Source organism: Patiria miniata, unplaced genomic scaffold, assembly GCF_015706575.1.
Source record: "Patiria miniata isolate m_02_andy unplaced genomic scaffold, ASM1570657v1 HiC_scaffold_14, whole genome shotgun sequence".
Taxonomy (NCBI): Eukaryota; Metazoa; Echinodermata; class Asteroidea; order Valvatida; family Asterinidae; genus Patiria; species Patiria miniata.
The window spans coordinates 11,776,659-12,046,365 of NW_024037052.1; the positions used below are offsets into that span (position 1 = coordinate 11,776,659).

The following is a 269,707-nucleotide window of genomic DNA, read 5'->3' on the forward strand; positions in this document are numbered from 1 at the left end:
ATCCGCTGCTACTTCTGGGATTTTCTCCAAAAGTTTCGGGTCTATCGACCTGCCGATTTGCATGCGGGTTGGCCCATTCATCCGCTTCAAAATGGTACCGAGTTTGTCCAGATCCATCCAGGTTAAGGTACCTTCAGGCTGCGATACATGGGAGCCAGGCGGGTTGGCGCTGACAGGCCTCCCTATGGGACTTACTGCACAAAAGCGAAAGAAGGGGCATCCGCTGCTACTTCTGGTTTTCTCCAAAAGTTTCGGGTCTATCGACCTGCCGATTTGCATGCGGGTTGGCCCATTCATCCGCTTCAAAATGGTACCGAGTTTGTCCAGATCCATCCAGGTTAAGGTACCTTCAGGCTGCGATACATGGGAGCCAGGCGGGTTGGCGCTGACAGGCCTCCCTATGGGACTTACTGCACAAAAGCGAAAGAAGGGGCATCCGCTGCTACTTCTGGGATTTTCTCCAAAAGTTTCGGGTCTATCGACCTGCCGATTTGCATGCGGGTTGGCCCATTCATCCGCTTCAAAATGGTACCGAGTTTGTCCAGATCCATCCAGGTTAAGGTACCTTCAGGCTGCGATACATGGGAGCCAGGCGGGTTGGCGCTGACAGGCCTCCCTATGGGACTTACTGCACAAAAGCGAAAGAAGGGGCATCCGCTGCTACTTCTGGAATTTCTCCAAAAGTTTCGGGTCTATCGACCTGCCGATTTGCATGCGGGTTGGCCCATTCATCCGCTTCAAAATGGTACCGAGTTTGTCCAGATCCATCCAGGTTAAGGTACCTTCAGGCTGCGATACATGGGAGCCAGGCGGGTTGGCGCTGACAGGCCTCCCTATGGGACTTACTGCACAAAAGCGAAAGAAGGGGCATCCGCTGCTACTTCTGGGATTTTCTCCAAAAGTTTCGGTCTATCGACCTGCCGATTTGCATGCGGGTTGGCCCATTCATCCGCTTCAAAATGGTACCGAGTTTGTCCAGATCCATCCAGGTTAAGGTACCTTCAGGCTGCGATACATGGGAGCCAGGCGGGTTGGCGCTGACAGGCCTCCCTATGGGACTTACTGCACAAAAGCGAAAGAAGGGGCATCCGCTGCTACTTCTGGGATTTCTCCAAAAGTTTCGGGTCTATCGACCTGCCGATTTGCATGCGGGTTGGCCCATTCATCCGCTTCAAAATGGTACCGAGTTTGTCCAGATCCATCCAGGTTAAGGTACCTTCAGGCTGCGATACATGGGAGCCAGGCGGGTTGGCGCTGACAGGCCTCCCTATGGGACTTACTGCACAAAAGCGAAAGAAGGGGCATCCGCTGCTACTTCTGGGATTTTCTCCAAAAGTTTCGGGTCTATCGACCTGCCGATTTGCATGCGGGTTGGCCCATTCATCCGCTTCAAAATGGTACCGAGTTTGTCCAGATCCATCCAGGTTAAGGTACCTTCAGGCTGCGATACATGGGAGCCAGGCGGGTTGGCGCTGACAGGCCTCCCTATGGGACTTACTGCACAAAAGCGAAAGAAGGGGCATCCGCTGCTACTTCTGGTTTTCTCCAAAAGTTTCGGGTCTATCGACCTGCCGATTTGCATGCGGGTTGGCCCATTCATCCGCTTCAAAATGGTACCGAGTTTGTCCAGATCCATCCAGGTTAAGGTACCTTCAGGCTGCGATACATGGGAGCCAGGCGGGTTGGCGCTGACAGGCCTCCCTATGGGACTTACTGCACAAAAGCGAAAGAAGGGGCATCCGCTGCTACTTCTGGAATTTTCTCCAAAAGTTTCGGGTCTATCGACCTGCCGATTTGCATGCGGGTTGGCCCATTCATCCGCTTCAAAATGGTACCGAGTTTGTCCAGATCCATCCAGGTTAAGGTACCTTCAGGCTGCGATACATGGGAGCCAGGCGGGTTGGCGCTGACAGGCCTCCCTATGGGACTTACTGCACAAAAGCGAAAGAAGGGGCATCCGCTGCTACTTCTGGAATTTTCTCCAAAAGTTTCGGGTCTATCGACCTGCCGATTTGCATGCGGGTTGGCCCATTCATCCGCTTCAAAATGGTACCGAGTTTGTCCAGATCCATCCAGGTTAAGGTACCTTCAGGCTGCGATACATGGGAGCCAGGCGGGTTGGCGCTGACAGGCCTCCCTATGGGACTTACTGCACAAAAGCGAAAGAAGGGGCATCCGCTGCTACTTCTGGGATTTTCTCCAAAAGTTTCGGGTCTATCGACCTGCCGATTTGCATGCGGGTTGGCCCATTCATCCGCTTCAAAATGGTACCGAGTTTGTCCAGATCCATCCAGGTTAAGGTACCTTCAGGCTGCGATACATGGGAGCCAGGCGGGTTGGCGCTGACAGGCCTCCCTATGGGACTTACTGCACAAAAGCGAAAGAAGGGGCATCCGCTGCTACTTCTGGGATTTTCTCCAAAAGTTTCGGGTCTATCGACCTGCCGATTTGCATGCGGGTTGGCCCATTCATCCGCTTCAAAATGGTACCGAGTTTGTCCAGATCCATCCAGGTTAAGGTACCTTCAGGCTGCGATACATGGGAGCCAGGCGGGGTGGCGCTGACAGGCCTCCCTATGGGACTTACTGCACAAAAGCGAAAGAAGGGGCATCCGCTGCTACTTCTGGGATTTTCTCCAAAAGTTTCGGGTCTATCGACCTGCCGATTTGCATGCGGGTTGGCCCATTCATCCGCTTCAAAATGGTACCGAGTTTGTCCAGATCCATCCAGGTTAAGGTACCTTCAGGCTGCGATACATGGGAGCCAGGCGGGTTGGCGCTGACAGGCCTCCCTATGGGACTTACTGCACAAAAGCGAAAGAAGGGCATCCGCTGCTACTTCTGGATTTTCTCCAAAAGTTTCGGGTCTATCGACCTGCCGATTTGCATGCGGGTTGGCCCATTCATCCGCTTCAAAATGGTACCGAGTTTGTCCAGATCCATCCAGGTTAAGGTACCTTCAGGCTGCGATACATGGGAGCCAGGCGGGTTGGCGCTGACAGGCCTCCCTATGGGACTTACTGCACAAAAGCGAAAGAAGGGGCATCCGCTGCTACTTCTGGGATTTTCTCCAAAAGTTTCGGGTCTATCGACCTGCCGATTTGCATGCGGGTTGGCCCATTCATCCGCTTCAAAATGGTACCGAGTTTGTCCAGATCCATCCAGGTTAAGGTACCTTCAGGCTGCGATACATGGGAGCCAGGCGGGTTGGCGCTGACAGGCCTTCCTATGGGACTTACTGCACAAAAGCGAAAGAAGGGGCATCCGCTGCTACTTCTGGGATTTTCTCCAAAAGTTTCGGGTCTATCGACCTGCCGATTTGCATGCGGGTTGGCCCATTCATCCGCTTCAAAATGGTACCGAGTTTGTCCAGATCCATCCAGGTTAAGGTACCTTCAGGCTGCGATACATGGGAGCCAGGCGGGTTGGCGCTGACAGGCCTCCCTATGGGACTTACTGCACAAAAGCGAAAGAAGGGGCATCCGCTGCTACTTCTGGGATTTTCTCCAAAAGTTTCGGGTCTATCGACCTGCCGATTTGCATGCGGGTTGGCCCATTCATCCGCTTCAAAATGGTACCGAGTTTGTCCAGATCCATCCAGGTTAAGGTACCTTCAGGCTGCGATACATGGGAGCCAGGCGGGTTGGCGCTGACAGGCCTCCCTATGGGACTTACTGCACAAAAGCGAAAGAAGGGGCATCCGCTGCTACTTCTGGGATTTTCTCCAAAAGTTTCGGGTCTATCGACCTGCCGATTTGCATGCGGGTTGGCCCATTCATCCGCTTCAAAATGGTACCGAGTTTGTCCAGATCCATCCAGGTTAAGGTACCTTCAGGCTGCGATACATGGGAGCCAGGCGGGTTGGCGCTGACAGGCCTCCCTATGGGACTTACTGCACAAAAGCGAAAGAAGGGGCATCCGCTGCTACTTCTGGATTTTCTCCAAAAGTTTCGGGTCTATCGACCTGCCGATTTGTATGCGGGTTGGCCCATTCATCCGCTTCAAAATGGTACCGAGTTTGTCCAGATCCATCCAGGTTAAGGTACCTTCAGGCTGCGATACATGGGAGCCAGGCGGGTTGGCGCTGACAGGCCTCCCTATGGGACTTACTGCACAAAAGCGAAAGAAGGGGCATCCGCTGCTACTTCTGGGATTTTCTCCAAAAGTTTCGGGTCTATCGACCTGCCGATTTGCATGCGGGTTGGCCCATTCATCCGCTTCAAAATGGTACCGAGTTTGTCCAGATCCATCCAGGTTAAGGTACCTTCAGGCTGCGATACATGGGAGCCAGGCGGGTTGGCGCTGACAGGCCTCCCTATGGGACTTACTGCACAAAAGCGAAAGAAGGGGCATCCGCTGCTACTTCTGGATTTTCTCCAAAAGTTTCGGGTCTATCGACCTGCCGATTTGCATGCCGGTTGGCCATTCATCCGCTTCAAAATGGTACCGAGTTTGTCGAGATCCATCCAGGTTAAGGTACCTTCAGGCTGCGATACATGGGAGCCAGGCGGGGTGGCGCTGACAGGCCTCCCTATGGGACTTACTGCACAAAAGCGAAAGAAGGGGCATCCGCTGCTACTTCTGGGATTTTCTCCAAAAGTTTCGGGTCTATCGACCTGCCGATTTGCATGCGGGTTGGCCCATTCATCCGCTTCAAAATGGTACCGAGTTTGTCCAGATCCATCCAGGTTAAGGTACCTTCAGGCTGCGATACATGGGAGCCAGGCGGGTTGGCGCTGACAGGCCTCCCTATGGGACTTACTGCACAAAAGCGAAAGAAGGGGCATCCGCTGCTACTTCTGGGATTTCTCCAAAAGTTTCGGGTCTATCGACCTGCCGATTTGCATGCGGGTTGGCCCATTCATCCGCTTCAAAATGGTACCGAGTTTGTCCAGATCCATTCAGGTTAAGGTACCTTCAGGCTGCGATACATGGGAGCCAGGCGGGTTGGCGCTGACAGGCCTCCCTATGGGACTTACTGCACAAAAGCGAAAGAAGGGGCATCCGCTGCTACTTCTGGGATTTTCTCCAAAAGTTTCGGGTCTATCGACCTGCCGATTTGCATGCGGGTTGGCCCATTCATCCGCTTCAAAATGGTACCGAGTTTGTCCAGATCCATCCAGGTTAAGGTACCTTCAGGCTGCGATACATGGGAGCCAGGCGGGTTGGCGCTGACAGGCCTCCCTATGGGACTTACTGCACAAAAGCGAAAGAAGGGGCATCCGCTGCTACTTCTGGAATTTTCTCCAAAAGTTTCGGGTCTATCGACCTGCCGATTTGCATGCGGGTTGGCCATTCATCCGCTTCAAAATGGTACCGAGTTTGTCCAGATCCATCCAGGTTAAGGTACCTTCAGGCTGCGATACATGGGAGCCAGGCGGGTTGGCGCTGACAGGCCTCCCTATGGGACTTACTGCACAAAAGCGAAAGAAGGGGCATCCGCTGCTACTTCTGGGATTTTCTCCAAAAGTTTCGGGTCTATCGACCTGCCGATTTGCATGCGGGTTGGCCCATTCATCCGCTTCAAAATGGTACACAGTTTGTCCAAATCCATCCAGGTTAAGGTACCTTCAGGCTGCGATACATGGGAGCCAGGCGGGTTGGCGCTGACAGGCCTTCCTATGGGACTTACTGCACAAAAGCGAAAGAAGGGGCATCCGCTGCTACTTCTGGGATTTTCTCCAAAAGTTTCGGGTCTATCGACCTGCCGATTTGCATGCGGGTTGGCCCATTCATCCGCTTCAAAATGGTACCGAGTTTGTCCAAATCCATCCAGGTTAAGGTACCTTCAGGCTGCGATACATGGGAGCCAGGCGGGTTGGCGCTGACAGGCCTTCGTATGGGACTTACTGCACAAAAGCGAAAGAAGGGGCATCCGCTGCTACTTCTGGGATTTTCTCCAAAAGTTTCGGGTCTATCGACCTGCCGATTTGCATGCGGGTTGGCCCATTCATCCGCTTTAAAATGGTACCGAGTTTGTCCAGATCCATCCAGGTTAAGGTACCTTCAGGCTGCGATACATGGGAGCCAGGCGGGTTGGCGATGACAGGCCTTCCTATGGGACTTACTGCACAAAAGCGAAAGAAGGGGCATCCGCTGCTACTTCTGGGATTTTCTCCAAAAGTTTCGGGTCTATCGACCTGCCGATTTGTATGCGGGTTGGCCCATTCATCCGCTTCAAAATGGTACCGAGTTTGTCCAGATCCATCCAGGTTAAGGTACCTTCAGGCTGCGATACATGGGAGCCAGGCGGGTTGGCGCTGACAGGCCTCCCTATGGGACTTACTGCACAAAAGCGAAAGAAGGGGCATCCGCTGCTACTTCTGGGATTTTCTCCAAAAGTTTCGGGTCTATCAACCTGCCGATTTGCATGCGGGTTGGCCCATTCATCCGCTTCAAAATGGTACCGAGTTTGTCCAGATCCATACAGGTTAAGGTACCTTCAGGCTGCGATACATGGGAGCCAGGCGAGTTGGCGCTGAAGGCCTCCCTATGGGACTTACTGCACAAAAGCGAAGGAAGGGGCATCCGCTGCTACTTCTGGAATTTTCTCCAAAAGTTTCTGATCTATCGACCTGCCGATTTGCATGCGGGTTGGCCCATTCAACCGCTTCAAAATGGTGCCGAGTTTGTCCAGATCCATCCAGGTTAAGGTACCTTCAGGCTGCGATACATGGGAGCCAGGAGGGTTGGCGCTGACAGGCCTCCCTATGGGACTTGCTGCACAAAAGCGAAGGAAGGGGCATCCGCTGCTACTTCTGGGATTTTCTCCAAAAGTTTCGGGTCTATCGACCTGCCGATTTGCATGCGGGTTGGCCCATTCATCCGCTTCAAAATGGTACCGAGTTTGTCCAAATCCATCCAGGTTAAGGTACCTTCAGGCTGCGATACATGGGAGCCAGGCGGGTTGGCGCTGACAGGCCTTCCTATGGGACTTACTGCACAAAAGCGAAAGAAGGGGCATCCGCTGCTACTTCTGGTATTTTCTCCAAAAGTTTCGGGTCTATCGACCTGCCGATTTGCATGCGGGTTGGCCCATTCATCCGCTTCAAAATGGTACCGAGTTTGTCCAAATCCATCCAGGTTAAGGTACCTTCAGGCTGCGATACATGGGAGCCAGGCGGGTTGGCGCTGACAGGCCTTCCTATGGGACTTACTGCACAAAAGCGAAAGAAGGGGCATCCGCTGCTACTTCTGGGATTTTCTCCAAAAGTTTCGGGTCTATCGACCTGCCGATTTGCATGCGGGTTGGCCCATTCATCCGCTTCAAAATGGTACCAAGTTAGTCCAGATCCATCCAGGTTAAGGTACCTTCAGGCTGCGATACATGGGAGCCAGGCGGGTTGGCGCTGAAGGGCCTCCCTATGGGACTTACTGCACAAAAGCGAAAGAAGGGGCATCCGCTGCTACTTCTGGAATTTTCTCCAAAAGTTTCTGGTCTATCGACCTGCCGATTTGCATGCCGGTTAAACCATTCATCCGCTTCAAAATGGTGCCGAGTTTGTCCAGATCCATCCAGGTTAAGGTACCTTCAGGCTGCGATACATGGGAGCCAGGCGGGTTGGCGCTGACAGGCCTCCCTATGGGACTTACTGCACAAAAGCGAAAGAAGGGGCATCCGCTGCTACTTCTGGGATTTTCTCCAAAAGTTTCGGGTCTATCGACCTGCCGATTTGCATGCGGGTTGGCCCATTCATCCGCTTCAAAATTGTACCGAGTTTGTCCAAATCCATCCAGGTTAAGGTACCTTCAGGCTGCGATACATGGGAGCCAGGCGGGTTGGCGCTGACAGGCCTTCCTATGGGACTTACTGCACAAAAGCGAAAGAAGGGGCATCCGCTGCTACTTCTGGGATTTTCTCCAAAAGTTTCGGGTCTATCGACCTGCCGATTTGCATGCGGGTTGGCCCATTCATCCGCTTCAAAATGGTACCGAGTTTGTCCAAATCCATCCAGGTTAAGGTACCTTCAGGCTGCGATACATGGGAGCCAGGCGGGTTGGCGCTGACAGGCCTTCGTATGGGACTTACTGCACAAAAGCGAAAGAAGGGGCATCCGCTGCTACTTCTGGGATTTTCTCCAAAAGTTTCGGGTCTATCGACCTGCCGATTGGCATGCGGGTTGGCCCATTCATCCGCTTCAAAATGGTACCAAGTTAGTCCAGATCCATCCAGGTTAAGGTACCTTCAGGCTGCGATACATGGGAGCCAGGCGGGTTGGCGCTGACAGGCCTTCGTATGGGACTTACTGCACAAAAGCGAAAGAAGGGGCATCCGCTGCTACTTCTGGGATTTTCTCCAAAGTTTCGGGTCTATCGACCTGCCGATTTGCATGCGGGTTGGCCCATTCATCCGCTTCAAAATGGTACCAAGTTAGTCCAGATCCATCCAGGTTAAGGTACCTTCAGGCTGCGATACATGGGAGCCAGGCGGGTTGGCGCTGAAGGGCCTCCCTATGGGACTTACTGCACAAAAGCGAAAGAAGGGGCATCCGCTGCTACTTCTGGAATTTTCTCCAAAAGTTTCTGGTCTATCGACCTGCCGATTTGCATGCCGGTTAAACCATTCATCCGCTTCAAAATGGTGCCGAGTTTGTCCAGATCCATCCAGGTTAAGGTACCTTCAGGCTGCGATACATGGGAGCCAGGCGGGTTGGCGCTGACAGGCCTCCCTATGGGACTTACTGCACAAAAGCGAAGGAAGGGGCATCCGCTGCTACTTCTGGGATTTTCTCCAAAAGTTTCGGGTCTATCGACCTGCCGATTTGCATGCGGGTTGGCCCATTCATCCGCTTCAAAATTGTACCGAGTTTGTCCAAATCCATCCAGGTTAAGGTACCTTCAGGCTGCGATACATGGGAGCCAGGCGGGTTGGCGCTGACAGGCCTTCCTATGGGACTTACTGCACAAAAGCGAAAGAAGGGGCATCCGCTGCTACTTCTGGACTTTTCTCCAAAAGTTTCAGGTCTATCGACCTGCCGATTTGCATGCGGGTTGGCCCATTCATCCGCTTCAAAATGGTACCGAGTTTGTCCAAATCCATCCAGGTTAAGGTACCTTCAGGCTGCGATACATGGGAGCCAGGCGGGTTGGCGCTGACAGGCCTTCGTATGGGACTTACTGCACAAAAGCGAAAGAAGGGGCATCCGCTGCTACTTCTGGGATTTTCTCCAAAAGTTTCGGGTCTATCGACCTGCCGATTGGCATGCGGGTTGGCCCATTCATCCGCTTCAAAATGGTACCAAGTTAGTCCAGATCCATCCAGGTTAAGGTACCTTCAGGCTGCGATACATGGGAGCAAGGCGGGTTGGCGCTGACAGGCCTCCCTACGGGACTTACTGCACAAAAGCGAAAGAAGGGGCATCCGCTGCTACTTCTGGACTTTTCTCCAAAAGTTTCGGGTCTATCGACCTGCCGATTTCCATGCGGGTTGGCTTATTCATCCGCTTCAAAATGGTACCGAGTTTGTCCAGATCCATCCAGGTTAAGGTACCTTCAGGCTGCGATACATGGGAGCCAGGCGGGGTGGCGCTGACAGGCCTCCCTACGGGACTTACTGCACAAAAGAGAAAGAAGAGGCATCGGATACTACGTCTGAACTTTTCTCCAAAAGTTTCGTGTCTATCGACCTGCCGATTTGCATGCGGGTTGGCCCATTCATCCGCTTCAAAATGGTACCGAGTTTGTCCCGATCCATCCAGGTTAATGTACCTTCAGGCTGCAAGACATGGGAGCCAGGCGGGTTCGCGCTGACAGGCCTCCCTAGGGGACTTACTGCACAAAAGCGAAAGAAGAGGCATCGGATACTACGTCTGGGCTTTTCTCCAAAAATTAAGGGTCTAACAACCTGCCGATTTGCATGCGTATTGGCCCATTCATCTGCTTCAAAATGGTACCAAGTTTGTCCAGATCCATCCAGGTTAAGGTACCTTCAGGCTGCGAGACATGGGAGCCAGGCGGGTTCGCGCTGAGAGGCCTCCCTAGTGGACTTACTGCACAAAAGCGAAAGAAGAGGCATCGGATACTACGTCTGAGATTTTCTCCAAAAGTTTCGTGTCTATCGACCTGCCGATTTGCATGCGGGTTGGCCCATTCATCCGCTTCAAAATGGTACCGAGTTTGTCCAGATCCATCCAGGTTAATGTACCTTCAGGCTGCGAGACATGAAAGCCAGGCGGGTTGCCGCTGACAGGCCTCAAAATGGTACCCAGTTTGTCCAGATCCATCCTGGTTAAGGTACCTTCAGGCTGCGAGACATGGGAGCCAGGCGGGTTGGCGCTGACAGGCCTCCCTATGGGACTTACTGCACAAAAGCGAAAGAAGGAGCATCCGCTACTACGTCTGGGCTTTTCTCCAAAAGTTTTGGGTCTATCGACCTGCCGATTTGCATGCGGAAAGTCTGAAGCCTTGCCGATTTGTCAGCTTGTTGGCTTATTCATCCGCTACATAACAAGCTATAGTTTGTCGAAATCCATCCATGCTAAGGTACCTTTAGACCGCGAGACATTAGAGCCATATCGGCTGGCGCTGACAGCCCTTGCTATGGGACTTACTGCACAAAAACGAAACTGGGGGCATCATGTACCTACGTCTGGGGCTCACTCCAAAAGTTTCAAGTCTGAAGCTTTGCCGATTTGTCAGCTTGTTGGCCTATTCCTCCGCTACATAACAAGATATAGTTTGTCGAAATCCATCCATGTAAAGGTACCTTTAGACCGCGAGACATGAGATGAGAGCCATGTCGGCTGGCGCTGACAGCCCTTGCTATGGGACTTACTGCACAAAAACGAAACTGGGGGCATCATGTACCTACGTCGGGGACTCACTCAAAAGTTTCAAGTCTGAAGCCTTGCCGATTTTGAAGCTTGTTGGCCTATTCATCCGCTACCCAACAAGCTATAGTTTGTCAAAATCCATCCATGTTAAGGTACCTTTAGACCGCGAGACATGAGAGCCATGTCGGCTGGCGCTGACAGCCCTGGCTATGGGACTTACTGCACAAAAACGAAACTGGGGGCATCATGTACCTACGTCTGGGGCTCAGTCCAAAAGTTTCAAGTCTCAAGCCTTGCCGATTTGTCAGCTTGTTGGCCTATTCATCCGCTACATAACAAGCTATAGTTTGTCGAAATCCATCTATGTTAAGGTACCTTTAGACCGCGAGACATGAGAGCCATGTCGGCTGGCGCTGACAGCCCTTGCTATGGGACTTACTGCACAAAAACGAAACTGGGGGCATCATGTACCTACGTCTGGAGCTCACTCCAAAATTTTCAAGTCTGAAGCCTTGCTGATTTGTCAGCTTGTTGGCCTATTCATCCGCTATCCAACAAGCTATAGTTTGTCGAAATCCATCCATATTAAGGTACCTTTAGCTCGCGACACATGAGAGCCATGTCGGCTGGCGCTGACAGCCCTTGCTATGGGACTTACTGCACAAAAACGACACTGGGGGCATCATGTACCTACGTCTGGGGCTCACTCCAAAAATTTCAAGTCTGAAGCCTTGCCGATTTGTCAGCTTGGTGGCCCATTCATCTGCTATCCAACAAGCTATAGTTTGTCAAAATCCATCCATGTTAAGGTACCTTTAGACCGCGAGACATGAGAGCCATGTCGGCCGGCGCTGACAGCCCTTGCTATGGGACTTACAGCACAAAAACGAAACTGGGGGCATTTTGTACCTACGTCTTAAACTCACTCCAAAAGTTTCAGATCTGAAGCCTTGCCGATTTGTCAGCTTGTTGGCCTATTCATCCGCTACATAACAAGCTATAGTTTGTCCAAAATCCATCCATGTTAAGGTACCTTTAGACCGCGAGACATGAGAGCCATGTCGGCTGGCGCTGACAGCCCTTGCTATGGGACTTACTGCACAAAAACAAAACTGGGGGCATCATGTACCTACGTCTGGGACTCACTCCAAAAGTTTTCAGTCTGAAGCCTTGCCGATTTGTAAGCTTGTTGGCCTACTCATCCGCTGCCCAACAAGCTATAGTTTGTCAAAATCCATCCATGTTAAGGTACCTTTAGACCGCGAGACATGAGAGTCATGTCGGCTGGCGCTGACAGCCCTTGCTATGGGACTTACTGCACAAAAACGAAACTGGGGGCATCATGTACATACGTCTGAGGCTCACTCCAAATGTTTCAAGTCTGAAGCTTTGCCGATTTGTCAGCTTGTTGGCCTATTCATCCGCTACATAACAAGCTATAGTTTGTCGAAATCCATCCATGCTAAGGTACCTTTAGACCGCGAGACATGAGAGCCATGTCGGCTGGCGCTGACAGCCCTTGCTATGGGACTTACTGCACAAAAACGAAACTGGGGGCATCATGTACCTACGTCTTAAACTCACTCCAAAAGTTTCAGGTTTGAAGCCTTGCCGATTTGTCAGCTTGTTGGCCTATTCATCCGCTACATAACAAGCTATAGTTTGTCAAAATCCATCAATGTTAAGGTACCTTTAGACCGCGAGACATGAGAGCCATGTCGGCTGGCGCTGACAGCCCTTGCTTGGGACTTACTGCACGAAAACGAAACTGGGGGCATCATGTATCTACGTCTGGGGCTCACTCCAAAAGTTTCAAGTCTGAAGCCTTGCCGATTTGTCAGCTTGTTGGCCTATTCATCCGCTACCCAACAAGCTATAGTTTGTCAAAATCCATCCATGTTAAGGTACCTTTAGACCGCGAGACATGAGAGCCATATCGGCTGCCCCTGACAGCCCTTGCTATGGGACTTACTGCACAAAAACGAAACTGGGGGCATCATGTACCTACGTCTGGAGCTCACTCCAAAATTTTCAAGTCTGAAGCCTTGCCGATTTTGAAGCTTGTTGGCCTATTCATCCGCTACCCACCAAGCTATAGTTTGTCAAAATCCATCCATGTTAAGGTACCTTTAGACCGCGAGACATGAGAGCCATATCGGCTGCCCCTGACAGCCCTTGCTATGGGACTTACTGCACAAAAACGAAACTGGGGGCATCATGTACCTACGTCTGGAGCTCACTCCAAAATTTTCAAGTCTGAAGCCTTGCTGATTTGTCAGCTTGTTGGCCTATTCATCCGCTACATAACAAGCTATAGTTTGTCGAAATCCATCCATGTTAAGGTACCTTTAGACCGCGAGACATGAGAGCCATGTCGGCTGGCGCTGACAGCCCTTGCTATGGGACTTACTGCACAAAAACGAAACTGGGGGCATCATGTACCTACGTCTGGAGCTCACTCCAAAAGTTTCAAGTCTGAAGCCTTGCTGATTTGTCAGCTTGTTGGCCTATTCATCCGCTATCCAACAAGCTATAGTTTGTCGAAATCCATCCACATTAAGGTACCTTTAGCTCGCGACACATGAGAGCCATGTCGGCTGGCGCTGACAGCCCTTGCTATGGGACTTACAGCACAAAAACGAAACTGGGGGCATCATGTACCTACATCTGGAGCTCACTCCAACAGTTTAAAAATCTGAAGCTTTGCCGATTTGTCAGCTTGTTGGCCTATTCATCCGCTATCCAACAAGCTATAGTTTGTCAAAATCCATCCATGTTAAGGTACCTTTAGACCGCGACACATGAGAGCCATGTTGGCTGGCGCTGACAGCCCTTGCTATGGGACTTACTACACAAAAACGATACTGGGGGCATCATGTACCTACGTCTGGGACTCACTCCAACAGTTTAAAGTCTGAAGCCTTGCCGAGTTGTCAGTTTATTGGCCTATCCATCTGCTATTCAACAAGCTATAGTTTGTCAAAATCCATCCATGTTAAGGTACCTTTAGACCGCGACACATGAGAGCCATGTCGGCTGGCGCTGACAGCCCTTGCAATTGGACTTACTGCACAAAAACGAAACTGGGGGCATCATGTACCTACGTATGGGGCTCACTCCAAAAGTTTCAGGTCTGAAGCCTTGCCGATTTGTCAAAATCCATCCATGATAAGGTACCTTTAGACCGCGACACATGAGAGCCATGTCGGCTGGCGCTGCAATTGGACTTACTGCACAAAAACGAAACTGGGGGAATCATGTACCTACTTCTGGGGTTCACTCCAAAAGTTTCAGGTCTGAAGCCTTGCCGATTTGTCAGCTTGTTGGCCTATTCATCCGCTATCCAATAAGCTATAGTTTGTTCAAATCCATCCATGTCAAGGTATCTTAGACCGCGATACATGAGAGCCATGTCGGCTGGCGCTGACAGGCCTCGCTACGGGACTTACTGCACAAAAACGAAACTGACCACTGCTGACTCCAAACTTATAAGAGAATGTAGCCACGCTAACTAGCTCCACATCCGTGTCAAAATAGTTGGATGATGGAGTTTTGAGGAAGAGGGCACTTAAAGTCGAGATATAGTAAGTCACGTCATAGCTGATTGAGCGCCAAAGATAGGCAGTCAAATGGAAAACTGCAAAGAAATAAACTTGGCCAAAACATAGTTGCGTCAACTCCAAACTTGTGGGAGAATGTAGCCACTCTTACTAGCTCCATATTCAAATTTCAAAATATTCTGAGATTTCTGAAGAAGGCACTAAATGTCGAGATATAGCAAGTCATGTCATAGCTGATGGAGCGCCAACTAATAGGCAGTCAAAATGCAAACCGCACAGAAATAACCTCAGCCAAAACATAGTTGCATTTCCCTAATTTTCTCCAGTTATATTTGGTCAGCCAACTCCATACTTGTGGGAGAATGTAGCCACATTACCTAGCTCCACATCTATGTCAAAATATTTCGATATTTCTGATGACAACGCCACTGCCATATTCATGTCATAGCTGGCAGAGGGCCAACAGACTGATCGGCAGGCAAATGGAGAATACTGCACAGAAATATAGTCGGCCGAAACATCCATACGTATCTCTAATTGTCTACAGGTATCTGCTGAATTCAAACGTGTTGTATAATGTAGTCACACTAGCAAGATCCCTATCCATGTCAAAATATTCCAGAATTACTGATGGCAAGGGCACTAAAAATGAGATATTGCTAGTCACATCTTAGCTGGCAGAGCACCAACTGATAGGCAGTCTAATGGAATAAATTGTACATATATAACCTTGGGCAAAACATGGTGCGCATGTCAAATTATCTTCAACTTTGTATTTGATCTGCGGACATTAAATTTGATGGGAACTGTAGCCACAATATCCAGCTCCCTATCCATGTCAAAAATCCGAGAATTTCTTTCTAAAAAGGGACTCATACTCGAGATTTAGCATAAGTCATATCATAGCTGGCCCAGGGTTCGCTGACAGGCAGTCAAATAGTGCACAGAATGTCTCAAACTAAACGCATATGGATATGTCAAATTATCTCAACAAAAGCAAATCATCCTATTGCCTTTATTGTCGTATGGCTTGGAATATACATTGAGGTAAGAGCCGTTATACAGGGCGAGTCAGAAGAAGCGGGACCCAAATCCCATAAAATATATTTCATATTTAAAAGAACATTTAGCACCGACAACAATAATGACTGAAAAGCCAATTTCATAAGCTACTTTTTTATTTTAATAAAATATACAAATTGCTCAATCCGTTCAAAGAACATCACCATTTAAACACAATGACCCTAAAACACGTCTCGTCCAACAAAGCCATTCATTGTGTGTTTTGACTGTTTGGAACAACAAAGAAAATGACACAGAATACATATATCAACAACTACTACCAACTGTAGCATATCTTTATTAACAAACCTGGCAAACAATTTAATTAATGAAATATACTTTTTTAAAGGACGGGCCTTCGAAGGGATTCTGTTGAATATGTTTTATCGTTTATACTGAGATTTAATCGCTGGTGATGTTTGAAGAAAGATGCGACGACGATTCTTGAAATCGCATTGGGGGGGGCGAGACAGGTTTTAGGGTTATTGTGTGTAAATGATGATATTTTCTAAACGGATTGACTAATTTCAGTAATTTTTATTCATCAAACAGTACCTTGTGAAATTGGCTTTCCAGTCATTATTTTTTTGGGTGCTGCATATTTGTTTAAATATGAAATATAATGTTTTGGGGTTTGGTTCCGCATTTCTTTTACTCACCCTTTATCATTATTAAAAACAATAATTCAGTAACATAAGAAGTGCAAACACTTACCAGACTCAGCAGTGTTGAAGAATTCCTTGAGTAGATGCGACGTTGAACCACATCAGCTTTATCAGCCTGCCATGCATGATAGCGTCCGAGGGTTACAGGAAAGTTGATGAACGGATGCCCGTGAAAACCCTATAGCTAGCAAAGGCAAAACGATCAAACGTTCTTTTTAAAAGGTGTTGTTTAAACATTTTTTAACAATGTTCTTTGCTTCCTTATTCAAGGCCACTATCCTATATCACTTCTCCAATAAAGGGCCATACAGAAGGTTAACACCTTGAGGCCATTTCTTTTTACAATTAGCATGTTGTTTACAAGGAAGAAAGTGAGCATTATCATGTCTAAAAAAACATTGGAAAGTCGGAAGACGCCAGTATACAAATACAACAATTAACATGTTTAATTTGAGGATGGACAGTCGATATTAGCTCCAACAAGTTTTGGAAGTTGATAAAATAGTTCCTAAGGCGAAATTAAAGGGGCACTGCGTCCTGAAAACCACGAAATGTGCATGTTTCTGGTTCTGGTTGAGTCAGTAAAATTCACTCATGAATATCACACTAACTTCTGACCTTATGTGTAGATGACCTTAGTAAATAGCCTTACATGTAATTGTCCATGTAGTGCTTATTGGATGCCCTATCCTTGAATGCAAGTAGTGTCCTAGAGTTGACGACGTTTGCTGGCAACTTCTTCCATCCTGTAATTGTTCTCGGGAAGAAAGAGTTCCAGTAGGCTTCCTTGGTTGCATGTCGTTTGTAGGATTTTTGTTGGTGCCCCCTGGTATTTCTTGTGTTTCAGTTGAGGTGATCTGCTCGTGAGATGTAAACCAGCTCATTATTGATTTTGTAGAGCACTGATGGCCTTTGTATCTTCCTTTGCTCTTCCATGTCTCCCCACTTCATGTGCTCCAGGATTCCAGTGACTGTTCCCTCTTCCTATACTTTAATTTTTTTGTGCAGAATCTTGTTGCATATTTTTGGACTCTTTCTAGTGTTACGGTATATTACACTCAGTGTGTGTCCCACACAGCACTGCATACTCCAAAGATAGGGTATGCCATGGATTTCACTTCTTCTGGGCAGCTCCACATATTCCGCCTGATGACTCCGAGAAATTTCTGGGTTTTGGCTGCAGCAAGCTGTGTTCGATGTGAGTTGCTCCCCACAAAAGGTGTAGGATCTCTTTGGAGGATTCCGGTAAGCAAATGTGATAGTACAGCACTTCGATGGATTAAAGTTCATGAGCCATTCATTCGGCCATGATTCGAGCAACTTGAAATTGTTTTGTAGAGTTGAGGTGTCCTTTTCAGGTGATATTTGTTGGTATACTAGGCAACCGTCAGCGAATAGTCTCACTTTTGAAGTCAACTTGCTCGGCAGGTAAAGTCAGCAGTATAGTGGTCCGAGCACTGCTCCTTGCGGAACTCTTGATATGGCAGAAATCCGAGAGCCCGGCCATTGAGGTATAATTAGAATATCGCGCACAAAAGGTTTGATGGTGACAGCGAGTAGGTGGGGGTGTCCAACCGTCAAAACCGTCACTCTTAAGTGACACACCCCGTGCGTTTCGGAGGGGGCACCACCTAAAGACCTCCCCCCCCAAAAAAAATTGACTTTTAATTAGAATATCGCGCACAAGCACGATTCCAAAGCGAAAAGATAGTTTTCGAATAATTTATCAATAACCAATAACTTAAGGATGAGAAATCCCGTGTGCATCCATGTTTAAGAATGGCCTAATTAGCACTAATTATTTACTGTTAATTAAACTTTTGAGCACAAGAGCGAAACCTTCACTATAAGCTGCTTGTGACTATAATGCAAGATCCACAACTTAAGAATAGCTTTTCCCGTGCATTTTGTGCTTAAGAACGAGTTAAAGTTCAATAATTAGCCGCCTTCTAAGATGCTTTTTGTTTTATGTGTTTAAACATTGAGCACAACGATCATTCCAACACCAAACGGTAGTGTACGAGTCAGCGTTTGCAGAATGTCAAGTTAAGAATAAAAAAATTCGTGCAAAATCTGCGAACGGCTTTATTTACCGCGAAATAACGCAAAAACGTAGCCCGGTTCATACATCATGCGAAAGCGAATGCGAAGCGAATGCGAAGCGAATTCGACGTCATAAAAACATTCGCTGCGAAATTCGCCCGAGTTGAAATATGTTCAACTTTTACAAATTCGCAGCGCGAATACTTGCCACGACGTCACAAGTCGCGTTCGCTTTAGCTTTCGCGCAGAGTATGAACCGGGCTTAACTATGGTGGCCCTGAAGGGACATCGCATATCGCAAACGTGTGCGCATACGTATGCGATGTCGCGAAATTTATCGCGAATGTGTGCGCACACGTATGCGATGTCGCGAAATTTATCGCGAATATGTGCGCACACGTATGCGATGTCGCGAAATTTATCGCGAATATATGCGCACACGTATGCGATGTCGCGAAATTTATCGCGAATATGTGCGCACACGTATGCGATGTCGCGAAATTTATCGCGAATATATGCGCACACGTATGCGATGTCGTGAAACAATTCGCGAATATGTGCGCACACGTATGCGAATTTGTTTGCAATGTCGTGAATTTTATTGCATACCTTGTCGCATACCTTTCAGTAAAATTCCTAATGAACTGGGGAGTTGTAGCAACTAGTCTGGAATCTAGACGTACTGTTAGATATAAATAGGGTCTGACTAATAAACCTTCCGGCGCGCGCACGCTGTTCCTCGTGCAATCGTTACTACTAGTACTGTCGAGCGCAAACTTGCTACATGCGCAACTTTGAAATTTGCGCGCGCAAGTTTGAAACCTGCGCGCGCAAATTTCAAAGTTGCACGCGGAACATTTTTTATTTTTTATTCGTAAGTTGAAATTCTGCAAAAGCAGACTCATTCGTGACTGTTTGGTGTTGGAATGATCATTCTAATGAACTTAGACATAAAAAAAAAATTAGGCGGTGTCCCCTCCCAGACGCACGGGTATGACACTTAAGAATTGCGGTTTTGAAGGTTGGACACCCCACCTACTCGCTGCCGCCATTAAACCTTTTATGAGAGACCTCAATGGGCTCTCGGATTATATGGGTAAAATACAAACAAGGAAATATTTGAGAGGATTTCCGACCAAGAGGATATAACACAGAAACGGCCTCTATTAAGAGCAGGAATTTGAAATCCCCTAACAGACGCAAAATGCTTTGAATGTTGTAATTCCAGGCCATTATAGCAAAAGGGATTTGATTTCGCATCAACGCTGTTTCTTTCAACGGCCTCATAATGTACAATCTCCGTAAAAGTGGGATGCAGAACAATGACTGAAGTGTATAATGCCAACCTTTGGAAATTGCCCAACTATAGGCCTATTGGATTGGAAAAAAAACTATTGCCTGTTGCAGCCGATTCTTTGTTTGTTAACGCCATTTGCCCCTTACTGTTTAAAAATATGGCCAACTCCCAGCAATGGCGAAATTCTTGAATTATTTTATTTTCACTTGGGTGAGCAGCTCTATGGGTGAGCTGGCCAAATGCAGAAAAGAAAAGAAAAGGTGAAATTATCGGAATCGTTCTTTTGCCGGCGCAGCCCCCCACTTTTTAGCGTCATGACCTGCCCCTGAAAGGGTCAGACAAAATGGCATTAAATGGTTTTGAACTTGTTGAAGTACCGCCTAGGCTATATGTGTTGGGAGAGAGTGTACCCAAAAATGCATATAGAGTCCGCCCCACTAGAGCACATAGGAAAGGGCGCGCAGTGACGGTTGTTGCAACTATAGGCTTTACTAGTTAGTACTTTTTTTCCCGGTCGTCCGAGAGCATTGCCATAAAAAAAATGTTGATATTTACCCAACTGCATGAAGACCATGATATTGGAAATGTCGGAGTTGTGAAGTGAAGCTTGAGGAAACTGAAGATCGGAAGCCTGCGTCTCCATCTTGTCTCTCAACATTTCTGACATCTTCATGATTTCCTTCCGACGCGGATACAGCCAAAGGTGTTGTATTAACACCGAAGCGGCGGGTAAGAAATTTGAGAGCGCCTGCCGCGTGCTTCTGGAAAAGATGTAAACGAGCCGACCGTCGCATCAGCAGGGCTGCACCACCATTCCTTGCAATTGGCATAAAATAATCATATGGCCATTGCAAATTGACATGAATTGGATATTTGTACATTCCACACGCACAAAGATGGAAATGTGGTCCACATTGTAATGTTTTGTAAAAGTGGATACACACAACAAAACGTATGAACCGCGGCCCGCTGGTCCTGTCAAAAGCGCCTTTGAAAACTAAAACTTGGGGCGCTTCACGCGGATAGAGCGCCCCCAAGAGTCTACCGGCATTCAAGAGTTTTTTGTAAAGACCGTACCGGTCGATGTTATAACATCGACCAAACATAAAGTTGTCTTCCAACCAAAAAGCTAGAAAATCCAGTTCAATAAAAACTGCAGTTTTAGTCGTTCGGATATATATATATCCGAATATCGGATATATATATATTTTGCGGTGTTTTTTTTAAACATCTCACAAGATTTCTTATTTTTTTTGGGGGGGGAAGGCTATTTTGATTCCTTCTTGCTTACATTCGTTAATATCATTGAAGTGATTTTTCAAATCTAGTCACAAATAAAATACTTTTTCGACAATTCTGCAATGACAACACATTCCAGTTTGACGCATATAATCATTTTTATTTATTCAAAAAGATCCATCCCTTTTCAACAACACTTGCTATTTTGCACAAAATAGTCAACTCTACCACAATACAATCATCAGATCTCTCCCAGTTATTTCATAATTTGCAAAATGTACTGAATCAGTTATGTTATTTCAAATTAAGAGAAATTTGGCATTTAAAAAAAGAAACAAAAGATAAATACATTAAAGTACCTATAAAAATTGAAATAAAAACAGAAGAAAAGGGGTGGAGATTTGTACAACTTAAGCCAACAGTCACCCCCCCCCCCCAAAAAAAATGGATTGGATGGAATTTGTTTAAAATGATATTAGCTACATCATGACACACATAAATGCTCTCCCAAGTTTAAATTGACCTTTCTCCAAAAAAAATAAAAATACTTCCCAAACTTAATCATCTTTGTAATTATATGAACCCAGAAGGAATTTCACGAAACCTATTATCTGCTACAACTTGTAATTCATTTTTTAAAACTCTGTATGCATTTGACATGTGTTATTTGGTTGTGAGATACTGTGAAACTCCTCCAATTGACTTAAAGCTATAGTCCATCATTTGCATCCATCTGAAAAAGTAACTGGCGTATTATTGTTGAAAAACATACTTGGTTGAAAGATAGCAGGTGGACTAAACTCCCTGTGAAATTAATCTTTCTGGAAAGCTATCATTTTGAAGTAATCAACGATAGAAGGCCTTTCCAACGGTGCGTCTTAAGACGCACCGTGGGAAAATTTAAATTAGTAGTTCGTTTTGTTATTCGGCGCAGCGCGCACAAGCATTTGCACGAAGCACAGGCGCGCGCGGTTGCTATAATTTGTCGGATCAGTGCGCAACATCGCGTATAGCTGCAATTCAAAACAATTCAAAACATGATTCAGCAACTTTTGATTTGAAATTGACTCCTAGAATGCTGTTTTTCTCGGAATATACAGCTGAAGCTGAGCTGAAACTTCATCAGGTTAGTTGTTCAGTATCCTTCATTAGATTTTGAACACTTTTGTTGCTTCAAACGAACAAAATGCACAAATTACAAATGATGGACTATATCTGTAACCGAATTCCCACGTATGGGACACAGCGGCAAAACAAAAGACAGTTGTAGAATATGCAAAGCATTTAAAAAGCAAATAATACAGTGCATAGTAAACCCCTGCAGGCTAGAACCAAATTTTAAGTTAAGGATACAATTGAAAAGCAGATGAAAACTGATTTTCACTTCATTAGCAGATTTTTACTATTATCATAAAACCATTTTTCAAAGAGAAAAGGGGCAATTTATGAAATCCAGGATTCGTCTCCAGCTTCAGAGTCATTTTGATATTCATTCCTAAAGCAGAGAATGGAATAGTTAATATCGAGCTGGAGTCCCCCACGCTAGGGGCCTAAGATCTTCTGAAGTTGAAGCTGGGGACAAAGCTGGGGCAAAACCGGGGTTTCAAAAACCCAGTTGTTTCAAAACTTGCCATGCATTGTGGGACATTTTGGGACACGAAATTCTCCACGAAACCCACACACTGTGGATCTGCAAAAAAATGTTAAGTCTAAAATACGCTCGTGGAAATTGCAGCATTAAATGTACTTTATATAATATAACTTTTTAAATAAAGCACTTTTTCAAAAGATTACTACATTCCTTGGAACTATTCAAATTTCCAAATTTAAAAACTTTGGGATGGCTCAATGGAAAAACTGTCGGGGGGGGGGGGGGTACCAACCAGCATTCCAAGCTGTAAAAAAAACACCTTTTTTCCTCAAACAATTTTCACCAACTACTGAAATCTGTTAACAATGTAAGTTCTGAAGTTATTTTCCTTAAATTCTGTCCCAAAAAAGATAACCTCAGTCAACCAGAAAGAAAATCTCGTTCTAGAACCATGCATGGTTTGCTCATTTGAGGGTTTCATTTGTCATTAGGAATTGTCACTTTTTGCTTGTAAAAGTGGCAATTCTGTTTATGTTTTCTTACAAACTTGTGATCAATCAATTCATTGACTTCAAACACAGACCCTTTCAACAAGAAGGAACGCAAGACATTTGATATATATTTCATAGATAAACTGGCAACTGTTTTTAACACAAAATCCTTATTTTGAAAAAGTCAAATTGTGATAGCAAGTTTATAAATGTGATTTTTAATCTGTACAACTATTTAGAAAACCATGGTGATTCTGGTTGTTGTTGTTTTATGGAATTGGAAAATGACGGTTCCTTTCGGAAATGATTTAGCTCAACTTCAAATACCTCAACTTTTGTCTTGCTTAGGCCAGACTTGTAGGGAAAAGTATTCCCAAGCAATGCCCCAAAACACCACACGCATTAATTACAGTGGGGCAGCTGTGTTTGTTTTTTTCTGAATCAAACCACCAGCAAGGCATTCAGCAAAATAATAGTCTGGTAACAAAAAAGTTGTACATTGCAGGGACTTGATAATGCCTTGTATCCTTGGATCCAGACCAATATGGCAACGATCTAACTACACTAGCGCACGGAGTCCATCCTTTTTACGCAGCTGTTTTAGCACACACTCTTGCTTTCAATAGAAAAAAATGGATTACTTGATTAGAAAAATCAAGCTGTTCTCAGCTTTTTGCATTTTAGCTAAGGAGATTAATCGCTAAGCATGTTTTCCTCCGCTTAACAACTCAGTGATGTTGGTCCCGCGCCACCGAGTTCAGTTAGGCTGGTACCCATTATTGTTAAGAAAACAATGTTTCTGAGCAATATGGGCTTCAGGGTACCAGACCAAGATGGCTGCCACGAACAGCAGGCGGGGTCCAAACGTCACCGTGCCTCTAAGGAATGTGTTGACCCTTCCGGCACCAGTCTCTTTGTTTTTTTACTATCATACAAGAGTTTCTGAGATAAAAAAACAAACCAAAAAAATCTCTAGTTTCCAGGAAGTTTCCTCTCATTTTTTTTCTATCTCAGCTGGTGTTGCACTGGACTGGTCCACCTTCGTTCTCGTCGTCGGAGCCGTCTGACATCCCGGTGATGCGGTAGCCCATGTTCATGAGCATGACCTCTAACGGATCGGCGTTCATGCGACGCTGGTTGGCCGTGGCTGCCGTGTCTGGCTCACGGATACATCGCTCTTCAGCTTTCCCATCCTACAGGAGGAGGAAAACGATACAACACACAAAACAAAATGGTTATGGATCATGCTGTTTTATCGGTCGACAGTGGAACGCCGCTATAGGGAACATCGCAGGATCCACAGAAATTGTTCGAAATAGCGATCGTTCGGTATAGCGATTTTTAGCTGCCGGTGCTCCAGTTATCATTTTTCAATAAATAGCGCCCTTCAGAACTTCACCCTGCATGCCCTGGTAGTTACTGAAAGACGACATTGAACATGTGCCGACTACTGAATTTTGCCACTGCACAGTTTTTGAGCTTATTACCTGCAGCAATGGGTGGCTTTTCCCTTTTGTTCCTTGGGGAAATAATATCCACTTGTTGCTATTTTGCTGGCATTATTCAACAACAATGTTCAGTACGTTTTGTACACAAAAATTGGGAGCCAGGCACGATGTTCGGTATAGCCAAATGTTCGGTATAGTGGTGTTCGGTATAGCAACGTTCCACTGTACTTCAAGAAAATGGAGGGGGGACACTATCATTAATCACTGTTGATAGAATTCCGCGTCGGGGAGGTGTTAATTTTTTATAATATTGACATTATTTCTTTTACCCACCTAATGCCCCAAAAAACCACTAACTTTTCCTTAGCACATAAATTCGCTGGGCAACATTCAGTGCTCAGCTACACTTTGAAATTGGGAAATGGATATACAGTGTGCAATTACAGACTAGTTTAGGCAAAGTTTTGCTCTGAGAAGCACAGAAGCAACAAAATTCCATTTGTTTGTCGTTGGCAAATAGGAGAAAATTAATCAAACTAACATCAAGCAGGTTGGGGAGTGGGGACAGGTTGGGGAGGGGCTTAGTCACAACTGATGTTTTTAACAATCACAGGCGCGCATGTGCAATCAAATTTTCGACAAAAATCTGACACGTACGAGCACTTAACGAATGCATGCACGGCCGAAACACGCGGTGTGGGATTGGGAAAACTCATGTGTCATAGCCCCTGGTGCTAGGTGGGCAGGAAGGATAGCCACTCTTGGAGCGATCTCCATTTTAAGTACCTCCGTACCTGTGCTTTAGGTCCCCATAACCTAACGACTTGGTCGATGCCGCTGGTAGCTAGCAGACAGAAGCTAGGGTGAGGCTGTAAGCAGTTGACGATGGAGTCATCGCCGCGTAGCACCCGGACGATGTTGGTGGTCTTGCGATCCCAGACAAAGAACGAGCCGTCGTCTGACCCCGCGATGATAAACTGACCATTGCTGTGTTGAATGGTAACAAAAGTGCATTGTAAGAACTGAAAGAAACATTGGAATGGCAAAATGTAGTCAAGTCCTCCCAAGTCCTTTCAAATCCTCGCAAGTCCTTGCAAGTCCTCGCAAGTCTTTGCAAGTCCTCCCAAGTCCTTTCAAATCCTCGCAAGTCCTTGCAAGTCCTCGCAAGTCTTTGCAAGTCCTCGCAAGTCCTTTCAAATCCTCGCAAGTCCTTGCAAGTCCTCGCAAGTCCTCACAAGTCCTTTCAAATCCTCGCAAGTCTTCGCAAGTCCTCGCAAGTCCTCGCAAGTCCTTTCAAATCCTCGCAAGTCTTTGCAAGTCCTCCCAAGTCCTCACAAGTCCTCGCAAGTCCTTACAAGTCATCACTAAGTCAGTCTTGTCAAGTAAAATGTTTCATATGAGCTGTTACAAAGGCATTTATTTGTCATTCATAAAATACCTAAGACAGTTTACGCATTCCTATTGGTCGAGAGCCCGTAACGTGGCCGGTCTTAAACGGATGATAAAGACCGGCTGGCTGGTCTTAAACACTTTTCCAGTGTCACATGAAATGTGGACTCCTCTAAAATCCAGTGCCATTTACCGTTTCATTGGTTGAACGTTCACAATCCTCACGTAGGCATGCGCAATACTACCAGTGAGTCAGTATTTCATAGTCCTAAATTCACAACACACCGCCTCAGCTGCATTCGGCGCGACATCGCGCAGTACGTGCGACGTGCACACCATCTCCATAAAAGTAGTTGTTTACGACTTACTCGCGAGCTGGACGCTCCATTATATAGCTAGAAGGGTGTTTCAAAAAACATGAAGTGAAATTGTTTAACAAAATCATTGGAATTTTTTTATTTTTGACTTGTTTTGACTTTTGGACTGAAAAGTGTTGAAACTTGCTGATAATTACCCTCGCCTTCGGCTCAGGTCATAATCAGCATCCAAACTCCAACCAGTCTTAAACAGAGTGTTTAAAACCTCCCAAGCACACATTTATTCCCTTATTTTTATATCGCCTTGTGATGAACTTATGATGTGACATATGATGGACTTCCCTTCAACTGTGCTTGTTCATACTTCAGAATCGTATCTGACAATTACCCAATTAAGAAAAGAAAAACAGAAGAACTTTGATCTCAAACTTCAAGGCAGGAAAATAATTTAAACTGAAAATAATTTAAACAGAAGCTCAAAATGAGGACAAGTAACGGACGGAACAATTGAGGGGAAGATAATAAAGGGTTAATGGTACACATACCTTCCAAAGAAGTTAGCTTCTTTGATATCCGTGGTGGTGTTGCAGTGGCCGCAGAACCGCTCCGCGTAGTCGTAAGCCTCGCTTCTCAGTATTCTCTCCTCGTCTGAGATGCGGTCTGGATGGTTCCATCGTCGTCTTGGGGAGGTGTCTACTTTCTCCTTGTCACTGGTACTGCTGTCTGTTGGTAGTGGAATAAGGAAAAAAATATTGCAATTCTCTCAAACCAACAGCAAAATGGGTACCTACAAGTTATTGTACCGAGTACCGACCAACACAGTTGCCTACAACAATAAATATCATCGAGCTGCAAAATTGCTGATAAAAAACCTCAATTTTCCAAGAATCGGTTATCAACTAAAACTTGTCACGTGAAATGTATTATCAAAGGCTGCATCCGAATCAGCTGTCTAGAGCTAGGTCTAGGTCTACGCCCATTGAAAATACGCGGGGACGCGCTGACAATAGACGTAGCCGTAGCTCTGGAAGCCCGTTTCGGACACGGCCTTAGACTGGTTCAAAGTGGAGGCCCCATTTTGTGGCGCTGCTCATCTTTCTGTGCGAACAGCGCTTGCAGAAAAAATTCTGCGCTAACCTTGTAAGCACAGCTTCCTTAATTACGGGAAGCACTCAGTTTCATGTGCATAAGCCAAAACTCCTGGCTAACTCATAAAATGTGCTTACCCTACTTGTTTTCTGGAAGAGGATTTAGGCCCTGTTGTTTACTTGACAATATTCCCTGCTTAGCAGCAAATTTGGGCAAATGAATATCCTCCACCCTATTCCCAAGGTGTTATTGCTAGGGCCCTTCCGGAATCCTCCAAAATCTTCCAAGTGCATTTGTATTACATTTTTTTATGAATCCGCAGAACCATAGCATGCTGGGGCTGTTTGGGGCAGTGTAAGGAGCAACAGGCAGGGCGCTTTGGGGCAGTACAGGGCCTAATGGGTGAAACCCTTACCACTGTCACACAATGAGAAGACTGCCGTCGTGATGTCCCTATCCAAGGCCTCAAATTCCCGCTGCTTGCTGTACTCCGGGTAGTTGTGCTTGTACTGTTTGAGGCAGTCTTGGGCCTCCCGCGCCCAGGTCAGCTCCAGCAGGCACCGGGCTAACCGGAAGTGGGCCTTGCGGTGGGAGGGGTCCAGGGCCAAGGCACGGTGGCAGTCTCGGAGGGCTGCGTACAGGTCGCCATCCCTGGTGAGAGAACGGCAGGCAAAATTATCAATTTTGTGCAAGGACCCTACAGGCCGGTTCATACTTCATGCAAATGCAAAGCAAACTTGATGTCATAAAACGTCCCTTGCAAAACTTGCCGGAGTTGAAAAATGTAGAACTTCTGCAACTTGGCAGCGCAAAAACTTGACTCACAAGTTTGCCATCGCATTTATTTCCTTTTGAGTATGAACCGGCCTAAACCCTGCTGAATCAAACAATGTCATTGAGACCAGGCAATTTCTGCTGTATATTGTCAGTTTGAGCAATGAACAAAATACACTTCTGTAGCTTTTGATTTTGTTATACGGTATTCACTCTTTCAAATTGGGTTTGCCCTTCACCGACGTATAAACACTGTATACTCAGTGTGTTACATCCGGAGTGAAAGTTGGAAAAAATCACTCAGGTGGGACTCGAACCCACGACCTCCTGCTTTCTAGTGCAGATGTCTTACCACTCGACCACCGAGCTAACGGGATTGGTTGGCTGGTTCGAATCTTCACTCTTTGCTGTTGTGCAATTTTACTGTGCTTTTTAAAGTTTTTACTCTCTCAGCACTGTATATTTTACACTGAGTTTGAACTAAGTGCCATTTGAAGGCTTGATTTGTGCTCTTGTTTGTGCCAGGGAACCAGGTAGGGACTCAACACTAACTATACGTTAGGCCAAAACCTAATTTTTTTCACGGCTGAATTTTTAAAATTTTATTTTAATTCTTTCAGGCTTATGTCACAGAGGGGTCCTTGAGAGTACACAAGCACGTTAGAATAATGGTAAGAAGAATTTAAGAGATACAAGGGAAACCCATAGAATGAACGTGGGGACTGAAGGCCCAATCCATACATTGAACTTTGTATTGGAATTTATAACTCTGCCAACTTTACCCTCCAAATACATATGCGTGCTACTCCACCCAGAGACTCCTTGCTAACCTCCTTACCATTTCCTCCTCATAAATGCCGCAGCCCTGTTCGCAAAGAGTATGGCACTGTTTGGTGCAATGCTGAGCGCCTGGTTGAACAGTCTTATTGCTGACGTGTAGTCCTTCAAGTCGCAGTAGAAACGGTTGCCCTCCTGCTTCAGGGCTTCGGCTCTGGGCGGGAGCTCCTTACTGTCAAGAGAGAAAGAAAAGCCCACTTTGGACAAAGGAAGACAATCTGACTGGAATTAAAAACAAAGCTGGGCCCTTCCCTGACTGCCAAGCTAGTGAAATAATAGAGCTCTTCAATTCTTTTAAAAGTTCTCCTCCATAAATAATGAAAGCTTAACAGTTGCAAGTAAAGTTCTGCTAACTATTGCCAGATGTGTATTTAAAGACCCAGATAAGCTAACATTTGTGTATCTACTTGGAGATTTCCATTATTAAATGACTATTCTAACAAATTCTGCCTCTGAAGTTACTTTCTGTATTCAGTTTTGTTGAGATGAAAACACGTTTTGTATTCGGATGATTTAATACTTAAAGGAAATATACCACATTTGTAAACATCAACATACAAAACTACCAAATTATTATGAAATACCTTACTGGATTGTTGGTGAATGACAGTCTAAAGTATCCTGTAAAATCATGGCACCTGGTGTGCTGTCATTTTCAAGAAAAGTGGTAATTAGTTTTTCCAACACTGGTCAGCCAACCAGCATTGGAAATAAAACTGGCTTTTTTCAAATACTGCCCCCATTTTACCATATTAGTTAGTCCGCATTCTGTTTACCATCGAGTACACACCTATGAACAGGTTCGAGCCAGCTAGACTGGTTCCCCCACTTTACAATTCCCCCACGTCTATAAATTGCTCCGTTTCATCTTAAGTGGGGTCAGGGAACCAGACAACAAGACGTTTTTCTTTTTTGTTTTCAGAATCTACGAACACAAAATTTCAAACAAGTCAATGTAACAATATTTGCTATAAAATACTAACCCCCCCCCCCCCAAGTCCATCCACTTCTGAAAATTACAGCAAAAGCAAATGTTGTACAAAATATTCCCTTTGATTAATAGCAATACCATAAAATAAGGCCTAGATATACCTGGGTACATGCGGCAGTGTTGTAGGTGGTTGATAACTAGCTTTGGAGACATTTATGCTCCTGCAACGGTTACAGAGGTTTAAGGGTAACATAAGTTTTCGACACTACGATCCACTGGTCTTTGTTACCTCGTGGATGGGGTAGAGCCAGGAGAACCTTCCTGTAGCCTGTAGCTGCTTGCATGGGATAAGTGTTTGGTCACTCCGTTGGTTGAACCGATGGATGTGCCATTGGCTGATAGCGCCTCAGCGACTTGACTTGAGACTTCTGCCAAAAAAACACGAACAGAGACAATTTCAGGATCTTTTACCATTATTAATCCTAACTTTGACAATTGCAACACAGGTGTAAAAGTAGCTCAAACTGTAAAATACTGTTTTTAATGGAGCACTAGTATTCCACAAAAACATTTTCTGACGAGAAATGGCCATCCCTTTCAAGGGCCATGCAATGTAATTTATTTAATGCAATCCTTGAAAATGCACGTCTGTAGGACACAAAGGTGTATTTAACCTTATTTTCAATTTGCCATTTTCAAAGGAATTTGGGTGCCTTTTTTGTTTTTATGCTAATGCCAATTTCCATATTCATGAGCAAAACTGTGATGTCATTCTGGGCAGAAACCTCGATTTTACAGCTATTTCAGCACACACACAAATTCTTAGAAACTGGGCAGAAACCTCCATGTTACAGCTATTTCAGCACACACACAAATTGCTAGAATTTTTGATAATTTGCTGTCGTAAATGTTCTTTTCTTTGGTGATTTGTCGTAGAGTCAGTACATAGCAGTAAGCCAATGAGCAAACCTTTCTCAAAAATGTTTTCAATGAGCAAATTTTTGGTTCACAAGTTGAACAGAAAACCCCTAAACTGAACAGTGTCTTCCTGAAAAGACATCACAGCAACAGCGCCCTCAGTTGTTGGGAAAAGCATGGACAATTTTAAATGCTTGAAGAAGTGTTTTTTTCAATAAGATTAAAGCAAAAAGGGGAAGTCAAATGGTTTTCATACACTTAAAGAGTAGAAAGCTGCTTAACCTGTGTTCCTAGGAAAAACTCATTGCATGGACCCTTTAAAATCATGACAAAAACATTAAAGGGAACTGTCATCCCTGCTTGCATTCCAAACACCATTACTACATCCAAGATGTCAGCAACCCCATCTCAAAAATCATGCCCCTTTAAGATTAAAGCTCCAATCATTAAAGGCAACCGTCATTCCTACCTTTGCAGACACCATTGCTGTGTTCTGGTAGTACGTAATCGCCGACGTTGAACGCCTTGGGATGCTGCAGGTTGTAGAGGTCAAATAAATAGACCTGCTCACCGCCCAGGTTGACTAGGAGCTCGCGCCCGCTGGGACTAAAGGTGACGTAGGTGGAGACTAACGATCGGTATTTTCTTTTCCGGTCGTTTTCCTTGAGTGGCAGGTGTCCTGAACGTGGATAAAAACATAACAAGATACTCAACAATATATAAGGACCGTAGGTGTTGTCTGTTGGCATGACAGAGCTCTGCTCAAACATCCGTGCGGTCTAGCGGCAGGGCACAGGATTCATGATCGTAAGATTGTGGGTTCGAGCCCCGCCACAGCCATGCGTGTTGTGCCCTTGAGTAAGGCACTTTACCTTTTCTATTGGTTGTTTTACTTTACTAGCACAAAAACCTTCAATAACTGTTGATCCATAAAAGAGTGGAAGTTCCCAATTTTGTTCTCCAGAATTGAGCCCAGTTAGACTCTCTTGCCTTTCAACTGGGTACCCAGATACCCATCCATCATGATGTTCGGTTAACCGGTTTCAAAATTATCCATAAGCGCACAGCCCTAAGTAAGAGGGTTTATGGACCAACCTGCCACAAAATATTGCACACATCCCCTGGGTAGGAGACCGCATTCGTCTGGGTCTGCGGCCATGGGTCTCATCCAGGCCGATCCCATCCTCTCATCTCGGGAGAAATGCACAGCGTGGGGCGTCAACATCCGAGCATCGTACAGCCGCACGTAGGGATCACTAGCACCAACTGAGGAGAGAGAGGTGAATAGCAGACATGAAATAGCAGCAGGGATCACTGGTACCAAGGAGAGATATATGGTGGCATGAAACAGTTGAAGGGATCAATAGTGCTAACAAGGAAGAGAGGTAAATTGTGGACACGAAATAGCAGCAGGGGTCACAAACACCAACTGAGGAGAAAAGGGTGAACAGCAGACATGAAATAGCAGCAGGGATCGCTGGTATCAGGGGTGAAGTAAATGGTGATATGAAACAGTTTAAGGGTCACTAGTAGCACCAAGGGGAGAAGTAAAATGGTGGCATGAAACAGTTGAAGGGTCACAAGTTCTGACAAGGGACCGGAGAGGGAGGTAAATAGTGGACATGAAATAGCAGCAGGATCACTAGCACTACGGAGAGAGGTAAATTGTTGACATGAAATCTCCTACATCACAAGTACAGATTGAGAGGGGGTAGTTAAAAGCCAACATGAAACAGCAGCAGGGATCACTTTTCACAACTAGCTGAGGAGAGAAGTAAATGGTTGACATAAAACGGTAGTGGGATCACCACTCGGACCAGATATGTCAGTTTTCAGGGTTGGAAGGGAAAGTTTGCAGGAATGTTAGTTCGTAAGTAATATAAAAATTATGCAAAGAGAGCAACATTACCGGCCATGAGTTCTGGTCTGTGTGGGTTAATGGCAAGGCACTTGCATTCAGCCTGTTTGCCGATGTAACAGTTCAGGTTGATCAGGACGTTGCTGCAACTGTCCATGCATGTGTGCGGCGCTCGCAGGTCAAATTGTCTGCAAGTGGGAAAAAAGGCATTGAAACATCAATCAACTTTACTCTTAATTTGAGGTCCAATCCAAGCAAGTTAGTAAATTTATTTTCTCTGACAGTACTGAGTATATACAGTGGTCATAAATCCACATCGCTGAAGGGCAAAAACCAAATATTTTAATCACATCTCCCCGACACGAGAAACTTCCATCATATAGACATCACATCATCTAAATTTCATAATTAAACAGGGCAGATTTCCAAAAGCTGTTTTATTGATGCGAAGAATGTACGATTACTTTTCATCAGAAAAGCACAAAAAACGTAGCGTCTTCCCATGAACACCAGGCGTGCGGCAGAAATGTGTTCAAGGGTGCAGCCAATCTCTCTTTATATACCTGTTGAGGGGTAATTGTGTTCTGGGTCCATATCATGTCTTGGGTTCTAAAATTCATTGGTCCAGAACTAACTGAAGGTTGAACAAAGAAATTGACTTGAGCAGGATTTGAATCAGCGACCTCTGGAACACCGTATTGGTGCTCTCACAACTGAGCTATCCAGCCCAATATTGGCGGTTCCCCATCTAATCAATGTCTTTGTTCAAGGGGCGCTAGTCAGAAGCCATAAACCCATATATGCCATGTAGCCAGGGATCACGCCCAAAGTAGCAATGCTGATCAAGAACAATTGAGTTTTGAGACATTTTGTTACCTGACCGTTCCGTCCTCGCCAGAGCTCCAGAACATGTAGGGCACATTTTGGGCCACGGCTAGCCGCTTGACCCGGCCGGCGTGGCAGCTGAAGGCATGCGTGGTCTCCTGATTGGGTAGGTTGTGGATGCGGACTTTGTGGTCGGCCGCGCCGGTCACCAATGTCTCGTCATTTGCATTAGGAAGGAACTAAGATTTAGTGATAGGGAAGGGGGGAAAAATGACGACACTTTCTCAGTTGATATGATTAGCTTTAAAGATAGAGACATTACTTTTTGCAGGTTCCAGAGGGCCTGCCTTATGTCAAATACACCAAACATCTGTGCTTTGATTTCAGAAGGCATAAAGTAAATACAGGGGGAGTAAAAAACCAAAAACCAAATGGCAGGACCAATTTTTGAATGAAGTTTGGACTCTAGCACTTTCAAAATCTAGGATATGAAAGCCCAGTCATTACGCTGTCTTTTAGTACAAGAATCATTCATATCACTCATGTACTTTTCAAGTTACGGAATTTTAAACACAACCACCATTTTAAAGTTCTGTCAACAGATCACAACAAAAGTAAGTGTTCTTTCAGCAAAACGAAAACAATTCTCGTTTGATGAAGGTAAATTGTCTTCGTTTTGCTGAAAGAACACTTACCTTTTTTGTGATCCATAGACAGAACCCATGGACAGAACTTTAAAACGGTGTTTGTGTTTAAAATTCCGTAACTTGAAAAGTACATGAGTGATGTGAATGATTCTTGTACTAATAGAAAGCTCATTGATTGGGCTTTCATATCCTAGATTTTTAAAGTGCTGAAGGCAAAACTGCATTTAAAAATTGGTCCTGCCATTTGGGTTTCGTTTATTTTTACTTACCCTGTATATTTGCCCAAGATTTTATTTACCTTAACTGAGAATATATTCCCATGATGACCGGTTCTTAGTGTACAGAGTTTCCGTCTCCGGTGAGGGTCCCAAACGATTGCATTGAAGTCGTCGGAACCACTGCCTAACAATCTGCGAAAATAACCACAATTCAAACTCCTGGTTAGACGAGAGATCAATTCTGAAGATCAGCCAACTTCTCAGGTAAAAAACAAAAGACTCATTTTCAAATCCTCACAAGTTAATCACAAGTCCAGTAACAAGCAAGTTTGTTGGCATGCCCATTTTTGTGTCAATGGTAAACCATTTCAATACACTTATTCGATAGGTTTGTTTTCTGTGAACGATGACTCACCGACCAGAATGGTTCCATTCCAGGCAGTTGACACAGCCATTGTGACCCTGAAAAAAACCAATTCAATTGAGAAATTGTTGAAGAATTTCAGGTGATCACTTTAAAGGTTTGAAAATGTAAAGTATCGATGCTAGTTTCTTATTGAGCAATAACAAGGATTCTCTGCTCAAAAACAGTGTCTTGAGCATGCTCATTTTTCATTCGCTGACAACTGTTTTAAGTGTGTTTACTTTCGGTGAACTTCGTTATTGAGTACCACATGTAAAAAAAAATTCACCCTTATCATTCAAGTTCTTTCAAAATCTACCAGGAGCTGTATACCCCAGGTACTACTACTTTATATGGGGCTTGATGCCCTTCGACACTTCAGTAGGAGTGCTGTGGCCTAGTGGTTAAGGGCACTGGATTCGTGGTCTGTGGGTAAAGCTGCGGGTTGTGGGTTCAAGTCCAGCCGGGGTCATGGTGTGTGTACCCTTGAGCAAGGCACTTTGTCACTCATTGCTTCTCTCCACCCAGGAGTAAATGGGTACCTGTGAGGGCAGAGATGGTTATTGTGATTGAATAAGCTTGCTTGCGCCTAACAGGCAGCATCGAGCTGTATACTCCCCAGAGAGCTGAGATGGTATTTGGAATGTTTCATTGGCCCAATGATCAGGGGTAACAATAATACTGTAAGCGCTGTGATTTAGTTTACTAATAAGGGCGTTCTTAAATGCCGATTATTATTATTATTACAACAAATTTGCCATTTGGTTCCTGCACAGTGAAAAATGTCGAGATTCAAAATATTTTTTAGCGCAACATCATGCTGACGAAGTTTTAAAGTAAAAGGAGTTGACCGTCACATTATCTTACCTCCAATTCATGCAGCAGGCCTAGCCTGTTGATCAAGGCTTCATCCACATGGTGCGAACGCTGGAAACTAATGCGAAATGTGTCCTGGAAAAGGATGGAAATGAACACACATACAGTCAAAGAAATTGATCATTTGCATTACAGCCAGGTATGAAGTGCATGCCATTGTTCCATAGGTGGGCGCGGACACCCATGATTTTTCTTTATATTGGTATATCTAGCTCCCAGACCTATGTTCTTGAAACTCAATGGTTCTTGAGTCTGGAGTGCTGAATGGTAACACATAGCAACCGATGAAAACTGGTGTGCAAATGAATAGATGTTTTCATCCGAATTCATCGGATGACTTAATTTATAGAGAAATATGCGATCAAGCTAAGTGAGTCGTTTGTCGACCCTGGTCAACTTTTTTTTTACAGATTTTAAAAGAGCACAATCTCAGCATAACTGCTGTGAAAATCGCATGTTAGTCCCATCTTTAGTTAAAAAATTATGGAAGTCGGAACACCAAGAAATGTGATGAAGTGAAGTCATGAAGTGCCCCTATTTTGGCCTAAATCTCCAAATGATAACTCCCGACAAACGACTCATTTAGCCTGATCGCATCACATAGAGATAGCCATATAGAGATAGCCTTTAGTAAACCTCTTGTTCCTTTGTGTGACTGAATTAAAATAACAAAATATGCCTCCAAGATTGCTGCTGTTATGCAAAGTGTCTATTGTTATTGCTTGTATAATGAGACAAAAAGTAACAAGACAGAATGATGGGCTAAGTGGTGAGATGAAATTAATTTTAGTTTAACCCTAATGTCCCTGAATCCATCAAAATCTACCCCCCTGTTTTCCGGGGATTTCGGCGGATTCAGGATACCTCCATATTGAACAAACTGGGGGGGATTTTGATTGATTCAGGATACCTCTATTTTCAGCTGTTGGGGGACTTTGATGGATTCAAGATCTCAACAGTTGAACTCTTTTGCAATGTTTGTGGTCAAGTAAATTCTGCTGGCACTAGCCCTGCCAAGTCTGTCACATACTGTACAAACATGTACACACATGTACTAGGTGGATGGGAGCTACATGTACATGTGACTGGGGCTATATATAGGCATCAGCATATAAACAATGGATTATGTAAATAACCCATCCAGGCAATGCAATGCTGGGATCGCCATGCATTGGTGTATTTTGATGGATCCTATGCAACAACACACATCACAATTTTCATGCAAGCAAGGTATCCTGAATCTGTCAAAATCCACCAGAAAGTTAGGCGATGGATTTTGAAGACTCTATGGAAAAACATGCTGTATTTTTTTTTTTATGCCACCATGGTATCCTGAATCTGCCAGAATCCATCGAGACTTTTGCTGGTGGACTTTGGCGGATTCAGGATACCTCCAGTATCTACACTGGGGGATTCTGATGGACTCAGGATACCAGCATTTTTTGCATGACAAAAGTGGTGGATTTTGGCGGATTCAGGATACTTTCTAGTAAAAGAGCCCCAGGAGTATGGAAATTTAGGTAGGTTTTATTTATTTTATTTAGGCAAAGTAAAAATATAAACCAGTTTTGCGTTCCCAACTGCTTCCTTTTTCCAGCAAAAAGAGTTGAGAAAATGGAGGAATCGATCGCATTGGAGATTGTGGACAACAGATAGGCCTCCGTCCCAACTTACTTGAATCTGGCGATGAAAAATATGCTTGACAGTGTTGGTGCCCTCCCTTGGTTCCATAGTTCATTCAGTCATATCATCAAGTAACTAACCAACAGAAAAACACCAGAAAAATGTCAAGACACACAGTAGTATTGAGAGTCCCATATTGTTTGGACTAGATACAGGCGTACTTTGACATGAATTACGACTGGATTGTTAAAGTATGCAAAGAGGGTATATGCTGCACTGCATCCTTGGACAGATTGCGCTACAAACAGCGCATAACTGTTACAGAATGTAATGCAACCTTTAATGCGCATACTAACGGTGTGACTGCTGTCAGTAACATGTCTCCGTACTTTGTCGATCTTTGGAAAATTGACGTTTCGAGATTTGAGCTGAAATATTAGCAGAATTTATTTGTATGAACATCCTTTTAAATACCACAGATTTCTGTTCTAATTTTCAACTAAAAATCCCTGCTATGCTCTGATTAAATAATACCTGGATTACATTCCCAGAGACAAAAAATATGTAAAACAAGTAAAGTAGTGGGCATACCAGCAGAAAGATCTAGTAAAGCAACAGAAACATTTTCATTATTCCAAAATGCGCAAAATATAGTTCATGTTTTTGTCTAAGTATAGGCCTATCAATGCAAAATAATGAGGAAATCGGAAAGATTTCCATAAACGAAGTTCACTCAACACCCCGTGTACAAACCCTATGAGATTGTAGCTGGAGTTACCCAGCCCTGAGTTTTATCATTGGGTTGTCATCTAGATGACAACCCAATGATAAAACTCAGGGCTGGGTAACTCCAGCTAATGAGATTGGACTGAAAAATTCTAAGTGTTTTCTAAGAAAATGCTTGTATTTTCTCACTGCTCAAGTTGACTTTGATGACATGAAATTGCTATCTGGGGGCTTGTTAGTTAATACAGAGGAAAATTAGTGAACTTCATATATGGAAATCTTTCCCTAAACGGTGTAGTCCAGTGGCTGGACGGGGCAAAAACAAGGACTGCGATGTGACAAAGTTGATTGATGCCTACTCATTTCGAACATTTCTACTGCACTAACCTATAAAATTACAAGTTTCTCGGTGTAGTTGTATTTCATTTTCAGGATATTCTACGGCGCATAGGATGAACAAGAAATTATACGGAGAATTCAGGTCAAACCATGTTGACAATTTGTGCAACAACTTATCCAACTGCATTTAACCAGCACCGACAGGCGACACTGTCATGACTGTTCTGGCCGAATGAAAACCATGAAATTGATGTTTTATAACGACAGGACACATCCAAACCAGGCCACAAAATCTGCTGCAAAACCTCAACACGTCCTATAGCTCCTACTAAACGTACTTACCCATAGGCCGAAGAGGTCTTGGAAAAATGTCAAAATTAAATGCCACTTCGATGATGCGGTACACGCAATACGTTGTTGGCATATCACATCACACAAGTAAACCATACGGACTTTGGTAACATTGTTCCCAGGACGTCTGTGCACAAACAATGGTGGTTCGACCTCACGTCGGGAACGAAGTTGACATGATGACGAGCATGCGTAGTGTTTGGCCTTGAAGTAACCTGCTGCCCTACGACTGTTTTATGTACACACGTTTCTCTAGTTGGAAAAGGCAGCTATCAATCTTTACATACATTTTATTAAAACATTAATGGTGGTAGTACTCTCCATTTTCAAAGGAACTTTCTCGTCTAAATTAATTTTTTTCGCTCATATTTTTAATGTTATGTAAATATTAAAGCAAACAATGGCAATGCGTTTAGCACCCCCCCCCCCTACCGCCCACTCCTTGCTATTGGGACAGACTTGTAAAATATACTTTGTGATTTCTGTTCAACAAACCATTTCTGGGCAAACATTTCAGGGTATATCCTATATTAAAAGATGATGACGCTGTCTGTCTGTTGTCTGTCTGTCTGTCTGTCTGACGTCTGTCCATGTTTTTGTAAAAGGTTTTCAAAAATGTTTTATTCTTTAAAATGCAGTCAACAAAAGACACACAGACAAATCGCTTACAACATTTCATGAATATTTAATTAAGTAAAATCACAAAGTGAAATCTTTTTTTTTTTTGGACAATATTTCAATAAATAATTTTGAAACCACACCTAGGGTTGAATACAAATTATACGATTAAATAAGTGAAATTTCATGATTAATTTCACTACATTATATTCTCCATTATTACTTTTTAAATTGCACACCGATGTACATATTCTATGCACATGTCGTTAGGAATATACATAGATAGGTAAAACATTTATCTAAATTTCTTAAATAAACTCAATCCATTATTTCAATGATCAAAAAACGTTTGTGCAGAAAATTTCAGTGTGTACTATTTTACAATTGAGGGTGGCAAGTCAGCCCCCCAAAACTGGGTGATCCAATGGACCTTTATCATGCTGCCACCATTTCAGTCATGTTCCCTGTATCCAACAACAGTACTGAATGGTAATGTTTTTTGTGCAAAAGGGAACCAGACTATTTTTTTTCTTCCAGCCTCGCTTTGGTTACGCTGATTTGAATGGGGAAAAAATCAAGATGGCCGCAACATGATAATGGTCTATGGCTTAGGTGGAAGGCCATGTTCGAATCACTTGACCACGCCCGGAATAACACGCTCAAATATTGAAGCCACCGGCTAGCGGCTGCAGACACCTCCCATAGATTCGTGTGTTATTTCCAGTTGTAGCCATGTGATTAAGGTATGGCTAGGTAACTACAATGGCTAGGTAGCCACAGTGGCTAGGTAGTTATACAGGCTAGGTAATCCACTGGCTTACGAATTCAGTTGCTCAAGAATAATGATTAACAAGAACCCAAGGTGAAAAAGTTGGCATAGTGGTTAGTAGATTTCAGTCACGGATACCTCTGGGTGAATTAAATGGAAGCACCGCTTAACTTTAGTCCGAGTATCATCCGCTAGCCAATCAGAGTTGTCGTTAGAAACTGTGACGTCTTTTTGGCTGACCTGTTTTTGTATTAAACACAGCAACGGGTTACTGAAGACCCGATAGAATGCATGCGACCCGTGCGCTGGCCAATCGGAGCCGTCTTTAGAGACTGTGACGTCATTTCGATCAGAAATGTGGACTAAGCTGATTGGTCAATGGACCTGTTGCCGTTTGCGAGTTAGCCACGCCCCTTAGACAACCCTGTAGAATTTGTGTACGCCAAGTTTTGTTTGTCTCCGATGTTGCGCGTTCTGCGTCCGTTTGTTTATCGTGTATTTGGACAATATTACACAAACTGTGTTGACGGGATTCTAACGTGATTCTACCGAGATATGTCAATTTGGCTGACCTGTTTTTGTATTAAACACAACAGCGGGTTACCGAAGACCCGATAGAAGGCGCCTGCTGAAAGATCAGAATCTTGAGACCAAGACGCAGTCTTGTTTTGCATAATTAATCGCCAAATCTGCTCGCATGTCATAGACCCTTGATGTGCAAGGGGCTATTCCATAGACTACTCTTACCCTCCATGTAAACAGTAATTTCCATTGACAAGGTGAAACTACATACAAAACATCTTCATTCAAGGAATCCTAATAAGATCCTAATAACAAAATAAATCTAAAAACATAAATATTCTATGAAACTAAATAATACAAGATAATGTGTGCTTTCTAAATAAATAACTAATTTAAAGTGGAGTGAGAAATATGAACAATATGCTATCTATTGTTAGGAAAATAAAAGATTTAAAAAGAACCCTGAAAATAGCAAAAGCAGTGAGCTAACCACGCAAAATGAATACACAAGAGCATGCAAATAAATTCTCATATTTTAAATCTATGATTTAGGGTACATAAATAGACGTCAACCTAAAATACAAGACATGTGACTGGTAACTACAAGCTGTTAAATAAATTACAAATAAATACTTTTCTAGACATATGATTGGTTGCTTTTCTAACAGGTGACCGATTCAGGTGCATTCTGATTGGCTACTTATAATACACTTTCACAGTTCTGTATTGTAGAAAATGAAGGCATGTGTTCACGCAATGAAAAATACAGATTTTGAGCTGAAGTAACTAAATAAAGACTTCATAAAAATTATGTAAAGTGCTTCTGCTTACAACTAAACTATTACAGAGAACTTGGCAAAACTAGAAATCCAACCAAATAAAATCAAGTATTCTTAATTAAGGTGCTGGCCCTTTAAAAACTTTGATATGATTTCATGATTAGCTGATAGTGATGTTAAGGGAGAAAGTTAAAGGGGCAGTGTCAATTTCAGATAATTTGGTAGAGGTGTGCCACCCTGTCCATGAATTCCGTGACGGCTTGCCTGACCCTGTCGTCCGTGACGTGCCTGATCAGTTGATTGACTCCAGGGAAGACAGCAGGCAGCAGCGCCTGGAAGTGGGAGTCTGGCAGGAGCTGCAGGAGCTGCAGCATGGTGTGCACCATGTCGCTCCAGGTGTTGATCTCGGCCTCGTTGTCCCGCGTGATGGACGTCTTCTGCTCGTCCTTGATCTGCTGGTGTCGCGCTCGCACCTCGGCCGTGGCGTGGGGCGCTAACCCGGCGTCCCGCCGCTCCAACATGCGGGTGTACTTCAGCTCCTTGTAGGTGGGCTTCTTGACGAAGACCGAGCGGGAGTGCTGCGTCTTCCGCTTCTTGTACTCCTGCATCAGGCTCTTGATGGTCTTGCGGGACGCCACAGTGTAGACGCTCTCCGTCTTCTTCTTGGAAGCTGGTTTCTTGTGTTGCTCCTCCATAACATCAACGACGCTCTCTTCCTGAGAATCCAGACCCTTGATCTTTGGAGTCCAGTGAGAAGCAAACTTGGGGCTCTTCTCCTTTGGACTTGGTGTCTTCCCTGCCTCCCCTTCCTCACTTTCACCTTCTTCCTCATTGTCATCTTCCCCCTCGTCAAAGCCGAAGAACTCACTAGGCTTCGATGGCACCTCAGGAGATTTGGGAGCCACAAGGAAGAACAGCGGCTGGTCGTTGACGCGGCTGACGTCCGTCTGGCCGCCGTTGAGATCCAAGTACATCTGGATGTAGGATGCGCAGATGTCGTTGCAGATGCCGTGGAGGCGACGGACGATCCAATCAGGGCTCGAGGAATTGCCGGTAGGGTAGAAGGTCAGATCGCACTGCAGCTGAACGTTGCTGTCCCTGCTGGCGGTGCTGGAGTGGCTGTTTTCAGTATCGGATCTCTCTCTTTTCAGGCCGTCGTGGACTTGACCATTCTCAGTAACTGGGCACTCGAAGCTGACCCTCTTCACAATCGGCTTCGGTGAGCTGACTTTGGGAGAGAGTGGCCGGCCATCTGCCGTAACGTGCTGCTTCACGAGCTCCTTGACGCGATCCAGAGTCAGCCTTTCCCCGTTAGCATGGTTGCAGAGCTCCAACAGCGTGTGGAGGTAGAAGGTGAAGCTGACCCCTGCCTGCCAGTACAGATTAACCGCCACCTCGAACTTGGCAACCTTCTGAAGGAGAAACTTCAGCCCCGGCCGGGTGTTGAAGTCGCAGGCCGTCTGATAAGACTGGACGAAGCACTCCAGCAGGAGACCCAGATTCTTCGGGGAGAGGTAGGCCAGTAGTCCAGGCAGGGAGGTGTCACTGAGGTCTGGGTCAAGGTCATGCCCTCCTTGGCTTGTCCGTTGATTGGGGACGCCGCTGGGCATGGCAATCATGTTCTGCTCTCTCGTGGTTTGGTTCTCGGCTCCGTAGAGGAAGATCGTCCCCAGGGTCTGGATGAGAAGCTGATGGGCAAGGAGACCCAGGACAACACCCCTGAATGATACCCTGTGAAAAAGGAGTAAGAAATATAACATATTACATCATATTCTGTCTCATCCAAACAACCCAAATTACGATGATCTCAGATTTTCACCCAAAAAATAAACAAGTTTAGAAACTCTTGCACTTTATTCAAATATATATCACTGTTCACAATACAAAATAGAAGTGATCCTCAAGAACAGTGGGATTCCAATTTGATTCACCAGTGTACATGAATGACTGACCTGCTCTTGATTTGATCTATGCTTGTGTTCAGGTCCATCTCAGGCGGATAGATGATAAAAATGAAGGACCGATTGGAGTCGCTGTCCACATCAACCATTCCAGTTCGCTGCGACTCCAGAAGAAATACCTACAAACAGTACAAATAACAACAAAATCTTCAAATTTCAACTAAGAAATAATCAGAATTGTCAAAATTCGGAAGAAAAAGAGCGTCCAATTAAAATACACTCAAAGAGCCGGGATAATGACAGAAAGATTAACCCTTCTAGTGTTCTGCACTTTACACTTAACAACCCCACAAATTTTGCAAAAGTACTTTTGCCCATAGAGTTAGCACCTTTACTCCAAACTCCTTTTGAGGTAATCTTCTGTGGAGTATGGATAGCACTTCAGATCCCTAAACAATTCTTTTATGTGGTTAAGCTCAGGGCAAGCAGGCAGATTTAGTCACCTTTCCCCGTTTTCCACAGCGCTGTTTTCTGTTTCTGCACAACACAGTTATCATTAAACTTCATATCTCTTCACCTGAAACTGGCCTACAGGGTTTTAAAGGGTTTTACATATTGCTCTGAATATTGCCTTCCTTTTTTATAAAAACTTGATTTGAAAAATATCAGATCCAAACTAAGTGGGGCGCTGTGGTCCAATGGTTAGTTACAGCATTCGACTCATGTGCCGTGGAACATGGGTTCGAATCCTGACCCTGGGAACATGGTGCTTGTGCTCTTGAGCAAGGTACTTTACCATTATTGCTTCGTGCTTCGGATGGGACGTAAAGCCGTAGGTCCCTTGTGTTGTGTAATGCACGTTAAAGAACCCAGTAACACTTGTCGCTAAGACTTTGCCCCGGTGTTTCTGGCAGTGGCTGCAATATGCACCACAGCACCTAGCAAAAAGGTGCTAAATAATGGGTCTCGTATGTTCATATACTTCATTTACCGGTCTTTCGTTGCATTCACCCCCAGCTCTTTGTATCCTAGGCACTATATAAATACGATTATTATTATCATTTTTATTATTAACAAACCTGCTGTGCCAGCTGCTGCAGTCGGAGGTACTCCAGTTCGCTGACGTCCTTCCGAGCGGCTACCTTGACCTGACAGACGTCCCCCATGAAGTCATCGGAGCCCGGATGGAAGCACGACATCAGGAGCTTCAGGTTGCGCAGGCTCATGGCTATGGCTCGCTGCATGGCTAGGCAGGCTACGGTCCACATGTCGTGGGTGAAGGACGGGCCAGCGCTGAGCAAGAGATGCCTGGTGGAAGAGAGGAACAAGCAGAAATATGTTTGGCTTTTTGGTCCATTTTTCTTCAAATTTACCTCGGTTTATGAAACCAAGGGGAAAGGTGGCTGAGTGATTAGGGTGAGCGACTCATGGACAGAAGGGCACCTTCACTTGCCTCTCTCCACCCAGGAGTATAAACAGGTACCGACATTAGCCGGGGAGTAACCTGTGATGGACTGGCATCCCATCCAGGGGGAATAGAAATACTTTCATTTCATGCCAAGGAAACCGGAGATAAATGCTGGTCTGATGAGCCACTTTGGCTTCGCACCAACTTGACGTGATCCAAACGAAACCAAGGAGTCTTCAAAATGCCTATGGCACTGTTTCTCGTAAGCCTAAAGGAATGTGACGAGAGAAGAAGGCCATGACATTTAAAGGTGGGGAAAAAACTTGCAGAGGAGACCCACAAAATCAGGTACAAACTGCAAAACTTTATCTGGGCGGGATTTGAACCCGGGTCACAGATTTATAAAAAAAAAAGTTTCACTTTTCCATCTATGTCAACTCACCTGATGCATGAGCAGCCTAGTCTGGAGACGGACTCGTTGGGCTGCCCTATGCACTCAATCAGCACGTCTAGCATCTGCCGCACCATGAGGTACAGCCCCGTCATGGGCATGTCCATCCTGACAAAGTGCACCACGTACTCCACCACGAGGTCCGTGGAGAGTCCGCAGGCGTGCTTGAAGTTGGCCACCGTGGCTTCCCAGAGGGAGGCGAACTGGCGGCTGCGCTGGACCCAGGAATGCAGCATGGGAAGGAGGAGCTCAGAGACGGCAAACACGGCAAACTGGGGACCTGGAATATCAAGGAAAGACAGGGAATTATGATGCTTAGCAAAGCTATTAGCTTACAAGCTCCATATGAATACCTTCAGCTGCACCGTTGTTAACTACAGACGTTTCTGAACGACTAACCGATTCTGATGGGAATGTAGAAAGTAGATTTAAAAAAATGTGAGCCCTACCTGGGACCGAAAGAACAGACCGTAGTAGTTCAAACAGCAGCTCCAGGGTTTGAGGCTGGTACCCCCGAGGGCAGGTGGACACTGCACCGGTCAGCCCTTCAAGCAGCAGGAACCAGACCCGACTGAGACCTGTCACGTCATCAACCTGCTCCGCAGTGACCGGCTCAAACAGGTACTCCTCCTCTTTGCTGCTGGCTCTACGGAAACGCTGCTGGCTGGCTCCGCCCCCGACTCCTCCCCCAACTCCTCCCCCAACTCCTCCCCCAACTCTAGCCCCACCCACGACTCCAAGCCCAGTTCCACCCATGACTCCACTCCCAGGTCTGCTCCCAACTCCGCTCCCAACTCCACCCCCAACTCTAGCCCCACCCATGACTCCGCCTCCAGCTCCGCCCATTCCGGGGAAGGTCGGTGTCGCGGGGTCATTGGGAGCACCCTCCGGCGACCCGAGCTTGATGGACTGGGCCCCGCGGAAGATCGGGCAGGCCGGCATGGTGTAGATGGAGGCCAGGATCTTGTGGCAGCGGTGGAGATAGTTGAGAGCCGGGAAGCACAGGTCCAGGGTCTTGGGTTGTCGCTCCGGGGAGGGGGGCAGGGAGGAGTTTGGGGTCGAGGTCTGTGAAGTGCTGGAATATCCTGCAACCAAAGAAGTTTATTATTAATTACAAACATTTACAGTTTGGTGCCGGCACTCCACTAACTGACCTATCCTTCTGTATGTTGGTAATCTCCCAATTTGTCCATTTCTTTGTTTCGTGAGTGTCAGTAAAGAAGCCATGAATCAACAAAAAGCTTTGCCTTTAATTTGAAAAGGTGACTCAATGAAGTAACTATACAGAACCTTTATAGTCACGAAGGAATGTACAAACAGCAAGGGTTCCAATACATGGAATGGGTTGACGACAATTGTATGGAAAGAAGCAGCAAACATATCCTGTCCACAAATGCAACTGGGAAGGCCCCAAAACAGGGTGATCCAACCATGCAGGCTTTCTACAGTGCTTAATGTCTATTAATGGCATTCCAGTAAAACCAAAATCAGGTGAAAAAAGAAACTTGCATCCCTGGCTGTCCCTTGTGCTTTTGATCATCAAAATACATCAATCCAACAGGTTAACTTACCAGAACCCCTGAGAAATTTGAGCAGGCACAGTATGCAGTCCACCGCAGCGTTGGCAAACACGGTCACGTTGTCGGTATTCAAGAAGGCTTCAAAGACGTTGAAGAGGGGCGCGAGGGGATGCTCCGTCCTGTCAGTCGTCTCCTGCTCCGGGTTCGTCAACTGCTGCTTGTAAGTGACGCGGACGGCGCGCAGGGCGCCGAATAGAGGGCGCCAGCCAGACTTGATGTTGGCGAAGGAGGCCTCGACGACCTCGCAAATGGAAGACACGACCTGCAAAGATGCAATGGTTATCAATAACATATCTCTCTTATGAGCCGTCTGACTAACTGCCTGACTGGCTGTCAAGTGTGACTTAGATTGGATGCCGGCTGGTGAACAGAGCCGAGCAGTGCTATTGTATATGATCACCCCATAAGACCAATGAATAGGCTAAGTCTGGTCGATTGTGTTGTAGATCAGCACCCCATTTCATGAAACTCATGGTAATTTATGATGCATTGCAGCGTTGCGACGCGTTGTATCCCTATGATGCGTCGCAGCTGCGACACGTCCTGCGATCCATTTCAAAAAAAGCGTCGTACGTGCGACGCGTCGCAGGTGTATTTATAGCACAACTCGGTGGCTGTTTTATGTATTTAGTCAGTGTACAGTAAATAGTAGTCTGATATTCAACAAAGAGTCGTCCGATTCTCTCGAATTTTTTTAAAACGTAAAACATAATGGCAGACGTTTGATGCAATTTTAAAGGAAAACAAGCTCTCAGCTACTTTAAAAATTTCAACTGCAATATTCCACGCTGATTCATAATTATTCAATGCATTTTCAATTTACAACTGTACACACATTGTCTCGGTATTGAAGGCTCGTTTATGTTTTTTATGACATAAAACTGGCTAAGAAAAGGACGCTTCTTATTTTGCGATGACCACTAGACATGTTGTAACTTGCGATGTGTTTAAAGCCATTGTCAAGGAACTTACGACACGTTCAAAACATTGCAAGTTTCGTGAAATAGATCATACGACGCGTTGCAAGTTGGGACGTGTTACACATCCTAACTCGGATTGCGACGCGTCGCAGCGCTTCTTGGAATCGGGTGCTGATGCACGAAACGACAGCCTGTGAATAGCCATTCTGAGTCAAATGAAAATAATTTTGTAAGATCTGCCTTATACTGGTCAGGGACAAGCTCTACCTGATCCTGAACATCTTCGTCACACAGCTCCAGGCACAGTAAGCTCTCGAAGGGCTTGAGGAGGGCCTCGTGGAAGTTGAAGTGCGGATGCTCAGTCTTGGCATAGAGGAGCTCCGTCAGGACATCATGGATGGCTGTGATGGCTTGCTTGGAGACGTGACGGTCCCTGTGGCAGGCCGCCTGGGGTGAAACGTGGGAAAGTGAAAATAAACAACACAGAGTGAGATACTTGGGAACATGTTGGCTGTTAATTAAGCCATTGGTGTTGGAGGACTAAAGCTTCTTTTATCTGCAGTACATCATTGATGAAACGTTGGCATCTGTTTGAGAACATTGCAGCGTGGTGATTCGCCATTTTGCCCACTCATCAATGTTTGCAAGTCATGTTAGAAATGTTTTCAAAGGAGATTCATGCTAGGGAGTTTGTTCTTTGTGGTGTGGGTTTGTGACTCATTATAAGAAGGGTGGGGGTTCGAATCCAGCTTCTCGCCATGTGCTGTGTCCTTGGGCAAGCCACTTCACCATACTTACCTCTCTCCATGAAGTAGTATACAAATGGGTTTGAGCCTGAACTAGTGAGTAACCTATGATGGACTGGCATCCCGTACTAGGGGAATGGAAAAAAATCTCAGCTGTTTCATGCTATGTAAAAAAGCTTTAAAAATATTGCAAGAATAGTGTTATTATGCTAATCTCAATACAAGTTACCAAAATCACTGTTGTCCACGTGTAAGTCTAGTGTAGTGTTTTTTGTCTTCAAATCAAGCTCCAGAGCTCAGTCAAGCAGATGGAATAAAGCCGTCCATGGACAAACAGGTTTGGCACACAAATTTTTAAACTACCATTTCTCAGCGACAAAATATGCCTTTGCAATAATTTTTTCGTCACTTATGTTTAAAGATAAGTATTTTAATAGCATTAAATGGAATTTTTGAAATATGACAACAAGTGGGTGGAAATTGCTGTCAAAAGTGGGTTTCCTTCTTATTGCTCCACCCTGTAAACCTGCCCGATGAGCCATATTGACCAGAGAAAAACTTAACTAAGATCATTGTTAACCTAACCTGTTGATCCATGTACCACCCCCAATTGTCCTGCTTGTTACTCTTTGTATTGTCCCAAACCACCCAGCACTGTAGGGTTTTATGGTTTTATCAGGGAATAAATACAATGTAATACTATGTAATACAATGTAATACAATGTAATACAATGCAGCACAGGTGGTAATAGGCTCAACAACACAGATACCTACCTCCACTAGGTGTGGTGCCACCACACTCCAAGCCTGCATGAGGTGCAGCAGGGGTCTGCTGCGATGACGGGCGCATTTCAAGATGACGTCACCCATGCGGAAGAGCAGGAGTGAGGTGCTAGCCTGCCCAGCGATATTCAGGGATTTACTGGGGGACGTCGGGGCTATGACACTCTGAGAAATGAAGAGAGAAAGCACTATGAACAATTGTTTGAAGTTTTGGATACCCGATGACTGATCAAAAAATGACAGGTACCTAATTCCATTTTTGTTTTACCTGAAACCCTCTATTCTGATTCCAACACGACATTTCTCAAAGGGAAACACAACTCTTTATTAATCAGTAACAGCGCTTGGGAGTATTTCTCTGGATTGCTTACCTTTTCTGTTTGATGGGGAGTGCTCTGGTACAGCTGGTGTCTTGACGCAGTTCGTAGTTCCCGTAGGAAGGCCAGCAAGGCACCCAGGTTTAAGTTGTTGGCCGCCTCATCAAAAAACCTGTAAAAAAGGAAACAGTTGACTGCAAATGAGTCTTTCATCAAATGAACCAGTCTGAAGATAATCTGTAAGGAAAACCTGTATCCTCTTCTAGTGATTTCTGTTTGCCATTTCCCAGGTTTGCAGCATTTCTACTTTTGCTAGCACCATGACTTTGAGCATGATCTCCAGCCACTAGCATGAACAGGTTTAGTGCCCCTTGAGCAACGACATTGAAAAATTGAGAGACTGCAATACAGAGCTTGATAACTCAGATGGTAGAGCGCCAGCACATTTTTCTGGAGCTCACAGAGTGATATCCTTTGATCAATCGCTTATTTAAAACCTGAAATCTATCTGGCTATGATATCAACATAAGTCCTCATAATTTTTGGATCTTCAAGTTTCAGGAAGATGACTTAAAGAGAAGGGTGCTTATTCCATATTTTGTTGGAGGGGCAACTAAACACTGTTAAGGCTGACAATGAAGAGTACCACTGGGCGAGTAACTCCCTTACTCGAGTACTCGCAAGTAGTTTATGCTACTCATCCTACTCATGGTTTTCCATCTACTCGAGTACTCATCCTGGCGCAAGCAGAAGCAGGTACTCATGAGTAGCAATGTAGGGTTTAGCGTTCACTGTTTACTAAGTCCCCTGAAAACAGGGAATCACTCCCTCCTGCTCTCTCTCCCTAGGATTCCATTCGTCAACATAACATTTCAAGCAAATGACCCCAAACGTCGCACAGAAAGGATGTCTCAGTGCTGAAGAATGTGGCGTGACTTGCACGCTATTTGCTTGTAAGTCACTTCACGTCATACTAGCGTATATATGGCATTTTTCTGCTTTTATGAGAATTTGGTTAACTACTCGCGAGTACTCGACTACTCACGAGTACTTAGTTTGCGAGTACTCGAGTAGAAAAATCCACTACTCGCACAGGCATAATGAGGAAGCTTGGTCTTCAATACTGTACACTATATGTGCAGCAGCTTACCTATCCACCTCTGACGACAGCCCGCACACCACCTTGGCCGCTGTTGTCGCGTTCAGCAACCCGCCCCGCGCCGACCCGACCTCGAACCCGATATCCTTCGCCATCTCCTTGTTGATGACCTCTGAGACGTCAAAGGTCGGTGCCACGGGGGTCGTGGGCTGGACCGGCACGTAGGAAGGCATGGACAGGTCCAGCTCATCGGGGGAGGCCGTGGGGAGGTTCTGGGGCGCGTCGGTGACCTTGGGCAGGGCGATGGAGGGTTGGTTGCTGCTGCTGAAGTGGCAGTGCTCCAGTTGGGACACGTAGGCACAACACCTGCAGTCATGGAGTAGAAACAAATCGTCAACTGAGCGAACTGAGCTATATAGCCCAATGTTGATGCTTGCTCGATATGTCTTTATTTTCCTTTTATGCAATGCGGCTAATACTTGCCTGAACATTATTCCACAGCAGCAAGTAAAGTTTGTCATGAGCCAATGTGGCCCATCAGGCCGGCGTTTATCTCCGGTTTCAGTAGCATAAAATGACTGTGAATATTTCTATTTCCCCTGGATTTGATGCCAGTCCATCGCAGGTTACTCCCCAGCTAATGCCGGTACCCATTCATACTCCTGGGTGGAGAGAGGCAAGTGGAGGCAAAGTGACTTGCCCAAGGACACAACATATGGCCAGCAGCTGGAATCAAACCCCTGACTCTCTGATCATGAGTCACGAACCCTAACCACTAGGCCACACTCCACAGCAGTGTTGTAGTCAAATTCAACAGAATTCCATCACCAATCCAGTCACAAATAAATTACAAGTCAATCCGCAAGACCAGTCATAATCAACAGGGGATGAACACAGAAATGCCTTTGTCAATATTCTTTGAATAGCTTGTGACTTGACTTAGGACTGAATGACTTTTGACTTACTTTACCTACAACAGTCCCGGATGTGGCCGTTTATGTGAATGTAGGCGTTTTAGTTGACCTTGTATCAGAGGTCATAAGGACAATGAAATGTATGCTGTTTTCTGACTCTATATTGGAGTGATAGTGTTTGGTAGGTATATTTTGGCCATTGTTCTTTTGCCACTGGCTCACTACAGGAAACAGCCACAGCTATAGACAACAATGGCTGTTACAGGTACAGACTACGGCTGTGTCCAAATTACTCGGCTACGGCTTAAAATTGCGCACAAGTGTTTTGGAAGTAGTCGCAGCCGCTAACATAGCCACATGTGTAATTGAAAGCCGTAGCTTTAATTCTGACACAGCCTTATTCTACACTCACCTGAAGATATGCTGCCAGCACTCGCCAGCGTGGCTGCCCATCTCTAGCCCCATGGACAGTATGGCGTCCAGACTCAACACGTGGGCCGCGTGCAGCCGTATCCCCTGCCCCTTCGAAGAGCGCCCTCTGAGGGACATCTTCCCGCCCACGGATGAGGCGTCGCCGGCCCCGCCTCCCCCGGAAGCTTGCTGGGCACGGAGGGAGGGGTCGTCGCTCATGCAAGAAGTGTTGGCGATCTGGGAGAAGAGGTCTGCGCAGCGCGCCTGCAAGCCTGTAAAAGAAGAAAATTATTTTTATAACATCGGTTTTGGAGACATTGGTGGATTATTTTTTGCGAGTGCACAACCAGTTAAAAAATGGTTTCTTAAACCTTGTAAGCACAGGAAGCCTAGCTTGTAAATTACATGTACATTACACTGGCGTGTATTCTCAGAGCTTCCTTAGAGCTTGTAAGGAAACCTTCACAAGCTGTTATACTCAGGGTCAACTAAAAAACACAGCCTCTTGCATACTAGAACAGATGTCTCAAACTATATATAATAAACGTCTGTCTTTAACAGTTACAATTTGCATGCACCATTTGAAATGCTTGAATGATCTGAAAAGTATCTGCTTAAAAACTGATTTTAAAAGATCTTTATGGCATGCACAATCATTGATAGCAATGATAAAATTGTGACCCAATAGAAAAGCTGTAAATAAGAATTACAAAAAAATATTTAACGCAAATCAGGGTCTTTTTCCTATACCTACATAATTTAAACAACGTAAAACACTCGCCAAACACAAACAGTTAATGCATACAATGATGACGAGCAGAGCATAATGTTCGAAACGTCGAGTTAAACCGACTGGTTCTTTCCAGAACCACACAACTCACTCACTAAGAGATATCTTTCATTCACATGGTGTTACCACAAACCTCCCACTTATTGATACAAATAAATTTATAGACATGAGTTAAAGACTTCTTCTGAAGACAGTTTGAGTATGATGGTCAAAACATTGGGTGGTTTACCCAGATTCTATTCAAAACACTTTCTTTACTTTCCATGGTGCTACTACAAACCTTCCTCAGTCCAACGTTCCTATCACATCAAATGAAAAACAAATTGCCAGGAAACATGTGGTGTAATACCCAGAATGGGTGGCTACTCAACATTCTGTGTGACCATCAGTAAAAACCTACCCAGGGTGCAACTGAGTGCGGCCGCCTTACGCAATGCCTCCAGGCTCAGGCAGATGGCGTCGCGGTCTCGGATGTTCTGTTCCTTGGCGCCATCCGTGCCCAGCATGAGCGCGATGCTGCCGATGCCCGACAGGCTACGCATGGATAAGGGTACGGCTAGGACCGAGAGAAGCTGCTTCCAGAGAGTCAGGAGGATGTCCTGGGTGAAGGCCATACCTGAGGGCGAAAGACAGAAACGGACTTCTACAGGGTTTCCAGCACTTTATGAAAAACAAAATTCCCTGATATTTCCATGAAAAATTTCCAAAATTCCACAAAAAATCTTTTCACTTTAACAAGGTAGTCATAAGGTGGTTGCAGCAAAGCAACTAAGATACTAATAATACACAGGCAAAATGTTCACTTCAATGGCCTCCCTTCTCCCCATATAGCCATCCTTTCCTCACCCTATGCACCAGAGACGCACATACGCCGAACTGTCAAAAACCTTTCCCTTCTGGGTCACTGTCAAATTCCCTGAGCTCTCCCTAATTTTGGGTGTGTTCCCAAATTCCCAGAGTTTTTCCCGACTGGAAAAACGGAAACTTATTTTTAAGGTTTTCCCTGATATCCCGAGTGGCCGGAAAGCCTGTTATAATGAGTCTACGGCCAGGGTTGATCTGTCTGCATTCTGGGGAGTGATGGTTTGATGATTTGACTTGTCTGGTCTTCTTTTTATTGTTCAATTATGTATATGGTGTTTTAGCCATTGGAATTTACCCTTTTCCTGTTTTTGGAGGGCAGGGGTTCCACTGTCATATTTCATTCTAAGCTCCTTCATTGAATTTTTTTAAGTGAACGAGCATGAGTCAGACTTATCTTTTTTGGACTTCAAAAAAAAACAATTAACGTTAAAGTTCCTTTTATTTTTTACTCTCTGTTTTATGTATCTTTACTTTTAATTTGTATTAACTCTTTCAGTGCCAAACTCGTACATGTACGAGGTATATTTGTTAGTACAAAAGCGCCAACCTCATACATGTACGAGGTAATGTTCGAACTTAAAATTGCCAAACCTCGTACATGTACGAGGTAGAGTAAATATGTTATCAAAAGGGGGCACTCTCGCTCTTTCTAATGGTACCATTTTCATGAATGTACGACCTGTATTTATTTTTTCATTCGAGTTCTTGCGAGAGGGCGCAGCACTAAATCTTGTATTTTCTGCAAAAAGTGCGGAATTCCCCTGTGTTCAGGCCAGTGTTTCAGGGTGTATCACTATGTTTGTGACTACTTTTGACTTTCCAATATATCAAGAATATACCAGAGAGCAACAACAACAAATTTAGTGAGTAAAACTTTTTTTACAGAATTTCTAACAATTAACAAAAACGCTCGAAGTTGGGCACTTTAGGGTTAAACTTTTCAAATTTCGCGGGCACTGAAAGAGTTAAGGTTGTATACATTTCTTTCATTTTAGCCCATTGATAAAATGCGTACCTGCTTCGCTGGCTTGTGTTGTGCTCTTGGTGATAATGGACAGCAGTTTCTGATTATGGGATGGCGCATCGTGTAGCATGTGACCTCCTAGCTCCTGACTGCCTAGCCCATCAATATCTGCAACCAAGAAAATATGATCTCAAATGAAGACCTCAGTGAGTTACTTTGCAAAAGTTTATTCTCCCCTTTTGTGTATTAAGTTTTCCATTTTCTGGTATTTATTTGAGGTTTTAATGCTTGTATTTGTAAGAATTTGTAAGGGTGCTGTGGTCCAGTGGTTACGGTGTTCAACTCGTGTGCCGTGGTACATGGGTTCGAATCCTGACGGGGAGCATGGTGCTTGTGCGCTTAGGCAAGGCACTTTACTACGATTGCCTCTCTCCACCCAGGTGTAGTAAATGGGTACCTGGTAGAAGAAATTCCTTCAATGCTTGAGCGCCGTAGTGGCAACTGTGCTAAAGCCAGGGTAATAATAGAGCGCCAGGAGCGTCACTTTGTGACAGACATGAGCGCTATACAAGACACCATTATTGAGTGGTCGGGCACAACCCGACCACTGATTGGAGTTGTTACGATTAATCTTCTTTCTTTCTTTCTTTTTTTGCGGACAATAAGTTTCCGCGGCTTTTCTCCTAAACGGTATACGGTATGAACTTGTAACTTTCAACATATATCGACCCTCGTCCCAAGTGGTGCATATTACTCTGACGTCATGATGACGTCATTGGGTGTCAAATTACAAGCGATTTGAGAGGAAAAAGTGGCCAAATACTTTCACCTATAACTCTTAAACAAAGTGATCAATTACGTTTCAACTTTGCAATCAGATAGACTATTAGTTGATAAACTTTTTTTGTCGTGTACGTGAACGCGCTTGACCTTTACTTCCGGGTCTGCCGGAAGGTCGAAGTTACGTGAATTCAAAATTAAGACTTAAGCCTGAAATTAAAACAAAGCAAAATTTCTTCCGAACGGTTTACGGGATGATCATAAAACCTAGTGTGAATTTGTACCATGTTGCGAAGATGTTATAAATTTGGTTACGTCATCATGACGTAATGTAAGGGCAAAGTGATGGAAGGGCAAATATTGACAAAATAGTTTGAGCTATATCTTTTGAACTCAATAGAGTATCGTGTTCGTTTTCTTCTTGAGGTTGTAGACTATGCCTTGAGTAACATTTCTTGTTCCCGGACACGAAACCGCTTGACCTTTACTTCCGGTGTTACCGGAAGTGCAATAAAAACTGAAGATAACCAGGAAACGGAAGCACTTTACTACATTTTACTAGTTTTACTATATTTGTTGGAACAAATAAAAAAGCGACTGCTTACAATAATAGTACTGCTACCACATAATATCATCATATTTGTTCACCAGGGACTGCAAAATCACAGCTCTTATAAGAATACACCCAGGGGAGAATCCAGGAATTTGTACAAAATCACACAAAGCATTCAATACTAATATTCTAGTCTTTTTTCTGATTTCTTTCGGCGTAACTCGCATATCAACAATGATTCTTTAATTCGTACCTTTATGCAGAATTTAATATTTCGACAGTGTAGCCACAAACTTTTTTTTTTTCGTTATCTCAGTGCAGAATTTTAGGAAGCCCATGCATGCAAAAGACATAAGCCCTTTTATTTTTGATATTGAGATAATCAAATGTTGCATATATTAAGCTCCAAACACATCATAGAGGCTCCCTCAAGTCCGTACCGATTCCGATTCTGACAATGAATTCAATTCAAATATTCTCGTCCATTTTCTGATATTTTTCGCCATAACCGATTGAAATCGCGCCTCGCCAGTTTTCCTCTCATATCTGAATGCTGAAAATTAACATTTCTACAGCGTGTAGCCACAAACTTTTCTGTCGTTAACTCAGTGCAGAATTTTATTATGCCCATGCAAAAGAAAAAATAACATAAAAGCCATTTTATGATAAAATCAGCATATGTTGCATAAACTCCAACGACGTTAGAGGCTCCTTTAAGTCTACCGTTGTCATAAATTCAATGCAGAATTTTATTATACCCATGCAAAAGACCAACAACAACAAAAACAATATAAAAGCCATTTTATCTTAAAATTAGCATAATTATGTTTCATAAACTTTAACGACGTGAGACGCTCTGTCAATTCTACCAATGTCGTAACCTTAGTGCAGAATTTTATTATGCCCATGCAAAAGACAAAAACAAAACAAACAAAAAAAGCCATTTTATTTTAAGATTAGCATAATTCTGTTGCATAAACTCCAACGACGTTAGAGGCTTCATTAACTCTACCAATAGTCCCAACTGGTTGTATGCTTGAGTAGCCATCCATGCAGCACCAGATGTGCGCTTCCTGATAGGCCTACAAGGCTTGTCGAGGTAGCAACAAGTTCAACTGCAGGTTGTGTGATTTTCTTTGTGAAAAACACAGGGTAATGGATGCAGGGTAATGGGAGGGGTAGTGTGCAGTTCAATTATGATTAAGTCACTGTAAACACAAGAAAATATGCCAGCCCGACCACTCTGCGTTTGTAACTCAACAAACGCGAACCTCTAGTTATTATTGTTATTATTATTATGATTATCCAAAAGGCATTGTGCGGTACCAACCACGTTGGTCACTTTTGTTCCTTTTACATGGCTTGAATTTTCCTTCATTTTCAGTTAATGAAACTGAACGAAAGCCCATTTTGATTAGAGACATGTTTGCACAATTTTCCATTAAATGCAAGGGAAAGTTCATGCATACCGATGCAAAATGTACAACTTTGAGTGTCACGCTGGTGGCAGAAATTTGCTGTAGGCGTTGGCAGGATTACGTCAATCGGTGAAAACATCTATTCACTTGCACACCAGTTTTCATCGGTTGCTATATGTTACCATTCAGCACTCCAAGAACCATTGAGTTTCAAGAAAATGGGTCTGAGAGCTACATAAGCCAATGTAAAAACATCCCCGGATGTTCGTGCCGTTCTATAACCAAAGACGATTACAATGAACAACCTGTTGTGGACCCAATCATGTTTGTTATAGCGACATTCTACTGCGCCAACACAACAACCATCGAGGAGATTGGAAGGGGGAGTGGTAGGGACAGTCGGGGGAGGGGGAGTTGGGGGGGGGGCAGGGGGAGAGGGATTTCTACTGACCAGTAAGGAGTGAGATGAGTGCCTTATTGCAGTGGAAGGACTGGGCTTTATAGCCTGCTTCTCCTAGTAGATCCCTGGCAATCAGTGAAGGGGAGTGGGGGGAGGGGGAGTGGGGGGAGGGGGAGTGAGGAGGGAGCAGGGGGGAGGGACTTCTACTGACCAGTTAGGAGTGAGATGAGAGCCTTATTGCAGTGGAAGGACTGGGCTTTGTAGCCTGCTTCTCCTAGTAGATCCCTGGCTATCAGTGGAGGGGAGTGGGGGAGGGGAGAGTGGGGGCAGAGGGGGGAGGGGGGAGGGCGACTTCTACTGACCAGTAAGGAGTGAGATGAGAGCTTTATTGCAGTGGAAGGACTGGGCTTTGTAGCCTGCTTCTTCTAGTAGATCCCTGGCTATCAGTGGAAGGGAGTGGGGGAGGAAAGAGTGGGGGCAGAGGGGGGAGGGGGGGGTTATACTGACCAGTAAGGAGTGAGATGAGAGCTTTATTGCAGTGGAAGGACTGTGCTTTGTAGCCTGCTTCTCCTAGTAGATCCCTGGCAATCAGTGTCTGGTACAGCTCCCCTAGCCAGGTGGATGAGAGGTAGACCAATATACCGCAGTCATGGACACTCTCTATGAACTGATTCTAAACAGGAAAATCAAATATCAAAAGTTTCTTTCGTGAGGTGCTTATTTAGTTTTCTAGTTTTCAAAATGTACTTCGCGTCTATACTTGTACCGCAAGTCAATCACACATAAAGTCGCAAGCCAAGCCAAAAGTCAATTACAAGTCAAGCCAAAAGTGACAAGTCAATCACAAACAGTGATGTAGTTGAGTCCATCACAAGTCCATCACAAGTCCAGTCATAAGTAAATCGCAAGTCCATCACAAGTCCAGTCACAAGTCCAGTCATAAATAAACCACAAGTCCAGTCACAAGAAACAGTGGATGAACAATAACAAAGGAATGCCTTTGTCAAAGCTCATTTGACTAGCTTGTGAGTTGAATTGGGACTGGAGGACTTGTGATGGACTTGCAGGGACTTGAGATGGAATCGACTACATCCCTGATCGCAAGTCAATCACAATCGAATCAAATGTCAATCACAATCCAAACACAAGCCAAGTGACCAGTCAATCACAAGCCAAGTGAAAAGTCAATCACAAGTCAATTAAAAGTCAAATCATAAGTCATTAACAAGCTCATCACAAGCCAATCTCATGTCAAATCACAAGTCAAATCACAAGTCAATCACAAGTCACAAGTCAAGTCACTGTCACAAGTTGATCACAAATCAATCACCAGTCAAACACGAGTCAGGTCACAAGTATTAACAGCGAATAAACAAAGGAATCCCTTGGTCCAACTCCATATGAATAGCTTTTGACTTGACTTGAGACTGAATGACGTTATCCAACCCTTAAGACATATTATACAAGAAGCTCAAAGTGACAATTATTATACTGAATTGTGGAATTATCTTGATTCCGAAGTATTCCAGAACCCAAAAATGTTCTGGTAGCAGATATGTTTGTTTTTTTAATTTTAAACAGCAAGTACACAAGTTAAGGTGATCCTAAATGTTCTCAGAAAACTGCTGTTAAATAATTGACAAATGTGTTTTGTCCACGCTTACTTTGGTCTGAGGCAGCTGGCCAGGATCCTGATAATGCCCGCTGCGGATCAGTTTCAGATTAAGCAGCAGGCCTAAGTACGTGGCCACGTAGATGCCATCTGCGTTGATAACTGGGGCCAGGTCTAACGTCACTGCGTCATCAGAACTCTTGTCCGTGTTGTGTTTGCGGAAAGAATGCCCTGGAAAATGACATATAAAATGAAATAAAACTTGTGGCATATCTTAACCCTAACTCCCTAGTGTCTGTTACTAAGTACTGGCCCAAGTCTGCCAAAATCCATCACTGACCCTGCTTCACATCATGCTTTAAGACCCAATCTGCTGAAATCCAACAACAGACCACCACTACTATAGGTGGATTTTGATGGACTTGGTATTCATGGTTTGCCTACCAAACTCCCCAAAATGGGGAATGGATTTCGATGGATAATCCGTTTACCTGTGCAGTACTCATTCCAACAGATTCCAACAAACCCTAGTGTTTGAGTTTGCCTGGGTGGGGATTGCTAGGGATAAAGTAGGGACCTCAATTAGGGTCAAATCTCATTGAATTTTTTTTTCTCCAATGCAATATTTGTACCACAATGCTTCATACCTGCAACAAATGTTGATGCAAATTTCTGTAGAACTTCATCCACTTCTACTTCATCCATCATCGGTATGATGGTAGGCAAGAGCGCCACCAACGCCTCGGCAAAATCTCTCGCCCCTTGCTTCTCCCTCTCCAGATTCTGCTGGGCAAGACGCTCCAGCTCCGCTCTCTTTTGCTCTTGCTGCTCCGTCAGAAGCCGATCCGAAAGGATCTTCTCCGGGGAAAGAAGCGGGGATGAGGAAGAAGTCGATGATGGAGGGGAGGCCGAGGATTGGTCCTCTGCGTCGCTGGCCTCCTGGTCTTGGTTGTAGGTGAGGACGTGGATGGCATCCGTTGCTAAGGCGGCCATCTTGGATTCGATATCCTCCTCTGCACCCATCTTGTGTTCAGGCTCCTGGTTGGTTTCATCAACGCACTCCTCCGCTGCCACTCCTTCCTTAGTGTCTTCTCTTCCAGGGATGTCCTCATCATCACCTTCACCCTCAACTTCCTTCAATCCTCTATCCTTAACCTCCTGTGGATCTTGCACTGTATCAATCCGGTCCGAGTTGCCTGGGCGACCCAAGTCGGCGATATGCACCTCCTCCTCTATCGGTTCTTCGGAGGCGGTAATCCCAACCTCCTGATCTGGCCCAATTGCACCCTCGCCCTCTTCAAGACCCTTGTGATCTCCCGCATCATGGTCATCTTCCCCAGCAACAGCCTCATCTTCCCCAGCAACAGCCTCATCTTCCCTAACAACAGCCTCTTCATCCCTAGCAGCAGCTTCATCCTCCCTAGCAACAGCTCCATCCTCCATCTTCTCATCACCACTTGCTTCTCTTTCAACTTCTCTTTCTTCTTCGTCCTCTGTTCTTCCAACTTCTCCATTCTCTGTCTTCCTTGGTTCGTGGCTGCCTAGAATGACTAGCTCAGGTTTGGGTAAATCTTCCAGTTTCTCTGCCTGTAGCAAGAGGGGGTCTTTTGTGTCCACATTGCCTGGAGGTGAAACAATAAACAAAAACAGCTCAAGTTCAAACAACCACGACAGCTGTTGCAATTTTTTTAGGAATTTCGTACTTCGAGTACATGAAATTATCTTTTCAGACAGTTGATAAATATTTCAGTTGTTATTTTTTCTATTTAAAAGTCAGGCCAACAGGCAATCAATAACATCATAATAGCATTTTTGTTTCGTTTGAAGCAACAAAAGTGCTCAAAATCTAAAGACGGGTGCTCAGCAACTAAACTGATTAAGTTTTAGCTCGGTGAATGCTTTATATTCTGAGAAAACAATATTCTAGGCTCAGTTTCAATTCAAATGTTGCCAAGTCATGTTTTGAATTGCGCCCAAAATCAGCGTCCGGGACACGTTCTCATTCAGCTGATTGCAGCTACGCAATGTCACGCACTGAACTGACGAATAACAGCAAACCGTGCGTGCGTGTGCGTCGTGTCAACACTTGCGCGCACCCATTCACGGATTCACCGAATTACAAACCAACAACTAAAGGAAATCTCCAAAAATGCGTCACTTGACGCAACTTTGGAAATGGCCTTCTTTTATTGTTTTCTTCAAAATGACAGCATGCCAGAAAGAATAATTTCACAGCGCGAGTTTAGTTCCATTACTATCTTTAAACCAAGTAAGATTTTCAACAATAATTTCGTCAATTACTTCTTGGATAGCTGCAAATGATCTACTCTACCTTTAAAAAAATCAGAAATATCACTGATTGCACAAATGGTCACTTCTGGCTGTGGCTCTGACTTCTGACTGCACTGCACCAATGCCAAACAGCCACAGCCAATACTCAAAAAGGCTAAGTCGGCCATCTTGATTTACTCACCGTTCTGTCTCTGTTCTTCCTTGGCCCGGCTCAGAATCAGCTGAACCTGTTTCTCGTTCAGCCCTTTGCCCTGGCTGATCTCATCCAGCGAGGACAAGAGCGCCCCCACGCAGGCCACGCTGGACAGGCAGACCGCACTGTCGCGGGACTGGGTGGCGCCCGAAATGCCGTCCATTAACCTTTGTGTACAAAAACATCATTCTCGACTTTACATTTCACAGAATTCTATTTTTCAAGGTCTTTTTTCTGATATTTATATCCAATATCAAAATTAAAACAAAAACAGGCAAGACCTCTTTAAAATAAATTCCGAAACTTTTTTTCAGCATTCACGATTAACACAAATCCCATACTCAAAACCTGGGCCCAATTGCATGGCGCTGCTAAGCACAAAACTTTGCTTAGCACAGAAAAAGTCTGGCTTATACAAGCAGGTTACGAGCCAAAATTCCATGTGATTTTCATGCTAAGCAAACAACAGCTGAATACTAATCTCGAGCAATATACATCACGTGGAGTTTTTGGCTGGTAACCTGCTTTTATATGCCAGACTATTTTTGTGCTAAGCAAATGTTTGTGCTTAGCAGCGCTGTTAAATTGGGCCCTGCACTCATGCGTACCCATTTGCAATTGGGTGGACATAAGCGATTGCAGTAAACTGTCTTGCTTATGAACACAACCACAGACAGAATAGAGACTGAAATCCTAACCTTAATAAATAATGTAACCCGTTAATTCCCGACACAATATTTTCCAAAACCAATAAAAAGCATTCTTACAATTTCAGCAGGTCCATGTCGGTGCTCCTGGTCTTGTTCCCCATCTTCCCACTGGTGCTTTTCTCAGATTCTTGATCTATGATTGCAGGGCCAGCCAAATCCAATACGCGCTCAGGTGTCCCTAACATCTGAAGAAGAAAAAAGTTGTTTTTAAAAATTGTGTTCACTACTGCCAAATTTCACAAACCCCATATCATAAAAACAGTTACTGACCAATTTTCACAAACTGTTGAAATGTTGTTCTCTATTTTGTGAAATTTGTGACTAACCATGGCGTCATTCATTTTCTCCCAGTAAATCAACACAATTTCATGTGCTTTTCATATAAATAATAATAAGGTTGATAAAGGCCCAATTTTATGGGACTGCTTAACAGACAATATTATCAAACAAAGTTGGTTACCACAAAGCTCAAGTCGAATGGGAACCAATCACGACCTATACATTTTGCATGACAGTTTGGCTGGTAAACCGTTTTTGATGATCAAAATTCTTTTGTGCTAAGGAAGTTTGTATGCTGAGAAGCTGTTTACCTCCTTCAAGACTTTCAAGGCTTCATTGCGGTGAACCGGGGGAGGGTACAGCAGCATTCTATGAAACAGCGAGCCCAGAACCGGCCGCATGGACTCCAGACTCCCGACGAGTCGCACCAGCTCCGTTGCGATGCTGTAGACGATCCTTGCAGATGAGTTACCCGTCGCTGGTGCAGTGGCTGAACCGCCCGAGCCACGCCCTTGATCTTGGAGACCCGCGTGAGGGGCGTGGCTTAGCTCAGGGGAGGAGGAGGTTGTGGGAGGGACGGGGTGATGGGAGGAGACGATGGACTTTTCGTCTCGGGGGATGCCAAGGATGGCGATGAGGCAAGGGCACAGCTGCTGCCTGGAAAATCAAAACCAGGTTTATAAAGTTACATTATGTTCAGACAAAACTTTCGAGCAGAGTTGTAAGTAAATTGTCTCAACTCAACCATCACCAGTCAAACACAAGTCAATCACAAGTCGATCACAAGTCGATCACAAATCAATCACAAATCAATCACAAGTCGATCACAAGTCGATCACAAGTCAATCACAAGTCGATCACAAGTCAATCACAAGTCAATCACAAATCAATCACAAGTCGATCACAGGTCTATCACAGGTCTATCACAAGTCAATCACAAGTCAATCACAAGTCAATCACAAGTCAATCACAAGTCAATCACAAATCGATCACAAGTCTATCACAAGTCATGTGGCTAGCAGTTTCATATGAACTGTGACACCGGCATTCCTTAGTCATTGCATCCCGTGGACTTGTTACCCGAATACTGATTTGACTCCTGAATTGACTTGTGACTGACATGTCACTGTTTCCTCTGGTGCTAAGTACACAGCATTTTTTAGGGAATAAAATTATTCAAAGGGTCCATGCAATAAATTATTCTTAGGAACACATTTTGTGCAACTTTCTACTCATATTAATTAATTAACCCTCCTATACTTATAACTATCACAAACTATTAAAAAACCTAACCACTACCTCTCTCGGTAGCTTTTGTACAGACTGGTCATCAACTACCAGAAATCCCTATGGATTACACCATATAACTGCCAAAGCCTGATTCAGTGGTTTTAAATTAAAATTAAAAGAAAAGCACACAGTATTCAGTGTTTGTGAAATCAAGTCTGTAAAGAGTAAAAAAAAAAAAAATAGAATTTACATTCATTTTAGTCCCAATTATAAACCAAACAAGGTCCTGCATCCTGAATCTCTTACCAGACGGCTTTGACAAGTATAGGGCTTTGGCTAAGCTCAGGGCCGGCGTTACTCAGCATGGCTAGGACTGCTTCTAACTGCAGCGTCAGGAGTGGCTGATTCTGGTTGCTATGGTGACCTTGTGAGAGTCTGTGGGATAAGGTACACAAAAAATTAAACTCCTTATATTGAATGTCTTTTTGTACATATAGAAATGCAAAGATACAACTTGCATAAAACATGCCCGCTTTTTATTTAAAAACATAAAAGTGAGGACCAACATCTCATTTCAAGTAGAAACTTCCTGCACGGCCCTGAACCATGTTGTAGCCCATAGCATTTGTATACTGCCTAGAAAGTTACGGTTATATAGAAATTAGTTGAATACAATATGCAATGCTGTAATGGTCAAGTTTATTGCTGAACCTAATACGTTTTTGAAAAGTTTGAAAAACGCTTTTGGCTTACCTTTGTGACTCGTTCAGCTTGGAGCAGAAATACTGGAGGACTTGAACAAAGGCTTCGTGGGGGTCTAGCGTCGAACCGGGAATGTTGTTGTTTTCTATTTGCAAAAACAAAACAAACATTTGACTGCAAGAACGGCAAGCAATTTTTATCCAGGCACAAGATCAATGTACGCTCGTGGAGACTCCAGAAATGGATGAAGCATTTTGCGGGCTTTACTTTTTAAAATAGCCAGCTGTAGTTCCACGTTTAAGGCAAAGGAGGGACAAGAAAAGGGCTTGTTCGATGACGGGCATTTCTGTAGGAGAAGTGCAACTGCGTATTTTACGCAATCAAGCATGCATTGCGCAAGTGTTGAAAATGTTTCAAACACGCGCGCTTGTTGCTCGAAATATGTTTGAAATACAACGCAGCTGGTGCGCGTTATGCAAGTTGATGCTCAAAATGCTGATGCACGTGGAAGGTCTGTAGGAAATGACGTCATTTGAACGAGACCTATAAGAACCTGGGTCCAATTTCATAGCGCTGCTTGTCAGCCGATTTTGTGCTTACCGAGCCTCCATCTATTTCATAGAGACTGTAAGCGGTAAGCACAGCAAAACATGCTTAACTCAGAGCAAAAAGTTTCTTAAATCTGAAATGTAACGATAGAAATCTTAATGTGCGCGCAACCATTATTTTCTGCTACGGTAAGCACAACTTTTCTGCTGTTGAGCAATACTATGAATTTCGGCCCTGGTTTTGAGACAAATTTGAATACGAACATTTTGAATTTGAAAACCTCCACCATAGAAATAAAACAATATATAAAGTGAAAGTATTTTTTTGTTAAATGTACACATTTACATGAAGTGATGATCAAATCAAAAACATAACTTACTGACATTAATTCCAGTTATTGATCCATGCAGAGAGAGAATGAAAAATGCAAAAGAATCAAAGTGTAAGCACAAATTATACACTTAAAAATTCTCAGAACAAAATGTTCTTTACGAAAAAAAAATCAAAATTGTAATTTTTAAACCGTAACTTAGTGAAAAGTGTAAAATCAACTTTAACAAATTAAATACAAACAGATGTGACTGAAATTAAAAGTTAATATTTTTGCAGTTAGTTGCAATAATAAAACTACATTTACAAAGACAGAATAAAAAAAAATGTGAAAGTAAAATGTTGCCGTAATAAAGGATGCAAAGCAGAAACGTGTACACAGTATGTTTAAGTTTTTAACCTAAAATTGTGCAAAAAAGCTATCGTCAAATTTGCAAGACAGTTTTTTCTATAAATGCCTTTAAAACGGAATTTTCCTACCCGATTTAGGTATCTGGGTAGGTTTACACAAATTATGATCAAACCACTGGTGTCCACAATACCAACTGATCTAATTTATTCACAATCAATGACTCTCACGACATGCTGTCTCAAAAAACACCACCAAAAACCTGAACTTCTGTTTGCATTTTATTTTTCCAGACCTCGTGTTCACAAAATGCTAGTACAGTATACGACATGTGTGAGATGATTTTGTGAGCCACATTTAGTAAATGGCGATTTTAAGGCATAACACAGATTGCAATATTGATTTATTGATTAATTTTTGGTCGGGTGATCGTTTGACATTTTACAAAACAATGGGACAATGCTGTATGAAGCCTCTACAGAGAGAGAGACACATGGGCTCAAATAACAGAGTTATGGCTGTGCACTTTTGAACAATTTAGTATTTGATTATTCCAACTTGGACTTTGATTGAATATTTGAATATCAAATTTTGTAATGCACTGATTTAAGGGAATGCATATCATTGGCTTTTGCTGTAATTTGCTGTACAAAAAAAAAGAAGAGAATTGGGCCAATTTCCTCTATAAGCAAAACAGCAACAACAAAAAACAGAGCAAGCATCATTAAAATGAATTCTACACAAAAAAGTGAGCACACACATGGAACAGACACAGAACAGACTACAGTACAAACCTGCACTTTCTGTCCCTGTATCCTGCTGCTGTTTCATGAAGCATTGGCACAAACAAAAATCAAACACAAAAGAGTGGACAGTGAGTTAATCAGCAGTTAGGTCTATAATGTTGCGTGAATGTTAGGAAAACATGCAGTATACTACATCTCATGGAAATATTGAATATTCCTGTATGTTTCTGATGTTCTTGTTATTTTTTACCCAAACAATAACCTTTTGAAGCCTTTTGTTTAACTGAAGTTGAACTTACTGAACAGAACTGAACTTTCAATTTTGACATCATAACTCATTTGGTTAATTTCAGAATGTGCCAATGAAAGAGGACAAATTTCCATCCCACAGTTGGCAAGTCACTAATGCTTGAGGCTATGTAATTCGGACACAATGTTAACTTTAGCAGTCAAAAAATATGAATGAGAAATTCTTTTTTATGCAAAAAAAAGAACATGCTTAACAACAAAATTGAACAAAATACATGTATATATACACAAAAATAGACAACCACAAAAATTGCAAAACTGTACAAAAACTTTCCGACTGAAAAAAAAAAGGAAATTGCAAAAATGTTCCCACACAGTTAACAATTGTTGACTGCTGTGATGTTGGATATGACGTTTATTAATCGGGGCGCATAGCACCTTCGGCTTTGCCTCATGCGCTATGTGCGCCTCGGGTGTTCAAAACGTCATATCCCACATCATATCGGTCAACAATTGTTTTGTTATATCGTGCCAATAGCTCAAAAAGATAAATGGTTGTTACTTACAGTGTGAGAAATAAATTAAATCACCGCGATGCAACCTTTGATAACTGAAGGTTTTGATGTCCTGCCGGACATGAGACTGAGCTTTTGACGCTGTAGTTCTCATTGCGCAAAGCTAGCGCGCCGGCAGGTTTCACACGCGCGCGCAGCACGCGCAATGAAAGCAGTGTGATATCAACCTCGGTGTGTGACATGCAATTTTTATTGTCCAGACACGTGGCCATCCTAGACCAATGAACTTTCAGTATCCAAGCACACGATATAACAATTGTTAGTGTCACTAACTTACAAAGAACAAAAAAACAACAACAAAACAACATATATTTGCAAAATTGCAATACAGCATTACACTCAGGGTTCGACTTTAGCGGTGGCCCGCTAGCCAAATGCTAGTAAAAACAGCAGCGGGCTAGTCAAACTTTTCCTTAAGTTACGTAGCCGGCTGGCGAGTCAAAAATTATTGGGCTACAGCAAATTTGAGATGAAAGGGCAGGAAGAAATAATCATTAAATATCAGAAAGCAAACCTGTATCAATTTGTGGCTAATTTTATTAAATGTTTAGGGTTAAATTATTAGATGTGTTTATTAAAAACACTGACAAGTTTGCCTCGGGATACACGTTTTACATGTGTGCACATTGTTGATCATGAGACACTCAATAAAGTATCAAAGAAAAACATGCAGGCCCGTGAAAATGCCCGCGGGCTAGTTAAGAGTCTGTTTCAGTAGCCCGGCTGGATAGTGAAAAAAATAGTTAAGGTCGAACCCTGATTACACTGCAAGTGATATAATTGTTACCGTTGATTCTTGGTCATTTTGTGACTCTTCCTCCCAGTGCAAGCGGCTGAACGACCCAACCGTCTGTTTCATAGCGAGGGTGGATATTGCACGGACCCCGGCATGCGGTCCTTGCTGAAAACACTCCATGCACAGCTACAAACATGTGACATGCCAACATAAAAACACAACAGACAAAAAAATAATAACAATCAAAGGACAAACACATGAAACCGAGTTTTGAAAGACGGATTCTACAGGGCGAGTAAAAAAAAATGAAACCCAAATGTCGGGACCCATTGTTTTTTAAGTTCTGCTTGAAGCATTTTCAAAATTTAGTATATGAAAGCCCAATTCATAAGCTTTCTTTTAGTACAAGAATCATTCAAATCACTCATGTACTTTTCAAGTTACGGATTTTTAAACACAACCACCGTTTTAAGGTTCTGTCCACGGATCACCAAAAAGGTGTGCGTTCTTTCAGCAAAACGAAAACAATTCACACACATCCCTATGTGATTTGTTTTCGTTTTGCTGAAAGAACACTGAATTGCGATCCGTGGACAGAACCTTAAAAAGGTGGTTGTGTTTAAAATTCTGTAACTTGAAAAGTACATGAGTGATTTGAATGATTCTTGTACTCAAAGAAAGCTTATGAATTGGGCTTTCATATCCTAGATTTTGGAAATGCTACATGCAGAACTTCCCTAAAACAATGGTCCCAACATTTGGGTTTCGTTTCTTTTTTTACTCACCCTGTTTAGTAAAGGTTTTGTTGTTTTTTCCCCCCAGTCCAAGAAATCTACTTGTGCTTCTAAAAATCTGCAGGTTTAGTTTGTAAATTTGTTTTGGTAACCAATATGAATAATGATAAAAACACAAACTGGCTCATGTGCATTAAGAAATATCCCAATTGCAATGCAAGACCTTAAAAGGTAATATACAACATTTGCTTTTGCTGTAATTGTCAGAAATGGATGGATTTGGGGGTAAGTATCTCAAGCAAATATTGTTACACTGACCTGTTTAAAGTTTCGTGTTCATAGATGCAGGATAAACCAAGAACAAATGTTGTTCTTGTAGTAACGATGGCCGACCATCGTTGGAAATTTACACAAACTTCCACTTTTCTTGAAAATGATAGCACACCAGGTGCCATGATTTCACAGGATGCTGGAAACTATTATTCACTTGCAGTCAAGTAAGGTATTTCATAATAATTTGGTAGTTTTGCTTTTAGATGTTTGCAAATCTTGTACAGGGTGGATCAAAAAACCGAAACATATTATTGCTAATTGGAACAGAAGTAGGGCACATGTGAATCAAAGGGAGATATCCTCTGTTAGGGTTGAATCTCCTCTTTAAAATGACACCCTGATCATGTCATTACATTCACGGTTGACTGAGCAGTGACCAATTTTATGAAAGGGTCTATTTAGAGAATTGCGCCACCTTTCAGTTGTGGTTTTTGTGGTGTCATTTGTCACAGAGTGAAAGGCTATGGTTGCCAATCAAGGCAGGTGGGGGGAAAAGAGATTTCACCATGAAAAGTGGCTTATAGATGTAAAACACACACACACACACACACACTTTTTTTAGTTGTTCAGTGATTTGATTAAATGTATTTTTTGTTTCTGGCCCAATGCTACCAGATCAAACCAAAAACAATGACTTTGTTTATTGGCACCAAATTGGTAATTTAAGGTCCACTCTATATGTGACACATTATGCACATGCATGGCTGAGAACATGGCGGAACTGAAAATTGGTCGGCAAGCTTGCGTGCTCATAAATTTCACACAAGGCTGATCTTTAATACACGGCATCTCCACACTGGATTGAACATGATAGACCATCTGACACTGTGACTCATTTCAAATTCTTTTTTGTCACTTCAAATAATTGCCTTATGCTCTATCCAAAACCCAGAAATCTGACATTTTGATTATGAGTGTATTAAAATAAAATTGCACAACTATTATCTTGTAGTACCCTAAATAGTTTTTTTCAATTTCTAGTAAGGTATTAGTATAATGAATCATCATTCACATGCACCACAAAAGCCAACGTGGGTTAATGAGCAAAGAGACATACCGGTATTGAGATATTCGAGACTAAAGGCATACAGTGGAACGCCGCTATAACGAACATCGTTGGATCCACAGAAAGTGTTCATAATAACGATCGCTCGGTATAGCGATTTTGACCCGCCGGTACCCTCTTTTGACCAATAGTGAACTGGCATTTCTCACATCCCGCGGCCGCAAGAGGAGTCGTCATGAAATTTTAGCAATGGGTGATTTTCCCTTTTATTCCTTGGGGAAGTTATAGTCATCTATCGCTTTTCAACATTCAAACATGATGTAACTATGGGTCATTTGACGTTCGAGAAATAAAGTGGCCCAAATAGTGTTTAATACATGTACAACTGGTTCATTTTTTTGGTTAATCTGTTGACTTTTTTCAACAACAACGTTCGGCACATTTTGTACATTAAAACCGGGAGCCAAGGATGATGTTCGGTATAGCCAAATGTTCGGTAGAGCAGTGTTCGTTATGGCGGCGTTCCACTGTACTGTCTTGTTCATTCTTGAAGCAAACCAAGATTTAAAGCAAATTGTGTCAAAATTGACGGTTTGCTTGTGAAACTCGATTTCACTCTACTTCAAGTCCTGAGTGTCCCAGTCTTGGGGAGGTTCTAGACATCACTTGTTTTTTAGAAGTGGGATGGTTGTGGGTTAATACATCCAATCTTAGAGTCAACGTGGACCATTCTTTACAACAATATTTCAACAATATTTCATCAAAACTTAGCGAGCTCAATGAGTAAATGGGTACTGTGAGGGCAGCGATGGTTGTTGTGTTTGATTTTAGCTGCTTTGTGCCGAAATGGCAGCATCGAGCTGTATACTCCACAGGGAGCTGAGATTGTCTTTGGAAGGTTTCATTGGCCCATTGAGCAGGGTAATAATAATCTAATATGTTTTGATCTTAGTTAAAAGTGCTAAAGTATAAGTTATTATCAATAACACGGAGCTGCCAAAAAAAAAATATTAGTAATTTTGGAAAATGAAATTGGCCATACCCAGTGCCCAAGTATAAGCACCAAGTTAGGAGCTGAAAAATTACGATTTTCCAACATAAACAAAAAAAACATTATGTTATGCCCTGAAAATGGGCACCAAATTAAGCCACAGAATAAACATATCAAATCAGTTTTAGTGCACAGTCAACAAAAATGTTTAAAACCAAGAAATTAGGAATGGTTAACTCCTGTCAAACAAAATTGTTTCTGAGAGTGCGCTTTTTCTGCGTGCAAGAGTGCGCCTTTCTTGGTGCAAATGTTTGTTAATATGTGTGTTACCTGTCGCAAAGACTTGGGGCCATTCTGTGTAGACATGCAGTATGGTGAAATAAGCGACAAATAAAAGTTACAATATCGAAGCAAAAATATAAAAAAAATCTACACAAGTGCATCATGACCAAAACAAAAATTACACATCTACACATTCCAAGATCTACATGTACATGTAAAATGATATGGTGTTATGTACATGTACATGGACCAACGAGCTATGAAGTGTTAATGCAGTACCAATGCACCATGCGTGACATGACCTCCGGGTTACCAGCTATCAGTGAACCAGTGAACCGACCAGCGACCGTTTACCTGTTTCAACTGTAGCGTTGCGTTCTGGGCCAGGATACTGACTATCTGGAGGAGCGTGATTTGGCAGGCCCTGTGTATATCCTGCTTGCCCAGGTTATGCGACGTTAGGCAAAACTGTTGGGGGAATTCACCATGGTTTTTTTTTTCTTCAGGTTACTAAATCATAACACTATAGACTCCATGCACAATTACCCCCTCAACGGTAAGAAAGGGAGAGTCCGGGGGACCACTGGGAGGGACATTCCAACCTCGTTTCCATGGGTACCGTCTTGCTGCGCCATGTTGTTTCCCATCATGCCCTGCGCGATCTTAACCCCTGGAATTGTCTCATTTAAATGTGTCAAATAGTGGCACATTTAAATTAGGACTGCAGTTGATGTACATAACGAGGTTTCTTTCGTCCCTTTACAACCAAAGATACAGGGTTTTTTTTAAGCAAAAAAAACGAGGCTGCCATAATCCATATCGTACAGGCATCGCGCAGTTTTGAAAAACAAAATGTTCATACGTGACGTGACAAGCACGCGAGCGCAGTATGCTCTGAATAACCAGTCAGCATCGTTTACGTGTACATCACAGCCAGGGGTTAGTGCAAGGAACACGCACACGCCCATGGCGGAGTCGAGGCTGGGGACATTGGAACGCATTGGCAACGACGCCGGACGCTTACGCAAAGATGCTATCGGCTTGCACACATTCAGAATAACAAATAGTTGTGCATACAAGTACTTCACGCAGTACGCGCACGAACCAATACGCGCACATGGAGTGTCCCTCCCATTGGGATTTCAATAGTGGTCGAAGAGCGCCACCTACTGTGCACGCACGAAGTCCATTATACTAAAAAATGCATTCAATAAAAATTGTGTGTGAAATACATCCCTTTTACCCTCCTGTTATTTAAGCAGTCACTGACAGTCAGAATTCACTTCCACTTCCCCTGTTATACTTGTAACAATAGGCTAGTCAACAGCAGTCAGATAATATGTAAAGCAAGCACTGTGACTAGTCAAACTGGGTCAACAGACAAAGCAGGCAAGTTGTGGCCACAGCTGTTTTATCACTCAACCGGAGTCAAAGCATAGCTGTATCAAGTTACTTAAAGTAGTCCCAGCCAGTCAGAAAATAGTCACTTGTTTGATTTTGACAGAAAGGACTACTTGGCACAGAATGTATGTTTACATAGGAGGGTTTATAGGACATATTTGAAAAAAATCGTTTTCTACTTTTTAAAATCAGGATGATAATTAAATGAAAGTTTCAAATTGCGAAGTTAACGGTGAGGTGACATGGAAATGTAATTTTTATCGCAACATAAGGTGAAATAGAGCACTGCCATACAGGTTGAAACATCGTTACTTGTTATAAATCGGTTCCATCTGTATTGTTTCAAATTCTGTTGCCAGTTTTAAAGTTGGTATTGTTTTTATAATAGAACTTCATTGCATGAAATGGTATGACTGAAGAAGATGATTTTTGAAAACTATGCACTTGGAAGCCAATGAATTGAAGACGAATGTTTTGGGTTGTTTTTTTTTTAAATAAAAACAATAAGAAAAGGTTTTTTTTATAAAACAGTTTTCAGGAAAAGGATTCACATTTTGCCATGAAGCAATATAAAATAAAGGAGACAATTTACAAAGTAGAAAAATGACCAGAAAATGCTCACTAAAGTTTCAAAAACAAAATGGGAATTCTGAATGATATTTTGAGACAGTGAACATGACAAGAGATAGGGTTATTAGGGTGGGGCTTTGTATGCAAAACAAATCAAAATTTATGCGAATACATTTTTAAGTAATTGAATGATCCTGACCTCTGACACCTTGATGATTGACAGGGAACTGACTGAGCAGGAGGCGGAGCATGTCACTGTCAGAAGAACCTATTCGATACAAGACAGAACATGAATATTCATTGATTAATTATTCATGTTTGATCAGCGACAGCTGGATGAATAACAAGGATCTGACTTAGCAGGAGGCAGAGCATGTCACTGTCAGAAGAATCTAAATATTCAAGACACAACATGAATATTCATTAATCTAATTTTCATGCTTAACCTGAAACACCTTGTAAAATTTTGGACCCTTTTTTCAAAGAATTATGCTCTTGAGAAGACGAACATACCTTCATGACTTCAACTTGTATTTCTTCATTGAGCTGGGGAGATGACGCAACCGTCTGTAGGACTTGTAAGGGAAGCCTATGCTCCTCATCATCCTTGGAAGGGTCTGACTGGAAGCGGGCGTCTGCGATCAGCTTCTGTGACATCATCAATCAATCAATCAATAATCAATTCATCAATTGCATCATCAATGAACTGACAACCAATCGGCAAATTCGAGTGTACTGCTTTCAGAACATTGGTCTTGAATCTAGGTTTACCAAATACACCCATCTTTGTGTTCATGCTTTTCCCTTCCGAGATATTTTCAGGAATGGAATTTTTTTGATTTTGGCTGAATTTTTTGCTGTTCCCAGAGCGCCAGCCTCTTTGTTCCTATCTCCCAGACTGACTGACTTACTGGCCCACTGTCACTTGTGAGCCGGGCAGTGCTATTGTATAGGATTACTCTGTACAGCCAATAACTTCTGGCCCGTTGTGCAGACCAGATGCATAAAAAGATTTCCAGTGATCAGCTATTCTGAATAAATTGACAAGAAGTTTGTGCGATCTGGGAACGGATTTACTAGGCGTGCCTTGTCTTTAATTTTTTTTGGGAGGGGGGTGCTCAGGGAACTTTTGAAAGGAACCTTCATGCCAACGAAGTGGTTTTGATAATCGCAACCAAAACATGTAACAGTATTGACAATTTTATCGATTCATCTAATGAATGAATAATGATTGAATACCGAGTTGGTGTTTGGGCACAGATTCCATTCAAATGTAATGATAGGGGAATGACTTTTACCCTAACCTCCCCCAACCCATCAAACCCCAACGGCATGTTTTGTTGGAATCTGTCAGGATGGGTACAGTACCCCTAAACTGACAGTCCTTACACTGGTTGGCAAACCTCCAGAATCAAAGTCTAAAATATGTGTGTTCAGTTTCCCATATGTGATGCGATCAAGCTAAATGAGTCGTTTGTCGACCCTGGTAATTTTTTTTTCACAGATTTGAAAAGAGCACAATCTCAGCATTACTGCTGTGAAAACCGCATGCTGGTACCATCTTTAGTTCAACAATTATGGAAGTCAGAACACCCAGAGATGTGATGAAGTGATGTGATGAACGGTGGCCCTACTTTGGCCTGTATCTCCAAATGAAAATTCCTGACAAACGACTCATGTAGCTTGATCGCATCACATACAGTGTTTGAATTTGCCAGGATGGTTATGGTAATGGTTCCTAGTAAATTATGCTAGGGAGTTAGGGTTGATATGAATATTCATCAATGCATGTGTTTGGATGTACCTGTAATCCAGCCACTGCATGTGCAGCTAGCTTGTTGCTCTTGGCTTCCAGGGCTAGCCTGAGAGGCAGCAGGCAAGTCTCCCGTAACTCACAGGGGGCCAGAGAAGGTGTGGCGCCTTCAGACTCCAAGGCATCTGGGCAAAATGAAAAGACAACAGGACTGAACTCTTCAAATCATACAGGGGTACGATCAGGTTCCAATGTCAAGGAAATGCTTAGCAGGTGTTATATTTGCTTACCAAACACCTGAATTCTTCAAATATACAGGGGTATGATCAGGGCCCAATGTCAAGTAAATGCTAAGCAGGTGTTATATTTGCTTAGCATACACCAGCTGGAAACCAGTTACAAAGCAACACAAATCAATGACATTTTGGCTGGTAAACCTGTTTTGCTTATTAAGCAAGTATATTTTGTGCTTAACACATTTCAGTGCTTGACAGCTTCAAGAAATTGGCCCAAGAACTGGAAATCTGACACTAAATTAAGCGTTAATTACTTCTGTTTGCAGTTTTTTATTGAATCTCACCAAGCTTAATTTGCTAAAATGCAAAACATCGGCCTATGTTTTTAAATATTTTGATTCATAACTATACAGTGTGTATCAAAAAAATTCAAACAAAATATGATGGAATGCCAGACATAGAATGTTTAACCAACATAGATAATATAGGTATGGTTTAAAAGATACTTTTAAATGAGACATCCAATGTCTAAATCTGATTTTTTTGTTGACAGAGTTATGAGTACTTTTTCAAGAGATGTCAAATTGACCATGGGCCCAAGTTTTCAATTTTGGGGATTGGGACAAAGCCACAAAGGTAGCCTAATTGCCTCTGTGTGGATGTTTACCTTGCCTACAAAAAAAATGTTCTTAGCGATTAAACACAATTATTCCAGCACTTTCTTGCAGTCACCTCATGCTAAAAATGGATGTACAAACGGATAAATAAAATCAACAGCTATTATGGGAGCTTTGGGTTTTCCATATATATGTGTTCTATGCATGACAAAAATGCTCTTAAGTATGTCTACGTGCAAACAACAATATGCTATATATTCAGAACATAGGCCTATATTGCTAAATGCAAACAACAATATATATTCAGCATATATTGCTAAATACAAACTTATGTCATTCAATGAAAATGAACAATATGGCCTGTCCCTTATCTCCCATATGTTCATCTGCTTTTGTCATTTGCCCAGCTACAAGAATTTCTCAAGTGTGACTACAGTTCGGATTTTATGGCCACAGTACGTGGCTTTTTTTCACGTATGTTAAATATTGACCAAACACTGTTAATTATAAATGCTTTTCGAAGGTCTGCATGTAAATTATACATACATGTACATTGAATGAAGCAAAAAATGCTACCTGTCCAATGCGTGGATTTCAGACTAGCGATGTTTGTGAGATATTTCACTTCAAATTCTTACTCTCAATTTAAAGAAAACATGTAATTAGATTACTTCTTTTTGTTATATTTTTTTCATGTAGATCATACTGCTTAAACAATAGAGTATAATCATGACAATATTTGTGTGGCACTGTTGTAAATTCCAGGATAAATGGGGAAAATTTGGGAACAAATTCGGCAAGCTACTCCGCCCCATGAATGGAACCTTCATTAACATAAATCTTTGTGGAAGGCACATGTACATGTATAGCCTTATCCCATTCGTAACAAATATTTTTTAATTATGTATGTAAAACTGTGTAAAATTTACATTTTCCATTATTTTGACCTTGCAAAAGTGTTTTTAAATCCTCCCTTGACAGATTCTGCATAAATTACAACTATTAAACTGGCCTACAGAGAGTGCAATTAACAGATATTCACATAGCAGTCACCACAACAACAAAAACAACTTGCCACTTAAAGTAATGTCCTTGCTCCAACTGAACAGTGAAACGATATAAAACGATTGCTCTTTCATTTATAGGCCTATACATGTAGGCCTACATGTATCTTTCCTAAAGCACATGTGGTATATTGTTGATTTTTAATTATCCTGCAAAAGACAATTTCGTTGTTGCTGGTACATGAAACACGTGCAAAAAGGGGATTTTTTTAAAGGCTTTTTGATCTGCTCTGAATACTCCATGCCCAATCCAAAGGTTAGCCATGACGAAACCATATATTTTTTTTTCAGGGGGGGGGAGGAGCCAGGGAAATGCCAAGGTTAATTTAACAGCTGGTGTGCTTGGATTTGGTTCCATAAATGGATTTCCGCTTCTAATATCAAATTTGTAAAGAATTTTTAATGGGAAAATGCAAAAGCTTCATGTGCAAAGTCAAGTCTATTTTTTTTTAATGTTTATGCCGATGGTGCAAAGTCAAGTCTAATTTTAAAGCTGTGAGTTTTAGGATCCGATCGACTGGCAAACTGTGACATTGAATGGGGAATAAGAATTCTTCTACCCGCTCATATTACGGAATTTATCGGAGTATTTATTTGAAAACTGTGTTTTAAAAATAAATTTATATTACATTCAATTTTTATCCAAAAATGTGTGGGACTTAAAACCAATTTATCTTGAGTTGAAAACACATTTTTTTTTCAATGTGTGAATTTTCAAATTTTTTTAAGGTGGAAAAAAGGGACAATAAAGGTATTTATGGATATTCACATGTCGTAAAATGTCAGAAAAGATCAAAATAAACTTTATGGTCAAATTCTTACATCTGCCCCAAATACGTAGGATGAACTTGAAAGGAAAAAAAAATTACACTGCCCTCCCCTCCCCCATTCAAATAAATTTACAAAATAATAATAAAGGTTTCACATACATAGATTCTCCAGAAAAGCTGTCTATGTTATTATTATTCGTTCCCCGAATGGGCAAAACATGCATGATTGAAAGTAGTACAAATAGGCCTAAGTCACAACTCATATTAATTTATTTATATTAACTCAAAGTTTCTATGAAAAATTCTGTGTTTCACAATTAACATGGAAATCCTTCAAGGGGGACGATGGGAGAGAACAACAAAAAAATGTTACTCTTATCCTCAATTTCTTCAAGAACTCTCCTGATTCTATTAAAATCCAACACTATCCAATAATTAGATGGCACTCAACAAATTGGGACATCAAGCCCCCCAGTTTCATACTCTTCAGGCCAAGTGGCTTAGCCAGGGGCGGGGGAAGGGGGAAACGGGACGGGATGTCCCCACAAATTCCCAGCGCCCTCCCCCCAGGTATCTCTCCCCCCCCCCCCCCAATAAAAGTGGAAATTTGCTGCTTGCTAAGGAAGTGTCTTTTTGTTCATCTTAGTTATTAACAAAGAGCATTCTAGATGACTATTTATGACTTCCCTTAACAGCTTAATGAAATGTGAATAAATTGATAAGAAAGAAGAGCGCCCTCTAGCATCAAAAGAGGTTCAGCCACCCCCTTCCCCCCCCCCCCCCCCTCCTGAAAATAGGAGTTTTTTGCTCTTACAGTACGATGCTGTACCACGGCAAGTTGACGGTTATTGTGGCAGTTGACGGTAGTTGACGGTAATTAGCATGACCAAGGGTAGCTCAGTGGGGGAGGGGCAGGGGGACATCTTACCTTTAGCCTGGGTGCAAGCCTCACGTATGGCCTTATGCTTGCCAGCACTTGCCTCTTTGATGAGGGTGTTTAAGACGTCTTCCATTTCTGCAGATTGGTCTTGTTCAAAGTCTAGAAAGTCAAGGACATCTTCTTAACACGACGATGGCTGGATTGTTGAGCGTAATGCCATGGCGGATGTATGGTTTCTTCCTGTTAAAAAGAAGGGGAAAAATTATCGATAATCTTTAACAATAGCATATCGTACAAAATGAGTTAAAATATGTCAGGTCTTCGTAGACACTTTGTACAGCGATTGTGTAGTTACAGGCCCTGTTCCTATCAGTATATGAGAACAATAGTACGTTTTAGGTTATTGGACTCACCAAAGTGATGAGCGATGTTTAAACCAATTCAGGAATGTTGTTGATAGAAACATTAAAAAGCGGGGTTTTTATTTCTTTAACCCTTACTCTCTGAGGGTAGTTTACTGCATGTCAGTTGGTTATGCCAATGCCCTCCAGCTGCAGTTTATTGGAGGATACTTTGATGTAGCAGTGAAGGCTCCAATTGGCAGGAGTTGGAGGCCCTGGAGGGTGCCTGATACTGACCAGCTGGGGGCACTCACTTTGTTATCAGAGGACTCTCATTGTTCTCTGTGGCATGTATTGGAGTGCCTGTCCAGTTACCCTTGAAATGACATGGCAGATATTGGAGGGCCATGCAAAAAACATAGATTTTCTTGAGGCACAATTGGCATGCGTTGGAGGGTCAAGTAGGGTAAGGGTTAAACCCTAACCCTGCCAGATGCAACACAGTGCATCAGGTGTCTGGTGCAGTTTGATGCATTCAGCTACCAACACCAGTGCATAGACACGGCCACTTCTGAGACAATGAGAGCTAGCCCCATAGAACAATGCCACAGTTGTATCCTGCTGCATTCGGTGACCACAGACTCTGAGGCAGTTTGGCCTTGAGACTTTTGACCTGATGGATCTTGCTACACTGGGCAGGCTTGTCATTTAGACAAGTGTTGCATGTTGCTGCGTTTGGCAGGGTTTCTAGCCAAAATACCCTGGAGGGTTAGGGTTAAGGACATTTTGGGGAAAACCACAATGCAGACAACAAAACCCAACACCAAAATTTAAAAAAATGACCATCACTGTAACACACCATGAATGCATAAAACCGTGTTGATTCGCATGGTTTCAAATGGTAAACATTTTCAAAAATTGCATTTTAAACCACTAGACACTGTTCAAAATTGCAAAAACAATAGGGTCAACAGAATTACAAGAAGACAGCTTCAGGTCACAGAAGTCATTTTGAAATGATAAAAACACTTTAAGAGCCAAAAGAAAGATGGGCCCGTAACAACATTGTATGTACACAATCACCTTTTGTAATATTTTTCTTAAAAAATCTTTCTTAAGGAATGACAAGAGTCATACATGTCATAATATGAAAAGTTTTCATCCGACAAAAAACATTTAACAAGGTAAAACTAATAAAAGTAAAAGGACAATGTAGAAGTTAATGAATTTTAAAGTGGCGTTAGCAAATGGTAAGGATATTACACTCTTTCTAAATAACAATCCGAAAAAATGTTGCAAACCTGACGCCACTTCAGCGGTTGTGTACAAAGTCTATGGAGAGTCAAGAAAATTTTCTAAGTAAGTAGGCCCTAAGGGCAAGGCCAAGCTATATTTCCTAACAAAATTGGAAATGTTTCTCAGTCCCAGATTCATGTCTTATCATCATTTTTGCAATGCCTGACCTTCATTGAGATGATATATGAAGAAAAAAGGGGCGTCAGGTTGCAACATTTTTTCCTAACAATCTACCAATTGTCAAATGCACTAGACGTAATACAAAAGTCTATAGGCATGATAGGGGGCCTACAGTGTCACTGTATCATTCATACAGTGTATGTAGGGCTAGCCCGACTGCGTCTGGCCGTACAGTACTATCGCAAGCTCTGTAGTACGGCCAGACGCCCGATGCTTCCAAAAAGACTGAATTTTTTTGGCCGCCGATGTAGCGATTTTGCTACATCTTTCGATCGCGATTATCTTTTCATCCAGGACACAAATTTCCAAAGTTAAGGTTCGTAGTCGTAGAGCAACTCATACCTTTTCGAAAAAAACGTTCTTTGGTCTCAATATTTTCATCCATCTGGCCACAAGACGAATTTCAGTCATCAGATTCCACAAATATCGTCCCCCATGCGGTCCCCCATGCGATTTCAAAATGGCGGCCGCGCTGTAATGTATGCATTATGCGAGCGCGCTTGGGCAAGATAATGAATATGCATTATTTAGTTCATGACCTCGTGTTTGTATGGCCAGCCGCGCTGAGTGTCCGACAAACGTCATAAACTATGATGCATATTCATTACTTGCCCAAGCGCGCTCGCATAATGCATACATTACAGCGCGGCCGCCATTTTGAAATCGCATGGGGGATCGCATGGGGGACGATATTTGTGGAATCTGATGACTGAAATTCGTCTTGTGGCCAGATAAATGAAAATATTGAGACCAAAGAACGTTTTTTTCGAAAAGGTATGAGTTGTTTTACGACTACGAACCTTAACTTTGGAAATTTGTGTCCTGGATGAAAAGATAATCGCGATCGAAAGATGTAGCAAAATCGCTACATCGGCGGCCAAAAAAATTCAGTCTTTTTGGAAGCATCGGGCGTCTGGCCGTACTACAGAGCTTGCGATAGTACTGTACGGCCAGACGCAGTCGGGCTAATGTAGGGCCTACACTTTTTTGTAGGCTGCATGGAGTTGTACACACACACAAACATTCAAAGAAAATGCGCAATCCAGATAATTTTTCAAACAAAACAGACAATAAATGAAATGTTCGTGCATATTAGTTTCGAAACCAACTTACCTGGAGTAGAATTGAACGACGAAATGCGAATGTGTATCGCTCCAAATCGTGGCACTTTTTGGAAACAGATGGTGCATTACAAACAGCAGACGCTTGAGGGCGCTCGCTCGGAATTCATTGAAAAGAGGGGGCGGAGCCCATAGCTAGACGAACCCCCCTCACCCCCCCCCCCCCCCCCCCCCCCTTCCCCCATTTTGTTCTTTGATGTTACATCTATTCCTTCATCCCATGTATTCTTCTTTCAAATAATTGCATTTTTTTTTTCGATTTCGGTGGGAAAAAGCATATGTTCTTATTTGACGGCAACCAAACTGTGAGGGTTGTATAAATAATTTAATGAAGTCTGGGGAAATAGTAATGCGGTGCATGTCCTGGTGTACATTTTAATAGTCGGTTGTTGTTTTTTGGAAATTAAGGATGAGAACTTCTAGTTCATATTATTTTTTACGAAAATAATGTTTGATAACAGGCTGACGAAGGATTGTTGGGAACAGCGAACGGAATATGCATATAGGCCTGATAAACAGTGTTAACAAACAAATCCGTAAAAAAAATCCTTTTCTTTTTAAAGACGTCCGTACGATTTTAAAATAGTAGTAGGGGAGTTGAGAATCTGTGTCTGTCCAAATACAAAGAGTAGAAGTCAGGCGCGGAACCCCTGAGAGAGGTTTGCACATAACTTTTTGATTTTATCCTCTATCTTTTATACTTTGGTTTAGTTTGATATTTGCATCTGCTCGGCAGATGTACGGTAGTTTTGAAAACGAAGCAGAGGTCTATGTCATGAATCAATGAATCATAATTGACTATAATTAAAACGGAGTTTCGTTCGATCAATATGACTACCATTATTAATGGCGCAATTATTTACATCTTTCAAATAACGTTTCTTTAATTGTGAACATTCCCAACAAATATAGTAATTCGCAAAATAGGGGGGAAAAAGCAAGATAACAAAGTCCATCACCCTTAAAACTGGAAATTCAAAATTAAAAACACATTCAAGTGGAATACAAGAATGTTCATTAAGGGTTGAATTGGGAAAAAAAAATCCATTGCATGGGGCTTTACTGACTTGCTTTTTTACAGTCAGTAACATGCAGGAGCGGATCCTGAGCAAGATTTTCTTTGGGGGGGGTGGGGTTTGAACCCCTCCCCTGCTCTGACACAAAAAGTAAACCTATTCTACAGCGTTTATTAACACTAGGCCTATATCACAGAATATGCATTTGCCCCCTAACAAAGCTGCCGATGTCCGTATTTTTGTGCAAAGTGGACATTATTACCAGTAAACAGTTTAAGCGTGTCAGAAAGGGGGGGGGGGTTCGCATTTTTTCACGGAATTCTATGATTTTTTGGGGGGACAGAACTGGGCATGGGCATCGCGAGGGGTGCAAGGAGGGGGGCGCTTGCCCCCCCCCCCCCCCCCAAGAAAAGCACCAACAAAAATGTCCCTGCCACCTTCTTTAACTGATAAATCGAGAATTTGTTGAGAAATACAAGAATTTTGGGGGAAATTTTTTTTTGGCCCCCTCTTTAGAAAAAGTCCTGGCGACGCCCATGGAGGTGGGGGGACCCCCTCCCCTAGATCCGCGCCTGCACCTCTTCGATCGTTTTGCGCAACACATGATCGAGTAGTGTGCAATGACATCGGGGATGACCCTGCATTTTTTCAGAAGCTTTCGGCAGCACCACGTGCCTTCCGCTGCCGTCTCCTGCAAGGCTAACCCCTTGCAATTTTTGTCAATTTTGGTCAAAAAATGAAATTGCTCCAAACTTCCTGGAAAGACTCCTAAGGGACCCTCGAACAAATTCCAACTCGATTCAGGGACAGATATATCATTAAAAAGAAATTCATATTTTAGCCTAATTTTATGAAAAATGTAAGGCTAACCCCTTGCAATTTTAGTCTATTTTGGCCCAAAAATGAAAATGCTCCAAACTTCCTGGAATGACTGTTAAGGAACCCTCGAACACATTCCAACTCGATTTAGGGAAAGATATATCATTAAAAAGAAATTTATATTTTAGTCAATTTTTATAAAGACTGTAAGGCTAACCTTTTCAATTTTTTGTCAATTTTTGTCAAAAAATGAAATTGTTCCAAACTTCCTGGAAAGACTCCTAAGGTCCCTTGGAATACATTCCAACTCGTTTTAGGGAAAGATACATCATTAAAAAGAAATTCAAATTTTAGCCAATTTTTATTTTAAAAAAATGGAAGGCTAACCCCTTGCAACGTTTGTCAATTTTGGACAAATGAAAACGCTCCAAACTTCCTGGAAAGACTCCTAAGGTCCCCTGGAACACATTCCCACTCGATTTAGGGACAGATATATCATTAAAAAGAAATTCATATTTTAGCCAAATTTTATGAAAAATGTAAGGCTAACCCCTTGCAATTTATGTCAATTTTGGTCAAAAATTGAAATTGCTCCAAACTTCCTGGAAGGACTCCTAAGGGACCCTGGAACGCATTCCGACTCGATTTAGGTACATATATATATTATTAAAAAGAAATTCATATTTTAGCCAATTTTTATGAAAAATGTAAGGCTAACCCTGTGGAATTTTTGTCAATTTTCTTCCAAAAATGAAAATGCTCCAAACTTCCTGGAAAGACTCGTAAAAGACCCTGGAACACATTCCAACTCGATTTAGGGACAGATATATCATTAAAAAGAAATTCATATTTTGGCCAATTTTAATTTAAAAAAACCCTGCTCCCCCCCCCCCCCCCTCTTAAACTGATAAGTCGAGAATTTGTTGAGAAAGACAAGAATTTTTTGGGAAACATTTTTCTCCCCCGTTAGAAAAAGTCCTGGCGACGCCCATGGAGGTGGGGACCCCCCCCCCCCCCCCCCTCCCCCAGATCAGGGGGATCTTGAGAGATAGATTTTCAAATTGAGTTGATAATTTTCTAGCATTACATTACTTTAATGCAATTTCCTCCCCCCGCCAAAATTCCTGGATCCGCCCCTGCACGCCTGATGTTGCATCTGTTGCAGGGTGGCAAATTGCAACGGGCTAAAGATTTTAAGAGCAAGCCATGCGCGGAGGCTGAATGATAGCAGCAAAATCAGGGCGGCCATATCGGCCTGTCGGAAAAAAAAGCGTGCACGTCAGACCGCAGGGATGAAGAGCGCCGCCTACTGTCCGAGAGTGTCCATGAGTGTCCGCTTTTGAGGGTCCTACTAAAGCGCGTCAACAAGCGTCAACAAGCGTCAACAAGCGTCAACAAGTTTTAGTAGTCTTTAAGTGCGCGTCAACAAATTTTTTATAGGCTTTTGAACAATAAAAACAGCTTTATATGGTAGAAAAAGCAATAATGAACATCTTCTGCATATCAATTAAAGTTAAAATTATTTTAAAACTTGGTTTTTTGAACGCAAAATGTATGACGAATTTGTCGATAAAAGTAGGCCGCCATCTTGTTTGGATGGCGCTGTAGACTTCGCGCATGCGTAGTATGGCTCTTTACACTTCACGCATGCGTAGTACGGCTAGCTACACATAAACAAGATGGCGGCCTACTTTATCGACAAATTCGTCGTACATTTCGCGTTCAAAAAACCAAGTTTTAAAATAATTTTAACTTTAATTGATATGCAGAAGATGTTCATTATTGCTTTTTCTACCATATAAAGCTGTTTTTATTGTTCAAAAGCCTATAAAAAATTTGTTGACGCGCACTTAACGACTACTAAAACTTGTTGACGCTTGTTGACGCTTGTTGACGCGCTTTAGTAGGACCGGCTTTTGACAGTGCCCCTATAGGGCCTGCAATAAGCTGCCATAGACCCCAATGATAAATGCCCCCACTTCAGAAAGTTAGGGAAAATACTCACAATTTACTTTCCAAGGTGCTCGAGACACACATCAAAACTAAAGCTTATTTTATCACCTTCCTTTTTCTTTTCATTTTTTTGGGGTATTCTGATGACTTTTGGGAGAAACTTTCATCCGAATACTGATCACCCCTTGAACTGAGAATAATCACACGAATAATAATTTTTGCTATGGTTTCATTGAGACCATTTTCACCGAGGAGGAAACTTCGAGGGGAAATACAGATCTATGTCTGTTGTTGAAAAGAACAATAGTTCTATGTGAAGTCGTTTTCACGTGACTCAGTTTTCAATCATCACGCTTCGTCACATGACTTAATCGATCAGTCGACTCTTTACTATTTCATGTCGGCATCGTTATATTTACAAAACAGCCGTCGGGAAACCCAACGAAAATGAAACATTTTAAAGGGCTCAGCCATGCGTGGTAACCTTTGACCCGGTAATTTTTAACAACATGGAGATTTTTGGGCGAAAAGGTCGGAACAGATATTCTCACCCTGATTTCAAGTCGGCTTCTGCCATGAATCTACTGGTGATTTTCATTCTTTTCGTTGGAAAAGCTGTTGCGGATACGTGCGTGGCTGGAGACTTTGATTTAACTCCCATACAGAACTGGTAAGGGTGGATTTATATGTGAAAGAAAAACTAGCAATTGCGTAAAATTTAGGTGTTGATGAATGAGCATGATGACATGGCACAGACAATGGCTGATCGTGTTGAAATGGGTATCAGGTCAACTCGGACCCAAACCAAGTCGGACCCATGCCAAGTCGGACCCATGCCAACTCGGACCCACGCCAACTCGGACCCACTACCAACTCGGACCCACTACCAACTCGGACCCACGACCAACTCGGACCCACTACTAACTCGGACCCACGACCAACTCGGACCCACTACCAACTCGGACCCAAGCACGACCAACTCGGACCCAACAATGACTCAATCACTATAGTTTCAGAGATTATATTTATAGGTGATCTTAATGTTAGTGCTTTTATAGTGAAGATATTCTGTAATTACATTGGGCAGAATGGGGCTTTTAGTTTTGTTGTTTTCTTGTATTGCTGCAGTGTGGAGCGCTATTTTATAATGCGTACAGTAAATACTGTTGCTAAACGCTTATCGTTTTGAACGTCATGAAACTAAACGTGCTTAGCTTTTTGAAACCGTGACCTGTGAAGCTAAACCAAGAGGTATTAATAGCGTATAGTACGGTAAGGCATATCGTATGTCATTTGTACAACTTGATATATACGTGCTTTTTCAAAATCTCAATTATAATTTTCAGTAAAAATTAAATTACTTAATTGTTTGATTTTGCAGGCCTTTGTGTCGTGTAACAAGTGGTTTTAAGTGGCACATTTTGTTTCAGTGAGGAAGTTATTAATTTGAAATAACTATTTAGGCCTTTCATTTCATGTAATTGTTTGATTTTTCTTAATTCACATCTGGCTTTGAATTTTGTGGGATTTTTTTATGAATCTGTTTAACTTTTAATAACTTTTTTGATTTAACTTTTTTCCCCTGTGGAACATCATGGTGGAACATACAGGCAGCCACCTGTAAGGCCTTGAAGGATAATCTTCCCAGAGCTCCAATACTCTTTTTTGATGATTGACATTGCATCTATTTGTAGGGGATTAAACTTGATCATTTTTTAATTCACATGCTGGCTTTGAATTTTGTGGGTTTTTTTTACGAATCCGATTAACTTTTTATACTTTTTTGATTTAACTTTTTCCCCCCGTTGAAGTTTGGATTAAAAACGAAATAAATGCTGTTAAATTTAGCAAGATGGTGTGAACAATGGTAATTAATATGTTTTAATGTAAGTAAATAATTGGTTAAACTTTTACAGCGTAATATGTTTTAATGGAAACAATTAAAAATGCGCTTTACAACGACAAAAATGTTATACTGCTGCAATACAGATATGAGATAATTTACCTTACAATTACAATGAACATTTATACTAAACAGCATCACTGTAATAACAGATGAGAAGTGGACAAACCTTATGAAATGAATGATTGAAAACGATGTCGAATGATTGAAAACGATGGGTCCGAGTTGGTCATGCATGGGTCCGAGTTGGTAGTGGGTCCGAGTTGGTTGTGGGTCCGAGTTGGTAGTGGGTCCGAGTTGGTTGTGGGTCCGAGTTGGTAGTGGGTCCGAGTTGGCATGGGTCCGAGTTGGTAGTGGGTCCGAGTTGGCATGGGTCCGAGTTGGCTTGGGTCCGAGTTGGTTTGGGTCCGAGTTGGATCGAAACCTTGAAATGGCCACATTATCACATGAAGTATTTGATGTGCCCAAATAGGCCTTAGAAAATTAATGTTATATTTCTAATGACACCGAGGAATCTTGATTGTGTTTGGAATATGTGTAATGTTTGATTATTGGATTTAATTTGTCACTAGTCATGCTAGTTACACAATTAATGTTTCTGTATGTAGGGGCCGGAAAGATTTCCATATACGAAGTTCACTAATTTTCCTCTGTATTGACTAACAAGCCCCCAGATAGCAATTTCATGTCATCTAAGTCAACTTGAGCAGTGAGAAAATACAAGCATTTTCTTAGAAAACACTTAAAATTTTTCAGTCCAATCTCATAGGGTTTGTACACAGGGTGTTGAGTGAACTTCGTATATGGAAATCTTTCCGTAGGGGCCTACTTCATTTTTATTTTCTTCAGATTATGGTTCATGTTACTTCTTTAGTTGTTTGCCAGTTTTGTTTGTTTATTGTCTTTGTTTCATATTTGTGAATAACAAGAGTTTATAATTATCGTTCATGCCGTACATGTTTATAATCATTGCTTTAAGTACATCATTAACATTAAAGGAAGTTATTGATTTTTTAGGAGAATTATCAGGATTGAAATTTAATAAAAATTAAATTGCTTTTATATCTTTGATTCTGTTACCCGAACCATTTCTAATTCTGTACTTCTTTCTTCGGTTTGCAAATGGTAATTGGAAATTGTGTTCATCTATTGAAATACTTTTCAGGAAAACATGGACGCTCAGAACGGAAAAGCTAGCCACCACATCGTCAATGTTTTACATGAACTTGTGCGACACCATCCAGGCGACGGGGAGCGGGAACGCTTGCTCTAGCGACAGCTCCATGTGCCTCAAGATGGACCAGACTTACACCAAAATTGGGAACCACAACCAAACGCTTCTCCCCACGGCGAATGCCGAGGGCGGAGGTTTCCGTCTGGATTATCGGGGGGACGAATGCGCCAACAGCACGCAAACGCCAAAGGAGAAGTGGCAGACGACAATTGACTTCAAGTGCGACAAAACCTTGGTATGGGCTCCGTGCGGGAATAAGATAGCTTTTTTACCTCTTTTTGAGAGACCAGTGGACAAGGCACACTGTGTGAACATATACACTCTTGTTTTACTATACTCTCGAGGACAATGGTTTGTGTTTCCCTTTGTCCCTGTAATATAACACTCTCCCATAGACTAAGCACACAAACTTACTACAGAGGACCGTTTCCAACAAAAGACCCAAGTCCCCAGGACAGTGAAAGGATCTGTTGTTCTCCTTTTGTATGTCGGTCCTCGGGGGTTATGTAGAACACGTACATTCTGGTTCGCGCGCTTATATAGTGTGTAGCACGCATGACTAATTTTACTCTGAATGTGCACAAAGCCATAGCGTCTTCGCATGAGCATCAGGTGTCATTGGCAGTGTGTTCCAATGTCTCTCCCAGTGCATGGTCTCCCCCAACTCTCCCTTTCTTACCGTTGAGGGGGTAGTTGTGCACGAACCTATGGGTTTGAGTTTTTAATTTCATTGAAATGTTTGTTATATATTTGGACGTCTCCAGACTGAAAAACGTGCAAAATGAAATCGGGCCAACGTTATTCATTCCTAAGCCCACAAAATTCTGATTTTTTTTTCTCTCCAAAATGCAACGTTTGACTGTCTCAGTTTGAATTTTAATGGAAATATTTCATCAGTATTTTGCACTGGAGAGTAGGGGAGGTGTTTTTGCGGGAAGGGTGGGGAAGGGGAGGTGAGAACCATTTTACACCTTAATTAAATAACTAGTTTTAAGTGAATTCCATTGGCTTAGTTAACATTAACCTTCCCAAATCCTGTTTGCAAAATGCAGGATTTTGCAGGATTGAGGCATATGGCAAAAATGTGTGGCTGATTTTGGAGGATGCATTGTGTCAAGGTCTTTGGCCGGATCTTATGTTTTTTATGCTCAGCTGTGCATAAATTTAGGCCTAGATTATACTTGAAATCCTCCGCACTGCTCCAGGATGTCACTGGCTGTGCCTCAACATATGACAATGATTGCTGGAGGGTTTGCAGGATGAGGCAGTGGTCACCCCTCCAAGGACCACATTCAAGGAAAAACACATGATTTTGGAGGATTTAGGCTGTATTCAATTTTTACATGGAGGCAGTTGGAGGATTTTGCAGGATTGAGATTGCATCCTAGCAAAAATGCCCGGGGAGTAAGGGCAGTCTTGTAGTTCTTTCAGCCATTTATTAGTGTAAAAACATGATGGTCACTTTTTATTATTAGGCATTGATAGTTCCATTGTTTTACGTACTTTCAGGGTTCGCCAATCTTCATTGAGCGTTCCGGCTGCACCTACTTCTTCGAGTGGCACAGCACGGTGGCCTGCAAGAACCTGGCCACAGCGGCCGTCCATGAAGTGCCCTGCTCCGTCTACGACAACAACAACAAGAAACGAGACTTGACGCCGCTCATCAAGCAACAAGGGGGTTACAAAGTAGACTCGGACGCAACCGACCAAGACCTGTATATCAATGTATGCAGGGATATCACACCAGGTATGCGTGGTGTCTTGTACCCATGGGGCTGGGGAGGGGTGCACATTGACCCTCCCCCTTCCTTGGCCCCTCCCCTTTTTTTACCCATCTTGAGCCATTTTATTTTTCATTTCCTGTATGGTTCATAAGAAGAACTTGGGTAGTCCTTTAAAATTGGCTTTTGATTCGAAACTTTATATTTTGGGATTGCACTCCCAAAGAACACCAGCTTTACAGGTATATAGGATTACTGCTGGGCAAGTAATTCGATTACTCAAGTATTTGCAAGTCGTTTATGGTACTCGCTTTACTCATGGTTTTTCATCTACTGGAGTACTCGTCCTGGCATGAGTTGAAGCAGGTACTCGCGAGTAGCAATTTAGGGTTAAGGGTTCCTGGTTTATTACGTCCCCTGCAAACGGGGAATTACTCCCTCCACCTCTCTCTCCCTAGGATTCCATTTGTCCAAAAAAAAATTCAAGTAAGGCCAAAAAAAAAATACTTCTGCTTCCGGTTTCCCTACCTACCCTATTCTGACAGCCCCTACTCTAATTTTTTTTATGGGAAAAATGAGAAAAAACACCCAAAACCATCAATTTCTACCCTTTACCCTTGACTACACGCAGATGCCTCCATATGATCAGAAACAGAACTTTTTTTTTTTTTTTTGCCTAAATGACTCAAAATGTCTCACAGAAGGGATATCTCACCACAAATATTGATTCACAAGAGTCCTTTCAACAGTATTTGTACCATATTTCTTACCCAAACCCCATACATGTATGTTTCAATACTCCAGTGTGTACACTGGAGCGTAAATTGTACAATGGCCCGTGCGCAACCGCCAATTCAAGATCAACATACGGTCCACCTCCACAGACCTCACAGACTTTGTGTGTGTGTACAAAAGGCATGAGGGATTAGCGTGTTTAGACGTCACCCAGAGGCGAGTCAAGGCAATCTTGACGTCTTAACCCATCAGCCGTGCCTGTGGATAAAAAAACAGCCAGTGCGTGTTATCACATCCTTCGACACGAACTGGAAAGATAATTAACACTTGTTATTGATACACAGATGAGCCAACTGCCGATTGCCCCTCCGGCAGCGCGGCATGTAGGATCACGCATTCCACTGGTGCTGACGGCGCCGTTACCCACAGCGTCGCTAGCGTGGGCGAGGCCTTCCATCGCTTGCAGACTATTAGCCATGAGCAGTTGGAGCTACGTTACAACGTCAGCACTACCCCAGCGGATTGCCTCAGCTCTCCACAGGTCACCATCGAGTTTGTGTGTCCTCGGGAAGATGGCAGAAATGAAGGGGTAATTAAAGAAACATAACCGAATTCCCAATTCCAGTAAACCCCTTTTCCAGTTTACCCTCAAATTTAGTGACAGTGAAAGAAATTTGCGCCTACTCATGCAGTGGTGGATCTAGGGGCGGGTGAAGGGGGGGGGGAAGGGTTGCAACCTTCTTTTTTTGTATTCTACAGTTGTATTGACTCGTGCATCAAATTTTTGTTGAATTATAATATAAATTGAAGAGTCTCCAATATTTGAAATTTGCCAGCACCCGAACGCACATTTTTGCCCAGTTGTGGATTGCGCTTGTGAGTCGGACCATAGTCAGACCCAACTATGTATCAGTGTTGTAGTATTCGTACTCGACATGTCAAAATTCTACTCGATCTTTAAAGTACTCGTACTTGAAGAGCAGTACTCGGAGGGGGGAAATGTTATAGCTTCACTTACCATGGCCTTATTTTATAGAAACTTTCAGTTTGAAATTGATTGGCTTGTGGAGAAATCGAGATTTCCTGATTTTCCTCTGTGCAAGTCCGGGCAAACACATTTACAAGCTAACCGTGAGTGGGTCTGTATATCGGTCTGACTGGGCCTGGGCCAATTACGCACAATAAACCATTTGCCGTATGGCTGTATTCGGAAATGCAAGTACTCGTACTCGTACTTGTACTCGGAAGTACAAGTACTTGTACTCGTACTCGGAAGTACTCGTACTCGTACTCGGAGACCCGTTCTTATACTCGGAGGTACAAGTACTGGTACTCGTACTCGGCAACCTAAGTACTCGGCAGTACTAGGTATTCGGAAAGTACTCGACTACAACACTGCTATGTATGCACTTAATCGTCAGCTGGTTTACAGGTGTTTGTGCCCTCACGCTGCAGACAAAAGTTTCAAAACCATTTCCCACATTCTCGTTTAAAAAATAATTCACTAGAATTCTCTTACATAAATTGTAATTCTAAAAACTGAACAATATAGTATCAGAAAATCTGCTTGATTCGGGATGGTTCTGGCTGAAAATTTATTTTCTCGCGTGATTATTTTTTATGCACGAAGCCTGTAATCACTCCTATTAAAGCTACGCAGTCTATATAGCTAAGCTACATGCCTCTCAGGACCACCGCAAAATCGACCCACTTGAATGATTACACAAAAACTCTTGAAACATTTCTTAAACCCTTATTCATAAATACCTCAGACAGTTTAGCAATTCCTATTGGTCGAGAGCCCGTCACGTGGCCGGTATTAAACGGATGATAAAGACATGGCTAGCTGGTCTTAAACACTTTTCAAGTGTCACAATAAAATGTGGACTCCTAAAAATCCAGTGCCTCTTATCGTTTCATTGGTTGAACGTTCACAATCCTCACGTAGGCATGCGCAACACTACCAGGGAGTTAGAATTTTATAGTTCTAAATTCAAAACGCAACGCGCCAGGTGCGTTCTGCGCGACATCGCGTAGAACATGATACGCGCGCGTCAATCTCCATAAAAGGGTTGTTTTCATCTTACTCGCCAGCTGAACACTCCATTATTTTGCAGGAGGGATGATTCAAAAAGCATAAAGTGAATTTGTTGAACAAAATCGGGATGTTTTGAACGAATTATATGATTTTTTTTTACGGAAAAGGTATTTATGAATGGGAATAAATATGTACTCCGTCGGTATTTATCACTCTGTTTAATACCACTTAGAGTCTGGGTGCTGATAATTACCCTCGCCTCCGGCTCGGGTAATTATCAGCACCCAGACTCTAAGTGGTATTAAACAGAGTGATAAAAACCTCCGGAGCACACATTTATTCCCTTAGTATTAACTGTGCCCAAATATAGCAATTTTTTAAGACTTTATTGGATGAGTTGGCAAACATTTGAGTTGATTTTATCAATGCATGTGAAGTTGAGTTGGTCAACAGATGAGCTAGTACAAAGGTCAAGTTGGTACAACAGCAGGAATGGCAAATGGTCCAGTTGGTTCGAGTCCAGTTGGCAAACGGTCAAGATAATTGCAAACCGTAAAGAGTACATATATAGAAAGGGTTTGAATTTAAGGACTGATATTGAAATCAACACAGTAAACATGCAGCAGTTTGTCGTCAACGTATATGTGGAATCAATTTTTTCTTGTTGTACTTAATTTTTGTGTGGCCTTTTATTTTCAGAGTCAAAATCCCAAGCTCCTGTCCAGCACCAACTGCCACTATGAGGTGCAGTGGGTGACTGAGTTTGCTTGCGAGGCAGAGATGCTGACCACAGACACCTGTGCCTTCACTAATGACAAGCACGGCATCGATCTGGACCTCAGCCCGCTAACCGACAAACAAAGTCAGTGGCATTCTGAATTTTGTTTTAATGATACCACCGTTTCTTATGGTGATTGAATGAATGCCATAGACCATTATCATGTTGCGGCCATTTGGATTTTTCCCATTCAAAACGTAATCAAAGCGAGGCTGGAAGAAAAAAAGTCTGGTTCCTTTTTGCACAAAAATATCATCATTCAGTTCTGTTATTGGATACAGGGAACATGACTGAAATGATAAAGGTCTATATTGAGCCAATAAAGTTGCTATAAGATACCTATGGGGGTATAACATACTTGAATTTAAGGTTATTGGCAAAATTGACAGCTTAAAAATTACATTTTAATTTATGTCTTTTGTATATTGAAGTGAAGTTACTGTGAACATCAGTGAACAGAATTTGTCTAGTATTTGTACCCAGAAAATCATATCATTACAGCATCATTGTTTGCTCAAGTGGCTCAAATGGCCTTTTATTACAACTGTTCAAATATTAAAATCGCAAAAACTGACTAGGTGAATTGTAATAATTTGAAAGTTGGTCAAAGAAAACCTTGTTTTTGCATCTTATTAAATCAATTTTAGTCATGATTATGTTTTGAAATATAACAAAAAAATGACAATATTTGCAAACTTGTGCTTTAAATCACAGCCCGGTGAACAGTTCGTAAAGGGGATCTGTTAGATGCATTTTACTTTTATTCTTAAACTTTTCATCGCAGAGCAACACCCTAAAGTTGCCGAGGCTTCAGGCTACAAATATTGGATGGATGTTTGTCAGGACATGGCCATCGGTTGCCTGGATGAGGACCATAACGGAGCCGTGTGTCAAGAATCGGTGCCCGGAGGAAACCGTCTCGTTGCTGGCGTCAGTAAAAACCACGTGCTTAGGTAAGAGACGTCCACTCTACATTACAGCTAAGCGGAAAAATATTACTTATCAGATTTAAAAGCTGAGTACCAGTAACAAGCAGAGTACATGGTATGACATTTTGGCTGGTCAGCTGTTCATGCCAAGCAGATAACTTCTGTGCTTAAATAATTCGGGCGATTCACAATGCAGTGCGCCACCAAGAGTTTGCCATGGAGAGTCCATTTTTCAAGTTTACGGTCGACAAAACATGACCCATTTGAATGAGTGTCAGTAGACAATTTGAGCTAATATGTTATAGATTGGGGCATAGCATTCTGCCGCCTTACAAAAAACACCATAGTGATAAGAAGAAAAGAAAAGGGCAAACAGATCCTCGAATCATACGCTTACGAAACTACTGACAGGAAAAACTAACGATTTCACATGTCCCGCGCTGCGAATTTGTCGACCATTTCCCACAATGCACTGGGAAAAATGAACTTTCCGTGGCAAACTCTTGGCGGCGCACTGCATCGTGAATCGCCCGAATTGTGATGCGATCAAGCTAAAATGAGTCGTTTGTCAGCAATGATTTGAAGATACTGCCTAAAGTAGGTCAGCATGGGGTCTATTGCTCTATTGTGTTTTCTACCCCATAAGAAACCATGTACATGTACACAAGTGTTTGTATGTCGTAGCTGTGAAATACACTAATAAGGTTAGCACAGCTGTTTGCTACAATTATCACAACTGTTTTACACACTGTAAGTACAGTAAACTGCGGCTAAACCGACATTGTACAACTCGTCAAATCGCTCAAGTTGGCCGTCTGACTGAAGTCCCGATTGTCCGTAATGCATTTCCATTGAATTTTTTATTTCTAAGTCGGCTTTTATAAGTCGCCATTTCGCTCAAGTCGTCGTGTTACTCTCGGTACCCTTTCCACAAAAAGCATTACAAAATCCTTTGTGTAAGTCGGCATTCAACAAATCACGCATTGGCATCGACTTCCTGTACTGCGGTTGGCAAAGTGTCGAGTGAAAAGTGGTTTCGCACGGCCCGTAATCGCTGCATGCATCGTTGTCAAAAAAGGGTTTCTTACTGCATACATCGCATGTGCATCGTGAGCATATCAATACCAGTACCCCCTCTAGGCTGTACGCATGCGCTTTGTCCATTTTGGGGGTCATCTTATTGAATGACTACTGCATGCTGCAGTCAATGCGTGCGTGGTATATACCGGACCACGCACGCATTTAATTCATTACTGTGCACGTACATATGTATCGTGGTCTCCACTATCAATACCCCAAACGTGATGATGCAATTCTAGGATTGATGTGCTGGATTCAACTCGAGCATTAAGGAGATAATCCAGGGTAAATCGAAGCCATTTAGTGCAATGAATCATGTGTGCAAAAGACCATTCAATGTAAGTAGGCAAAATGACGACTTACAGCAGATATCGGCATTCGCGTAAGTCGTCACAAATTCTCGGGTCCCGAGAGTGCCGGTTTAGCCAGAGTTTACTGTATTACTATGAAATTTGCCCCTGTGTAATTGAGAATTTGCTGAGCTTGATAGGCAATCTTTTCTGATTTTTTGTTTTTGTTTTTCATCCAGTTACGCTGATGGAGAACTGACGCTGACCTACAAGGGCGGAGATGTATGCAATCATAATCAGTTCCCCCGGACATCTGTCATCTCATTTGAATGCAACAAGACTGCGGGTAAAATGAGAACCACTAAAACTTTACATCGAAAGAACAAATGTCTACTTAAATACTGTTTTGTGTAGATAGAGAATAGACTGCTAAGGTGAATTACACTCGTGTTTTTGGTACACTGGGCAGTCTTCTCACTTATACAAATGTTGTTGTGTTGGGGAAGAGTGTTTAGACAAAATGTGGGTGATTTAAAGGCATGAACAATCATTTTCCTTTTCCATAATTCATAAATAACTGAGACAGCTTACCCATTCCTGTTGGTCGAGAGCCCGTTTTTAACGGTCGATAAAGACCAGCTGGCTGGTCTTAAACACTTTTCCAACGTCACATAGAATTTGGACTCTTATGAAATCCAGTGCCTTTTAGTTTCCATTTTATTGGTTGAACGTTCACAATGCTCACTTAGGCATGCACAGTGCTACCAGTGAGTCAGTGTTTCAGAGTCCTAAATAAATACTACACTGGCACAGCTGCGTTCTGCGCCACATTGTGCAGTATGCACGATGCGTGCGCAAATTTCCATATAAGGAGTTGTTTTCGACATGGACATACCATAAAAAAGCTAGAGGGGTGTTTCGAAAAAGAAAAAAAAAGTAAAATTGTTGAGCAAAATAGTTGCAAATATATAATTTGTTACTTGTTTTGACTTTTGGACCGAACATTTTTGATATTTTGACTGAAAAGGTATTTATGAATGGGAATAAATAAGTGCTTGGCCGGTATTACACACTGTGTTTAAGACTGATTGGAGTCTTGATAATGGATATTGATAATAGAGCTTGCTATTGATAATAGAGCTTGCTATAGACCAAATCGTGTTTCGTGATCAAAAGGTTGTGCATGGTTTTTTCCATGTTTTCTCATAAAGTGTAATATCCACTGAGCTGAAACTTCAACAGGTTAGGTTTTGAAAATACTTCTTTGGATTTTGAGTGGTGTTTTTATTGGAATCGAACAAAATGCCTGAAAAGCAAATGATCATATGGGCTCCATGCGCCAACAAAAGAGGGCGCCGTTTTACCTAGCAACGACGTCCCATGGGCGGGACACATACATTTCGCTGGTTGACGTGCGCACAGTTTCTTGTGTGTGACCCACGTACACCAGGAGAATGTACACGGCAATGTGTGCGGCAAAAATAATATTGCAGTCAGGCAAGATGGCATCGTTCGGTCACCCCCAAGTGTACATTCTTTGCCGGTGAGGGGGTACTTGTGAACGGAGCGGATATGCCTTTAAATTACTATTAATTTGGCGTTTCTTTTTCAGGTGTAGGCAACCCTACTTTTGTGACGGAGACCGAGTGCACGTATTTATTTGAGTGGCAGACAGAGTACGCCTGCCTGGACCACCCGCTGGGCAAGACCTGCCGCGTGGACGTCGGCAACCAGCACTACGACCTCTCACCCCTGGTCCGAGAGTTCGGGTCCAACTGGCAGGCCCTGGACGGCCAGCACGACCACTCAGCAACGACGGAAGGCGAGTACTTCATCAACGTCTGTGCTGAGATCCTGCCGGAGGGGCTGCACGACCATCCGCCGTGTCCTGAGAAATCGGCAGCGTGTTTAATTGGTAAACATTCTTTTATCTACTCTTAGATGGCAATCTCTAAGTGAAAGTCGAGATTTTCACTTAACTATTTTAGTATATATAAGAGTTTAACATCAAAATTGCCTTCTCAACTTTGTAACTGTTTTCATTTTGTTTCTGGTACCCACTCATACAATACCAGGTCTGTTTCTTAAGGTAATCTAGTTCCTTCGTTATCCAAATCTAACTCAATAAAACATAAATGTGCGTCTCGTGGAGTTAATTCTTTCAATAACCTCCTTGTGACACTTAAACATCTGTTGCCTCCCACTTTTGCCAGTTTTAAGCGCCTCTACACGAACCTGACAGATTAATATTATATGGTACATGTATGTCTTGTTTTTGTCTTTTTACTGCCAATGTAACAACCCTGATTAACCTTGTCTCATTTTACTGTTTATTAATCTTTTTAATCATATCTTTGTAATGATTTTATTGCTTGTTCTATTTCTATGCCTGTTGTAACTGCTGGACACCTTTAAAAAACAGTGTTCCACTGAAAGGTCTCCCCAGGATAAACAAGAAAAAAAAAAAAAAAAAAAAATAAATAAATAAATAAAAGATCTTATTACAGCTCATTCCATTACTGGACTGAGCCCAGTCTAATGTGGCTTTTGCGAACACCCAGATTCCCGGGTTTGCATTCACCCTACTGAGATAATGGTTCCTCAATCAGTAAACGACCATAAATATGTTCGCACATTTTGTAACTAATACAGCGGGAGTGCAGTGGTTTGTCCTTGCTAAACAGTAAGGCCATCCCCAATGTATGTGCGTCGTTGTCCAGAGCCACCTGCCTCCCATCAGAATTTGAGTGACGAGTGACGAACCAGTTAAGTGCTGGAGAGCTTCTGGCATCTAAGGAAGCCACATTAGACTGGGCTCGGTCCAGTAATGCATATTTATGAACCACGTGTGCTTCTTTCAGTGGTCGATGTTCCAACGCGTCGGGGAAGTAAAAATGCTGCCTCCACACACATCACACATACTTTCGCCTACTTTATGACTACCTGCGAATGCTTTAAGGTAGTCCATTGTAGGACCTTGTTGGGTTTATAACACACTTACAGTGAACTATTCCTTGCTCTTGACAAAAAAATGTGATGATTTAATTGTTTTATTTGTGTGCAGCCCATGGAGATAATGCCATTAGTCTTGGCCAATACAAGGAGTCACCGGTTTTCCGTAATGGCCACATTACACTGACGTACTACAACGGAACTGACTGCAATGGCAAAGCAATGACTGTCATTACATTCATATGTGCTTACGGTAAGTGTGGCTTGTTGCAGACAATATTTGCTGTTCCGAGATAGCAAAACAGGGATAATGTGTGCAAAATTATGCAATTTATGACAAATGGTACTGGAAAAAAAAAGTTGCACTTTTGTATACGTGCAAGGTGAGTGTGAACCACAACTTGCACGTATACAAAAGTGCAACTGTTGTCGGTGTCATTTGTCACAAATTGCATAAATTCTCACACATTATCACTGTTTTGGGCCAATTAAAGAGTATGGCTGGATTGCTAAGGAATTTCTGTACTGATCAGTCGTAATTTGAGCAAGATGTGCCCAGTAATTTTTAAGTTAAACAAAGAAGTATTAAGGGGGACTTTCTTTTTTGGTCGAGTGTACATATGCCAAGTTACATTTTTGCCAATTGGGTTCAATATTCTGTCTTAAATTGTAAAAAATTTGGAGCATTGCCAATATGTGTAAGAAATCAGAATGGGTTAACATCAGTAATTCAACTTAGACAAATCTTAACCCATGAGTCCACCTTTGATTCTAAAGTAATAAAAAATACCAAAACTTGTTCTTTCTGGCACCAGGTGATTTGGAGAGTGCGCCCTCGTTCGTCCGTAAATCGTTAGACGGCTGTATGTACGAGTTTGAGTGGAGGACCGCAGCTGCCTGCCCCCTGGGCCACAAATGGGGGACAGACTGCCGGGTGTTTGATGACGATGCTGGTAAGTTTTTAGCTCTTCGCAGAAAAACTTATATCGTTAGAAATGAACAGAAATGGTGAAAAAGAAAACAACGAAACAGTTCTTCTCTGGACCTAAAAAGTGGAACTATCCATAATAATCACTTGTAACCATAGAGCTATATTAAATTACTCGAGCGCTAACTCCTCATTCTTGCACGCGGAGACGCTTTGAAGCTGCTCTGGGCGCAGACATTTTGAATTTATGTGCGTGTTTGTAGAACACAATCAACATAGATGGATTGAATTTTAAAAGTGTACTCTAAATGCAACACGCAAGTAGAAGATACGCAAACAACTTAAGCGCGTCATGACGGTTCAAAAAATGTTACGGTGAAAAGCATCTGCAGCGGAGGGATGCGCACACGTTGCGCTGTTTGCGTAGAGCAAAATGCAACGCTCGTTTGCTGATCGTGTGTTTAGGTTTTGGTCGTATTGGCTTCGATGACGCACCGGTATACGCAGAAATGCAAATAGCCGTACAAAAGCCGTACAAAATTTCCAGTTTTCCATAGGTTTGTGCACAAACATGGATGCGTCCATCAGGCATTACTTTGTACATCGAGTTAGCGCTCTAATATAGCTCTATGCTTGTAACTAATTTGCCCCTAATTTGTTTTCTTTTGTTTTGTCTTGTTGGGCACAAGGGCGGATCCAGGGGGGGGCCAAAGGGGGCCATGGCCCCCCCCCCAAAACGAAACCAATTTTTTTTTTTTTTAATGTGACATCGCAATAAAGGCAGGCAATGAGTACACCACCATCTTTTCCTCAAAAAAAATTGGTTAAAGTGGTCAGAAATTGCCTCAGATCGCACCACAGAGCATCTAGAATCCAAAAATTTTTCGGGGCCCTCACGGGCCCCGAACCCCACGCCGTAATTTTTTAGACCCACTTTTTTGGGGGGGGACCAAATTTTTTTTTGGCCCCCCCCCAAAAAAAAATTGTGTTCTGGATCCGCCCTTGGTTGGGCACATCCACCACAAGCTTGGTTTTTAGGATGATACACCCAAACCTGTTAAAAAAGTCTGACTAGCTGTCCCTTAAATTGTGCTTAAATAAGTTGTGGGATTCGAACTGTTAACCTAAAAGTTGAAAATCCAGCTCCACTACCACAACCAAAGTTTTGTTCTGGTAAAAGTGGAGCAATGTCTTTCAGGTTTTTCAAAATCTGTCATTCCTCTCTGTTTTCCTACGTAGGTTTCTCCTTTGATCTGAGCCGCCTCACGTCGGCCACCAAGTACTACAACATGACAGGCGGCGATTACGATTACTACATCAACGTCTGCGCGCCAATAGTCAACACCCCTTGCAATGAGGAAGGAATCGCGGACGCTGCCGCTTGCCAGGTCAAAAAAGATTCTACTGCTGGGTGAGTCTTGTTTGTGTCTGTAGATACAGGGTGAGTAAAAAAAATGGAGCCCAAATGTCAGGACCATTGTTTTAGTGAAGTTCTGCATGTAGCACTTTCAAAATCTATGATAAGAAAGCCCAATTCATAAGCTTTCCTTTAGTTCAAGAATCATTCAAAATGCTCATGTAATTTTCAAGTTACAGAATTTTAAACATAGCCACCATTTTAAAGTTCTGTCCATGGATCACAGACAGGTAAGTGTTCTTTCAGCAAAAGGAAAACAAATCACATAGGGATATGTGTGATTGTTTTTGTTAGGCTGAAAGAACGCACACCTTTTTTGTGATCTGTGGACAAGTTTAAAATGGTGGTTGTGTTTAAAATTCCGTAACTGGAATAGTACATGAGTGATTTAAAAGATTCCTGTACTTAAAGAAAGCTTATGAATTGGGCTTTCATATCCTAGATTTTGAAAGTGATACATGCAGCACTTCACAAAAACAATAGTCCTGACATTTGGTTTCAGTTTTTTTTACTCACCGTGTAAAATTTTTCCACAACTGTTTTTATAAATTCAAAATCCAATCTAATCACAAGTCATCACAAGTCTGTCCAAGTCATCCACTTGTAGGGGAACGCACCACTTCCTACAAAATCTTTTCTCGTTTGTTTTGTTTCAGTGATAAGTGGGTCCTGGGACGTGTCAACAAAACTTTGGAGTACTTTGACGGAGTTGTCAAGCTGACGTATCTGAACGGAGATCCTTACCATGTCCAGGATGGTTTGGAGCCACCCAAACGAAGGGTAAGAGCGAAGAATAGATGACAGCACACTTTGGTGTGTTCTTTTGTTCTCCCATAAGCATCTATGGGTCTGGATCGGTGTAATAGTTTTAGGTTATTTGGCTGCCCCCCCCCCCCTTCTATGTAAGCTTCCATGAGACTTAAAGATGATTTTTGGGAGACTTGCTGTGTGGAATTTGGTAGAAAGTATTTTAAAATTGATTTTGAAACTCTCTTCTCAAGCTCTGTATAAATGCTTGCAAAATGAGACGGAACTGGGCACAAACAATGCAGTCACATCAGTACGTGATTTCAATAAATTTGTTGAACCATGGAACTGTGGTCAGAGTGTTTTTTTAGTGTGTGTTCTTTGCTAGCGCTTTTCTTTAAAATGGTACATTGGATATTACATGAAATTTTCACCGCATGTATGTCCAAAATACCAGCCTATATTACATATCTCATTTGCACTTGTTTTGATAATTGCTACAGTTTTTAATATTTTCTTTAAAGCTATAGTCCATCATTTGCAGCCATCCGAAAAGTAACTGGCGTAATTATTGTTGAAAAACAAACTTGGTTGAAAGATAGTGAGGGAACTAAACTCCCTGTGAAATTATTCTTTCTGGGAAGCTGTCATTTTGAAGTAATCAACGAAAAAGGGCATTTCCAACGGTGATTCTTAAGAAGCACCGTAGGAAAATTTAAATTAGTAGTTTGTTTGTTATTCAGCGCAGTGCGCACAAGTATTGGAACGACGCACACGCGCGCGCGGTTGTTATAATTCGTCGGATCAGTGCGCTACGTCGCTTATAGCTGCAATTCAAAACAATTCAAAACATGATTCAGTAACTTTTGATTTGAAATTGAGATCTTAGAATGCTGTTTTTCTCGGAATGTACAGCTGAAACTTAGCTGAAACTTCATCAGGTTAGTTGTTCAGTATCTTTCATTAGATTTTGAACTCTTTTGTTGCTTCAAACGAACAAAATGCACAAATTACAAATGATGGACTATAGCTTTAATTTGAGTCCAGATCATTCTGACCCGCCCTATATTGTAAGGAGAATTTTATTCCCTTTCTTAGTACCCGCAAACCCTCATTTCGACCAATGCCCAAGTCTGTCTCATTTTGCCAGACCGCCTCACGTTTATTCTGCCCTTGGGCAATCAGGCTGAATAGGCCAGTGTTTATCTCCAGTTTCTTTGGCATGAAGTAACTCAGAATATTTCTGTTCCCCCTGGATGGGATGCCAGTCCATAGCAGGTTACTGCCCAGCTACTGTCAATACCCACTTGTACACCTGGGTGGTGAGAAGCAAGTAGTTGTGAAATGGCTTGCCCAGGGACACAACATATGGTCAGCAGCTGGATTCGAACCCCTGATCCTCTGAAATATGCGGACAAGTTTACAGACCTTTAAATTGAAGATCGTACAAATCTCTTCATTTTCACGTTAGTAACCAAGCTTCTAATAAATAAACCTATTTTATCTCCTCTCTCACTCCCCAGACCGAGATAGCCTTCCTCTGCGCACCAGACCAGGACCCAGGCTACCCGACCTTCAAGTACGAGGCAGACAATGCGTACGTCTTCAACTGGTACACCAAGTACGCCTGCCCAGAAGATCCCATCGAGTGTGTGGTTACCGATGAAGAAACTCATACTCAATATGACTTATCAAGGTATTGAATTTTGAATTGTTTTTTTTATTTTTGAATAATTTCAATTTCTTCACTCACTTACGAGATTTCTAAGAATCTGAAACCTGAACTTTTATTCATAAGATGGAATTTTTTGCGTTGGGGTGATGTAAATCAAATTAGGTTTTGCCCTTCACCGGCGTATAAACACTGTATACTCAGTGTGTCACCTCCCAAGTAAAAGTTGGAAAAAAAATCACTCGGGTTGGACTCGAACCCACGACCTCCTGCTTTCTAGTGCAGATGTCTTACCACTCGACCACCGAGCTAACGGGATCGGTTGGCTGGTTCGAATCTGATGTACATAGCAGTGGGTACTGCATTAACTATTCATAAGATGGAATTTTCGCGTCGGGATGATGTAAATCAAATTAGGTTTTGCCCTTCACCAGAACTTTTATCTTTTACTTCTCAGCTTGTCCAAATCTCTGGAGGAGGACAATTGGTCGTTTGTGGACGATTCCGATCCCCAAGGCAACCGCAAGAAGTATTACATCAACGTGTGTCGGCCTGTCAACCCGGTCAAGGGCTGCGGTGCTTTTGCCGGCGCCTGCCAGACCGAATTTAACAACAATCAGGTCTGCGCAAGAATTTTGCCTTTTATAAGATTGGAAAGTTTTCGAATGTACGACCGCTGATGTCAGGAACCGGTTCCAGATTATGGAATCGGATGCTCGTCACCAACTTTACAAATTACTTAGTAACTTCTCATCAGACAATGAAAAAGAAAGGTTTTGAATGTCATCTGTGGGAAATTTTCAAAATGAAAACTTGGATACATGGAAAACTTAAACAGATTGCACATTTATGTGCATTTTACGACTGATGATGCTCGCGAAATTTGCAGTTTACATTGTAAAGCTATAAAGCTCTTCAGACAACTTCCGGTATTTGAATTGTGGGGTTGGCTTTCTTTTACGGGTTCCCAGGTACCCGTGTTTTAATTCAATAGGTTATCCGGTACCCGTATTACACCACTATTAATCAGTTCACGTCGGATGACGTGTATACACGCAAATAGTATACACGCAAATATTTAGCGGTATTCGGAACGGATGATGGATAAACACGCAACAAGCGAGGCCAGAAATATCTGTCAGCGGCCCGCTCCCAACGAGCGAGGCCAGAAATATCAGGGTGTGCTACCCACAGATGACTGCCTGTACCAGTCTCACATTGAGGTTCGTGAAAAACAATCCCGCGCCTGGGTCCGGTCAATGTAAGAATAATCCCGGCGTGAAGTGGTTAAAGTGTGACGCCTTATGATTCAGGTCGATTGACTTTGTGACGTGATCTTTCCCCGTCTTTTCAACCCAGGAGGTTCTTAGCATCAGCTCCCTGGGCGTTCCCAAGTCCAAGCCGGTCATCGAGAGCCAGGGTCACCTACTGCTGACCTACGTCAACGGCAGCGCGTGCAACGGAGGACAGGGACAGGTGGAAAGCAGGATCCACTTCAGCTGCAGAAAAGGCGTGCTGGTGAGGAAAAAGAAAGGTTTAATGGCTTTGCGCACAGACTGTAGAGGGCACTATTCAGTTTAGCGCTTGGGGGGAAATGGAGGACGCATACGTATTGCTGGTTGCTGTGTGCAGTTTATCAGTGCATGTGCATGAGCAAAGTGAAAAATGGCTTTTTACCAAGTCAAAAAAGGATTCTTGAAATCTGTTTCAGTACACCTGCCCGTTTCTTTGTCAGCAAATGCACCTCTTTGTTCTTTTTTCTCAAATGCAAAACAAACATTCGCTACAAGAGAATTGACGACAGTATCCAAATAAGAAGTTTCATCTGTTTTACCTTCTGATATGATAACATTTGGCCAATGTGACTGAGGGCAACATACACACACACAAAAATCCACTTCTCGGTTAGCCCAGTTAAAAGCCCTGTAATCTTTCAAAGGCCCAATTAAGAACTGTTGCCCATGTGCATATCACCGCCAACCATATTGTGAGGGGTTTTTCAAACTTCGGCCTCATCTAGAGCTTTGTCTCCAGGCTCCAGATTCATGATATTTGACCTCGGAATTAAGGAACTCTGACTCAATATAGGTCCATGTTTCAGAAACATCAAATCTTTAAATATGTTGCAAAATTACAGGGTCAATTTCCATGTGCACGTAAAAGTCTTCTGAACAATTTTAGATGAATCCAAAGCCTCAAATTGGTGGTCCAAATTTACGGTGTCCAACTCGTGTGATGAAACATGGGTTTGACCCCTGACTTGTGTCCTTTTGCAAGACACTTTACTACAATGGCCTAGCTACACCCTGGGGTAAAGTATAACTGGGTACCTGTGAGGATAGAGGCCAGAATGCGCTGATCTGGATCTGCTGCAGAAAGCAGGTCTCATGGCCAGACAAACAGGGATAATAATTGTGAAACACGCTATATCAGCGCATCATTATATGAAATCGTACTTTGTCATACAATTAATTTGCCTTGTTTGCTGTCTGGAATTCGACTCACACCAATAATCACTCTGTTCTTTGTGCATCAGGGGAGCAGCCCGCGTCTCCTCGAGAAAGTCAACGATTGTCTCTACTCGTTCATCTGGGAGACGGAGGCGGCCTGCACCATCGACGCGACGAGCGGGGAAGACTGTACCGTCAAGGATCCCAACTCGGAATACGTCTTCAACATGCAGACGCTCGTCAAACCAGACGGCTTTTACGAGGTCCCGGGCCCGTCCGGAACTCTTTTCCAGGTACGAATCAAAACTATGAAACACCAATATTTTTTTGGAAATATTTAATGTTATCTTTTTCAGAGTAAGAGAATGTGTCTTTCTGAACTTTGAACCGCAAGTAAAATAGATCACATCTTGGTCAAGGATTCCACACTTTGTAGCAGTGAAGGATTTATTGTACAAGGATTCAGGTTTGCACGTACATATAAAGAGTAGGTTAAGAATTGCTAAAATCTTTACAGGTGTAGAAATAGGCAAATAAATGGAAACATAACATCTAAACGTAATATACAACATTCGCTTTCGCTGTTATTTTCAGAAAAAAAGGATGGATTTGGCGGTTGATATTTTTAAAGCAAATATTTTTTACACTGACCTGTTTTAAGTTTTGTGTTCATAGATGTTGGAAAAACCAAAGGGACAACATTTTCTTGTAGTCTGGTTCCCTGACCCAGACCCAAATAAAAACCTAGTCATGGTGACTGACTCACTTAAAGTTATTGACACATTTACAAAAGGCAAAACCAATTCCGTCTGCAGACTGGAAAATGAGCCACTTCATTGAAAATGGCAAAACTCCTCACCACAGCCACTAATTTGAAAAATTCTAAATTCCTGTAGAAGACAAGGTAAATAACCATTCATATGAAAAAATTCGTTTTTTTCTCAATATACTCTATTTGCTACCAAAAAAAAAGATGATCTTGGGTCCAGATCATTTTGACTTGCCCTGTATTATCTTTTGAAACTCTATTATCGTTTTCTTTGTGCTGAATCAGCTGAACATCTGTGACAACGTTACTGGCGGCGACAGCCACTGTGTCTCGGCCGATGGCACGGCCCTCAGCTCCTGCAAGATTGCCGCCGACGGCAGCACGGCGGAGAACATCGGCAAGGTCTCAAAGACACTGAAATTCTCAGACGACGGTCTTCTGACGCTATCGTACCAGGGCAAAGAATTGGACACAGGTAAAATTGCTAAACAGACTATAAGCTGTCAGCGACTGTGGGTGTAAAAAATGAACATATATGACCCGCTCCACCCAAAAAAAAGAAGAGTATTTTGTCACAAAAAGATGAAATTGAGTTATATACATGGTTGGAAAGCCCACAACGTAAAGCTTTCTTTGGTATATAATAGAGCTCCATAGCCCCTCCCGTTCTGGAGATATGACATATTTGCATATTAATTTTTTGACGAAATGTTCACCCTCGGAACGTTGAGCGGGCCATTACACGATAATGCACAGCGCAACTTAACTCTTTCGGTGCCCGCGAAATTTAAAAAGTTTAACCCTAAAGTGCCCAACTTCGAGCGTTTTTTTTAATTGTTCAAAATTCTGTCAAAAAAAAAGGAAATAACTTTTACTCACTAAATTTGTTGTTGTTGTTGCTCTCTGGTATATCCTTGGTACATTGGAAAGTAGTCATGAACATAGTGATACACCCTGAAACACTGTCCTGCACATGGGAATTCTGCACTCTTTTGCAGAAAATACGAGTGTCAGTGTTGCGCCCTCTCACAAGAACTCGAATGAAACAAACAAATACAGGTCGTACCTGAATGAAAATGATATTATTAGAAGGAGCGAGAGTGCCCCCTTGTGATAACACGCTTATTCTACCTCGTACATGTACGAGGTTTGGCGATTTCTAACTAACAAATATACCTCGTACATGTACGACTTTGGCACTGAAAGACTTAATTACATTTTTTTGTGGAGAAGGACACATATATGTTCATCAATGAAAACTAAGACAAAAATTCTTGGTTTTTCCCATCACCCAGGTTTCCACTTGAAGACAGAGATCACATTCCTGTGTCGTCACAATGTCTCCCTGTCTGCCCAGAAACCAACCTTCCATCGTCAGGAAGGCAACACCTACATCTTCAACTTCGAGACGCCCCTCGCGTGCCTGCCGGAGTCCGTGGATTGCCTGGTATCCGACGACAAGGGTAACCAGTACGACCTGTCATCCCTGGCAAAGGATGACGGGAACTGGGAGGCCGTGGACACGCGGCCGAAGATGACAATGAGTTATTACATCAACGTGTGTCGGCCGGTCAACTCGCTTGGCACCGACACGCAGTTTTGCCCAGGTGGGAACAACTTAGAGTTGGGTCATAAAGTTGCTTTTATAATCGTTAGCATTTGAAACATCAAACATCCAACTTATGCTTGCATGGAAAATTCAGGATAATTGAAGATGTTGTTTATCCCCTTCCCCCCCCCCCCCCCAAAAAAAAAGTTACATTTTTTTATTAACTATAGGGCATTTGGGCAATTCAGTCGTTATGGAAGTTACATTCAGAGCCAAAAACTAATTTGAAACAACAAAGTGAAAGATTTGCATTGAAAGAAAATTGTATATATTTGGTACAACTACAACTCTAGCTAATGCCATAATTTATAACATGACATGATTAATTTAATTTTAGCAGAATTAATTAATGAGATATAAGTGCTGTGAATGATAGTTACGGATGTTATGCTTTAAGACACAGATTTTCAATTTTCCGTATGCATTGATAAAAATTGGTGAAGTTTCTTGCAAAGTTTAATAAGATAACTATGTTGTGGTAGGTATAGGTTTACTCTCAAGAAACACCTATGATATTTTTACAGAAAGGAATTTTGATGGTATGGAAACATCATGCTTTTGTTACGGGTGTTACATGTCTGAAATCAACTTTTTCAAACACGTGATAAAAAACATACTGAATCATGGTATTCTAAGTTCTTTGTGATATTTTCATAATAACAGCTGCATTTTGCATTTGAAAACAAGATGCCAAAATGACCACCTAAAACCAATAATTTTAGCCCCAAAAATTATTTTTTTCACACCAGTCAAATAAAAGGTCTTGTTGTCCCCTTTCATTTGACACCACATTTGAGATTGTAATGCACGTAGTTCTGAAGAGTTCATAATTTTTCCATTTTTCAGCCATGTCCACTTTGCGTGGAAACGCCCATTTAACTTTGGTTACGTGCAAGCTATGCCCAAGACACAGTCTCAAATTGTTTGCCATTCTCCTTCCAGGGGGACCAATCGGGGCCTGTCAGACAACCGCAGACAGTAAGGCGTTCAACATGGATTACGTGCAAGCTATGTCGAAGTTAGTCTCTAAATTTTTACCATTCTCCTTCCAGGGGGGCCGATCGGAGCCTGTCAGACAACGGCAGACAGTAAGGCGTTCAACATGGGCTACGTGCAAGCTATGCCCGAGGCCGCGGTAGACGGTTCCCTCAGCATACGCTACGTCAACGGCGATCTGTGCCACGGAAAGTACCACCGCAGCACGCGCATCAACTTCGAGTGCTCCACCACACCGGTAAGACGATGTAGTCCGTGCTTTGGAACTGGGTACCCAACTACCCGACCGTTAATTTCAGGAACCGGTTGCAAATTATGAAACAGACTTTACAAATATACTTAGTAACTTCTCGGACAGTGATAAAGAAATGTTTTGAATATCATTTGTGGAGGATTTTGAAAATGAAAACCAGGCTACATGGGAATACAAAACATGTTTCATGTTTATGACGCTCGCGAAAGTTGCAGTTTACACCGTAAAGCTAGAAGCTCACTGTACACGCTTGTATCTTGCTGTATGGATGCAGAGATGAGGTAGTATGTATCGTGTTGACCATTATGAACAATATGAACGGCAACTTCCAAGATTTTAATATTGGGTACCCGTAGACCATTTTAAGCCATCCCAACTTATGCTAACTATTTTAAGACTGTCTTAACATTTAGACCGTGTCGTTGCAATGGTCTAACTTGTAGACAGACTGACAAACCAGAGGTTTAAGACCGTCTAACGCGCATGGACAGCTTTAAGACCAGTTATTGCAATCTGCCCAGGTCAATTCCCTATCCTCATGTACTTTCTCAGATCTGGTATGAAGAGAGTGAAATGACAAGAATCAGCTTGTCTTACTGTTGCTTGTTCTGTTCATTTCAGGGGTCGCCAGTGTTTGAACTGGAAACAGATAGCTGTGAGTACATATTCACATGGGAGACACCGGCAGCCTGCCCACTACAGGTAAAAGATACAGTCTACATTAAGGAGAATACACAAGAAAGTGTGGATCCGTAATTTAAGAATTCACGAGGCGTGGAGCACCGAGTGAATTCATAAATTAAGAATCCACACTTGCGAGTGTATTCTTCAACTTTGCGTCAAAAGAAGTATTGTTATAAACAGTCCAGTGAGTGGAGATGAAAAGACTTGCATATCTCGTGTCGAGTCGTGGCCATCAGGGTAATTTACAAGGGAGTTTTTCAAGGCTCTTATACGTAATCAAGCATTGTGATGTGTTTAGCACAAGGGCGGATCCAGGAGGGGCCAAAGGGGGCCATGGCCCCCCCCCCCCCCCCCCAAAACGAAACCATTTTTTTTTTTTTTTTATGTGACATCGCAATGAGTACACCACCATCTTTTCCTCAAAAAACATTGGTTAAAGTGGTCAGAAATTGCCTCAGATCGCACCACAGAGCATCTAGAATCCAAAAATTTGGGGGGGGACCAAAATTTTTAAAAATTGTGTTCTGGAGCCGCCCTTGGTTTAGCATGTGTATCGCCACACCCGTACAACCAAGTCATGTTGTGTGTGGGCTCCTTGCGTCAACATGGAAAGTTCAGACGACGATTTCTTTCTGACTCAAAGTAAGTTTTGCAGTGACGGCGGAGAATCTGACAGTGAAGATGCATTGGTAATTTTCTGAAGGCATGTTTTCGTGCAGACGGTCCAATTAATGCTCATTATGAAGAACAATTGTCAGACATGTTAAAAGTGTGGATTCATAATTCTGAATTCACACTTTTAACAATAGTGTGACGTCATAGCAATGATTTAAAGGGTGTAAAGCAGGCGAGATGGCAGTGCCAAATCAATATTTTGACTGTTTCCGTTTTACAGAGAGTTACCGGCTCAGAATGTAAGGTCCAAGTCCCAAACTACGAATTCCAATACGACTTGACACTCCTCCACAACACAGAGACAGACTATGTAGTCAGCGTGCCGCCTTATGAGTATCGTATCAATGTTTGTGGTCCGTTGGTCGCCGGTGAGGAGGAGTGTAATGTCAACAACGTTGGAGCATGCCAGAAAAAGACGGGGGACCAGGGATTCATCAAAAATGCAGGTATGATTACACCACTGTTAATGCTATTAGAGCAGCTTCTATGTAGGGTTGTAAAAAAAGAGGTGTGAAATCATATTTGCTATTTATTTAATACACATTTAACGAAATTGGCATCTGCAGGGGTGTCAATGGGGTGGGGTGGGCAAATGTTCCCTGTCCACCCTCGTAAAAATGTTAAATTGAGAATATGCTAGAGAAAGTACAAGGATTTTTTGGGGGAAAAAATGTGCTTTGCCCCCCCGCCCCCCTTAGAAATAATCCTGGTGAGGCCTGTGAATTTGAATTGTGCCCAAAATCAGCAGCCGGATCACATTCTCATTCAGCCAATTGCAGCTATGCAATGTTACGTACTGAATCAAGGAAATAATAGCAACCACCCGCTTTTGTGCATCATGTCAGTGCTTGCTCGCGCGCACCCATTCATGGATTTTCTCAATTACAAACCAACTACTGACGGAAATTTCCGAAAATGCATCACTAGACACATCTTTGGAAATGGCCTTCTTTTATTGTTTTCGTCAAAATGACAGCATGCCAGAAGGAATAATTTCACAGGGAGTTTAGTGCCATTTCTATCTTTAAACCAAGTAAGGTTTTATACAATAATTTGGTCAGTTACTTTTTAGATAGCTGCAAATGATCTGCTGTACCTTTAATAAGATTGTATTTAATATATTAGATAAAACATAAAACATTTGGAGTATCAATTTTTGAGTAACATGTCATATGTCAACTTGTCAGGCCATGTGTCAACTTATTCCTTATTTTGATGGAGCACCATGTTTATTTTGAGTCATGATCAGACATGCCTGTCTTAAAAAAATTGCTATCGGACTTAATTTTTTAATTTTAATGGAATTTGTTGCAACACAGGCATGTTTAACCAGAAACTGCAATACAACGACGGCTCACTGAAGCTAAACTACACCACGGGGGTCAAGAACTGCCATTCAAATACCTACGAGCGATCCACCGCCATCAACTTCTTCTGCGATGAAGGAATACAGGGTAAGTTTCCTTGGCATGAAACAACCTTGGCATGATGACACAACTGTATATATTTCTATTCGGCCTGGATGGGATTCCAATCCATCACAGGTTACTCCCCAGTTAATGCCAGTACAATTGATATTCCTGGGTGGAGAGGTGCAATTCGTCACCGACACCACGAAGTAACACTCTACCGTGTTAAACCATATTTTTTTCGATTTTCAAGTTTTTTTTATTTTTAAACATTATTCATCAAGGCCTACCATTGCACGAAGTTTCAGGGCTTCAATAGCTTTGCTTTAATAATTACGCTAAGTATCCATGGCAACTTTTGCGCAAAAGTGACAATTTTCGTTTTCACGAAGTAACACCCAAGTTCCATTTACCATTGCAATGCATGGCGCGCACTCTGCTCATAAGTGAGCAAAAACGTTTTCACGAAGTAACACTCTTCTTGTAATAAGTTGTGTGAGCGCGCGCGCGCTGACCTGAAGTTGCACTTTCCTCGTGTTGAATACATTGAAGAGTGTTACTTCGTGAAAAAGAAAATTTACAGTTTCGCAGCCTTTTCGGTTTCACGAACTAACACTCATCTTTTTTCTCTTATTTCTTGTTTATTTAATACACAAACGGGTGAAAAACAGCAGATTTAATAAATTCAATTCATCAAGTGTCCACAATGAAAAACCCAACTGAAAATACTCTGTCGTTTTGACGCAAAGTGTTGTTTTAGAAGGCGTTCAACTTTAATAGCCGTTTTCTCCGATTGCTAGTTTTTACTGGTATGTAGATGGGTGTTACTTCGTGGTGTCGGTGACGAATTTGGGTAAAATAGCTTGCTTGAGGACACAACATATGACCAGAAGATGTTATTCTATTCGCCCTGGATGAGATTCCAGTCCATCGCAGGTTACTCCCCAATTAGTGCCAGTACAATGTATATTCAGTGGTGGAAAGTTGCAGTTTGGGTAAAACGGCTTGCTCAAGGACACAACATATGACCAGAAGATGGATTCGAACCCCTTCCCTCTAATTACAAGACACATATCCTTTTAAATAAATAAATTGTAATGCTTATATATCCATCCTAACCACAATCTCAAAGCAGTTTAAAAATATTGCCCCATTCATCAGGCCACGATACCACGCGGCAGCCGATATCAGCACACATTCGGTCCTCTACCCTCACAGGTACCCATTCATTCTCCTGGGTGGAGAGAGGCAATTGTAGATAAGTGTCTTGCCCAAGGGTACAAACACCATGTTCCTGGCAGGGTTCGAACCCACGCACCTTCTTACATGGTCAAACACTGTAACCACTGAACCATGGCATTCTACGAAGCCACACCCATGTTTGATGTACTCATATAAAGGTTTTTTTTACACTTCTGTGACCTTCCATTCAAGGAAATGGCGAGCCTACGTTTATTCAGGAGGACTCAGATTGCACATACATCTTTGAGTGGGCAACCCCGCAAGCCTGCCCTCCATTTAAGGTACGTAACAAAATGATATTTTCTGTGCTAAGTAAAGTTTATATGCTAAGCTAAAAAAAAAAAAGCAGCCAAGAACAACTCAGTATACATTGCATCGTAGTTTTTTCAAAGCAGATATGTATTGTGTGCTTAAGCAAATTAATGGGTCAAGCTAATATCACCTGCCGAGAACCAGTTACAAACAACACAATTGACATGACAGTTTGGCTGGTAACCCGCAGGTTGTGGAGTGCAGCTACAGCGACAGGAATCAACAGTTTGACCTTGCGTCGCTGGCTCGGGTCGATGACAACTACCGCATTGACCCTATGGCGACAGTCGGGACCGATGTTTATTACATCAATGTGTGTCGCTCACTACTGCACAAGACGCAAGCACAAGGTAGATGTCTGAATAGACTAATCCTTTCAGCCCCCCCCCCCCTAATGTCTTGACCAATCCCACCCATGATTGCGCAATTAAATGTCTGGTGAAAGTCTAACAAGTGTATGAACTTGCTTATAAGTTGTGTAGTTAAGGTGTACCTAAAGGGCCATGTAATGTAAAAAAAAATTTAATGCGGTCCTTGCGAATACACCTTTGTGTCCCATTGAACCTTATTTTCAATTTTCATTTTACCAATTTGAAGGTTATTTTGGTGCCTTTTTGGCTTTTATGCCGATGCAAATTCGCATATTTATGAGCAAAAGTGTGATGTCATTTTGGGCAGAAACCTCAATGTTACAGCTATTTCAACACCAAAGTTTGCCAGAATTTTGGATTTATACCGGTCATTATTTTGGTCATAAACTTTCTTTTCTTTGGTGATTCGTTGTGGTGTCAGTGCATGGCGGTAAGCCAATGAGCAAACTGTTCTCACAAATCTTTTCAATAAGCAAAGTCATTAGTTCACAATTTGAACTGAAAACCCCTCAACTGAACAGTGTCTTCCTGAAATGACATCACAGCAACAGCGCCCTCATCTGTCAGGAAAAGCATGAACAATTTTAAATGTTTTTGAAAAAGTGCACTTTTCAATAAGATTAACCAAAAAGGGTTATCAAGTAGTTTTGCATACATTTAAGAGGAGTAGAAAGTTGCAAAAAAATATGTTCCCAAGTAAATTTCAATTCATGGCCCTTAATTTTTTTTTTTTTCCCCCTAGGTTCCAGCTGTCCTCACAATGCAGCTGCCTGCCTGAAGCAAGGTGACAAGTAAGTTTCAGACGGGCCGGTATTTGACATAGTGAAAATTCTGCCAAATTCCCTTCAAATTCCACCCGTTGGTAAATTCTCATAAATCCCAGAACTACCAAGAGAATGACAATTCACTTTGGCTGTTGCAGCTAATGTGGACCAGCAAAACATTTTACCAGCCCCCCTCCACCCCCCCCCCCCCCCAACAAAATGAAAAAACTTTCTAGCTTGTCTGAACTATTACAAAGAGATTAACTGACTCATATTATACAAATATTGACTGCTTCAAGTGGTGAAGTAAAACTTAGCTGGTTGGCCAACCATCGTTTAGTCCACACATTGTCAGGTTACACATCCATGAACAGGAGCAAGCCAGCTAGTCTGGTTCCCTGACTTGACAACTCCACGACATCTATAAATTGCTCAATTTCGTCTGACACAGGGTCAGGGAACCGGACTACAAGAACAGCATTTTTTCTTGGTTTGTCCAGCATATATGAACACAAAACTGTAAATAAATCAGTGTAACAACATTTGCTGTGAAATACTAACCCCCAAATCCATCCCTTTCTGAAACTTATAGCTATAGTTAATGTTGTATTTTACATGTAATTCTTCGTTGGAACTCCAGGTACTTTAACTTGGGCGAGGTCATCCAAGGCCCCACCATGGAGAGCGGTCACCTGGTCCTGAGGTACGAGTCAGGTGACCCGTGCCCCTCAGGGGGCGGGGCCAAACGCAGCTCCATCGTCAGCCTCGAGTGCGACAAGGAGGGAGTGGTAAGACACAAACATGCACTGCATTGTGGTCCGGCTAGCGATGACCGGCTCAATTCTGATACGCAATTGTCTGTTTTCTTTTACAAAAGTTGAACAGCTAAATAAAAAAAAATCCTCTTATTTTCCATTTTATAATAACATGTTACTCCCTGCAAAGATCACAAAAAGTTAAGCAGTGGTTCATGCTTCTTAAAAAACAAATTGTTCTCTGTCTTATTTGAAATTCAGTGTTGTAGTATATGTACACTGTACTCATACTCGAGTACTACTCAAGTCCTTTTTTTTTGGTCTTGTACTCTGAGACCTGTACTTGTACTCGGAAGTCCTCGTACTCTGTAACTTAAGTACTCGGCAGTACTCGGTACTCGGAAAAAAAGTACTCGACTACAGCACTGATTAAATTATGGACAAAATATGCAATGCTATTTTTGCAGGTTCACAATTCAGCGTCATTATTGCACGTTTTTTGCTTTCCAAAGTTGTCACAAGCAATGATTTAATCGTTTTTTTATTATTTTTTAATTATCATTTTTTGGTAATGAAACCAAGGATTCCTCAAAAGCGCCCTCGGCACTGTAGCTCGCAAGCCTGAAGAAACCTGTAGAGAGAAGACAATGAAGAAGAAATTAAAGTTTTAGAGGTGGGAGGAAAACCCCAGAAGAAAATATTCTGAGGGTAAACCCACTGAATCAGGTAGGGACTGAAAACCCGATCCACGTGAGGACCAGGGCAGGAATCGAACCCAGGCCATAGAGGTGGAAGGCAAGGAAAGAAACCACTGCGCCAACCTGACTACCCAATAATTCAACATAGCGTGACGTTTTGCCTGGGGCCAATTTCATGAATTAATGCTTACGCTCTGAAACTTGCTAAGCACAACAACTACTTGCTTACCAAAACTTGGTTACTGGCCAGAATGCCATGCTATGTTTATGGCTTGTGACTGGTTCCCAATGATTTTTGCTTAGAACACAAGTTTGCCAAGCTATATGGTTATTCTCATTCCAGGGAAGCACTCCCCAGTATAGCTACACCAGCGACAATTGCGAGTACCACTTCATCTGGCTGACCAACTTGGCTTGCACCATCAATAACGAGACAGAGGTATTAACGGATGATTGCACCGCCGTCAATCCTGCAACTGGTAAGGAAGTATCATTGTAGTATCACTGGTAATATCATGGAATATCACACACAGTACTGTGGAAATATCACAGACAATACCCATAGAAATATCTCGGACAATACCGCAGAAATATTGCAGACAGTACCATAGGAATATCACAGACAATACCATAAAAATTTCACAGACACTATCAGGGAATTATCAACGACAATACCATAAAAATATCACAGACAATACTATAGAAATATCACAGACAATACTACAGAAATATCACAAACAAAACCATAGAAAATCACCGGCAATTCTATACAAAAGTCATAGAAAAATAACATTACTTTACCATGGAAATGTCAAAGAAATGTTACTGACATACCCTTGGAAAATAGGGAAAATGTTATAGACATTTCAATGCAAGAAGTATAGATATATCACTGAAAAAATCAAGAAAATACTGTACACATCATCATGGATGTATTGTATAAATATTGTATAAATACCATAGAAATACCTTAGAAATATTAATCAAAATGATTAAGTGTCATAGACAACATGGAAGTAAAGAAGTACAGTGAAATCTCAATAAGTCAAACCTCAAGAGAACAGGTTCAAAATTTGACTTACGCAGAGTTTTGAGTTAAGCAGGGTTGTATATCATTGTTATACTACTGAAGGGAATGGAGTCTTTGTTTGACTTAACAGTTGTTTTGAGTTATCAGAGTTTGACTTATCGAGATTTCACTGTATCATTGACATTACCATGGAAACACCTTAGATGTTACATTGACATGGAGGCTCACAAAAGACTTAGGCTGATCATGTTATTGGCGTATGGGAATCTGCATTGTGCGATTAGGGAGCTATGGTTGCAGAAGTGGGATCAACGTCCAAGTGTTTCATTGCTTTGCAAACAGGTTTCAAGTTCGACTTGAACATCTTGAAGAGTGCCGAGGGTTACACAGTCAACAGTGACAAGGGGCATCAGTATCTTTTTTCGCTGTGTGCACCGCTGCAGGGCTCACCGTGTGAGGGGGACAACATTGGTAAGAATTTTGAGAGTGAAAGCTCTTCCTCTTTGTAGCAAGTTCCTGCCCCTGTTGCAACAAGCTGCTGTACCCGTTTTGCAACAATCTCCTGCCCCTGTCTACCAAGCCTCTCCCCTTGTCTACCAAGCCTCTCCTGCTGGCTACCAAGGTCATTTATACAATGCTTCTCTGTATGAATACCAAAACCCTCTCAGTCTACCAAGCCCCTCCCCCGTGTGTACCAAGCCCCTCCCCCATGTGTACCAAGCCCCCTCCCCTGTCTATCAAGCCCCTCCCCTGTCTACCAACCTCCTTCCCCTGTCTACCAAGCCCCTCCCCCTGGCTGTCTACCAAGCCCTTCCCCTTGTCTACCAAGCCCCTTCGTTTTGTCTACCAAGCCCCTTCCCCTTGTCTACCAAGACCCTCCCCTTGTCTTCCAAGCCCCTTCCCCGTGTGTACCAAACTTCTCGTATTCTACCCAGTCCCTCCCCCTGTCTACCAAGCCTCTCCCCTTGTCCACCAAGGCCCTCCCATTGTCTACCAAGCACCTCCCCCATGTGTACCAAGCCCATCCGGCATGTGTACCAAGCCCCTCCCCCTTGTGATTTGCTGTAATTCACTTCTGTTTGAAAAACATGCTTTTTCTAGGGTCTTGTCAGACGGAAAAGACCGCCACAAATCCCCGTAGTTTCAGCAGCGGTAGTTTCAATCGCAAGCTTCACTACCACGATGGCACCCTCTTCCTAAACTACGAGGACGGTGCGCCGTGCCACAACAATGCATTCACCCGTAGTACCATCATCAACTTTGTGTGCTCGCTGAACAAGGGCGCCATCGGGGAACCGGTGTTTGTGGATGAATCGGAAGACTGCACCTACTACATCTCGTGGCACACGACCGTTGTTTGCGAGGAATTTGTAAGTTTCATCAAAGTGTTTAAACAGCAGATAAGAGCAACAAACAAGATTTGACATATGTGTCATGGGTTTGAAAAAGACGTCACATGTTGTAAGTTGTTATTTTCACAAAATAGACAATGGAAGGCAAACAGATTTTTTGGGGGGTAAAATTGAGAAAACTTTGTAAATTTGGATGCTATTTCTCTTGAGTAAATTTTAATTTCTGTTGTTACTGGACTTACTTGAAATAGTTAGATCTTGTGAAAGTCAGAAGGCGAGACGTTTCAATTCAGCAGAATATTCTTAAGATGCTTTTACCTTTTTTAGGATTTTAACATGAAAGAGACATAAAGAAAAACAATTTCAGGATTTTGTTTTATCTATATGTCTTTTTAAGTGAAAATATAATAATTTTAGAAAGTTAATAAAAATCCAAGTTTGGAGGCAAGAAAATGTGGATTGTTGACCGGCTTCACTGACAAGAAGTTTAAACATAATAATATAAAAGATTATAATATAAAAAATTTCTACCGCGCATTTTCCAAATAAAATTGATCAAATGCGCCTCACAATAAGAACAATAAGACTTTCAGTTATTTAAAAATTCAATAAAAATACACAAAAACCTACAACAATTAAGTCAAATCATTAAGTTAAACCGGTACGTGAATACTACAGATAAAATACAAGTAACTCATTTAAAACCCCATAAACCAATCAAAATCGTTCCGTACTTCGACAGATTCAGTGCAACGTGATCAACGGGTCACGGGTCATCGACCTTTCACCCCTGGTCAGCGACCGTGGCTACTACCTGGCCAACTCCCTCACCGACGACGACGATGAGAAGCAGTACTACATCAACCTCTGCCGACCTTTGAACCCTATCCCGGGGGTCAGGTGCCCGCCGGGGTCGGCCGCGTGCTTGGACAAGGGCAACGGCCAAGTTGTACGTATATAGAACAACTTTGGGGTTTTAAAAATCTCACTGCTCAGGGATTTGGAATTGAGGTGTCTATTTTGCCAATGTTACATATTCCTAAAATTACCTATCATGGAAAGGTTGGCTATGGAGTTTTATGCACATTTTCATTGCTGTCTATCTTTTGTATTTTAAGTCAGGATGACCAGTAAGTTCAACTTTTGTATTTTCTTTTCCTTGATATTATATTATTTTACTCTTTGCTTACCACATTTTTTCCTCAGTTTGTTAAAAGATATTAAATCACATTAAAGATAAAGTCCATCATTTGTAATTTGTGCATTTTGTTCGTTTGAAGCAACAAAAGTGCTCAAAATCTAATGAAGGATACTGAAAAACTAACCCGATGAAGTTTCAGCTCAGCTTCAGCTGTATATTTCGAGAAAAACAGCATTCTAGGATCTCAATTTCAAATCAAAAGTTGCTGAATCATGTTTTGAATTGTTTTGAATTGCAGCTATACGCGATGTCGCGCACTGATCCAACGAATTATAGCAACCGCGCGCGCCTGTGCGTCGTGCCAATGCTTGCGCGTGCTGCGCCAAATAACAAAACGAACTACTAATTTAAATTTTCCTACGGTGCGTCTTAAGACGCACCGTTGGAAAGGCCTTCTTTCGTTGATTACTTCAACATGATAGCTTGCCAGAAAGATTAATTTTACAGGGAGTTTAGTCCACTTACTATCTTTCAACCAAGTATGTTTTTCAACAATAATACGCCAGTTACTTTTTCGGATGGCTGCAAGTGATGGACTATAGCTTTAAACAGCAAATGCACAGCTATTAAAAAATGAGTGAAAGCCAAAATCGGTGAAAGCCAAAATTATTTAATATTTTTGGTGGGAAACAGTACAACTGCTTGTTCAAATAAACTTGACCATTTTCATAAAAACATTTTTCATGTCATTGTTGGTCGGCAAATTTGTTTGTAGTGTTTTTCAGACAATGAAATCTTTGAGGGCATTTTAAGAACAGGAGAAGGTTCCTAAAATTATGGCATGGATAGCTTACAACATATTCTCAGTTGATTTGTGCACTCAAAAAATCTCACTGATCTTCCGATGTTTTCCTGTGTTTTCCAACTTCCTTTCTTGTTTGTCTCTTTCAATTTCGTAGAATCTAGGGAGAGTCAGCGAAGGACCAAAGATCGTTGAGGGACGCGTCGTCATGAGCTACGCCAAGGGTGATGTCTGCCCCGAAGACAATTCAAAGAACATCTCCACTGTCATTACGCTGCTCTGTGAGCGGGGAACGTCACAGGTAAGTCTCTGAAAGTTTCCTAACGAGATAGAAGTTGAAAATTCTGGCGACCGGCAAAGACAGAAAAGCTGCCATTGGTCCAGTGGTTACGGTGTTCGACTCATGTGCCGTGGTACATGGGTTCGAATCCTGACAGGGAACATGGTGCTTGTGCGCTTGGGCAAGGCACTTTACTACGATTGCCTCTCTCCATCCAGGTGTAGTAAATGGGTACCTGGTAGGAAGAAATTCCTTCAATGCTTGAGCGCCGTAATGGCAGCCGTGCTAAAGCCAGAGTAATAATAAGAGTGCCAGGAGCGTCACTTCGTGGCGGACGTGAGCGCTATACAAGAAGCCAGACACACAAGAAATGCTTGGACAAACATCAGACACACAAGAAATGCTTGGACATAAAGGAAAAAAAAGAAGTCAATTTCGAGCAGTCCCGTGCAGAGTTTGACGGTACAAAATTGGTAAAACTTTCAATGTTCAACTTTAATGTCCCCATCTATGTTACTGCACAAATCCTGTTTTAACTTTATTGATAGCAAAATATGTTAGACGTTGCCAAATGCATTCATCTTCACAAGCTTGAAAGTGAACTAAGCTGTGATTAATGATCACTTTTTACTTGCAAGATTGCAAGATTCAACATGTATTCAACATTCACATAGGGATGGTCAATAAAAACAAAATACATGAGTAAATTAAAGAACAATTGATTACTTTCAGGACAATGCGTCCAGCAAGTTGATTACTATATCTAAAAGATATCCTTCTTCTAGGAAAACACTAGGTGATGCAATGTTTGAATTCCCCAAATTGAGTCCAGCAAGGGACTCTGGCAGGAATCGAACCAGGGTCACTCAGAGTAAAAGAGGAAGAAACAAACCTATGCGCAGGCCTAACCACCCAACAACCTATGTGCTCCTTGCGCCAACAAAAGAGGGCGCCCTTTTACCTAGCAATGACGTCCCATGGGCGGGACACATACATTTCGCTGGTTGACGCGCGCGTATCGTTCCTTGTGTGATGACACAAGTACACACAGGGATTTGTACTATGTACACGCAGTGGCTGTGCTTTGCGGCAAAATATTGCAGTTAGGCAAGATGGCGTCGTCCGGTCACCCGCAACTGTACTTTCTTTGCCGGTGAGGGGGTAATTGTGAACGGAGCGGATATTCAAATCCACGAATTGCTCAATCCTAAGTTAAAGCATTTTAAGTCTTGTAAGTTTGACTGATGCACCTACAATCCCGGCCAAAATGGTTGGGACACTTGGAAATAACCTTCGCCTCCAACGGTCACCAACTCCCCTGCTCCCCCGGTCAATGTTGTTCTCTTCAGGGGATGGAGCCCACACCGCGCAATGAGAGACAACATTGAGCGGGGGCTGGGGGGTTGGGGGCCCAGCAAGATTTGGCCAGGATTGTAGCTACTCTAAAATGCCATTCCAATGTCTCTTCTGTTCTCATTCTTCAGGGCACACCCACCATGGACAGCTACAGCGAATGCACCTACCACTTCTCCTGGCTGACCAATGCCGTCTGTCCCCCCGCCAAGTCCTCCCCAGGCAAGGACTGTAAATACTACGACGACAGGCTGCAGTATGAGTACGACCTCAGCTCACTGGCTGAAACTGAAAAACAGGTATTAAAGTTGACTTGCAGATTTTGCCTGTCATTACTTTTTTTATTGAAATCTGGCTAAGAATGAAAGAATTTATACAGGCATTATGATTTTTCCTGCTATAATTTGTTTGGGGGGTTAAATTTGGTTGAGAAGGAAAGACAGGCCCGTCGCCAAGGGAGGGGAGGGGGGCTGGTGGGGCCAAGCCCCCCTTGGCGAGCAATTCCCCCCCCCCCACCCCCCAACAGCAAAAGCAATACATATGTATTTTTGTAATTTTTATAGTAGTGGGCCCCCTAGTTGGCACTATGCCCCCCTCCCATGCTCAGGGCTGGCCACAGTCCTAAGGGAAGACAGATATCAAGACATTCAGATTTTGCCTGCCAAAACATTTCTTGGATAAGAACTGGCTCAAAATGAAGACAGGCATTTATGCATTTTGATTTTGCCCGCCATAAAAGGTGCACGATAAAAATAAAACAGGAAGAATACAGAAAAATACAAATATTGTAAACTTCACGCCATCACAGTGCAGGATAAAACATTCAGATTTTGCCTGCCGTAAAATTTCTTGGATAAGAACTGGCTTAAGAGTGAAAGACAGGCATTTAGGCATTCAGATTTTGCCTGCCAGAAAAGGTGCATGATAATAAATAAAACGGGAAGAATAAAGAAAATTTAAGAAATGTTGTAAACTTCACGCCATTACAGTGCAGGACAAAAAGTGGATTTTGACGACATTGATCAAATCTGCCTCTTCAAAGTAATATCCAGCTTGTCTTCCATTAGTCTAAAAATGTAGAAGTGGAGAAAGAATTATTTTGTTGTTTATTTAGTAATAGATTTTGATTCCTAGGAATTAGTACTTCTTGACTTTTCAATGACGAGCACATTGCTACCCATGTAAGAAAGATTCTGACAAATTCAGCCTCCGGGGTTTTCCTCCCACCTCCAAAACTGTAATTTTCTTGCCTCATCGTCTACCAGGCGAAACACCACCGGAAATAAGTTGCAAGACTTTCATGGCTATCCCCGCCGAATGCAAAATAAAAATAATATATTATATGAAGTGGTCTAGTGGTGGAACACAGGATTCGTGATCAAGAGGTTGTGGGTTCGAGCCCCACCGTGGCCATGCGTGTTGTGCCCTTGAGTAAGGCTCTTTACCTCAATTACTCCTCTCAACCCAGGTGTTAAATGGGTACCGGCATTATTCAATGCTGGGAAGGTAACAGACTCGCTGTGGAGGAGGTGTGGCGATCCCCCCACAGCAGCACACGAGTCTGGCCCAATCGCTAACGAAAGAGAGATGGGCACTCCGTTCCTGTGAATACAGGTTCGTCCCCCTTTACCTTTTTTTAATCATATTACTTTTTCAGGTAACTGGGCCAGATAATTCCATATACAACGTCCGCCTGTGCAACGCCGTGTCGGACAGTTCCTGCCAGGATTCGTCAGTCTGTCTCCATGACGGCGACAGCTCCTTCTCCCTGGGAACCGTGGAGTCTCAGATGTTCCTGATCGAGGGCCACATCCTGAAACTGCAGTATAGCAGCGGCTCACTTTGCGAACAAAGTAAACAATTATTTAGAATTCATTATAACACCTCATACATATTTATGAGCCAAACGCGCTTCTTTCATTGGTCAATTTTCCAACGTTGTCAGGGAGGCACAGGTAGCTATTAAATGCACGTACTACTCAGGCCTGGATTATCCAATAGGCACACTCGGCACTGTGCCTCGGGCCTAAGAAAAATTGTTTCAGTGAAGTTCAGCATGTAGCACTTTCAAAATCTAGGATATGAAAGCCCAATTCATAAGCTATCTTTTAGTACAAGAATCATTCAAATCACTCATGTACTTTTCAAGTTACGAAATTTTAAACACAATAGTCCGACATTTGTTTGTTTTTGTTTTTTTTACTCACCCTGTATAGTAACTAGATCTGTACAACAAAAGATTTGGACACGTGACAAATATGGAACTATGCACACTATAGCCTCACCTAAGGCTGCAGCATTTTGAAAAAGGAATTGATCACCCTTTCTGATATTCACAGATGAGCAACAAATAATTTTAATTTCTCCTTTTGCTTTAGGTGCTTCCAAGAAAAGAAAGACAACGATTATCTTCAAGTGTTCGGAAACTGTCAAGCCAAACCAGCCGACCTTCTTTTCTGTGAGTCACATAAATGTTCAAATATTCGCATTACTGGACCAAGCACAGTCTAATGTGGCTTTCTTAGCTGAAGGTAGCTTTCCAGCACTTAACTGGCTGGTCACTCGTCACTCAAATTCTGATGGGAGGCAGGCTGGCTCTAGACAACAGACGCACATACATTGGGGATAGCCTGACTGCTTATCAAGGACAAACCACTGCACTCCCACCTGTTTTATTAGTATGTGCGAACATATTTATGGTCGTCAACTGATTAAATAGCCATTATCTTAGTAGGGGGCTCATGAATACGAACCCGGGAATCCCGGGTTCGCGAAAGCCACATTAGACTTGGCTTGGTCCAGTAATGGACACTTCTCTTCTGAAATGAAAAAAAAAAGTATTCAATTTGAACAGTATCTTTCACTGATTAAAACATTTGTTTCACCCGTGCATGGCTACTCAGCGAGGAGAGTAAACCATCCTGCTCACAAGAACATCCGCTCCGTTCACAAGTACCCCCTCACCGGCAAAGAAAGTACAGTTGGGGGTGACCGAACAACGCCATCTTGCCTGGCTACAATATTTTCCGCGAAGCGTGGCCACTGCGTTCACATAGTACAAGTTCATCTGGTGTACGTGCGTCACACAGAAGGAACGATGCGCGTGCATCAACCGGCGAAACGTATGTCCGCCCATGGGGACGTCGTTACTATGTAAAAGGGCGCCCTCTTTTGTTTGCGCACGGAGCCCATAGGCTGATTAAAACCCACAATTAGAAAATTGTGTCTCTGCTCAGTACTATGTCATTATAATCACTGAAATGCAAAGCTCCCCAATACAATGTTTATAATGCACAGTTTACACCAAGTAGAATGAGTTTTCAACCAAATTTTACTCTTTTTCCCCCCCTTCTACAGTCGGACAATGCTTGCAACTACATGTTCCAGTGGGAGACCCCCCTGGCCTGCCCACCACTGAGCATGCCCTGTGACCTCGCCTACATGGAGAAGATCTTTGACCTCCAGCCTCTGTCACTAATTACCGGCAGTTGGCAATTTCAAGATGATGGTGGCAACAAGTAAGTATTTCTCAAACAGACGTCTTCCCAAATTGTCCCTTGGATTGAAAACCATTCACCAGTTTGTATTTTTACCAGTCTTTTACCAGACTGCGTACATTTGTAATATTCGATGGCTCTGAGGGGTATACTAGAATATATTGCACGAGCTATAACAATATTGCACAAGTTGAAGATGAGTGCAATATTGTTATGGCGAGTGCAATATATTCTTATATCCCCCAAATATTACATTTGTAATATTCGATGGCTTTGAGGGGAATACTAGAATATATTGCACGAGCTATAACACTATCGCACAAGTTGAAGATGAGTGCAATATTGTTATGGCGAGTGCAATATATTCTTATATCCCCCGAATAAAAGCCATCCGATATTATTATTATTATTTATATTAGGCTGACTTGAAAGAAATCAATTTCAGGACACTATCTTTATTTCTCAAATATCGTTGAACATTTTTCGCTTATACCGAAGCAAAGTTCACGCTGCTTGAAGTATACCATTGTGGACGTTCCACAGTGCGCAAATACCCTGCATGCTGCGCGCTGTGTGCGCGTGCGACAGGGGCTCTGTTGGCTGGTTGACAATTGTGAGTTTGTACAGTGGCGCACCCAGGATTTGGTTTTGGCGGGGCTGACATTTTTTTTTAAAGTTGTTTTTTTCCCAAAAGTTTTGCCCAAAATTTTGGGCCGCAGAAAAAAAAATTGTTTTTTTTTTTTGGGGTGGCCTATTTTGACGTTGGTGGCGCCACTTACACCCCTATTATACTACTCGAAAACAGGCCACATTCATATCACCAAGGCCAAAGCGTGGGACTAAAAAAAGAAAAGAATGGGTGCGCCATTGAGTTTGTGCCCTCTTGATTGCGCGGGATCCAGCAAATTTGGAACATGGAGAAGAGCATCTCTATTCACAGTTTTGTCTGGTGCTTTGCATTGTCTGTCCCAGATACTACATGAACCTGTGCCAGCCGGCCTTCAACACACCAGACGGTTGCCCTAAAGAGGCTTCTATATGCAGACAGAGGCCCAATGGCAAGATTGACATACTAGGCATGATCTACACACAGCTGCTGAACGCCGAAGGTACGTGTTTGAATTGCATGATATACACTCTTTCTTTTCACTCGCAGTGTTAGAGTATACAAATATTGAGTGGCTCAGCGTGGAATGGGAGGAATATTATCGCTCGGTAAAATCTGGACGTTTCCATTTCACGAGGCAAAGCCGAGTGAACTGGAAAAGTCCAGATTTTACCGAGCGATAATATTCCTCCCATTTCACAATTTAAAGCCACTCATTATTTGTTTTATATAACTGACGTATAGATCCTTGTCATTTGATATATTTGAACTTTTATTTCAATAAAAACAGGAGGAAAATGTATTTCTCTCTTCCAAACCACCCCGTCACGAAATTGTTACAAGCTACAGCGTTGGCTCTATGGAACAATACGCGCTACACGCAACGCTGAACGCACACACCAGCATGCATTTGCACACCATTACCGCGTCATGGAACAAGAATGATCCCAACTGTTCAGTAGTATTTCCGATAGTACCTTTTGAGCCGCGGCGTGAATGGGAGCAATAACGAATGTCACGTGATGTGAGTTCCACCAATCAAATGACAAGGATCTGTATGTCGGTTATATAATATACAAATATTGAGTGGCTCAGAGTGGAATGGGAGGAATATTATCGCTCGGTAAAATCTGGACTTTTCTATTTCACGAGGTGATATACCATACTATCTTTTTCCTTTTCAGGAAAAGCCAGTGATCCCAGTATCCAAATCAGCTTCAGAGGCGGGTCGCCAGGCGTCTGTGGGAATGCGGCCGTTGCAGGGAGTGACATCATCCTCACATGCGCCAACGTTGTCGGACGTCCCAAATTGAAAAGGTCTGCATGACTGATTGGGACAATTGGATATTTGTATTGAATTTCAAGGATGGCGTGTTTTGATTTTGACTGACTCACTGACCAACTTTATTACTAACTGAATGACTGTCACTTGTGAGCTGGGCAGTGCTATTGTATAGGATTACCGCGTAATGCCCAGAGCCGATATTTTTTTTGGGGGGGGGGTTAGTAGGGTGGATCCATACATTTTTTCAGGGAGGCGTGCTGAAATGTAGATCGGTTATTTTCTCCTGGCTCTTACCATATTTTCAATGGGGAGCGCTGATAAAATCCTACAATCAGGCACACTATATTAACTAAAAGTGTACAAATGCACCCTTCTCACGACTTTATTTAGGGGGAGACCGTTCGCGTGTACATCGCATTCTTACATTTTGCTAGTGCAAATTTTTTTTTTTTTAATGGAATTTTTTTGGGCGGGGGGGGGGGGGGGGGGGGGGGGGCTTGACAATGAATGGGCTAAATCTGGTGCATTGCATAGGCTGATGCATGAAAAGACTTCCCATGAATTGATAGAATAGAATTTTGTTCACTGCGCAATCCGCTTTACTAGACTTGCCGTGTCTTGTTTTTCGTTTTGCAGTGTGTCCACGGCCAACGATGCGGATTGTACTTTCACGTTCGTCTGGGAATCCAAGGTTGCCTGTAGCGAAGAGAGGTAAGCATTTGATCTAAGGTCTAAAACATGTCATTTGTAATGCTGATTACATCAAGATTTCCTTTTCTGCAGGATGTAATTCCTCCTGCAATTGCCTGATTTCAGGCTTTATTCAAATTGTAAATAGCATATTGGCACCATACATACATGCTTGTATACTCTCCCTTTTATACCTCAAATTTCAGCCCAAAATGCTAAAGTCTACCAAGATTTTCTGATTTTCTTTTGATTGTGTGTTTTGCAGGGTGGCTGTTGTGCTGAAAGATGGAAAGGTGACTGATCCGGAGACTATGTCGACCTTTGACCTGTCACCCCTCATCAAACACAGGTAAGGTCGTGTCTTTGAACAATAAGGTTGTGTCTGAATCGTCTGGCTGTGACTGGGAGTAAAACACATGTCTATGGGAAGTGGCTGTAGCCACAAGCCAGTGGCTGTAGCCACAAGCCAGTGGCTGTAGCCACAAGCCAGTGGCTGCTTTGTAGCCACAAGCCAGTGGCTGTGGCCACAAGCCAGTGGCTGTGGCCACAAGCCAGTGGCTGTGGCCACAAGCCAGTGGCTGTGGCCGCAAGCCAGTGGCTGTAGCCGCAAGCCAGTGGCTGAAGCCGCAAGCCAGTGGCTGAAGCCGTAAGCCAGTGGCTGTAGCCACAAGCCTGTGGCTGCTGTAGCCACAAGCCAGTGGCTGTAGCCACAAGCCAGTGGCTTCCATAGACACACGTGTTATTTCCTGCCCCAGCCACAACTTTCGGACACGGCGTAACTTTGTCTCCAAACAGCAAAAGGAGATCAGGTCTAGCTTGATTCCTCAATAGTGCAAGGTTTACTGTAAATTGAAAGCTTTAGGAAAAGACAGAAACAAAATCCCACTTTTTTTATTCAAGTCCATCACAAGTTCACCATAAGTCCCTTCAAAAATAAATCAAAATTCCAAACACAAGTCCAGTCAAAAGTGACAAGGGAGAAGCAATAACAATGGAATGCCTTTTGTCACGTTAATCTGATTAGCTTGTAACTTGACTTAAGACTATAGGATTTGTGATGGAATTGTAAAGACTTGTGAGAACGTGTGATTAAACGTTACAGTCAAGTGGTGGAAGAAAACTGCAGAAAATCATTCATGGAAACCTCAGATCTTGAAAAGCCATATAAGCAGAGCGGGAAAATGAGGAATGTACCAACTGAATGAACCCAGCTGCCACGGTATTATTCAGCATGCAAGTCATAAATAATTTACATATGTTTTTGTTTCGCAGCACGTGGCAAGCAGAAGGTGATGAAAGAGACGAGAAGAGTGGCCAGCAGTCTGTCTACATGTACTACATCAGTCTGGGCTCGGCTGGCTCCCAGGTGGACGGGGATACCAACGGAGAGTGCAGCACGGCCGCCGTCTGCCAGAGCAAGAAAGACGACCCCTTCTTCAGGAACATCGGGGACGTGACGAAGGAGAAATTCTTCATGAAAGGTGATTTAGGTTGGCTTTGAAATCGGGGATTTATGCTTATGGCTATGGATACTCTCAGCAGTATGCGAATGTGACAAAGCCACAGCAATAGCCAAGCAGTAGACCTTTATCATGCTGCAGCCATTTCAGTCATGTTCCCTGTATCCAATAAAAGTACTGAATGATAATGTTTTTTGTGCCAAAAGGAACCAGACTATTTTTCCTTCCAGCCTCGCTTTGGTTACGTTGGTTTGAATGGGAAAAATCAAGATGGCGGTAACATGATAATGGTCTATTAAGACCTGTTTCTGATATATATAATGATTAAGATGACTGTACTCGCACTCGGGAAGCAATGTACTCGTACTCGACATGTCCAAATTGTACTTGATAATCAAAGTACTCGTACTCAAATAGCAGGACTCGAAAAAAAATGGTATAGCTTGACTTACCCCGGCCTTATTTTATCATCGATACTTTCAGTTGGAAATGGTGGATTGGCTTGCAGCAAAATCAAAGTTTCCTGATTTTTTTCTGTGCACATCCGGGCAAACACATTTAACAGCTAGCCGTGAGTGGGTCTGTATATGGGTTTGGCTGGGCCTGGGCCGATTACGCACAATGAACAATTTTCAGTGTGGCCGTATTCGGAAATAGAAATACTCGTACTCGTACTCGGAAGTATAAGTACTCGTACTCGGAGACCTGAACTTGTACTTGGGAGTACAAGTACTCGTACTCATACTCATACCGGGTAATCTAAGTACTCGGCAGTACTCGGTACTCGGCAGTACTCGGTACTAGGAAAAAAGTACCCAACTACAACACTGCAGGACAGATGCTGATGGGTAAACCGCTACCAAGCTTGACAAGATTTTTGCCAATCTCTCGGGATATTTATTTCAACGTTGACGTTTGACTTTCCCAGATGAAATCTTAGAGATGGTGATCACCAACCCCAACTCCTGCGGAAAGGAGGACACAGAGGACGTTGAGACGACAATCGTTTTCAGATGCGACCCCTCGGTAGCACTGGTGAGTTCCCTTAAAAGTTCAACAACATTGAAATAATCGCATAAATGACAATTGAAAACTTAATCAAGTAAACTTAGTGGGGTGCTGTGGTACATGGGTTCGAATCCTGACCGAGAGAACATGGTGCTTGTGCTCTTGAGCAAGGCACTTTACCATTATTGCTTTGTCCTTCGGATGGAACGTAAAGCCGGAGGTCCCATGTGTTGTGTAATGCACGTTAAAGAACCCAGTAACACTTGTCGCTAGAAGAGAAGGGGTTTGCCCCGGTGTTTCTGGCAGTGGCTGCTTAATGCGCCGCAGCACCTTGTAAACCCTTAAAGGTGCTACATAATGGGTCTTATATTTCTCATAAACTTCATTTACCTTTCTTGAATAACATAATTTCCAGCGCATTGAGTACCTAATTGTTAGTAGATACATGTGCTATATAAGACTCCGGTATTATTATTATTTATTATTAAACCACAAAGGGAGACATACAAGATGCATGCATAATAATTATAAAGTTGAACAAAGAAATTGACTGGAGCAGGGTTTGAACCTGCGACCTCCGGATTACCGTTCCGGTGCTTTACCAAGTGAGCTATCCAGCCCTATGTTGGCGGTTCCCCATTTTGTCAGTGTCTTTGTCCAAGGGCTGTAAACCCCTATATGTCATGTAGCCAGGGATCACGCCCAAAGTCACGATGCTAGCAAACATCTGCAATGCTGCAAACCTGGGAAATAGCAAATGGGGACCACTCAGAGAGGATACAGCTTTTATAGAAAGAGAAATAAGAAATAGAATTAGAAAAAAAATACCACAAATGGTTTGGAAACAATGATGGAAATAGCTGTGATTTGAAAAATTATTTTGTTGTGGCCTTGCCCTCAAAAATCCCCCTGCTGTCTGTGACATCATAAAATAACTGATGTCTTGCCTACCCTGTTGTCCAGAGCTGTATACAAAGTGCTGTTTGTGTCTGCACATACACTCTGGTTTTACTATACTCTGGAGGACAATGCTTTGTGTTTCCCTTTGTCCGTGTATTATAACACTCTCTCATAGACTAAGCACATAACCATAGGATAGAGGACTGTTTTCAACAAAAGACCCAGGACTGAAAGGATCTGTTGTTCTCCCTTTGTGTGTCGGTCCTCAGGGGTTAGGTAGAACACGTTCATGTCTGCACGTGCATGTTTATGGTGTAAATTGAGAACACACACGTGCAACATCATCGATGAATTGAGGACAGGAACCAAATTGAGGAAGACCTCAATTAGAAAACGTGTGCAAAACCAATTAGAGCTGTTACAAAAAAGTTAGAGTATAAACAAAGGAAAAGGGAAAAGGAACAATAGAAAATCCTTGATTTACACCATTAACAAATGTACCTGTTCGTGTGTGTTATTTCTGTAAACATTTTAACACCATACCCGACATCAAACAGACTTGCTCTGCGGGCGGGTGGGCGTGCGCTAGGAAGGAGCATATAACCCTCTACAGTTTCTCCATTTAAAGAATTTAGAAATATTTCTGTGATTTTTTTCTGTTTCAGGGTCAACCCAGATTCGACTTTGAATCGGTCAGTTGCCAGTACTACTTCATCTGGACTACGTCTGCAATGTGCAGCACACTGTAAGCAAGAAACAATATTCTCTTCTTTCACAATGATGTGATGAAAAGTAAAACAAAAGGGTCTTCCAAATGAAGTCTAAGAAAATAACACTGTTGGTTCCATTTGTCATTTTTTCCCATGGCGGTTTGAAACATGCCATGGGCTTGAGCTGCTTATGTTGGTTGGTTGGTTGGTGGGTTGGTTGGTTGGTTGGTCGGTGGACACTTAACTCGGCCATATATTGTATTCATGCAACTCAAGTATTACAGCTTTGCAAGTATTACAGCTTTGCATTCGAAGACCGGTTTTGCAAACATTGTTGCGCATACGTCTAATATGCATATTTTTTGCATATTAGATCACGCCCCATTTCTTTTCATTTTCTATACTCTCGAGGTACCAGTACAGCACAGGTTCACGGACGGTACTGTATAGCCATCTTCACACGTTACCCGGCCGCCGTGGGTTGTACCACTTGGTACTTGTTAATTTACTATTGTAGCAGATTTTAGGATGCTCACTAAACTGCAGCATATGCAAAGTGGAGTTTGATGTTGATCAACTACAACATCCACAGAAACGAAGCTGATCAACTACTTGGGTGGCATGGGTGGCACAGTGCGTTAAGCGCTCGCCTCTCACCTCTGTGGCCCAGGTTTGATTCCCAGCTTGGGTCAAATATGAGTCGAGTTGTTCACTGATTTGCTCCTGTACGTGCTACAAGAGTTTTTTTCAGCATTCACAGATATGTTTCCTTTTGCGCTGGCAGGACTCCAACAGAAGCCCCAAATCACAACGGTGGCAGCGGTGGCAAAGGAGACAAAGGGGGAACTGATGGCCCTGCTAGTGGTTCTGGCTCCAAGATCCCTGCGGTCATAGGCATACTGGCAGGAGTTGTGGTGCTCTGTCTGCTCATTATTGTATTCCACAAGTCGGAAAGAAGGTACGTGATAACAACCAACTCATTATTTCACCTAAAACTGCAATCACTGTTTTTCTGTAGAATGGAATGGGATCTTGGTGACCCACATTGCTGAAATACTGCAGACTTATAGTTGTCTATGATTCCAGGGTATAGCACCTATGGTGCTGGAAACTGGTACCTATGGTGCTATAGACTAGCACATATTGCTATAGCCTTGCACCTATAAAGCAGGGGTCTATTTACTATAGCAGACCTGCCAACTTGTACGATTCTGCCGTATTTCGTACGGGAATTTGTTGAAAATACGAATGTACGTTTTTCCCCCATAAAATACGGGTTTTGACCAATTTGACACGCCTGGACAAATCCTAGTTCAAAGCGGCTGTGAGTGTAGATTTCTGCCGGGTAAAATTGGCTGAAACAACGTAAATTGCAAGCAGCCAAGCAAACGATGTACTGCATGCATGAACTGAATCTGGTTTCGCGATTCCCACTGTGCGATGTACATTATGTACACAGTATCACAAACTAGAACCAGTCCATTCCCGGAGTGCCGATACTTCAAGCAGCAGCACCCCGCCGCAGAAATAAATGTCTGTATTCGTACACACACATACCAGTAGGAGTACGTACGGTAGATCTTACATGCAGTCAACAGACTTTCTTTTTCTCAGTGCACGCACGATACACAGAATACATTTTGATGTTCGTGTACGATAGTCACAACGTGCGTGCACGTGGTGTTCCGTTTATGTCAAACATTTTTGAATAGAAGTAAAGTTTGATACTACGTTCTGAAATCAGACAAATCAACAATTAAAGTGGGTGGCCCAAACCGAACCAGGTAAATCAGCCAGCAAATGCAAGAAATTGATTTCTTTTTCGGGCAAGCCAAGTTTAAAATAAAACTCTGTTCGATCGCTGTGTATTTTTTAAAACATTTAGTGTGTGCACGTGAATTATGATTCAAGAATCAAACTGGCACTTGGCGGCGACGTGATAAAACATGAATAAGTTTAGATTATACTTGGAAGTCATATGAATGTTTCACCTGCGTTATAGGTTTATTTATTGCAAACATGAGGAAGTCTAGTCTTTAGTTTATGTTTAGGTAGACTTGCTTTGAATAGTTTTTAAAGCAGTTTGTTTATGAATAAGGTATATGATCAATATCCTTATTCATGCAAGTTGTTTGATTATGATTGGGTTTACCACCCGCAGGGAGACCTCTGGTCATTGTTTTTATAACTTTAATTAAGATGTATTAAAAATGGAGCATTGCAGCCACATTTATTTGTTCGTATAGCCCGTCTATGCACGTTTTTGAAAAATACAGTTTTTTTATGAAAAATACAACTTTTGGAGATTCTGAATACAGTTTTTCGATCCCAAAGGTTGGCAGGTCTGCTATAGTGCTACAGACTAGCCCTTTAATATAATGCCAATGATTGACACCTATAGTGCCCTTAATTAGCACCTATGGTGTTTGTGATTAACACATACCTAAAGTAGTGCTGGTGCCTAGCGTGTGTTGGTCTTTGAAGCTAGCATTTATGGCACTTTAGGTGCCCATATTGCCTATAGTGCTGGAGACCTAGCACCTAGTGTTGGAGACTAGCTAGTACCTATAGTGTTGGAGACTTGTGTTGATAGTGTTGGATATATGGTGTTGGAGACTAGCACCTATGTCACAGGACACTAGCACCTGTGGTGCCAGAGACAAGTTACAATATCTCTGACCACACTATATCTTATCAAGCAGAAAACCTGATCGTTTGTTTTCCTTTTTCTGTGGTTTCTGCTTTTACCAGGTCAGCAGTCTACTATAAACTGAGAGGCTTCTTCCCTGGTGCATACAGTAAGGTCCCCACTTACTCATATTCACAGGTGAGTGTCGTGAATTCCAAAGTTGCAAACATCTTGCCTGACTGCAATTTTGCCACGACGCGCGGCCATACCACTGCATGTACATAGTACAAATCCCCTGGTGTACGTGCGTCACACACAAGGAACGGTGCGCGTCATCCAGCTAAATGTCCCACCCATGGGACATCGTTGATAGGTAAAAGGGCGCCCTCTTTCGTTGGTGCACGAAGCCCATAAACTGAAATATTGTGCCAATATTGAAAAACAATTGAATGCCATTGCTGTGGGCTCATGCGCTTTCATGCATATGTTCTGATGCTTTGGGCTTGTGCAAATCAAAGTTGAAAAGCCGGAGACGAAATCAGGGGGATTTTGCAAAGCATGCTTCCATGGTTTGCAAAATCCCCCCAGATTTCGTCATTACCAACTCTCACGTGCATATTCTCATGTGTATATTCCACACACTGCCACTTACACTTCCAACGAGGTTGTGGATGTGCTGGAACTATGTTTATGAAAAGTTGAGTGTCCAACCTTTTTTTTTTCAAGATCGTGCAAACTCAACAAAACATAGGCATATATGTTGTAACTGCAGACTTACTCATGTTGCTGACTTATCTGGAAAGTTATTAATTTTTTATGAATAATTATCGACAGCTTTCCAACGGGGACGTTGAGGAGTCCTTACTGGGCCAGAGCAACGCCCGAGGCATCTACAGCGATGACGAGGACGAGGACTTGCTCAAAGACAACAGCAGGGGCAACCCCATTGAGTACAGAGACGACAGCGATGAGGAAATCTTGCCCAGTGTATAATGCGCACTCAGTGTGTGGAGTTATAAAGGTGGGTGTTATTGGAATACAGTGGCATACTTGATACTTGGTTGGTTCTTCTCCTAAGGACTTCCACAAAGAAGCATAACTAGGAGGCCAGAAACACCGGGGCAAACCCCCTTCTCTTAGCGATAAGTGTTACTGGGTTCTTTTACGTGCGTTAGGCCTTATACAACACACGGGACCTCCGGCTTAACGTCCCATTCGAAGGACGAAGCAATAATGGTTAAGTGCCTTGCTTAAGGGCACAAGTGTCCGGGCCCGGGCTCGAACCCACGTCACTGTTGCCTCTGAAACACCAGAACATGAGTCCGGTGCTCTTAACCGCTAGGCCATGACACTCCACACCTGTGTGGAGTGTCATCTTTGCCAGCAACGGGGGATGCTGACAAAATCATGATAGTTTCCTGGGCATAATCCCCAAAAATGGGGGATGATTTATTAATAATAGAATCTTGTTTGCGAACGTATGTTCATAATGTGGATGTACCTGCTAAATGTCCATTAATGGCAGTTTTCAGTATTAACATTTATTCATAAATACCTAAGACGGTTTACCCATTCCTATTGGTCGAGAGCCTGTCACGTTGCCAGTTTTAAATGTTATGTAAGAGACGCTCAGCATCAATACATTGCTCACAATGGGTGAGAACGGCACAAAGACACCAGACCATGCCGGAGCTGGGGGTTGCTTGCATAAGGCTTGCCCTGAATCACGTGATGTAGTAACAGTCTCTTTGGTCGGGAGAATGCAAAGTTAAAATGTGCCAAGCATTCGAGCAAGTCATGGTACCAGATGCAACTCGTATTTAATTCGCAAATGGCTTATTGAGTGCATGTCATTGAAAAAGTTTCTCTTCTTTTTCAAAGACTTACACCTTTAATATAGGTTTTCTCGGTCAATTTCGGCAAATGAGCAGCCAATTTAACCACTACGTTATTCTATTTCGCGCGAAATCAAATGCTACTGAAAAGGGTCATTCGATTTCGTTTTATGACCAGTCAAATGTACTGTTGCGTCATTCGATTTAACAAAATAATCATGCAATTTAACAATTCAACAAAGCAGCATTCAAATTCGCAGGAGCTTTTTGAGGTGTGTGTTTAGTCATTCAAATTCATTTTTGGGCAGTCATTTCTGGAATTTGTGCAATCTAAAAAATGCTTTGTTAAATTTGTGTTTCCTTAAGAATGTTGAAGGCATAAATACGGTTCACTTTTTGGCACTTGAGTCACTTTGCCGATGTACTTCGAAGACGAGCTTTCGCTACAGTTTTACACGCATATTTCTAGAAATGGCAGCTCGTGGTCGCTACGCTAGATCGGCCCAGGTAGATCGAGAAAGGTTGATTGAGGCCTTCGAGGGAAACGAGCAAGACAACCTTGAGCTTGCGGTCAATTTGAACATCAACAAGTCCACAGCCAGATCAATTGTTGCAACATATTTGAGGACTGGAAGGCGAGAGACGCTGGCAAGAGGAGGAGCAACCCACAGCAAGATGGATGATGACATGCGAAACCATCTGCAAGGCATCCTTGACGCTAATCCTGTCTTGACACTTCAACAAATGAAGGCTAGTTTGAGTGAGCATCTGCCAGAGAAGCCCCAGGTTTCTACTGCCACCATAGCCAGGGCCTTGGATGGGATGATGATTACACTGAAACTAGTGGAGGACGTCCCTGATGCAAGAAATTCCCCTGAAGTTCTTGATCAACGCGTCCAGTATGGTGAGTGGTTCCTGCAGCATGGTGTTCTGGCGCATCTAGTCTTCATTGACGAGACAGGTTATAACGTCTGGACTCGACGCTCCCAGGGTAGAGCTCCACGAGGGATCGCTGCAAGACGAGTCGTCGACAGACAACGAGGGAGAAATTGCAATGTCACCTTCGCTGTTTCTAGTGAAGTAGGCTTGGTGCACCACCGAATCGCATTCGAAACTGTGACGCATGAGAGATTCGAGGAGTTTCTTGCGGACACAATTCAAGAGTGTGATGCAGTTTTCCCAGACGACGAACCCATTTACCTCATATACGACAATGCGAGGCCTCACGTGCGCGCCCAACTCCCTGAAGGTGCCAACCCAATGATCCAGCTGAAGCGCCTCCCTCCCTACTCCCCATTCCTGAACAGCACGGAGATGGCACACTCTGCATTCAAGGCTGCAGTTAAACGCATCCTTGGGTTACCTGAGTGGCAACAACGTGTCGGAGACAGACAGGCTGCCCAGCAAGCAGGAATGAACATGCAGCAGTGAAGGTGCGAACTCCTTCAACAAGCAGCCATCCAGAGCGTTGATGTCATCACCCAAGTGAAGTGCATGCAGTGGTACAACCATACCCAAACATATATGCCAAGATGTCTGGCACGCCAACAGATTGATGGTTGAGGAAGAAACAACATTAACAATAAATAACCAGGAAAAACATAAAGAAACACCCCATTCAAACACAATACAAAATTTGGTCTTGGTCAGTTAACCAATAAAGACCCCCCCCCCCCAAAAAAAGAATGAAGAAGAAACCAAAGAAGAAGAAAAAACCTCATTGGCCCAATGTAAAGTCTACTGGAAGCATAAATAAAGAAAACAAGGTTTGCCTGAATTAAAGTGAAGATACGAAACAGTTGCCTAGTACAGTTTATCTGTTTATTCGTATTTCTTTAGTCGTACTTATTTGAATTCTCTTTAAGCGAAATTGATTGCCTCTTTACGGAATTGAAAAAAATTAAATCAGTAAAATCTCCAGTCGAACAGGCTTTGCTAAATTGAATGATGATTGTGTGTCACGAAAAAGAATGACGATATGCTAAATTGAACACAGTGCTAAAGGAATTTGAATGCCTCAAAACGAAATTGAATGGCCGAATTCTGAATTTGAAACGCAGTAACAACTGGAGAGGCAAAATAGCTTCAATTCGAACGCACGAAAATTAAATTGGCTGCTCATTTGCCGAAATTGACCGAGAAAACCTATATATCATGGTACATTGTTGGACTGATTTTAACTATTAGGTTTTTTTTTCAGGTCTGTTTTCAATTTCAGTGTTCAAGACTAGAATCCATGGTGCAGAAATGATCGAGTACTTAGTAACATGTAGGCATTCTGAGTATAAGTGCCTGTCATTGTGGGAGAGCGCCCTCTACTGCTGGAGGCTTTCACTTCGCTGGATTCAGTCGTTCACTCGCGATGTAAGACCCTCTGCCTAATCGGCAGGAACAGCTTCTATGATACTCAGAAATGCACTGTAATGTGCTGGAACTTTAAAGCCTTTGGAATTTTTCTATTAGAACTGATAAATGTTCCAACAAGTTGATGTGAATTACGTGGTTCTGTGATTAAATGTTTCCCCACCTCTGAAGAATAAAGCTGGATAAATTTTGTATATTTCGCAATGATATACCAGATAGAACGTTTGATTTGCTGTTATGGTGTTGAGTATCGTTAAGTTCCACTGGGAACAAGTTTGGTTCCTGTCTTGTCCCAGTCTTCTCACAGTGATTCCGTTTGGTTCCAGGTGGTACGATCCGGTTCCAGGTGGAACAATCCAGTTCCAGTTTTGTGTGTTTGGTTCCAGTGGGTATTAAACCACTTAATTTTTTACTGATTCATTGGGGTTCTATGTGGTACCTTCTGGTTCCAATTCAATCCAGTTGGTTAAGTCATGGTTACGTTTGGTTCCAGTGTGTACTAAACCAGTTAGACTCCATTTTGACTAGTTCATCAAGGTTCTATGTGGTACCTTCTAGTTCCAATTCAATCCAGTTGGTTAAGTCATGGTTAAGTTCGGTTCCAGTGTGTACTAAACCAGTTAGACTCAAGTATGACTAGTTCATCAAGGTTCTATGAGGTACCTTCTGTTCCAATTTGTTACAGTTTGTTCCAGTTGGAACTAACCATTCCTAGTTGGTTCTAAGCGGTTCATTTTTGTTCCAGGTTGTCCAGTATCGATTCTTTTCTAATTGTTATTATTGAGTTCTAATATGTAAATACTTGCTATTGTTGGTCATTTATTAATATTATATTAGTGGGCGACGATTCCTATGTTTTGTACTTTGCTTACTGTAGTCTTTCCATGTATTAACCCAGACCCTACAGAATCCACCAAAATCTAAAGCCTTTTTTGATGGATTTTGATGGATTCAGGACTTTGCAGCCCAGCCACTGTTATTTCACAAAGGCATCTATGTTGTTTTATACAACGTGCCATAGGATTACTCCAGTGTTGGTTTTTGTGCGATCCAAGGCGGCTTCTTACAAAAATTACAAGTAATTTCTATGGGCATGTAAGCTTTAAAAGATGTTATATTTTCTGCTATTTGTTTCGTGTGATGAGTAAAACTCTGTACAACTCTACGAATCTATTGCTATGTTATTACCATTGAGGTATAAAGTGCGGTTAAATCGTATTAAAAAAAAATAATGTGTTTTAATTAGGAAGGAGCAAACAAACTTTTGTATCGGTTTAAAAAACATGTGCAAATTTAATGTGATTTTTGCTTAATCCGTAAGTGTGCGTTCCAAGAATTATTATGCGGTTACGACCTTTGTGTTTGTTACTGAAATTGCTTGGCAAAATGTTGACTTTCGTTTAAAGGTAGAGTATGTCGTTTGTCATTTGTGCACGTGTGTGCATTGTTGTGTAAACGCTTGATCTGATACACCGTGCCCTCTGGAGACATGCGCACAATAGGGAACAAAAGATTGTACACGTCTCCACAGGGCAATTTCTATAGATGAATACGTCTCCACAAGGTTTTCACGAAACAGATATATGGATTTTACTCAAAAACTAGGAATTTCCAAGGTATGATGATCTGTCGCAAATGATAGAGTTTAGAAAAGGGATATTAATTCCGAATTTCAGCCAAGGAAATTAATTCTGGTAAAAATAAGAGCATTTTGAAACTGTACTTTCAAACTCGAAAACAAGAAATTTCTCCACAAGGATACAAATTTCAGTATGTGATGCGCGCCCCCATTCACGGCTTCACCGAATTAAAGACGAACCACTTACGAAAAGTTCCACGTGACTTTGGAAATGATCTTCCCCTTTTTTTTTGTTTCTTAGCTGCAAATTACATTCTCTACCTTTAATAATTGTGACAAATAGAATCATGGGAAACTTTTCTGTAGTTTATAGCAAGTTTATTACAATCTTGGTTAGAACCATGGCATCTGCAAACCAAACAATAACAATCAGTATTAAGAACACAGAGAACAGTGGTACGGGATTTCGTAGGCTGTTAAAGTACACAAATCTATTTACAATGGGTGTATATTTTTGCTAACTGGGTTGAAAGTATTCAAACTGTTTAACCGAGGTTAGGTTATGAGGGATTAAGGTTAACCAGAAGTAAGTTATGTTTTAAAGTTTACAAGTATTAATGGAGTTAATACAAGAGAATATCTCAACTTTACTGAGAATATACCGGGCTGAGGTACCACAACTCTTTCAAGGCATTGATTTGGTTTTGTATCGGTCGCTAGAGGGCGCTCTAACATTTTATGACGTCACCGGTTATTTTTTGTGAACTACAACCTAGCTAGAGACTTACATCGTTGAAAGCAAGTTCACATGCTAAGAAAGCCACAAAAAAAAAAAAGATTTGAGGAAATGTTGGTGATCGTAGCCAAGAAAGGTCCCTGACCTATGAAAATTATGATTTGATTTCATTTTCAAAGAATTGATTTGAAATCCTAATATAATTTTTGCCGAGATGGTTTCAATAAATTCTTAAACATTTTCATTTAAAGAAGATTTGTTTGTTTTCTAAAAGGTGCTTAGAGGTTGACTGTCAAGTTTTTTTTAATTTTACGTTCAAGATTATTTTGAAATTTAAGTCTGATTTATTTTAGTTGATGATATGTACTGTAATATTCCTTATTAAGAGGTTTCTGAAATTAAAAGTATATGGAATCTTGCTTGTAAAAATGAAAAGGAAGAAAAATAAATGCTTTAACAAATCTGCTAAAATGTAAAATCTTTCACTATAAGTTTTTGTGTCTCCTTAAAATAACAAAAACAAGAATAACCTTAACCCTAAAAGGGCCGGGCGGAATCCGACCCCCCCCCCCCCCACCCCCACCCTTGCAAAATAATTGTTCGCGACCCGAGTCCTGACATTTTTAGCCTCGAGTCTTGCGCATCTGTTGATACCAAAAACATACAATTCGGACAATGGGTTTGTCGCGCAGCGCTAGCGAAACATTTTCCGGTGAAAGGCTGTATTTCCCCATATACGAAGTGTACACAAAGCAGAATTACCGTTTGTGCATATGAATAGTTAATTAGCAGTAATTAAAAACCCTTTAACCTATTGTCATGGAATCTCCTGGGTATGTTGATATTAAGTTGTTCTATACATGTACCGAGTTTTATATTTTTTCGTCACTCGATGATCGAGATCTGAGGGGGGGGGGGGTGGAATCCGAAAGAAGAAAGAAGAACGACTTTTTCTTGACCATTTTTCAATTCCGCTACTCGTTTGCTTGATACCGCGTTCCACCACTTGATTCGTTTACTTCTACGTGTGCCATAATGGGCTGCCATATTGTTTGGTTGAAAGTTTTCTTTATAGCAACTTATGCAAATTAATGATATAGTGAAATCTCGATAAGTCAAACTCTACTTAACTTAAAGCAACTGTTAAATAAAAAACAGAATCCTTTGCCTTCAGAAGTATAACAGAGTCAAAATTTGAACCTGTTCCGATGAGGTTTGACTTATCCAGATTTACTGTATTTCTGATTCTGAGCTTTTGTTTCGACATAGACGAAACCACATCGCTGCGTCACGAGGGAAGGAACGCACGTGTGTCAACTTAGCAACTTAAATATTAATGTTTGGTCCGCCGAGCAAAACGCACGCGCTAAAACCCTGCGCCATTGGTCCGTATAATGTACTAAGTGCCGGTATACATATTCATGCGATACAACTGACCAATGAAAGCCTTCCAAACGCGCGCGTTCCTGATTGTGACGCAGTTTGATACCGGTATCCCCTGCGTCACGAATTTCCATAAGTAAACATTACGTTGTCATTCGCGCATGCTGTATACGTAACAGAGAAGTTGGTGTTTCCTTTATGTCGAAACAATAGATTTTACTCAAGTCTTCAGTATTTGCATAAGTTTCTATGGAGAAAACGTTCCACCAAACACCAAGCGGCCCTTAAAGGCGCATGTTTACGTAAACAAATCAGGCAGTGGAACGATATCAAGCAAACGAGTAGCATCGCTATTATTTTCGAGAATTTTTGAGCTACTTTTTGAGTGAATATAAGTCGATAATCATCAGCCATGGGTGGTAGCAATGAGTCCAAAGTTGTTTCGGCTCCGTCTTCAGCCGATGAGATTTCCTCAGGAATGATCAAAAACAAGTCTTTCTCCTTCTGGAAATTCTTCAAGAACCGTCGCAACAAGAATCGGGTAAGTTATGCTGAAAATCACATTGATGTTGCTATAGAAAACCTTCAATACGTCCCCATGCGCAAAGTTGAGGCTTTGAATATTCAAATTTAGTCGGGTTGTAGCTTTACGAACGATCACTTCAAGATTTAAAACGAAATAAATGTAAGAAACATCGGCAAACCATAAAGAAAAAGGAATGTTGTGTAGGCCTATATAATTATATATTGCGTATCGAATGCCATTGACGAATTTACTGAATCACTCTGGGTACATTCAAACATGCCTATACAAGATATCTCCCAATATCTGACGTAGCTTGCTGCTCATTTGGCTTTTCAGCAAATGTTTGATTTTCTTTCTCTCAGTAAGTGCTTTTCTAATTTTTGTGCTTAGGTGCAGTCTTAGTCCAACAGTGTGCATGTACTTGTTCTTGTTTCTGTTTTGCGTTAGTCCATCCGCGAGGCATCTCGCATAGGCGTCTAGATGATGCTTCCATATCTATATCTAAATATTTACCTCTTATACATTTTAGACAATTCCATTTGTGAGTTTGAATTGAATTGAATTGAATCGATACAGGGTAGATGTTTTTTTATGGTACCATGTTGACCAGTATAATTTACTCTCCAGGAGCAAGTTAGGAGCACCACTGTAATTCTAATTTCTTGATCAGTAAATTTAGTTAATATAATTATGTACATTGACTTAAAACTAGCAATTATGATGTCCGTATTGATGACAGTCAAGATCGTAGATTTAAGTTAGGCTCAATTGTTGAATGATGACAGGCGGCCCCTGCCCTGCCCGAGGACCAGCCTATCATCGTGGCTCGCCCCAAGACCCGTTCCGGCGGCATCGCCTACGAGTACTTCGTCCACGAGAAGTTCGGGTTCCTGAAGAAGCCACCAGCCCGCCTGCAGAAGCTGATGGAGGCTAAGAAACTGAGAGAGGCCCGAGGTGATGCCAAGCTAAGAGAGGAGATAGAGAACCGCATGAACTTGGCCGAAGAACGCCGCAGGGTAAGTTGAGCTGAGAAGTGGTAAAGAGACAGTGTAACTACAAAACTTGACCAACGAATAGAGCAGAAAGCTTGAGGCACAACAATTCATCGGTGCTGAATACGTATTTCTTTCTTTTTTTCTCGACGAAACAGAATGTGATTGACAAGGTCCGCAGGCAGCAGACCCGGCACTTGGTGGTGGACATTGGGAGAGCCCGTTACAACTTGGCCGCTCTGAAGGAGGAAAAGATCCAAATGACAGCAGAGCGCCTCCACCAAAAAGAGATGATGTCCCAGGTAGGTAGAGATACCTCACAGATGCCTCATGTACCTCATTCAATCACCTCACATGCATGTATCTGGTGCACCGTACCTCACCTTATCTACTATGACTCCAACAGTTTGGTACTGAAGGCAAACTTGTTAAAATTTCAGCTGACGTGAAGATTTCATTTTGCTTATTCACAGATTGTTCAAGATCGGGCGATCATCCACCGAGGCTTTCGCAAAATGCAGCGGAAACAGCGCCGCGCCGACGTGCGCCTGTGCGCTGCCCTGAAGAACCTGGCCCTGAGAGAAGAGGAGGTGGACCAGGCACGGAAAGTCATTGTGGCATCACCGATGAGAGGCGTGGAACCAGACCAGATCGAGGAGGAGGAATTGGGGGAAGAGTGCATAGAGCTGTGACTGAACAAACAACAAAAAGAGAAAAAAATGGGGGGATGCCAATTTTAATAGGATTCACAATTATGTAAATAACATCAAAATGGGGATAACAATTTTAATAGAATTCACAATATTGTAAACAGCAACAAAAAGTGGGGGATTGCAATTGCAGGATTTTTAATTATGAAAACAACGACAAATTGGGGTTATACTATTTGACGTCACAGCTTACAGTATCGAGGGTTGATTCAAAGATTGAAAGCAAGTTTAATAAATCAGGGGTTGATTTATATTCAAATTCAATATGACAAGATGGGAAGGGTTAATCAATTACATTGGAAATCTGGAAAACATAATTTTAGGGCCATGACATTGAGGAGGGCTGAATAATATTTTTGCAATATTGAAGAAAATTTAGCCATTCAATTGGTCATTTAGTTAGTAAATGAAGAAGTCAGTCGGTAGCTCCGCCTTTCTAACTTACTTTTCTAACTTATCTTTTCTTTTTATTTTCTCTTCTTTTTGGTATTTCCAACCTGAAGCTTCCTTCCATTTTCAATGCTTCTTCCCAACTCACCAGCAACTGATCACATTACAATTTACAATTGCTGGTGACAAATTGAAGAAGTATTTGCTGTCTTTCTCTACCTCAAACTTTCTCTGTGTTCTTTTCTGTACTTCTTCCCAACCAGCGGTAAGTATTGCTGCTGGTATTTCGAAGAAGTACTTCCTCTTTCATTTCAACTTCTTCTGATTTTCTTTCTTCGATTACAGCTTGATATTAAATGTCAATCAATCAAAAAAAAAACTTCCGAATGTGAACAATGAGGTCTCGGTACATTTGGCATCTTATTTTCATGGGGCACAAAAGTATTGAATCAAATTTTAGTTGAATAATGTAGGATGCTACTTTTTAAAAATGTAAATTCAAATGATCGATTCTTTGTTAGAAAGTTTCAGCCCTCCTCAAATATGCAAAATCATTGCACTTATTCACATAATTTCGTAATTCAGCTACATTTTAACCGGTAACCAATCATCATTGACTCCTTAATTATCATCATTATGTATACTGGTAACCAAAATCACTTGACTAATTATCAGCTGTTGGGGAGAAATTTGCCAAACAACTTTTTTATAAAAAAAAAAAAAATACCAAAAAAAAAATATATAGCAACAAAATGTAAAAAAAAGTTTTAAAATTAATAAAATGTAAAAAAAAATATAATATTAAAAATACAAAAAAAATATTTCAAAAATTTGTAATCGGTGGGAGCTTCTTGAAAAATTTAATCTGGTTCCAACTTTATTTCGAATTTTTTTTCTGAGCTATGTTTCAAAGCACACAATCCAACTTCAAATTTCCTCTTAATTTGTTTTCAAAAAATTAACCGGTTTCAGAAAACATGAACTCACAACTTTTTTTTTATTTGTTTGTTTGTTTCCGTTTTTTCTGATTTAGGTTTCTACTTTTTATATCTATCAATTATTTGTTTTGTTTAATTTGTTTTGGTTTTGTTACTTTGGGATTTTTGCTACATCGGAACCAGTACCGGTAGACCCAACTTTTAGGCCTCGCAGTGGTTAATAGCAATTTTATTTTTGTAACATGAAATTCCAACAATTGCTTTCTTCAGACTCGTATATACTGAGGTATAAATGTCATTTATACTTGTCAACTTGTTTGTATTGTTTCTGGTTTTCAAAAGTAATATGAAAGTAATTGTTTGTGGTTTTAATTCCTGGATGTCGTCTTGGAATGTAATAAACTTGCTATGAACCACGAAGATGTTTTGTAATTGTGTCTTTTATTTTTTGAACATTCAGTTGTAATACCTTTAGGAGTTTGCGGGATTTCTACCCAGTACTATTAATTAGCCTACAATACTGACTTCAAGAAATCTTCGATAATTTCTTTCTATAGTGACGATTAGTTTGTACAAAACGATGCGCGGAGTTTGAGTTAAAAAACATTAACTTTTAATTGGCACACCGTATACTTACCAAACGTTGATCTTGAACAACGGAGCAATAAAACACATGCGTTAACAAACTGGGAAGGCAAACGTGAATATAACAAATTAGAAAATCACAAAGGCTCTGCATCAAAAATTGAGGTGATTATACACCATTTTGCAAAATTTGGTTGGAATTAATGTTAGTTCAGGGCCACACGATGAACGTCTGATATGTCCTAGCATTCAAATTTTATGCGACCCCGTGCGCCAGCCATTTGGAGACAACTTTAGAAATTGTGACGTCATTTCGATCAGAAATGTGGACTAGGCTGTTGATTGGCAAATTTGGCTACCACGCTTTTGTAATCATGACAACATCGGGTTACGGATGACCCTATAGAGGGCGCCCGCTGAATGGTCAGAATCTGGAGATCAAGACGCATGTTTTGCATAATTTATCGCCTTATTTATTTTTTATTTAAAGGGAATATACATCATTTGCTTTTGCTGTAATTTTCAGAAATGGATGGAATTGGGGGGTTGGAAATATAAAGCAAATATAGTTACACTGACTTTTTGGAGGTTTTGGGTTCGAAAATGCTATAAAAACCAAGAAAAACGATCATTTTCCTGTAGTCTGGTTCCCTGACTCCATATAAGAAGAAACAGAGCAGTTTACATACATTGGGGAATTGTAAGGTCAGGGAACCAGTCTAGCTGGCTCGTACCCGTTCATAGGTTTGTAATCGATTGCAAACAAGTGCAATGGTCAATTGGGGCCAGTATTTGAAAAAAAGCCAGTTGTTTCCAACGCTGATCGGCCGATCAGCGTTGGAAATTGATACAAAAATACCACTTTTCTTGAAAATGACAGTATACCAGGCGCTATAATTTTACAGGATGCTTTAGACTGTCATTTACCAACATCCTATTAAGGTATTTCGCAAAAACTTGGTAGTTTTATTTTTCGATGTTTGCAAATGTTGTATATTCCCTTTAAAACAAATGAAGGTTTGGCATAATTATTCGCCGGATCTGGTCGCATATCATAGACCCTTGAATAGTTATGATTTTGCGCAGCACAAAAAGTATGAACTTCGGTTGTCCACCCACAATTACGGTTAGGTCCTGGTCTGCTGCCCTCAAGCGTCTCAAGTCTTTCAATTCTAAGCTGCTGTAGCTGTTGTCGGGTCACTAAGACAAGCTGTACAGGGTGAGTCAAAAAAGCGAAACCCAAATGTCGGGACTATTGTCTCAGTAACGTTCTGCATGTAGCACTTTCAAAATCTAGGATGTGAAAGCCCAATTCATAAGCTTTCTTTTAGTACAAGAATCATTCAAATCATTCATGTAGGCCTACTTCTCAAATTTTTAAACAGAATTTGAAACATCACTTGTGTACTTTTAAACACAACCACCGTTTTGAGTTCTGTCCACGGATCACAAGAAGGTAAGTGTTTTTTCAGCAAAACGAGAATAAATCACATAGGGGTGTATGCGAATTGTTTCCGTTTTTGCTGAAAGAACTGACACACTTGATTTGTGATCCGTGGACAGAACTTTAAAACGGTCGTTGTGTTTAAAATTCCATAACTTTAAAAGTGCACAATGGATTTGAGTGATTCTTGTACTAAAAGAAAGCTCATAAATTTGGCTTTCATGTCCTAGATTTTGAAAGTGCTACATATAGAACTTCACTAAAACAATAGTCCTGACATTTGGATTTCGCTTTTTTGACTCGCTCTGTAATCAAATGAAAAATATGTGATCAATGCTTTCCTGAGTCTTTGTTCATGTCCTGTAACTTGTGACTGGACGTGTGGAAGGACATATGCCAGTTGCGGTTGACTTGACCACATCACCGATAACAAGGCGCGCGCACCTTTAAAGAGAACTTGACATTGTCATGGGTCAAAGGTCACGATCGAACGTGCGCCATGTACGTGTATGAATGGTCCCCGTTCCATATAACCCCTAAAGCAAACGGGGCGCCACCAGTGAAGAGCTTTCACGCAGTGTCAATCCCCGTGAGTTTTGTGACCCCTGCGCATGACCTACTTCTGTCGTTTCCGCATTTTGTGAGAACCGTGTGTGTGCAGCGCTGTCGGGTACCAAAAATGACCACGCTCAGACTCAACTAGTGACCGAAGTACCTTCTTCTGTATAACTATAATAAGGCGTCACTGTTTTTATTTTAGCAGGTAGCCTGACTACCATGTGACGCCTTGTGTATTGAATCCTTATTGTGTGGTGTCATTTCGCATGAACCATTTTTGTGTGCCCGTGTTAGGCGAAGTAAAAAAAAAACAACATGTTTAGCGTCCCCGCCCGCTTCCTTTTTAGAGGCCGCCTCCTTTTTTTTTTTTTTTTTTTTTTTTTTTAAGACAAAAATTGATAAATTTTAACGATCTCTGACGAAAGAAATCGTATTTTTAGACTTTTATACCGTGTATAAAGCTGTGGAAATAGTCAATGAGTCCAAGTGGCGGCCATTTTGAAAAAAGCTGGTAACCATCTTGAAAAATAGACCGGCCGCGTTGTCTTGAAAAATGTGTCGGGCGGCCATTTTGAAAAGAAAAAAAAAAAAAAAGGGCCTCCTCCTTCCTTTTTGTCAAAGAGGCAGGACGCTAAACATGTTTTTTTTTTATTTTGCCTTAAAGCCTTTAGCAATAGGGAATTGAATCAATGCATTCAGACCTTGACCGATTGCCAAATGGCATGCAGTGTGAATGGGCTTGATGAAGATGAAGGCAAACCGGCAACCTTTTGTTCGTATTTTCACTCAAGCTGCTCAGACGGACTTGAGAAGTGAATTCAGTTGGTTGACTGAGTGAAAATGGTATCACTTCCGATTTTGGTCAAACTGTGCGTCGCGTTTTATTGGCTAATAGCCTGCTGGAATTTCCATTATAATCTCTGTAAATGCATAATAGCCCAAGGTGAATATAATGCACGTTTTTCTTTAACGGCTGTGCATTGATTTTGATCCATATGATTTGTACAGAAACAAAATATTCATGGCGGGCCGCCATTTTGTTTTCATTCTCGTTCCCACGAGTTGGTTGACCACATATTGAAGGTGTGCCGAAACAATAAGTATAAACTGTGCAGTAAATGGGAGTGTCAGTTCCTATATTTTCCCTTCATATGTCTAATGGCGATTTTTTTTTTTTATGTAGGCCTATATGTATTTTTGGCAGGAGTTTGTTTATTCAAAATGTCGTCAATGATAGGTTTATGCGCACAGAGTTCATGTCACGATGATCGAAAAAGATGTAGTTTGGTATAAGCACAGTGCACGTTATCGTGTTCCCATACCCCTTGGTGTGTGAATAAACTTTACACGTTACAAAATCAGCCGACAGATAGTATATGGCTGGAAAAAAAGAAGAATGGAAACGAAATGTGTCTCGGATATACATGTACATTGTAGTGTGGCAAAATGGCGGCACGAAATGTTTATGATGACCTCGAACGCATGGATTGTAAAGTTCATTGTATTGTCGCAAGGTTGGGAAGCTTTTGTCATAGACTGACCAACAAGTGACCAGTTTGGCCCATTATCAGAGTTCGGCAGCTGCAATGGTGTATTATACTGTCCATTTTTTTGTCACGGTGTGCGTGTAAAAGCAATCATAGTCAGCAGCCAAGGATACATAGACTATAGTTATGAAAGAAAGATCATAAATATAAAGTAGGATTTGTGTACATTAGTTTAGCAGGTGATGTTTCAACAGATGGTTAGGGTGATATGGTGATTATATCGGTCACGCGCACGGCTGAAGATTGGCTCAGTGATTATTATGGGCGACAGTTTCACTGGTACAGCTCAGTCAAGGGCGGATCCAGAACACAATTTTTGGGGGGGCCAAAAAAAAAATTGGTCCCCCCCAAAAAAGTGGGTCTAAAAAATTACGGCGTGGGGTTCGGGGCCCGTGAGGGCCCCGAAAAATTTTTGGATTCTAGATGCTCTGTGGTGCGATCTGAGGCAATTTCTGACCACTTTAACCAATTTTTTTTGAGGAAAAGATGGTGGTGTACTCATTGCCTGCCTTTATTGCGATGTCACATTAAAAAAAAAAAAATTTGTTTCGTTTTGGGGGGGCCATGGCCCCCTTTGGCCCCCCCCTGGATCCGCCCTTGAGCTCAGTATAGGCTAAGATATGTATTCAACAGCGAAGGCTATTTATAATTAAGCTCTCTCCTACTGTCTAATTCAGTAAAAAAGTTTTATCCAACGATGGCCTAAAAGTTGCATAAAAGCAGGCTAGGGAGGGACTGTAAAAAATATCCATCGAACATTTTATGCAAGTTTTTGTTTAATTATTTTATTTCCACAAAAAAATTCCGAGGTGCGACCACACGACTACCGCACCATTAGAGATTATGCACGATAGTTTGCATTCCTTCGTTAGATTACTTCATTTTTCCTCATGGCTATTAGTTGCCTGAAATTGCTCATTATAACTTAGATAATGTTTTTTTTAAATCGTGATGTAAATCTGTGTGTGTGACCCCTCGTACATGTAAGTTCCAACCCTTTCCCTGTTCCCTTCCCCGCTTATATATCACCCAGCTTGCCATTGCTCCCTACCCATTTATGTGCCACAGGCTTTATGTCAGAATACATTATAGTTCCATCAATCCAGATATTTTATTTATTTATGTATTTAACTAGGCTAAATCTGTTTGTTTCATTTGTGGTTACGTGTACTCTTGTCAGTTTTTTCTTCATATTGTTATGTCTATTTGTACAATATACAGTGTATGTATATGTTTTTATGGTTTCAATGTAAGGTTTTTTTTAATGTGAATGAACGAATGTTTTACATTATGAGAATACAATTGAATTGAGTTGATTATTCAAAATTCAAATCCCGAAGAAAAAAACGTATTGTGTTCATTTGCTGTCAATTGTAGCTTCTATACCGAACCTGAAACTAGTGGGATTGTGAATGACGATAGTTTGTTCACCTATGAATAAAATTCCTCCCGGCCTTCGGAATACGGTTTCGCTTTTGAGGAAACTTCAGCTTGTATTTATTATTTCTCGTATAGTTGGAGAGTTTTGGTTTTATGTCGGGTTTTATGATGCGTACAGTTTGTTGAAATCCACGCGGTAATGTATAGAGAGAAAACAGAATAAAGTTACTGCAGGCGCCCTGATCAGGTACAAGAGATAAACGGAATCAAATGTTGCCAAATTAATGTGATCGAATATGGCGTGTGAAAAAGTTCGTGTTCTTTTACAGCTGAACTGACGCATGGCCGAACAATTTTTGAGACCGAAAGGAATTAAATCCACACCGCGTTTACAATGGGACAAAAAGAAATCAGAATCCACCACAGGGCAACACAACAGTCCGTTGGCCGGAGGGCCAAATACTTGCACACAAAGACATATTTCTCTTCCGAATAACTTTCGATTCCGAGCGGCCATTACGCAACAAAATGTTCAAGGTGCAGGGGACGTGCACTTGTTTCGAAGTTTGCCGCCCACGTCCCATTGTGCGCGCGCATTCTCAACACCATAACTGCCAACGACTCTTGCGTGAATGCAAATTTGCAATCGGTGTTACGTGCAGTGCGGGAGGCTCGCCTCACTGCACAATATTTGAGTGTACACGATGCAACGAAACGAACATTTATGTTGGCTAGATATTTATGGGCGTTGCGAGGGTGGGGGGGGGGGGCATAGTGTCCCTGCCCCCCTCTAAAACTGATCAATCGAGAATATGTTGAGAAATACAGGCATTTTTGGGAACAATATATTTTGCCCCCCTCTAGAAAAAAATCCAAGCGACGCCCAAGTAAATATTGGCTGCACTTCTTACCAAAATAGACTTTTAAAAAGTAGGCCTACATGTTAGCACTTGGACTAGAAAACATTGTTGTTTTCATATTTCGAAACAAAGACCAACGATTTGAGTAATAGTTTCATAAGCTGATCCATGGATGGACATAGTATCTCGACATATAACGGTCGTCGTTGACTTTTATTGATATTGCGCGCGCAAAGTAAAAGTGAAAGCAAACTTTTTCAGGTCTTGTTTTGAGCCTTGCATTTTGTAAACACATAAACAAATCTCTAATCCGTCTTACGACCAAGAAATTGTGAAGAAGGTTCTAACACGAGAGGGAAATAAATAAATAAATAAATGGACGAAATTTGCAAGTTTTTACGATTGCCTGCTGCCGATTGTATTCTAATTTTCCTTTCACGAAATTTATCACACAATGGTTTACCAAATGACTCTGCAATCTTGCGGACGTTAACAAAAACCACATCCTCATCAGAATGCATGAATTCACATACACGTGTGTGTATTTCAATGAATATGTTAATTTTCGTGCATTCTGATCAGATTCACAAGAATTTAAATGTAATTTAGATTTGTATGTACATGTATACATGCATGTAATGGCTATATTGAAAAAGTTGCAAACTAAAATCCCGCCTTCGCCGCAAGCAGCTGCAGAATCCAAGCGCTTGTGTACTGAGGCCAGAGGTCAGGAGAAGGTTCAAAGGTCAACTCATGGTCTACATCGCTGGGTAAACAGCCGGAGTTCAGGTTAGCCGACCTCGGGGTAAATAGCCTTAATCGGGGTTAATGGTCCTCGGAAGTTGGAATGCCATGGTTTCCCATATAATGCCTGCTCTCGAGTCCCAGGGTAGGGGAATTTTTTTGGCCGTTTTCCCAGACCCAATCCCGTGCTCTCCTAAAACCCGTTGGCGGTGAACATTATTCGGTGGGAGTTTATTCCCGGGGGAGACATTGAAATTTCTGGTTGTTGCCGCGTGTCTTGCGTGTTCAATGGCTGTGGAATGTGCGGCCAGGTACTTGCTGGAGATTTTGACCGGAGCACGGGTCAAGTTGCAAGCTGGCTTAGTCTGGTTCCGTGACCTGACTATCACCCTGACGTCTCCAAACAGATCATCAGTCAAGTAGTCGTAACATTCAGAAATAGAACATGACGCAGCAAAGCCCTCTTAAGCAATACACCAAAATAATAGTTGTCAAAACAGACACAGAGCATTATTTCTAGTGGCATCGAATTTCGTACATGCAAGCCTTTATTTTAATAAACTTAAAATTTTCATTTGACCACGAAGCTATCATTTTTATAGCTCCATGATTTGACATATTGTACAGTGTACTAGGACAATAACAAACATGACCGGTATTTTGCTGGTAAATAGAAACTCTTTTTACACACGTACCCGAGATGTCGCGAACACAGACCGAGTGTCAACGAAAGCGTATATTCGGAAAACTGTGGACATGCTCGGGAAACAGGCGGGATATATATCTTTTTGTCACGTGACAGTGGCACCTACCTGACCAAAGACTTTTCCAAAAAGTCATAATCTTTTGGTCTTGGAACCAAACGAAGGCTTCCCAACTTGGAGGTGGGCTAAGAAGGCCTCGCTAGACAAGTTAATTAATACTTTCCCGCCCAATGCCCTTGCTCATGGTGCATTCATCATGGCGACTTCAGTCTTGCATGAACACACGCGCAGTGCCCTCGATAATAAAATCTCTTTGCTATGACCTATTAACCCATAAAATTTGAACATGATGGTGATATATGACAGAGATAAGAATAGGATTGTTCTGATGATTAGATTTTTTTGATGACAAAAAATGGGCGAAAATTTTGACAATAAAGATGACGAAGCCAGTGACGCACGAGAACGATCGATCAAAATACTTTGCCTGATATCGACAATTATAACAATACCCATGTCGACGATACAAATCAGAACAATCGTAATGTCCATTGTTCTGACAGTCGTTATCCTGAATATGATCAACCAACTACGATAATAACAACCAACTACGATATAAAAAATCTTAAAAAGCATTTTATAAATACCGACCTCATTCCAACAGTGTTCAAACAAACTGCTCCAGTTTGACTCTTCAATTTAGCACATTAAGGTACGTGCAAAACTTTTTTTGGATTTATGGAAATTTTATTAAAATTATAACGTAGGTCGGAGTACGGGGGAAAACATACGGGTAAAATAAGATGGGGACACATAACCAAGATCCTTTTTTCTTTCTCGCTTGGCACAGTTTGTAAAATTTTCTTCCAAAAGCTTCGAGCGGAAGGTCAACCTTCCGCGCAAGTTCACGTGCGAATTATTCATGAGCTTTCCACGAAGAGATTAACAGCTCCCTTTGTATTGTCGCTTTTTTGTTGCTGTCCTTTCTTTTCGGCCAACTGGACAACTAATTTGACCACTAGCTTGACCGGAACTGAGGCTCTTTTTTTTTTACAAAGGAAGGACCCAATTGGACAACGGCGGTGTGTGGCACAATAACAAAGTGGGGGTGGAATGTATACATAGTGGGCTAGAGCAGCGCGTCACGTGTGGCCAGCTGAAAAGAATGCTCGGCAAATTTGCGTATGAACTTTTATTATGGTACACTGTGCTACTATCGCGTACCCGTAAGGTTTTTGTCAGCTGTTCCAGTGCATGTACGCAAGGAGCGACTTCCATAGTCCGCGGTCACGTAGTAATATAGGAAGTACAGTTTGTGATAATACTGGGAATTTGGACGATCCAAGCCTTCGTGCTCCGAGCGAGGGACCTCCGAGTCGGTGAAATCCCGTGGATGCAGCTGGGGGGTGGGGAAGATTTGGGGAGGTGATCCAGTACCCCCAGCCCGCTCTAGGAGAGTTCTTGAGGGACCGGCCGGTCGTGGACTTGAGGCGTGGGGATCAGAAAAAAAGCAGCGTGAGCCAGCGTGATCAGCGTGGGATAAGTGGCGACATCCAAACGGCATGGCTTCAAGTGCAGGTACGGTGAACAAAAAAATGTTTCCCCTTGCTTTCTTCCACTCGTCAAGAAGTGTGGACAGTTTCCACTGACTTTTAGTAACTTGGGCATAAAATGTGCCTCTTTTGTGGTTGATTCGTCATGATCGTAGAATTAACGGTGATCCTGCATGCAATGTAGGACTTGGGAGGGCCCAAATGGTAACCCTTAAGCCAAGGGTACGAGCCTGGTTTGGCACTTCACCAAAAAAATGGTCACGGCAAAAGGCGAAACCACAACCGCTTCATCGCCGTGCACACCATGCACACTAAAGATCAGAGGATTACGGAAGCTTACGCTGTTGCGGTAACATTTGTGACTAAAAATAGTTGTTTGGTTGTTATGTGGTCAAGCAAAGGAGCTCGAAAACAACCAGAGTCTCATTTGTGTGTGTGTTATTTTAACAAGGTTGTGACGAGTTCAACCATGGACTTGATGGAGGTAGCATCCTTGGTTCAACAATGTTTTCTTTCTGCCTTCCGGTGATACATCTTAACAAACCAAAGCATAAATGTATAGCCTTGGGTGTAGCTCCATGGTTTGGCCATTTTCAAATTTTCTGCCATCGTTTGAAAAACCTTACTTGCAGGAATTTAAACATGTTTAGTATGTTTGGTGTATCATGACATGTTCATAATGTTAAGGCTGTCATGGTGGAGGTTCACATCTTGTCGGTGAAAGTTCATAAAAAAATGGGGCAAACTGGCGATTTGCGTTCAGTTCGTGACCAACCTATTTCAAGAATTTACAAACACTTAGAAAGATAAGGGCCCTTCCCTGCACTCCCTGCAGCATGATACAGGCGTGAAAAGTAGACATCAACAAACTCTGGTTTCTGCAAGAACGATCGAAGTTGAACTTTCTTGGAAAGGATGGGATGAGGGAGTTTTTGAACTGACGTTTGTCACGAGAGGTTTACGAATGTGCCCGTGATAAATAGACTGAGTAATTGTGTGGTTTTGCTGCGCTGCTTTGACCCACGAATGTTACCGAGTGATGAAACACAAGCCCCGGGTTTGAGTAAGCAACAAGTGTATCAATCAAGGGACGCCATGCTGGAATTCTACGCAGCTGCCTCTACCACGAGCGGGTCTGTTCCGGTACCATCATGGGTGCGCACACGGCATGCCACCACGGGTATGCACGCTCGTCCCATCGCACCTTGGAGTACCACAAAACCCTTGCCTTATCACGATGAAAGCATGAGGGTCAACTTTTTCTTTTGCTACTAAACTGCCCGGGTTTCCTTGTTGGAAACTATCACACAAAAGGATCAACAATACACTGCGGGAGTGCACCGTGCATGTTATGGATTCAAATACCTATGGACGATTTCGCACAAAAGTGACCACCAACGCCGTTTAAGAGGGATTTCCGAAGCGTGTCCGGCCAGGATCATAATCAAAAACAAGCCAAAAGGACTCCTTTTTTATCTTGGCCCATTTTGGATTGATTTCCGTTCAGTTGCTTATCTGGCCCGAGGAGATTTCTTCGGTTGGAACTTCTAGCCGCGCTTTTTGGGGTGTAATTTGGGCCCCCGCTGGCGAAACCTTGACCCTTTCTTGACCGTATATATCAAGTGGCCAAAGCGCGGGTAAACGCTTTGCCATGACATGGAGGTGGTGGGCCACCATTGTATCGTTCGGAGTCGGACATCGACCGTTCACAAAACCCATGCCTTGTGTGGTACAGTTTGGCCCAAGGGGCCTAAACAGAGGAGCCATTTTTGTATCCTGGCTCAAAAATAGACGATGGTGGCTATTTATACAGCAGAATCATTGACCATTTGCCGCTGTTGCACTCGTAATGTTATTTCAGCTTTTTCAACATGATGAGAAATTCGGCTCAATTTTTGGCAAGTTGCATAATTTGTCTCCCATTAAGAGGGCGGTTTTTCTCTTTTGTAAACTGTATCCACAGCAGTGAGAAAACCACAATATTTTACTTCACTGATTGTTGTTTTTTAATGAACTGTTTCCAACCTCTGATTGGTATCTAACAGTTACTACTTCTGGTTCGATTTACAATTTGGACCAGTATCCGGACAAAGAATACAGTGCAGCTTCTGTGTCAGTTTATTCAGTTTCAAATTTCGTATAGGAGAAATGGGACTTAAATTTGAACATCTGGTTTTAGTGCTCCATGGTTCTGCATATTCCCACATTTTGAGACCAGTATCCGGACACAGAATACTGGTATTTCTGGGTCCGTTCTGGAAGGTTCGCCATCGACATCGCGCATGGTAAATGAAAGTTGAATACATGTGATCTTTCAATCTTTCCTCTGTCTGTTGGGGGCAAAACTAGGGCAGGGATTTGTATTGCAACTTTTCCGTTTCACTGATGCTACCTGAATGAGATTCTGTTCATTGGAATCCCCGTACTAACAGCGTGAATCGCCCACGGGAAGACAAAAATGAAGCGGGAAAAGGACGCACAATGCACGATCACCCTTCGTGGCATCCATTTTTTTTTGCAACATCGTTCCATCGGGTCAAGGCTGAATGCCTGGCAAACGATTGTGAAACCAGCAGTTAGCAGAATGGACACCAGAGGTAAATTTCAGTTGACCGTACAATTACCGTCCACCATGGCGAGAGTAACTTTGGATATCTTCGAAACTGTACAGCGATGGATGTTGAGTTAAGAATTGAGGGTCATTCCACAGAGCATGGTCATTCCATGGTCATTCACACGAAGTGAAGTGCGGTTTTACACTAAGTTTAGACATAGAGCAAGGAACAGTAGTGTGTTAATTGCAGTGGTTTTAGGAAATTGGCCACTTGTTGTAAAAGCTGGTCATTACATCTTTAAAAATGAAAGGAAATAGGCCATACAATTGTTAGGTCCTTTGCCCTTTCCAACTTTTAGGCGAAGAGTTTGTACCCATGCTATCGTGCCCACGAATCTCAAGCGCACCACACAGAGCGAGGGTTGCACCGTGCGTAGCCGCTCATGCACGGGGGACTCGGGCGATTTCTGCCGGTCGAATTCCCGCGCTGGTCCCTCGAAAGAAAACCCCTTAAATTGGTTAAAACCGCCACGCACGCAAATGGTCTTTTATTTGTGTGTAATTGATATCATCATGCGGTAGTTATACATTAGTTCAATATGTTTATTTGGATCTTATTAACTTAAATTTGTGTAAGGATTGTGGGGTTTTGTGGAATGTTTATCTCGGTGACTTGTCTTCACGAAAGTAAGGGAAAGGCTTGTACAAATGTTCTTAGATTAAGAAGAAGAATCGTCGGAATGCAGAGAATTATAAGGTAATTTTCTTTTTTATAGCCCCATGTTCTAACCATTTACCTTTATGTCTGGGCCTATGCATGAAGGTTTGGATTTCGTTGAGGTTTCTGCCGCCTAACAGCTGCTACGTTCCCCTTTCCAAATATACAATTGGGGGGGGGGAAATACCACAATTTATCATAATATGATAATATCCCTGTAAATGATTCTTAAAATATCTGTGAAATGTCGAACAGGTTTATTGTGAACATGTGGTATTAAATCTTGAAAGAAAACCACGTGCTCTTGCCTGATATTTCATTAGGTTTAATGTCTTTTCTTCCTGAAAGTCAACAAGATGACATGCTGCCCTGGAAGATTTTTGAAGTGTTGGGCCAGTTTTGAAATTTGCATGAAATTGTTTTGGGTCAACGACTTGCATAAGTCCAAGGCATACAGCCTTACAGGTCATATCGACATTGTGGAGTCGCGCCAACATTCAACATGTATTCGTATAAAGGTACACTGAAAAACTGCCTGGGTTCATTTTACCCAAGCAAGGGTGAAAACTGCAACTACCCAAAATTGGGTTGTGCTTTACCCAATTGTTTGGGTTAGAATTTCTGTTAATTTCAACCACGGGTCTTGTATGACCTGGGCCCAATTTCATAGCACTGCTTGACAGTAAGCAGAAAAGTTGTGCTTACTATAGCAGAAAATCATGCTGCTGCTTAAGCACTATTTCATGCCGTGATTGTGCTTACAGTTGCGCGCGCATGGAGATTTCTATTGTTACGTCACTGATTTAAGCAAAGTTTTCTTTTGAGGTTAAGCCTGCTTTTGCTGTGCTTACTGATTAACGGTCCCTATGAAATAGATGGAGGCTCAGTAAGCACAAAGTCGGCTGTTAAGCAGCGCTATGAAATTGGGCCCTGCAGAAGTTTTGGTTGAATCTAACAGAAATGATAACCCAAACAATTGGGAAAGCATAACCCAATTTTGGGTAGTTGCAGTTTTTCACCCTTGCATGGGTAAAATCATTGCAGTGTAGGCTGGTAGTGGTACTTTTGCATTAATTTGTTTTCCTTCTTAGTAAAAAGTAGAGCATTTTTGTAAAAACTATTCCTGTGAGAACAATATTCGATTCTTCAAAATGAAAAAGTTGAATCGGTGAGTTGTTGGTCCTTAATAATGATTGATCAAACTGCAATGATGATCGATAGGACAACAAAAGATACCTGTAAGTTTCTGTTCAATTTCATGTGCACATGTTCGTTTAATGTTATACGTCAGTTTGAAGATGTTGGAGCATTTTGATTGATTTTACGGTGAGGACATCTTTGATTATGTAGAAGAAATGGGGAGTTTTTGGTCTGACGATGTTGCAATCGCTTGAAATTGAAAACAGAAAGTATCGGAAGTGCTTGCCAAAATAGGGTTGGCAAAAGGGCGGAACGGGGTGATATAAACTTGGCACTGGCCCCATACTTTGTCCAACATCTCGCCGTGATCATGACCGTGTTCCCGGGTGAGCTTTGTCACTTCTGTTGCACGAAATATCTGGAGTGTATCAGTGAGTTTTCCTATCCCCAAAACAAGTTAACTGTTGTATTTCGAATAAAGATGTCCCAACACGTGCATGTTCAAATCCTATTAAGCACTGAGCACAATGAACTGTCTGCAATATGTGCATCGGCGTAAATAGAAACCAGAAGTTGAAAGCAGCAACTTTTCGTCGGACTACCTGATGTCCACAGCTTTACTTCTCTGGTATACCATAAAAAATTGAAATACACTTGCAGAAAGTCTTTAAAAATTTGGAATTTCCTCTTGTTGTGAATATCCAGATGCGTGCATGAAGTTGGAGAATTTCGATTGTATAATTGGCACACATTTCAAGATTTTCTCTCCCTGGTGACCTCGTGGGAGTATTTGAAAGTGCATTAAAACTTTCATTTCAATTGATGAAACAAAATGGATATCGAACATGAATAACCAAGTCAGAATTCTTTATATTTGCGAGCCACTTCTTTACAATGAATCTACACCTTTTGTACTTCTCTAGTTCAAGCGATATGTTTCTTCGTTTGCAGTAGTTCTTGAGAAGTTATCTCTTCCGAAGTGATGAAGAAAAATTGGACTCGGGATTGGTTTTTGAAACAACAGTGTTAAGTTGTGTCAAGGTCGATACGTTTGCTGTTTCTAGTTCTACCCACCACCGCGATTATTCAGCCAAGTATTAGAGCACTAAGCAGCACGAAGCGTGGAATATACCCCGCGATGTTGCTCAGAACATCGGTATCGAATGTAGCTCCAGTTGCCGTCTTGGTTACACAGTCTTGCATCATTCTTGAATCCTTCTCAGCAACCGATCTGCCGAGGGCATTTTGAGAGAAAAAAAGTCTTCAACAAATGTCCCTTTCCGAGTTTTCACTTGGTCAAACGCGCAACAAATTGTACCCATCTACATGTATACAATTCGCGAGCGGAGTTGTCGTTGTTCACAATAATCACAACAATTTCCCGCCTTTATTTCGGCCTATAAATAGCACATTCGGATATTTTAAGCCCAACGATTTTTTCCTGGCTATTCTTTCCTGGACAGCTTTTCACCTTTTTTTAATCAGCCGGAAATGGTCACTAAACCATGACAATTGCAGAAATGCTTCTGTATAATTTAGTGAACTTTTTACAACCGCGTTCCTTTTCCACCTCCACATACCCTGCAGTCAACGATCGTTTTTTTTGTGACTGCACAAAGATGGTCACAGTGGTGGCTACATGTATTTTTCTTTTGCCCATGTAGAGGTCGTGACCCTGTGGTCAAACTTGACCTCATTATGCATGGAAAAATACCAGGGGCCGTCGGAAAAGTTCAAGCTTTACTCATTTGGGTTTCTCTCAAGGGTCACTTCGTGTCAGCTTATAATACTCATATCCAACATGTTTCTTCAAAATGGTATAGCGTTGATATAGTTTGCCCTCAAATTTGTCAACGAAGTTTGGAAGCTCAAAAAAGTTAAACTAGTGGTAAGTTCGATAGTTAGATAAAACAAACGCTACACATTCAAGAAAAGTTGTTTTTACATTTAGTTCAGATGGGTCAATACAAGATTTGTTCTAAGTGAAGACAAAGAAAACGATTTGTGTTTTTCCCGGGGTCACTACAGTCTACACTGTATAACAACTGACTCAAAATATTGACTGGTTTTCCTTTATTTATTGAAAATTGACTAGGAATTTAGGTAAACATGCAAAGTTTCATACTATGACTAGAAAAAGGTTGTTGGATTCGACTCCAATTTTAGTTGTTTGCATAATAGTCAATAATACTGACTGCACAAATCTAGTCAGGTTGACTGATTTTCAGTTGCACCCAGCTGAGCCTGAAAATTTAACTGGTTTCTAGTCATATCTGACCAATTTTTTTTTTAGAGTGAACGTGTCAACTTATTATAATATCCATATCCAACAAGTTTCCTCAAAATGGTAGCTTGTAGTTTCCCTTCAAATTTGTCGACGAAGTTGGGAAGCTCGAATAAAGTTAAACTAGTGGATGGTAACCCCATTAGTTAGATAAAACAAACACTCCATATTCAAGAAAAGCTGTGTTTACGCTTAGTTCAGTTGCGTCAATACAAAATTTGTTCTATTAGTGAAGACAACGAGAACGAAAGACCAACAGGTTGTGTTCTGTTCATCTGCAGATCCCCATCATTCGTAACAACAAAGTAAATCTTAACGGTTCACGTACAAAGCGCTGTTTTCTCTTATCCGAAATCGATATAAGATCTGTTTTGATAGGTGCTTATAATATGGATTGCTAACTATGACAACTGTACTACGTTATAGCAACAAAGCACGCAATTATTTTACCATAATCAGCCTATAATGCGTTTGCCGTATACCAATCGATTGTCTTTTTTTGTTGGAAGTTTGCCAGTTACGTACTCAAACGTTAACTAGTATTTCAGTTGCAAAAGACCAGTAATTCTGTTGCAAAAGACCATGGTTTTTCGATCATGGTTTTCAACACTCCTCTTGCAGTTGCAATGCGAATTGTTATTTCTGACCTGACGAAAATGTAATTATAAAGTTTCAGATCCAGGTTTTCGTATCAAAAGGATACATGTTTATTATTGGATGAATTATATGAGTTGATAACTTGGAGTAATAGCTTTCAAGGTTGTTACATTGGTTTTTTTCTCGTTGCATTAAACCTTACATCAAAGGTAGAAAGGTTTGTGGAAAAAAAATGTCTCTCTTTTTCCAACTTCTTTTGACGTTGAAGTAAATTTTATGACTAATTATAATCCGGGATTGTTAAAAGTTTCAATAAATAGGAAACTCATGATCTGTCCCTTTCTCATAATTTGTTAATGGTTCACCACCACAACTGATTTATTTTTAGTTTTTCAATAAGCTTGATCAAATAGTTTATAATTTGTGCCAGAAATGTTGTTTAATGAAAATGGTTTTGGATAAAGGCCTAAAAAGTAAGAATAGAATAAAAGATAGTAAAGAAAACATAGTTGCCGCTGTATAAGTGTATTCTTTTATTCATTTTTTTTTATATTTCACATGATTATATTTAACATGAAAGGAATTTTTTAAAGGAATTTGAAAGAAATTATAACGGTTACCCAACATTTTCAAAACAGTTTGTTTTGGTAAATGTAGCCGAAGAAAACAGTTATACAATTTTGCCATTTTTAGGTCATAAGTTTCCTTTGCACTTTGGCTTTTTGACTCAGATTTAAGCCTATACAGTATACTTTGTCATAATAAACACGCTTCGGAGTGATTTAAAGTTGATTTGTATCTATACTGACGTAAGTAAATATAATCACTTCATAAATCAAACAGGACAAACATGTTGGATCTTATTATTGTTAAATTCATAAACAGGTATTTGAATTGACGTGATGGGGCCAATGCGACAAGGCCACTGTAAATAAAACATTAACAATGTGTTACGGAAGTTCTGGATCAGATATTCGGGTTTTTTTCCCAGAAGTATTTGGAGAAAATATCTTTTTCATGTATGGGAAATTTATGAAATTGAAAGCGAGGTAAAGTGTTCATTTTTGGAACTTGCGAAGAGAAATGAAAGCAGTGGCATAAAGTTCACAAGGAATCATTGAAACTTCAGATAAATGTGTTTGCAACATGATGCTAAAACAATACATTATGTTCCTTTTCAAAGTAATGATTTCGTCATTTAGATTTGTTACATTGCGTGTAACGAATCTTCCGTTGATAATAGTTATCGGTTTTAATGTTGGCCACATCAAGGTGAAACGCTTACAGATTTTGTCATTTCTGTGCTTTACATCGTGTAAATTGTGTTGAATTTTTGTTCCCTAATAATGATCAGTTTAATAATATCGGCCGGCTGCCGCATGAAGTAGTGCAATGTTTTTCAAAGGTTTCGTTGTTTTAAGTTCATGGAATAAAGGATTACCCGAAATTCCCCATTTCGAAGACATTCTTTAATGAAGAACATCTGTGTTCCTCTGAAAGTGAAATGTGCAGTCTTCAAACAAATTTTACATTTTGTTGACTGATAATGATATGAAATGGAGGGAAGTGAGCTTGAATCTTATAGTACTGCATGGAACAATCGGCGATTCACTATTTATTTTGGAGATTACTAACAGATTCCCTAGTTGGTGTAGCCTTGAATTTTCGGCCATAATCTGTCGTTTCCGGATCATGGTCAGTTCCCACGGAGCGGCCGTAGAGAACTACGCGCCCCAGCTGGCAACTGATTGGTCCAGTTAGCGCGTCGTGCGTGGACTTTGGTCAAACCACGCCCCTCGACCCAGTGGGTTAATCCATGGACTCCTTACACCCCGAGTTCTTGATTCTTGGCTTCGGAAATGGTTACGTAACAACCTAAACACACGAATGAATCCCCGGGTATGCGAAGGTAAACACCCACGGCCATGCCAGGTCAAACATTTTCCCGTTCTGTTTGTTATGATTCGTTTCCCGTACTTTTTTCTTTCCGCTCTGGTTTTACACTTTTGTTGCGGTCTTCCCTATTCCCTTATCGGTTTCGATCAACATTTGCTTCATTTTCTTTCAGATAACCAACTTTCGTAATTCTGTTCTTCGTGCCTTCTGTATGCCTTAGCTTTTGCATGGCCCACATTTGAGTTGACTTATTTTTGATGTTTTAACCACAGAAATGTTTTTTGTGTGGAAAAAACATTGGCGTGACCAAGTGATGTGGTTATTTAAAAACGGTGTGCACAAAAGCAGTTGTTTCTGAATTGCTGCATGTGAGTATGCAACACTAGTAGAAGATTTTTCAACACAAAAGTAACACCAGCAAAAATTAAACATCAACAACATCAGACCACGCACGGATAATGGTCCGTGATCAGACCAGCAAGATCTTGCATATCTATAAAAGAAAACAGCGCACTACTCACATGGGCACGCCTAGACCAGGTTTGGAGATTTTCCAATTTTGGAAGCATGTCAAGGCATTATGGCTGAAGTCCAGCAAAACAACAACAATACAAGAGTCGTGCCAAAAAGGTTCGTACCAAAGTTGAACCTGGACGCCGAAAATAACCCACCGTGTCGCTGAATGAGTCCAAGTTGCATTTTGAGACGAGAGGTAACTGTTGCACGACAGCAAGCTTTGCTTACTTCAAATTGAAATTAAAAACTCAGCAATGTACACAGTAACAAGGTAGAAGTGTCTTTTGTTTGGCAAGTTTGGATCCAATATGGCGGTATGTGCAAAGAGCTTGCTTGCAAGTTGCATTAAGAACCTAGAGACGCAAATAGATATCTTGTCGGCTTCACTCCAAATCACCAGGTTCACCACATTGTATGGACATCTTGCCAAGAAATAAAACCGTGATAAATCGACTTTTTTCTGGCAACATTTGGTAAAACTGTCATCCAGCCTCACCATATACCTAATGTAACAATGCATACATCTGTATTTATGGCAACGTAAAATTCGTGCCAGTTGAAAAGCAGAACGCAGGTGATAAAACCTCGATACATCTGCGAAGTGCGAATAACTTTGTGCTCTACCTAATGTGTCCAGTTGATTCTCAGAAGCACTTGTCACAATGACTTATTTTGTTCCACGTCATTAGCTATCCCACCAATATTTGGCATAGTGCCTTGCCGGCCCAGTAGAATGAGCTATTCTCAAACTTAGGATTTGAAGGTTTGTACGATAGAATGAATACTTGCGTGAGGTTTGTGGATTGTATCATCAATTAAAAGCAACAATCCTCTGCGAAGAAGGCTGCTTCTGGAAGAACCAGTTTCGAGATTGTTTTCTCGACTTTTCAAACGGGATACATTGTATTCTTTCCGTCCACAGGAGAATGGCACTGTCTTTCACATTCAAACCATACTCAATTTGGGGACGAGGTTGTACAGGATAATTACGTATGCTGTGAGTCCACCGCCAATGCTATAGCAATAGGCAATCGTCACCTCTGCGTCAACCATGGCCACCATCATCGTCACGAAAGTCAGGATTGTAGATATCGATAAACCTGAACTTCATATATTTCCGGTTTACCAACTACTTCGTACTACATGTATAACGGATGTGACGATACTCTCCGAAAGGGTGGTTGCACCACATTTTTAGAGTGGGCGATTTCAAGCATTTTTAGAGTGGGCGATTTTGTCGACTGGTTCCTGATAAGGAAGTAGCCTTTCCATTGGTATGTTTAAACGGACCAAGCTAAGGATGTCCTCTACAGAATTTCCACTTTTTTCCAGTATCTCAGAGCAAGTTGGGATGCAGGAAATGCTCCGTCCCAACGGTGAGTGTTTTAGAACGATCTGAGTCTTGGATACCCCAGTCATTGTACTTCAGATTTTCTATTTTATTGCTTGGATTAATCACTGTGGTAGATTTTTAAGAGGGAAAGTGAAGTTTCAAAGCCAAGGAAAGTTTGTACTTTGTGGAGCAATATTAGGAAGAACATCAACATGGTATATCTCCGGATATAGTTTACCTTTAGCATTCGATAGAATCAGGGAAGGTATGGCATCTGAAAGATAAAGAATTCGGAGTCAACGTGGCATCGCGTTTTTCCTTTATGATACTTTGGTTCATACTACTTCTTTTTTGGGGGGTCGTCGTAACTCAATAGACCGCTTGCAGACGCGATCGATAATTGACGCGCGAAGGTGCAAACGCCATGTTGTGGGACAAAATGTGCATGGATAGATATACGCTTGTCCCAAAACATGGCGTCGCGCGACTTCGCGCGTCGATTATCGAACGCGTCTGCAAGCGGTCTATGGGAAGGGTTCAGCACATTTGATAGACGTTTTACTTGCATCCATAGAATTCCACTTTTTCAAACAAAACTTTCCCGTAAAAACTTCCCTAGTTGATCCATAACTCTTAAGCACTTGGTAACAATGATTTTAGGACCGACATTTTGTTTTTTGGTGAAATCAGAATTTGTACTGACCACCGTCTGTGTTTCGACATCGCGAATGCGGTGATTGGCGCTTTTGCTACAAAACTGGTAAACCGCCATTGAGCATGGAAACAAAGCTGTATTACGTTTACCAATACCAGTCATGCCAGTGGATAGTCTGGTGCCTATCTAACAGCTCCCCATAAGTGTATTGAAAGTTACCGTACGACGGTTCGTATCAAGTGTGTGTGTGCAACGTTCGCGATGTCGAAAAACAGTAAACACTCTGATTTTATACCAAAAAATAAAGTCGGTCTGAGGTCCTTAAAACCATTGTTACCAAATTTAGATTACCATGTTAGATAGGGAGAATTTAGCACAAGCTGCACAAACGCCGACTTGCTATGGTAAGTATTGGGATATATCACAGTTTATGCAGTTTTTATATCAGCCGTGCGCAGCACGCTGATATACTGTGATCGTCCAGTTTCTTTCTTTCTTTCTTTCTTTCTTTCTTTCTTTCTTTCTTTCTTTCTTTCTTTCTTTCTTTCTTCGGGCAAACGGTCACGTGACCAATATAAAAATGGCCATAACTCCTAAACTATTCAGCCGATTTCAAACAAACTTGGCCAAATTAAACCTTGTCACATGCCCTACCTAGCCATGTTCGTAAAATCCGGCCACTGGTCATTAAAGGGGCACTAGAGGTCATTTAATGAATATTTACAAAATGCTTCTTCTCCCCCAGTCTTGACCCAATTGATGTCAAACTTGGTCAGTTGTATCTTTAGACCAAGCCTCACAAAAGTTGTTCACAGAATTTGGCCAGTGGTCACCTATTGGTCAGTAGGGGTCATTTTATGAAACAAAATTCAAAAACTGTGTTACATTTTAAATCTTTGCAGCCCTGTTCAGTGTATTTTTTTATCTCTAAATCTCAAATTTCATATTCCTGACTTATTTGGTTGTCGAGTTATTTCAAGTTTTTCATTTTTCAAACACATGTAAAAAGCAATATAAAAACATAGGAATTCTGGGAAGGTTTCAAACCACCACGATACTGTGGATGTTGTGTGACATACAGTGCCACGCTCTCCACAGACTTTGCCCATAACCACAGAAGTGGTGTCTCGATACTGCATTCCTTCGGTCTGTCATAGCATACAGCTGTGCCACCTGTGTAAAGACATGTGTTCAGCCAGATACTCATGCCGTGGATTAAAAAGTACGGAGGCCAATAAGTAACACTACTGCTGTGATGCATTTTTGAATGTTTTTAAGGATTAATATACTGGCATTAACTACTGTTTCATGTATTGTCTTGACGGCTATTTTATGTAATGTTTCGGCAGTCTTAATGTCAAATGTTCGTAGTTGTTCCTCTTACATTCTTTTGCCGATCTCGGCCACATTTAGCAATGATCACCTTATGTTCAGTGCGAGTTAGTATTCAGACAAACCGATAAAACGGTAATTTAGGCTGATATCCGTGCTTCGGGAAGCACATTAGCTCTAGTAACTGTTGTATTTGTAATTTGAAGTCTCGTTTGGAATGTATTAGTAATGCTGGGATACCTCAGCCAGACGCCTATTCGTGCATGTACACGAGAAACCAGGAGCGATTTTCAACGAAGTTGGCTGCTGCTGAGCAAAAAAAATGTACTCACTTATCAAAGAGCTTACATATACAAGCCAAAATGGCATGCGATATAGAGTGTTTTGGATATGCTCTCAGGTGATGCTTGGCTAGGCACGATAATTTGTAAAGCATTTTTGTCCGCATAGAAAATCAATGTAAAATGGGCCCAGGCCATAACTAGACTCAACAAGCGGCTAGAAATAGACCAGTTGTATACTCGCATAAACGGTTATCAAAGGCAAGAAGTACAAGCAGTGCTTAGTGATGTTTGGGAGCATGAACATTTTCAGGCAGAAACTCCGGCATCAATAGGAAACAGTGCAGCCTCGACTCTATGGGCGCGTGCGCGTTCCTTCACTAACTGAGATCGCGCAAGGCATGATGGGAAACAAAATGGCGCAGCAAGATCGCGTACCCATGGGAACGAGGTTGGAAATAGTGGTATTACTTAGGAAACTGCTATAGTCTGGCATCGGTCATCTTTCGTTAGAAATACATGATGTGTCATTGCCGTGCATTGTGGGAACTAGACACAGTTTGACCTCGTGGAATTTAGAAGCATCCACCTTTTGGGAACTGCGACCTCAGAAAAAAATGACCCAAACCCAAGGATGCCTATGGATTTTGATGGTCCAAGGCCGAAACTAAGCCCTAAAGGTCAAGAGAATGACACGTCAAAGTTCAAATGTCATAGCTGCATGTCAACAACTTTTAGCGCGGGGATGTTTCCTGTCGTCAAAAAGGATAGCCGGTTCGTTGTGGTTTTGCCATGTTGGGCAGTGGTTCCCACAGTTTTTGGTAGTTTTGTTCAACCATTGATTTATGATTGGGCCAAAAAAATAGTTCAGCTTCCGATTACGTGGCATTTGAAAAGTAGGGTAGATAGGTTGGGATTTTTTTTTTGGGGGGGGGGGTTGTATACGATCATATTGAGGTGTCTGCGTGTGGTAAAGGGTAAAAGGTGGTAAATGATGGTTTTGGGGTTATTTTTCATTGTTCCACAAAAAAGTAGGGTAGGGGCTGTCAAAATAGGTTAGGTAGGGTAACCGGAAGCAGAACTATTTTTTTGGCCTTAACTGTGGTGCTGGCAAAACCCCAAAAGTTTGAACACTTGGCACTATGTGTTTTTGGCCGTGATTTTGTGTTCAGGGGCCGGGCCAGTTTTGACTGAATTGCCTGAGGCAGTACATGTGCTCGTTGTTCCATGGTCGAACTGCAGAGCATTATTTCCTTCAGGATGTTGTGCTTCACTCGTGATGTTTCTACTGTTTCGCGTGATTTTAGTTGCCATCCGCAATTTGTAGGCCTCTGTAATACACATTTTGCGGTTGGGTTCACTGACATCGTAATTTGCAATAATCCACAATTTCACTCTAACTGGTGATAACAACCAGTGACTCATTAACACTACATAACATGAATGTATTCTGTGGTTTTTAGACTGTATACCGCAAAAGATTTCGTTAGCCATGATTTATGGAAGAGAAAACAGAAATGTGACGCGGACGCCAAACAGGCCTATGAGTATGATTTTAACCAGGAATGAATATCCTGTCCGCACAAGTTCACCGTTTCATGTCGCGTTCCCTAAAACCTGTATTTAAACACTAATTGTGGCTTCAATTCAAAATGGGGGGCTAAGTAACCAGACTATTTTTGAATGATTGCAGTACTTGCCTTGTAATGTTTCCACGTGTTTTTTTCCCTTCGGTTTTGACGAAAACATGGAACAATGATTCATCCGCAGTTTAAAATTGATCAAGATACTTGTTTTTGAAATCTATCTCTATTTCATCGACTATTCTTCCACTTTGTAATTAAAAAAATACCTGCAGTACTTTTATATTTTTCGTGAGCCAATTCTTTTCGCTTAATTCTAGTCTTAATTAGCAAATTTCAGAGCTATGATTGTATGAAGATGGACATTCTAATTATACAACCATACATTGACCACGGTGTTCTTGTACAACGGACCCTGGCCATTCCGTTGTCATATGAAAATCGGATGTGGAAATCGGACTCCGTTACCCTATTACATGTATTGGTTAAACCCCCTCACGTGACCGGTCACTCTCCTAATTATCATACTTACGCATGCGCAATACTACCAAATGAATACGTATTTTCATAGAGTCCTAAATAAATTCAAGCTGCAAAGCTACCGCACTCGCATTGCACCGTACCCTAAACGAAAATCCATGTGTTCAAGTTCTGCTACACTGAACGTGTGCATGTACATGTACATGTACATGTACATGTTCAGGTACAGAGCATCGCGCACAATCTAAATCCTGCACGTACGCACCCTGTACATCCCAAACACAGGCCGGAAATATTTAATACTTCATTTAACCACGGTGGTTGAACGCCTTGCAATAGGCGCAAGGTCAGCTACAATGTGTGTGTTATCTGAAACCTTTTGGCCCAATAAGGTGGCCCTGGACCCTGGATTATTTACAACGCAAAACTAGCACATGTTCGTTAGTTATCGCATCGGCACCACTCAGAAATAATGAAAACATTGATGTATGGAAGTCCTTGGTTGCACGCCCCTTTGGTTTGTTCGTGCGCTGCACCTATGGAGCTTTGTGAATTGAATAAAGCTACATGGTTGTAACCCGTTGGCCCTGAACATAAAAGAAATGACCAAATGGCCATTTACGCGCCCTTTTTGTGCGACCCACTGGACACCTGCTGACCTGAGCCGAACCAATGGATTGCCCATCACCTGCCGAGGTCGGGGGTCGTTTTTAGTGGCTGGATTCGCCACTTCGCGAATGGTCCACGAGTAAAGGGTTGCAGACCACTAGACTGCATGCCAGACCTCAGAGATAATAACGCGCACTTCCCAAAATTATTAAAAATACTCGCAACTCTCACAGGTGTTCGAGACACACATCAAATTAAAGCTTATTTCATCATCGTCAACTTCTATTCAATTGTTTTGGGGTTAACGAATGACTTTTGGGAGAACATTCCATTCAAAGACGATCACCCCTAAAAGTATTCCTGAAGCCCATCGCCATTTTGAAAAAGGACGCCTACACTCCATTGCAAAATATAGCCATATTAGGGCCGAATTTCACAGAAATACGAGCTGGCAGTACTCTTCACGACTTCCAACTTTTTTTTTTATTTTTACAAACCCTCAAGTTCATGGCCCGCAAAATGCTGTAAAGTGTAAGTGTAATACCGGAGAGTTTGAGGGCATGCAAATCGTGATTTGGCCAGCGTAGGCAATTTCGGGCCTATTTACTGGCCTGCATCCTTAAGGGTACCCCCCAGTATAAATATTCCCAAAGACACTGGTGTTAAATCCCCATGCTTCAAAATTCTTTTAAAAACACTCAGAACTCTCACATGACTGCACAGAAAAATGATGATCAACATGTCATCTTTCATTTTCTTTTCAATTTGTGGTGGGTTGACCATTGACTTTCTGGAGAAATTCTCAATCCAAAAAGAAGACCGCCCCTGAAACCAATGATGCTTCCAAAACTGGAAACGTTGCCATTTTGAAAAAAAAAGATCCCTCCACAACATGGCTAAATAGCCGCCACTTTCGGACCCAATTGTTTCCAAAATGCTCAGAATTGGAAGCCCCAAGTCCAGGCCAGAGGTGCAGTGCCATAATGTCTTTAATTCCATGGCTCTCAGAACTCTGTAATATAGAATAATTTGAGTGTATAACTTTTATTTATGAGCTCGGCGGACGGATTTTTGGCCTATTTACTGGCCTATACCCTTAGTGGAGTAATTATCGTCGCCAAGGAGGTTATTCTTAATTGGTTCATTGGTCCGCATTTGGACCACAGGAATTCGTCTTGGAAGTTTGCATTACCACGACACATTATTTTGATTTGTAAGATGATAGTTTTGAGATTGATTGGCTAAATATCCGGCGGTATCACCACATTACATCGGTATGCTGTAATCGTCTTCTGTAGTGTTGGAACACCTTTGTTCTTATTCGGTTGCTAATTGACACTTTGTTCAGCTGGCATTTAATTTAAAATTTATCGAAAGGCTATAACTTCGAATATTAAACACAGCGAAACACTAATCTTAATTAGCTCATGCAACTGCAGGAGATTTTACCGACTTTGAAGTTTCCTTGAGTTATTGCTTGACAATACATTTAAATGCCGACCACTCGTCCTTTACCCTGACTTAAACCTTCCACAATATCTTAGATTCAACCCTTTCCCTCTATGATCACTGATACGTTTACTGCGTCAATTTGGTCAAAGCTATCAAACCCAACCTTTTTGTAATAAATTTACTCCAAAAATGGACCGCTTGCCGATAAACGCCGATAAAACCTGAACTTTGTCATGGTCATTTTATGAACTTGCATGGGCCAACAGCCGACGATACAGTTGTGGTTCGTTACGTGACATAAAGGAGAATCAGGTGACCTTTCACAGTATATTGTTTTTATAATAACGAAAGAGATACCGTGACCGGAAAACGAAAATGCGATAACTGGAACTATAAATACACATTATTATGATAATTAATGATAAATGCATACATTGTTAGGAATGTCCGCTTGCATTTGGTTTAAGAATACTCAATAGGCGTACCTAGTTGACCTAAATTGAGGGTCTTTAATGTTCATACATGCAAAAAGAAGCATTGACGCTCAGTTTTGAGTAGAATCGTGGGGAAAACATGATAAAATGGTGTTTTGGTGCTAGGCCGGGATGCCCAAGTGATCTTTGATCTAGGGTTTAGGTATAAGAAATAATATCGTCCGAGTACGAATTTTGCTTGCATTTCATTATTGTGTACAATACATTTCTCTTTGATTATTACTCCACATAGCTGTTTCGCGATTTTTTTGGGTGTTATTTAGCAGTTGCTATGTCTCAGTTTATACACGAATATGACAAAATGTCTAACCATAACTCTACTCTATAGAGGGCATGCACAACCATTTTCCCACAGTAAACTTATGAGTGATTTGACCTCAGTGAGGTCACGTTGTGCATCTCTCTATAGGACTGGGGACATCATACGCACGAAGTCTATTGATGGACACATAAGTTATTGGAGAAAAGATGAAAATATTTGTTTTTCTGGTCGTAAGATTTGCGTAGAAGCTATTTTTCTGCGAAGAATTGCCCAGTTTTCTTACTGTCTGAACCGCCTACGGACCAGATTTATTCGGTATTATCCGGTATTATTAAACCACGCAATGTCCCCATGCGATTATTCCGTTGTCGAATAGTCGTCCGGAGTTTGACATTTACATATTGTTCTAGACCGGCTGTGAGAACAAAACAAATCTGAAGAGGTTTTTTTAGGGGGCCCATGGGCTCATATCCTCAGTATTTGCTTCTCGTCAACATAAAGAGAACTCGAAAAATAAAAAAAATCACTTCTAATCAAATAATTTTATCAGGATGTTGATCTGATTTCCTGATTGGAAAGATATTTCACATTTGATTCGTTTAAGGAGAGGAAGTGTTACATTAAGACATTTTTAAATATCATTTTTACGACGTTGTTTCGTAAACAGATGGACTTTGCCTAGTCTCCTGTCCCGGTCGTTAAAAGCCACGATTCGTTGGAGGCACAGGGAACATTTTGCAATCTGAGTTGTTTTCTGTTTGGATTCTTGAATTGAGTCTAATATTATTCTGTGTGAGTGTGTGTTCAACGCTGTATGGGTTTTACCTAAATGTACGTGTATTTAGGTTTTGTGATGTTCTTTTACAAAAATGTACATGGGATGTTTTTAACCTTCTTTTGTTTTTCAGCCTGCCTGTGCATAAAAACATTGGTAACTCTATGAAAATTTCCCCAGATCATTTTTTTTTTATGCCCGAATTAACTTGATCTTTTTTTATGTCCGAATTAACTTGCCATATTCACAAGCACTATCAATATACTCATTTTAGATCACCCGCTCTAATTAGCACGATATTCTTCAACTTTTCTGCAGATGGAACGGAGGGCGATTCGCCAGCGGGCGCAGCGGCAAGGGCCCCGGGCGCCAGGGCGTCGCCGACGGCCGATGAGGGCAAGCTGTGCTGCGGTCGGTGCAAGTGGTTCGATGTCTCCAAGGGCTATGGCTTCATCACGCCCGACGACAAGAGCGGAGATGTGTTCGTGTACCAGGTGAGGCTACAATCCCGCCCAAAATGGTTGGGACACTTCCCTAGCCTGCCACGGTCACCCACTCCCCCGCTCCCCCGGTCAATGTTGTTCTCTCCAGCTTTTGGAGCACACACCGCGCAATGCATAATGAGAGACAACATTGAGCGGGGGCCAGGGGGTTGGGTGCCCAGCGAGATTTGGCAAGGATTGTAGACACAAGCCTTGGAGTTTTTGAAACAATCTTCCTATTCAGAAACTCACAGTTCTCGAAGCTCGGGAAACGGGAAATGCTAGCTTTGGATTACATAAACTCGACATTATTCAAGACTGATAAAATTGATCATGGCAAGGATATTAATATAAATCCAACCACTCTGTACAGGGTGAGTCAAAAAGAAAGTGACCCGAATTAATGACTTTTTTTCTTAAAAAGTAATCAAATTTGAAACACCAATATAGTATATCTTATAAGAGCAAGTTCTTCCAATTATCTCAAAAAACTGAAATTGATCCATGCTATCAGAGATTATGCACGCTTTACTGAAAGAACCCATAAATATAGCTGTCCATGGAATGCCATTGATGCCACAGATTACACACAAGCATTCATATATAATGATAGTTGAATCATTTAAATCAAGACTGCAATGGTATTTTTACCGTCAGATGTTGTGTTTTGAATATAAGGAACAAGTCAACATTTTTTTCTGAAATATTGATGGCGATTTTTGTATGTTTTCCTTTGCAAGTTCTTGTTCATTCATCGAGGTGGGAAAACGTCAAAGTTTCAAACACTCAACCAAAAAAGAAAGTCCCCCCCCCTCCAATACTTTTTTTGTCTAACTCAAAAACTCAAAAACTGCTGAGCACCTCTCCCTCAAATAACGACTAATCAGTACAGAAATTCCTTAGCAATACAGCCATACTCTTTATTTGGCCCCAAACAGTGATAATATGTACGAAATTATGCAATTTATGACAAACGATACCGAAAAACAGTTGCACTTTACGTGCAAGTTGTGATTCACACTCACTTTGCACGTATACAAAAGTGCAACTGTTTTTCAGTAGCATGTGTCATAAATTGCATAATTTCGTACACATTATCACTGTTTTGGGCCAAACGAAGAGTACGGCTGGATTGTTAAGGAATTTCTGTACTGATCAGTCGCAATTTGAGCAAGATGTGCCCAGTAGTTTTTGAGTTAGACAAAAAAGTATTAAGGGGGAACTTTCTTTTTTGGTTGAGTGTAGTACTCAATGGGAATTCATCAGTTCGTAGAACGGTAAATGGTCAGTGGTGGACAGCGGAGTTATGCGATCTTTTTATTGAAGTAGGCATAAGTAACGTGGGAAAAGAGTATGCAAATTACGTGACATTTTCACAGTTACAAGACAATAAAGAGGTATCCATATGTTCTTTTGATGAAATGGAACAAGCTAAATATTTTACAAATATTTTTTTCAAATTAGGTCACTTTCTTTTTGACCCACCCCGTGCAGCCAGAGACATCCGAGCTATCGCGAACAAATCCGAGTGTTAACGAAAACGTGTTCGGAAAACTTCGGACGTTTTCGGAAACGGTCAGAATCCTTCCCGTTTTGGTATTGTATTGGCAGCCTACCTTGCCTTCAGAGTAGTCAGAACCGTTAGGTCTGGGAACCTGAGTATCGTCCAAGAGTAACCGCAAAAGAGTGCAAGAGACCTTTTTCTATTTTTCCATGCAAATACCGAATAATCATGAGTGTGGTTGCCTTGCTTTTGCATGTAAATTACCAGAGAAGCGGATGAATTCGCCTACGTGAAGAATAAAAACAAATATTGGGATATTGGAAAACAGATTTTGCGATGATAAAATTGCTTCCATAACTTAGGCACAGTGTGTCACTGTCACAACATTACTGGTTGTTAACCTCTACTCGTGTTTTTGAAAACCGTGAGCTGCATATGTTGTATGCAACCTGATATTCAAGATGAACTGAGACTGATTACCTATGCTAGTTTGAGCTCTCAATAGGGACTTACTATATCTAGAAACAGCATATCGAGGACTCCGTCGTGTTTGTTCGATTTTCGACACCTCTAGAAAATGCTACCTCGTCGATTCAGAAATGTCACGAGTCCGCGTTTAATGCATGTTTTATGGCTCACATTTCGATGGAGCTGGCAGTTGTATGTCTAGTGCTATAGTTCATGTTTTCAGAGTTATAATGTTGACACAAAATTCACCCTAAAATAAACAAGTTTTTGTGTGTATGCTATCACCTTGTTGGAAAACTCCTCCGCCATATCTGCTGCCCTCCGCCATATCTGCTGCCATAATTATCTTCACAATGGATCTGCCGTATCTCATGTAAAAGACTCAGAAACGAGAGTGCACCTTTAAGGCTCACATCACTTAAGGTTGCCCCTTTAAGCCACCCTAATCAGAGAATCGATAGTATATGCCCACCTCCTACGATAACATGCCAAATTCTAATCAAGTTCCGCCCCCACTTTTTTCCAAGTCATGACAAAGTGGATGTAGTCATCCGCCTTCACAACATACTACGAACATTCTCGCATTATAGTCGTGTTTCCTTTGTACTTTCTCTTGGATGTTCCCCCGTGGGTGGTCGGGGTAAGTAGGGGGATTTCGCGGTCCTTGACTGTCCCCTTTTCTTTCCCCCGAATTCCAAACATTCCACTGGACAACGCCTTGGGCCGTATGTGCTCGCTTTTTTTTTCTCCCAGGGTGTCATGACCCGCAAGTTTGACCATGGTTTGACCCTATTGTTTGACCCGAGGAGTCACTATACAGTACGGGGTGCAGACCAGTAAATTTCCATAGACTCTAAAGATATACATACCGTACCACTACCAGGACACCTACTTCAAATCAAAAAGTCGGGACAAATACTCTCAACTCTCACAGGTGATCAAGATATGCATCAAATTAAAGCTTGATTTGTCCTCTTTTAGAATCTGTTTCCTGGGTGATATTTCCTTCCAAAGTTGATCGCCCCTAAAACCAGTCCTGAAGCCCATCGCCATTTTCAAAAATGATCCCTCCACTCCGTTGCAAAATAGAACGACTTTCGGTGCAATTTCATCCCAAATTTCTCAGAAATACACGTTCAAATGCCAATTTAGAGCTTGGACCCCCTCATTTCTACAAACCCTCCAGAGTATGAGCCACAAAAATCTCTACTTTAAGAGAAAAGATATACAGTGTACAAATCGTGATTTGGCCGGCGTAGGCAATTATATGAGCCAATTTTATACTGGTCTGCATCCACTGGTGAAAAAAACTGCAATGTGCTACGAATGACTTTTGCTGGGTGGCCAGTTCAGCCAGTGCAACTAGGGAACACATTTTAATTGAGATTTGCGTCCACGTGACCTTATCACGTGAACGGCGCAAGATCCGCCATTTTGAAATAAGCTTTAATTTGCTGTGTAAGTGGCAACACCTTGCAGTGTTGGAGTATTTTCTCCTGAATTTCGAAAGCGCGCGTATTCATCACTGGGGTGATCTGTGGCAGTTTATTATACTAGTCCGCAACCGTAGACGTCCAATATGGCCGGCGTGCGGGTGACCACTGACCTGTGACGTCACGTGAATTCCTCATTTGCTAATAGCAAAAAGCGGTTACCAGTCAAAATGCATGCATTGTACATTGCACGCAACTGGTTCTCAACGGAGTTAGGCGTCAACATCATGTACAGTGGATGAACAATAGTTTCTACTGCATGGCAACTCCTTGTTATCTGGCCCAGATATGCCCGTTATGTTGAGGAATACCAATCTAATCGGTGCAAAATGCAGTGCTGTAAGAAATGGGGGGGGGGAATAGATGCATGAGATCGTTTCTCACATTGGTCAATAGAGGGCGTGTACCTCAAAATTACCGTAGTTTTGTTTCCAATGGCATTGCTAACAAATATCATGTTCATTTTGCAACGTCCCATAGGCAACACGGAGAATGCTTGGGACATTAAAAACTACTTTTTGGTATTTGTAACCTCTGCAGATGAAGTGCTTGAAAATTGCCTTTGTTGAGACACTGGCGATTTTGCCTACTGGTTGTGGTATTAAAGAGTAAAGAGTGATTTGTTTTTTGATAACCATGACAACTTGCGTTCAGATATCATCCATTCAAAAAGCTGTGAATATCGTTTGAAAAAAATGCTGCACACGCGCAGAGGTGATCCAATCAATGGCTTTGAATGCTAAGCTAACTCCCGGTCCCCATTTGGGGGGGGGGGGGGGACCGGTCTAAGTTGAGAGCTCCTACCTCACTAGTTCGCGTGCGCTACGTGACAAACCACCAGCCTAGGTGTAATGGCAGCTAGCTTTCGCACTTTCATCGGCGAGTCCATCACAGAAATAGTGTAGAAGCCGACAGCTTTGTGACTTGCAGAACCGAGCCAACATCTATCAAGCGCTCTAGATCTTCGTGACCAGCTTTCCTCGGGGATCTACCCCGAAGCCTACCAAGGGGACGTAACCCATGATCCGCCCTTGGCTTCCCCGAGACGCCACCCCTCATTCCTGGAACCATTCTCGGTCTTTCATTCGCAATTTTGACAGGTTCAACTTCAAAAGTTGGATCTTATGCCTTAGTTTTGTCTCCGGAGGTGGGTGACATATTTCACGCGACATGTCCCGCTGGGCCATCCGATGTCATTTTGGCCACAGAAGTGGAACAATTAGTGTAAGATCGGTTGAGTTCAAGCTTAGCGATTGAGAAGTTTAGAAAAGAAACACCCCGACACGAAGGTTACCAAAACTAGGGTAATTGTCTCATTACACAGACGGCTCTTTCATGGGGCTACGCGTCAACTGTTTTCCCCAGAGGAAACTCAGTTTCTAAATTCCTCGTGGATCGACGGGGAGGTGCAGCGACTCGAGACAGACTAGCTGGTCGAAGGGATGAACTTTGACCCCAAGCACTGACAGCAGGTCAAGGGTGTCATTAATTTGTGGTACAAATTGTACAAAGTGTAACACAAAATGCAGATATATGCTGCAAATGATCTCCCTTCTCCAAAGAAATCAACTGTCATGTTTACGTCACAAATCGATTTCGAATGTCCGAGTGATGAAAGTGGAAGCATAACACAGGGAACAAGTCCAAACAGTAAGCGCTATAGTAACGTTAACCCTGGATTGTGTTATATTGTGTTACAGGATTTTTATCACCTCAAATAAACTGCCTCTTTTCTTATCTGAATAGACTAAAACAAAGTCTTGAAAACGAATATCCAAATCACTTCAATTACAATGCAAAAAAAAATTGTCTAATATTTCAATATCTGTCACCATTTAACATTAAAATTGTTTAGGGCCTTTTAAATAACTGTTTTCTGTAGGATCTTTATAGTGCCCCTATCTTTATTGAAAGTTGCCAGGGACACTTTGGAATTCAGTGAAAATCGATGCTCATCACCACAGAAATCGCCTGTTGCAATTTTGCAATAGGCTGGTTCTGCGCAAAACAGTATCGTTGTGATTTTGAATTACAGGGGGCGGGAATTAGACCTACGCAAGTCCTGCATATAATGTGCATACCTCTTGATGCATTCGGGATTCAATGCTGTCCCTACGATTTGAAATCCGAAGGACGGGGAACCAGTCTATCGACTAACTTCACTCGCTCGGAGGATGGTTGGACTATCTAGTTGACTAATCATTAACCGGAGCATGGGGCACGGTTGCATCGCTGGTTACCAATAACTGCGTGCATCATAAAGCACAAACGGGGAGCCAGGACTTTTGACCATCGTTTGACTAGAGGCGTTCACGCGTTGCTATTACTAGTGCGCAGGCGTAGGTTACGTCACAAATCAACCACTATTGGACTATAATATTCAACTTCGTTCCCCATGGGTATGATCTAGGCCAAGTTCGCGCAAGGACTATAGTTGACCAATGGTTAACTAACGTTTGCCCGAACTCTGTCTAGTCGACGGTGGTTGACTACGCTAGTGGACTATTTGGAACCAGCCTATGGGGGTTGGTTGCTTCGCTGGTAACCAATAGCTGCGCGCATTCATAACGCCAGCAGAGAGCCAGGATCCAGAAGTTTTGCGATGACATTTTGACCAGCGTTTGACTAGAGACGTTCGCACGTTGCTATTAGTGCGCAGGCGTAAGGTACGTCACAAATCAACCACTAGTCGACTAATGGTCCTTGCCCGAACTTGGCCCTTGCTGCGCCATGTTGGTTCCCATAATGCCTTGCGCGATCTTAGTGAAGGAATGCGCACGCAGCTCATGGAGCACACCGCCCTCTTTTGCCCATGTACTAAGTCCATTATTCGTAATAATGTGCACACTCGACATACCGGTGTGGAAGGTAATTCTGTCCCCCGGTAAAAATGTCTGGGGGGGGGGGACAGAATTACCTAGGTAAAGGTGTCCTCCCTGGCCCGTTAATTCTGTCCCCCTCCAGGTAATTCTGTCCCCTCCAGGTAATTCTGTCCCCCAGGTTTTTTAATCCCCCTCTTTTGAAACCCGGAAGGTTATTGTTTTGATGAATTCACTCTACAAGGTATACATTTGGGACTTTTAGTCTGCCCTTCATGAATATAAAAATATTTAATTTAGTCTCTTAGGTGATACGTCCCGTGAACACAATGTTTCGATTCGGAGTACGGTGAAGTCTATCGCGATTCTACCGCGATAGGTCAACACAGCGGCGATGCATGGCGATGGCCCTTGTCTCATTGATAGTATGATACAACGTCTCCTTGGATTGGTCTGTGTTCCCATCATAGCGCGTAACGAAATTTCCTATTGGACGAATTTCCATTGTAGAGGGAGACGCATAATGTACACATGTTATAATCACTGCCTCAAATCTTGCAGCATGTACTGGCGCGTGCGACACGCTGCTGCTGGGGACACATTTACCAGGGGGACACTTTCACCGTTGGGCAGGGGGACATTTTTACCTGGAGGGGGACAAATTTACCTAGGTAAAAGTGTCCCCCCGGACACATTTACCGGGTCACGAGCCGGTAAATGTGTCCGGGGGACACATTTACCAGGGGGGGACAGAATTACCTGTCACACCGGCAAATATATAATTATTCATGGCCTTGCTGGATATAGGCCTATTTTCTTCAGCCACTAAGTCTTTAACTAACCTTTTAAAATCGTTGTTGGGGTCTGGGCTTGCACATCTTTTTGATGATACATGTAGTTCAATCTCATTGACAACCTATGTACAACTTTCTTCACTTATAGCTGTGGGATAGCAGCTCGACAAATCATCATACTTGACCTTGTCTATTGCTACTGCATATTTTGACCGATTTCAACCAAACTTTTTTTGAAAAGTATCAGTAGCCCAGCCCCAACATGTCATATGACCAAATCGGGGTCAAAGGTCATCATGGGGTCACTGGGGTCACACACCTAATTTGTTTCACTCAAAACACCACTCCTTCCAGAAATTACCTGGCACATTCACGTGATATATCCGATCGCGCTTGTGCCTAATCATTTCACCTATAATAAGTTAATTTAACTAAAATGAATAACTTAAGTTGCAGTTATGCAAATCCGTCCGTTCACGATCCAGTCAAGATACATGAATATCTTTTCTACACTCGGTGGCCCTCGAATTGGTTCTGGGCCAAAAATTCCAGGATTTCCAGATAACCTCTTCCTCACCAACAATTATTTACCACCAAACTCCCCCAGGGAATTCGTGTTATTTCGTCCTGATGCTTTCATTCACGTTAGATTTGCCAGCCTATAAATATTCGTATTTGACATTTTGGGCGCCATAAACTCACGTATACATCATGACTCTCCCCGATAACAATGTCCTGTTAAAAAAATAAGAGGGGCATTTCCTGAGACGGTTTGTGTATCGAAAAGTGATTGAAAAATACCTTTCAAGTTATAGGGCCTAAACTCTTTTTAAGAAGAAACACTTTTTTAAGTTACTGCTCAAAAAATAAAGAATGCAATTCTCATTGCTTGTACATGTAATATGAATTCAACATAACAACCATGTTAAATATTGTTGCAAAAATGGTGTCAACAGTACCTTTTTACAGAATGTTCCCCTCAATGTTACCAATCCCCCAATTTGAAATCAAGTCTCCTGAATCCCCGCTTGAGCACAATAGGAGACCTATTTGGGCCGTTTCAACTGCGTGTTTTAGGGGGTTTTCGCTGGACATAGCATTGGAGGTGAAGGACGGCCAGGGACTGAGTTCATGTAGAGTTCGCGCCTTTTTTTTAACACGTTGGTGAAGACATTGAACTTTAAAATGGGGTGTGCTGTATGTCTTCAGCGGTTCATGACACAGCCACAACCTCTACTCCAGCCGCGGGCACTGCCAAGACCTTTATCGAAAAGGAAATTCGGGGTTGAACGGAATAATAAAGAGGTTATTTGCCGCTGAGTTTTGAACTTATATGGGTCTGTGTTGTCGAATTGCCTCACTTCTCTTTTTAAAAGTGAGAAACGGTTCTGCAAAGCGATACTGATGGCGCCTTTCAACATCCGATGAATAAAGCTTTTCCCACTTGATCCCTGTACTGAACCAAATTCATTGGCTTTTGAGAAGACAAAAACTGAAAAAATGTTGTTGTTTTTTTAATCCGAAATAAATCACGTAGGCTATCAAAATATAAATTTCACCTCACGGAGTTCATATTTCGGTGGGATAGGTACCCTATAAACTCCCTAGGCATTTTTGCTTGGATGTAACCTCAATCCTGCAAAATCCTCCAACTGTCTCCATGTGGAAATAGCATATAGCCTCAATCCTGCAAAATCCCACGTTATTTCTTTGAGTGTGGTACATGGAGGGGTGACCACTGCCTCAATCCTGCAAACTCTTTCGGCAGTCACTGTCAATATGTTGAGGCAGAGCCAGTGACATCCTGGAGCAGTACGGAGGATTTCGAGTATTACCCGGCCCAAGACCTTGACACAGTGCGTCCTCCGAAATGAGCAACACACTTTTGCCATAAAGCCTCAGTCCTGAAAAGTCCTCCAATTTGCAAAGAGCATTTTGGAGGATTTGGGATGGTTAGTAAGCAAAGTGTTTTTTTAAAGTGACTCTGGTATTTAAATATTCTGGGTGCATCATGGCACGGGAAGGGGATATTAAAGAAATAAAAAAAATTGTGAATAGGACTTTGGTTTTGATGGCTTGCTTCATTTCATTACACGTCTCAATTCCAAGATTATACAATTATGTGATTATAGTTCCGATGCGTCGTTATGATCCCTACAATATCATCCATACCAAAATGTAGGTCTACCATACACCACAGCCACGATATACCACAAATATGCTCACAATAACAATTGTTTGCTTTCGAATAAAAAAAAGGTTCCCGGGTTGAAGGTTGAACTTTCTAGAATATTTATTTCCAGCGAGGTACAAGTTGACACGTACCTACTCGCGCACGCGGAAGTTTTTATAGTGACCTGGAACACCAACTAAACAACAAAGGCAGACCGAAGTTCGTTCCGGTACGAAAGTCGAGTACCCTCATTCACAAAATGGCGTTATCTGGGGATTTTTTTTTTTATTTATCGCGTGGGGGATTGTTTGCTGTTGAAAACAAAGTCCTCATGGGTACTCAATGCCCATGAGTATACGAATGCTATGACATTAAAATGCATGGCGTATATAGGCCAACTTGAAATGTCATTGAACTTGAGCAATGGAGCAACCCGTTGCGAAGGGCAGCGCCCTCTACGGCACGGTGCACGTGTGAGCAGTTTAAAAGGTCAATGCGATAGGAAGTGATAATCGCGGCCGGGCAGTGTTTATCAAAAGTGACCATTGGTCTCTGAGATAAAGGTTTGGGAAGATGACAACCAATCAACTCAAAACTGCACTCGCAGTTGATTTGTCTCTTCTGCTTGGTGTTTTTTTGGACCAGAGCCAACTTCTGTGATGCTGCACTCAAAACTAAACAATGCCTGTCAATAAAACGATGTTATCACCTGCGAAAAAAACACGCGCATACATAAATGTTGTTGACAGATATGATTCATTTAATACAAAGAGAATTATTTTGGTCAGTTTGGGACTTCATACGCCTATTTTGTCCCTCTGGTATAAATATCATTCCATGATTTTTTTCTTCTTCAAATTTTAAAAGCAAATGGCGGTCGTAGATTGGACCATTAGAACGCATTCAATTTGGGTTGCAATATCGGTGACACATGAATCTGACAAAAAAAAGACATGAAAGTTAATATAATAACATGAGCTGGGAAAAAAACAAAGTCAACCGCCCTATACCGTTCGCCTTATGTCCAATGCACTCTATGTTGCTATTTTTTCTATAGTATAGGAGCGTATACATGTCAAAATTGACCAACAGTATGGTGTTCCATATGTGCCATCGGCGTCGTATTTTTCGGCGTCGCATTTTTTAGCCCTGGCAGGGATCATTTTGATCGATTTCATGCAAGACTTCTTGCAACACGGCCAGAGCTGATTATGTACTCGCAATTATGTATTTTCGTTGTACACAAATTTTAATGGCTGAATAACCTTTGGTCTTTTTGATTGGTAGTTTGGGATTTGGAGTGGAGCCAAAAAAAAATGACAGCTAAGCCTACAAATAAACACGCCGACAACACCCTAATGCAGTCCCTAAATTTGATAATTTAGGCACGTTTTTTATGTTGCCAAAAGAAAAAGGTTGCTGATCAAAAAAGTCTTCGGAGCGACGCTCTTTTGAATCATAAAAAATTACCCATGAGAATAAAGTCCAATTTACAAGTCCGTATAATGTTTTTTTTTCTCTTTCTTTTTCAGTCGAGTATAGACATGGCCGGTTTCCGGAGCCTGGATGTCAACGAAGAGGTGGAATTTGTCTTTAAGATCTCAGACAAAGGCAGAGAGGCGGAGTCGGTGACTGGCCCCGGGGGCGTGTGTTGTAAAGGAAGCAAGCGGAAAGGCAGAGGCAATCGCAGAAAAGACGACAGGTATTAACTTTTTTGGGTACACTATTTTTTTTTTAGGTGTGAAATGGTAAAGCTTGTTCTTTGAGATTAGATCCTTCCCAATGTTTGTGTCATCAATGCCTGTATCATCAAAGCTTATGGCAGCTGTGCTTGTAGTTGTGCTTTCCTAAATCCTTGGCAATATTTCAAAATGTTTCCAATAGCGAAAGCATTGTACAAGTTATAATTGTACAAAGCAACCGCCTATGAAGGATGATCTAAACAATTATGGCACAATATTTTCGCCATTGAGGGCCTCTGTGGCTGAGTGAACAGTGATAGCCAACCTCGTCTTCAGGGTTACCTTATTTTCAACTGTGTTTCCTGGGAGCAGGCATTGAAAACGTATATACTTCTCGTGGAGTGTGGCCTAGTGGTTTGTGACTCATGATCAGAGAGTCAGGGGTTCGAATTCAGCTGCTGGTCATAATGTTGTATCCTTGGGCGAGTCACTTCATCCCCACTTGCCTCTCCCCATGTCATTACAATCACGGTTGACTGAGCAGTGACCAATTTTATGAAAGGGTCTATTTAGAGAATTGCGCCACTTTTCAATTGTGGTTTTTGTTTTGTCATTGTCACAGAGTGAAAAGTTATGGTTGCCAATCAAGGCAGGTGGGGGAAAAACAGATTTCACCATGAAAAGTGGCGCAAGTCTCTTTCCTAAAATTTGTCACTGCCCAGTCAACTGTGAATGTAATGACATGATCAGGGTGTCATTTTACAGAGGAGATTCAACCCTAACAGAGGATATCTCCCTTTGATTCACATGTGCCCTACTTCTGTTCCAATTAGCAATATTATCTTGGTTTCGTTTTTTTTAATCCACCCTGTGGGTTCGACACCATGGGACAGAGGTTGAGCGTGATAGGAAAGATGGCATGTAGGTTTTGCGCATGTGCGAGTGAAAGCTCGATTTGCCAATTCGAATGAATTTTTTTCCCATCCAGATGTTACAATTGTAACGAGCACGGCCACCACGCCAAGAACTGCCCCGAGCCCCCCTTACCCAAACGCTGCCACCACTGTAAGTCCGAGGACCACCTGGTGGCGGACTGCCCCGACAAACCGGCTCAAAGCTCTCAGGGAAATGGTGCCAAATCCACCGATAGCGGCCAGAGCGGCAGCGGCGACGCCGGCGGCGACGACGACGGCGACGCCGGCGGCAACGGCGACAGCACGGGTCAACCACATACCTCAACAACATCAGCGACAGCGACAACCTCAGATAGCGGTGGTGGTGGTGGCGGTACAAGCTAGTAGAACAGCGCCCTCTTTTGGTAGGATTGAGCGATAAGTTTTTTTTATGAAGAAAAAAACAAACAAACTCAGGTTGACTTTCAAAACGGTGCATTTTTTCTTGTTGTGTTTTGTTTTAAAAGCGAACGATTCGGCTTCTTGAATTAGTTTTTGTAGAGGGACAAGCGATGGTTGGGTTGATAATGTAGTGGTGACCTAATTTTGATTGGATTAATTGAGGATTTTTTGGGGTAAGGATGCATCCAAGCGACATGGATGGGCTACATTTTAAAATGATCACTTGAAGCTGCTGAAGTATTGAAGTTTTTTTGTATAAATGTCCATTCTTATTAAATACGGGTGTTTTTATGCACTTTTCGTTTAGATATTTGTAGGATTATTAAAAGCAACTTACTAACCTTTAAGAAAAGTAGGATAGTTTTTCACCCACGTTCGGTCCCTTTTTGCCCAAGTCTCGGTTTCATAAGCACAGCGTATCTTTGGATTCCCAGGTAAAAGATTCGTCGATAAGAATGAGAACAAGAAATTGAGCTGATAAAAATCAAAGTAAAAATAACCATTGCTTATTTGTAAAGTTTTAAGCCAAAATACAGTATTATGTTGAATGTTGACCACGTAAGATTCTGTCCACGTTTTAACCATTTTCTGAATATGCAGAATAGCGCCCTCTATATGTATTAAACATGCGGTAATTTTTTTTTAAGTAGATAGGCCTTTATTCATGAATCGGCCATATTGGATTGAGAGTGAGGTAAAATCTTCATTTTTGGAACTTGTGTAGAGAAATGAAAGCAAGTTAATTACTAATTAATTCCAGTCCGCTTCAATGAATAATTTAAAATTTGTAATTAAACGTTCCCTAATGTTTAAAGCCAGATTTTATAAACAAAATGACATTAAAAAAAAGGCTGCATTATGCCTGCAAAAATAGTCTGGTGCATCCCATTCAACAGTTAAGAATCAATGATATATGTTCAGGGAACTCAACAAAAATGGCCAACTGATGAATAAGGCCCATTGATTTGAATTACCTTCCGCTGTTAGTTTGTTTAAGAGAAAAACTCAAAAAAAAAATTATCAGTAAGAAAAGAGTGTTTAGCAGACAAACAACATATATTTAAGGCGTAATGTCCATTTTTATCCTTCAAATCGTAGCCAATGATACTAGCCGGCTTTCGTGAGTGCTGTTACGTGTTTTTTTCCCTGCTTCTTTTCTTTGAATGTCTTCGGTAAAAATGCGCATGTGTGCGTGCATGCGCAGAAGATGCAGAGAAGTTGCTTCCACACACGCGCATAATAACTTAACCTGAATTGTTTTTGCAGATTTTAAGTTCAAGACAAAAGTGAAACCATGCGTTTCGACAGTTCTATGTTGCCAACACATGTACCAGTTTCTGTCTTACTTCTTTTTTTTATGAAGTGTATAATCGTAAAAAAAACAAAGGAATTCTTTTCCATGTACAAATATTTTCTCGACAAATCTGCACGAATCTGCGGAGCTTTTCGACAAGAAAAGTCTTTACAGTTTAGTTAGAGTTTATGTTTTCAACATTATTTGGCACTTGTAAGTTTTTTTTTCTCCAGATCACTGATCTGTTGTTATTTTGATTTTCTTACTTCGTTGTTTTATGGAAATATTTTAATGTTTTCCCCCTCAAAATACCTCGCCAGTTTAGCTACAGAATGATAGTCTGGAATATATATTCATTACAAAAAGTTGCTGCAAGAAAAAAGAAGAAGTAATATTTACCTCTCAGAAAAGATGTTAATTTCTTTTAACATTAAGCACTAGTTGTATTCCTCATTCCTGCACACGTCGAGAGGTTTAAGAAAGGTTTTTTTTTAATCAATTTTTATCCGAAATTTGTAATGTTTTAGCCAAAAGTTGAAATAATTATGCCATAGCTACTTGTATTCTAATGTTTTGGTCAAATTAACCCTAAACGGTTTTTTTTTTAGGTTTGAAGGTAATATGCACGCTTATGATTACCAAAGTGTCCCAAAATTATACCTGTCACAGAGATTTGTAAGTTTGCATAGTGAATTCTAGTCTATGGGATATCATCCCATTGCAAAGCAAGGGCCGGTGATACGATATGCGAGCAGATTTGGCGATTAATTTTATGCAAAACAAGACTGTGTCTTGACCTCGAGATTCTGACCATTCAGCGGGCGGCTTCCATCGAGTCTTCCGTGACCCGTTGTTGTATTAAAACAAAATTGGCAACCAAATCGACCAGTGAAGAATTTAGTGCACACTTCTGATCGAAATGACGTCACAATTTCTAAAGTCGACTCCGATTGGCTGGCGCCAGATAATATCACACTTTTGTTACGGAGAGGGCTCCGTATTGGACAACAGGTGATACTCAGACTAACTTTATTGTTGACCGATTAGGAAGTCATTCCCATGAAAAGTAATACAATTGGTCTTTCTGTAGAGTAAATGAAATCGGAAAGCCACTCACATCAGTAGAATGACGTTTCAGTTTCATAGCATGTTTTTCCATTGTATTTTTCCTTAATGAAACAGTCGTCTATTTTGGATTGGGACGGAAGGCGAATGCTAGTAAAAAAAATAATGTGTAACAAAAAAAATATACCAGGGAAAAAAATGGAAGAGGAATTTTGTATTTTTGTACTGTAAAACACCAGACGATTTTTGTCTTAAAGAAAAATATGATCTCAGGGTTTTTATATATATTTTAAGAAAAGAGACTAAATTCGAGGGATCGCTCAGGGAACTTGTGCGTCTTTTTCACAATGAGACTAGTTTGTAGTTGTACGGACGGCTGGAATTGCGGTTACGGATTTCAGTTAATACTTCAGTTAAATGTACGTTGAATGATGAGCCATTCAATTATGCTGAGATGGGTAAATGATAAAGCAATGTGCTGACCGTTATTGAGAAAAAAACCTATAATTTCCTTGTTTATTGTTAAAATTACCAACGGTTATCCATCCCCAGGCACAAATTGTTAGTTCGCATTAAGCCTGCTTATGATTCTCGCTATAATCTTCCACGTTGGCATTAATGATTTATCTTCCAACTGATTCTTAATCGCGCAAACATGCGGGGTGATTAGTTGGAAACATTGCATGTAATTGTGCTTTTTTCTGGAATTTATAATCTGTGATAATTCAGAGATCACATGTATTATACAGTGATATGGAAGAAATAGCTACACTCGATCTACACTTATAGTGGTTTTTTTTAGACGAGTATTATGTAAAATCTTTGTAAACATGCATTCAGACCATTCTCATTACCTGTGAGCGAATTCTCGTTATCAGAAAATGAGTGTGCTAAAATAGAGCAATGTGTTCCAAGTATACATAATTTGCCTAACAGCTCGACCACTGTTCCTGATTGGTCGATTCTTTCCTTAGAGTGCGTGTTCTCAAATCTTGGACCAATCAAAGTAGTCTTGTATAAACGGGTCAACTCGTTAAAGTGAAATGTTTATATAAGCTTTGATTTTGTTTGACGACCTAAAAACCAGTCCAACCTCGATTTCAAAATACGTCCTTTTTTTAAAGAAAGATTCTTTCAACCAAACGAACCTCCAACTTTAATATTGTATTTTAAAGAACACTAAATTGTACATTTTAAGTAAATGTTTGAACCAATCACGAAAGTATTTCTTTTCTTAAACGGAAGAATTCCGACGCTTTGGATGAGAATTTATACTGTTTTTGGCAACGCTTCGACAACATGCTAAGTTTCCGTTATACGTCGCCATTACATTTAGTCCATTTCAATTGTAGCATTAGCGTTTGTAGTATTTAGCCAGAAAGAAATATATATTAGCATGTGGGGGAAAGTACAGGTTCAGCCAAACCATGATCACTGTTTGTATAAATCATTGTGCCTCATAATTCTTTTTGTTGTACAACTTTTAACGATTCAGTTATATTAAACCTTTTCATGAAAATCCTAATGAAGAGTCTGTTGTGAGTTTCATTATTAATTAAAAAAAATATTTAGGGTGATGGTAAGGACCGCTCAAAAACTTAGAAATCGTTGCAGGTTACACCCCAATAGTTAGGCCAAAAATCCGTCTGCCGAGCTCATGAATAAAAGTTATACACTCAAATTATTCCATATTAGAGAGTTCTGAGAGCCATGGAATCGGGGAATAAATTAACGACATATGGAACTACACCTCTGGCCTGGGCTTGGGGCTTCCAAATCTGAGCATTTTGGATGCAATGGGTCCGAAAGTGGCGCTATTTAACCATGTTGTGGAGGGATCCTTTTTGAAAATGGCTACTTTTCCAGTTTTGGAAACATCATTCGTTTAGGGGTGGTCTTCTTTGCGTGAGAATTTCTCCAAAAAGTAAATGGTCGATCAACCCACCAAAACTTGAAAAGAAAATGAAAGATGACATGTTGATCATCATGTTTCTGTGCAGCCTGAACACCTGTGAGAGTTCTGAGTATTTTTAAAAGGAATTTTGAAGTACTGTATGGGGATTTTACAGTGGTGTCTATGGGAATCGTTTACACTGGGGTGTACGTGTACCCTTCATCGGTTGCTTGCGAAATAGGTTGCCATGAACAGCGCCATCTAGTGTCTGGTGGTGTTAAAGTTGAACGATATGTTTGCAGACCAGTAAATAAGCCACCGAAGACTCCAGTGGTAAATACCCCACTTCCAATATTCAGGAAAAATACAACTCTCCATTTGAGAAACTAAATTAAAAATTATTTCGTCATCTTTTATTTTCTGTTCTTTTTGGGGGGGGGGGGGGGGTTACCAACGACTTTTGGGGGAAGATTCTATCCAAAGATTGATCACCCCTAAAATAAGTCCTGATGCCCATCGCCATTTTCAAAAATAGAGCAATTATAGGGCTACATCTTTCAATGCCAAGTGTCACGTGACCAGCCAACATATGTGTTTGCCTCACACCACACACCCCAGGTGCAGTGTGGATGGGTTTGGCCAAAGGATAGTTCTGTGAATTTGGGGTCCAATTTTTTTTGGGGTGTCCCTGTCACATCTGAGATAAGATTTTGTAAATTCAGAACACATTCTTTAATGTCTTCTGCCTCCAAGAGTGATTATGTAATGCCAAATGCCTGCTAAACAAATACAAATAGTTTGAAGTCAATTTCAATGATATTTCCATGTCAAATTACACACAGGTCGGGTGAAACAGGGACACCAAAATGCCACACTTTTGGACCTCAAATTTATAGAATGGCCCGGAAGTAGTTTTGGGTTAAAAACCATGTGTGGGAAGAATGCCAGATATACTTGAAATAAAGGACGCTTTTAATTCGGTGCTCTCGTCAAGTTTGCGATGCAAAGTGTGATGTTTGTTGTCCAACAGAGGGAGCTATATTTTGTTCCACAAAAAAATAATGTTGGCTCCAAAACTTGCTCGTACAGAGGGCGCTGTTCAGACACAGTGGTTTGCATGTAACCGCTTTTCTTTGGTCTCATTATTTATTTTGTGAAAAAAGAAGTGATGTTTACTATTCGTCTGTCACCTAATATTAACAAAATAAATTTTCTCAGTCTGGGTATCTTGTGCTGAAATGTGGATGCCATTATTCAGATAATGGCATGTATTACTTGAAAACTATAAGAGCACATGGTGGCGCTGTTTACTTGTGGATAATTTTGCAGGTGTATGTAATTTCAGTAGTACAAAGGAATTTAAAATTCACACCTCGTATTGTATTACTCATCCATTACTAACACTTTGAAACAAAGCATATATGAGTCAACACAAACACCATTGTCAACACCTTTGAAATTGTATCGAACAGTGCCAAAGTGCAGTGCGGATCTGTTCACAGTTTTTTTTTGTAGTCGGGCTCACTCGAAAAAAATGCCCAAATACTAGCACTTCACATAACACACAGGAGGGAATCCCAAGCAGTGACGTCATCGCTGGCGGCCGTCCATCAGACGACTATTTTGTCGGTTTGAGAGTTAACATAAGTCACCGGAGTGGGCGGGGCTTGGTCTGAGACGTCGGAAATTGGGGTCTAATTTGATCGCTTCAATCGAATTAAATTATACAATTGCAAATGACGAGACATATGAGAAGAAAAACAACACATTTTTATTAAAGCAAAAGAATTATTAGCTTGAAATATTATAAAACATAGAACAGTCGTAGGGTTGGGGTCTTGATGTTTTGGACAGCCAGCCGTCCATTCATGATCATCATGCTGCTGCTGATATGTATGCTGTCGTTATTCGTACACGGTGCATATCGCGGTACGCAGTGTGCAGTTGTAACGTGCGCATCCGAATCTGTCATGGACGAGAAAATATCACGCAGAAATTCCACCATCAGCCCTTGTCAGGGGAAGTAATCCAGCATCCAACGATTTCCTGCCTAGCTCCCATTCAGGTAAGTCTTCCTGGGTAGCGTGGTCGGTAAGGTTTTGGTGTTTTGGGGGAAGATTTTGTCAATTGTAATTACTGCACTGTTTACCGTTTCGTGTACGGCCGGAGTAGGCCTTAAGTGGAATAGCACAAAATGACATGTGGCCACGATGTGTCATCGGGAGATGTTCTTGACAACGATTGTACACATGTAATACAAGAAGTAATCATTCACTTCTCACACTCCAATGTCTGCCCACAACACATTAGGGACCCCGTGCTTCGTGAAGTGGCCGAATTTTATTGAATTGAAGTTGTAGTTGCCACTGCCAGAACATTGACATTTTCAACACTACACTACAGCGTTTGTTGAAAAACACCCTCAAAAATGTGCGGTTTCCAAATTTTTGAGAACCATAAGTTCAGTCCATATCTGCTGCTTATCAAATTTAGACAGTATATTTACTACCATGTAAAAGTAATTGCTAGTTTATGAGTTAGGTTGGATTGAGTTTTGTTATATTTTTGCTAATTTCATAATTTTTAATTCAATATTTTAATTTCATGAAAATGACACTGACAGATGGCAGAAAAGTTTGCTGTTGCGTCCTGTTTTCGTAATTAATTTACATCATATAGCATCAGGAAATGTACTTAAAAGTGCATGGACCTTCCCTGTGGCATTTTTCGTAAACCAGGAAGAGGATAACATGCCAATTTATTTTATGTTGTGGACACTTTCACAAATTGGCAATCGTATTGAAATTCAGGAAGGAAAATGTGTTGAAGTGCTCTTTATTTTTTATTGTTGAATACTTTAAAGGTTATTTTTTCATTAGGAAACCTTTTGTCATACGACAAATATTTGCTGAAAGTTCACAGCTTTGCTTTCTGAAAAAAATGCCTGAACACCCCCCCCCCTGAAAATGACCTATTTTCTCTCATGATGAAGGATTGTTTTCATTTCAGCATTGCATGCATAGCTCATCAGTCACATATTGAAGACAGATCCAAAAACCAGCATCAAAAAAGAATCAGGCTTAAGATTTCAAGAAGTTGCACCGGCACTGCTGTGATAATACACAGCACAATGGCAGATCCAGAGAACAACATCGTCCGTGAGTGGCTTCGAACCCTAGACCTGTCCCACCACTTGGATGATTTCATTGACAATGGCTATGACGATCTGGAGACCTGCAAGCAGATCGGGGAAGAGGACATGGACGCCATTGGGGTCCAAGACCCGCATCAGCGGGAAGAACTCCGTCAAGCGGTGGCACGCCTTAAACAGGAAGGCGGTACCGCTGTCTACTTCACCCTTATGGGTCCCGAGACTGACTATGTTTACGAAGAAGATGTCTCGATGGACTATGGGTACGCTGAGGACGAAGACGAGAAGGTCCACTCTCTACTAAACGGTGGCAGAAGTGGGATCTGCAACTGCAGGAACTGCGAGTGCCTCCAAGAGAACCACTTTGATGTCCATCCCCAGTGCTACCTGGACCGGCACCAGTGGAAGTGGACAGAGCAGAACTTGAGGCGGGGTTCCTTTGAGAGCGCCGCAGAGTACCGGCGCATGATGTCGGAACACTCCAGCAACGAGGCACTGGTGACCAAGCCCCGATCAGCCAGTGCCGTGGAACGTGGAGGCTTTGTGGAAGCCATCGGGGGTATGAGTCCGCACGAACAGCAACGGAGGATGTTCTGCTCACTCAAGGTAAGTACATGTAGTTTGTAACATTTTTGTAAAGCATAGATAAAACATCCTTGTCAGGATAATTTGAAGTAGGATTTATGTCAAAATACCACAATTTATTTTTGCTTATATTTTTTATTAGATTTTCATCCGTAATCATGAGCACTGTTATCAATTTACAAGTAAACGGTCAAAAATATTGCAAAATTTAAAACTACAGTGAAAGCTTGATAAGTCAAACCTCAAGGGAACAGGGTGCCTTTCACTGTCGTTAGTCATGTTTACAACGTTTTTTTTTATTTGTACAAATATGCATGGAAATTGTTTGCCTAAGAAAATATACTGGAAAGGGATGATTGTGAACGCGATATAATAAATTCTCGACAAAAGCAACAAGAGTGAATCAATGCACACAACCACGCACAAGATGACAGAAACACTACACAGCTAACATTGTGTGTTGCCGATCCATTCCCCAAAAGTCTGCTAATACGCAGACACTTGTTGTATCTGACCAAACACTCAGACAGTACATTTTGTGCATATGTTGTAAGTGACATGCTACTCGCGGTAATGCCCTGCCATCAACATAAATCACTTTCCGAAACAGGATTTTTTTTTTTTTATCCGCATCATGCCCAGGCCATTTTAAATTGCCGCCTGTGTGTTGGTGTCATCGTGTTCCGTGCATCTTTGTCTGTGGCCTTATGCCGGTAATGAATTCCTTAGCCTTGGGGTTTGAACGAAAAAAAAATCAGTGTTTATCGAGTCAACTGGATTAACTCCATTGAAAGGATTTGTGAACTTTATATTTCAAAAATAATATGCTTAAATATTCTGTGCATTGAAGTATAAAAGTGACGACATATTTTGAGATTGATTTTAAAGCTGTCGTGACAAACAAGGATTTTTCGTGTGTGAAGAATTTGCATAAATACTTGTACATTGTCATTTTCTTATCCTTTGAGATTTCTTAGCCCTCTGAGTGCAATGGTGCAAAAACTATTGATGACGTTCCATCTCATTGCTTGCGACAATTCCCGTCCCCAGCCCCCCTTGCCATCGCGATGAGCATCTGATTTCCATATTTTGCTCAGATAAATTTTTTTTCCCTGGTTGTTTTTTTTTCCGCCTGGGCCTTGTTGCTCCGGTCTGATGTCGCCGGGTCATTTCAACGGCTGAGCGTCAGTGCCCCCAAGTCAACGATTTGTATTCTACTTGAATTCTTTTTTCTCTTTCGTTTCTTAAAAACCCCTCACGACAGAAGCTTAACTGGCCAGAACGACCTTAGCTTGAAGCAAGAAGCCACTTGAGCATGTCCACAGATAAAAAAAAAAAAGAAACGACGATAAATAATTTATTAGACTTTAAAATATTCATGTACATAAACTAAGATCTGAGAGACATTGCTGGTCCCCCCCCCCCCAAAAAAAACCCAATTCAACTTGGAATATTTCAAAACTGTACTTAAGGCATAAGAATAATTACATCATCTATGCTAAATCTGAAAATGAATTACTTGTGAACTTTTGACAACTATACCTGTTTTTATGATTACAAGTACTTAAGTTTAATACTTTTCATCCGAGTACAAATGTCTTGACAGAGTTTTAAAAGCCCCCACTTCCACCCTTATAAAATAATTACCATTTTGATTCCCATGGAGTTAGCATTGATAAGCAGCCTTTTGTAAGAAAGCTTCACAGATGATTGAAAACCATGATTTAAAAAAAATTCCAAAATAATACGAAAGTCAGATTTCAATTTTGCCCAAATTGAATTCTAGTCGACATTACTTGCCTGCCCGTTGTTTTTGTACGTGCCAGTGCAAACGGACACATAATCAAGTGTCATGAAAACCCCCCAAAAAGAAAAAAGAATGGACAAAAATTTTCCTCTGAGTAAATATATGAACAAGTTTGTTGCGTCCGTCAACAATTTTGTGCGTGGGTCCACAATGAATTGATTCTAAAACTCCTTCGTGATGTTTGTGATTTGACGGTTAGGGCTTTTTCCCCCTTGTTTGTTTAAGTTTGAGCAATGACATGTAGATGTGCCGACTCAACACCCAGAACAATCAGTTGATTCTGTTGGCCCCCCCTTGGGAAATAGGCAGTCGGTCGTTAAATGTTCCGAATGGTTGCTGAGACACGTTTGAACAAACCCTCGCACGTGTGAACAAAACTCATGATCTTATCAATAAAAAATAGAAAAATACAAATCAAATGTTGGGAACAGTTCATTGGACAAGCTTTTCAAAATTGAAATCCGATGTTTCCAAAACCTTGAGATGTTTGTGTTTGAGGTTTTTGTCCCGACCAGGTCTTGAACAAGTACCAACTGATGTATTCAAATGTTTGTTTTTACTTTGTAAGAAAAACAGATAGCAGCGTGTGAAATTTAGCGTTCCGAGCTTCTGACGGGTCGTGAAAAAGATCTACGTGTCAAAAATGACGGAAAAGGAACGCGTCTCTCACGACAATACCCGGGTCCAGTATTTCAGTTTGCTGTTTGGATAAGTTTACATGTAATGTTGATTTAACAACATTTGACACAATGTGGTTGCACTATCGTTACGTCTGCTAGCTTAGCCCTTTTCTTTTCGCAGTTGGGCGGCAAGGCTGTACCTGTACCACTAGGCTATTGTCGGAAAGCTTAGTGTTGGGGGAAGAGGGAAAAAAAAACCTGAATACAATGGGCTCTAGGCAATCTCTGCTTTTCCTTTTCTTACAATAGGTCTTGCTACTGTATGAGCTGGGATAAGCTTCAGATATGGTTGTCTGTTTGTGGATACGGTGATTTATGGTACACTGCCAACGGTGATTGAATGCAGTAACTTATCTGTTAACTTTTAAAAAAAATTTAAAAATCTGAAATGTGTAAATAGAATTTGCACATAAATTTGTTCACATAAACTTGTGTAGAAAGAGTGTGAGGCAAAGATACCACTGAAAGACAGAATGGAATACAACTGCAAGCCCATTAGAATACATCAATACTGCTGACTTCTAGAATTGACATCTTGGTACAACAAGCCACAACAAGCCACAGTTAAGGTTTACAGTTAACAGAGATCTGATACACCGTGCCCTCTGGAGACATGCACACAATAGGGAACAAAAGATTGTATACGTCTCCACAGGGCAATTTCTACAGATGAATACGTCTCCACAAGGTTTTCACGAAATATACTCAAAAACTAGGAATTTCCAAGGTATCTTGATCTGTCGCAAATGATAGAGTTTTAGAAAAGGGAAGTCCGAATTTCAGCCAAGGAAATTAATTTTGGTTAAAATAAAGAGCATTTTGAAACTGTACTTTCAAGCGCGAAAAGCTTAGTACGCCAGAACGAAGAAATGTCTCCACAAGGATACAAATTTCAGTATGGCAGTACTGAAGTGTGTCGCGTATTCTGGTTCACGCGCCATAAATGTTTGAAGACATCAGCATGCGAACAAGCGCGTGAATCGGAACAAAGACAGCTGACGTCAGACTTTGGTACTCTACACATATTACATTATTGTAAAAAAACAACGTTTCGATTTCTTTGATAGTTTCAGGTGAGCTTTTCCTTTATGCAATGCATTTCAAAAAAGACTTCTCCCAATCTTTCATAGTTTAGTTCTCTTCAAGGATGGATCCAAGGAAGAGGGGAAGGGAAGGACACTAAAAATACATTTTTTGTTTAAATGCCCTGAATAACATAATCACTCAATATTACAAATCTTAAAGTATAGGCCCCTAACTGCTTTAGGGTGGCAGGCCAGTAAAAAGGCCCGAAATTGCCTACGCCGGCCAAATCATGATTAGCATGCCCTCCATTTTTTTGCTGCTAGAGCATTTTGTGGGCCATGAACTTGAGGGTTTGTAAAAATAGAGGGGTAGCAGCCCTGCACAGGACTGCCAGCTCGTATTTCTGTGAAATTCAGATGAAATTGGGCCCTACAATTGCTCTATTTTGAAATGCAGTACAGGAATTTTTTCCCCCAAAATGGCGATGGGCTAACAGGACTACTTTTAGGGGCGATCGTGTTGGTGTGGAATTTTCTCCCAAAAGTCATTGGTGAACCCCTCCCCCCACAAAAAAAACTTAAACAGAAAATGAAAGATGATGAAATAAACTTGCTGGGTGTCTCAACTCTCAATCACCTTGGAGAGTTGTGAGTATTTTTCCTGAATTTTCGGAAGTGAGCGCATATTTGTCAAGTGCTGGAGTCTATGGCAGTTTATTTACTTGTCTGCAACTTAGGCCGGTGGTCTTTTCATGTATTGACTGCAGCTCCCCCTGCCCGAAAAAATCTTGCACTTCAACACTCCAGCAGGGCAGACCCCTTCAGAGAATCCTGGATCTGCTACTACCTGACCACTACTACTTACCACACAAAACATCAAATATGTCACGTAGGCTCACCATTTTTATTTCTCGTAAACCTTTGTGTATGTACCTTGCATGTGTAGACATGTATTTTGGGCATCCTCTTTGGGGGAATTTATGGGGCTCCAGTCATGTGACCTCAGCCGAAGGTCGCAACTTGAGACTTGAGCAACAGGTCAGGTAAACATCCAAAGGAACAGGGTACTGGTAGATTGTGCAATCATAGCCCCATGGCGCGATCAATAGGTGCTTTGTTCACTGAGTGGCTTTATGGGCCTAAGCAGAGAAAGGGGCTTCCCCTAAATGTCCACCAGTGGATGGATTTCTACACTGGTCACGAGGCAGTGAATTCCGGCAAACATTTGCATGACAAGTGGATGACCAAATAATCGGTTGAGAGCCCACACAGAGGTGCAGACTGGAGAGAGTTTCACAAGACGTGGAAGACTAGTGGAAAAACACTCTTAAAATCATCTTAAATTCTTCAATTAAGAACGTAGTTCTGTGCTTGATGCCAAGAAAGTACCTTCTGTAAGTCGGTGAACAGACTTTTGCAGATTGATTTGCTGCGGTTTAGCGAAATGGTGAGTGCAAAAGAAGTCCAATTTATTTGTCTGTTTTTCACAATAATTGAATACAGCTTTTGTGTCACAACTCTTTTGTATTGTTCCGGGAAATTTGTTCTGCGTGCTACTGCTAGCTTCATTGTGAAACCTTTCTTGGTTTTAAAACTTGAAGGTTAATGCTATTCGATTTCATTTTCTGGTGGTGTTATTTTTTAAGAGTTACTGACTCTGCTTAACATACATGCAGGGTTTGTTGTACTTTTTGTGTGTAATTGTTAGGATTCAACTTATGTTGTCAATGATCTGAAATTAGTCTGTTGATTTATTGCCAAGGTGGTCTGTCCAAATATGAAATATTGTGTTGAAACAGGAAGTTGGGTACCAAATGAAGTTTGTTGATTTGTTTGTACCCGTAAGTAGGTTTCATAATTGTTCTATTTTATTTTCAATCAAGCTTGACAAACTTGTAAATACTGCCCTCTGGCTACAAAGTATTGAAACCAGAAACGCTAAGCACGAAAACTAGAAATGTTTGTAAACCAACCACATAGTGACAGTAGTGTCATGTGATACATGTATCGGTGTGCTGAGCAGAAGTTGGTGATTAGTTTCAGGAAGTAATCCATTTTTTATCTGTAAATCAAAAGTATGTTTTTACAATTGTAAAAACAATCAGGAAATTCAGTATTGATATTTATAAAAACATATCTGCTAAGGCCAAATAAAAAAAAAACAAGTTTAGCGTCCCCGCCCCCTTCCTTTTCGGAGGCCCCCTCATTTTTTTTACTTGGTCTAAAGTATTGATCTTTTAAGAACTTTGGTTTATTGTGCTTCTACAATTGTGCACATGTTGGAAAGGAATACATGTACATATTATGTACATATATGCCCCAACCAACAAATAAAGTGAAATCAGTAAAAAAATTCAAGAAAATTATTAACGATGAGATAAAACAAAGAAGAGGTTGAACTTTTTGTTCAATTGTTGTTGGTTATTTTAAAATAGTAACAAAGATCATTCAAAAAGAAATTTTAAACATTTCTATAGTCCAAAGCAATATTTTAGGTATCCCCCTCCCCCCCCCCCAAAAAAAAAACCACCAAGCCTGATGTGCTTTGAAAAACAAAATCTTGTGTTGCACGGTTCTGCGGCAAGTAGTATTGGCAACAACATTGGTTGTTGGGTGACTGTGAGTGTGTAGTCATGATTCATTTCTACAGTTTGCCCAACAGAAATAGGCCTACTGGTGGAAACTCAGGAAATAGTACATTGTAAAGTGTACACTGCATTTTTCTTAACAAGGAAGTTACGCAGCAAGTGGAAAATCATTGCGTGCACTTCTGGTTTTGAAAGTGTTCATGTAGCTTTCTGTTCCGATGCATCTAGATTTGTGTACCAGATGTTTAAATCATGTGTGGGTTAGCTGCATGAAGAATTTGATTAGAAGTTCTGTAGAGGGGGCGGGAAAGACGAGTTGGGAGGGGTGTGACAATTTCTTTTTTTACCTCACACAATAATTTCAATGAGCTTGAAAAAAAGTGGACCCCAATTAATATGGAACGACCCATTTGCACTTGCATGTAGCTGGCGTACATTTGCTAAGTTGATTAAGTCTACAATTCAACGTTATCTTCAATAACTGCTGTACCAGTACTTATGATTCACAGCTTTTGCAATTATTGACACAACAATTTGTTTTTCATCCTTGGGAAAAAAAATTGGTTGGTAGTCTGGAAGCGTTCAAAGAGCTGAATCATAAAAGATCTACTTTGTAGAGATATGTGTATAGTACGTGTACTTTGTGTACCTTAGAAAGGACACATTTTGTTAGCGTAATAATGGGTTCATTTACCCAAGCACGGCAAGTCACTCATATTATCCTGTCCAAATCGGTCCATTTCTTTGTGTCTTTTTTGGGGTTGGCGTTTTGGGTTGTTATGCTTGGCTGTGAGAACTTACTCCCTTCTTTGACGCGGGGGCACGGCCCTTTCCCAATTATCTTCACCCAATTAGGGAAGGGGGGGGGACTTTGGGAACAAGTTCCAGCGATTGTCAGATTGGTCTGGTGGGATGTGAAATTTCACTTGGCAGATGTTTGTGAGATGCAATAGTGAGGAGTTAACCTTCAAGACATTGCTCCTGGCAATAGTGTACATGCCTGTCTAAGCATATTATTATTCACACGTAGGGTAACCTGATAAGTTTAAGCTTTTGTCCTTCGGGTCCCATTTTGTGAGAGAACTGAGGGAAATGAGAGAATATGAGAGAAGTAATTTCACTTTTTACCACTGAAGGATAAAATCAAGTACATGTACAAGGTAAAAGTACAATGACATGTAAAATCAACAATTCCGAAAAACCTAGTTTTAACCCTAAAAGGGCCGGGTTATTTTGACCATCTCTCAGCCGGAGGGGGGGGGGCGGATTCTGCCCCGCCTAAGATCTCGGCCATGGAGTGACGAAAAATTTTGAAACTCGGTACATGAATAGAGCAACTCTTCATGAACATACCCAAGAAATTTCATGACTAAAGGCCAAAGGGTTTTGGAATTATGGCTAATTAATTATTCATGTACGAATGGCAATTCTGCTCTGTGTACACAACAGGAAAATTAAATTTTGGGTAGTGTGGGCTAGTGGTTAGAATTTTTGGACTTGTGATCAGATCGTCAGAAGTTCAAATCCAGCTGCAATCTATGTGTTGTGTCCCTGGGCAAGCCATATTACTACAACTAGCCTCTCTCCACATAGACCTTTATCATGCTGCCACCATTTCAGTCATGTTTCCTGTATCCAATAACAGTACTGAATGACAATTTTTTTTGTCCAAAAAAGAACCAGACTATTTTTCCTTCCAGCCTTGCTTTGGTTACGTTGATTTGAATGGGGAAAAAAAATCAAGATGGCAGCAGCAGGATAATTTTCTATTGGGTGCTGGCATTAAGCCAGGCAGTTAAACCTGCAACAGGCCGGCATCCCATCCAGGGGGAAATAGAAATATATTCTCACTTTATTTTGTGTGAATGAAACCGGAGATGAACACAGCCTTATGAACCATATTTTGGCTGAGACAGACTTTCCTTTATAAATATAAAAAAACCCTTTTGTGAGCAAAAATGACCCCAGGAAAAACAGTGCCAGTGTCCAGGTGTTAGTTAATTCTCCAGTTGTGACTGTAACACTGTATCTTTGTGTACAGTATGCGTGCATGTATACACAGCAAGGCAACTGGGTCATTTCAATAATTTTTCAGTGGGTCAAGTCGGTAGAACTCATCCATCAAAGAGACTTGGCGCTGACAGGCTGATATGTAGGTTTTTGTTGTGCAGGCCGGATCCATTATGAAAACTAATCAAAGGAAAGTTGTTAAGGGCAGCCGGGTCACTGTATTGTAAGTTGACTGCATGCATAAACATTTGAACCTTACTGCCTCATCATCCAATTTTTAAAGTGAGTTTAAGAGAGCCTGGAGAATTTGGAGGGAAAAAGTGAAAATTTTGACGGACACAAACAAGGTTTTTGCAAAACCTCAAGCTGCATGCATATTCCAAAAAATTGACGTATCTTCATTATTTGGAATATTTTATGTGTGTTTCAATCAGCTAGGGACCAGTTTAAAGCAAAAGTCCCCTTATTCGGTATTCAGCATTGTCTGATTAATTACTGAGATATTCCACTGTTTTGCACCCATGAGATACAGTTTACATGTACATGTGTACATTAGAGATTTCTAGGGATACCAAAAATATTTTCACAAACGAGTTGTTCTTTTGTAAGTTTGTTGACGATAAATTGGCAGCAAATATCGCTCAATATTGGAGGCACTACCTTCATGTACATGCACATTTATCTTCAAGTAAACTTGATTCCTTGATCCTGATTGGTCGATCCATGGCAACAAGCCGTAACCATGTACCGGGTAGCACGGCCACGGTCCATACCGCACTCCGCGTATTGCGCTATTCTAAGATAATAATAATAACAATTTGGGAGGCTAATCATCCTTGCTCGCAGCTGAGAAGGTGAATTGCGGAGGACGCGGCTACAACGTGGTCGAGCCGCTGGCATGTAAGATGCGCGCGCCATTCCGTATTATAACACGCACACGTGTGTAATAAGATAACTGCTGAAAAGTTCTTTTGCAGCATGCGTGTTCCATCTTTACTGTGCGTCAGGTTTGCTTCAAGACAAATTCGTTGTCACGCTCGCACTCGTGGAACATGGAAACTGTAGTGCGTCCGTGTCCAAACAGACGCGCTACCGGTATATTATTCCATGTTCCACTCGCGCTTGCGAGATAACTAATAGTATCTCCTTGTTTGAATTCTTTTACTTCACAATTTCTATAATCCCCCCCCCCCGAAAAAAATAATTCCATGTCAAAATACATTTTCATGATCATGTTGTGCTTGTTTATAAATTTAAATCTATTAATAGCATTCGTCTACGAAATAATACTAGAGGGTCTCGGGTGATGGCATGTTTGTTGAATAATTCTTAAAAAAAAACCGACCCTTGCTCAGAAAATCCTATTAGCTGTGCATTATGGTGGCCGATACTGTTTGCTTAATGCCCCGGATAGGATTTGGATGCATTAACGTGGAGATGGAAGAACGGTTTTGTTGCAGGAATCACCGCTAACGTCTGATCCTGTGTGCACAAAGCTGCTTCTCGTCAGGCCGTGGGCCAAAAGAAGAAAAAAAATCTGACGCAAATGTGACATTCTACTAGCTAAGCCAAGTAAATGTGCACAAGAAATATAAAGAGTGGATAAGGCTATGTTGAATATGTACGAGATATTCGAGTATTTGATCATCAGCCGGATATTCGAATATTTTAATTAGATATCGATGAATTGTCAGCACTTTCCTACATGTACCTGTTCTTTGAAGTATTTTAACCCTCCTGCTGTTTAAACAGTCACAAACAGTCAAAATTTCCATCCTCTTTCCCTGCCATACTTTTAACACAGGCTAGTCACCAGCAGTCAGATCATATGTCAAGCAAGCACTGTGACTAGTCAAACTCAGTCAACAGACCATGAACAGACAAAGCAGCCAAGTTGTTGGCACAGCTGGCGTATTAATTACCCACAGTCAAAGCAAAGCTGTATCGAGCTACATACTGACAGTCACGGCCAGTCAATCCTACTTTATGTAGGCTGATACATTTTGTAATTCTTAACTTTTGGAAACAGTCACTTGATTGATTTTGACTGAAAGGACAACTTGGCACAGTGTGTGTTTGCATGGGAGGGTTAATAATCTCTGTCAATTTTCGACAAGTGCAGGTGCATGCAAATATTCCAATCGGTGGACAGCTAAAGTTGGCGCATGTTCAACTTGATCAGTGCATTTTGAAATAAAATATTCGAATATTTAATCAAGCCAAAGTTGAATAATCAAATGAACCAAATCATTCAACAATGCGGAGCCCTACCGGTAGGAGTGAACCTTTGGAGAAAAAGTGGACTGGTGGAATGAGATTCTTGGTCTGACGGCTTACAAGGTACGCGCTTCCAATTCTGCCCAGTTGCGGCAAAGCTGTTGTCGGTTTTGCACTGGTTTTTAAATTCATCTGGTTTTTGTTTAAAGCAGCCGTCCGTTTTAGACATAAACCTAAAAAAAAAAAAAAATTCAAAAACTTTCTTACTTTTAATATGTAAGCGTAATACCGGTAGGAGTCTAAACTGTCTGCATTATATCTTCAGGCATTCCTCATTATAAGTTAATCAGAAACGAGTTATCGTGCAATCTTGAAGTGAACATCTGTATTGCCCTCGGAAACAAGGTGTCCATCACATTTTAAACCTGCCAAAATTAACAATTACTGTACATGTTCATGACACTTGCATTAAGCTTTGAGCAAAGATGTAGTTTACAAAAATACATGTCATTTTTAGAAAACAAATGTCAAGTCAAGTTTTCCTTGCTTTTCTCTAAACAAAATGTGGTGTGCAATTTTTTTTTTTTTTGGCCACGATTTCAGCATTCCAGCATTCCTGCATGGTACGCTTGATGTTTAGACTACACATACATATGCCGATTGTGCTTTGATTTTAAGCACATTCAACAGAAATTCCTCCCTTCTGCCAGTGCCCCGTTGCAAAATAATGACATCTTTCATCCGGTAACCAACAAAGAGTAACGTCGTCTTCGCTGTCCGGCCACAGCGATCCATTACATGATCTATGTGAGCAGGTTCGCGTACAACGTACCCATGTGCAACACAAATAATTTAGTACATGTGCTGTCATGTTCTGAAGTATGTGTCGAGGTCTTTGAACTCTGCCCATCATTTAAAAAACCCTTTAGAACTCCCAGCTGTCTTCTGCTTGCTACACAGAAATTAAAAAAAGCAACTCCGGAGTCCGGAGAATAATTTTTCTTATTTTTAAATCCCCACACGGAAATTAAAAATCGTCAATCACTGTTCTGCTGAACCTAGATTGTTATCAGTGATTGTATTTTGTTATCATTGCGCAGTCGGTCCGGAATGCCGTGACAAGGGAAACAGGAGCTTTAGAACACGATTACAAAGTGGTCGATCAATATTTGGGAGCCAACTGAACAGTATCTCCAGCTGGCGGCACGACTTTGTTGTCGTCCAGGGCTATTTTTGTTTTTTGATTGGGTTTTTGGAGTCCGCGGTATTTTGGATTAGCCAGTTTAACGGTACACATTTTGATAAGTGGGGTGAATGGAATGGTGTCTGTGGTAATGCCCAATTCATGAGGGATTACTGTGATAAATTGTGTGTCAGATGATTTTTGGTGTGTGCATGATAATGATCAATATTCTGTGAGTCATTCTTTGTCTACTTTTCTGTTGTAACAAAAGCAACCAAGAATCTCATGACAGCTTGGCTCGCCTGGAAGCTGCATGAACATGTAATGCATCAAGTTTTTTTACGTGCGATTAATTTAACTTTGGCAATAGTTGTGGTGACCTGTTGTGAAATTTGGTTTTCGTTTTGTTTTGATTCTTAAATTTGGACAGGACTACCATGACCGGGGGGTATTTTTTGTAAAAAAAAATACATCCAGCTTTCATATGTTCGCCAACCACTGCATTGAAAATGTTCTTTTCCAATTTAGAGTCCATTGTATGAAAATTGCAACATATTTATTATTTTTCAGTATAAAAGTGCCATTTGGCTATATTTGTTTTTATGACACATTTTCTTCCTGGAATACTTATTAAAACTCCATACATTTCCATCTGGCCTAAATAGACTATAAAAAGTTATTACCAGACAATGAACAAGCAAATACTGTCTACAATTGAAGTGGTTACCGTGAACGGAATAACAAACAGTTGTCCGTGTGTGTGTGATTAAAAGCGGGCATTTGCCACACAGCTCATCCCGAACAATAGAGCTATCATCGCGTATTGTGTTACTGTCTAGTGGGAGATACGTTTACACAGACTCTAATCCAATTTGATGAATCACCGAATAACCATCAAATTATGATTGACTCCCAATTTGGCTTTGTGTGTCTAGATGCATAGTGTGTGATACCACCAGGACCAAAAACGCCGGGGCCGATGACAGAATACCAGTGATAGATCGACGATAACGTTGCGCGCTAGTATATCCACGCAGACCAGATAGCGTTGCAGCGTCATCTAATAAACGCTTAGATGGTCCGTGTGTGTAACAGTACGCAAGGCAGGGCCTATGGGGTACTGTCACAAGTGTAATGGCTAATTTCCATTGATAACTCGCCCGCTGCCCTAAAACACCAATCAATGGTAAAGTAGTTACACCGATTGGCTCCCGTTATGTTTTCGTTGGGGATCGCGCAAATTGGATGTCATTTTTTATCATAATTTGTCTGCCGGGCTAATACACTACAGCCCGCGTCTTGTCTTCGAGTCATTACACTAATAAGATTACGTGGCTTGGCTGAGCTGATGTGGTTTGGACAAAAAGAAGGGGGAAAAAAATGTAATCGTTTATTTGATTTGGATGCTTCATTTGACAAGAATGCAATGCTTTTACGAATGTACTTTCATGTTTGGAAGCAAGGTTGAGCCAGCTGCAGGCAAAGTTCGGATCAAGAAAATCGTTAGAAATTATTTGTAACTTTATCACAATGGGTTCTTTTTTTCAGAGTGCTAACCTACCGGTATGCAACTTAAATGAAGGGTTTTTAAATGCCAAACTCAAGTTCTTGTTTTATTATTAGCCAAAAAAAAAATGAATAACAAAAAAATCAACTCCAAACTCTATCAAAAGAAATGTCCTGTAATTATTTTAGGGACAATTTTTTTTCTTTAAAATTTATCACCTGCAGTTAGATGTCTAATAAGATGTTGAATGTTATAAAGAATGGTGTACTGTTGATATATGTACATGCCTAGAATCACTGGAAAATTGAGCTTCTTGTTTGAGTTTTTTTTTCCACCAAGTACCAATTCGGGCAATTCACAATGCGCCACCAAGAGTTTGCCACGGAGAGTTAATTTTTCCCAGTGAATGTGGGAGATGGTCAACAAATTCGCAGTGCGGGACATTTGAAATTGTTAGTTTTTACGGTCAGTAGTTTCGTAAGCGTATGATTCGAGGATCTGTTTGCCCTTTTCTTTTCTTTTTATCAATCTGGTGTTTTCGTAAAGGCGGAAGAACGCTATGCCCCAATCTATAACGTATTAGCTCAAGTTGTCTACTGACACTCATTTAAATGAATGGGCCATGTTTTGTTGACCGTAAACTTGAAAAATGGATTCTCCATGGTAAACTCTTGGTGGCGCACTGCATTGTGAATCGCCTGAACTGTTTCAGTAATCATTCATGTCAGTTCGGTTTCCAAAAAAAAAAAAAGGTGTGTACCCAACAATGAGAAAAAGAAAAATTGGCGAAGAAGTGACTTTACAAATCAAAGTCGGCCTGTACAAATAGCAGGCATGCCTAAAACAAACACAGAGCCATGATCTTGGGGCCCCTGAAGATTGTTTAAAAAAGCACCTGGACCACGATTTCTCGCCAAGTTTGCGACGCTTTAACACAATTTGAGATTTGGAACAAGGAGGAATTTCTGCGGCAGGCGTTGCAGCATTGGCCATGGCCTTGTTTGGATTCCGTTTTATTGAATTGACACAAATACATGTGCCGTCAGGCACGTAGTGCTATGTGTCTATGGGGGAACTTAAATAAATTGCTCACGACTCGAAAGACACGGACTTCGAATTCCAGGGAACAATTTGCAGTGATTCATGCATTGGCTGCTTTTGGATTGAGGGAGCTAGAAAAAGGGAGGTGCTTGTCTAAACTTAAAGCTCTACTAAAACCTTTCTTGAAAAGTGGAAAAAAAGTGCCTATACATGTACCTGTATGTTCCTATTCCTGCCAAATTTCGTTTTTTATTTGTCTCTACATCGTGGAAGTTCACGGCTAAAAAAACCAGGATGTCGTTTCATTTTGTGAAACATTTTTTTCAGGGTTTTTTGCCTGTGCTGCTGCATCACTGGTTGTCTTCCCCAATCTAACGTGAATGCAGTATGACATACCGGTACAAAAATCCCGTGCAGAACGTTACGTCACTTGTGGTGTTCAGTGTTCACAGCAAAATTGTTCACTCTCGAGTGAAAATTCTTCAGAGAAATACAGTGAAAGAAAAAAAGAACGACGTGAGATTTAATTCTATGGCTAATAAAAGAGGCCTTGCTCCAGACCCTGTGTTTTGATATAGAAACCCCAACTGGGTCAATCGATGACTTTATTAAATTCTCCCTGCCCACAGTTCAAAAATATCTCGGGGAAGTCAGTCCTTAAAAAAGAAAGAACAAAAATCCACCCTGCCAAACGCTCCCCTCCAACAGAACTGGCGGGCGCAACGAGCCATGTTTCCGCCACCCTGAAGCTTGTTGAATCGTTGGGAGGGGATGTGTTTTAATTGTCGCGCACCGAGAAGCGATCGACACACCTTAGGTTGCCAGTAGGCCTGTATATAGAGTCAGTGGATTGCAAGCGAAGGGAAAAGACACTAGCAGTGTCGGAAACTTTGGGCAAAGGTGTCCTGGATGCGTGAAAGTTGAACGGCTGAGCAGAGGGGGAGGGTGGCTAGGTTCCTCGACACAGGATTTAATGTCCATTCAGAAGCACATTGGTTGCGGCAGAAGCATTAACAGTTATTTTGGGATTTCACCAACTAGGAATGTTCTGTTTCAATTAATCGCTGTGTTGATCAACTGATTTCCATGTATCTGATGCGTGCACTGACAATAGAGGGCGCTCTGTGGCCTAGTAGCAAGTAGCAGGGTTTTATACATTAGCTTCATCCCCAGTTCAGCTGACTTTTGCATCCTATTACATGATTTGACATCCCTCAAAAAAACTTATAAAATTCGGAGAGGTTTTCCATTTGCCAAGTTCTTGACATTTTTGGTAAATAGCATGTACATACATACATGTACAATGCCAAATGGCACTATAACTTGTCCACATGAAAGCACTGTGTGCATTTTTTTTACAACAGATGGTCCATGATGCGTACAGGGAATATGAAATAATGGTTCAAGCCAACTTTAGTCTGTGGTTCAAATTTATAAGCCAACTTTAGTTTGTGGTTGAAATTTGAATGTTTCTCAACCAATCTTATGCAAAAAAAAGGTAGAACTTTTTTTTTCAGAAAATCACCAGAAAACTGCAAATTTGTAATCCACATTTACAGAAAATGGACGATTATTGAATCTGCAAAAAAAATAAATTCCAAAGCTGAAACTGTATATTCTTGGGAATTTCTAAGACACCCAAACTTTAAGAAATCAATTTTGACTCCCTGCTCATGGTCTCGACAAATCAAATCGAGTGAAAGAATGCCCGCGCACAGTTCACGTTTCCCGGCGCACAAAGCTGGCATCCCAAATTGTCCCGGGCACAAGATGATTGAGTGCCGATGGGCCGATTCTCATGTACATGGATGTGTCCAATGCTGACCGGTAAAAAATTAATGTTTACCCTGCCAGGAATTTAAAGACTAGAGATATTTTGGCCCCGGGGAAATGCCACACTCTCTCAGGAAGCCTTAAAGGTGCACTCATTGGCAGTTTGTAGACCTCTGTGTTGAATAAGACAAGTTAAGGGGCACTCACTGCGTGAATTCAGAGACTTTTAACTCTGTTGAATACATGTGAGGCCCTTAAAGGGGCACTAGCTGCAATCGGCTGAATGAGAACGTGTCCCAGATGCTGATTTCGGGTGCCATTCAAAACATGACTGGGCAACTTTTGAATTGAAATCGAGATCCCAGAATATTGCTTTCTCAGAATATTGCTTTCTCGGAATATACAGCATTCACACTAATCACAGAGCTAAAAGTTCACCAAGGTTAGTTGTTTAAGCACCCGTCTTTAGATTTTGAGCTTTTTTGTTGCTTCAAACGGAAAAAATGCACAAAGGACAACTACCTTTAACAATTTGACAAACTTCCAAACGCTTCGTTGACAGCAAACTTCCCTGCAAATTATTGTGTTAAGAAGAAATTATATCAAGGCTTACGTGTACAACAAAAGTGCCCGGAGGAATGACCTTTAAATTTCTGTGTGCACAAAAAAACGACACAGGCTAATTCCATCTGCTACACAAACATTGTAATTCTGTTTGGCCATGTACGGCCGCACCTTCCTCAGGTTTTATCTGTTGGTCAAGGTGTGTATTAGCTGATTAAGGCCTGGGTCCAATCAACAAATTTTTTATCTCTTGAAATTCTCGTTTGTCAAAGCTGCTATTTCTCTGCCAGTTTGCAGATGGCTGAAACTGAGTACAGCTATGCCTTGTGAGATGAACGGGTTGTCCACTTGTTGTGTGACCTTGGTACATGTACATGTACATGCCTATGCATGTTAATGTAATCACAAATTACCAGTAGTACCCTGCTACAAGTAGAGTACATGTACAACGTATTGTGCACATATGTTCAAAGTGTAATGAGCTTGTTCTCAATATTTCCTATTGGCTTTGCAGATGTACATTTTTGTAAATATGTTGGTGAGACTGTAGAATGATAGAGCTGTGCTTATGGGATGAGCCTACCACTGTTGGTTAAATAAGGCTGGTGCACAGCATCCCCCCCCCAAAAAAAAGGCCCTCTCAGGGTTGAAGCAGAATTCTAAAAAAAACCGGAGATGTTATTTCTACTTTTTTTTTTAACATAATCGTGAAGCATATTTATTGTACTACATGTACCTAAATTTCCATTGCATTCTGTTCACCGGTTTTTCAATTAAAGGCTATTGTGTAACACGGTACTATTTTGCACCATTCCAAGTTTAAAATTTAGCTTAAACTGGCTTTTTGATTAAATCAGTAAACTAAACAGGAGGTATACTACATGTTTTGTTATTATGAACTTTAATTTATGTAGTCAGTGATTGTATCATTTATGAACAATAAGTTGCAATAAAAATACTGATGCAAACAAAAGTACAACGTTATGTCACTTGCAGAGAAACACGTTGTGTACGCTATCAATGTGTGTATTGCAACACATTTATTCGACAACGTGTCAAACTTGGAATGGAGCAAAATGGACTGGTGTTACATTAATGGTCTTTGTTTAAAAACCACTGAACGGAATGCAACAAACACTTCGCACAAGAAAGGAAAATGTTTGGGTTCATCAATTCTATAATTTGATTTGAGAATTTTCATCAAATTATGAGAATTCTGATACACCCTCATGAGGAACATTATTTTTGGTACACCCTGTACTAGGTTACACTTGCAAGCCTTCGGTTGATTGAAACCTACACACTAGCAAACTACAAGCCTCCCTTTCGTTTATAGTTACGCAGTTCCTCCACCAGGACTGAATAGTTCAGAATATAAAGTTGACTGGTATACGTGTGTGTATGTTACTTGCTCCATGGCTGCACTAGTGCCAACTGTCTAGGGACCAGTGAGCTTTTGCCAGAGATTAGCGAGCTGGTCTTCGGAAGGAAGTCATCGAACTCTGTGACGAATCCAACATTGGCGTCTTGTATGACACTCCGAAGCTAAAACCCTAATACAGGCTTAGAAAGTTCAGCACACTCTTATTGTGCACGACCGGACCCCCCAAGAGATGCCGCAAATACTAATTTCAGATTCCATCTTATTTGTCACTGGTCCTCGCGCACACATACCCAGATCTAATCAAACATCAAGGTAATCAGAGAACCGGTACCCAGGCCGGGTAATAGGAGAACTTTTATCTTCGAAACATGCAACAATGCCAAGCCCATCGGAAACCGTTTTTTAATCACCTTAATATAGAAAACGCCCGGGGGCCAAACACAACCCGGGACCACACTCCAGAAGAACCCGCTTGTCAAAACAAAGGCTTTTCTTCTTATCACCGCGATGTCCCTGTTCGTCAAAAATTTGTCTGGCGAAACGGTCCAGTTTTGGGAGTGCAATTTCTTTTTGCCATCTCTCTATCTCTCTCTCTCCCCCCCACTACCACTCTTCTTCCATTCATGTGCCTCCGGGGCTAGAAATGAAATGATTGGGATTTTATTGCAACATTATCTGGGCTAGCTGCTTTTGGCTCCCGGTTTTTTGATCGTCAGCGACGGGGCCTTGTCAGCGGAGCTGTCATAATTGCATTGTGAAATTGTTTCATGTCTAGCCAATAGCCCCGAGGCTGGATGTTCAACTGGTTCTTGTTGGTGGAGTGTACGGGCCGGGGATTTATTAATATTGGGTGGGAAGAGATGTTGCCTCTGCTTTGCAGCGAGAAAGCCAGCATTGACTGTTGGCTGATAACTTGTACCGCACAATGGCGTGACTTGCTTTGACAACAAAGGAAGCCCAACAACGGTACCAGAAAACCATTCCAAACAGTGAGATGAGCTGTCAATTTTATGGAACTACTAAGCGCAAATTTATTGTTTAGTTAAAAATTGTTTTCACGTATTTCTGTGCCAAACTTGTGTGCAAGCTAATGTAATATAATAATAATAGTAATGTGGTGCTTATATATTGCTTTATACCGAAGGTTTCAAAGTGCTTCGCAAGTATTACCCTTGTTCGTCAGGCCATGAGACCCGTTTTTGCAGCAGCTCGAGATAGCGCATTCTGGTCTCTACCGCCACAGGTTTTACCATTATACTCCTGGGCGGAGAGAGACAATTGTAGTACAGTGTCTTGCCCAAGAACACAAGCACCATGTTCCCTGTCAGGGTTTGAACCCACGTACCATGGCACGTGAGTCGAACACTGTAACCATTGGACCACAGCGCTCCACAAGTACTAAAATGCGTCCTTCCCTGGCTCTTGCACTAAACGTGTCCTTTACTGGGTCTGATTAGTAGGCCACACAATGCCATCTACAGTTCTTTACAGAGTCTGTAGGCCAAGTAGAATGTTCTTTTGCCAGCACAGGGCTCAATCTCATGGAGGCACTAAGCACAAAAATGCTGTATACCAAATTTATGTACTAAGCGCGTTTCAGCTGATTGAGAACCAGGGCCCAATTTCATGGCGCTGCTACATGTAAGCACACAGTTTTCTGCTAGTAACAGAGCCTCCATTTATTTAAGCACAGCAAAAGCATGCTTAACCCCAGAAGAAAAAGTTGCTTAAATCAGTAACGCAACAAAGAAAATCTCCATGCGCGCGCACCCGTTAGCGCATCCACGCCGTGAAATAGCGCTTTTAAAAGGTTAGCACCATTTTCTGCTATAGAACAACTTTTCTGCTAACTGTTAAGCAGCGCCATGACATTGGCTCCAGTTTAACCAAGATACCGGTGTATGGTTTTAGCATACTGTTGTCAGCATGGCTCAATTTCAAGGAACTGTTGTGCCCAAAATATGCTAAGCACATATAAGGTGAGGTCCAGTCACAACCAAGATATATACATGCGCTAAGCAGATTTCTTGGCCCTATGAAACTAGCCCCTGGGTGCAGGATTAAGGGTGGCTTGTAAGACTTGTTTGGGCAGGGCAGCCCCGAGAGTGAGTCCTAATGGCCCACCGGCCCTCAAGCGCCCTCCCCCGTTGTTGACATGGCTTTGTTTTTATTGGGCGAGCCGGCCAGCTGAAGTCACAAACCACACACATACTCCCGGATATTTTTATTATTTTGGGCCGGGCGTGACATTGTCTTGTCTATTGTCGGTGCGTTTGTCTACACGTGCCCCTTTATCTAAGTACAGCAATGGATGACTTGTTTTTTGGGTCCCAGTGGAAATTTGTCTTTCTTGTTCGAGGAAAACCCAGAATTCACACATCATGGCTGTTGATACACATGCATCCGTTATACATATGGACGTACTACATGTAGCTTGTCTGTGGAGAGTTAATGTCTATTGAGGCCTAGGCTCGGTTTGTCTCAAATTTCGTATTCACTTCTCACACAGTTCATGACTCTCGCTGCAGAAATGTCATGTCTCATTGTCTGAGTCATAACTTTGGCCCCGGTTATTTGTTTTACAGACGTGAAGTTGTGAACATGACCATGAGGCAAAGTTTATAATGTCGTAAAATGTGCACGGTTGATCAAGTTCACACGTGCAAGAAAAAGTTGCGTGTGAAGGGCCAGTAATTTCTTTTGCAGAACTAGAAAATGAACAAATTAACAGAAGTCTCCTTTTCAAACTCATAAGTTTTGGACAAAACTGGTTTTTAAATGTGCAATAGATTTTTGTTGTTAGAGTTGTTGAAAGAAAATTGGATTAATTTTTTCCATTGGAAAATTTAAACTTTTGTGCATTTTAAAGGGAATATACATCATTTGCTTTTGTTGTAATTTTCAGAAGTGGATGGAATGGGGGGTTGGAAATATATAGCAAATATAGTTACACTGACGTTTTTGAGGTTTTGGGTTCGAAAATGCTATAAAAACCAAGAAAAACAATCATTTTTCTGTAGTCTGGTTCCCTGACTCCATATAAGAAGAAACAGAGCAGTTTACATACATTGGGGAATTGTAAGGTCAGGGAACCAGTCTAGCTGGCTTGTACCCGTTCATAGGTGTGTAATCGATTGCAAACAAGTGCGATGGTCAATTGGGGCCAGTATTTGAAAAAAAGCCAGTTTTTTCCAATGCTGGTCGGCAGACCAGCGTTGGAAATTGATACAAAAATACCACTTTTCTTGAAAATGACAGTATACCAGGTGCCATGATTTTACAGGATGCTTTACACTGTCAGTCCAGCAAGGTATTTCAAAATGAGTTAGTAATTTATTTTTTTTTGGTGTTTGCAAATGTTGTATTTTCCCTTTAATCCTGTGAAAATGTCATCATGAACTCAATGTTTTTCTACTCACAGTTTTGTTGAACTGAAACACATTTTCTTGTGAGAGTTTACACGTAATACACAAAAGTCATATTTCATATTTCATCACTCTCTATAAAAGTAAACATTTGTGTAAAAAACTGTAGATGACAGCATGTCAAATGATCAACCTATCAAAACCAAAATACACTGTACTTAATCCAAAAGTAAAAGTGAAATTATGAAACTGTTTCTGAATTGTTCATTCCAAAACTTTGTCAAGTTATTTTTATGGCACATTGTATTTACAATACATGAAACAGAAATACAATTCAAGCCATGGAGGTTATTCTACTTCTCCCTTTCGTAATGCACCAAATTGAAAATACATGAACATGCAGATCAGTGATTTTAATTCAACACCAAGTTTACGGACTGAGGATTCAATGGTCACAAAGGGAAAGTTAGGGGAGACCACTGGGAGAGACATTCAAATGCATTGAGTTTGAGTTAACAAAGAAAATGATCTGAACCTCTGACCTCTACAACACTGAACCAGTGCTCTACCGTCAACTGAGCTCTCAAAACCTATGTTGGTGGTCTCTCAAATTGCCACACTAAAATTAAACACAGTCAAAACAGAAAGATAGTCAGGCTTCTCATAAATTAGCACATGTGAATTTAACTCTCTCCTTCTCTTGAGTGATAAAAACAGTTGCATCTCTTAATTGGGACCAAGCAAAACAAATCTTCATGTAATATTTAGGTTGGGAAAAAGCCTGGCACACTGACACACAGGTCATGTTATCCCTGGCAGACAGTGTCAGGGGTTTAGACTAATGACCATCTATTGATGTGTTACAGATCAATGCTCTGGCCCCGAGCGAATGTTACATTGTGCACCCACGAATATGTATCTTTAAAGGTAGCGTGGCCCATTTGCAGCTATCCGAAAAGTAACCCACCAAATTATTGTTAAAAAGCTGACTTGGTTTAATGATAGAAGTGACACTAAACTCCCTGTGAAATTATTCCTTCTGGCATGCTGTTAGTTCATTTCCAAAGATGTGTCAAGTGACACATTATTGTAAATTTCCGTTTGTATTTGGGCAAATCAGTGAATGGGTGCAAGTGTTGACACCACGCACACGCGCGCAAGGTCACTATTTTTGGTTAGTTCAGTGTGTGACATCACGTACAAATGTACCTACAATCGGCTGTTCGAGAATCATGTCCCAAATGCAAATTTCGGGATTATGTCACGAGAGGGCAAAATTCAAAATATGACTCAGCAATTTTTGAATTGAAATCGAGATCCAGAATATTGTGTTTTCTCAAAACACACAGCGTTTACACAGCCCTTAGATTTTGAGCACTTTTGTTTCACAAATGACAAATGGTCCACGCAACCTTTAACCATGCTCCATGCTTTAACATACATACTAGTATAAATACAATTTTTTGGAGGCCGTTTGTTTTATTGCAAGTTTAACGACCTTGTCATAAAAATGGAAACCCAAGTCATGCTTCGGTAAAAGCTTGCAATTATTTTGGCTGGCAAGTAGCATAATAAGGACAACGAAATGATGACAGTGATGTGAAGAACCTGGCCGGATTGAAAGAGCAGTATCAGACAGATGACTGGATTTCCTGAATTGAACGATGTTTGATTGCACTTGTATACGTGTATAACATTGGTGGGGTATTAATAACATTGAATTAATTTCACTTTGACGTATGGGCTCTGTGCGCAAACAAGAGAGGACGCTTTACTACTTTACTTATTTTGAGAGACCAGCAGACGGGACACACGTTTCCCTCATCCCGTGGACCTCTTTTGTTCACAGGTCCACAAGGAGTATAGAGCACACACTATATCCTTACATGTATCTTTGTGGACCTGCGAACAAAAGAGGTCCACAGTATGCAGGAAGGGTGAACGCTTTGTGGACTTGCACACCAAATTATTGTTAAAAAGCCTACTTGGTTTAATGGTTCGAGCATGTATAGAGCGAAGTACATGTACGCATGACTAATATTAAGAATGTGTGTCTTCGCGTGAGCGTTATGCATCTTCGGCAATGTGTTCGAATGTCTCTCCAAGATGCATAACGCTCACGCAAAGACGCACATTATTATTATTAGTCACGCGTACATGTACTTCGCTCCATGCGTGCGCGAACCAGTACGCGCACACGGTGTGTCCCGTCCAAGGGGCTCTCAAAAGTGGTGAAAAAGCGCCCTCTCTTGTTTGCGCACGGAGACCATAAAGTTAGCATCTGGGAAAGCTATACTGATCAAAAAATCCAATTAAGCCAATTCCTTGTTGATTGATGTGCTTGGAATTCCCAAGTTAATTAATTAAGATAATGAGTACACATGTGCTTAACAAGCCAATGCCACTGGACATTTCACTATCATCACTCACGTTAGTTTTTGGTGGACTAGAACAAAGTAATCCAGTATTCAACCTTTCTGGCAAATTGCCATTTAGATGTTGCTTTGCTGTCCCTTCCCCAATTGCTCCCCCACCTTCTTACAAACATAGAACCAGAAAAAAAGATCTTTAGAATCGCAGAGAAAAAGAATTAACTCTCCCTTTACCACCTGCCAAATTAATAATCCCATGTTAATCTGCGATGCCGATGTAACAGAGCACCGAGAACGGTGACAAGTTCGTTATCGCATCGTCATAGGCGACTTGACGACCCAGAAATAAAAATTTGATGATATTGAAATCTGGTGCTGCCTGCCACCACCGAAATTTTAGTGAGCGCCTCTTCTACACCATTCCCCCCTTCCCCCCCCCCCCCCCCCCCGATCTTTTTCACTGCACATGTCTCAGCCTCCAGGACAATTAAACAAGACAATTTCGTCGCCTAATTACCCATTACCAGTGGGAATTGGCTACAATCTGCAGAACCATTCCCAGCGACGTCCCAAAAGGCTTCGCCCAGACGCGGGTAGTTCCTTTTTTCCCCTCTTCTCATAAAATTCACCCTCTCAAACAGAAATCAAACTACCGCAGCGGTAATTATAACCAAACCCAATAGCAGTTACCCAAAGCATGGTTTTCAAATTAACTCGGTGAGTGCGAAATTTCTATTAACAGCATTTTTTTTCTTCTTGCAAACCACTCAGAGTGCAAGTCCAACCAACAATTCCGACACTGATAGTGCATTTTTGATGCGTACAAATTTAATCCTTTTGACTTATCCTAGCTGTCACCTCATTATCAAGGTGTTTTTGTGAGCTAATTTACAGTATTTGTAAAATATGGTGGAATTTACTTTAACAAAAGTTACTTATAAAAACTATGTATTAAAGGTTATGAAAATACCACATGTGTATGTAATTGCAGGCTCCATCTTTCTACTCTGTATTTCAAAACAGCTTTTTTGTCACAACATAGACTTTTTTTCATTCTTTTTACTTAATTTCAACCTGGTAGATCCCCACTTTCAGTGTTCAAACCACATCAAAAATAATTGCACCACAACAACCACCACACATACTCAGCAACTCTTTACAACGCTTCCCCAAACTTTCTTAGTTACCATTTGTCCCACCCTAGCCATTTTCTTGTTGCGCCAGGGGGCAACACCCATCTGACCCACAAATGCCCAAAGACATGTTCCAATGTCATTTTCCCCGGCTTTTAGCTTAATTCACCGTCCCCCACAACCGCCTAATTGCCCTGATTTGAGTCGACACGTCTAGGCGCACGTAGCGCGGTGCGTAAAAGCGTTAACCCATGGGCCATCTCTTTTCTTTAGACCTGTTGCATGTCAACGCCACTCTGGCTCAGAGAGAAAAGAGGGTTTAAGGTTGCACTCGGAGATATTTGCAGTTCACACTAAATTCGTAAAACAGTGAAGATGTCCATTTGTTTTCAAAGACATCAGCGTACTGTACTCAATTGTTGTTTTATTAAAATTGCCAGCACTGCCAAGTTGCAAGCTCTCAGGGAACTACATGTAATTGGAATTGATAAAAAATTTGTTCTAACACAACTTTTTACATGTTCATGTAATTTACCCAAAAACCGAGATATTCGTTCGCCCGTCCAAGTTCTCTTGAACTTTGTTTCTTGACGTACTGCTAGATTTTTGGACTTGTGTCACAAGATATATCTGTGGAGTACTTGCAGCTCTTTGTGCTCCCAGCCTCATCCAGATAATCCCTTGATGCCTGAAGATAGGATTAAGCTAATCCTGTAGCTGTATTTGCGTTCCGTGCCCAGGGATACAGCATTCTTCATAGAGGAAATACAAATCCAGGTTCATTTAAAACATCATCAGGGTTTGCGATATTGTATTGTCGAGCTTTAAACCGGGAGACCTTTTTGTCTGCGTAGCATAGTGCTTTTTGACCTACCCACTATTGTAAATTTTTCACCGGCTTTATTTTTTTTTTTTTTGGTCCGGAAATAATTTGAGAACAGGAGCATGTTCATGCTTGGGGTGTCGCGCTCGTGCGATTTATTACCGGCCGATAGATTGGGGCAGTGTTGTGCAGTCGAGCCAGAGGGGAATGCGTTAGTCGTAAATACCCTCTGTCACTTCCGATCCGCATCCGAGAAATGGCGAAATTGAGCAATCGATGCTGACACACGCGACACAAAAAGCAACCAACGTAAAATGTTAGCGGGAAAGTGTGCCAGGGAATTAGATCCGCACGGTGATTTAGATGAATGCATTTGGGGCTTGTAATGGTTTGGAATTGGGGTCTACGTGTTGTATGCGCGTCAGAAGTTGACAGCAGAAGTTGGTTTGAGGAGGGTGGTGGGGGGGGGGGGAGTGGCAAGGGGGGTTTTATAGGGGGAGGCAAGGCGAGAAACTTAGTCCAGAGTCCAAACGCTTTAGAAAGATTAGGTAGTTTGTGATAGTTGGCAAATATGCTCAAAAATTGTGCAGTTAGCCATAAAAAAATGATGTAATGTTTCCCCTGAAGATCATGGCGTGTTTCTGTTTTCTGAAACACTTCTTCTTTTGTAACTTCTTCATGCACAGCACGTCCCATTTGAACTTCTGCCCCCAACTTTCTTTTACTTGCGCATCCCATGAAATCCATGCCAAATGCAAACGTAATGGATATATTCATGAATGCGATCAGGAGTAATCTATTTGTGAATTCAAAAAAATAGGAATTGGACATTAAAGGCAAACAGGGCTTTAAACTAAAAGGATCCCCCCCCCCCACGCAACAGGGGAGTGCATATGTGTTGTTGGGTTGGAAAGCATGATTTACAATTGCATTTTCATGCATTAAGAGGAAAAGCTGGGATTTCGTGGTTGATTATTTTCGGCTCTGTTTATACTCCATCTTTGCATTCATTATTTTGCTTGATTGTAAGGCTTCTGAGAAGAGGGAAATCGGTTTGGAGAATTGGGGAATTGGAAACGAGTGGTGAAAAGTGGGCAGTTTGTGAGCCGTCAGTGTAATTTGAAATACCAAAAATTTGAATTCGAATTTTTTTGTTAATTTTATGAAGTAAACAGTTTTACAGTTTTTCCTGTTCAAATTTCCTGCAAAGCTTGAAAGCTGTCTTTTGTTCTGCATAAAAAAGTCAAGTAAATGTCCATGCTTGCTTCATGTCATGTAAGATTTTTCTTGATAAATTCGGGTGAAAAAAAGTTTGCAACAATATCGCTGATATTTCGATATTTTTCAAAACTTATGCCATTCCGAATTTTTTAGGACGAATATTGTATTGCGGTGATATTATCATCGTATCGTCCAGCGCTAATGTCCTTCACTTCTTTTTTACCAATTCCTCAAGCAATATATTGAAAATGGACAAGCTAATTTAAAAAATGGTGGGTGCTTTGAACGTACAAGTAAATTTCATCAAAACATATTTGTCATGGAGGTTCTCGTACTAAAAATATCAAGCTACTCTCACGGTAGCTATAAAGTACACGTTGAAAAAGAGCTTTCAACTTACTGCAGTGGCCTTGTTTTGATGCACGCCTTTTGGATGCGTAAGACAAAACTAATGACGTGATAATCGGCTTTAGATTTGCTTGTGGATTTCCGTAGACCCGAACGAACGAAAGTACATGTACAGTATGAAAAGTACGCTTGTGTTCGTGTACTTTATACAATGAAATACATTTTATTTTCTGAATTTCCTCAGTCAAGCTTTGGCATTATTTATTATTTAAACCTAGTGGCCTTGTGTCAAGCAACTGCATGCCATTGGGGAAAAAGAAGAAGACATGTCACACGTGTGGTTATACTTGTTCGTAGTCGTGACACGTACGTGCACGTCAGCTTCTCGTGCACCAGCCTGGACTTGATCAAGCGATGCAAGCTTTGCTCTTTACATCTTGTCCTGCTCACGCCCTTGACCCGTCGTCGCTAAGGCAAACATCGTCTCTCCGCGTTGCCCGCAGAGAGGGAGATTTTCATTTTTATCTGATTTTGACTTGTCTCTTTCGCGCATCGGCGAGGCGGCCATTCTGTCTCTTTCTCCTCTTCCGTCCCCGAACCCGAACCTGAGTGGGCAGGTAAACAACTGTCATCTTCTCTGACAGGTGGGAAAAGGGGAGAAAAACGTCGAAAAAAGAAAGGGATGAAAAATTAGCTGTCTTGTCCTTGACGCAAAGAGGGAATCAAATATAGTCATTTGATGCGCACTAGGGATATTCCGGACATTGTGGTTTGTCTAGTGAGGGTTCCTGAGTGTTACCTTTCTTGTTTTTGTGATTTTTTTTGTCAAAGTTGAATTCTCTTGTTGCTGACTTCTGATGTTTTGTTTTTGTGGGGTGATGTCAACTATTAATAGGCCTTTATCATGCTGCCACCATTTTGGTCATGTTCCCTGTATCCAATAACAGCACTGAATGATATATTTTTTTTTGGTGCCAAAAGGAACTAGACTATTTTTCCTTCCAGCCTCGCTTTGGTTATGTTGATTTGAATGGGAAAAAAAAAATCAAGATTGCCGCAACATGATAATGGTTATAGTGATTACCCTGGATTGGACATTTGGGAGACATCCCCATAGACTTGTGCACAAAATTTTTCAAACTTAAATGTGCCCTAACCCAATATTCCCTTGTCCTTTTTCCACGAACTATGGCATGTTTACTAATTTGACCACGAGCAACAAATGTAATCTGACTGCGACAGCAAAATTGTGCCTGTAAAGGGGGGCTGTGACATTCGGGAGACATGAAAATGTCTCCCTAATGACCGATGTCTCCCATCGTGCGAAGAAATTACGATAACGTGTCTCCTTAATGGTACCATTACACGTATAGCCCTAACCCTGCTCAGTCAACAGGCTCCAACTATTTTTCATTACCGTTGGGTCCTGTTGGATTGAGCAGTAAACCCCTTGTACGTGATTTCTGTTGAAATCTGTTAGATTCAGCAGGCAACTGACAACATTCAGAGCCCGATTCTGTTGGGTACTGATAAATAACGCCAAGTTGGACTCTGTTGGATCCAGCAGCAAACAGAAAAATGTGGCACAGTTGGATTCTGTTGGATTGAGCATGCCAGTCAGTTTACATTTTCAGGTACCCAACAACTTGGCAAGTTGGGTTGTGCTGGACTGTGTTGGATTGAGCAGGAAACTCATATGAGTAACCGTCAGACTCTGTTGGTTTTAGCAGGGTAGTCCTGGGGACCTACTAGGGGGTTAGGGTTTTAAAGTTTGATATTGTCCTTTACTGATGTAATAAGGATTAAAGACCCTGTTGTCAGTACTTTCTGGAAACTTGTGAGGAAAAGCTTCACAAGCTTACTTTGGTTGGACTTGAACCCACAACCCCCTCCTAGTCAGTGCAGCTAGGTCTTACCACTCCCACATTAAACCTCCTGTAAAGCTCATGTCGTTTTCAGAAGCAGAAAGTTATTTTGAGTTTCTGCAGTGTACAATGTACAATGTACGTGTTTTAATGTTGCTCCTAATATTGTATTGTCTGTGTTGCTGCCGGTGATGTTCAAGTACGGTACACGTAACAGATCACCTCTCTTGATCTGTTTGTTGTAAAACTATCTGCAAAAAAATAAGCTATGTGTAAATATACATGTGCCTTTTTTATGACTTGCTAGTGTCATGTTCATGGATGCGTGTTAGTTTACAATATTTGTGCCTGTGTGTGTGGGTTTCGGATGCTGGTTTTTACATAGTGGCCCGTGGCATGGATTTTCTGCCAGCATTTTGTGCAAAGCCACGTTTCATAAACGGGACGGTAATATGGCGTGAAATCAATAGCTACAGTTTGTAATTAAACCCTGGTAGCGACATTGGCTGTTCTCATTGACTTGTGTCCCAGGACTTAGGCCGAGGGCATAGCCTTATTATTTAAAAACCTGGATGTCTCATAATTATATTATGCCCTTTTGTACATGTACACGTAGGCGATATACAGGCGTAAAAAAGAATCATGTGTATGTATGGAAAACTACAGGAACATGTGGGGATCGGCTTTTTGTTATAAATTGAAAAACAGTGTAGCCCAGAGGGATAGAAGGAAACCCACTTTTGACAGCAATTTTCACCTACTTGGTGCTTGTTCTCTTGAGCAAGGCACTTTACCATTACTGCTACTTCCTTCTGATGGGATGTAAAGCCGTGGGTCCAGTGTGTTGTGTAATGCACGTTAAAGAACCCAGTGACACTTATCGCTAAGAGAAGGGTTTTTTCCCAGTGTTTCTGGCAGTGGCTGCATTATGCGTCTCAGTACCTTGTATGTACCCTTATAAGGTGCTACATAATGGGTCTCATATTTCTCATAAACTTCATTTACCTGTCTTTAATAATAGACATAATTTCCAGCGCCTTGAGTACCTAATTGTTGGTAGCTACGTGCGCTATATAAGACTCCGGTATTATTATTATTATGATTACTTGTTGAGCGTGTTTCAAAAATTCAGTAGAACGGTATTGAAATATTGATCTTTAAACTTAAGTGACGAACAAATAATTGCAAATGCATCTTTTTTTCTCTGAGATATGGTAGCCTAAATTTTATGTCCCAAACCTGTTTGTCCACGGACGGCTTTATTCCATCCGCTTGGCTGAGCTCTGGAGCTTGATTTGAAGATGAAAAAACACTACGCTAGACTTACATGTGGACAACAGCGATTTTGGTGACTTGTATTCAATTTAGCATAATATTAATAACACTGTTCTTGAGATTTTTTCACCATGTGTGGTTGAAGAACTATACTGCATTATAAATAAAAAACTTCTCTGCCTAAAATTCCTCTCAAAAGTGGGTTTCCTTATTTTTGCACCACCCTGTATGTGTCGTAATTTGGGAAACTTTTGGAAAAAGTTTCCCAATTTTCTCCGAATTCCAAGGGGAATTTTTTTGATGAAACTATAAATTATTTTTGGTTTCATTGTGTGGGAGATGTGGCTTTGCATGGTGGAGATACTAAATAATGAAAGGTTTGCGGAAACACCATGTGCGAATAATATCTCAACCAAGAGAATGGTTCTGAAAAGAACCAGAGGTATAAACTCTGAGATATGGTAGCCTAAATTTCATGTGCCAAACCTGTTTGTCCACGGACGGCTTTATTTCATTCGCTTGACTGAGCTCTGGAGCTTGATTTGAAGACGAAAAAGCACAGAGTTTATACCTCTGGATCTTTTTAGAACCATTCTCTTAGTTGAGATATTATTCGCACATGGTGTTTCTGCAAACCTTTTATGATTTAGATGTGGATATGTTACATTTCTAGGTACCGTATAACAACAGTGACTTTCCAACTTTAGAAACAACTTAGTAGTTTTAAGTTTTTCATGGACTGGTGTACTTGTAATTTCCACCGTCTTGCGCTACCGAGTGTGGGCTGACAACAGGTATTGGAATGATTGACCGATTCGGGAAAGCTGCCTACTGCTCCCCCGCTGCCCGCGTCCGCCAAGAGAAGAAAAAAAATTGGCAAAGCCTAATGACGATCACTGGAGCGAAAAGAGTCATTACAAGTGCTGTGACCCTCCGCGGTAGTACCGTTAAAAAGCTGTAATGCGCGTCGCATCTAAAGCGGCTAACTCTGTTCCTTCGTCCCTTGTTGCTCATTCATAGCACACTTGACGAGCTACAACATCTGCAAGTCATGAGCTTCAAAACCGGGTGGCGAAAATTGGAGGGGAAAATTGCTCCAGTATGACAGATCGGGTGCTTGCCTGTACTTTTTCAGGGGCGATTCCCCCCTTCCCCCCTCCCCCCCCCCCTTTCCCTGAATTCTCCAAGGTCAGAAGAATGGAGATGAATGATTTTCATGTGGAATTCTGATGGATGCGCCATGTTTGTTTTCACAGGTTCAGATGGAATCGTTTAAAGTTTCCAAGTTTCTAATGAAAGTTTTCCACAAATGTTTAAAGGGTACATGCGCCACCTGATACCGTTGCATAATATAATCTCATTTAAAAAAAAAAACCACCTGTTTCTCTTCTGGGCAGTTTCTGTTCTGGGAAGTTTGAGTTCGTGAGGTACAATTTGAAAATGAAGCTGTAATGGATGGCTTTTCCTGAAATAGTCCTTTTGGAAATATGGCGGACACAATAGGAGGAAAGTTGGGTAAACATAGAGACTTTACAAACTCCAAGTAGCCCCTTCTACTTGTGTCCGCCATATCTTAAAAAAACTATAAATCTCCAATAAGTACAGTTTAAGTGATGTTCGTTTACAATAGCCATTGTTTCAGTGGCGCACCCAAGGTGAGGGGGGGGGCCCTCGGGGGCTTAAGCACCCTTCCCAAGAGGTTGTCAATTTTTTGGGGGGGGGGGGTCAATTTTTGTTTTTTCCAGCACCTACGAAAACAAAACTTCAAACAAGTCCGTGTAACGATATTTGCTATAAAAAACTAACCCCCCAAATCCATCCATTTCTGTAAATGACAGCAAAAGCAAATGTTGTACATGTATATTCCCTTTAATTCATATTATTCAAACCACCTCCTCAATTTTATCTTACGGGGGAAAAGGATCAATATTAAAATATTATTCAAGATGAAACATCACTACTTCGGGACATATACTATGTACTTGTATTTCCTCTGTCGATTGTCAAACTTCTCCGCCAAAATTTCAAAATTCCGTGCCAAGATCTAGAGAGAGCAAATTTACAATACCGCCGAATATTTTGTGTCTCAAGCCAGAGATTCATATCCGTTCCTCCGGTTTACATTATCATACAAATGGAATATCGTCCTGACATATTTTTTTTGCCATTAGCGGATTTTGTCAGCTTGACGGTCTGACTTTTCCTTGCTCTGCAGATCTACATCTGATCGTTATCGAATTCCCCCGACTGAAACTAATAAAATGAACATGATACCCCTCTGGTCTGGAAGTTTCTTGCTTTGATCTGGACAAAGATGTTTGCAAATTCTTTGGGGAACCCCCCCCCCCAAACCAAAAAAAAATTGAGAGAAAATCTCTCAAAGCCTTAAAATCTTCGGGTAATTTTATAAAACACAACTACATGTATGCGTCCTACTTGGAAATTCTCAGTTGTATTATTTTTCTCTGTTGGGTTCAATTTTGGTTGAAAAACAATGAATGACAGTGGTCGTAGGGCCCTTAGATTATTCACCGTACGATTTGCAGGGCACCGGGGATGCACAATAACTCCACTATGGTGCTCAGTGCCCGTCTTTGGTGTCCAGTTGCTCGATTGTTGCCACTGATAAACGCTGGCCCGCTAGCTTAACCTGATCCATAGATGACACAGTCGCATGACTGCACACAGATACTCATCTGATGAAATACATACACGTATAATAGAACCGAGATTGTATTTTTGAGCTATTTTTGTGGATTTATAAGGAGTGCCTGTATGAGTTGCATCAGCAGAAACGCAACACTTTTGCTCATGAATATGGAAATTTTCATAAGCGTAAAAACCAAAAAAGGCACCAAAGTGTCCCATAAAATGAAAAAATGAAAATTGAAAATAAGGTTAAATGGGACACAAAGGTGCCTTTTCAAAGATTGCATTTAAAAAAATACATAACATGGGCCCTTTAACAAGGAGAGGACAGTTTTGTTTTTGAAAGGCACTTACACATTGGCTGCAGTGCAAAGAGTCGATACCTAAAGTTTCCAAAATCCAATAAAATGTTTTGCTGTCTTATGGTTTTGAGTACCCGACTGGTGATGTCAGGAACTGGTTCCAGATTATGGGATCAGGTACCGGTACCCGTAACCAACTTTACAAGTTACTTAGTAACTTCGGAGACAATGAAAAAAAGAAAGGTTTTGAATGTCAGTTAGGGGAAATTTTCACAATGAAAACCAGGCTACAAATGTACATAGGAAAACAAAACATATTTCACATTTATGATGCTCGCAAAAGTTGCAGTTTTACGCTGTTTTACCGTAAAGCTATAAAGCTATTAAGCTATAGGCCTATACTGTACACACTTTTAACTTGCTGTATTGACGCACAGATGTGGTAGTATTATCGTGCGGACCTTTATGAACAATCTCAACAGTAACTTCTGAGATTTTAATTTTGGGTTGAGTTTTTTTTAATAGGTACCCGGGTATCCATGTATTTTTTTAATCGGGTAACACGGCCCAGCCACTGTTACTTAACATGTGGCTTGAAGAATGGTTCATTAGTTTTAATTGCACTCCGATGGATTTGGTAGGATTCAGAAAGCTTCCTTTGCTAATGTGCCCAAAGAATATAAAATACCAACCATACTCATTGAAATGAAATTCTGAGTTATTTCGTGTGGGCATAACATTTCATACAATCTTGCACTCAATAAAATTCCAATTTGGTTTTTCAGAGAAGAAATCTCACCACCTAATTGGGAACACCCATTATACTCCTAGCAGTCGTCAATATCACAATTTCAATTTAAAAAGGAAAGTTAAAATCTCTGTGTTGGACTCTGAGTAACTAGAAACAGTGAAATGAAAAGCTGGCATTGTTTTCACTAAACCTATACATGCCATACTGAGGTTGTTCCTTGTTTTGAATCATATATCAACCGCACCAGAAACTCTGCACGGATGTTTAGAAACAGGAAGTTTGGCAAAAATCGTATCCATGTCACGGAGCTCTGTCACCGACCAATCGTGATCCAGGAAACTCAAGGTCACATGACTACTTTTCCTTTTTCCTCCTAGGCTCCGCTTTAGATGCTCGGCATGCACTGAAAACAACACAAGCAAATCCTAGGTGATGTTACAGTAAGCCTGTTGTTTTGCTTGGACGATGAGTGGTTTCAAAGATTTATGTCTTTATTTTGGGATGCTGTGTTAGGCAAAGCCTTGAATAGGTTTGTGTAATCACTGTATGCATGTCTACATAAAGGACAAATATTTGGCTACTTTTCAACTTCCGGTAGGAGTACCGATGAACTTCTTGCTAACGTTTCCTCAAAAGTTGTCTGGTGGAAAGAATACATGGAACGTGCTGAACAGAACATTCAGTTGTCATTTTGCTTCATTTTTCCGCTTAAATGACAGTAGCACCTTTTCGTTAGCATTCAAAGGAAAGTACATTTGATGCGAAAACAATTCTAAACTCTCTGGACTTGTTTTGGTAGTCAGATTAATCAAAAGAAAAAAGCCCAGCTCTTTTGGAGCGCTGATCCTCTTCAGTAAACCGACAAAAGACTATCCTCAGTTTCTGAAGTCACCAAAATGAGCTCCAAAGATTTCAAGATCAGGTTTTCGAGCTTGAGGCGACGCTCAGTGATGGAGCCGACCAGGAGAAGGCTGTCAATCACCTTAGTTGGGCCCGTCCTTCGCGATGACAAGCCATTCTTTGCTGGGGATCTCACTGAACTAGATCAGCTCAGTAAACCGGTAGGTACAAAATGGTTGTAAAAGTCTGGAGCTTACATGTAAGTTGTAGTTATAACTTGTACTCTCCTTTTACTCCTACGAGTACTCATACTCATTGTTATACTCAAACTCATACTCATTGTCATACTCAACCTCATATTCATTGTCATACTCAAACTGGTACTAATTCCTGAACTTATAACGAGTATGATTGGCATGTGAGTCCGAGTATGAGTACAAGTACACTTTTTGTAATGAAATCTGTACTTACAAGTACACTCGCGCTTACATGTATACGGCATACGTGTACATATCGTGCTCATATAGACTCCGTGTACAAGTACCCCCTCAACGGTTACAAAGGGAGAGTCGGGGGAGACAATTGAGAGGGACAATTGAATTAGTCTGGTTCCCTGACCCCATTGCCCTTTGGACTTCAAAAATGGGGTCCGGTAACTAGCGGTGAATCTGGATAACATTGCCTGGAATTCCGTGTGATGTATGTTAACTATATGCACATGCGTTGGTCTGAAACCCGCCACGCCTCATGAATTCTAAATCATAACGATAATGTTTGCGCGCAACCAGCCTGTTGCAAAATGGCAAAAAGGCCCGGCCATGAATGTGCAGTTTTGGAAGTACATGTAATGAGTTTTGCTGAATTTAAAAGTATCTCTTTCAAATGTTTTTTTTTCGCTAACGGTAAGCAGAGCCTTGAAACGAAGCCCTGATCAAAAAATTATATCTTTGGGTGTGTCTAACATTTTGTGCTAGTAAAGTGAGCAAAGTTGGCTCGCATGAATAGGCTCCGTGCGCCAACAAAGAGGGCGCCCTTTTACCTAGCAACGACGTCCCATGGGTGGGACATTTAGCTGGTTGACGCATACCATTCCTTGTGTGTGACGCACGTACACGGGGGGATTTATACTATGTGTACACGCAGTGGTACGGCCGTGCGTCACGGCAAAATTGCAGTCAGGCAAGATGGCGTCGGTCGGTCACCCCCAACTGTACTTTCTTTGCCGGTGAGGGGGTACTTGTGAACAAAGCGGATAGGCCTGGGCGAGTAGTGGATTTTTCTACTCAAGTACTCGCAAAGAAAATACTCATGAGTAGTCGAGAACTTGCAAGTAGTTAACTGAATTTCCATAAAAGCAGAAAAATGCATGTTAGTATGACATGAAGTGACTTACAAGCAAATAGGGTGCAAGTCACACCACATTCTTCAGCGCTGAGATATCCTTACTGTATGACATTTTGGGTCATTTGCTTGAATTTTTAAAAAAAAATGGCGAATGGAATCCTAGGGAGAGAGAGGTGGAGGGAGTGATTCCCTGTTATCTGGGGACGTATTAAGCTGTGAACCCTAAACTTAAATTGCTACTCACAAGTACCTGCTTCTACTTGCGCCAGGACGAGTACTCGAGTAGATGAAAAACCATGAGTAGAACAACGAGTGGTATTTACAAAGTACTCGCGAGTCCTCAAGTAATCAAAGTTACTCGCCCAGCACTACTCATGAAGGCTGGAAAGCCAAAAAAACCCAAAAAACGCAGCTCTGCAAAGTTTAGCGAAAATGAAATATCACCGTTGAGTTATGTCATCCCGCATTGAAACTGAAACGTTCTCACCATTGGAACAATGCTGTTACCAAAACGAAAGAAGAATAAAGATACATAGTTTGGTCATGTGCATAATGCATGAGGTTTTTTTCTTCTCAAGTTTATCACCATGCTAAAATTAGTTTTTGGAATTTTCGAAGGCCTTAGTAAAATATGGTGATTTAGATTCACTGACATTTAATGCTACTTCCTTTACGATTCTGAAACCAAGTTGACAGTGCTGTGTGTCAGAGCTTCAGCCCCTGGTAAATGGTTACGGAAAAAGTGTTCAATTCCCACTCCCCTAATAATTTTACTTTTGAGAGAAACAATCCTACAAAATTAATAACGTTATTTTGTTTTTCTATTCATGCACTAAAAATCGAACATAAGGTTTTGGACAGAAATTTATGACATAAAATGACCCCAGAGTTAAACCCAGAGTGGCTAAAAACCAGTTGGAATCTTGAGTGCTTCGAAAAATCTGAGTCTTGTTACTACATTGTGTGTATGGTATCATCTTATAACAAACTTGAATCCTTGATCCCGATTGGTCGATCCATGGCAACAATAGTGTGGCAATATCCTGCACTGCATGGTCCATACTGCACTGCACACATCACATGCTATCCTTGCAGTAGTTTTCTTTTCTGGTAGAACAGCTGAAACATTACCACTTCATACACAGTGTATCTTTACTGTGCATTAAATATTGCTTATTCATAAACTGTTGTATCTTTCGGCGAACAATTTCATTGGAAGCAATTTTGGGGGCGGAACCATATTAGTGCGTATTCCCCACGCATTCTTAAAGACGAGGTGCTATTTTGGTAATCCTGTTGGTCGAAGGAGCCTGGAGTGCGTGCGTTTTACCTGAGCACGACCCACGGAAGCCTGGTGCCACCTCAGAAAAATGGCTGCCGCCAAATTTGTCTATACGCCACTCGGCCATTGGACATAGACACACTACAACGTATGTCCCTTCTCTTTGGATTTAGATTATCTCCTTCTGTAAAACAATTACTACATACAGTTGTATACATTTAGCTAAGTGTGAGTTCATAACATTCAATATTCAGTGCATTTTTTAGAAGAAAAAAAAACTCTACACAATATTACTTGTATTTACACTGTAACACATACGTGTACTGATTGTCATTTGAGTCACGTGTAAATGTGCCACCTGGCGATTGCTCACTGAACGCAAAAAGACACTGACCTAGTCACATTTCTTCTTTCTGTGCTGAAAAAAAAAAATCCTGACTCCAGGACAGTTTGCGATTAATCATTTATGCCCTGTGAACATTCGGCGGCCTAATTGGCCAAATTAGCCATAAGTGTGCTCAATGTGTGCGCGTCAATTAGATTGCGCGAGTCGGTTGGTAGGGTTCCCCTACTGGGGCTATTGTGCAGACTGTCTTTGTACATGTACACGCTCCTTGATTTCATTATCTTTCTTTTTACCTTAAAGGCAGTGGTGGTATTAGGATTTTTCTTTTAGGTACATGTACCCTAAGATTCTTGTGTAACCTGTTGAATGATCTGGGCCCAAACTCATGGCTCCGCTTACCGTGAGCGAAAATCCCTGCTTACTGTGGTGGAAAATTCCATGCTTGATGGTAAGCGCATTTCACGGGTTAGCGAGGAATTGTGGCTTCTGCGCATACATGTGTACATCCCATAACTATTAAAGCATTCTGTTCTTTAACAAGGTTCGCGCAGAGTTTTTCTGCTACCACTGTTAGCGCAAAATGGTGATCTTAATGGTGGAATTCTGTGGTTAGCAGAGCCGTGAAGTTGGACCCAGCTGATATTCTGTTTTGAGGAAACACGGCAACCTTGTTGTCATTTGGTAACCAAAAGTGTTATAAATTGAGATTCGGGTTCGTGCGAGGTAATTCAATTTTCGGGCTGGAAAACTTAAACTGAGCTCTGAATTGAGGCAGTAACTATTTATAATGACATCAGTCTGCAAAGTTACTCTTTCTGATAATTGTAACACTTCATGTCTCGTAACTGTGTTAGCCCAAGCATGGATTACAAAAAAAATTTGATCATTGTCTTATCTTAAGGCCAATGTACACATACCAAATAGCACACATCAATGGGTGTGTTTGCATTTACGCTACTAAGTCGTGTGTCTTATTACTCATTCATTTGTGCCTATTTATATAAACGTGTGAAATTGTCGCTTGACAGAGTCGGGCTCGTGTTAGTTGGCCTTTACTGTCAAATCAGAGATGAAATTACTTTGTTACCTAAATACCATTTGGGGGGGGGGTGGTTTATCAAAAGAAAAGCTTTTTTTTTTACCCAAGCAAATCATCTTGGATAGTTCGTGCATCAGCGCTTTTATACCAAACACTCAAAAGTACTTGATTTCAAGTTCATCAGTTTCTCAAATTATCAACGGTGCGCGAACAGCCAAGCAAACTGAGCCTATGCACTTATTTAAGAGTCCGTCGTCTTTAGTCTCTTCCATTGTGTGCTCATATTCAAAGTTTCATCAGACTCCAAAATTGAGAATGTTTTGAAACTCTCCCCGTGACTTTTGCTTCGCAAATTTAAAAAACAAAATTATTTTGCGACACTCTCGATGATATTTCAGCTCTCCAAAGAGCTCTCGCCGTGACTATACAAGTAGTTGATACAGACAGCCTGGATAGGACCCTGTCTCGTTCAGAGTTTTGATAGCAGAGTGGTTTGTGTTTGGCCAGTACTCTATATAGGCCTTCACCTCACCTGGAAATAAAAAAAACCAACCCATACGTACACGCATTTAAAAGCCTTAAAAGTAATTGCTCCTCGCCGAAAATAGAACGCATTTGGTAAAAACCCCAGGTACGTGAACATAACTTCCCCAAGTGCATTAGATGGATGGTAATAGCCGGGCAAGTTTGATAAACACGTAACCCTACCCACCGATTTCGGAGATAGGGAGGCTAACCCAAAAGAAAAAATATGCAACACTCTTTTTCCCCCACCGGTAAATGTTTTCTGCGCGGAGAAAATGCCATTAAGTTTGTGGACATTTCTGGTGATTTACCCCACCAGTAAATGTTTTCTGCGCGGAGAAAATGCCATTAAGTTTGTGGACATTTCCGGTGATGGCAATTTTCCCGGCAAAGCCCGTGTTACCGTAATCTAATGAAAGCGCTGGGGCGTTTGTTTTTTGGCGCGAACAGTCTTGGTAATCGGGCACCCCTTTGTACACAATTTATGCACTCTCGCTGCTGGTGTTGGGTTCGTAGGGAAAGCTTTAAGCCGGCGCGGGGAGCAAAACTCCAGAGAAATTAAGCGAGTCTGTGGACTTTGAGAGTGGTGCAATTCCACCCCTACCCCCCACACCCATGAGATCCAAATGCTGCCAAAAATGTCATTTTCGATGTTAGTTTTACATTAACCAGATTTAATCATAATATTTACACTGTCACCGCGAGCATCAATTGAAATTACTCTTGTGTTCCGTTCGTATGCAAGCTGAAGCTGTACTTAACTGTCGAATAAAAGTGGCTTACAAAAAATTCCTGTCTTTTCCTGTAATTGTTTATATTGACAACATTGGCGATTCATAAAGTGTTACTGTGCGTAAACGTGAATAAAGTGCTATTGTGCATAAATGTAAATAAGTTGAATGACTTCATCTGTACATGAAGTAACAAAAAATGAAAAATCTTCAATCTGGTTAAGGCTTGCAAATAGGCCTACCGTGAACTTTTTCATGTTCTCTATTTTTGGTCACTAAAAAGAGACGAATCCCTGTTTCTTTTCAAAGTCCAACATTACTCAAATGAACAACTCTCAAACCACAGCAATCCTTCACTGGACTTTGTCTAAAACGAACACAGCAACATTTTCTCTTTTTTTCCAGTTGAGAAAGGCTCTCTCAGTTGTACCAAAAGGCATAAACTCTCTATCGGGGCTCTGAACTTTAAAACTTCACCGATCGCCAGGTCACTACCCCTTTCTCTGCTTGTCGCCTGTCCCCTACGAAATGAGCAAAACAAGAAGAGAACTTGGTAAAAAAAAATATTCAAACTGATTAAACTTTCTGTCCATCAGTGATGGAATTCTTCATATATGTTCCCGCATGCTTGTTCAAACAATTTCTTGTATTATGAATCTTCCATGTCTGTTATCGTGAACGCGCCAAAAAAAAAAAAATCTATACTTCTTGCCGGGCTTTTAAGCTCTATTGCACTGCTATTTGGAGTCAATCAATAGAGTCAATCTGTGAAATGGCAGTACTCTCTCCCCTTCTATCTCATCTGTTTTTAAACTGTGGCAGAGTTTACCGAACTGACTTTGTACGTAGGCCGCTGTTGACGTATCTGTTGAAAAAAAAAAACCCTTGGCACAGAAGATGTTTAGTTTTTTTTTAGTGTGTGGGTGTTGACATTATTAACTGGATGAACTGGTCAGTGTTATTGGTCTGGGGTTTTTGGCCGGTATTTATCGTATAAAGCGTTTGGACAAACAAAGTGACTGTGTTGAGTGCAGCAGGACTTTTTGTGAAGTGGGCATTGCCTTGCGTGTGAAATTAAATACATTGTATTCGTTTTACGGTGTTTATCTGATAACTCAGAAAATAAGGTTTAGCATCTGTCCTGGAATACAGCAGTACATACCAAAGCTTGAATTCTGGTAGGAGAATGATTTAGTCTGTGAAATACATCATCTACAAGTTATTCAGGTAGATGGAAAAGTTTCAACAAGCAGAGATAGCCAAGTTCCAAATACATTTGCTCTTTGATTGGACAGCTGCGGAATTAAAATTCAACCAGTTCTTTTAACTTTTGGAAGGGAAAAAAAATCTTGAGTGTTAAAGAACTCGCCGCCAAAATGTCAAATGGTTCTACATCATTTGTGAAAGCTTTGGCCATTGCCTGGTTGTCGGACTTTTTCCACGTCGGCTCGGCCGCACTTCTCTCATCCCCGATTAGAAATTCACATTTTCATCAAGACGGACAGCATTCACGGCGCCATTCAACGCCGGTTCTTGACACTAAGTCTGACAAGGGCATGACACCTAAACGCGCTTGCCAACCTGAACTCAGCGCTCGTGCTTTTTTTCTATTCAGTGCCGTCATTTACTGTTTTTGTTTTCTTCTGTGTTGCCATAATGTTGCTTTAATAGTTCCGCTGTTGCATTTTCACAATATGGCTACTGCTAATCTCTCTTTTGAGAATAGAGGCATATTTTTGTTGTTGTGTGCATTCCTCTCCTGTGCTTAAAGGGAATATACAACATCTGCTTTTGCTGTAATTTTCAGAAATGGATGGATTTAGGGGTTAGTATTTTATAGAAAATATTGTTACACCGACCTGTTTAAAGCTTTGTGTACATAGATGCTGGAAAAACCAAGAAAAAAAATGCTGTTCTTGTAGTTTGGTATTTTTTGGTAAAATTTGGTAGTTTTTTTTTAATTTGCAGATGTTGTAAATTACCTTTAAGGGTCTTCAGAAATGTCTAAACTTGCCATGGAAAAGCCATTGTATTCTTTTAAGTCACAGAAAACAGGGAATGAGTGTTGGATCTGACTTTTTAATTTTTTTTAAGATGTATGCTTATGGTCTGTGTGATAGCCAAATTAAATATTTTACTGAATTACTAAATACCTCTTTGCTGCTATAAAGAAGATATAAAACAAGCTCAGAATTGAGCTATTCCATAAACTTTGTTTTCATGACCATTGCAGAGGTAGCAGAGCAGACCCTGGTCTGAATCCAGAGGGGTTTAGCTGACAAGGGGGGGGGGGGGGGGGGGTGTGCTTAAACCCCCCAACCCCACCCCCTATATCCACCACTAACTTGCACTGCTTTTACACCATCATATTTCACCTTTCTTTCCGGATAGACACCGTGAGACGAAACATTCGTGTGAGGAAAAAACAATATATTTGTTGAGTTGACGGACATTACAGAACATGCATCAACTTTTCGAAACTTCACCGAGACCCAGTGGTGGAATATGTGAAAGTTTGTTTGGACAAAGCTGTTCGAACTTTGTAGGAAAATTGTAAAAAATAACATTGCGTATATTACATGTTGTGACATTCACACACTTGATGACATAACTAAAACTTCCACGAGAATTACATGTACGTGGAAACTGAATTCTCAAATGTACTTACTGACGTGCGTGTGAGCATTAACTTTGCCTGAAGCAACAGTTAATTGAAGAAGAAGTTTCTGTCTTGCGTACATTTAGATACAATTGCCTGCGAGAGAATTACATTTTGTGCACAGTCCATTACCTACGCATTTGACGTCAGTCCCCGTAGTGTCTCTGTCGTTCCACCACGCATATTTTGCTCTTCTTGTGCAAAGACTTGGACTTCAAATGTTTTCTTCTTTTTTCCCCCGCTTTCTTCAAAGCCTTTGGTGTCAGGCGGGCAAGATAATACACAGACTGACATTTCCAGATATTGACAGCAAAGAAGTTAAAAATGGAGTATTTTTTGACAAAATATTGTCCTTGCATGGCGTTATTTTTAAAAGCAAAAGTCAAGAAACAAATTGTCTCACCTCTATTTACTCGGGGAGACCCATCAAATGATAACATTGGGTTAGACAAACACAAAGAGTCCTAAAATGCAATAATAAAAACAACCTGAGTGCAAATCAGACGCTTGGGTAGTCAAGATTTTGTTTATGGAGTGGGGGGACAACTTGAATTCCCAGTTGGTCATCCATTCCAGAATGGCTCTTGGGCAAATCTCTCTGTAACAGGAGACGATGAGCTCGAATATATTGCCGCTAATATTTTTCATTTTTCGGTCGCTTATTATTGCCAGCGATGCATGGGGAAAGTTGGCGAGTTGGAAAACAAGAAGGGGATTTTTTTTTTTTAAGCTAGACGTTTTTTTTTGTTATTGATGAACAAGAGTTTATTCATGTAGATGATGGCGAAGGGGTATAACGGGAAATGTATCCACCGGCATTTAACGTCACTGTTAATTTCCCCATTGATCCGGGGGTTTCGTTCCTTTCCGTCCCTTCAAGTTGCTCAACCCCCCATGGGAAATCAAACTATCGCGGAGGTTAGTATTTTTTTTTTTTACTTCTCCCCCACAACCGTTCCTGAATATGCAGACGTTGGTGATTATTCGATTGGATATTTTCTGAGGGAGTTGGAACGGAGAAACGTACCCTTTGCTTTTTCTCTAGTTTTTTTTTTCTTTCTTTCTTCCCGTCTTCTTCATTGCTTTTTTATTACTGTGGAAGTCTTGGCAGTGATTTCTGGCAGAGTAAATAATTGAAGTTGCTTGGGGCCCTTAAATGTTAGTTATTCATTGGAATCAGGGAAGTTTGCAACTCTCACGCAGTCTCTGAATGCTTTGCAAATTGGATTTCGCCAGGTATATATATTTTTTAACTCCTCCGTCGTCGGTTTGCAGCAATTACAGTTTGTTTTTCATCGGATTACGGGTCTTTTTTCTCCCCCTAAAAGCTTTGCTTCGATCAATGTTAAAATTTGTTTTTAAATTTGTGCACCAGAGATTTGAGTGGAGAAGAGTTCGATGAATAATGCAAAACATGAATCAATAGGATGCATGTATTTTCCTTGTTATTTTCAGCACTGAAAATAAAATCTACGTAATATCTCTTCATTTTACATTGTAAGTTTATCTTTGCTGTTTCTAAGTAGAACATTGATAAAATCTTTCTTTAACTCTAACCTCCCCAACTCTATCCCAATTTTCGTAGAGTTTGAGGGACTTGGTCCTGCAGGCCTGGTTTGACTAAATATTGATGGAGTATGATGGACTCGGGCCTGGAGGCCTAAAGCAAAGCATGCATTGGAAGCAGTGTGATTGATGGATTTTGGCGGACTTGGTCCAGTACTCAGTAAAAGACAGTAGGGAATTAATTAAGTGCTTTTGCAGAACTTGCAATTGATTTTACTGTTATGTTTTTTGGCCAGTTCAAACAGGGTACTAATAAGCATGATAAGTTTACTCGCTAAGCAAACAATAACGAAGTACAAGTAACCAGCAGTACACACCACATGGTTATTTGGCTGGTAGCCTGCGATAGCTAAGCAAGAGTCTTCTCTGCTCAGCATATTTGCAAAAAAATCATGCCATTTAAGTGCAGAGTTCCTTCACTGGATTTCACTCAAGAATTATGAATTTTTAGATATCAGTCTGCCTGTAGACCCAGTGAACATTTACATGTGTATGTGCTTGAACTTACATGCACTTTGCATCAGAATTTTGTTGTAGGTTTCATCAAGTTGAAAGTCCCTATCCAACAATTTGTGCATCAGCTGTGACCGGCAGTCTTGCATCCATTCCAATTTGCTCCTTCATTTAGTGCCAGGCTCTAGGTACAACACCAAAAGAAGAAAAGGGAAAATCACTTCATTGCCAAATTGTCAGTGAGTTGAAGCCGAATTTATCACCTCCGATGCGCTGCTGTCGTCCAATTGTCTAGCAAGGGGAAATGACAAAGTAGACGGAAAAAAATTGGAAAGTGGAGAAAAAAAAGAAGAAGCAACAACCGATGAGATCAGCGACCCGTGATCTCACATTCTATCTTGATGCTGAGCAAAAGACGAGGTTGTTGCGAGTCACACACGGCGCGGAGCAGTAAACACCCAGCGCCAGCAAGAAAGCGTGGAAACTTTGAGCCTGGCGCGCTAATCGTCGCCCTTCCCCCTTCGCGCGGGCGAGCCTAACTAACTCCTGACATGTATGGGTCGTTGGCGTTGATCAGTCGGTCGTTCAAGCGTGGTTTATCCCGCCGTCCAAATCCCCTTTGAGATCTGCGATGACAGATGCGGCAAGGCGTAGAGTGGGGAGAGCAGCGTTATAGCTGCGTCGCTCTCTGTATTTCTCTCTCCATGGCTCACACGGCGCTCTGCTAACGGAGGGCTTGTTTAAAAATGTCAGGATCAACAATCAGGATTCGGTGTCATCCACTAATTACCTGCTGCGGTGAACGCCAAAATCTTGTTAGGATTGGACAATTTTTTTTTTCGTGGTCGTGATGACATTTTTCAGGGTGTGAACATTGTCGGATGTTGCGCATGCTCTGAGTACCTTGGAGAATTGGAAGGGATTGTAATGGGTGATCCTATAAATCACAGCTTGTTAACGAGATGAAATGAAAGATACTTACAATGCACACTTTTTCGAGATTGCTTGTGGCTTAAAGATATTTGTATGGATTTGACATCTTTTTCGCTCACTGTATTGATTTCTTTTGGTTGAGATTTCCACTCAAAAGCTACATAAAAACTGCCCAAAAAAGTAATAGATATAACATAAAAACAAATAAATGAAGGAATATACATATACTCAAAGCATCTTCTGATGTGTTTTTCAATACCCCACCTTTTTTTAAAGATGATTTTCATTCAAATGCTAGACCCTCAAGACTGTGTTTTCAATTCTTTCATTCCAGTGGTGAATAGAAATTTCTACCTTGTCATTTGCATAATACTCAAGACTTACAGTTTGCTGATGTAAGTTGAAAGCCCCAACTCATCGAAAAAAATAACCTTATTAAATTACAATTGCGCGGAGCACAACAGAATTATTTACATGTAGAGTAACTGGAACAGTACACTGCTAAACCTTTTTGTTGTAAATTTTTCTAATGACGAGAGTACAATGATTTTCTAAGAGGATGTTAATATGAAGAGGTTTTGAAGCATTGAAAGCCCCTGCTCTGTGACAGTTGATTTTGTAATGGGATCGGTGCTCGATAACCACTCCAAATTAACAGTGAAATGTACGCAGTGCTCAACATGCACAATTAAAAAAAAAAAAATCCCACAGAATCTGGCCTAAACTCAACCAGGCTTTAAAAAGCCTGACCAACATGAATTATGCATAACGGCTCATCTAGGGGGGCTCTCAGTCTTTGCTCTTGAATATTCACGAGGTCTCTACTCTTCCTGTCGGCCGTTGACCTCGCCTCGTTTAACGGGAACCGCCGTGATTGATTTGTGTGGCGAGACTCAAGAGCGCCGCGGAAAAACAACGTAGCCGTGCGGTCTGGTCTGACGACGGTTGTCTGCTTTAGTTGATATACCTGAACATGTTTTTCCGAGCCGGAATGGAGCGTTAATATGCCTGGCAGCGGTGCGTGTGTCCACTGCATAACAAAAACATGTTGGTGTGAAATTGGCTGTATTTATGGCTGTTTGTACATAATAAGCGTGAATAGAACAACTTAAGCGCTAGAGCAAAATTTTAACACACCTCAACTCTTTTACAGTAGTAGGCGTATGTTCCAGAGTATTTTTTATCATCATATTTGAAACAACATCCGTGTTAAGTTGTGAATTTTTAAAGCCTGTTATAAGTTAGAGATCTTAAATTCAAGTTTACAATTTGTTTTGTTTTTTTAGAATGTAGAGAGGAAACTTCAGGAAAAACAGCATGACTAATTTACATGTTATTGTGTATTATAAATCGCCTGAATAAATCCCCATCATCTGATTGGTGGGTCGTTGATTGCGTGTCATTAAATTATTCATTCCAAAGCATGGCCTGGCTGCACGGCACAAATAGAAGTTCTATTCCACGGTAAATAGTAGTTCCATTGCACGGCAAAAATAGAATTTCTATTCCACGGTAAATAGTAGTTCTATTGCACGGTCACACTATTGGTGGCTCTGACCAATCAGAGGACAAGGATTTACTCAGGTGTCGTATAAAACAAATAATGAATGTTTCACATTGTTACAATGGAAAGAATAATTTCATTCGGTGACAGATGAAACCATTGCACTCGTAAACATTCATTATGCGTATACTATTTCATTGCATCTTGACGCCATTGAGGGGGTACTTGTATGCGGATTCCATACCGAAGAATTTTTTTTTTTCCTATAGGGTGACCCAAAAAATATGCAACCCTGAAACATCTGCCTTTTTTTTTGAATTTTTTTGAATTTTTTTGTGTGAATTGTTATGTTTTGGGTATCAGATTCAAGCTGAGAGCTTTTTCTTTCAAATACTGAAAAATTCATGAAAATAGCTCACTGGTTTGCTGGGAAAATGCCAATTGTGTAACACAACTCCTTTCTTGGTCCATTCCAATGGCATAACCACAGTTTAATATGGGATTTACACTGTACCTATTTGTGCATGAAAGTGCATTGTGTCCTAATCCTTACAAAGAACACAGCACATAATATGACAAGAGACTAGTACAAATGAGTTTGATAGGAAATACCTTTTATTTTCCACCTGAACAGGTATCTTATCCTTTTAGTCCTATTTTAAACCTTTTCAGCATCATAAATATGTCAAAATATTGAAGAAATTGCACAAATGAAAAGACATTCGCACAGTGGGCTTCCAGTAAAATGTTTCACTATTGGAAGCACCATTGGAAAGGATAAAAATCACTTCTTTTACATAATTGGCATTTTCTCAGCAACCCAATGTGCTGTTTTCATGATTTTTTTTCAGTATTTGAAATAAAAGCTCTCAGCTTGAATCTGATACCCAAAACATAGAAATTCACAGATCAAGTTTTTGTAAAAAGGCAAATGTTTCAGGGAATCTTGCATTTGGGGGGGGGGGGGGGGGGTGTCACCCTGTATAGTCATTTCCGACCCCTTCCCTTAAGGGCCAGTTCAAGAATGTCCTCAGTGCAGGCATGTCAAACATTATCTCAAGTCAGGCGGTGAGATATCTGGAGTCAGGCTTATGATTGTGCATTCGAATCCAAAACCACCTCAAATCAACTGCGAACCACCCCCCCCCCCCCCCCCCTCCCCCTCCCCCTCCCTACTGGCCTAATTATAAAGGGCAGCGCACTGTGAGCGCGCGAAGGAAACGATCCGTTTCAATTGTTTATGCCTCCGTCATGACCCCTTTCCTCTTCCGATCACCCACAGGAGAATGCACATCTCCACCCCTTTGTCGCATCAACAATCCGACTGACAGCGCTTGTCAGGAACTCCTTCTGTTTCCCTGTTTGTCCCCTTGGCCTACTTGTCCGCGGAATTGCCGACAGTCTTTTAGTTTGTACGCGGCGAAGCAGGGAAAAAAGTACAGTCGGATGTCACCGTCATCGTCTGACGCAAAACGGAACACACATGTTTCCGTAGGTGTGTACAAGTAAAGGAGATAGTTTGTACAAGACTTGCTTACAAGTAAAGGAGATAGTTTGGACAAGACTTTTGAAAACAGCAAACAGTTCCCAGCCATACACTCCAGAATACTTGTTTACCAAAATCTCGAAATGGACTAAACTGTCACATATCTGAAATAGGTGGGTGAAAACACTCGAATCTCAAACAGTTTTCTGCTTTTAAAAAAATAAGCCTTGTTGTAAACAGGCAAAATGTATGTAAGGTGACTGACAGTATTGGAGCACAAAAGTTACTTGTTTTTTATTCATCGGTTATAAAATATTCCATATAATCTGCCCAGCAGATTCTAGGTCATCCAGGGCTTCGTTTTAGATCTGAGATCCCTTCAATAATTAAGCGTCTCCATCTCGTTAACAAGTTTTTTGCAAGAATTATGCATCAAATATTTACACTAAACCCCCCGAGGGACTTTTATAAGGAACCTTTTGAAATCCTCCCCAATCCGCCACCTCGCAGAAACCAAATGACACATTTTTTGCTCTTCAACTTTCGAGGGGCGTCAAGTCCATTGAAGTTAAGCAGTTGTAAATTGGGGGGCAATATTTGAAGAAAAAAAGTCAGTGTTTTTTCCAACTATGGTCAGCTGAGCCCAAATCTGGATCCTCTGCTGCTCCGTGAAGTTGGACTTGAGACACGAGTAAAGAGCAAAAAGTGTGCTACTTTGCCAACTCAATTCAAATGATTCCCAAATGAGCTTCAACCTAAAAAGAAATTGTAAGCTATATATCTCCCCTGCGTATGATGCGGATCTTAAAATACATCCCCTAAAAAAAGTATTTGTACAGAGTGTCCGCCGAGTGTTGTTGTAGAATAATGTATGAATAATGTTTGAAAATGTGTGATTTTTGAGTTTGAATTGGATGGCCAATTTACCTGTCAGTCAATCCATTATCAGAGACTCAGATCAGTCAGTATTCTCCCCCTCCCCCCCCCACGCCCCGTTTCCCAGCGACCACCAGCACCACCAACGAGCATCAAAGAAAAATACCAAATTTCTGCCAAAATAATTATTCCGTAAATCTCCCCCGATGTGTTCTGCTCAATTTACCCGGCCCACCTCCCCCTTGCATGCTGCATTGCGTTTGGGCTTTGTCTGTACGCCACTTGAGAAAAATCCACGCGGCTCGTTGCGCCCAATAATTCTGGCATTTTTTTTCCACTCAATTAGACATCCTTCCTGCCAGAAATGTCCACAACTCCCCTCCTTAACGATTCAGCCCACCCTACCACTCCACCAGTGAGAAAATGGTGGTGGTCGAAATCAAGGGAAAAAATGGGGGGGGGGGGGGAAGATTGGGTCTTTTTTTCCCCCGCTGTCGATTGATGCACCGCCAAACCTGGTAACTGGATATGTGAGAGCTTTCAAATCTCTGCTCGGAGGGCACGGAAGTTGTATTTGTTTGGCATAACAATGGCGGGAACGGTGGAGGCCTGTGTTTTGCGGCGGGGGCATTTTTGGTTGTATTGTAATCGGGCTAATGTGGCTGCGGCCGCTGGGCGATGTGCATCAGGAAGTAATTGATAGATTGTTATAATGAAACGATAAGTTACGTGCGTGAAGGGGTCGTTTGTTTTTGGATATGGTTACATTGGTCATGAACTTCATTAACATAGCTCATTTTAATGAACACGCCAACATGGCACATACATGGACACTGTCCTCAATCAAGCCAAACCCTCCCCCCATCGCAAATATTATGAACCCTCCTGCTATTTAAGCAGTCACAGACAGTCAAAATTCACTTCCCCTGCTTTACTTTTAACAAAGGCTAGTCACCAGCAGTCAGATCATGTGTCAAGCAAGCACTGTGACGATTGTCAAACTGGGTCAACAGACAAAGCAGGCAAGTTGTGGCCACAGCTGTTTTATCGCTCACCTGGAGTCAAAGCATAGCTGTATCAAGTTACTTAAAACGGTCCCAGCCAGTCAATCCTGCTCTATGTGGGCTGGGAATTCTTAACTGTTGAAAACAGTTACTTGATTGATTTTGACTGAAAGGACTACTTGGCACAGAATGAATGCTTACATAGGAAGATTAATGAACTGGACATTTTTGGCTGAAAGAAAAATATCACCATAGCATATCCTACCTTTCCACTATAATTCAAAGGATTGTGCTTTAATAGCATGCAAGTTGCCTTGTTTTTCCCAAATTTTGATTTCATAGTCAATATGTGTTCAACGGATCGTAATTCGACTTTGGCCAACATGCAATCAAACGTGTATCAAGAAGAAATATTGTATGACAGTTATTTTGCAGATTAAATGTCAGTATAGAATATCAGAAAGCCCACATTTCCGCAGGCATTACAGATTTCAAATATCACAATCTATAGATAATCTACACAGTTATGTGATTTAAGAAATAGAAAAATATTGCCGTTTTTTAATTATGCGTGGCTTCTCGGGGCTTTTCAAGTTTATCTTACCGATATTTATTTGGTAAGAACGAAATTAAACTGATGCAGCTGCCGTAGCGATTATCGTTGCTTGCGCTCGCGCAGCCGGAATGACACGGCAGGCTTGCAGTGGGGCGCCTATTGTGCGCCGGTCATTGACTTGCGTAAGGTGGACGTTCATCCGGCCGCGATTTTGCAAATCCATTTTCTGAGTGCTGTGCAGATTTCTCTTTTTGTTATTATTATAATTTTCTTTTAGCAGATATGAGAGTTTTAACAGCCCTGCCAGCTTGGTAGGCCCCTTGGGATGGTATAGCGTTGTTTGGTGTTGCCAAATTTTTCCAAAGGTGTTTTTTTTTTTTTGCTTTGATCGTTTGAGACCCTTTTGAGATTTGGACTTTTTGCGGAGGTTTCTGTGCAGAAGGAAAAATATTCAGGGGAGGATTAACTCCCCGTGTTTATTTGGGTTTCGGCGGATTTGAGAAATGAAAGGAAGAGAAGGAGGTGTTGGCACAGAGAGACAATGAACTCTGTAACTTTAAAAGTATTCAAGGAAAAAAAGGGGGAAGGGGGTGTATAAAATCATGGGAAGAAATTGTGGAATCTTTGAGAGTACATACATTTGTTTATGGTGTAAACTGAGGACACACACGTGCAACATCATCGGTGAATCGAGAACAGGAACCAAATCGAGGACAACCTCGATTAGAAAACATGTACAAAACCAATGAGAGCTGTTGCGAAAAATTTAAGGTACAAACAAAGGAAAAGGGAAGAGGAACAAAAGAAAATCCTGGATTTAAACCATAAACAAACGTGTCAGAGGATGTGCTTGAGGACGCTGAGGTGAAGTTAATTGCAGTTAAAACAAATTGCTGGCGAACTGTCTCTGTGTTTCTTCTTCAGACACTCGAAATGAACAGAAAAATAACAAAAAAATTGACTTCAGGATTTGTTACTTGAGACAGTTTTGTCATGCCGCAGTTGTATTAGCCATGTTGTGTAAAGAGTTTGCTATTGTAGGCACTTAAATGTACTCAATGGTGTCCAATCTCAAACACGTGATTGCTACTCGAAGTTGTCGTGAAAAACAGGATTTGCGGAGTCTGCATTATGGATGGCAGGTAATCACTGATGGGTATTATAGCCAACTGCAAAGTGCATTTTGAAACTATCGAAAACGAGAAAAAAACAAACCCACGCAAACGAGAGGCGATTCTTAAACCAAGAGCTCAATTGAAATTCACTTTATGGAAATTAAATCGTGTTTTGCCGAGATTGATCCCTCCAAAAGCCATCAAATTAATTCCCCAGGGCTCCGATAATCATTGACATCACCCTCAAAAATGCCAGGAATGAGCAGGAAAAGAAGACGACGAAGAAGAAAAAGGAGAGTATCATCGTTACCGCCACGCTCTCCAGATTTGTACTCCTTAATCCCTTGCCTCCGCTGACAAAGTGATCGTCGCTGAGGAAATCAATTTTTCAAAGTCATTGAAATGGTCTTTCTTTCTTTTTTGTTTCGGCGGAGAGATGTTATTGGCGACACAATCTTCATGACATTTAGCGGGATTTGAGTCTAATCCGGTCGAAAAGGCCGCCGTCTTGAGATGAATCAGAGCCGTCTCAAAATTTCAATTGGGGAGAAAAAAAGAGAGTGAAGATGGTGGTGTGGGGGGGGGGGGTAGAGCAGACGAGTGGAATCGTTGGAGTTACAAGTGCAATGACCGCTAGTCTGCACTTGAGAACCACTGCTCCCCTGGGCCGTACTTGTGCGCTTGTGTCTCAGCCTATATCGCCATTCATCACACGTGTAATGCCCATTGTTGTGAGGTTCGGAGCCGGAGGGGGGAAAACAGCCCCACCCCCCCCCCCCCCCCAACCAAGTCTGCCATGTTTATGTCTTTGTGCTGAACCCACATTATTAAGGCAAAAATGACAACCATGGCAGCATTAGAGATTGGAACGCACAGCGGCCAGTGCGTTCTTTGTATGCAGCTGAGAGCAGTGACGCCAGCCAAAAATGAAATAAAGAGGATAAAATGCCCCCCCCCCCCAACAACAAAAATTATGACTGGCCAGAAACTGTCACCTCATATCCTGATTGTGGTATAAATGATTAAGATCGTTTTTGATTGCACATTTTTTTGGGGGGGGGGGAGGGGAATGAGAGGGTTGGTAGGTTTTGTTGTCGGGCTTGTTTGTTTTGTTTTGTGGTTTGTTTGTTTTGTTGTTGGTTGGCGTTTTGTGCTTCCGCATTTTTTAAAGAGTTTTAGAAGATTGGGTTGGGGTTGGCGGCCAGGCGAGGTCAGGTTGATACAAAATGAATACTTTGCAGAATGCCTCCCAGCTAGATCCATTGTGCTCAAGCTGTTCTCGGCATGCAGCTGGCTGGTGTGGCTTAATATAATTGGGTAAATGGGGTTTGTTTTGTTAATGAGAGTGTACGTTTTATATGAATAGTCTTTGAAGCTAGAGTGCAGGATTTAGTAACTATATTTTGTGGGTGCGCAACATACATGTACATGTAATTCTAGAATTTCAGAAGCAACGAAAATAAAGTGCACTTTAAAGGTAGTGTACCGGTAGATCATTTGCATCTATTAAAAAGTAACCGACCAAATTATTGTTAAAAAGCTTACTTGGTTCAAAGATAGTAATGACACTAAACTCCCTGTGTAAAATTATTCCTTCTGGCATGCTGTCATTTTGAAGAAAACAATAAAAAAAAGGTCATTCCCAAAAATGTGTCAAGTGACACATTTTCAGGAATTTCCGTTGGCCATTGGTTTGTAATTGGGCAAATCCATGAATGGGTCACTATTATTAGCGAAAATAGTCGGCTGAATGAGAATCATGTCCCGAATGCTGATTTCGGGATTGTGTCATGACTCAGCAACTTTTGAATTCAAATCGAGATCCAGAATATTGGGTTTTCTCGAAATATGCCGCATTCACAGAGCTAACGCTTCATCAGGTTAGCTGTTAAACACCCGTCTTTAGATTACGAGCACTTTTGATGCTTTAAACGAAAAGAAAATTATGCACCAATGACAAATGGTCCACGCTGCCTTTAACAGTACGGGGTGTTAATTTAAACATTGCATTAGTGATTAAGTGGGGTTAGAGAGTAGATTTTGAGTACACCTTATTGCACTGATCTATCAGAAAATTTAAATTACCAACTAACTAAAGGGGCTACGTACCGTAGGGCCAAAGGGGTGGGGGAGGGGTGAAGGGGGAGGGGTTAAGGGGGACGTGTATCATCGTATTTCTGTGAAATTGGATTAAATTAGGCCCTAAAGTTGTATTTTGCAAGGGAGTGTATCATTTTTCAAAATGGCGATGGGTTTCAGGACCACTTTTAGGTGTAATTGTCTGTGGACGGAATTTTCTCCAAAGAGTTATCGAACTACCCCCCCCCCCCCAAAAAAAAATTAACAAAAAATGAAAGATGATGAAATAAGCTTTAATTTAATGGGTGTCTCATACACCTTGGAGAGTTCTGAGTATTTTTCATGATCTTGAGAAGTGGCAGTATCTATCATTGAGGTCTTTGGCAGTTTATCTACTTGTCTGCAACGCTAGGAAATGTCTCCGTTCTTTCCCCCTCCCCCCTTCCCCCACCAACCCCCCCCCCCTTCCCCTACCACCTTACCCACTCTACCCTGACGCTCCTGGTAAATATTATGCTATATCACATATCAGCTCAGCCCCCAAATGAGCGCAACTGCAGCAGCACAATGATTAATGATGATGCTGGCCCCCTTCAATATTTCATGGTATGGTTTATCTCCGAATGGTAAATGGATCCTTGACTTAATGAGTTTGTCTGTAATTAACATAACCCAACGCTTGGGCAAGGCCAAGGTACATGTGCTGTATAGCTTGAGGCAATTCCTGTGTGAGTGTGTTTTATTCATTATGAATGTTGTAAAAGAGGTGAATTAAATTAACAAGTCGATGAGTTATATGTGTACAATTTTGTTTGACATAACATGATTATGAGGTTCATGCCTAATGAGGCACAATAAAGTAATCTTGAGGTTAACCTCACATGTTTAACAGTTTAACAGAAACTTGTCATACAGAATGGGTTGGATGCCCATGATTATGAGGTTCATACCTGAACCTCATAAGGTAACCACTTGCTCCCAGTTGAACCTCCCATGCATGTGTACCATTGGTTATGAAATTTGGACACGAACGATGAATGCAATTATCCAAATTGAGAACGTACCGGTATTTTACAGTACCAGCTGTGTGCTCATGATTATGAGAAGTAAAATGAGAATTTATTTTACAGTACTAGCTGGCTGCTCATGATTATCAGGTTCATGAGCTCATGAGGCACACAAGAACCTCAAGGTGAACCTCAAAAGGAATTGTTGACACAACAAATGAGGTTCATGAGCTCATGAGGCACACACGAACCTCAAGGTGAACCTCAAAGGAATTTTTTGGACACGATGAATGATATGTTCCAAATTGAGAAGTAAAATGAGAACTTATTTTACAGTACTAGCTGGCTGCTCGTGATTATGAGGTTCATGAGCTCATGAGGTCCTGTACATTGTATGAGCCTCAAACAAGTTGAAGTGAACCTCATTCTGTGCATGAGGTATCTACATGTGTGCACATGTATGAAATGAGGTGTTCAAATAAGGTACTACTTTTGCACATTGTGTTGCCGAAAATTGAACAGTCAACTGGTTTATTTTGTCCAGTAAAGTTAAAAAGTGGATTCATTCTTGGATTGGTCAACAGTTTCAGCTTTGCAGCAGGAAAAGAAGTAGTATGGAAGATATTTTTTTCTTTTCTTGGTAATTTTATATCATTTACGTACGCGCACAGCTGTTTGGAAATGGATATTTTTGTTTTTGTCAATGCTTCATATATTGCGAGTCCAATGGTGTGGCGAGAATTGCATTGAGGACTGTCGGCTATGTAAGCTGTACGAGAACTACGAGTATTAAATGAACATTGTATTAGATTTTCACTGCGTAATTGCTGCTGGAGTTACTTTAACAGTAGTGCTGTTTACATAATGGATTCCGGTTCTTGTCCTAGAAAGAGTCATCGATACGGCACACAGTAAAGTGCAAAGATATTAAACTTGGCGGATCGGTTGCAGTTGTTTGCCCAACTTAAAGGGACATGATTGCTGTAATTGGCCAGTCTGTCTCCTGGTATCCCTAACTTGGTGAAAAAAAGTATTACTTTAGATTGTGGATTACTGGTAAGATAACCTTAAGTGGTTGTAACTTCACACTAGCTCTGACAACTCTTGAGTAACATTGGTTTGCCGAACAAAACAACAAGTTAGTGAAAGCACTTTTCAACCATGTTGCAACTTGTGTGTTACCGTCCTCTGAATAAACGTTTATTGATGAAGTTCATGGGTAATGTTCTATTAAAATTCTTGAAGATTTTCCTAGCATTTAATAAATAAAATTGTCCAGAAGACGAACGTACATGTATCTGTAAGAAAATAGTGAAGCCTCAATAAATTAGTTTGTTTCTCGGCCTGAAGAAAATCGGTGCCCATCCACTGTATGTATGTATATCTTTCAAATAAACATGAGACAACATGTATGTACATGTACGCCTAATATTTATGGGTTTTTCATTAAAATTTCAATGAAAATTCATTGTTTTTGTCACCAAGAGTATCTATTTTGGTGGAGATAAATGTCATGTTTGAGCATTTTAAGTACATCATAAATCCTCGGCATTGAGTACATGAAAAGAAAATTCATGAAAATTCATGGTTTTTCTCACTAGCTTTTTCCTTATTCAAGCCAAATTTGTTCCCTGCTACAATCCACGAAATCCCAATAAATCTGCAATAAAGCGGACACATGTACCGTAGATGTACATGTAGACATTTTTATTCAATAGTGTCAAAAAATGCATTGTAATTTGCATAGAAAATGTTGATGGTGTCCTGTGATTGGTTGAGAGGCTGTTACATGATTACTCAGAAATTGAACTACTTAATCAGGAAGAAAGACTTCATGTACCTCATGATCGAAAAGAAGTGAAGAGGGCCCTAGCTACCATACGTACATGTACCAATCAAGGCTTCTAAGTGTTTAAGAGAGATTAAACCTCCTCCTGTCTGAACAGTCACAGACAGTAAAAAAATTAAATCCTCTCCCCTGCCATGCCTTCTACACATGCTAAGCACCAACATTCAGATCATATTTCAAGCAAGCACTGTGACTAGTCAAATTCAGTCAACTGTAAAAAGCCAGCAAGTGGTAGGCACAGCTGGCAGTCAAAGCATAGCTGTATCAGGCTACATAAACAGTCACAGCCAGTCAATCCTGCTTTATGTAGGCTGGGAGCTCTTAACTGTTGAAAACAGTCACTTGATTGATTTTGACTGAAAGGACAACTTGTCACAGAATGTATGTTTGCATGAGGGTTTATGGAGTTATGAAATAAATGATGCAACGTGGAACAAGTAGCTGACATGTTTACATGTGTAATGAATTTTCACTTGACTAAAAGTTTATAAAAAATAGGCATTTTCAGAGTGGAACAATAACATGTATTTTTAGTTTTGTGACATTTATTTGTCTGTAATTCTTTGTAAAATATCCGTTGCTCCTGCATTAAAAGTGTTATTTTACACACATTCAAGCATTTAAGAAACAGTATTGACTGAATCATATCATTTTAACGATAACCATTTCCAAGATATTTCAAGCTATCAAAATTATGTACTCGTGCTCGGATTATATTTTGATGAGAAACAAGATCACCCATGGCTGTACATGTCCCTTGGCTTTTAATTGTCTGAAGGAAACGACGGCAAGTGTATTCCTCCACGCTCCGTAGAGAACTCACATGTACCGGGTGCACACATTGTGTCTACAAGGAGAAGGAATCGACACGTGAGGAGTCAAGTCTCTCCACACAGGAGCTCAGCGCTGCCGTAGCCTCGGGGCCCAGATACGGGCAGACAGGAAGCCCGAGCGGATGTCATGATCGCATAAATGCAGCCGACGATGAAGAAACCAAACGGGACTGGCGTTGTTGATTGAGTCCTACCGTTGGCTTTGGGTTTCTTCCCCTCTGCGTTGTTGCGCCCGTTGCGTCGGCGCTTTTGTTTTAAAATCCCACCTCCTCGCGAGGGGGGACTGGAGTAGCCACTCCTGGAGTGGGCTTTTTTTCCTCGCTGAGGGCCTTTGATTGGACGGCTAAAGTTACACTGTTTGGGCTGTCTCGTAGTTTTTTTTCTTTCTTTTACGAGAATACTCATTTCCTCTGTAACGGTTCTTGTATAAATAGCTCGGCGGGATTGTTGTTTTTCAGGCAACCTCTCAGCTTAATATTGCTGTTTTTATTGTACCTTTGGAGTAGGAATGAGTGCCCCGGGTCCAAGGTCAGAAAGTTGGAGTTAATGTCTAGGAATAAACGTATTTGTTTTTCTAAAGTTGTGATTCCAAGTTGGAAACATCAATCTCACAGGCACATAGCTTGGATTTAGAATGATAAAAGATTCTTCTCCACTCTAGAAAAAGTACACTTATTAGATAAAAGTCAATTTTTTTAAAAATTAAAATTACCATTTCATTTCAAGTAAATTGAAATGAAGTATCAATCGTTCTTCTGACGCCTTGCCATTGCTTCAAGCAATCTTACTTTAAAGCCGCAACGTTTTAACATCGTCTCTTCATTTTGACATTTGCTCTGTTCTCAACAGCTGGCACAGATCATTACGCTCATTTGCATAACAATAACCGGCTTCATTGACAAGTCCTTCAACCCAAAGCGGCTATCCAGGTTCATCAAAGTGCTCATCCCTGTGCTGGCGTTAGCCGGCTACGACAGCAGGATAAGCCGCATCCTTCCGCAAACACGAAAATTACCGTAATTAGTTTTATTGATTTTTGGAGGATAGGGGTTGTCGTCTGTTGTTGTCCGGCTTTGTTTTGTCATTGGAGACTGCTCGTATTTGTTCAATATAGGCAAATTGAAATGCCTGGGCCTCCTGTGCAGCAGGTACCGGTATGGTGCGTGTTGAGGAGGTCTTTAGGGCGAACTTGTCAAGAGGGCTGTGAGACATGGCCATGGGGAAATTATGGCTTGTTACTTTTACCAGGGTATGATTGGTTAGGGTTGTGTTTATTATTAGGGAAACGCGCATAGTGAACTTGGAAGTCAATAACATGTAGACAATAGGGTAGGGCCTTATTCACGAGTCGGCCATGTTAAATTGAAAGCGAGATAAAATCTTCATTTTTTGAACTTGCGAAGAGAAATGAAAGGAATGACATGAAGTTAATTACAAATTAATACCAGTCTCCTCTGATGAATAATTTAGAATTTGTGATTCAACCTACCCTAATGTTTTAAGCTACATTTGAAATTAAAAAAAATAAATGAAAGTGAGGCTAGAATGCATAAATAGTCTGGCACCTTCCCACTCAACTGTTCACAATTTATAAAATACATTCAGGGAACACGACCAAAATGGCGAGTAAGGTCCATGATACCGTACATGTACATGTACATGCAGATACACATAAACATACACAGTGACCAAGAAACTCTATGTACATGTAGGGAGGAAATGTAACATTGTGCCGATTACTCAATGAATAATCTCCAATCTTTTCAGTTCCAAATTGTGTAAATTCGAATGAACCTTTTTGTCATTGTAGAGCCCTACAGTACTAAGCTTGAGGCAGTCGGGCAGTATTTTTGTTGATAGTCCAGGTATGCAATTCCCTTGCTTGAAATAGTCACAGACTGCAAGATTCTGTTTTTCATACACCTTTGTCAACCATAACCCTAATATGATTTTTCACGCACCTTAGGGGGCTTTGGGTAATTGAATTTTCTTGGGACAACTTCTCTTCTCAGGAAGACGAGAAATCTTTGGCTATTCTTGCAATTAATCATTCAGTGAAGATGCTAATACGTATATAATATTGGATGGCTTTGAGGGGGATACAAGAATAATTGCACGAGCTGTAACAATATTGCAGGGTTTAAAGATGATTACAATACTTTTATAGCCAGTTCAATATGTTCTTGTATCCCCTGAAAAAAAGCTATCCAACTTTCTTGTTATTATTTATGTCAGGCTGACTTGATCAGAAATATATACATGTACATTTCATGATACTGTCTTTATTTCTGAAATTTCGTCAAACAATTCTTCACTTTAATACTGGAGCAAATTTGCTCGAAGCTGCCGTTTGTGGTTATTGAAAACAGTGCGAGTAAACCCTATTGCACGCTGCGTGCGTGCGTGACGGTATACCGCATGCCACGCTCTGTTGGCCGGTTGACAACTGTTTTTTACACACTTAATTGAGCGGGAACCAGCAAAATTTGCTACAATGCCCAGATAAGGACAATATCAAAAATACTATTGTCCTCATCCGGGTACTTTTTAGTGAAATAATATTGCAGTCATCCGGGTACTCTTTACCAAAGCATACAATTTGCCGATTTATTTTCACAATTGGAAGCCTGATATAAATAATATAATGCCTTAAATGCTACCGTTTTAGTTTTGTGTGAAGGAGTTGGATTATTTTTCTCCATTTTTTTTTTGAGCACAAGGAACATACCCTTTTTTAGTTTAGGGCTGGCCCAAAGTACAGCACAATCTTGATTTTATATGTGTTTGATGACGCTCATATTGTCGTGTTCAATTTAGCGTACAGGTCAGATTGGCCTGTGCGCGGTTATATTTGCCAGCACGTAGCCAGCGTGATGCGATTACTGCCAAGCAAGGCTGGTTAACCCGACCCTGACGACGTCAAACAGTTTCTTCGCGCTCCTTCCTTCTCCCTTCTCCCTGTCCGTCTCTCGCTGTTTCAGTCCTGTTTTAGCTTCAAATGTTTCCGTTTGATTACCGCAGCTGACCTTATCTAAAATCTGTGAGATTTTTTTCCCCTCTTGTGTTGCAACATGTGATATATTAACCACAAATGTTCTATGTATAAATGTATTGTACATGTACATGTACATAATGATCTCAGTAGGCACTGCTTATTACAAATTATTATTACATGTATTAATATTATTTATTCAGCCCAAACAACATGAAATTACAAATGGAAATTAAAAAGCGAAATTGAAAAGAAAAGCACAAAAACATAAACACTCAAAATGATTGAATAAATAGAAACAGAAAACAAAACAAACTTACAATAATATAAACAAATACCAGAAATAATCCAAAACAAATGAACTAAAAAAAGCCAGCTAGACCAGTTCCCTGACCTTACAATTCCCTGACAATCTATAAATTACTCGGTTTAATCTTAAGTGGGGTCAGGGAACCAGACTACATGATTATTTTTCTTGGTTTTTCCAGCATCTACAAACACAAAACTTTAAACAAGTCCCCCAAATCCATCAATTTCTGAAAACTACAGCAAAAGCAAAAGTTGTGTATTCTCTTTAAATAAAACCCTAGTTGTGAAAACATTTGGGGCTCACATTGTAGTAAAAGATCAATATCATGCAATTAAAAAAATGAACAGAAGTGCTGGGTCAAATTGATAAACAGAAACATTTTCCTGAAGGACCTTAAAAATACACTATCGCTGTCGACGGCGTTCTGGTCTATAATATCCCAGGGACCTTCCATGTTAGGCCAAACAAAAAAATAAGTCGGTCTCTGGTCAGCGCGCGCGTCGATTTTAATCATGTGCGTCGATCTTTTTTTTTCCCAAAATGTTCCGCGGTAGCTCCAATAGCGCCCTCTATTTCCGCACCTCCTCAATTTTTTTTACCAAAGAGCACCAAGGAATGGGAAATTGCACCAAGGCAAATGATCGAAAGCACGAAGGCAAATTATGGAGGACACCATTGTACATGAGGACACCAAAAAAGCAAAATAGTACCCACCTTGTCTGTACAATCCAAGCTTGAAGAAAAAAAAAAAGAAAAAAAGAAAAAAAAAAAGCCGCGTGGCTGCGTCAATTCCGGAACTTTGGTCTGACCAGAGACCAAATATTTTTTTTTCTTGGCCTTACTGAGAGGACCTATTTGTTATTCTTTTTATGGCAGGTTCAATGTCATTTTCCATTAAGACCTTTTTTTATGGAGGTCGTTGAACTCGTCGTGTCGGTGCAGCAAGCCACTTACAAATTGCAATGGAGTATTTCCATCCACTTAAAATGAAATAAATTAAAAGAACACTCTGTCTTTTTGCCAAATGTACATGTAGATTAAGACTTCTCTAAACCTTTTAGATCGTATTTGACAAATGTTGTTAAAGGTTATACAACATTTGCTTTTGCTGTAAATTTCAGAAATGGATGGATTTGGGGGTTAGGATTTTATGGCAGATATTGTTACACTGACCTGTTTAAAGTTTTGTGTTCATAGATGCTGGAAAAACTGAGAACAAAAATGCTATTCTTGTAGTTTGGTTCCCTGACCCTACTTCGGACAAAATTGAGTAATTTATAGATGTCAGGGAATTGTCAGGTCAGGGAACTAGACTAGCTGGCTTGCACCCATTCATGGATGTGTAACTGATAGCAAACAACATGTGGACTAACTTAATTTGGTAAATTGGGGGCATTATTTGAAAAAAAGTCTTCTTTTTTTTCCAACGATGGTTGGCCGACCATCGCTGGAAAGTGATACAAAAATTCCACTTTTCTTGAAACTGACAGCACACCAGCAGCCATGCTTTTACAGGATGCTTGAGACTATTATTCACTAACAGCCAAGTAAGGTATTTTGTAATTATTTGGTAGTTTTGTTTTTTGATGTTTGCAAATGTTGTATATTATAGTTTGTATTCTTTTTCTTGACATCTTGCGCCCTGTGCGTTCTCGCAACAGTAATATCTTCAGTCCCGACACTGCAATTGTCCTTTTTTTTCTCCTGTGAATTCAATATCTACAAACCCTGCCCTGACGCGGTGAATGGTTTTTTCAAGGAAGCACTAAAAAAATGCTGTTAACAGGGTAAAATATTGCTTCAGTATAGTTACATGTAGTCCCTGTCCATTTTGGGTGGATCTTTAAATTCAGTAATTTGCAGTAACCTGGCCAATGTGTGTGAATTGTTTTTCACTGCAGCATTTGAAATCATTGACAGTAATAAAGTGTCTTTAAAAAAAATATGCCTTTGCTGTGTTAAACACCTGCCAAATGGCACTCGGTTATTTCTTTTTTGAGTTGAAATACATGTTTTTGTTTTAATAATGAAATCTATCGATGACCACTTTAAAAAAAAAAATCGTTGATAATTTTTTTTCCATAATTAAATGTCGTCTTGCTTTTGGTTAATTTTGTAATAAATGTGAATGAAATGCACATGTGATGATGCAATTGTTGCATCTGTGCTACAGAAAGCAACAAATTTTTTGGCAACATGAGTTTTAGTTAAAGTTTTTTCCGTCAATTTACCGAAGCATCTCACCAAAAAAAAATAAAGACAAAAAGATGAAATTTTTGAAGAGATTTATTTGCCAAATGCACACAAATGTTTGTAATAAACAAAAGAACAAACCAACAAGTTTTTTTTCAATCTTTTTTGTTTTAATTTTATATCCCATTTTAGTGTTTGTTAGCCTTTTTCTTTAACAATGTACATGTACCCTGAGTATAAAAATAGACATGCACAAAATGTACATGTTGCTTTTAGCCTTGCTACAGGGCAGTTGGTAAAAGAAAAAAAAATACAAAATTGTCTCCTCTTTCATCAATCGTAAGTCATTCAAACCAAATTGCGGCTTACATGTAACTTGCCTTATAACACCCCTATCCATTATCATTTTTTTTCTTGTCAATTTATTTATGACCGCCATTGAGTGGCCAGTTGTGAACAGTGTCTCCAATCGTGTACGAGATAAGTGACGGATTTTGATGGCTCCCGTTCCGAAATGAACACCCGTAAAACCTTCCTATACCGTGGCTGAATTATTTACGCGCATGTATTAACATTTGGAGGGCTACCCAGCCATGCAAAATTCAAAAGCGAATGGATGTAGTTTTATCGAGGCTGCACCTGAGAGGGTTGTGTGTGTATGTGCGTGCGTGTGCGCGCCTCATGCGGGACAACGCGCGGTGTTGAACAGCACACAAGGGGGCAGATTTTCACAAGACAAGTTGACAATGTATCGGCATGTCTTAAGGGCAAGCCGGTGACGTGCCAGGAGAGTTTGAGGCCCACGTGGGACGTCGTCGCGACATAGGGTGCTCAGAGCCGACCCTTTGGCACCGAAAAATGTTTAACGTTTCCCGTTGTTATCTTTGCTATCAAAGATGTTGAATATCTGAGAAATGATTCCCGGTTTGAGAAAAAAAAAATTCAGGTCTGATAGGATCATGATGTGTGAAAAATCACCGAGAGGAAGCAGTTTTGCCAAATGGGTATCATCCTCAGTTAATAAAATTCTGTTTTTGAATTATTTGAAATAAATTTCTAGTTCTGAACATATGTCGATAGATACCGGGTTGCTAATTTTGTCTTTAATTGGCTCTGAAACTGAACTTACTGAAGTAATATCTCACATGTACATTGTTCATGTAGGTGCCTCATTCAGCGATCAAAATTGCTTGGAAAAAAAAAACACATTCTAGTCTGTCCCTCCCCCCCCCCCAATTTTTTGTTTTAATTTGTAGATTTAGTGACCTTCCCTGGATTGTTCTCCATTGGAAAAAACATGACCATGTGTTCAGAACATACAATTGCTTTGTGTTGGAGCCTGTCATGGGCGTCGCAGGGGGGGGGGGGGGGGGGGGGCGCTTGCTCCCCCCCCCCCCCCCAAAAAAAAGGAGGGGAAAAAAGAAAAAAAGAAAGAGAAAAATAGGTGCTAAGTCATACTGCTGTTAATTTAATGGGTGGGGTTGGCAAATGTCCCCCTGCCCACCTTTGGAATAGTGATAAATTGAGAATATGCTGGAAAAGTACAGGGATTAGGGGGGGGGGGGGGGAAATGTGCTTTGCCCCCCTTCCCTCTAGAAAAATCCTGATGACGCCCATGATGCCTGTACATGATATGTAACATACCCGCATTTTCCCATTTGGTTGTCATAAAATGCAGTGACAGTCACACTTGGTGTTAGCGCCAAATGAGCCGATCCAAATATTAATTACAAAATTGATATTAACTTCTAATGTACTTATGTGAAAAATCATGCACATAAAACCCATCTGTACCCTGTTTGTTTCAAGGGACCATTTCGAAAAATGCTCTTCAGGCAATTTTTTGTTTCACTAATAGCTCTGTTCCTTTGATATCACTTCGGGCACTCTGTCTCTTGAGTTGAGGAATTTTCCAGAAACTGGAAAAGTTTGCTCACTGACTGGCTGTCAGTTATTCAAATTCAGCAAAGAAACACCGGAAATCAGAGCACGAATGACATAAAGAAAACAACAATACAAATAGACATGAAAACTAATAACGGGCTCCAACCAAACACAATAGAAAGAGATCAGAAATCAACTACTGCTAAAACTTTTCGCAATACTTGACATTTTTGCTGAATTAATGATTGAAACGACATCCTCAAAAAACTGATCTCGTAGCAGCAGAAGTCACCCACTCATCGTCGAAAATTATCACGAAGCGAATCCCCCACTTCAGTCCATTAGAATCCCAATTCCCCCAAATTCCTGATTTCTTTTGCCCCTTGGAGTATCAGTATAAACTCTGCCTGTATATGCGCGTTTAAGTTGCAAATGCACCCCACCAATGGGAAACGCAATCCCTTATTAAAATTGTATTGACATCTTGAGGGTGCTTTGGCTCGGCGCAGAAACACGATCGCACTAATAATTTTGTGAGTCGCCGTATCCGTTTCTCTCTTGCATTGTTGCTGGACAGAATATGACTCCCCGAAAGTTTCCCGGAGATACACTGATCCTTTTTCAATCTACATGTTGTCTGCGAGGACACTTCCATCATGCTTGGACTGCTTGTTCGCACTTTTACGAAGAGAGATATTAGTCGGCATTTGAACTCTTTTCTTTGGCTGTGGTTAAAGGGTTCATGCCATGAATTTTTCCGAGGTACGCATGTTTTGCAACTGTCTACGCCTCATTAATGCGTGAAAACTATTTGACATATCCCTTTAACATTTAAAATTGTCCGTTTTTTTCCAACAACTGGGGGAGGGTGGCCTAGTGGTTAGGGTTCGTGACTCATGAGCAGAGGGTCAGGGGTTCGAATTCAGCCGCTGGCCATATGTTGTGTTCTTGGGCAAGCCACTCTACCCCCACTTGCCTCTCTCCAACCAGGAGTATAAATTGGTACCAGCATTAGCTGGGGAGTAACCTGCGATGGACTGGAATCCCATCCAGGGGGAATAGAAGTATTCTCAGTCGTTTCATGCTACTGAAACTTGACATAAACGCCGGCCTGATGGGCCACATTGGCTAGCAACAGACTTTACTTTCCAACAACTGAGGACGCTGTTGCTGTGATGTCATTTCAGGAAGAAACTGTTCAGTTTAGGGGTTTTCTGGTTTTCTCTTCAAATTGTGAACCCAAACTTTGCTCATTGGAAACATTTGTGAGAATGGTTTTCTCATTGGCTTTCTGCCATGTTCTTACACAACAACGAATCACCAAGAAAAGAAAATTTATGACAGCAAAATATCCAAGATTCTTGCAACATTTTGTGCTGAAAAATAGCTGTAACATTGAGGTTTGTGCCCGGAATAACATCACAGTTTTACTAATGAATATTGAAATTCACATCATCATAAAAAAAATATAAAAAAGCACCAAAATACCCTTTAAAATAGCAAAACAAAAATAGAAAATGATGTTAATTGGGACACAAAGGTGCATTTTCAAGGATAGCGTTAAAAAAAACATTACATTCCATGGGCCCTTTAAATATAGCCAACTGTTAAAGTTTAACCCAGAAATGCAGGGTGTTGTGTCCTTGAGTAACGAACTTTACTTGGATTGCCTTCAAACAAACTTTTAAACTAATCGGTCACAGTCCCGGCAAGGTCGATTGGAAGGTTGCCAAGTTTTAGAAATAATTCTTTGCCCACTGTTCAAGGGTAAGACGTAAAGTTTCCTTTACAAGACGTCTGCACCAATGCAAGTCATGATCATTACATGTACATGTAGCTAACGTTGAGCTCTGAGAGACTAAAACTCTAGCCAAACTGCAGTTGCCAAAAACTTGCCAGTTTCTCACTCTTTGCATGTTCGTCTGTTTGTTCAACTGTCGGTGTACTCGCTCGATGTTCCGATATCACTTCGCTCCCCGAAACCTTTTCCAGACCTATTCTCCATCCTCCCCATCCCCCCCCCCCCATTTCGAATCCCTCTTGGATCCAATCTGGCTATTTGTATCGAGTTCTCCTGGAATAATGGAATGCATTTAGCCCAGGACTTATATCCTATACCTCCACCGTTTGACGACGCGCATCCGCCATCCCGCGCACGCTGCCTCCGTTGCCATGCCGATTCTCCAGAGAGCATCTCTACTCTTCTTCTTTTTTTTTTGGTCCGGCGACCAAATAAAATCCACTGCGCTGTTAATCCAACCTACATCTCGCCCATATCGGGTTCTGCAATCGGAGCCCGACCTGGGAAATTGATGCTCGCTCTTCTTCTATCTTGTCCCATCTTGCCTTGCCTTGCCTTCTGCCCGTCGTGTTTTTCTGGCCACTTTTCTCCTCGGCTTCATGCCTCCGTTAGCGGTACTTCCGCAAGGCGAAGTCGGCAAATGTTTCGCCGGGTTTAAACTGTCTTATTTTTCCGGTCAAGTTGGTTTGGCCTTCAGTATTGTAATCGCGATGTAGGGAGTTCTCAGTTTTGAAGTGTGTCAAAAAGTTTATATTTTATCTTTGCATTTTTAAGACCTTGCATATATTTAGTAATAAACAAAAGTCACCTTGTCACAGGAAATCTTGTAAATCTCAAAAATGGATGAAAGCTTCTTCAATCCCAAGCTAAATAAAAGGTTTTTTTTGGAAGGGGGAAGGCCTTCATTTGCTGTATCTGTATCATGTATCTGTACCCCCTCCCCCTGGAATTTATTCCTTTCAAAGTGTTTTAACAGCATTTCACATTAACCGATCTTGATAAAGTGACCATTTGGTAAATTTAACACTGCAAATAAAAACAAGAGTGCTACCGGTATAAAAAACTGAATTACTCAAGCTTGCATTGTGCAGGCATGCAACTTTTCCTCGGATCAGCTGATTTCCTCTTTTTTTACTTCCCATGTGTGCCATTGTAAATAGAAAAACACTGTACAAAGTCTTGAAAAGATTTGAATTTCCTCTTTTTTTTTGTGACTTTCCAGTTGCATGCCTGATTGTGTAAGATATACGCCTGCTGTAAGACTTAAAATGAAATTAAACTTATGTTAACGTCAAACTTTCCCTTTCCTTAATGCATTACACATACATTTTCGAAATGATTTTCTGTTAAACTTTTAATGTATTATTCATGTTTCCAAGTGGATCCCTGTGTAAGTTTTGCTTTCCTTTCGGACCATCTTTGCTCACACTTTCAGTTGTCAAATGCTGACTCGTGACTTACTTTTTCTTTCGCTGTCAAAGTGCGCTCCACTGTTAGAATCACCTCTGCCTCTTCCACCCTGTTAAAAAAATTCTCAACTTTAGTCTTTCTTGTATTTTTTTTTCATCAAGATGATCATAGCATATTGCAATCTTTCAAGCAGGCCCAAGTGAAAAAGTAGCAGAACAGTAGGATCCAAATTTTCAAGAAAGGACAAAAGAAATGTGTAGGAAAAAACCAAATCAGGATAAAAGTAGGACTTTTGCGGGCTTTCAGGAGTAGTTTTCGTTGATGCTCACCCATGTCCACAGCATCATTAGCCTCATTTGGCATGTTCTGTACTCACAACACTTGTGCTCCATCCTCAACTAAGCTCTTGGAAGTACAGTTGCAGTACTCCTGCGCCCAAGCCCTTCATTGTGTGATTAACATACAACAGTTTGTACCACTGTTATGAAAAATATTCAGTGAGATATCATTTTTTTGGAGTTGTGAGAGAAAAAAGTAGGAGGAATTTCAAGAAAAACAGTAGGCAAAGTAGGAGCAAGGTAAAATAAAACCTAGGAAAAGTAGGAATACTTGAAAGCCTGATAATGATCAAAACTTTTTACCAAATCAATGATTTCTCTCAACATTTTCAACCTTCCAAAAATGCTATCACAGTCTCATTTAAAAGTCGTATAAGATCGTTTTACAATTACAAGGACAACTACCCACCGATTTAATGGCAAACATTGCTCAAAGTGACGACAGGACGGGTATCAAATACCCTGTGAAATTATTCTGCCTGAAATGGGATCGTTTGGAAGAAAACAATCGTATAAGGCGGTTTCAAAATAGGTTGCCCGCAGGCACACTTTTTTTATGTGCATTAGCAATGGAATCCAGCTATGAGACCCAGAAAATTGTCCATATATGTTTTCTCTGTTTTCTCAAAATGTGAAGTATCCACTGAGCTAATATTTCAACAGGTTAGTTGTTATGCATCTTACATTATTAAGGTTTTGAAAAATTTTGTTGCTTCAAATGAAAAACATGCACAAAAATGAAACGATGCTACATTCTTTTAAAGGTAGAGAATAGCATTTGTCAGTTGTGCATTTTGTTTGTTTGAAGCAACAAAAGTGCTCAAAATCTAAAGAAGAGTGCTTAACAATTAACCTGATGAAATTTTAACTCGGCGAATGCTGTATGTTCCGAGAAGATCACTATCTAGGATCTGGATTTCAATTGAAATGTTGCCGAGTCATGTTTTGAATTGCGCCCGAATTCAGCATCTGGGACACGTTCTCATTCAGCCGATTGCACCTACGTGATGTCGCCTGCTGAACTGACGAATAACAGCAACCGCGCATGCATCCCGTCAACACTTGCGCGCACCCATTCAAGGCTTAAAAACAAAATTTCCAAAACTGTGTCTTTAGATGCATCGTTGGAAATGGCCTTCTGTTATTGTTTTCTTCAGAATGACAGCATGCCAGCAAGAATAATTTCACAGGGAGTTTAGTGTCATTACTATCTTTAAACCAATTATGCTTTTCAACAATAATTTCGTCAGTTACTTTTTGGATAGCTGCAAATGATGTACTCTACCTTTAAGTCTTTGTTTTCTTCCTTTTTTTAAAGTAAAGTTTGGCAAACCGGCGAGGGATTTGCAAGATGTCTGCTGCAGGCATCTTGATCTCTCTCCACGACACAAACTGTTACCATCCCACCTGCACGTCCAACTTCCAACCGGCATTAAGTGATTTCTACAAGTGGTACACCGATCCCTTGGAATCTGTTTTATTCAGGTCACCGAGTCCGGCTGACCTACTTATCCTTTTCTATCCACCATCTTCTTTCACCTGTCCTCAATTTTGTGAATCCTTTTGGATATTCCTGTGATACTTTGACTTCTGATCATGTAGCAGAGGAAGCAAGTTGTTGCTATGTCAGCGACTCTTTTACTGTGATTTTTGTTGTTGTTGAAAGAATGCGTGCCCTAGGACAAAGGAAATTGTAAAAATCATGCTCTCATTTCTTTAGTGTTTTTGTGAGGATGGGATCAATTTTGGAAGCATTTCCATCTACTTTATTTATTTTGTCTTTGATCTCTAGTTTCTTTGTTTGTTTTACCTTTATTTCTCAATTTTGCTTTTGCTTCTTTGCTTTTTCGCTCTGCTTCTTCATGTCATCATTTCTTTATTTCTGTGAGAGGGGCACCTAGGGTTGAGTGACCAGAACATCTCCTGCCCCCTTTTAGAGTCGCTAGTCTCTTTGAGGAGTCTTCAGTCATCTTGTGAATTGATCATCACTCATTGCTGTCCACTTTCTGATTACCGAGGTTCGAATTCCTCCTAGAGCACCATGATGTAGATTTTTAAAACTCTGGCAGGAGCTTCTACACATGTCACCTGCTGGTCTGCCTGTCTGTCTGTCCCGAAAATTGACCAAAAGTATGGTGTTCCATATGTGCCATCAGCGCCGCATTGTTCGGCGTCGCAGTTTTCAGCTCTGGCGGGGATCATTTTGATCGATTTCATGCAAGACTTTCATGCAAGACTTCTTGCAACTTGGCCAGAGCTTATTGCGCACTTGCACTTGTTATTATTTCAGTCCCTACTTGATCACGAGGAATTTCCCCAACATCTTCAGTTGGCATTTCTTCCATTGTCTGCACCTGAAGGATCTTTTGTGACAGAAACTTGTTGATAAGCTCCCCCCCCCCCCCCACTGGCCCCTTGTTCATTATCTTGAACAAATGAATGAATGATTCACTGAGCATTCGTACTTCAAACTCCAATATTCACCATGTTTTTCTGTCTGATTTGGCTTCTATTGTTTCATCCCTATTTCCCCCGGTCCCAAATCTCATCTCAAATGTTTTCCACCTTCCTTTCCCCCCTTCCTCCATCATCCATTGAAACCTCATCCCCGCCTCCCCACATCTTTGTCTCAATTTCCAGTTTCCATCATCTCGCTGTGTCTTCTTCATCTTTCCCCTCTGCTCTCTGCCTGTCTCACCCTTCCATTTTGTGTCCCCAACTCCGGCTCGGCTAATATTGACATCAATTTGGCGCTTGTTTCCCACGGCACTCCATGCGCCGTTTGGCAACACATATACACACCGCGGCCGTGTTTGGCTACCCTCTTGCGAGACGATACGCTGGCTCCTGATCAAATAGAACTCACTCTCTCCCTCTTAAGCCCCCTGTGCACTGTTCCCCCCATGTTAGGGTATCAGGTTGCTCTGATCTGAACCATATGCCAGGGAGCCACCACACCACGATGCGATCGAAGTAGACACAGATTTTGCTGTTTGTCCGACGTGCCCCGTATGTATACAAAAAGCCGCCGCAACCGTCCGACGGTAACTCCGCCGGGTCCCCGATGTAACAATGAAAGGTGTTTGAAGACGTGCACGCTCATCAGAAATTCCAAATTACCCTCAATGCCTCGGTAATGTTTACCCCAAAAAAACTGGAGAAAGCTCCAAAAGAAATCTGGTACAAAGCCCTCCCTCGCCCACCCGCGTTGGGACATCGCGTGTACTTTACGCAGGGAAAACCAGCGTCCCCTGGTTCCGCGGCTTAGCACCGGAGAATTACAATCGCGGAATATTTACGCAGATTTTTGTTTGGGGTGCATTTGTTGGGAGGGAGAAAAAAAGGACGGTGGTGTTTGATTTTGAACGATGGCGTGATAAGGGTCCATATTGCATCGGGATTTCATTAGATAGGGATCGCTGTGCTGTAATACTAGGCTAATAATTTAGACTGGAAGAACTAGAACTTGTAAATAAGATATTTTCTCCTAAAAAGAAAAAAAGAAAGAAAAAAACTGGGGCAGTTGAAACCAAGTTTCTTAACACAAGGAATGATGAATAAAACAGTCTGGGTTATCAGCTTGCTGAGAGAGAAGTCATGACGGTTTTTGCAAACGACAAAAGTGCATATTCAAGTTGTTTTGTTTGTGATCTTTTTTTCATGTAGCAACTTCGAATCAGGAAGAAATCTTTCAAAGCAGCAAACTAGGGGAGGTGTCTTCTGCAGAGTCGGTTTTGTCCTTGCCTTTTTGTTACAAAAAAAGGCCTGAAAATATTTTAAAATTGAGTAACTTTCCAAAATCTTCTGTAAAAAAATCCCTGAAAATTTCTTGAGCACCTGGTCTGTAAAAATCCATTTTTTTCTCACAGATTGTATTTGTTTCTTGATACATTTATTCTCAGTCTATCACAATGACTAGTTGTGTTGTTCTCAGAGTTGTCCGTTTCAAAACAGGAAATCTTCTTTTACCTGTAAAATAACAGCTCGAAAAGTAACCGTTAACAGTTCCTTATTTCTGACCAAGTGATCGACTGCTCAGGAACCTTTTTTATAAAGTACCTTATTATTTTAACATTTTAAGACAGTTACTCTGCACACTCATTGTTGAGAAATTCGCCGGACAATAAATTGTAACAAAATCACACAAATTGTACGCATCACAACCAAAGGAGTTTTTATATACAAACCAACATAGAGGATGTTTCCCTAACTCCCCGTCCATTACTCTCACACACAATTTTCCCCCCAAAATATTAAATTTCATCTGATTCCAACCACAATATTAGATTTGCAAGAAAAATACAGTGAATCCCGGAACGCTTTTCAAACTGAATTTCCTCTTGAATTTGTCGCCTTCCTGCATAAGACCACATTGTTGCCCGGGCTGACGCTGTGCGGCCTCGCAATTCCTAAGAGGAGGGGTCATTAAAAGAGGCTGTATGGAACTGCCAATGCGAATTTCTCCTGGGATCGTCCACGTCCTACCTTCCCTAACAACGGGCCCCTGGGCCCCTCTGCGAGATTTCTCTGTATTTTTTTCTTCCCTCCGAATGCTGAGATACACCGTTGGCATGAGATGTGTCCGTGCAGTCATGCGTGCGTCTAGCAGGCGAGCTGTGCGCTCAAGCATAATTGTCCAAGCTACCAGAGTGACATTTAACTGTCGTCTTTGAATATGGATTTGACATCAGATTATCAATATTTCTCTTTCCTGCTTGGATATGTCATTTGATTTCTTCCGTCATTTTCAAGGAACGGGTCAGATAAATTAGGCCATGTGGCAGAGTCCTTACATTTTTCTTAGAATTGTCCCATCTTCACATATTATTCATCCACTGGAGCAATTTAGCTGATGCTTCTTGACAAGTTTACTGCACCTAGAATTTCCCATATTATGTTCTGTTTCATTAAGACATAATTATATTTGAATAAACAGTTTCGAAAATCATCAGGTTTTGGAATGGAGTTTAAATTTG

The 269,707-nt window shown here is 41.6% G+C and overlaps 6 protein-coding genes and 1 non-coding gene across 18 annotated transcripts; 4 read left to right on the top strand and 3 right to left on the bottom strand.

Annotated features, from left to right (window-relative positions):
* Positions 1-22,669: 22,669 nt before the first annotated feature.
* On the bottom strand, positions 22,670-38,436 carry LOC119722069 (WD and tetratricopeptide repeats protein 1-like). The gene is made up of 15 exons (XM_038192064.1): positions 38,280-38,436; positions 36,924-37,007; positions 35,241-35,324; positions 34,386-34,432; positions 34,051-34,162; positions 33,157-33,344; positions 32,332-32,468; positions 31,518-31,688; positions 30,892-31,101; positions 29,794-29,932; positions 28,575-28,745; positions 27,378-27,613; positions 26,419-26,596; positions 24,962-25,154; positions 22,670-23,912 (listed from the first exon to the last, which is right to left on the bottom strand). Exons 2-15 carry the CDS (start codon positions 36,978-36,980, stop codon positions 23,730-23,732), a joined length of 2,106 nt encoding a protein of 701 aa, XP_038047992.1. The 5' UTR covers positions 36,981-37,007; positions 38,280-38,436; the 3' UTR covers positions 22,670-23,729.
* Positions 38,437-39,438: 1,002 nt separating this feature from the next.
* LOC119722070 (brefeldin A-inhibited guanine nucleotide-exchange protein 3-like) lies at positions 39,439-81,475 on the bottom strand. 11 transcript variants are annotated; one of them, XM_038192069.1, is made up of 30 exons: positions 81,395-81,475; positions 78,513-78,704; positions 74,949-75,082; positions 73,658-73,792; positions 73,344-73,412; positions 71,528-71,641; positions 71,222-71,245; positions 67,879-68,013; positions 66,316-66,340; positions 64,345-64,408; positions 63,898-64,026; positions 62,673-63,018; positions 62,140-62,267; positions 61,361-61,539; positions 59,535-60,509; positions 58,940-59,118; positions 57,783-57,948; positions 54,176-54,292; positions 52,697-52,912; positions 51,508-51,778; positions 50,233-50,547; positions 49,137-49,254; positions 48,757-48,930; positions 47,504-47,683; positions 46,308-46,578; positions 45,186-45,821; positions 44,728-45,016; positions 43,957-44,185; positions 42,929-43,056; positions 39,439-42,707 (listed from the first exon to the last, which is right to left on the bottom strand). In XM_038192069.1, the coding sequence occupies exons 2-30, from the start codon at positions 78,595-78,597 to the stop codon at positions 41,186-41,188; spliced, it is 7,353 nt and encodes a 2,450-aa protein (XP_038047997.1). In that variant the 5' UTR covers positions 78,598-78,704; positions 81,395-81,475; the 3' UTR covers positions 39,439-41,185. The 11 variants fall into 11 exon arrangements, with proteins under 11 accessions (XP_038047997.1, XP_038047994.1, XP_038047996.1 ...); XM_038192066.1 differs by having other exon boundaries at positions 64,345-64,438; XM_038192068.1 differs by having other exon boundaries at positions 66,316-66,343.
* Positions 81,476-85,669: 4,194 nt separating this feature from the next.
* Positions 85,670-142,344, top strand: LOC119722071 (cation-independent mannose-6-phosphate receptor-like). Of its 2 annotated transcripts, none has more exons than XM_038192076.1 (46): positions 85,670-85,860; positions 88,259-88,562; positions 89,837-90,074; positions 91,128-91,372; positions 93,521-93,683; positions 94,384-94,552; positions 96,138-96,244; positions 97,511-97,813; positions 98,963-99,103; positions 99,666-99,803; positions 101,018-101,189; positions 101,852-101,975; positions 103,466-103,638; positions 104,072-104,234; positions 104,974-105,132; positions 106,151-106,357; positions 107,119-107,308; positions 108,129-108,440; positions 109,495-109,676; positions 110,313-110,393; positions 111,271-111,496; positions 112,370-112,504; positions 113,894-113,982; positions 114,204-114,363; positions 115,127-115,175; positions 115,789-115,936; positions 116,945-117,080; positions 117,974-118,102; positions 118,733-119,001; positions 119,726-119,932; positions 121,084-121,227; positions 122,691-122,858; positions 124,217-124,412; positions 124,938-125,017; positions 125,917-126,077; positions 127,029-127,165; positions 127,848-127,980; positions 128,585-128,659; positions 128,904-128,987; positions 129,911-130,119; positions 131,027-131,133; positions 132,672-132,751; positions 133,501-133,674; positions 135,468-135,543; positions 136,180-136,366; positions 139,381-142,344. In XM_038192076.1, exons 1-45 carry the CDS (start codon positions 85,700-85,702, stop codon positions 136,336-136,338), a joined length of 7,263 nt encoding a protein of 2,420 aa, XP_038048004.1. In that variant the 5' UTR covers positions 85,670-85,699; the 3' UTR covers positions 136,339-136,366; positions 139,381-142,344. The 2 variants fall into 2 exon arrangements, with proteins under 2 accessions (XP_038048004.1, XP_038048005.1); XM_038192077.1 differs by having other exon boundaries at positions 139,393-142,344.
* Trnat-ggu lies at positions 131,654-131,726 on the bottom strand. Its single transcript has one exon. It is a non-coding gene; the product is annotated as a tRNA-Thr (tRNA).
* Positions 142,345-143,509: 1,165 nt separating the features above from the next.
* On the top strand, positions 143,510-145,901 carry LOC119722072. The gene is made up of 4 exons (XM_038192078.1): positions 143,510-143,783; positions 144,554-144,784; positions 144,919-145,062; positions 145,234-145,901. Exons 1-4 carry the CDS (start codon positions 143,655-143,657, stop codon positions 145,450-145,452), a joined length of 723 nt encoding a protein of 240 aa, XP_038048006.1. The 5' UTR covers positions 143,510-143,654; the 3' UTR covers positions 145,453-145,901.
* Positions 145,902-155,754: 9,853 nt separating this feature from the next.
* LOC119722073 (protein lin-28 homolog A-like) lies at positions 155,755-187,968 on the top strand. Its single transcript, XM_038192079.1, has 4 exons — positions 155,755-156,198; positions 175,453-175,628; positions 186,400-186,569; positions 187,538-187,968. The coding sequence occupies exons 1-4, from the start codon at positions 156,183-156,185 to the stop codon at positions 187,845-187,847; spliced, it is 672 nt and encodes a 223-aa protein (XP_038048007.1). The 5' UTR covers positions 155,755-156,182; the 3' UTR covers positions 187,848-187,968.
* Positions 187,969-193,772: 5,804 nt separating this feature from the next.
* Positions 193,773-254,823, top strand: LOC119721794. Its single transcript, XM_038191751.1, has 3 exons — positions 193,773-194,222; positions 195,167-195,914; positions 254,653-254,823. The coding sequence occupies exons 2-3, from the start codon at positions 195,288-195,290 to the stop codon at positions 254,821-254,823; spliced, it is 798 nt and encodes a 265-aa protein (XP_038047679.1). The 5' UTR covers positions 193,773-194,222; positions 195,167-195,287.
* The last annotated feature ends 14,884 nt before the right edge of the window (positions 254,824-269,707 follow it).

Bases quoted from the DNA above. Each gene is read 5' to 3' on its own strand.
- LOC119722072 (XM_038192078.1), top strand. From the start codon at position 143,655: ATGGGTGGTAGCAATGAGTCCAAAGTTGTTTCGGCTCCGTCTTCAGCC. The intron at 143,784-144,553 runs GTAAGTTATGCT...GAATGATGACAG, and splicing joins ACCGTCGCAACAAGAATCGG to GCGGCCCCTGCCCTGCCCGA. The intron at 145,063-145,233 runs GTAGGTAGAGAT...GCTTATTCACAG, and splicing joins AAAAAGAGATGATGTCCCAG to ATTGTTCAAGATCGGGCGAT.
- LOC119722069 (XM_038192064.1), bottom strand. From the start codon at position 36,980: ATGGAACCAAGGGAGGGCACCAACACTGTCAAGCATATTTTTCATCGC. The intron at 33,345-34,050 runs GTAAATAAAATC...ACTAAATCTTAG, and splicing joins GGAATATATTCTCAGTTAAG to TTCCTTCCTAATGCAAATGA. The intron at 28,746-29,793 runs GTAACAAAGACC...CTCTCTTGACAG, and splicing joins GGCTCTACCCCATCCACGAG to TAAGGAGCTCCCGCCCAGAG.
- LOC119721794 (XM_038191751.1), top strand. From the start codon at position 195,288: ATGGCAGATCCAGAGAACAACATCGTCCGTGAGTGGCTTCGAACCCTA. The intron at 195,915-254,652 runs GTAAGTACATGT...TGTTCTCAACAG, and splicing joins GGATGTTCTGCTCACTCAAG to CTGGCACAGATCATTACGCT.
- LOC119722071 (XM_038192076.1), top strand. From the start codon at position 85,700: ATGGAGATTTTTGGGCGAAAAGGTCGGAACAGATATTCTCACCCTGAT. The intron at 107,309-108,128 runs GTAAAATTGCTA...CCCATCACCCAG, and splicing joins GGGCAAAGAATTGGACACAG to GTTTCCACTTGAAGACAGAG. The intron at 115,937-116,944 runs GTAAGACACAAA...TTCTCATTCCAG, and splicing joins AGTGCGACAAGGAGGGAGTG to GGAAGCACTCCCCAGTATAG.
- LOC119722070 (XM_038192065.1), bottom strand. From the start codon at position 78,597: ATGGAAGACGTCTTAAACACCCTCATCAAAGAGGCAAGTGCTGGCAAG. The intron at 64,439-66,315 runs GTTTGTACTGTA...TTTTGCAAATAG, and splicing joins TACAGGGACAGAAAGTGCAG to AAAACAACAACATTCCCGGT. The intron at 47,684-48,756 runs GTAGGTATCTGT...GTTTCACCCCAG, and splicing joins TGGCACCACACCTAGTGGAG to GCGGCCTGCCACAGGGACCG.
- LOC119722073 (XM_038192079.1), top strand. The intron at 175,629-186,399 runs GTGAGGCTACAA...TTTCTTTTTCAG, and splicing joins GAGATGTGTTCGTGTACCAG to TCGAGTATAGACATGGCCGG. The intron at 186,570-187,537 runs GTATTAACTTTT...TTTCCCATCCAG, and splicing joins AATCGCAGAAAAGACGACAG to ATGTTACAATTGTAACGAGC.